This window comes from Dama dama, chromosome 19 (genome assembly GCF_033118175.1).
Source record: "Dama dama isolate Ldn47 chromosome 19, ASM3311817v1, whole genome shotgun sequence".
Classification (NCBI taxonomy): domain Eukaryota; kingdom Metazoa; phylum Chordata; class Mammalia; order Artiodactyla; family Cervidae; genus Dama; species Dama dama.
The window spans coordinates 9500569-9788926 of NC_083699.1; the positions used below are offsets into that span (position 1 = coordinate 9500569).

A 288358-nucleotide genomic window follows, 5' to 3' on the forward strand; every position below is an offset into this window, starting at 1 on the left:
TATCTGCTCTTTTGTCCTTGGGTCACCATACCTCATAATGGCTATGATTTTAAAAATACAGATCTTTTTGGTCAACATAGTAAGGAAAATGTAGCTCATGTTTTGTTTTTATTTTTATTTTCTTTTTTTTTTTCATGTTTTGTTTTTAATTTCTTTGATTGTAAGTTGAAAAATATATGACCAATTCAGGGACTGTTTCTCTTACAGGGCTTCCCTGCTAGCTCAGATGATAAAGCATTTGCCTGCCATGCAGGTAGACCTGGGTTTGATCCCTGGGTAAAGTATTTACCCTTGTTCTCACTAGCGTGTCTGTATTAATCCTCTGTCTTTCATAAATGTTACTAAAACCTTTTTCTTTTCTCTCACTTTGATCATTTGTCTTCATATCTTTGAAGTGTTTTTAATGTCCTGAAGATTTTTGTTTTCATGACATAAAATATATTTATTGTACCTTACTGTTTCTACCTTTGGTGTCTATCTGAGGACTGACTCTCTACCTTGAATCTTTATAAATATTCACCTATATTTTGTTCTGCAATTTTCATGGTTTTTTATATTTATACCTTTGATCCACCAGGAATTTATTTAGATTTAAAATGTAAGGTGGAAGCTACCTGTTCCTCTATGCCCCACCCCCCACACACAGCAAGTTGGCCAATTTGTCCATGATTTACTAAATAAGGATAAAGAATACTATCAACATCTCAACATAGATCTGAGCCTATTCATCACTCTTCTTAACTGAAAAAAAAAAACAAAACAATAACAAAATTAAAAAACCCAAAATAAACCCCTCCTATACATAGATTCTTCCTTAAGGTCATTCTGCAATTCCTGGTTTGTTTTTTTAAAATCCCATTGTTATGTGAGCAGGACTACACTATATTTTAGATTTACACAATAGGAAGGGAAATCGACAGTTTCACAAAACTGGGCCTTTCCTTCAACAGCTTTGTCTTTCTAATCAAGTTTTTTATGCCCTTCAGCAAAATGTTTCAGCTTTCTTATAGAAGAGAGGTTAAATAAGCATTTTATATTTTTAGTTGTGATTTGGAAACGAATCAGTTTTTCCCTTTTAGTTTTTAACTGTTGCTCCTATGAGGAAGTGTTTTTATTTCCTTACTTGCTTGCTTACTTTTTTGTTCTGTGTTTCTATCCACTGCACTCCTGAAAATTTCTGGCTGAGGAAAAAAGGGTGGTAGGTTTACTGCCTACAACAAACATAGTAATATTTCAAAAGTGACATTTTGAAATATTACTGTAACATTTTGAAAGTAATATTAAATTTCTGTTAGAGATTAGTGAAAAATATGCAGTTTTTTTCCATCCAAGTTCACGAACCCCAGGTTACAATTTACAACCCCTGATGGCTCTGGCATTTCTTTGAGTGTCTCTGCAGTTTTCTGCTGGGTCCCCTACAATCAGGTGCAACAGGCAGAGATAGGGAAAATGCCCTTAACCACTATTTGCCTAGGATACATTTTTCATTTCTTGATTTTTCAGTCTTTAGAAGTCATTTCATCTTAGACAGCTCATGTACACTTTGCTCTTAGATTTTAACCCAGTCTCAGAGTCACTCAGATTTATCATAAATACATAACTACTTCAGACTTACCTCTGCAATCCTATTTTCCCTTGATATTGTTCTTTCATGCTTTTGTCTTGTTTGGTCATTTTTTTGTATTTTTTTCCTGCATTTTTCCCTTTGATAAGTTTGGAAGTTTTAAGATAACCAATTTCTATCCTTCCAGAGTTTTAACATATATGAATTTACATCTTTCTATTGCTGTTACTATCAACAGTTACTTAAGATCTGAAGACAAACATAAAGATAGGCATATTTGAAAGGATACTTGTCTCTTTCCCACCCCATGTGCCCTTTTACCTCCAAAGCACATAAAAGGAGAGAAAAGGAAGGTGGGAGAAATTCTATCACCTACCTCCTGGTCTTGGCCGGCATGGAGAGATAGAGAATGTACAGCTAATAGAACAAAACAGAGCAATATTCCTACACTTTTTTGCAGATGAGCTGTAGGAGGCAAATAGAGATGCCTCTTATTGAATTCTGAATTAGAAGCAGTCCAGGAAAGTTATTTCTCCTGGAGGTAGCTTGCTTAGGATTGTAATGGCATTAACTGAGTGTAGTCTCACAATGCAGGCACAGCCAGGAGCTTAATCTCCCAGCTGCAATGTTTCACCTGACATGAATACCCATCTTGTTCCATCTATCTCTCCACCAGGGGCTCCTCATCGATTTTCTTTGTGTTTTGGGGTCTCTGGCTTAAAAGACAGATTTCACTTATAACGTATTCCCACCCTGCCTTGCACCATTTTCTTAGCTGGTGATTTTCTCTGTCATCATCATCTTGATCAGTTGATGAACATATGTTTGTGTATATTTGGTTATTCCTATACAAATACACACACCAATACAAACAACTTCTCTATCACTAGAGAAGAACACAGATTTCAAGGACAGCATTTGTTGTTATTCAGTCTGACTCTGTGATCTCCTGGACTGCAGCACGATAGGCTCCTCTGTCCTTCACTTTCTCCTAGAGTTTGCTCAAACTCATGTCCATTGAGTTGGTGATGCTACCTAACCATCTCAACCTCTGCCACCCTCTCCTCCTGCCTTCAATCTTTCCCAGCATCAGGGTCTTTTACAGTGAGTCAGCTCTTTGCATCAGGTGGCCAGAGTACTGGAGCTTTAGCTTCAGCATCAGTCCTTCCCATGAATATTCAGAGCTCATTTTCTTCAGGACTGACTGGTTTGATCTTCTTGCAGTCCAAGGGACTCTCAGCACCATAGTTTGAAAGTATCAATTCTTTGGCTTTCAGCCTTCTTTACAGTCCAACTCTCACATCGGTAGATGACTACTGGAAAAACCTTGGCTTTAACTAAAGGAAATTAAGTCTGGAATTGGAAGCTAGAGTCTCTAGGTTCAAATCCCACTTTAGCCACTTACTGAAAAGTTGAGCAAGCAATTTAACCTTTCTACGCTTTAGTTTCTTTATGTGTAAAACACAATGGAAATGTAGTTTCTTTATATGTAAAAGAAAAATATGTAGAGAAAAAAAACTAAGCCTTTCTCTTTTCCAGAGGATCTACCCAACCCAGGGATTGAACCCAGGTCTCCCGCATTGCAGGCAGATTCTTTATTAGTTGAGCTACAAAGGAAACCAAAGAATGTTGGAGTCGGTAGCCTATCCCTTCTCCAGCAGATCTTTCCCACCCAGGAATCAAACCAGGGTCCCCTGCATTGCAGGCAGCTTCTTTGCCAACCGAGCTATCAGGGAAGCCCCTTTTACTTACACTTTAGTTTCTTTATATGTAAAACAACAATAATCGCAGCAGCTACTCCATGGGGTTATTGTGAGGATTACTTACTGATCCATAGAGAGTGTTTAAAATCATGAGGGGCACATAGTAGGTATTCCGTAAATGTTACGTATCAGATATTGCACATACAGAAGCAATGCTCACAAATGGTGTTTCCATAGCACTCTGAAACTGGGTTAGGGTTATTCAACACACTGAGGGCAGAAAAGGGGAGTCTCTGGTAAATTGAAGAGTCCCAAAAGCCCCAGTGACCGATGAACAGACTCCATCCTGTGCACGATACCCGGGGTAGAAGCAAGCAAGGAGCGCTACAATCCCAGCAACGCACTGCCGCCGGGGTCTTCCCACCCAGGTCCCTTCTCACGTGCTTGGTCCGTGAGAGCCCTGCGGCGCACTGCATTCTGGGAAGGGTGGCTTTCACACTGCCGGGTTGGATTCTCAGGGTGCGGGGCAGGGCGGCCGAGGTGAGATCTCTGAAACAATCTTCTCAAAGAAGCCAGTGTTCGTTTCTGGCTGATGGAGACTCTGACTCCCCAGTGCCGATAGAGGGGATATAAAGTATTTTCCTACTGTTTTTATGCTCTCTTTGTTTCCAGGATAAAAGACCACGTAAGATTTCTTTTCCTCACTCCAGCTCCATTTGTTTTAGACTTAGTGAATTTCTTCCTAGCTTATTATGATTGTTTTTAAGTTTTAGCTTTTAATGGCATTGCAACCTTTTTCTTTTGCTGTCATAGCAAGTTAACTGGAAGCTGTTAGACCATTTTTATTTGTAATAGAAGTCTCTGCTACTGTCTTCCTTAAAAAAAAAAAAAAAAAGCCCTTATTAAAGTCCCAGATGTGTATGATTCTGAAATACACAGTAACTGTTTATTTAGTGCTATTCATCTATCTGCCTAGAGTCAGAGAGCTGATTCTTAGAAAAATGAGCCAAGTTGTGGTTTGTCTTTCAGGAGGGAAAATTTTTTGCAATCAAGTCCTAGTTTCCTACTCATTTGTAGTCTACTATTTTGATTATGAGTTCCAAAAAACTCTATAAAAGAAGCTTCTTTTAAATTACTCTGAATTATCAAGCAAGAGCCATTATTTCTCATCTGATCAGCCAAACAGACTTGTTCTCAGGAGGCTGCTTGATATTGGATCTCATGAAAGACTCAATTTTCTAAGAAATAGAAGGTTGTGACTGAATACAACCCTACCATCACTGACTGTAATTCCAAGCTCCACAGGGTAAGAATTCAGGAAGATGTGTTTCAACAGCATGGTGATCTGGGGCAAATATTTGAGACTGTTGTTCTTGGACATTGAGAATCTTGTTGTCTTGTGTCTTATCCCATTGATGTTGAACCCAACAGCCATGCCCCTACCCCATTTTCTACACTGGCAGAGCCTGCTTCTCACAAGAAAGGCTGAAAACTTCAAATGCTTACTTTGTCAGGCTCACCTGCAGCTATAGGAGGCCACATGAGCCACTTCTGGTGTGGTACAATGGGAAGTCTGTTATAAAGAGAGATTTCTTCCCTGGTTGGAATGAGAGGGGGAATTGAGAGAGAGAGAGACAGGCCTCACTCTATCTGATAAAGAAGCAAGGAGATCTCACCCTTCTCTTCCTGCCTTTGGATATTGACATGAGAGGATGTGACATTCTGGAGCTGCTCTAGTCATTTGTGACAAAACAATGTCCCTGAAAATCAGGGATGCCTAATCGGGAAGACAGGAAGTGCCAGAGTCTTCAATGATTGCAAAGTCTCCGAAACAGCCATGAGATTACCTACCTCCAGATTCACTAATGGAGAGAAAAATAAACCCTTGGGAGGACCTTTGCCTCTGGCTGCAAATGTCTTGTTCTTCTCTACTTCTGGACCCTGGCAGCACAGCACTCTCCTTCAGCGAAGCATGGCTCTGTGACTTGAAATGATGGGTGACCGGAGTGTCGTGTTTTGTGTTCAGTGATTGACTCCGGACACTCTTTCCTACAGTGGTAATCATGGGAACATGCACATTTGTGGAGCTGCCAAAGATTCAAGCAGCCTGGAATGATAAGCCAATGCCTAAAAAATCAGCTGCTGTGGACAGCTGCCTGAACCCTCAGCTGATTTTGCTTGTGTAAGAAAGAAACTTCTGCTGTGTGAAGCTACTGATGAGCAATTGTTACCGCACTATAATGCAGACACAATCTCTATTCTTTTAGCCACTTGTATTTTGTATTTTGATATGCCCCTGCTTGTAGCTGAAAGTATCCTAACTGATACAACATATACAACAATTTGACCTGCAGACAACTCTTTCTGTAAAATGAGAGGATTGTACTGGTTGGGAAATGAATATTTACCATTTTCTCCTGCTCATACTTTAGTCTCCACCTTCTAGTAACAACATCTCAATTGTGTTCTCTTAAGGAAACCACTCCAGCAGATGTATTCATTCCCTGACTGTGTCTTCTCAGCACTTGCTTCTACTCACAGAAAGCTGCTCACTTCAAATTCCTATGACTCCTTGCCTGAAAACTTCTGTCTAATTGTAATAACATGCTGGATACCTGCAGAGGACAGGCCAGAATTAACCAAGAGTTAACATACCAAACTTTATTTTCTTGGGTTCCGAAATCACTGCAGATGGCAACTGTAGTCATGAAATTAAAGGACACTTGCTCCTTGGAAGGAAATCTATAACAAACCCTAGACCATGTATTAAAAAGCAGAGACATCACTTTAACAACAAAGGTCCATATAGTCAAAGCTAGTAAAGTAATGCTCAAAATTCTCCAAGCCAGACTTCAGCAATACATGAACCATGAACTTCCAGATGTTCAAGCTGGTTTTAGAAAAGGCAGAGGAACCAGAGATCAAATTGCCAACATCTGCTGGATCATTGAAAAAGCAAGAGAGTTTCAGAAAAACATCTATTTCTGCTTTATTGACTATGCCAAAGCCTTTGACTGTGTGTATCACAATAAATTGTGGAAAATTCTGAAGGAGATGGGAATACCAGACCACCTGACCTGCCTCTTGAGAAATCTGTATGCAGGTCAGGAAGCAACAGTTAGAACTGGACGTGGAACAACAGACTGGTTCCAAATAGGAAAAGGAGTCCGTCAAAGCTGTATATTGTCACCCTGCTTATTTAACTTATATGCAGAGTACATCATGAGAAATGCTGGACTGGAGGAAGCACAAGCTGGAACCAAGTTTGCTGGGAGAAATATCAATAACCTCAGATATGCAGATGACACCACCCTTATGGCATAAAGTGAAGAGGAACTAAACAGCCTCTTGATGAAAGTGAAAGAGTGACAAAGTTGGCTTAAAGCTCAACATTCAGAAAACTAAGATCATGGCATCTGGTCCCATCACTTCATGGCAAATAGATGGGGAAACAGTGGAAACAGTGTCAGACTTTATTTTGGGGGGGCTCCAAAATCACTGCAGATGGTGATTGCAGCCATGAAATTAAAAGACGCTTACTCCTTGGAAGGAAAGTTATGACAAAGCATTACTTTGTCAACAAAGGCCCATCTAGTCAAGGCTTTGGTTTTTCCAGTAGTCATGTATGGGTGTGAGAGTTGGACTATAAAGAAAACTGAGCACCAAAGAATTGATGCTTTTGAACTGTGGTGTTGGAGAAGACTCTTGAGAGTCCCTTGGACTGCAAGGAGATCCAACCAGTCCCTCCTAAAGGAGATCAGTCCTGGGTGTCCATTGGAAGGACTGATGTTGAAGCTGAAGCTCCAATACTTTGCCCACCTGATGTGAAGAGCTGACTCATTTGAAAAGACTCTGATGCTGGGACAGATTGAGGGCAGGAGGAGATGGGGACAACGGAGGATGAGATGGTTGGATGGCATCACCGACTGGATGGACATGGGTTTGGGTATACTCCGGCAGTTGGTGATGGACAGGGAGGCCTGGTGTGCAGCGGTTCATGGTGTTGCAAAGAGTTGGACATGACCGAGCGACTGAACTGATGGTTTTTCCAGTAGTCATGTATGGATGTGAGAGTTGGACCATAAAGAAAGCTGAGCAGTGAAGAATTGATGTTTTTGAACTGTGGTGTTGGAGAAGACTCTTGAGAGCCCTTTGGACTACAAGGAATTCCAGCCAGTCAACCCTAAAAGAAGTCAGTCCTGACTATTCATTGGAAGGACTGATGCTGAAGCTGAAGTTCTAATACTTTGGCCACCTGATGCAACGAGTCAATTCACTGGAAAAGACCCTGATGCTGGGAGAGATTGAAAGCAGGAGGAGAAGAGGGCAAAGAAGATAACATGGTTGGATGGTAACACTGACTCAATAGACATGAGCTTGAGCAAACCCCAGGAGACAGTGAAAGACAGGGAAGTCTGCCATGCTGCAGTCCATGGGGTTGCAAGAGCTGGATGCAACTGAGCAACTGAACAACAGCAACATTATGTCCCAGAAGCTTTCAACCAGCCATGTAAAGAGAAGGTTGGAAAATATCCTCGCTTCCTCATCGTTCAGTTGAAATAACTCTGATGTGTGTTCTAAACTCTCTCACTGTGAGAGTAAACCTCAGGTGCCAAGCACGGAAACTGCTTTGATAACACATCTTTTATTGACTTCTTCCCCTTCCTTGCCTTTCTTCCCCACTCTTGAGTAAACCTCCTTGGGGGCAGCTCCCAAATGAAGTGCTTGCTCTTAAACTCTTCTCTCAGACTCTTTGGGAGCCCAAACAGACACTATCCCTCCCCATGTGGACCCAGTCTTTCTGGGATCATCAGTAAAGGTGCATTACTTGCTCTGTCTTTTATATTTAAACCTGAATAGAATCACACAATAAGTACCTTCAAGAAGGCAGAGACTGTTTAAACGGTCAGCTCATTAGCTCCTTCTTTATAGATTGCTGCAGGCCTACTGACAACTGTCTTTTTTGAGCCAATATCTTAGTTGTTTCCCCTGGTTCTATGAGGTAAGCCATATCCTTTCAATAGATTCATGTTGCAATGAGCAGCTAGAATTGATTTCTGTGACTTGCAGTCAAAGAAATCAATGAACATGTATGATATATTAGACTTCTTTTGGCTATAAAGATTTCATGGTAAAAATGAATGAGTTATAAAAAATATAAGACCACTAAATGCTGTATGGTATTCATAAAATCAGATCATAGAAATCACTTTAAAATGTCATTGTTTTCATGTTTCTTCACATTTTACTTGAACTAGCATCTCTAGCTTGTGAGAAAATCTTTCTACTCTTTCAGCACAATTCTCACAAATAGTTACTCATCTGAAAGAGAAAAATAACTTTGTAGGGAGAGGTCACTGTGCTTGTTGTGGTTTTGTTTTTATCTGGGTGGCTGTTAGGACTTCCAGGTGGCGCTAGTGGTAAAGAACCTGCCTGCCAATGTAGGAGACTCAAGAGACTCTGTTTCAACCCCTAGATCAAGACGGTCCCCTGGAGGAGGGCATGGCCACCCACTCCATTGTTCTTGCCTGGAGAATCCCATGGACAAAGGAGCCTGGTGGGCTACAGTCCTTGGGCTCACACAGAGTTGGACATGACCGGCACCTTAGCATGCACGGGTGACTATTCAGTTCCCATTGTAGGGAGTAGAACCTTTCAAGACATTTTTAAGAATAAGAAATCTATAATGCTAAAGTCATAGAGAAACCCTTTTTATTTACATTAATCTTACATGCCTGAGCATGAGAACTCACAGAGAAAAAGCATGTCTGAAAATATCAGACCAATCAAAGGAACATTCTACAAAATAACTGGCCAGTACTCCTCAAAAGTGTCAAGGCCATGAAAGACAAAGGCTAAGGAACTTCACAGACCGGGGGAGACCAAGAAGACATGGCAACCGAATGCAATCTGGGATCACTGATTGGAATCTGGTCCCCAAAAAAGGTCATTTGTGGGATAGCTAATAAAATTTGAATAAGACTATAGATTAGCTAATAGTGTACCATATCAATATTAACTTCCTGCTTCTGATCATTATACTATGGTTATGTAAGACGTTAACATTTTGGGAGGCTGGGTGAAGTGTATGTAGGAATTCTTCATGCTATTTTTGCAACAATTTTATACGTCTTATCTAATCTCAAAATGAAAAATTCCAAAATAAGAAATAAGTTAAAAGCATAATTTAAAGTGAATTATATAAACATGCATTGAAATAGCAACTGGAGATAGAGAATATACTGAGGGAGTAATTGGGAAAAAAAATTCAGGATATTGATTAGGCTCTCTGAAATCATACTGTGTTCAAAACACTCTGTGGTATCACTGTGAAAAGCAAAATGGAAATGAAACGATGTTTAAAAAAAAAAACACCATGAAACAGCATGAGGAACAAGGCAAAATGACCACTTATTCAACACATGAATGGAAAGGAATTCAGAGCAGAGAACTGATTGAAGAGGGGTTTGGAAGATTTAAGAAAAATGAGACTGGACCCAAGTGAAGAATTTTGACATCTGAGTGATTTCCCTCCTTGACTGTTTCTGTTTAGAAATTGTATGTATCTATAGACAAATATATTCAATTTCTTCTACTTAGCATGCGTCTATAAGTTATAAAGAGAAATTTCTCATTGTCTCTGTCAGTAGGAAAGGATGATATATAGAATTGTGTATAAATCAGACAATTCTGATCCCCCCACCAAAAACTGGATTGTACTTCAGGGAGAAAGAAACTGATCAGCTCAGTGGTTACATAATAAGTAAGTAGAAAGATCAAACAGTATGCCATAAGGTAACAATCAGCATGATGATAATTCTAGTTCAGCAGCAGAAATTTGAACATTTGCCAAATACCAACCACTATTAATCAAGGACTTTACATGTCAATTCACAGAATCCTCACAACATATGAGATTAGCCTACTATTATTCCCATTTTACAGATAATGGTAAAATGTACATGGGGCAAAAATGAAGTTTGAATGCAAGCAGTTTGGCCCAGAGATAAGTTTTTAATTACAAACTTATAACCACTGCTGTGAATTTGCAAAAGACTTGACTGAACAGACTGGTCTTCCCTTCTCCTGGGAGATGAAACTTCTAATTTACAAGACAATTTTATGCCTTAATATGATCAGAGCTCAGGACTGGAATCTTCCCGTCACCAGGAGGTGATGCATTAGGGCATGTGTGGCAAGATGAAGAGATGAAGTGGTGGAAAGGGTGACAAGAAGGCTCAGACCATAGGATGTAAAGCCCACAACCCTCACCCCAGCACTGAGGCTCCCTGTAGCTCCGTACCAGCCAGGGCTCTTAAAGGGACCAGAGTGAACTCGTCCTGCCATACAGACACTGTCTTGTTGATTAGAAAATGATCTATGGGGTAGGACTTGAACAGGTGATGTCAGGCCTTGTCACACATACCTCTAACTCCCAATTGGCAGCTGGGAAGACAGCCAGCAAAGGACAGTGGACAAATGCTCCTAAGTGTGAATTTAGATTTGAAAAACATCCTCAGTCAGTTCATATTTTCTGTGTTCAGACAATATGGACACCAACAGGACTCACTGAGGTTAATTAAATATGAAAAATGACATGATGAAACATTTGAGAAATATTTTTTTTCTGGAAACAGAATTTGCAAATGAATTTAAAATAGGGTCAACTCAAAAGCCTGCAGAAGACATGGAGGTAGTGGATTATAATCGAGTGAAACAGAGCTGTTTCTTTTGAAGAGGCTTTATTTTCTCATTAAACGCATAGACTATTCATCACTTCCTCACAGAAATATGCTCCCTCCAACTTTGCTTTTAAAACACACAGCTCTTTGGGGCTATCTTTTGTTTTCCTGGCTTTGATGGGGAGACAGAGAAATAGTTCTCTCCTGTGGGACTTTCAGTAATGTAAGCATGATGATAAATGCAGACTGACAAGTCCTGAGAGTCAGGGAGACCAGAGGCAGCGGGTGGGAGACGGCGAAGATGCCCAGCACATGCGCACTCATGAGCTCAGGCTCTGGCGGCCGGTAGCCGGTTTTTACCAAGCAGACTGTGAGTCCTGTGTTTTCAGACTTGGCCGATTGTTCGTGAAAGACTGAAGACCTACATTTTTATGTGAAGTATCTTGACCTTCCAGTATTTACTTAAAACTTTCAAACTAGGTACAGACCTCCTTCTTAAAACTCTTGCATCATCATCTCCATGACATTCTCCCAAGTTTCTTCCTCCTGTATCCGATGTTCCTCATCTCCGTTTCTGGGTCCTCCTTTTCCCCACATCATCTAAAATAAGGGTATCCCCGATCCCCTTCTCTGCTCTATCTACTTTCTCTACCTGGACAACCTCACCCATCCCATGGCTTTCAGTCACCTGTACCAGATTCCCAAACCCACACCCTGAGCTCTGCCTGTCACTCCAGACACTGTCCCCTTGACATCTCCATCTGATAGGAATCTCAAATTAACTTGGCCAAGGGGGAGCTCTCCCCTCACCCATGAATGCCTTCACCTTCCCATCTCAGGGGATGGAACACCATCTACCAAGATGTTCAAAAACAGGAAATTTAAAAAAAAACAAGAAGCATTTCCAGCTCTATGTATCTATGTGTGGTACAATTTCATGCTTCACACACTTGTTCATGCTGTTCCCTCTTTCTAGGAGACTCTTTCAGCCCCTTCCTTGCCCTTTATATCAGGAAAATTCCTATTTATCCTTCAAGAATCAGTTCCAGCATCATCACCCCCAAGCAGGCTGATCACATAATTTTCTGAGCCCAGTGCAAAATGAAAAAGTGGGCTAGTCAGTCACTCATCACACATTTGGCCACCCAAGCCAAGAAACTGGAGCCTCTGCACAGGGCATATTTGGAACCTCATTGAGGGTAAAAGAGAGGCCCCCATGAGCTGCCTAGACAAGGAGACTATGGAACTGCCAACCCAGGCTGGGAACAAATGCCATCTTGCCCCACCCAAGACACAGTGGAGCACAAGCCCAACCTTGACCGTCCTTGCTCCCACGCCTGGTCTCTGCTGGGGACGGAGGGTGATGGCAGTATGCAGGCTTCTCCCTGCCGGGCTTACTGCTGCCTGGCTCCACCGGCCGAAGGTGGGCTGCTGAGAACCCCTCCTGGGGAGACAGGGAGGCAGCAGGTGGGACTGCACTGGGCTGGGACGCCAAGCCCCAGGCGTGTGCCCCCTTGTCCTTCATACAGAACACACATGTCAAAGGTGAAGCCACAGTATCAAGAATGTCAAACGGGGACCACACAGCATTAAACCCTAAGCATGAGCACTTCTGAGTGTGAGAACCTGAGACACTGGTTGTGTGTCCTTGAAACTGGTCCTGCCTCCAAGAAATTTTCTCTGACCTGTCCCCCCAAACCAAACGAGCTGCTGCTTTCTGTGCACCTTGCCTACCCCATGTTTGCATGGACCACTCCATTTAGCCCACTGTGTTCCTTTATCTACTTTTATGTCTGTTTCACAGAATATTTTGTAAGCTTCATAAGGTCAAGGAATTTGGCTAAATCCTTTTTTCTTTTTCATTTCTAGGTCTCAGTATTGAAATTGCTTATCAGTAGACCTTTGATGAGGAGGGCATGGTAACCCACTCAAGTAGTCTTGCCTGGAGAATCCCATGGACGGAGTAGCCTGATGGGCTACAGTCCATAGGGTCACAAAGAGTCAGACATGACCGAAGCGACTTAGCACACAATCACGTAGACCTTTGATAGGTGTTCAGATGACCAGACACCTATGCCAACTGGCTGAGCAAAAGCCAATTTATACATGAATCCTGCGTGGCCCTACCAACACCCCCGCCATGGCTGTCTCCCTTGCATCCCAGCCCCACAACCCCAGCACGGATCACAGCTGATTCACAGTTTTACATCCCAACTACGATGGCCACTGCCTCCACCATGAACCAGGAAGTTTCCACACACAGCTCCTACCGACAAGCAGAGATGACCACATCTGAACACTTGCCAGATGAGACCCACAGAGCTCTGGCTTCCTCAGGGAAGCTGGTAAAGGCTGGGTAACATAGCTGGAGAGCTGAGAAGGTTAACACCCTAAGGAGGCAGAATTCAACAAAGGCAAGCAACAGAAAACAGTCAGCAGATAGCAGTCTCTCCTTCCCCTCCTGGACTGTTCTGAAGGGCAGTCATTTTATTATTTGGCCTCTTTGGGCTTGTCTCACAAGGTCAGGCAACCAGCTATGTTTGTTCTGACATCACAGCCAGCCTGCTATCCTCGTCTTCAGTTTCTTTCCGACTTCCTTATCTCTCTTTCCTTTTCTTCTCACTCTAGCTTCCCTAGGACCAGGCCCCAATAAAACATGAGCACAAAAGCCATCCCCTCTGACAGTCTTCTCTAAGAATGCCAGCCTGAGACAACTGTACCAGAAGTAGGGTAGTAATAGCAGGTGGCATGCTGTGGCATGCGAATTACTAATGGTCTCACTTAGGGTTGATCGGGATGAGTGGAGGCTTAGGTTAAGATTGGGGATATCAAGTAGCTCTAACAACTGAATAAATGGGGGTAATGATAATTTTAGTACTTCTGTAGTGGTTGGCTACTTATGATGGCACTGAAATCCTAGATAGGTTCTGGCCAGTAACTGTCATTTTAAGGCATTTTGTGAAAGCCATAGATGCTTTTTTTTCTTTTCATAGATGCTTTTAAGGCAGGGAGTAATACCATATCATGAACACATCAAGCAAGAACCAGAGAAATATCTGTAGCAGTAGATCTTGAGGGTGTTGGGCCCTCAGGTGGACCTGGAACATACCACTGAACAGGAGAGATTTGTTGAAATGGGCAACTCATCCATAAGTTGGAATTTAAAGTCTAGCAAGTCTTAATAATGTCCTAGTAAAATTTAATGTCTACCAGTCCTAATAGTTAGCTAAGATGACTCCATTAAGCCTGGATTCACAATGGCTCAGTAAGTTGAGGTGAGTTTATGGGAACTTACTTGGCAGAGTAGTGAGAAAGGAATCAGAAGGCTCAGGAAAAAGAGAATATTAGAATGAAGACGTGCAAACCCACCACCTGAGTGTATTCTCTAGGAGGGAACATGCCACCTGAGTGGGAAAGCAAACATCACTGAGAAACTCACTGTTGGTTGCCTTCTTCAGGTCAGATTGGCGGTGGAAGATCCTGGCAGAGCACTGGGCTCTATATCAAAGGAGATAACAGGATTCTGGAAAGGCAGAGGCCAGGAGGGATATAATTACCATACTAAGTAGTATGGCCAGAATGGCAAAGTGCCCTGGCCCAAAGTGATTATTACCTCTAACTGATGATGGCTTTTCCAAAGGTAACCACCATCTAAGAGTACTAGTTAAAGTGCTCTTAGTGGTCCTAAGACCAGCAGCTTTAGCATCACCTAGGATCTTCTTTCAGAGAAGGCAATGGCAACCCACTCCAGTACTTTTGCCTGGAAAATCCCATGGGTGGAGGAGCCTGGTGGGCTGCAGTCCATGGGGTCGCTTTGAAGAGTCGGACACGACTGAGCGACTTCACTTTCACTTTTCATGCATTGGAGAAGGATGGCAACCCACTCCAGTGTTCTTGCCTGGAGAATCCCAGGGACGGGGGAGCCTGGTGGGCTGCCGTCTATGGGGTCGCACAGAGTCAGACACGACTGAAGCGACTTAACAGCAGCAGGAGCTTCTTTGAAATGAAAATTCTCAAGCCCCACTCCAGATCTACTAATGCAGAAATTCTGGGGATATGGGCCAGCAATCTATGTTTTAATGAATCCTCTAGGTAATTTGGGTGTATGCTAAAGTTTAGAGACCACTGACTAGTCTTTTGTTTGATTTATACAACCAAAAAGAATTGAAAACTGATGACCGTAATGCTGCTGTCAGACACTGATGGAAAACTGCAATCTTCAGTTACTAGATCTCAGTCAGTTCACAGAGCCAGAGCCCATTGATTACAGGGAATGTTGGGTTCCCACAATGCCACCAGAGCATGGCAAGTTTCTCTCTAACCTTTCCTCAAACTTGGCAGAGTAATTGTGCACTGCAGAGAAGGGAATTCCCAGAAAGCTTTTCTTCTTTTTTGCTGCACCATGCAGGACCTTCGTTCCCCAGTCATAGATTGAACCAGTGCCTGCTGCAATGGAAGTACAGATTCTTAACCACTGGACAACCAGGGAAGTCCTAGACATCTTGAGGATGGTTAGAATGAGATCACAGCTGACAATATTAGAGAACCCACGCCACCACCATGGTCTTCCAATTAAAAGGGAGACTTACAGACACCAGATTGTAAATGGTGTTTGGGTTCATCTTGCAATGGGTCCAATAGTTCCAAGGACCCACTCTGTTGCCCTGTCTCTAGTCTCTGAATGCCTAATGGGATAGATACACTTAGAAGTTGGCCCTTGGTTTCCTGACCTATGAATTAAGGAATATTATGATTTAAAAAGGTACAATGCACCTTCCATCCAGGCCAAGATAGTAAAATCAGAAGCCATACCTGCCAGGACAAATTGCAGAAATCAGTACCAAAGACTTAAAAGATTCAGTGATGGTGATTCCCATAATACATCTGTCCATTTCACCTACCAGGCCTTCCGCCCAAAACCATGGTGATCATGATGGGTGCCAGTGGACTACTATAAATTTAAAATACTATTCCAATTGCAGCTTCGATGCTAGATAGGAATTTTATGGGAGGAAATCAACTCAACCTCTGGCACTTCATTTGTGACTATTGTTTTGCTGAATGCTTTATGTCTGATTCTCATCAACAGAGAGGATCAAAAGCAGTTCATCTTCATGTTGCAAGGACAGCAGTAAGTCTCCACTGTCTTGCTCTAGGTCTGGATCAGTTTTCTGCTGTCTCTCAGGGTCTAGTCCATACTGATCTCCATCATCTTGCTTTTCTTCAGTGCATTGTGCCAGGCTTCTACATTGATTGACATTTTACTAATTGGACCTAATAAGGAGAACAGGCCAAGTAATTTAAATGTCCTATTAAAACACAAATGTGTCAGAGGGAAGGCAGCAAGTCGTTGATGATCAAGGGGCCTGCGACATCAGTAAAATTGTTAGAGGTCCAGTGGTCTGGAATAGGAAGGGCCATACCCTCTGAAGTGAAAAGGGAGAGCCTAACAATGGCACACCAAGCAACTGTGCAGTTGGAGCTGCCCATCATGAGTTCGGTGTTAACAGAAACTCCCAGCAAAGGGTTGAGTGGACAAAAATGATTCATGAAAGAAACAGTAGACTTAGGAAGGCTCAAGTACTCCAGAAGATGCCAAAAATATGACTGTTGGCCTTGATCTCCATATCACCTGCCTCTGTTGCATCAATGCCCCTCTCTCAGCCACACCTATTCCCGGGAACCAACTGATGGAGAAAGAAAGACCCTGAACTCAAGTCAAAGACATTTTGTGATCATGGCCACATTACAGTCTCTCAAGAGTGACTCTGAAAGAATAGGCATAGCCACAAAGAGACTTTTAATAACCAGGGAGACAGAATGACCAATTTTCTGAGTGTTGGTCAGTTTCTCTCCTTGTTAGATTCACTGCTTGTGCCATGGCCTGATGAGCAAAGTGGCCACGGTGGTAGGCTCGGATCCTGCATGTGATTCCAGAAGCAGGGACTCCATGGAGTCCTGGCATAGGAGTGAGAAGCAGCTGCGGTGCCAAGAGGTGGCGGCAGGAACTGAAGGTGAGCAGGAGCTGGGTGGGCACCTGGCTGGGATCACCACCATCGAGGTGGTGAAGCACAGGGTCCAGGTTCTGCTGCAACAGGCTGAAGAGAGAGCAGGATCCAATTGCTTTCCTCCCCAGTCTCCGGCCACACAGCAAAGCTTCAGGTGGTCTAATTTGTCAAACACAGTCTCTTGCCGGCATTGCCTGCTTACCAACTCCACTCCTGCCATGGGCAGGATTTGGGAAGGATTTTTAAACTTGCAACATCATCACCAAATGCAAAGCAACTCATTACATTTCCATTTCTTCTCAAGTCACCTTGCAAATACGGTCTTGAAAGCAGAATGAAAACACTCAAGGACACAAAATGCTGCTTAAAACTGTCCCCATAGAAGTAATCTCTTTTACTGCAAAGAGATGAAAAGGCAAATATTTTCAAGAGATCTGGGTTCCCCCTACTCAACAGTCATCACATGAATTTCAATTTGAAAAAAAAAAAAAAAATTCACCAAGTGTTTAAAAATCTCCTTTAATTATATTTTCATGAATTCCAAGAAGAACATCATTGCAGTTAACATTACAAAAAAGCAAAGAGGGACATCTGAACATGCAATAAAAAATGGATTCACAGTGAAAATAATGTATATTGGTACTAAAATAGAGTTACTTGGCTCCCTGAAGGGAAAAGGTTTCTTCTAATTATCTATATTCACTTGGGTTTTAGCATGAGAAAATATTTTTTTTTTCTTGAAAGCTTTGGGAAGTTTTCAATTTGTGCTACTGTCATTGTTAGCATCTGCTGGAAGTCCTTCATTCTGAAAGCCATTATTTGCAGCCTATAATTTAATCAGAAAGTTCAAAAATACAACAAATAGCTTGGCAACTGTGTTCTTGTTACATACAAAGCCATTAGCAAAAATATGTAACAAAATTTATGTAAAACAAACAATTTTGTCCTTATATACAGAAGTTTGCTTTATTCCTCAGACCCTCACACCCGGCTGTAAAATGAGAGGGTATGGTTGGGTGGCAGGGGTGGGGGGCGGGGCGGCTACCCATCTCCTCTGAACTCTCCTTCTGGGTGGGGTAGAGAAATCTTGAAAGGTAAGGTAGGTAACTTTTTAAATCTTCTTTTAACTGAGTTGTAAAAATGCATCTGAGCTTCTCAATAAAGAAGGAAAACTAGGAAAGATGGTAATGGCTTTAAAATAAAGAATTCATCCCTTTGTCCTTTGTAAAAATCTCTCAGCAGAGAGTAGAAATGACTACATTTGTGACTGTGAGCTGAGGGCACAGAGTAAAGAGCATCTTGGTGAAACATAGAACCCAAACTGCTGAGAAGTTTCACATCTAGGGCATGCACATATATCATACCAATAGAGTTCACACCTCAGGGAGGAAAGATCAGAGGTACACAGGAAATGTCACCCGGGTCTATACACAAACACAAAAAGAACACACGGACTCAAAAGGAGGCTGTAACACGAGTTTAAAAATACATCTGAAAATCATCTCAAAGCCAAGGACCATATTTACTGAAAACTCAGACAGTCTACAGAATATCTTATTAACAGTGAAAACGTAGCTTTATGTAATTCACAGTCTCAAAAGAAAATAAATTTCTGGTTTGTCATCACTGCTGGGTTCGGTCTGCAGAACAGAGTGATGGGAGCAGAACCTGTCGGCGTGGCCGGCGCGCAGGGCTGCGCATGCGCCCTCGGGGATGCCGCGGCCCTCCAGGCCGCCGCCCTTGGCGCTCCGCAGGTAGCCGGCGATGTAGGAGCCGGTGGAGTGCCGGTTCCCGGTGGGCGCGGGCGCGCACGGCTTGCTTCGAAGAACCACTCCTCCCACAGTGCTGGGGTTCACACTCTTCTGCCTGTTGGCTTCCTGCTTCTCCTTGGCACGACTGGCAATATTGCGCACTCTGCTCTGACTTCGGGATGACAGCTTTCTGACCAAGGCCCTGGGGAACTGATTGGCATCTTGCTTGGAATACAGCACTTGGCAGCCATCTTCCTGCTCAAAGGACACAAGCTTCCGCAGCTGCTCGGTCAGGGCATCCATGGGCTCTAACGACTTTGTTTTCACAGCCATGCCCTTCTTGTCTCTGATGCCAGTGGTTACGAAGCTCTTGCTAATACACTGGTACTTGCTTTCAAAATTACAGGCGATGTCCTCTGATGTTAAGTCCCCCAGACTTTTGGATTTGCAAGGGCTGGACAGCTTCAGAGCAGAGTGTGTGGACTGCTCCGGGGCAGGGGCATGCATGTCATGAGCACAAGTCAGGGGCCCGGAGGTCTGGTTCATTTTTGCATCTGAATTTGAGAAGTGGTTATGCATAAAGCCAGCACCCTGATAGGCTAGACGAGAAATATTTTGATTTTTGACGTCTTGAGTATTGTTGAATATTTCAGAGACAGAAGGGTGGAGAGTCTCTTTACAGTAGCCATTTCTCAAGCCTCTTTGAAAATGTTCCACTGCATCTGGACTGTATTTCACTTTTAAAGGAGAAGTGAGGTGACTTGTACCCTCTCTCCTATATTCACAGGTCGTTAGGGACAGATTTTCTGAGTCTCCATCCAATTCCACGAGACTGCTCTCCCCAGAATTTAAACTGAGAGTAGGAGCAGCTATTACATCTTCCAGTGTCAAGTCAGTGGAAGTGGCAGGGCTGGGGTTCTTCAGGAATTCCCAGTCTTTTCCCTGGGTGGGACTTTCTGGTAACCAGCAGCGAGAAGTATTAGAGGACTGAGGCAGGTTATTTTCTATGGCCCCAGTCGTGGCCTTCGCAGAAAGGTCATTATCTGGTTTAGTTTTGGAGACAGGAGTGCAGATAGTTTCACCAACAGCTGTGTGTGTTGAACCTTCACAGGTCTCATGCCCAGAGAATGCAATCTGCTCAGGAGAGGAGCACAGGAAAGGTGACTTGGGTTTTCCATTGGAAAAGCCATGCTTGAAGGGCATTTTTAGGTCCATGGTGGGCACAGGAGGATGGCCCAACATCACAATGGGGCTCTGAAGATGAGAAACAACTGTAGGGCTAGCCTGGTCGCTGGTCTCATCAAACTGGCCAATCAGTGCCGAGATGGAACTGCCAGGCTCGTCCTCATTTGTCAAAGTGACATTGTCAATAAGGTGGGAAATTTCACTCTCCTGGAGAATTGCAGTGGAATGTAAGTCAGGTGTATCAGAACAGAGTGTCGAGACGTCTGACAAAGAAAAGGATGTTGCAGCTCTGCCCTTATCCCAGTTACCTTCCAGCTTCGTAATCTCCAGATTGCTTTGAGAAAGGATGCTTCCTGACAACGTGCTTTTCCCTACAGCAAAGCCCCCAGCATTCCCATTTTCCTTGGTTTTCACACCACATAGATCTTTTGATGGGCTAACTGCAGGATCACGAGCCAAATGCTGCCTTGGAGAGAGGGATCTGCTGAGGCACTGTTCCCGGCAATCACTTAACACGTTTGATTTGGTTCTCCCACCCTTTGGGCCCGGCACTAACTGTTCTGTGGTTGACAAGTTGGCAGTAGAAACAGCAGAGTTCCCTTGGCTGATGTCTTTGTGGATGAGGGCACTGGAGGAAGAGGATAACTTTTTGTTGAAATTTGGGAAATGCTGGTCTTTTACACTTGCCTTCCCATCTCTTCTGGCATCCTTATCTTCTGCTGAATGAAACAAACAATATTTTAAGTGACATATATCATTTTATATAGGACCTGCAAACACTCATGTTTGCCTTCAGACAGACAAATGGAAAATGTAAATCTGTTACATTGTGACAGAATCATGGATTGTAGAGATTTGCAACAAAGTGTCTGTGTGATGGATAAATGGTAAAATATATTTAAATAGTTTCACTGGAGCCTCCCTTTGAATAGCTATTACATCAGCTAAGGATGTAATATTCATTGTAAAAAAAAATGTCAATGAGTTACCATACTTTTACAGTGAAGATTACCTTAGGTTGTTTCCTATTCAGATTTGTACTACACAGAAGCATGGCAATAAAAACAGAACAAGACAGCTCTGTTAAACAAAGGATTGTGGCACCTGTAAGCAAGACACTGTAAACTTTCAAAGTCATACATGTGCTAGTAAAAAGCAAACCAAAAAACCCACAAATCATTTTGAAAAACATTTTGGCAAAAGACTTAATCTGACCAATTAATTTCTGAAACAAATTGGAAAGTGCAATAAGTGCATTAGAATATCAATATCTGTTGACTTTAAAATGTAAAAATAAAGACTTGGTCACCAATTCTATGCCATTGCTAATGTCTAATTTCCCACTGATCATATTTTTTGGAGTTTTAATACATAAATTTCATATTTCATTCTCCCCTAAATGAGGCAGCAAGATCTTAGGCACAAGAAGGAAAACTTTAAAAAAATACACAATTTAAATTAATTCAGGGTACCCCATCCTGTTTAGTATAATGTTAAGACAATATTAGGTGTGCTAATATTCTTAATCACATTATTTTAACAGCATTTTATGCTTTCAGTTATGAAAATTGAAAAAGAATGTTTAACTTATTAACTATTTTCCTAACTAAAAAGTTCATCATAAAAACTTGATTAACCCAAAAATTATAAGGAAAAATATAAATATTATATGATGTTACCACTCAGATAGATACTGTAAGCTTCTATAAAATTATGTATACAATTTTGTATTCTGAATTTTTTCCACCTAATTTTTCTTCTACATGCTAACTTGAATCATTGCATGGTTAGGTATTGCTCTATATTTACAAGTTTTATATTTATGTATTACTAAATATATTATGCTATATATATATGAATAACTTATATAAAGTTCCTGTTTTTTAAATGCAGGAAAGAAATATCAACTATTGCTTTCTAACTCACCTAAATAGTATTAGCATCTTAATTGTGGTTTTAACAGGATTAATTATTACCATTTTTTGCTTTATTTCCCTCCCAAAATGGAGTTTATATTTATTTATAGTTTACTTCCCCCAAGGTGGAGTTTTAAAATAAATTTTAAAGCATGTATTTCATCTCTTCTCCAGTACTACTCTTAGCAAAATTTCAAACATTAAACTCCCCTTTCTCCTTCAAAGAAGCCATTGAAAAGTTGATTTGTCCTCCCATCATATCTGACAATAAAAATCAATATAAATTGGTATTCATGAGAAAAGAGATTACTGAAATAGACTGCATGATGAAAGAATTTTGCTAAAAGAAACAGGGATTATCTTCTACTGTCTGAGGTGATTCTGATTTAATTAAAACTTGTCTGTTGCAGAGACATCAAATGCATAGAGTTTTGGCACTAAAATAGGGTGGGGGAGGAGTCGCTGATAAAGGCCAGAGCTCTTTGGTACCTCGTAAAACAGATAACCACTCTTTATCAAGTTCTCGATATGAGTGAACCATTATGCTCAAATTAGAGGAAAAGGTGGGTAACACCTGGTCCCTGTGCCTGAGGAGTTTGTAACTGGACAGGAGCCACAGACATGCTGCCTCCCCTGCCCACATCCAGGGGAGGGACACAGAGGCCACAGGAAAACAGCAAATAAGCTCCCTCTTGAGAAAGCAGAGATTTCTCAAGTGAAGAAAGTGGCTTACTTTTTTAACAGCTGGTGTTTCCTCTTTCCCCATAAACATTTCCAATTGTGGAAACATGTTGCATAGTGAGAAAGAAACACAACTAAACTACACCTCAGAAAAGTCAATATAATTCTATTCCTCTCAGAAAATCAGTAACTATGGTACCCACTAAGAAAAAACCATGACCTCTGCTCATATTTTGCTGGTTTCAGCTCCCTCTGGTGTACCTCATAGGCCCATACGCTCTTCACCATCATCCCTGGTCCCTCACAGTCAACTTCAGATGTCAATGTTATCTTGAGGCTGTAGGTGACTAGGAAATTGCTCTTCCAGCACCCTCTCACCTAAGTTTAAAATCTGGTCTAAAAGGTAACACTGTAATGTAATTACCTATTTTTCAGAATATTTTACTTTGACTACAAAATGCCAACCATGTTATTGTGGTAATTAGGGACACCAAAATGTGTCTTTTAAAAAAAAAAAATGTGTCTTAAAATGGTGTATTCTCAGAGAAACTTAAAGCATCTTACCCTGAGAGTTCTCCTTTCCTTCAGGGTCTTTTGCAGTCTCAGATACAGGCAGCGATAGAGCCCCAAGAAGACTTCTGTCAACGGGCATAGAGACAGGGCGCGCTTGCAGACTCCGCGTGGTCCTTCTCAGGACCCCATCTTGATCTCTTGCAGCCTCCGAAACAGAATCCTTCATCTCTACCATTTCTTGGAAGCCCATTTTGCTCTTTTTTCTGCCTTTGGCCGGAGCGCTGGCTGTGCGTCGCAGAATCTTGTCTCCAATCGATCGCTTCCGAATGTAATAGCAAGTGTTTTCTGAAGAATTGTGTCTGGGATTCTTATTGAACAGCCCCTTCAAACCTTGGAGCTGTCTGTTCTGAAGACACAAAAGGACCAAGCAGAAGTTAAGCAAATACCACTGTGTCAACCGCTTGCCTCTCACGCGATGGCTGCGTGAAAAATGGATAGAAAACGAAATCTCACAGCCACTGAATATTCAAACCAAGAAAACGGCAGCACACACACGTTTGCACTACGCCATGCATGTCTCATCAACCTGACTTTGGGAGGAAGGCAGCCTCCCATTTTCACCACCAAGCTTGCCCATGAGTTTCCTGCCCAAAGAAGGTAGGGCAAGGTGGTAGGAAGAGTTTCCACAGTGAACAGACTGTTATGAACTTGAGCCGCCTTAAAGCAACAGACGCACATTTCAAAGTGGTAAGCAGGACGATGGAGCGAGGTGAGCGCATGCTGCCATGACCACTGATAGAAACGCGCCCGCCAGAACCAAACACCATGCTGAGAAACTACCTTTGTAGCTCCTAGAAAGTGCAATATAGTGTAACTGGGGTTGAGTATTAAAGGGCTCCACTGCAAGGGGGGAAAAAAAAGCACAACAAAACACAATTGGGGCTCATTCAAGAAGGCTGCACAAGTGAAAACAGACGGCGATACAACACATATGCTCTGTAAACCCTTTCTCCCACTTTGAACTTTTAGTTGCAGGTTTCATTCATTGCCCAGTTCACTACCACCGCATTGTGGTTTATGCATCTCAACCCAAACACACCTTGAAGGTAATAAAAGACTTACACTACACATGGACATTTACTTAGGAGAGAGAACACAAGGCCTACAGAACACATTCTCTTTCCTGTTATTTCTGGCTCAAGTTTTAAACAAATTCTGAATTTTATTATTTCCTTCAAGCATGTGAAATACTTGAGATGCTGCTTAGTTCACCTGGGATTCCTGAGAACTTCAAGAATCACTTTTTGATCATTTACATTTGTGTATGTTTAGGCCAGAGGAGAGATCTCAGCAAGCAGCGCAATGCAGGACTGAACACAGAAGACATAAAACTTTACCACTCTTAGAAATTAGGATCCTTACCCCTCCCAACTGACGGATGTGAGAATAAACACATACTTCCTATTTCAGGGCAAACTGGTCCACTCCCTACCAGTCAGATTGTCGTCTTTTTAATATTAATATTAGCTGACATTTCTGAGCATTTACTATGTGCCAGGCAGCTTTTTAAAGATAAAGTATTTGTTTATGAAGTAGGTACAGATAAGGAAGCAGAAGCACAGAGAATGTATAAACCTCTGGAGGAGGAGTCCCAGACTATGCTGACCCTCTGATAAAGAGCACTGGACACCCCTGGGCCCAAGCCCCTCCAAATCACATCTAGTCCTGAAAATTGTTCCGGTCACTAAATCCCCAGTGACTTGGCATTACCAGATGAGAGTCTATTGATATGTAAACCTCAAGTGAGCTCCGCAGTGAAGAAACTGTCATTGGGAGAGAGCCAGAAGACACTGGTACAATCTCTTCCTTTTAAGTTTCAGTGGGTGGCTTTTCATTCATTCATGATTTTTAGGTCTCCAGTTAAATACATGGCACTTGAATGAATGCATCCTGCCTAGAACTGGCTGGGATCACAGCCCAGTTAGGACAGGTAATTCAAACATCTGAGACTATATTTCCAACTGCAGCCAGCTGAGTCTTTTTTAAGGATTATAATAAAATTCAGACATGTAACTGCAGCTTTACTGTTTTAGTCAAACAAATGATTGCCTGGGACAGTAATAGTTTTGTCAGTTCTGTTAAGCCCAGCAAGGGCCACTGGATGGAGGGGACACGTACACCCCTAAACAGAGGAAGGAGCACATGAATGAGGACCCCAGGGCAGGCGAGAACATGGAGCACGGTGTGGGCTGGCCTTCCTCGAGTTTCCTGTCAAAACATGTTGTCGAGGTTTACGTCCCTTTTATGCAATGAATTAAAAACTTTGTTAGGGACCATATTACAGTTGCATGTGACTTTAAGCCCTGTGATTGTTCTCACCTTCCCATAGATTTCATTGATTGTTATGTGGACAAATATAGATGCTTCTGTCAGTCCTTCCAAGTAGACATGCCGGTAGCCTGATAAAAGAGGAGAAGCAGTTACCTTTTCGTTGAACTCATGTTTGGCTTTTCCATGGGTGAAACAGAATTAAATACCTGACTTTACAATAGTTATATTAACATTCACATAATCATATAACACATACTTTCTATATCATATATGCCGTCTATCCTGTATATTGCATATCATATCTTCCAAAGAACAAGGAACAGTCTAGAGAGAAAAGTTCAGCCAGAATTACCAGGCACCAAGCTGCTGAAGGTCACAGTTCTTTGCCCAACAAAGTCTCGTCCAATTGGATCATGATCCCACACAAGGAACCGAACCAAAGCTATTTCTGGCATATGTACTGTAAATGTCAGGGTTTCTTCCCATACAGGGTTAAAGCCTGAGAGAAATAGGAAAAGACAAATTAAAAAAGCAAAAGGGATTGGCTAAAAATGATTTAGTGGCAACATCTGCAAAGCAGACAGTGAAAATTGCTTGCAATGGTTATTAAACTGGTGAAGACAACAGAGCCACCCCAGGATGCCCTACTGAAATAAAGCCTTGGAACTTACCCCCATTGCTAGAAAATAATTGGTAAGAAAATTGCCTGTAAATTATTACATCAATTCTAACAATCCTTGAAGCAAAACTGCATTGTGGAGAAGGCTCTTTTAGACAGTATTTAGAATGTATTCAGTAAGCTCAAAAAGTATCTATAGTAGTGAGCTAAGAATAATGTTTTAGCAAAAACAATAAAGAATGATTCCTCTTCCCCACCCCCACCCCACCCCAATAAAGCGATGCTTCTCACCCACCAAAATGTTTGCTGTTATCATCACCAGCAAGCATTCTGTAAGGTTTCAGTGTTATTGCACAAATGTTGTTGTTGTTATTTAATCATTCAGCTGTGTCCAACTCTTTCGTGACCCTGTAGACTGTAGCCCGCAGGCTCCTCTGTCCATGGGATTTCCCAGGCAAGAATACTGGAGTAGTTGCCATCTCCTTCTCCAGGGGATCTTCCCGACCCAGGGGTTGAACCCGTGTCTCCTGCATTGCAGGTGTACTCTTTACCGCTAAGCCACCAAGGAGGACCCACATACATATACCATCCTATTTAATTGTTATGGCAATCCTCTAAGGGTGGTAGGGCAGGGATTCTTTCCCTAATTAAGAAAAATATATATATTACTGACTTTCAAAAATACGTAACTCAAAAAAATATACAAGTAATCCATGCTCATTTTTTAACACAGGAAGTATAATGCTCATGTTATAGTTAAGAAAACAGATATTCAGAGAAAATAATGTGCCTAATGTCATACAACTAGTGACAGAGCCAAGTGAGATGAGGCACTGTTGATTCTCATGGCATCCCATGAAGCAAGACCTTAACACAAGAAAGATGATATATTTTCATAGGTACTGAAAATAAATAGGAAAAGCATATAATTTAACTCAAATTCTATAAGCCAAAAACATTTATTTTTTGGTAAAATTCTCTCAGATAAATTAATTAAATAGATAAAAATTCAAGTACTCTATAAGTTTTTCTTCTCTAAATATGAAAATTGGTATTATTAAATGTGTGTATTAAGGAGGCATCAGCCACTTAACCTTAATGCCTTAGCTAATGAAATAATTATGGACTGAAAATCATTGAGATGTCCCTCCTGAACAGGAGAAAACATACTTTTTGTTGACTTAGTGATGACATCTCAATTACTTCTACGACTAAAAAAATTCATTGAGTATTGGTAGGAAAATGCAGTATGCGAACCTTACTTACTTTAAGCTTGTTATTTCCTAAGTAACAAGTTTCTGCTACTCTTGAACCCTCAAATCCCTTTCTTTAAACTCCTCTGAAAGCCAATCTAGGAACCTCTAATTTTTCAAATGTTTTGAGGACTGAAGTTTAGTTTTTGTTTTTTTTTTTAGAGTATTAATGACTAGAGATTAAGGAAAACCAGGCACGCAATAAGGTCTGTCATGCATGTATGCTAAGTTGCTTTAGTCGTATCCAATTCTTTGCGACCCCATGGGGTGTAGCCCTCCAGCTTCCTCTGTCCATGGGATTCTCCCAGCAAAAATACTGGAGTGGGTTAGCATGCTTTCCTCTAGGGGATCTTCCTGACCCAGAAATCAAACCGATGTCTCTTAAGTCTCCTGCATTGGCAGGCGGGTTCCTTACCATTAGCGCCACTTGGGAAGCCCAATGTTTGTCATATGTATAAATAAATACAACTTTAGAAGACTGTTAAGAAAAATACATGAGGCTTGAGTAAAGAAAGCTTTCTTTACATTATGGCCAAAATAAGAGAAGAGTGCTGCTGCTCCACCACAAGTACATATTCAAGAATAAATTTGCCAGAGTGTGCGGCCCTTGTCTTTACAGTTTTACATGCTCCAGAGAAAATAAGAAATCATTAGGATGTAGGCTTCACAAATGAGAACTTTGAGGCAACTCTTACCATAAAAACAACATAAATACGTAATGAGTCATTTTTCTACATGAAGTTGTAACCCAGCCTATTAAAATATTATTCATTTCAATAGAAAAAACATTTGCTTCAAAAGCAGAAGTCTTGAGAGCCTGGATTACAACATCCATCAAAACATACCATGCATCAGTCCACAATTACTTAGTTTTATGTGTTGAAAAGTCTTCACAAAACTCAGATAGCAGTTCTAGATTTTAAAGATTGGTTTATCTTCTACATAGACACATTTTTCTTTTTCGGTGCAAATTCTATCTCTGTGCCGCGCTTAGTTGCTCAGTCTGATTCTTTGTGACCCCATGGACTATAGCCCACCAGGTTCCTCTGTCCATGGGGATTCTTCAGGCAAGAATACTGGAGTGGGTTGCCATGCCCTTCTCCAGGCGATCTTCCCAACACAGGGATTGAACCCAGGTCTCCCGCATTGCAGGCAGATTCTTTATTATCTGAGCCACCAGGGAAGCCCACACAAGACACATTTTTCCTTTTCGGTGCAAATTCTACCTCTAGAGCATCTTTATTAAAAGTGAACAGAGACCTTACCATTGTCATCTACCACACGAGTTTGATCTTTAGAACAATCTACTGGCAATCCAATAATTTCAACTTCAACAAAAGGATCGATGATCTATAAAGAGATTAAAAGCATTAGTTATTACCACTGATACATTTCTACACATTAGTTGAAGAATATTGGCCAAAATGTCACATATCAACAGCAATCCACTTGGGTGCTTCCTAACAAAGAGAAACTGTATCAGGTGCAACAGAGTCAGATCTGAGGCATGAAAGAAAAAAGATTACATTGTTATTTACCAATATCTACTAATGCTACACAAACTTTATCCAAAGAATCTGTGACTCTAGTTGAGGGTATGTACCCAACAGAAATGAGAGCTTCTGTCTATGCAAAAATGCTCAGAGCAGGTGAATTCATAATAGCCACACACTGGAAACAAACTAAATGTCCTAATGAGTAAGATGGATAAATGGTGGAATATTCATTTAATAAAACAACACAACAATAAAAAGATAACAAAGTTCTCTACATAACCAAAATGTGAAACAAGTCATAAGAGGGTATATATACATTTCAATATATAAGTGAAGAAGAACTAAAGAGCCTCTTGATGACAGTGAAAGAGGAGAGGGAAAAGTTGACTTAAAGCTCAACATTCAGAACACTAAGATCATGGCATCCGGTCCCATCACTTCATGGCAAATAGATGGGGAAACAGTGGAAACAGTGGCTGACTTTATTTTGGGGGGCTCCAAAATCACTGCAGAGGGTGACTGCAGCCATGAAATTAAAAGACGCTTACTCCTTGGAAGGAAAGTTATGACCAACTTAGACAGTATATTAAAAAGCAGAGACATTACTTTGCCAACAAAGGTCCATCTAGTCAAGGCTATGGTTTTTCCAGTAGTCATGTAAGGATGTGAGAGGTGGACTCTAAAGAAAGCTGAGTGTTGAAGAACTGATACTTTTGAACTGTGGTGTTGGAGAAGACTCTTGAGAGTCCCTTGGGCTGCAAGGGGATCCAACCAGTCCATCCTAAAGGAGATCAGTCCTGGGTGTCCATTGGAAGGGCTGATGTTGAAGCTGAAGCTCCAATACTTTGGCCACCCGATGTGAAGAGCTGACTCATTTGAAAAGACCTTGATGCTGGGAAGGACTGGGGGCAGGAGGAGAAGGGGACAACAGAGGATGAGATGGTTGGAAGGCATCATTGACTCAATGGAGCTGGGGCGGCACTGCAGAACTCAGCAAAGATCGGAGACAGAGCTGACGGTGGGACCACTCAGAGCTACGTGGTTTGCCCATCGACAGTCAAGATCCAGAAAGGATAGTTTAATAGGTGGGAGTGGCAAACAACCTGAAGTGATGGACGACTCCTGAGAGGAAGGACATGGGCAGAGGAGGGGCTGACAGATAGAGAGGAAACAGAGGCCCAGAAGGCCAAGAGCAGGTATCTGGGAATCATGGAATGACAGCTCTGGAAAGAGCGAAGGCTGTGGCCACAGAGGGAGACATTGTAAAATCACGCAACAGAAGTGCAGCAAGGCAAGAGTGGCCTGTGGCCAGGGAGCAGGTGGCCAATGTGTAGCAGAGATGAGGGCCACAGCAGATGAAAAATGCAGAGAGGGTAAGACATTCTCCTGTTCGATGTTTCTATTAATAACAAAATTGCTCCTTGCATCTCAATTTAGCATTGCCAGTGTCCTTCTTGGCTTGTGAATTGACTTGTATTGCACTCACGCCTCCAAAATAGATGATGCACTGCACTCCAGAAGGAATTGTGTCTACTTTGCCAGTAAGTCAGTTAATATCTGAGAAGCTGAGGTCAGGGCTCATTTACAAACACACACACACATACACAGCACCCTCAGATGAAATGTAAACACAATAAGATAATCACATAATTAACCACTTTGTCATACATGGTTTACCTCTCCTCGGTCTCCAAACATGGAATCTGGAGGTTTGGGGAGTTGTTGTCCACTGATCACTTTCAGGATGAGCTGTTTTTTGGGGTTGGCAGGAAGTGGATCACCTGAGAAAGGGTTGAAAGTACCTAAGACAAATAGAGGTTAAAATCTAAGGTTGGTAGCATGGAAATTACACATACATATGCACACATACTGAAGAAGGGAATGGCAACCCACTCCAGTATTCTTGCCTGGAGAATCCCCATGGACAGAGGAGCCTGGGATTTAAAGAATTAAATATACTACATGGGTGGTTAAGTCACTCAGTCATGTCCGACTCTTTGCAATGCCATGGACTGTAGCTTGCTAGGCTCCTCTGTCCATGGGGATTCTTTAGGCAAGAATATTGGAGTGGGTAACCATGCCCTCCTCCAGGGGATCTTCCCAACCTAGGGACTGAATCCAGGTTTTCCGCATTGCAGGCAGATTCTTCACCATCTGAGCCACCAGGGAAGCCCATGAATACTAGAGTGGGTAGCCTATCCCTTCTCCAGGGGATCTTCCTGACCCAGGAATTGAACTGGGGTCTCCTGCATTGCAGGCGGATTCTTTACCAGCTGAGCTATAGGGGAAGGCCAAATACCAGCCTACCAAGGAAGGCTACCGAATTATTAAACAGTGGTGGCAAGAATTATTTACATTCCAAGTTGATACAGCCACTATGGAAGACAGTATGGTGATTCCTTAAAAAACTAGGAATAAAATTACCATATGACCCAACAATCCCAATACTGGGCATAAACATGGAGAAAACCATAACTGAAAAAGACACATGTATCCCATTATTCATTGCAGCACTATTTACAACAGCTAGGACATGGAAGCAACCTAGATACCCGTGGACAGATGAATGGGTAAAGAATATGTGGTACATATACACAGTGGAATATTACTCAGCCATTAAAAAGGAACACATTTCAGTCAGTGCTAATGAGGTGGATGAACCTAGAGCCTATTATACAGAGTGAAGTAAGTCAGAGAAAAACAAATATATTGCATATTAACACATATATATGGAAGTCTAGAAAGATGGTACTAATGAACCTATTTGTAGGGCAGCAATGGAGATGCAGACAGAGAGAAGAGACTTATGGACAGGGTAGAGGGGGCAGGAAGGAGAGGCTGGGATGAATAGAAACAGGATCATGGAAACATATGCACTAACATATGTAAAATAGGATAACCAACAGGAATTTGCTCTATAACTCAGGGAACGCAAACCAGGGCTCTGTGACCTCCTAGAGGGCTGGGCTGAGGTGGGAGATGTGAGGGAGAGGACATATGTATACCTATGGCTGATCCACGTTGATGTATGGCTGGAAACCAACACAATATTGCAATTAACCTTCGATTAAAAATAAGTATTTTTAAAAAAGGGTTCTTCATTTACATTCCAATACTTAATTTTTCTCGTTTTTAAAAATCATGTTGCAAAACACTGAGGCACTCTGCTTTCCCGAGTGCTCCTTCGGTAAAGGTCTCTTGCGTTCAGAGATACGACTGTGAAATTAACACACACCTTTGCACATCTGCTGGGGTTTGAGAACGTAGCCGCAATTGCCGTTTGTCTTGAATTTGGCTCGATTTAACTGCATCATTCGCCCTTCAGACTGGTAGTTCAACGCCACTGTGCAAGTTCAGAGTTTAAGAGAATTAGGTAAGATAGCGGCCTAGACGCAAGAGCCACGGAGAACTGCTCCTCCCAGGGGCATACACACCTAGCTGGCAGCCTGCGTTCCAGTAGGGCAGAGGGTTGAAGTTACTGGAATCGATGCGGTAGGCGGAGGGATAAATCCTCGTGAGCTGCTTCTGGTTATAAACCATGAACTGCTCTGATTTCTGCTGAACCACTTGATGCGCTCTTGTTTCACTGAAGGACAACACATTTCCTGTGGTTCCTAACACAGTTTTTAACAAAGGAAACAGAAAAGTGAGACCTGCAGCAAAGAAAACACCACTCATGAAAGATGCTGAGTCCGATCACACCAATAACAAAAGGCAGAGCAAAAGAGCGAATTCAACCGGAAGACGCCCAGCTCCTGAGCAAGAAAGATCTATAAAATCCCACTCCCGGGGCTCTTTTGCCATTTCAGATCAGAGCTTTGCGTCTTGTTCAGATAACTGTCTATTTTTGAATCCCATATTCTCTCAAGAGAATTCTCTCTCATCTCCCTCCTTCATGTTGATCTGGCTAGTAGGAAGAGGGCAAGAGGAAACATTTTTTAGGTGCCTGATTCAAACAGAAGAGCTTTGCCAGAGAGCAAGACACCTAAGGATAAATAAAACTATCTATGCAACTCATTGCTGATAAAAGGGAGACAATCATGGAAGGCATCATTTAGAAAGCACACGTGTGAAACACATTAAGTGACTGCATTTGTGGCTTAAGAAAATAAAGGGAAAAGAGTTAATTACAAAACAGGAAAATTGGGTTTTAAAGTTGAATAGAATCTTGAAGCCAGTCAAAACCTGTTTGGGAGAAAGGAATAATAATGGAAAAAGAATTCAAAAGAATATTATAAAGAAATAAAAGTTTCAGAAATAACAACAATCATCCACCTAGCCAAGTTTATAAATAATGGGGAAAAAATGGGAGGTAAAAAAAAAAAAAAAAAAACAGGAAGTTGACATTAAAGTTTCTGCTTGAAGCATCATCAGAAAGGGATAATCTAGGACCAACGATGCTACAGGTTAGGGGGTCACGATGGAGTAAACCTCCAAAGATTTAATATCATACCCCTTTCTCCCAATTCTATCTTTTTGTGCCACACATCTAGAATGCCCCACCACTCCCACTCCTTCACTAAATATCCATACCTCATCCCCAAAATGACTACCCAATCTCATCTGGACTTGTTGGAAGAGGCCAGCCTAGATAAAGACCTAAACTTACCCAGAGTCTTATTTTCATTCCAGTTTGTACTCTGAACCCAGACTGAAGGACATGGCCCATGAACCAGAGTTGAATTACTGTTTTACTGGACCTGAACTATATCTAGACTGTACAAATTGATTTGTGCACAGTCTCCCAGGACCCCTGTGGTCCTCGGGGTTGTACGTCTTAGATATTAAATACTGGCCAAATTGACTAGCAACTACATTCTAGAGTTGGAACTTGAAACAGTCATAAATACAAGTGAGAAGCAAAGAAATTAGAGAATTACAGTGTTTAATTTGATGATTTCCTGCATACAGACTCCTTATTGTATATATCTTATTGACGTAACTTTTTAGCAGACGTTACATATCTCAAGCATACTAAAAACGATCATATTGTAGAAGTTGATGATGAATACTTTAAACATAGTAAGAGAAAATATAGTCTTTTTGTCAAACCACCTTCAGATGTAACAGCACTAAAATTAGTACCACTCTTTCCTCTCTCTACATAAATTAGGCACACCACATCATCAATAAGATGACCTTGCTAATTAGGCACATGTCAATTAGTACATTAATAGAGCTGAGTTGTTTTCCGTTAGGATAAGCCATGCATTCATTGTCTGTTACTTACTTTGTGGTGTACACACACATACACACACGACAAAAAGAGGTGATGTTAGCTAACGGGATTATGATTTCCTGAGGCATGCAGTAGAAATTATATTTCTATGAACCAAATATACCTCTAACTCCATTAAAATACTTCCCAAGTTTATTTTCTAGTTGTAGGCAGTTATTGGCTTCCCTTGTAGCTCAGTCGGTAAAAAATCTGCCTGCAATGCAGAAGACCTGGGTTCGATTTCTGGGTTGGGAAGATCCCCTGGAGAAGGAAATGACAACCCACTCCAGTATTCTTGCCTGGAGAATCCCATGCACAGAGGAGCCTGGCAGGCTACAGTCCACGGGGTCGCAACAGTCAGACACGACTTGGCGACTAAAGCACCACCACCACCACCACACTATTGCTGGGAATGCAAACTGTAGCAGCCACTATATTAAAAAGTGTGGAGGTTCCTTAAAAAACTAAAAATAGAGCTACCATATGATCCAGCTATCCCACTCCTGGGCATATATCCAGATAACACAAAAACTCTAATTCAAAAAGATACATGCATCTTGATGCTCATAGCAGCACTATTTACAATAGCTAAGACATGGGAGCAACTTAAATGTCCATCCACAGATGAATGGATAAAGAAGATGCGGTGTGTGTGTGTATATACACACATACACACACACACGACAGAAAACTCAGCCATAAAAGAGAACAAAATAATGCCATTCCAGCAATATGGATGAACCTAAAGATTATCACACTAAGTAAGTCAGACAAAGAAAGACAAATACTACGTGATATAATTTACATGTGGGATCTAAAGTTTGACACAAATGAACTCATTTACACCATAGAAATAGACTCACAAACACAGAAAACAAACCTATGGTTACAAAAGAGGAAAGAGGAGGGATAAATTAGGAGTTTGGGATTAATATATACAACTATTAATGGAAACAGTGACAGAATTTATTTTCTTGGGGTCCAAAATCACTGCAGATGGTGACTGCAACCATGAAATTAAAAGACGCTTGCTCCTTGGAAGAAAGTGAAAGTGTTAGTCACTCAGTCAAGTCCAACTCTTTGTGACCCTCATGGACTGTAGCCTGCTAGGCTCCTCTGTCCCTGGAATTTTCCAGGCAAGAATACTAGAGTGGATTGCCATGCCCTCCTCCAGGGGATCTTCCCAACCCAGGGATCACACCCAGGTCTCCTGCATTGCAGGCAGATTCCTTACCGTCTGAGCCACTAGGGAAGTACCTTGGAAGAAAAGCTGTGACAAACCTAGACAGCATATTAAAAAGCAGAAACATTCCTTTGCCAACAAAGATCCACATAGTCAAAGCTATGGTTTTTCCAGTAGTCATGTATGGATGTGAGAGCTGGACCATAAAGAAGGCTGAAAACCAAAGAATTGATGCTTTTGAACTGTGCTGTTGGAGAAGACTCTTGAGAGTCCCTTAGGCTGCAAGGAGATCCAACCAGTCAATCCTAAAAGAAATCAGTCCTGAATATTCATTGGAAGGACTGATGCTGAAGGTTCAATACTTTGGCCACCTGATGCAAAGAGTTGACTCATTAGAAAAGACCCTGAGGCTGGGAAACATTGAAGGCAGAAGGAGAAGGGGGCAACAGAGGACAAGATGGTTGGATGGCATCACCAACTCGATGGACATGAGTTTGAGCAGGTTCCAGGAGATGGTGAAGGACAGGGAAGCCTGGGGTGCTGCAGTCCATGGGGTCACAGAGTCAGACATGACTAAGAAACTGAACAAAAGCAAGAACAAAATACATAAAATAAACAACAAGGTCCTACTGTGTAGCACAAAGGACTAAACTCAACATCTTACAATAATTTATAACGGAAAAGAATCTGGAAAAAAGATGTGATGTTCACTTTCTCAGAAGTCTACAGGTTCTCATATTCTCACACACAAAGTTCAATTTTTTTTTTTAATAATTGTCATCATCTGAAGAAGGATTCAACACCAAAGGGAAGAAAATCTGCAGATAAAAAAGTATACACTTGTAGAATAGGGGAAGAAAGAAGAAAGATCTGAGGAGAAATCCTGGAGGTTGTGAGGTCACAAGACTCAGCACGGTGTTGTTTTTTCATCACTGGTACATGAGAAAATGGGAGACTCTGATGCAATATTCACTTCCACTGAAACTACAATTATACTGAAAACCCACGTGACCATAGTCTATTTTCATAAGCACTCAATGACTGGACAAAACATCAGTGAGAAGAGAAAAGGCTAAAGAGAAAGTGCAGCCAGCAAGAAGTCAGGCTAAGAAGAGTTGTGACTAGGATTTCTCAGCTCCACATATGGCAATTGATGGGTAAAAAACTGTGAAAGAGCCAAGGCTTCTGAAATCTCTGCTCTTTTTGTTAAACTGCAATCTGTGAGTTAAATTATTTTCATCAAGGTCAAAACTCTCAATGAGAAAATTTGGGGCGTTTCAGGATGTTATTTTCGCCAATTAATTTCCTCTTTCTTCTAGTCATTCACACTTGGAATGGCCATCTGTGATCTGACCGTCAAACTAGGTCAAGTCTCCATAGTTTAAACACAGGGAAGACCTTGCTCTGATCCATCTGCCTTTTTAATAACAAAGTCCTCCTCTGCCCTGTGGGAAATGTCTCTGACCTCTAGCCAGTTAGGCAAACAAAGTGATCAATAGAGCGCTCCCTGTGAGCTAAGCATTGTTCCAGCAATCAGTTTCCTGACACTCAAGTTGGATTCTATGCAGTTCCAGAAATGTGTGCTGATGATTCGATTAACAAAAGTTTAATTAACAATTGATAAAGAAAGGTCAGGAGTGTTTATCCAGAAGTAAAAACACTCAGGTCTTACCATCATCCACAATGTCCTGGGCTGCCACAGAGTTTGTGTACACAACCAAATCAGAGAGCTCTCGACACAGCTTCATGGTTTTCCTTCGGCGGCCCAACCTGTAAAACACACCCCGGACTCATGATGTTTTGGAGCTGGAAGAGGTTTGGGCTTTTGGTTACTCCACCTTCCCTCCCTGCTCTGATGGAGCCAGGATTAGAACCCAAAAGTGATTTTTAGTTCAGCACTGTCTCTACCACAACACTCTACTCATGTGGCTTTGTTCACCGTTCAGCCAGATTTTATCCACAGTCTCTTCTCCTGAATTTATGAAGGGCTGGATTCCTACCATTACCCAACTGTGGAGTAATACCAGATTGTACCAGGGAAGCACCCTACTTTGGCAGAAGGAGAACCAGCCTAGACTAAGATGCAAATTATACATCTAAGAGTCCCTTGGACTGCAAGGAGATCACGCCAGTTAATCCTAAAGGAAATGAACCCTGAATATGCATTGGAAGGACTGATGCTGAAGCTGAAGCCCCAGTACTCTGGCCACCTGATGCAAAAAGCTGACTAATTGGAAAAGACCCTGTTGCTGGGAAAGATTGACGGCAGGAGGAGAAGGGGGCAACAGAGGATGAAATGCTTGGATGGCATCACCAACTCAATGAATGAGTTTGAACAAACTCCAGGAGATAGTGAAGGACAGGAAAGTCTGGTGTATGGCAGTCCATAGGGTCACAAAGAGTCAGACACGACTTAGTGACTAGACAATAATACATCTAACAAGAAATACACCAAACTTTCCATAGGCGTTATCTTCTAAAGGTATATTTATAGTGATTTTTATTTTCTTCTTTATGCTTTTTCTATTAATATATTCTTCAACTTTTTAAAGACAAACATCACTTACTCTCTCTATATAACTATACAGTATATATCCTATAAACCACTCCTAGGTTTTCTTTTCCTCCACAACTTTACAAATTCTACCACTTGCTCTTTGCCTCAGTAAAATTCTCCACAGATTACCACATTCCCTTCACAGAAGCACTTTTCTCCTCCCAGAAAGGATATAATCCTTAAAAACTTCAGTCCTCACCAAAGATACACAAATGGCCAATAAGAACATGACAAGAAGCTCATTAGTCATCGAGGAAAGGCAAACCAAACTAAAATAGATACCACTTCATGTCTACTAGGTTGGTTATAACCAAAAGGGTAGGTAATGATGTGTGTTGGCAAGGATGAGGAGAAATTGGAATGTTCACACCCTATTAGAGAATTTTAAATGGCTCAATTGCTTTGCCAATATAGTTTGGCAGTTCAAAAAATGAAACAGTTACCATGTGACTCAGCAGTTCCACTTTTAACTATATATCCAAGAGAAATTAAAACCTATATTTACAGAAAAACTTAGAAATGAATGTTCATAGCAGTATTATCTATAAAAGCCAGAATGTAAAAGCAACCTAAATATCCTTCAGCTAATGAACAAATAAAATGCAATATATTCATACAATGGAATATTATTCAACAATAAAAATGATGAAGTACTGATATATTCTACAACATGGATGAATCTTGGAAATATTATACTAAGTGAAAGAAGTCAGACAAAAATGGGCCAAATATGGCAGGATTCCATTTATAAGTAATGTCCAGAAAAGGCAAATCTATAGAGACAAAAAGCAGATTAGTTGGCGGACTTTCCTGGTGATCCAATGGTTAAGACTCTACACTCCCAATAGAGGAGGCACAAGTTTGATCCCTGATCTCGGAACTAAGATCCCTACTTGCCACAGGGTGCAGCCAAAAAACGAAAAAGAAGTAGATTAGTTGCTATCAGGGGCGGGGAGAGAGAGGTGGGAAATCTCTGTTAATGGTAGAGTTTCTTTTTGGTGTGGTGAAAATGTTCTGGAATTAGATAGTGATGATATAGATTTATTCACTCTGTGAATATTTACTGAGCACCTAATGGAGATAAAATAGTGAACAAATCAGACAAAAATTCTTATCATAATGATATTTATAAACATTCAACAAAAGAATTAAGGTCAAAATGTGTCAATAACTCATTTGAGAAAGAAGACATGAACACAAACAGGAATAAAAATCAATGGGAAGAAAGAGTCCATGTTCCTCCTTTATCATGTAATTAGGAAACTCTGTAGCCAGAGGTGAAAAATCTGGTTTTGTGAAAGGAAATGATTATAAATGAATGTAAGGGAAGCCATGCCTAGAAATGACAAGTAAAGCCCCCAAGACACTCCATATTACAGAGAATTTCTACATACAGTTTGCTTTTTGTAATCCTTATCTAAAAATTGAGTTAGTTTATTGAAGTCTCAAAAGGCTACAATCATAGATGCTTGGGCCTTGATAGCTCTTACGGGCAAATTTCTAGTTGATTTAAGTGAAGCATGGAACATGACTTTGTGTGATAGCTTCCCTGGCTATTGGGCTTCCCAGGTGTCACCAGCAGTAAAGAACCCACCTGCCAAAATAGGAGACATAAATGAGATGCAGGCTTGATCCCTGAGTTGAGAGATGATTCAGAGTTAAGCCTTTGTCAAACTTATATTTGAGAACATTTACAGAAGAGGTCTCCTGGAAAGTGATTCTATTCTCTCATATCCTTTAGTGTAACTATTTATACATATTGAATTTTCTGTACCCTGAGGGTAAGGACCCTCTCCTCTGCCCTTACTAATTAGCTACTATCTTACATATGGACATTCTGTTGAAGTGAGGCTCAAATATAAAATTTAATTCAACACTAAGTGATTCATTCCTACAGGACCTCTATGCTTCCAATTTTGTTTTAGTCTTTCAGTAAGGCCACAAGGTGTGTGTATGGGCATGTTTGTATATCTGTCTATCTGTCTATGAAGGATACAATTAATATTCCTTTGTGAGAAGCCTATATCAAATCATGTATCACAATTTGGGTTCTAAAATTATGGTCATTTTACTCATCCCAAATTCTACTGGCAATTATAAAGCAGGCCTCTCTGGTGGCTCAGTGGTAAAGAATCCGCCTTTCAATGCAGGAGACATGAGTTTGATCCCTGGGTCAGGAAAATGCCCTGGAGGAGGAAATGGCAGCCAAGCCCAGTATTTTTGCCTGGAGCACCCCATGGATAGAGGAGCCTGGTGGGCTACAGTCCAGGGGGTCACGAGTCAGACACGACTTAGTGACTCAACAGCAACAAGTAATAAAGCAACAGCTGGTATTTTTGAGCACTTAGTTAATTAGGGTAGGGCTCATCAGGCTAAACAGTTGAATTCCTTTAATCCTCACAATGACCCTAAGAAATAGACACAAATGAGGAGCCTATCTAGTCCCCTGTTAAAGTTGGAGGAGCAAGAGTTTGAAGTCTGACTGATTTCAGATCCCCAGCTCTTCACATGTGCTTATCATCTGTCTTCTACTTCAGTCTCTGTGCTAGCTCATGCGGTCCTTCTCTCTTCTCTGAAGATACCTTTTACCTGGCAGCTGGTACAGCCAGCATTTATTAAGAGCCCACTTTGCACCAGGCAGTAAAAGTCCCCTACATATATCATCATGTCATATCCTGATCACATGTCCCACTGTACTGAGCTCTTTACCTTGTGACCTGATTTTCTAGACACATACAACTAGCTAGCCAAGCTGATGGGGATAGAGAGGTCCTGGGAGCCTGAGTAAGAAACATGGGGAGCTTTCTTACCGGTATAGCTGGCCAGTCTCCTTGCCAGGATTCTGCTGTAAGTCCTCCTCGTCATCAGTACTGTAAGGTTTAGACCGTGATTTTGTGGTTTTCTGCCAGAAAAAAAATCAGAGAAAATTAACATAAACTCATTGCATCAGGTACGTCTACAATATACAGAGAATGAAATGAACTTTAAGATACACGCAAACACACAAGGACAGTAACCTGGAGAAAAATAATTGACCAAATATTTCAGCTTGCCTTAGCAACAGGCATTTGTTGCTTAGGCACTAAGCCGTGTCTGTCTCATTTGGGACCCTATGGTCTGTAGTCTGCCAGGCTCCTCTGTCCATGGGATTTCCCAGGAAAGAAAACTGGAGTGGTGGCCATTTCCTACTCCAGGGGATCTTCCCTACCAGAGATAAAATCTGCATCTCCTATGGCTCCTGCATTGGCAGGCAGTTTCTTTACCACTCACCCACCTGGGAAGCCCAATAAAAAGAGTGTCTTTGGCCAAAATTATCTTAAAACAATCAAGGCAAAACTGAGGGTTTCATGCTGTGAAACTGACTTCTAAGGCACATAAAATGTAGGTCTTAGACTATTAGTCATGCATTAAAGGTTCCTATGAGGGGTAGGGTCAAGCTGTAATATTTATTTAAATGCTTATAAGGGATAAAGTATCCTCATACAGAAAGCTCATTGTTCCTTTTGAATTATTCATGAAAGGCAGATTTCATTTTTAAAAAAAAGACAAGCAGTAATTTTTAAAATGAATAACTACCATTCCTGCTTTTGTTCAGTATGGACTCAAAAACTCATCTAAGTCAAACTGTTCTTTTGAGATTTTGACCCATTTGAATTTCTAGAGCAGAATGATTATTACCTACGGGATTCAGGCTGAAAGACTGTAGGACTAACTTGATGTCTTTGGACAGATTAGCTGTTAGACACAAAACCTCTTAGCAATGATGCAGTTTCATCCCCACAACACTGGAAATAAACCCAATATTTGGCAACACATATCTCAGCAACACAAATAATGGGGAGGGACCCTAGTAACTGTAGAAAACCATGTCACCAAGAACTCAGCTTCTGCAAACAAAGGTAAAACTTTTAGACAAGTACCCTGGACATCCAGGGAACATGTCTTAGAAAAGGGAAGGGACTCCATCCCCACATTACTATGGAACTAAATTGCCTTCCAGATTTTCTCACTCACAATCAACAAAAAAAGCAAGCTACGCCATTGGCATAAATGCAGTCCGATCTACGGCACTGACAGCAGGCACCAATTTAGTCTGGAACCTTATTAGGTCTTGGTTATGCCTTGAGGACCACAGTGTACAGAGTCCAAGCATCTGATGAGCTCATGTTTCAGACTGGCCTCTCACCATACTGATAAATCACTCAATCTCAAGTTTCCTATTGTACTTTTTCTAAAGGGCAGAAAAATAACACCTATCTTGAAGGATTATTATTTTTGTGATGATTAAATAAGATGGCATGGAAAGTTGTATAAACTTTGTATAAACTTTCAGGCTAAAATACTATTAACTTTTAAAAAAATAATCTATAAAAAAAAAATCTATAAAGTCTTGAGGACATTCATTCTTATGACTTAAGACATAATAAAGTCCAATTCTGTAGCAGGTGAAGTAATCCCTAAAAGCTTTACTTTGGAAAATAATTTTAATTTAAATGAGTAGTTGTAATCAAGAAATGAAATATTCTTCAATTCCATATATAGTTAGTAATTTGAAGAGTTACAAAATTAATAAATCTATTTTTCAGGTTCATCTTAAAATATAAAATGCAAAAAGCAGAAACAAGTAATAATCATCAACGACAGGTATTTGGAGAAACGATGATATATTTTCTTTATATAAAGTTTTGACACATCATCATTAGCATACCATATAACCAGTTTTCACCTTACTTTTTTAAGGTTTTGCATGTTGAACTCTTTAGAGAGATCATCTTTCAATGGCTGCATAATTGTCCACTGTGTGAATGAATCATAATTTACTTAAGCAGTCTATATGGGAGAACATTGTTATTGTTTTCAGTATATTATGACTATTTTGTCCAAACTTTTAATAAATTATCCTATTGATGGGCAGGAAATTCTAGATACAACGTTCTTTAAAGTACAAGAAATGGCCTTGGGAAACCTCATGCATAAAGTTCATCACTTAATAACTGATTTCTTATGTAACATGTTTTACCTTTTTATTGACATATCACACACACTTAGATAAGTACAAGAACCGTAAGTATACAGCATGATGGCTTTCCACATGTGAAACCACCCAAATGAGGAAATGGAATGTTATCTGCCCCAAAGTCTTCAGATTCTCCCACTTGGTCATCACCTTCTCCCCAGAAGTAACTACTATCCTGACTTTAACCCCATAGTTGTTTTTTTTTTTTTGCCAATTTTTGAAGTTCACATAAATGGACTCAAAGTGTATGCACTCTTCTGGGTCTGGCTTCTTTTGCTCAATGTCTTATTTGCAAAGATCACACTATTGCATGTAGTTGTAGTTTTGTCATTCTCATTGCTGATATTCTCTTACACAAATACACCGTCATTTTTATTCATTCTATTGTTGATAGACATTTGAACTGTTTCCTATTTGCACTATTACGAATAAGGCCCCTATAAATATCATTGCTTCAGTCTCATGACACACACCTCACAATAGAGCTGACAAGCCGCTCACGGTTCATAGAGCGGTTGAGTAGATACTGTGAGGGTGTTATTGTGGAGGATGTATGCAGAATCTCAACATCATTCTAATTTACATTTCCCAGGACTGATCAGGGGAGCACCTTTTCCATATCAGTCACTTAGATATCGTCTCTTGTGAAGCACAGTTAAGTCTTCTGCTCATTTTTTAAAAATTAGGGTGCTTTCTATTGATGTGTAGAGATTTTTTAAAATATATTCAGGATGTAAGTTCTTTGTGTGATACGTGTAGTGAAACTATTATTTCCCAGTATGCTATTTGTTCTTTCATACTTTTGATGAACAGAAGTTCTTAAATTTTAAAGTAGTTTCACTGTCAATCTTTTCCTTTTCTGGGGTCTCGTTTAAGGAATCTACCGTTATTCCAAGGTCATGATGACATTCTCCTGTTACCTTCTAGACTCTTTAAATTAACTGAGTTATGCACACTTATCACTCTTAATTCCTTTACCTTATGCTTTCCGAAGTTGGTCATGAGGGATCGTCCATGTGCTTTCTTTCCACTTTCCTTTGCATCTGGATGCTGAGTAAATAAAGCATAAAATGATTGTTTTTCTTCTTTGTTTTTGTTTCTTCCTCAATTCTGGTGGAAGGGCATGGGGCCCCTCTCTCCTTCTGCCTCCAGGTGGGCAGCTAGCAGATGCTGCTCATTTCTTCCTGCTCTGCCCTCCACTTCCCTGCAGGTATTGTGTCTGTCTTCAGAGAGGGGGACACACACAGGCTAGAGGTCTCTGCTCCAGAGGACAGAAAGCCACCCTGCTAAAAGGGTTTAGACTCTGATCCAATTGCCATCCCTACAAATATGTATTAGGTGATTCACGTGATCTAAGGCCCTCCCTGCCCTCCCAGGACTTCCAGCTGAACAGAGATCATCTCATAAAAGGGAAGAATGTGGGTGAGCAAAACCACCCCAAATCAAAAGGTCAGGGAGAGCAATACATATATCTATAGAAACTAATTAAAGATGCAGTTCAGAAGCAGGAGGCTGGGTTGGGGAAAGAGGCAGTTCAGAAAATGCTGGAGAAGGGTGGGTAGCAGGTTTACGGGTTTATACGTATTGGCTGGTTTATATGTACTGACTGCTTTTGAAGATCTATTAAAGCTGATCATTAACTCTTCAAAAACCCTGGAATTAAGAAAGTAGTTCAGATGTGGTATAGAAGTAACTCTGCCCTCCAAGTTAGAAGACGCAACTGTGCCACCAAGCAGTCACAGGGGCTTTGGCAAAACTCACTCTCTTGGCCTCAGTTCTCTTATCTGTGAGTTGGGGGGAGGAATACACCAATTAAATCTGAGTTCCTTTCTAGTTCTAGTAGCTCATCCCTCAGTAGGAGAACATGTCATCTATTGTCCAAAACAGGACTCTGAAGAGTGAAATGGGGTACATTTAGTAATGACACTGGGGCAACAGGTATGAAGCGGGGCAGTCTCAGACAGGTTGAGGTATAAGGTCATGTATTTAACAGGCACCTACTATGCCCCAAGGACTATGCCAAGTATATTACATATATTCTCTAATTCTAATATATACAACCATCCCTAGAGACAACTGTAATTAAAATCCCAGTTTTGCAGATAATAAAAACTAAAGTATAGCAAAGTTAGATAACATGCCCAAAGTTGCAAAGCCAGTTGATGATGAAACAGGGATTCTGTATAGTTCTAAGTCTCCTGTCTGACTTGCTACCTCTCCCTTACTCTAAATCCCCTCTTTATGTAGAAGCATATACAAACATCTCTCCCCAACTTGACCTCTCCTTGAGCATCAACACCATACCGTTAATTGAATTAATGGATCAGACATCATGCTAAGAACTTGACATGTACACAAGGGAGACAGCAAGCAAGAGAGGTGCAGACCCTGTTTCTCCCTGGGCTTGCACTCTAATGATGGACACAAATGGTCATAACACACTTGAACAAGACTATGATGGCGAAGGTTCAGCATGCTGCCTCATGACAGAGAAGGTGGATCAAGAAGGACTTCTAAGGGGACATGTTACAAAAGCTGAAGCCAGAGATAGGTAGACATTGTCTACATGATGTGAAAAAGAAGGGTGCTGTGGCCAAGGAAAGTGCGAACACAAAGGCCAAATGCTATAAACATGGTACCTTCCAGGAAACTAAGTGGGGTGTGTATGTTTATATTAAACACATGCATTAGTTGATCAGTCAGAGCTGGGGTTGGATCATCTTTTGGGCTATAGCTTGCAATGTGAACTTTATCCTCCAAGCTATGAACAGCATTTGAATGGTTTACAATAGAAAAATAACATGGTCAGACACGCATTTCTGAAATGTCACTATGGTAGTAGTTGTATAAATGAGAGAACGGAGGGAGTGGGACCTTGGGAGAGCTGAAAAAGTCTTTTTAAGGACCAATTAAGGCTACCCAGATGACTGGAACCGGGATGTAAAAAAGGGGTGGATTCAAGGACTCAAGGCAGGCATCCTTCCTGTATATACTAAGTTCTTCCAGTGTGAAGGATGACATTTCATTGTTCTTTTATGTCAGGGATCTCCAGGAAAAAGATGGCACAGTAGCACACACTACTGCACTGCTGGGCGCTGATCCAGGGGGGCAGGGAGCTGGAGTGAGTGTCGTCCTGAACCCCACAGCACGTTCTCAGGCTTGGCTTCACATATGCATATGTATCTGACACAGATGGGCTTCTCTCAACAGTAACTTGTCTTTGCTGGCCCACTGAGTCAAAACCATATTTGAAAAACTAACACAACAACAGGGTTAAAAATCTTAACACTTTGTAGTCAGTTTAAGTCACAGTCTCCATTTACTTTATGCAAGTCTAATGCATTCTTGCAGTCACCCAGATTTAAGGGAGAGTAAAAAATAAGAAAAAGGAGGATGAGCTTTGTCCTACCACATATCTGAAATCTGAAGTCCCCTGCCATCTTACTTGATGAGGAAATTAGCATTCGGATCTCTTCCATGAAAGAAAGATGAACCTGTTTGTCTCTTCAAAAATCTCTAAGACCTGCTGTTGCCTTTCCAGTTGGGATGATCTAGGATGGAGCAAAGACTTCTCCAAAAGCATAAGGGGAAGTGATTGGTCCAGATTAGCCACAGAGAATTCACCAGGAACAAGAAGCAGAAATCAAGCTGGGCAAACCAAATGTGATTTGACAGACATTTGTGTGGTTGAAAATAGAGGATGGAGGCCAGGGAGGAAGGGGTGAGGCTTACAGCTATTTACAGAAATGTTTAAGAAAATGCAAAACTGTATGGTAAACTGTAGGGCAGTGATGCTGTAATTGACATTCTGTTTGTCCTCCAACAATTCGTTCTGCCCATCCAGCACGGAGTTTCAGAAGTACCAGTTCCAGGGATAGGTGGTCATTGGCATCAGCAAGCCAATGTTATCCTATATCCACGCTGATTTACTGTTCCAAGGAGAACATATACACAGGGTCACAGGGATCAGCTCGGGGTCATCACGTGAGCTAAGCTGCCCATCCAGAACTCAGTATAAATTCTGGTTTGTTGGATGAGGCACACTGACTGTCTCACTCTCTCTGGGCCTGGACCAAGAAACGCGTAGTTCAGGGGCCTGCTGGCAGTCACCCTGCAACCACCAGGAGAGGGGAAACCAGACAGGGGATGATGCTAATTACATGGTAGCTAGAACAGAAAGACATGTCTTTGATGACCCTGCTTAGCCTCTGAATTAAGCCCATCTTGAAGGCCATTCTGCAAATGAACTTGCCACTTACCTAACCCAATACCTTTCTTCATCATTTAAGCCACTTTGAATGAGGTTTTCTATGTTTGGAAGCAAAACAGACCTGAGAAGCAGCAAGGTGTTTGAATGGCTGGACTTCTGTAGGGTCTAGAAAGTAACCACCAATGCTGCGTGGTCACTCAGATCCAAGGGTGATGAGCTTCCCTCTGCTGGGGCATGCTGAGCCCTGGAGGACAGAAAGCAGTAGCAGGGGAGGCTGCTATCAGCTAAGCTAGAGACCAATGGATCTCCTTTGAGCCAGAATAAATGCCCTCAATGTCCTGCCATGATAACATCAATAAACCCACCATCTCTCTCCCTTGCCCATTTGTACTTTATCAGAAGGCAGAATAAAAATCTCACCCAGAGCCAAAACCATTCATTCATTCAACAACTATGTCCCAGGCACTAGACAAGTCCCAGGCACTAGACAAGTCAGAAAAATAATGGTTCCTGCCTTCATGAGATCTTATAGTCTAGTTGAGAAGATAGATATTGAAAAAGTAATTGCAAATAAACTTCTTTAAAAAGAAGATACAACAGACTACCATCAACAATATAAAAGGGATAACTAATGTAATTTAGGGGTCAAGGCAAGACTCATTCAGAATACCACATAGACCCTGGAATTTAAAAGCCTAAGTAGAAGTTAGCTAGAGTAGATATGGGAATGGAGTGTTTCAAGTAGAGAAAATGGAAAGTGAGGAAGACCAAGGCAGTTAAATCATTGTGGCTGGTGTGACAATTGTGGATGGTGGTGTGACAGGGGAAATGGGGAGATATGAGACTGGAGAGGTAGGTGAAAATGCAATTATGTTGGTTCTTGAAAGCCCAGTTAAACAGTCTGTCATTTATCCCAAGCGTAACAGGAAGCCACTGAAAAATTCTGAATAGTGGAGTGACATGATCAGATTTGCATTTTTTAAATCTCTTGCTGATTTCAGAGAGGAGGTTAGATTGAAAGAGGGCAAGAGAAGTCTAAGTGAGAGTTGACATTGGCCTGAATGAGGACATGCCATGGAGAAGAGAGGTGGACAGAGGCACAGTTAGGAGGTGTGATCACAGGGCACGGAGGCCGCCTGAAGGAGCCCTCAACCTCCCCTGAGCATTCACCGGGAGGGTGACTGCAGGGACACAGGGCTTTGTCCCAGGGATCCCAGTGAAGCAGGTCCACCCCCACCCATGCACTTTAATCTATTATTCACTATTTCTAACATCATTTTGCAGGAGGAGACTTTCATTTTTCCAGCAATATAAGGGCAAAAATGGAAGAAACTGGAGAAGCATTCCAAAAAAAGACAGATGATCAGAAACAAAGCATAAGGTGCTTTCTTTTTCCTGCCAAAGACAAGCACAAGAGGGAACTGTATACCTGCTTCAGCTGTGCATTTAAGCCTTCATGCGTGGCCTTCAGGAGTGCCCTCACTGTGAAACTATCAGGATCTTCCTTGTCTCGAATTTGAGATTCTTTTAACAGCGACTCCAGTTTTTTCCTTATGAAAGATTCCACCTGATGCTCAGTGGTCCCATTATTCTGCAAAGAATTAAGCAACGGAAATCATGTCTCTTAAGAAACACAGAGTCACTTAGAACATACCCTTCACTCAAACCAGCATTGCTGCTATAACTTCTCTCTCAATTACCTGTAAGGAGTTAAGCTTATTGTACCAGTTTTGTCCATCTCCCACCAGCCCTCCACCAATCCCATAAAATGATGCATTCATTTTGCATTGAATGGCTGCATTCAACTTTCAGCAACCTTATAGTGTTATCATCATTTCCATTTCAGAGATATAGAATCTGATGCTTAGAGAAGTTAAAGAAGTTGATCCAGGTTACAAAGCTAGTAAGTAACTGAGGCAGGATTCAAACTTGGGTCTTTTGGAGACTAAGTTTTCTATATCTACTGGGTTGACTGAAAAGCTAGTTTGGATTTTTCCATATGATGTTCTGGAAAAACCTGAACAAACATTTTGGCCAACCTAATACACAGGTAAATTTGAGCAAGAATATGCTACTTAAATCACTTCTTTCACTGAGGGGAAAAGAGTGCTGTAGAAATCTCTGGAAGCAAGGATTATTCTGAGATAAAATTTCTTTCCTATCTCTGCACCACTGTGTAATTGGAGGGGACTCACTATTGACCTGTGCCATGACTAGGCACTGTAATTACTTTAAGATGACAACTAACTTCAACTATTTTGGATAAAAAAGATCTGCTTGTGTCCAGATGATAACTTGTACAATTTTGAGATGATTAAGGAACAGATTTCCTAGAAGTCTGCTTAGCAACACAGCTTTTTGGTCCCCTGTTCTACCTGAAACCAATGGCCCAAGCCCTGCTCACCTCTCCTCTGCCTCTCAGCTCCTAACCCCTCTCCCAGTGTCCAACATTCTTCTGTGATCTCTTCAACCACTTGTTAGAGGCCAACCCATCCAAAGGTAAGGAACACTCCTCTGCCAGAACAATGCCCCTAGTCCTCATTAAAAGTTTAAGACCCATTTTTCTGCTTGCAAATTTGTTACTAAGTGGTTATTATACTTAAAATACAGAACAGGCAGTTTTTCAGTAATACATTCATTTTCACAAAATCTTGTAAGGGAAAAGCAATATAAATACAAAGGGAAATTGGGGGGAAAAAAGCCTACATCAGGAGAGGTTATTGAATTTCCCTGTGTTAACATCATGTATGAATATCTTTAATATACCCAGTGAATGAGGCACTGGAGGCCCTCAGGCCCTGCAGGAGATGCAGAGATAGAAAAGAGCTGGCCCTTGACATCAGCAAAGACCCCATTAGGCTAACAAAGGCATGTCCTCAAATAACCTACCCTGGTCTGCACCATTGCCTGCAAAAAGCACAAATGACCACACAACAGTGGTTCTGAGAAGGAACATGGCATTTCTGCCTGAGTGACAGCAAAGACCTCATAGAAGGGGGGGATAGCGGGGAACTCTGTATGGCAACTAAAACTTCAACAGTGATGGAGAGATGGGCTTTCCTATCACCCATCATTTTAGTAAAGATTTTATGTTAGCAAAGTGTGTTTTATGAACACAGGAACAGCTTTGTTTTCATGGAGCAGAAGTTCATGAAGGAGGGTGTGAAGTGAAAGTCGCTAGTCGTGTCCAACTCTTTGAGACCCCATGGACTATATAGTCCATGGAATTCTCCAGGCCAGAATACCGGAGTTGGTAGCCATTCCCTTCTCCAGGGGATCTTCCCAACCCAGGGACTGAACCCAGCCAGGTCTCCACATTGTAGGTGGATTCTTTACCAACTGAGCTATCAGGGAAGTCCCCATGAAGGAGGGTAATGGTGGATAAAACCGAAAAAGTACTTTGGGGCCAGGCTGTGAGACACCTGAAAGCCAGCAGTCAAGAGGTATGGAGCTGCTGAGACACTCTGAGTAGACAGTGTCTGGATCACATTGTAGAAGTAATATTAACCAGGCAGCGTGTGCAGAAAGAGGAAAGATACCTACAGGTGAAAAGCCAGGCACATCAGTTCCCACTACGAGCATTAAGGCCAATGTGCTGCTGGGGGATTTCATAAAGATGACAGAGTCTGAGAGCATTTTGCGTAAAACAAACACACACTGAGCTGTTACATGCGAGACGAAAGCATTGATGAGGCACAATCCCACTGTCACAGAACTCTCAGCGTCACCGAGGAGACAGACACATCAGTGGGTAATTACATAACAGGTGCAAGAAGGGTGACAGGTGTAAGGGGTTTCAGGGGTGTGTGGGGGAGGGGCGGAATGCAGCAGAGACTTCCAGGGACAGAGGACATTGGAGCCAGGTCTTAAAGGATGTGTGTACCTGTGGCTATTTCACGATGATATATGGCAGAAGCCAGCACAATGTTGTAAAGCAATTATCCTCCAATAAAATTTTTTTTTAAAATGCAAAAAATAAAAAAGAAGAGTGTATTAGGTTCCTGTGGCTGCTATAATAAATTACCACATACCTGGTAGCTTAAAGTCAAGAGATGTTTATTTTCTCACAGCATCAGAGGCCAGAACTATGAAAGCAAGCTGTTGTCAGGGCTACATTCAGCCTCTCACAGGCTCTAAGGGGAAACTCCTTCCCTGCTTTTTCCATTTTACGGTGGGGCCAAGCTTTCCTTGGCCCGCGGCAGCAGAACTCTAGTCTCTTCCTCTGTCTTCACATAGCCTTCGGTGTGCCCCCACTCCTAACATTACTAAAAGGTGGCTGCTCCCACAAAAAAAGATACTTGTCACTGCATCGAAGACTCACTGGGTTAATCCAGAATGATCTCATTTCTAGATTCTTAACCTGGTTACATCTACAAAGACTCTTTTTCCAATCAAGGTCATAGTCATAGGTACCAGAGAGTAGGACTTAGACACATCTTTTGGTGGCCATCAATCAACCCACTACGATGAATAGGAGTTGATAATCTGGCAGAGAGTAGGGTGATAGCATTCCAATGGGAGCAAAAGCCTAGAGAAAACAGTATCAGTGAGAACTAGTAACCACATGAACATGGAGAAAAGAATACTGGGGACACCGATAAAGCAACTAAGACTTTATACGTTGTATTGTGGCTCACAAAGCATGGTCATGTGACAATGCTTCCTTTGAGCTGTGCAAGACCCTTTAAGGACGTGTAGGTCTAGTCCAGTTTTATTCACAAGAGTACAGAGGCAGAAAGATTCAATGACTTGTCCAAACACACATGAAGTGTGTGAGCTGGAGCCTAAGACTTCCAATTCAAAATCCTGTGTGTATTTCACTACATGGTGCTGCAGAAAAAGATTAAGTTTTACTGTTACAGAAAAAGATAAATTTCTGAGTGAATTAATCATGAACAGGCTCATATTTTAGATAATCTTTACTCCTATGTGACACCTGGGAAATAGATCATCACAAACCTACTGGAGAAAAACAGTAGGTTTCACTTAAGGTAAGAAATGAATCTGAGAAAGGAAGTCCAGGTCTCAAAGTCCCAACACATTTCATCAAGTGACCCAGAGTCTGCAGGGAACACATGTGTTGGAAGGTCCAAAGGAGAAAGTGTGTAAGGGCATGAGTGTGCCCAGCGTCACACAAAAACCCCCCAGTAAGCATCAGCTTCCTCCCCTGGCTCAGGGCCATGTGAGGAGTTGGAGACAATGAGGAGATGAATTGTGGCAGTTATGCCCAAACACTTTCACCAGCAGCAAAACAAGGCTAAAAATACAGAGCTGGGCCGACTGCGGCTGGTGAAATAATGAATACTTAATACAAAGGCTATAATTATTCATTTCACATCCTCTCAACATTTGGAGCAGCTGAAGGAATGATATTTCTGCCTGTTGGTCTTTTCTTTCCCTGTGATTTACAGCACGAGAATAAACAAACGTGTGGCTGAGGTTTCAGTAGTAGATTATCATTTGACCCCGGAACTCAACAGCACTGCTGAAAGAAAGCTGAGACGGACACTTGACCTGGTGATGTGTCAGCCACCCTCAGCTGCTGCAGGGACCAGAGCAGAAAGCTAGGCCTCTTGCTCTTTGGTTCCCTGACCCCACCAGAGAGAAAGGATGCTACAGGAGGATTAGGGAGAGGGGAGGGCAGCCCTTCAGTATGGTCTGGGGCAGTTGCCACCTGAGACCCAGTCGGGCTTCCTAATTGCCATTTCTGAGAAGTAAATATGGCCTAGGAATATTGACCACAAATAAATAAGTCAATCACAAAACACATTCTTGTTTCATCTCCAGCGTGATATGAAAAGTGACTGGAAAAAGAGAGGGCTGACCACTTCCAGGCTAGGGAGCACCCAGAAGCAGGAGGGAGTGGGGCAGAGGGTCGCCCCGTAAAGACAGAGCCCCCTCAGACACTGGTGCTCACCTGGGTAGCACACTGCCATCACCAGGGACCACAGCCCAGACCGATGACAGACTCTCTGGGCTGGGACCAGTGCGGTGGGATTTCTGAAAGCTCTTCTGTCATTCCAATGTGCAGCCAAAGCTGAAGGCCTCTACTTTAAAAACAAAAAGCAAAAACACTGGAATATCTCACCATCCCCAAATGCCTTTTCCCCTCTCTGGACTAGAGCCGCAGACAGGAAGGATAATACATTAGCTGCCCTTTGTGACAGCCTTAGAGCTCTCCAAGCCTGAGTGTCTTGGGCTGAAGAGCAGCTGCCTCTTAGCCATCCGAGGCTCTGCAATGCTCCTTTAGCTACGCCAGCCCCTTTAGCTCCCACTGAAACACCTTCATCTGCTCAGGACTTGCATTAGCAATAATCAGGCCGCAGCTGCTATTCTTATCACTGATTTTAGCTAACATTTATTGAGTATAAATTATGTGCCAGGCACTGTTCTGAGTTCTTTACTGAGTATGAACTTAACTCAGCCATCATGATAATCATTTTCCTTTTCTTTTCCTTCAGTTAAACAGCCATTTCATTCCTTTAGTACATAGTAAGTCAAAATTATGCAGAGGATGAGAGTGGCTTATATTTCCAACCAGGAGAAGTCACTATTCCTTTTTTTAAAATTGAAGTATAGTTGATTTACAATATTGTATTAGTTTCAGAATGGGAAAAAATATTTGCAAACGATGCAACCAAGAGATTAATCTCCAAAATATACAAATAGTTTGTGTAGCTCACTACCAAAAGAAAAAAAAAAAACTCAAAAAATGGGCAGAAGCACTTTGGAAAATAGTATGGAAGTTCCTCAGAAAACTAAAAATAGAATTACCATATGATCCAGCAATCCCACTCCTGGGCATACATCCAGACAAAACTATAATCGAAAAAATGCATGCACCCTATGTTCATAACAGCAGTATTCACAATAGCCAAGACCTGGAAGCAACCTAAATGTCCATCAACAAAGGAACAGATAAAGAAGATGTGGTACATGTAAACGATGAAATACTACTCAGCTATAAAAGAGAATGAAATAATACCATTTGCAGCAACATGGATGCAATTAGAGGTTATTATACTAAGCAATGTAACAAGACAAATACCATATGATATCACTTGTTGTGATATCTAAATTATGACACAAATGAACCTATCTGTGAAACAGAATCAGGGAAACAGAACACATGGGTGGTTGCTAAGGGGGAGGAGGAGGGGAGTTTGGAATTAGTGAACAAATTTTTGCTTTGGTGGGAACAGGAGGGAAGGATTGGGAGTTTGGAATTAGCAGGTGCAAACTGATATATATATATAGAATGAATAAACAACAAGATCCTAGGATTTCCCTGGCAGTCCAGTGGTTAAGACTCCATGCTTCCACTGCAGGGGACATGGATTTGATCCTCGATCTAGGAACTAGGATCCTGCACGCTGGATGGCCAAAAAATTTAAGAAAGAAAAACCCAAGTTCTACTATATAGCACAGGGAACTAAGATTATCATACTAAGTAAATCAAACAGAGAAAGATGAACATCATATGATATCATACATACCAATTGATTGATTGATACAATAGGGTCTTATAATACAGAGCCAATTGATTGATATCATGAGGGAATCTAAAAAAAGGGATGTAAATGAATTTATTTAGTTTGGGATTAGCAGATTCAAACTGATATATGTAGATATACAACAAGGTCCTGGGGCTCTGTTTCCAAAGTTATTTAGAAAACAGAAAGGGACTCACAGACAGAAAGTAAACTTGTGGTCACCAAAGGGGAAGGGTGTGCTGGGGGAGGGGTCAGTCAGGAGGTTGGGATTCACACACACTACTGTGTATAAAACAGATAATCAACAGGGGCTGTACATCTTAGAGGACTCTACGCAACACTCGGTGTGTAACCTACAAGTGAGAAAAATCTGAAAAACACAGATACATGTATAACTGAATTATATGGTACCTCTAATTTTTTATTTAAGGAACCCCTGTACTATTTTGCATAGTGGTTGCACCAATTTACAGTATGTGACCTGTGAACTTTGAGATGTTCAAGATGGCTTTAGAAAAGGCAGAGGAACCAGAGGTCAAATTGCCAATATCCGTTGGATTATTGAAAAAGCAAGAGTTCCAGAAAAACATCTATTTCTGCTTTATTGACTATGCCAAAGCCTTTGACTGTATGGATCACCACAAACTGTGGAAAATTCTGAAAGAGATGGGAATGCAGACCACCTGACCTGCCTCTTGAGGAATCTGTATGCAGGTCAGGAAGCCACAGTTAGAACTGGACATGGAACAACAGACTGGTTCCAAATAGGAAAAAGAGTACGTCAAGGCTGTATATTGTCACCCTGCTTATTTAACTTCAATGCAGAGTACATTATGAGAAACGCTGGGCTGGAGGAAGCACAAGCTGGAACCAAGATTGCTGGGAGACATATCAATAACCTCAGATATGCAGATGACACCACCCTTATGGCAGAAACCAAAGAATAACTAAAGAGCCTCTTGATGAAAGTGAAAGAGGAGAGCGAAAATTTTGGCTTAAAGTTCAACATTCAGAAAACTAAGATCATGGCATCTGGTCCCATCACTTCAAGGCAAATAGATGGGGAAACAGTGAGAGACTTTATTTTGGGGGACTCCAAAATCACTGCAGATGGTGACTGCAGCCATGAAATTAAAAGATGCTTACTCCTTGGAAGAAAAGCTATGACTGACCTAGACAGCATATTAAAAAGTAGAGACATTACTTTGCCAACAAAGGTCTGTCTAGTCAAGGCTATGGTTTTTCCAGTGGTCATATATGGATGTGAGAGTTGGACTATAAAGAAAGCTGAACGCCAAAGAACTGATGCTTTTGAATTGTGGTGTTGGAGAAGACTCTTGAGAGTCCCTTGGACTGCAAGGAGATCCAACCAGTCCATCCTAAAGGAGATCAGTCCTGGGTGTTCATTGGAAGGACTAATGTTGAAGCTGAAACTGCAATACTTTGGCCACCTGATGGGAAGAACTGACTCATTTGAAAAGACCCTGATGCTGGGAAAGATCGAAGGCAGGAGGAGAAGGGGACAACAGAGGATGAGATTGTTGGATGACATCATTGACTCAATGGACACGAGTTTGAGTAATCTCCAGGAGTTGGTGATGGACAGGGAGGCGTGGCGTGCTGCAGTCCATGGGGTCGCAAAGAGTAGGATATGACTGAGTGACTGAACTGAACTGCACCAATTTACATTCCCACCAACAGTGTAGGAAAACTCCCCTTTCTCCACACCCTCTCTACCATTTATTGTTTGTAGGGTTTTTTTTTATGATGGTCATTCTGACTGATGTGAAGTGATACCTCATTGTAGTTTTGACCTGCATTTCTCTAATAATCAGTGATGTTGAGCATCTTTTCCTGTGACTCTTGGCCATCTGTATGTCTTCTTCGGAGAAATGTCTCTTTAGATATTCTGCCCACTTTTTAATTGGGTTGTTTGTTTTTTTAACATTGAGCTACATGAGCTGTTTGCATATTTTGGAGATTAATCCCTTGTCAGTCAATTTATTTGCAAATACCTTCTCCTATTCTGTGGGTTGTCTTATTGTTTTGTTTATGGCTTTCTTTGCTGTGCAAAAGCTTTTAAGTTTAGTTAGGTCCCATTGTTTATTTTTGCTTTTATTTTCATTACTCAAAGAGGTGGATCAAAAAGGATCTTGCTGTGACTTCTGTGAGAGAGTGTTCTGCCTATGTTTTCCTCTAAAAGTTCTATTGTAGCCAGGCTTACATTTAGATATTTAATCCATTTTGAGTTAATTTTTGTGTATGGTATTAGGGAGTATTCTAATTTTGTTCTTTTACATGTATTAATAGCTGTCCAGCTTTCCAACCACCACTTATTAAAGAGACTATCTTTTCTCCATTGTATATTCTTGCTTTCTTTGTCAGAGATTAGGTGACCATAGATGTGTGGTTTATCTCTGGACTTTGTATCCTGTTCCATTGGCCTATATCTGAACAAAGAAATTGTATAAATGCATATATATTAGCATAGTGCTGGTACTAATAGGCTTTCAACAAACTGTTCACATTTAAAAGCTGATTTCAGCTTAGGTATAAAAAAAATAACAGTACAATGACAGGCAAATAGCAAAAGGTAATGTTTCTTCAGACTATTAAGCATACATTTTAAAATATTATTAGAGCAACCACCCTTTATATACTTTAAGAAAAACAAAAAATACTGTTCAAAATGAATACGTCTGGGTTCATACATCTGTACATACATGTGGGTTTATATACGAGTGTACCTTCATGCTTTGTTATCTTCCCTGTTCCAATGATAGAAAAACAAAGAGAAAAGTCATAAGTTTGTCAAAATAAAATAAACAAGATCACTGCAGATCATAAATGTGTGAGCTCCATATTCACAGAGGGCAAAGGTGACCAAGGATTTAGATCTTATAGTACAATAGAAGCTAAAGGTGCTCCACATGCTTTGGGAGATTAGAGCTGCCTCACAACGTGAAACCAAGGTGGTGAAGAAAACTGGAACGGGAGCCTTACGGGCTTATGCATGCTCATGTCCGACTTTTTGCAACCCTATGGACTGTAGCCCTCCAGGCTTCTCTGTCCATGAGGATTCTCCAGGCAAGAATACTGGAGTGTGTTGCCATGCCCTCCTCCAGGGGATCTTCGCAACCCAGGGATTGAACCCTTATGTCTTATGTCTCCTGTAATGGCAGGCGGATTCTTTACCACTAGCACCACCTGGGAAGCCCCTCACTCATAATAGGAAGCAATAAAAAATTACTGTGAGGAAGATTCGAAATTGAATATCAAAAGAGTTAAGAATAAGAAGACAACCAAATGTTCACTTGTTTGGGGACTGAATGGGAAATATCTTCAACATCTCCAGTGACAGAAAACTCCGATCAATAAATCAATGTAAGGTCTAGTTAGGAACTTGGGGCACAGGTAGGCTGTGTTTCTATGTGTGGGTGCCAGGTGGGTGGTGCTTAGAGTTCAAGTGGAAGCAATCCCCATACCATTAGAGAAGCAGGTTAAATAGACAAAGGAGAATAGGAGGGAAAAAAACATTCCACTGAAAACTGAACCTTCAACTCCAAATTCTAAAATTCATGTGGAAAACTAATGCCAAGATGAAGTGCCAAAAACACCAACACATGAAAAGGAAACACACTCACTTTGAATGAAGTATGTTCAGATGCTCAGAGATATAAAGAAATAGTCTCATAGAAAGAACAAGAAACTAAGAAGCCAAATAGCAAAATAAAAACAAGTGTCTATAAAAAACAATTAAAAATTTTTATAAATCAAGTATATAGTCATTGAAATTAAAAGAAGAGCTGGGGTAAACTCTAGATCAGACTTAGCCAAAGAGATAATGAATTGGAAAATAATACTATAGCTAGTACCCAGAATCAGCAGAGACATAAAGAAAACATTAAAGAATAATTGACAGATAATTAAGACAGGCAATAAACTAAGACTCTAACCTAAATCTAATGGTACTGCCAGAAAAAGAGAAAAGATGAAATGGCATAAAAACAATATTCAAAGAAAAAATGGCTGAGATTTCTCTAGAATGAAAGAAAACATAGGTTTTCTAGTAAGAAGTGAATACTGAGTGCTAAGAAAAATAACCTGATTCTCGGTCATTTAATAGTGAAGTCACAGAACATCTAGAATAGAAAGGGAAGATGAATTACCAACAAGGAATAATTGTAGAAAACAAGGTCGCCAAGGGGGAACAAGGAGGGAAGAGATAAACTTGGAGACTGGGATAGACATATACACACTGCTATATATAAAACAGATAACTAATTACAACCTACTGGGAGCACAGGGAACTCTGCTTAAAACTCCACCCATCTATATGGGAAGAGAATCTAAAAAACAGTGGATATATGCATACGTATAAATGATTCACTTGCTGGACAGCAGAAGCTAACACCACATTGTAAGCCAACTGTACTTCAATAAAAATTAAAGAAGATAAGGAATAGTTGAGTTCTCAGTAATAGTAATTTTCAGAAGATAATACCTTTTAAATATACGAGAAATATCTACATACACATATAGATAACACATACTGTACACTAGACCTTAAATGTTCATTACCTTAACTCTCTGGCAGGGCAAGGAGGAAGAAGTTGTATCATATATTAGAAAATAACTGGAATTTTCAGCTCACCTTCCACTCCTCACCCTTTGCACCAGGATGCAACAGCAGGCCTGGCACATGGACATTTACTGAGGAACAGGGATCTCACAATATCACGAGGGAATTCATCCCTTCCCTGAGTGCTGACAAGCCTTCAACCAACAAGATTCTTAATCCTCCTCAGAATGGCTCAAATCATACAATGAATAACATGAAAGAAGCTCAATCTAAGGTGGTAGGAAGGGAGCAGACTATTAAAGTGTTTACTGTGAGACATACACAGAGTGAATATGATTTGGGGGTACTAATATAACACAAAAGTGGTTGCATGTTACTCTACAAAGGCTCATTTAAACTTGCTGGAAAGCTTGGTATTCACAGGATGAGCTTTATGTAGGTGACAGTTTGATATTCGTGCTTAAGAAACTGGTTGAACTAAGATTCAGAGAGTGCAGGGAGGGAAAAGGTATCAAATAACTCAGCAGAAGAGTAAAATAATCTGTGAGGTTGAAATATGGGCTAGAAAGTCTGTAAGGCACACTGACATTAGAGGACCCCAAAAAGATTAATAATGGTGAGCTGGCCTCACTGAATCACATCTGTTAGATTACTGCTCTGTGGCTGAAAGGAAATTGTCCCCCGAGTCTTTGATCTGTGTGATTCCTGGGTCACTGAATACATCAGCTTTATCTATGGCTTATTACATCATAAGCCAGATTTTCTCTATGGCTGAAGCCTCAAAATTATAGGGCAGATGCCTAAAGGGTTCAATTAATTCAACTACAGAAAGCATTTATTAAAAGAGCAAAAGTTTTCAGTGTGGGTGTGGGTTTGAATTCCTTAGTTAGACAGTAGACTAGGAGGAGAAAGAGGGCCGGCAGGAGGGTCCTAGCTTCCACCCTGTTTCTAACTCCAAGGTGAAGCTGGGCGAGCTGCAAATCCTGCCTCTGACCTTTGCACCTGCTGTGCCCTCTACCTGGAACATTCCTCAGATATCAATATGGCTAACTTCACTTCCTTCAAGTCTTTGCCCATGTGTTACCTTCTCCGTAAGACCTTTCCTGGCCCTCACATCTAAACCTACCATAGCCCCTTTACACATTTCTTCTCTCCCTTTCCCCCCAATTACTTATCACTGCCTAGTACACGTGCTACCTATTTGCTTTGTTTCTAGTCTGTTTTCCCTTCTCCCACCAAGGTACAGACTCCACAAAGGCAAAGACTCTTCTGTTTTGTTCACTGATATGTGCCCCAACATCTACAGCACACTGGCTGCATCTCCATATAAATCTGTTGAGTGTGCAAGTGAATCTTGCATAAGCCCCATGACAGCTAGTATTCCAGTATTCCTGAAAGCTAAGCTAAAAATATTTATCTATTGCAATAATTCAGATACAACTTATAAATCTAACCACATTCTGTTAACTCCAAACTGAGGTTAAGAACTTCCTCTAAAGTAATTATTGCACAGTACATCCGCTTTTGTAGAAATGTGATCACTCGGTTTAGATCAGGCAATTTACATTCAACACTCAGATAAGGCATCTGAGCCCTCTGCTGACAACTAAACTAGAAATTGACAGACTGCAGGAAGGATAATGCTTTGACTTTCTAAATACAGTACTGCCTTTTCTCAAAAGAGCTCAAAAATAGAGAAAAAAGATCTGAAAAGGATGAGTAAAAACCTTATCTATTTCTGCTAGAATGTTGGTTTCTGCATATATTTTCCTCTCCTAAAGTCTAACAAAGAGACACCTGTAAAACGTTATAGGTAAGGTGCTCTTCACATTCACTTGGGCCCAAATCAAAGAATCCAAGTAAAAGATCATGTCTCTTTATGGAATCATGTTCTAAACTGTCTACCTATATGGGTGCCTAGACATCAACCAAGAGATTACGAAGCTTGAGAGAAACCCAGATGGAAAGTTTCACAAGTGAAGCAATTGATTTTTTTCCATAATACCTTAGCTAATTCTCTTTTGTAATTATTGATATTTAACTTAAAAAGTTAGAAGGCTCACTGACATTAGAAGAAATTTTATACTATTGGGTGGATTTAGAAACTAGAATAACAGGTTTCCTCAGAGTAATAAATACTATTGTAATATTAGCTAAATTTCCACCACTCATTTTCACTAAAAACCACATTCCCTAAACACATAACTTGGCGAAGACTGTTCTCTCCTTGGGACTTCCCTGGTAGACCAGTGGCTAAGACTCAGCACTCCCAACGCAGGAAGCCCGGGTTTGATCACTGGTCAGGGAACTAGATTCCACATGCTGCACCTAGGCGTTCACATGTTACAATGAAGATGGAAGATCCCAAGAGCCATAACAAAGACCCAGTGTAGTCAAATAAATAAATAAAAACAAACACTCTGTTTATTGTCTCCAAACTGTGGACTCTGAGGCTGGCAACCAAGAGAACAAGTGGAAACAAGAGGCAAAGATACTGAAATTCAGAGACAAAGATCTGGTTTATAAAATAAAGCTTAGAAAAAGAACTAAATTACCTATAATCACAAGTAATTACCAAAATGGCAAGTAGCTATAAGAGCAAAAGCAAAGAAACTAAAATATTAACCGTATTTTCACTTATGTAAATGTATTTAATTTTCTGTAACCATAGCCTTATTCATGGTATTTAATTGAGCTAATAAAAACTATTAAAAGGCAACAGATTAATATAGATGGTAATTTTTCCTTTTCATTTCAAGGCTGAATCTTGTCCATTTCATCCCTTCTAAAATGCATTAAAGCCAAAAAAAAATAAATAAATAAAATGCACTAAAGCCAAGAAAGAACTATCTACTGAGACTTCAGTTGTCATTAAGCTCTTGCCCTCTTTGAAAATAATACCATCTCTCTTTAATACCTATAGGAAGCCACCACCATTATTATTATCTTGAAGAAAGAAGACTATTTTTAATGATGTAATAATTGAATTTAGGGAAATAATGTAAATTAGAAGATTTTGTGTAATATTTTCTTTTTTAGAAGGTAGGATAATAGTTCTGACATCTAGAAAAATACTACTTTTCTGTAGAAATGAAATTGTAAACTCTAACACAAATTAATGTGAGTAGGTGCTACTCTCAGATTGTCACCTGATCCTGGAAATCATGTGAGCTATAGAAGGTGGGGGAGGTCAAGAAGGGATGGGGGATAGGGAGGTCTTTAAGCCTTACATTTCTCCCAGGTTTGCATTTCCATTGGAGTACCTAGCTAAACGGTAAAAACAGAGCTGCTTGTTCTAGGACAGAAGTCTGAAGCAACATGCAGGTGACAAACTGCTCTTTGCCATTTTATCTAACATGTGGCAAATTAGAGTTTTAGCCAAGAGTCTCGTTGTCTGGAAGAACTTGGAGATCTTCTGGTCCGAGGTGCATTCTCTCAGGGAGGGGATGAGCATTCTAGAGAAGCAGAACCTCTTGCAGCTGGGTTCTGTGAGCCAGCTTTGAAGGGCAGCATGGTGGAACTGCTAGCAGAAGGCAGGAAGACAATGCTAAAGCCAGTTTATTTCACCAGACAGTGACATTTCCAACTGCAATTTGAGTTTTGACCAAGTTGTAATAGGAGGGAACTGGGCCCTGGAGAGAGGGTCAGATGGGTTAATCACTAAGATTCCTTCCAACTCTAAGACACAACAATCCTTGACTCAGTCGCTCAGTAAACATTTGGGAGTCCTGTGTGCCAGCACACAACGTGATTTTCAATACATATCCTTCCTACACTACAGCCACCATATTTGTGAATATTCCAGCACAGCAGCAGTTTTTACTATAGCACACAGAGGGTAAAAATTATGGCCAAGCCTGTAACTTACATAGTGGAGCTTGAACTTGCACTCATCTTCAATCTCATCTGCACTGTCTTCATCAGAAACTTCTCCTTCTTCGGCATCATCGCCAAGGTGGTAAGGCAGCTTCTTGCCCTGAATGGAGACAAAACACCCAATTTAAAAATGAAAATTCAGGGACTTTTCCTGGTGGTCCTGTGGTTAAGAATCTGCCTGCTAAGGCAGGGGACACAGGGTCAATTCCTGGTCTGGGAAGATCCCACACACTTCAGGGCACACTTCACAGGCTCACACTTAGAGCCTGTGCTCTGCAACACCAGAAGCCACCACGATAGGAAGCCCACAGACCACGATGAAGAGTCGTCCCCACTCACCGCAACTAGAGAAAGCGACAAAGATCCAGGGCAGCCATAAATGAGTTTTTAAAAAATGAAAATTCAGCAAGATAGGGGCATGAGGATTAAGAGGTACAAAATGCTACGTGTAAAATAAGCTACAAGGACATATTGTACAGCTCAGGGAAATAGTCATTATTTTATAGTAACTTTAAATTGAGTCTAATCTATAAAAATATTGAATCACTATGTTATACATCTGAAGCTAGTATGTTATAAATTAACTATACTTCAGTTAAAAATAAAATACAAAATAAAAATGAAAATTCATAATGGCCCAAAAGTGGAAATAACCCAGTGTCTACTAACAGATGAATGGATAAATAAAATGTGGTACACATACACTGAAATATTGCTCAGCTTTTAAAAAGTGAGGAAATTCTGACTCTTGCTATAACATGGATGAACCCTGAGGACATTAGGCTAAAGGAATTAAGCCAGTCACAACAGAGTATTATATGATTCCACTTATATAAGGTACCCAGAGTAGCCAAATTCATAGAAACAAGAAGCAAAACAGTGGACTCCAGGAGCTGGGAGGATGGGGAGCTGTTTAATGACTATGGAGTTTCACTTTTGCAAGGAAAGCGCTTTCTGTACAAGGCAATGTGAAAGTACGTAACACTTCTGAACTGTACACTTAAAGAGGGTTCAGATGGTAGGTAAGTCTTATGTTGTATTTTACCACAATTAAAAATAATTTTTAAAAATTGAAAAATGAAAATAAAATGTGTTATTCCTTACTTCAGACTGACTTGAAGGCAGATTGCTTGAATTAGGGACAAAACAAAGGGGGAAGAGGCTTTAAAGAAAAGGCATTTTTATTACTTCCAAAGAAGTATGCCAAAGAATTGATGCTTTTGAACTGTGGTGCTGGAGAAGACTCTTGAGAGTCCCTTGGACTGCAAGGAGGTCAAACCAGTCTAAAGGAGATCAACCCTGAATATTCACTGGAAGGACTGACGCTGAAGTTCCAATACTGTGGCCACCTGACTCACTGGAGAAGACCCTGAAGCTGGGAAAGATTGAGGGCAGGAGGAGAAAGGCACGACAGAGGATGGGATGGTTGGATGGCATCGCCGACTCAATGGACATGAGTTTGCGCAAACCCCAGGAGACAGTGAAGGACAGGGAAGCCTGGGGTGCTGCAGTCCATGGGGGTCACAAAGAGTTGGACATGACAGCAACGGAAAAACAACAATTAGGGGTACTATATTAACAAATGAAAGTCAGACCAGGCTTCTGTTTGAGAATATATGACTTGCCATAATAGGCATCACCCCACCCCATGTCCTGAGAGCAGTCTGTTCTCCTGAGCAGGTTCAAAGTGCCCTTCCCTCCTGCTGGCAATCCCCTCTGCACAGAGCAGGCTAGTTTTTATAAGTAAGTGCAATAATATGCCTGCCCAGCTGGTGCACACCCCTCACAACCAATCACTGACATACTTCAGAAATCAGGGACTTTTGGAAAACGAGGGGGAATTCCTATGGCAAAAGGGTAGAAAACCCAAGTTATAGAATTACATGCTCATTATGATCTCAGTGATGTATAAAAACTCAAGGAAAAACTCTGGCAAGAAGTATGGTCCATTATTAAGAGTACAAATCTCTGGGTAACAGCACTATGGGCAATAGTTATTTTCTCCTTTTCTACATTTCCAAATTCATATTCAGAAAAAGAAAAAGTAAATAACCAGAAGGCATGGCCCAACGGCCTGATAAGAGCTTCTAGGGCAGCTAACCATCTGTATCAGTAAAGCACCATACTTGCAAGCAGAAAGGAAAATTAATAGGAAACTGAATCCCTCCCCAAATCTTGGGGGTTTGAGGAGACAGAATCAGGCTCTGTGGAGAAGTGGCCAAGGTCACAGTGGTAGGCAACGTCTAAAATACCCCCAATGATTCCTACCTCTTGGTTTTCATGCCCTTCTAGAATTCCTTCTCCTTGATTGTGGGCTGGACCTAGGGCTCCTTCTAATGAATGGAAGACAGCAAAAGCAAAATGTCTAATAACTTTAGTTCTATGAGGGGATTCCTAAACACATAAAAATGGGGGAAATTCTTTAAACATAGAAGGATGTGCAAATACTTGGCAGTCAAAATTAATAATACATTTCTAAATATCTTCGCAGACAACTAACCAGGCTGTCTTTTCAAAACTCAGGTTCCAGGGACTTCTAGTATTTCTGCTTTTCACACCATGACTGGGCCCACCTTCGGCACTCTGGATCTTTCCCTAATCCACCCTCCTACCTCTGCAGGGCCAACAGCATAGTCAGATTTTCAGAGAACACCTCCCTCCCAGTCTTCCAGTACCTTCCCTGATACCCAAGAACTTGGCCTTGGGTGCTTGGCATAGTGAAAAATTCAAAGCTGGTTAAATCATTTGTGTAATGAAAAAAAATCTATATTAAGAATCCAAACTCAGGGTTTGAATACCTAAATATTTTCTTCAAATTACAAAAGGATGTTTATAGGTTTAAAAGGTTGGTATTTAATTTGCCTTCATACCACTGTAATATAATTCTTGTTTGCGAAATGAAAACTACATTCTTTCCCATAGTATATACAACGTAGGTATAGAAATATGGGTATATATATACATTTTTACTATGATTCTAATTTAGAATAGCAAAATATTGTTTTCACGTCTTCCTGTATATCTCTAATAACAAGGTAGCTTGGAATTAAGGTATTGATGTCTATATATTACTTTAAGTCTTATTGATAAGGCCCCTATAAAATGAGTTCTCTTCATTTTAGAGAGCATTGTAGCATAGCTAAGATAACACGTATAGCAGTACCAGAAATAAGGTGCTCAATTAGGTGGTGACCAGACATATTCAGGGATATACGAACCTCCTTCATTTATTCACCACCAGTTAATTTATTCAGTCAACTTTGTTTTGAGCACAATGACAAACACCAAGCTGGAGCTGTACAGAAGACATTTAAAACATAGTGACAGCAATTCCCTCTTTTGAGATACCATCTTAGTCAACGTTTTTTCAACTGCTTTTAATTGGAGGATAATTGCTTCACAATGTTATGTTGTTTTCTGCCACACCACAAAGTAAATCAGTCGTAAGTATACATATGCCCCCTTCCTCATGGACCTCCCTCCCTCCCCCAGCCCGTCCCACCCTTCTAGGGCGTCACAGACCACAGGGCTATGCATACGTCTCTGCGTTATACATATGGTTTGTATAACTAGCTATCCATTTTAAATATGGTGTAGATGTTCAATGCTACTCTCTCAATTCACCCCCCTACTTCCCTGACTGTGTCCACAAGTATGTTCTCTATGTCCGTGTCTCTATTCCAGCCCTGCAAATAGGTTCATCAGTATCCTTTTTCTAGATTCCATATATGTGTCAATATACAATATTTGTTTTTCTGACTTAACTTCACTCTGGATAACAGACTCTAGATTCACCCACCTCACTAGAACTAATTCAGATTTGTTTCTTTTTATGGCTGAGCAATACTCCATTGTATATATGTACCACAACTTCTTTATCTATTTGTCTGTTGATGGGCATTCTGACTGGTGTGAGGTGATACCAAATAAGCAACAGCAATTCTGGAGTGTTGCACATGGTTTTGACACCACAAGAAAGAAAGGAAAATGTAACCACCATGAGCAGTAGTGATGGGCAGGCCTGGCAGCAGCACTCACACTTCAAAGCCCTTTCACTTAAATGTGGCATTAGGTACAGGGTAAGGAAAGTTGCCATCTCAGAGTATTCACAAGGCATCCTCATTTTCATTCCTTTTATTATCTCATTAAAAGACAGGAGGGCCATATTTTCTGCCAGCTTTTCTAATGTTCCTGGTCCTTGAAAGATACATTTTCCAGGCAGATAGGAAGAAAAGCAACAGAACAGAACATTATCTCTTAATGCCTCTTATGAACAGAGTTACTCATAAGGAAAATTATAGAATAAGGTATTCTTGCTGGGATAATCCCACAGACAGAGGAGCTTGGTGGGCTACAGTCCAAAGGGTCGTAAAGAGTTGGACACGATTGAGCAATTAACCACACATGCAAGGTAGAATTTTATGAACTTAACAGTGGTCCATTGTAAACAAAGAATGACCCAAAAGTCCACCTCTGATCTACATACTATTTCATTCAGGAGTTACACTCAAGAATTAGATTGATTCCTCCATGGTACATAGAAATATTTCTAGAAACTGGAACCATAGCCACCTCTTAGCTTCTAGCAGCATGGCCCTAGGAGAGTGGTTAACAACTCTGTGATATCTCTACAGAATTAAAATGCTTGGGCTAAAAGTAATCTTGAGAAAGAAGAATGGAGCTGGAGGAATCAACCTGCCTGACTTCAGACTCTACTACAAAGCCACAGTCATCAAGACAGTATGGTACTGGCACAAAGACAGAAATATAGATCAATGGAACAGAATAGAAAGCCCAGAGATAAATCCACGAACCTATGGACACCTTATCTTTGACAAAGGAGGCAAGGATATACAATGGAAAAAAGACAACCTCTTTAACAAGTGGTGCTGGGAAAACTGGTCAACCACTTGTAAAAGAATGAAACTAGAACACTTTCTAACACCATACACAAAAATAAACTCAAAATGGATTAAAGATCTAAATGTAAGACCAGAAACTATAAAACTCCTAGAGGAGAACATAGGCAAAACACTCTCCGACATAAATCACAGCAAGATCCTCTATGACCCACCTCCCAGAATATTGGAAATAAAAGCAAAACTAAACAAATGGGACCTAATGAAACTTAAAAGCTTTTGCACTACAAAGGAAACTATAAGGTGAAAAGACAGCCCTCAGATTGGGAGAAAATAATAGCAAATGAAGAAACAGACAAAGGATTAATCTCAAAAATATACAAGCAACTCTTGAAGCTCAATTCCAGAAAAATAAATGACCCAATCAAAAAATGGGCCAAAGAACTAAACAGACATTTCTCCAAAGAAGACATACAGATGGCTAACAAACACATGAAAAGATGCTCAACATCACTCATTACTAGAGAAATGCAAATCAAAACCACAATGAGGTACCATTACACGCCAGTCAGGATGGCTGCTATCCAAAAGTCTATAAGCAATAAATGCTGGAGAGGGTGTGGAGAAAAGGGAACCCTCTTACACTGTTGGTGGGAATGCAAACTAGTACAGCCGCTATGGAAAACAGTGTGGAGATTTCTTAAAAAACTGGAAATAGAACTGCCATATGACCCAGCAATCCCACTTCTGGGCATACACACTGAGGAAACCAGATCTGAAAGAGACACGTGCACCCCAATGTTCATCGCAGCACTGTTTATAATAGCCAGGATATGGAAGCAACCTAGATGCCCATCAGCAGATGAATGGATAAGGAAGCTGTGGTACATATACACCATGGAATATTACTCAGCCATTAAAAAGAATTCATTTGAACCAGTCCTAATGAGATGGATGAAGCTGGAGCCCATTATACAGAGTGAAGTAAGCCAGAAAGATAAAGAACATTACAGCATACTAACACATATATATGGAATTTAGAAAGATGGTAACGATAACCCTATATGCAAAACAGAAAAAGAGACACAGAAATACAGAACAGACTTTTGAACTCTCTGGGAGAAGGCGAGGGTGGGATGTTTCGAGAGGAATCGGGTGGAGAGGGAGGTGGGAGCGGGGATTGGGATGGGGAAGACGTGTAAATCCATGGCTGATTCATATCAATGTATGACAAAACCCACTGAAATGTTGTGAAGTAATTAGCCTCCAACTAATAAAAAAATTAAAAAAAAAAAAATAATAAATAAATAAAATAAAATAAAATGCTTGGGCTAGATAAGGCTTCTTTCAGCTGTAAGCCTGTGGAAAAATTATTAAGTTTGTTATTATTTTTGTTCAAAAGCAAACTTTCATTTACTTTTCAGGAGATACACACACACACACACACACACACACACCTCTGGCCCTCCATATCCAAGGGTCGATTGAATCCACAGATGCAAAGGTCCAACTCTACTCGACCATTCATAAGGGACTTGAGCATCACAGATGGGGAAACAACCCCCTATGGATACTGAGAGATTACTGTGTATATCTGTGTGTATGTGTGTGCACATATATGTGTGTGTTTATGTGTGCATGTGTGTGTATTGTGCATGCATGCATGCTAAGTCACTTCAGCCATGTCCAACTCTGTGCAATCTTATGGACTGTAGCCTGCCTGGCTTCTCTGTCCAAGGGATTCTCCAGGCAAGAATATTGATATATATTAAATATATGGGAAGGCATGTGTGTATAATTATAATAATGAACAACTTGCCCATCTCCAAAGAAGTAAGTAGTCATTCAAATACTGCCTTTGGGATCAGAGATGCTAAAGGATCTTAGCATCTAAGCAATGCTAAAGATTGCTCAGATGCTAAAGGAACTTAGGAAAATCAGTTCCCTTGTTGTTGCTTTAAATGGGAGCTTTCTGCCCCAACAGATCTCGGAAATCTCCTTAAAGTTTGGAGGAGGTTACTACCAGCAAATTGACCACAGCTGTTTTGAAATACCCACAGCCCACATCACTGCCACTCCTTCCAATAAGTGTCTCGGGTCTTTTGGTTTTGATTCATCCTGGTGCCCATCAGCCCTCGAACATTTGGTGCCCAAAGCCCAGTTATGCAGAAGGGAACTCAATGGGTTTATATCAAATATTCCTTAGGTTCCACTGTCCAAATGGACTCATTCGGTATTAATTCTTCTGACTGCTTGGCTAAAGACATGAAAATATTTACAAGGTTACAAAGGTGACACTGAGCTTTCTAACCCAACTTTCTAGCCCAGTTTTCACCACAAGAGTTTACTTTAGCAAGATTTCAGGAACACTGACCTTAACATTATTTCTTGCATTATATAATTGGAGCTTTTATTCAAAATGCTTTCGCACATACAAATGCCCAACGACATCTCTTTGATGGATTCAGCCTATAATTCTCATTTAACCAATAGAAAAACAGGTTTTGACCAATTTCAAAGATGAATAAAAATTTTCCATTTGCTGTCCTCTCCTAACACCACAGTTCAAATCTTGCTATGAAATTACAGTCTGACTTACCTAGGCCTCCACTGTGCTATTTGGTTTCTGTACACACCTCTTAAAGTAAAATATAACTCCATTTAAATATTAATATTCTACTGCTCTTCCTTAGGTTTTCGGTTTCAAAACAATACAACTATCCAAAATGTTTTTAGTCCAAATACACAAAATTAACTGGGATTAAGTGAATCACATCAGCAATCTGAAATCTCAAGAAGCTGTCTTCCCGGCTATTCCTTGTATTAATAATATTCATTTCAGGAAGCAGGTTTCCTCTCTGAGAAGATCTGTTCATGAAGTGTCATGCTATTCGCCTACTGCTCCTCCGCACACATGAATCCTATGGGGCGTTATGTCTGTGCTGCACTTTGAAGCCAGCTCTTCTCACTTACATAACCCGGGCTGATCAACCATGAAGACTTTTTTTGACAGACAGTTATTGGAGCTTGAAATGGGAGAGAAGAATCTGAAAGAAATGCTTCTGGATACGGACAGTAGGAGCCTCTCCTCTCATGGTACGCTTGTCTCCCGCACACGGGCTTCTCTCCAGCGTGACCCACCACTGACGAAAACATTCAACATTTGGCTCACAGTATTGATGTTCTTGCTTCATAAAAACAAACCCCAAAATACATGTTCAGTCAGTAATAAGCTTTTTCTAAAGGCATGACTATAAATAAACTGGAACAAGGTGCATGGACAAGTCTAGACAACCCTTCACCCTTGACTGTATTATTGACTCTATTATTCTCTTGATAAACCCATTTTTAATCTTTGAGAGAGGAAGGGCTTAGTAGATCATGAGTGCTTTTTGTTGCATTTCTGAGGTACTTACCTTCACTAGGATTTTGCCTTTCAAACTTTGAGGGCTTGGAAGCTGCTTGGTCTCTCCCGTGTCTATCGATGACAGGTCGAGTTTGTCTTGGAATATTCCTTTCAGGTACTGAGCAATTTTCCTTTGCTGCTGGACACTGCAGTGATTCTCAATGGACAGGATGACTGGAAACCTGAGAAAATAGCAGCACATTGTAAAGGCATCGACCACAGCAACTCACAGGGACGTTTGAAAATCATTCCGTGTTCATTATGTTCTTACAAGCCTGGTGACAGCATTTGTGAAAGAGGTGATGATTAAAATGCTTCTAAAATGAAAACAATGAGAGACACATTTTTTAAAAAAAACTCCTCTGGCCAAATATACCTTACCAGGCATAATGGGTGAACTCAATACCAATCCACATGGGGTGCCTTAGTCTAATATTTTGCATCTTTCTCCCTCACACATATATATGCACACACACAGTACATATATTATGTCTCCTTTACAAGAAAAAATGAAAGAGAAAATTTTGAGAGATAAGAAACATAAAGAAAGAAAACTCATAATGTAATTTTGTCTTATTCATTCAAATTCTAGAAACATCTAGGAGACCACTATCATTATATGCAATATATTTACTCTAAAAATATATATTCAATACACAGCTTGAAAATTACTATTGAGGATAAAATAACATAATGGAATTTGTGTTTTATAGTGTCCTATATCAGGCATTTCAAAGTTATTTGTACAGAATTATATATTAGTCTTCACTTTTAGAAAGGGAAAAAAAGGCAGGCATTCTCCTTTAGCACTCGGGTTTATGTGCAGAGATGTGAGACCCTAATGAAATGATTATCACAGAGAGCCTGAGGAACCAGGAATGATTACATGACCTTACTCCTCTTTTGACTTTGTTTTTTCCTTGGAAAAACAAATTCAGGCTTATTTTTTCCCCTAGTTTTCCATCACATATCTTCTGAAGTAATAGGCAATAGATTTTTTTCATAACATACAAACCAATATTTAAATTGCCTAATATGTCTATGTGGATAAAAGGTTTTATTTCTGGGCTTATATAACAAGCACAAGCTCCACAATACAGGCTATGACCTTCTGAAATTACATTCTATCCTCATTAGTAAATCTCATGCCAGAGGTAACATAAGAGATGAACCTTTGTGACTGAGGTTGGTTTGGTTACTTGACTATAATTTGTTTACTCTTGTGTCCTCACATGGGTCTCACCCAGTGTGTTAGAAAGAGAGAAAAACAACAAACTAGCAACCCTGAGTTGTCTATGCAATCACATCAGGGAATTCTAGCAATGAATTTTAAAATTATCAATCTGTTTACAAAAAGTCTGTGTCTGTTAGTGTCTAGTGATTCTTGGTGTATAAAGCACTGCTTCTCAATAGGGGCAGGGGTGGCTGTGTGGCACCCCTCCCAAAGGGACATTTGTCAATATCTGAAGACATTTTTGGTGGTCACAATGTTGTGAGGGGGGACTGCTACTGGTGTTTAGCGAGTATAGTCACCAATGTACTCATTGTCCTACAATGCATGAGACAGTTCCCTGTAACAAAGAATAATCTGACCCAAAATGTCAGTAGTGCCAAGGCTTGAGAAACCTTGGTATAAAGATGCAACTAAAACTTAAGAAAAAAGGTGTTAAACATGCTTATTGACTATTTTCATTTGAAGTGCTTTTCTCCTAAGGATCCCCAAACTTGAAGTTAGCACTGTCAAGTCACCAGAGTAATTAGATAGCAGGTCTTCTCAAGGCTCTACTTCGGGGGTAAATCCTTCAGCAACCTGGCTAAGATGAGGAGCAATCAGGGTAAAATGATCCATCACAATTTAGTCCTCGAGATTCTTCCATGTGGAAGACACCAGAAACCAAGCCTGCTATGCAGCAAGTGTCTCTTATTAGAACAACATTTTAACTTCATATTTAATTAATGAGAAGACCAAACATTAGATGTTTTAAAGGCCACTAAGGTCTATAAAATTAATCTTATGCAGCTGTTAATTTTAATTTGCCTCTTTTTAATGCATAAGTCATTTATTGAATGTCTGGTATATGGCAGGCACAGAACGAATAAGGGGGGAGTTTCCTGGTTGCCTAGTGGTTAGGATTCCAGGCTTTCACTGCGGTGGCCCAGGTTCCCTCCTTTCTCGTTCACTCCCTGGTCAGGGAACTGAGATCCCACAAGTCACAAACAGCGCTCCCTTTCCCCACAAAAAAGAGTTTTGTTGTTTTTTTTTTAAAGAATAAGACATAGCCACATATTTTCAATGAGCTCATGATCCTAAAGACATAAAATGAGGCAAGTCACCAACAATTGCAAGAAAGTGCTGTATGATATGACAGAAATATGCTCAGAGAGCTAAGGACAGAGAAAAGGAGCATTTAAATAAACTGTGGTATGGGGAAGTTTGCCAAAGGGACAATGCCTAAGCAGTCTGCTGGGATGAGCAAGAATTAGGGTAGTAGAATAATGGGGATGACTATTTCAGATAGAGAGAAGGGCACAGGCAAGGGGGTTGGTGTGGGGGGAGGCTGTGCAAGCAATGGGATCCCTATGGACTCCGGAAACTGTCCGTGATGGCAGAAGTCAAAGTCCCTGTGGAGCAATGGTAGAAGGTGACATGGAAGAGTAAGAAGAGGCTGGCATGGAAGGCGTGATCATGTACGACAGGGAGCCTTTGAAGGACTTGAAGAAGAATTACACCATCCGCTTATATTTTCAGAAAGAAAGGTACGACTCCCGTGTGGAGGATGAACCAAAGAGAAGTGGAAATGAAGAGAAGGCGATGGAGTCAAAAGATAATTTGGCAAGTAGAACTGACAAGACTGGCTGAATCAAGAGTAAGTCCCAGTTTCTATAAAACCAGTGGTAAGCAGTGCTACCTTCCGAACTAGAGCAAGAGGAAGCCTGGCAGAATGAGAGGCTGAGTTCAGTTTGGGATGGAGACCCCGTGCCGGCAGGAGTTTTAGCCTTGTTCTGTGTTGTGGCTCCCTATACCTATTACAGGATGCCTGGCTTGGAGTAGGCACCATTAAATAGCGAAGTAAATGTCTGAATAAACAATGAAATTTGTTGGTTTTCAGGTACCTATGAGCTACTCAGATGAATCTGTACTAAGAATTTTTCAATATATCTCTGAAACCTAGGGAGAACATTCTCGATATATAATTGGCAAATAACCAAGAAGTAGACCAAAGACACGCTGGGAAATAACGACTTTTTTCTTTGTTTTGTGACTACACAACTTGGCATGTGGGATCTTAGTTCCCCAACCAGGGATCCAACCTGCATCCTCTGCATTGGAAGTGCAGAGTCTTAACCACTGGACCATCAGAGAAGTCCCAGAAATAGTGACTATTAAAGGAGTGAGAAAATGGACTAGAAGACCATAGGCTGAAGAAAGGGAGTGAGAAGCAATAGCAGCAATAGAGGAGAGAGTGTTTTAACAGAAGACACCCCCAAAAGCAAGTATTAAGGAGAAAATGTTCACTGTCATCCAATGCCAAGGAGAGGTCAAGTGACATAAAGATTCCAGACACTGCAGTATATACAGGACATCCAACAAGTCTGGAAACCAAGACATTATTATTTTATTGTATTGCCATACAACACTGCTGTACAGATGTGAGAGTTGGACTATAAAGAAAGCTGAGTGCCGAAGAATTGATGCTTTTGAACTGTGGTGTTGGGGAAGACTCTTGAGAGTCCCTTGGACTGCAAGGAGATCCGACCAGTCCATCCTAAAGGAAATCAGTCCTGGGTGTTCATTGGAAGGACTGATGTTGAAGCTGAAACTCCAATACTTTGGCCACCTCATGTGAAGAGCTGACTCGTTGGAAAAGATCCTGATGCTGGGAAAGATTGAGGGCAGGAGGAGAAGGGGACGACAGAGGATGAGATGGTTGGATAGCATCACCGACTCAATGGACATGGGTTTGGGTAGACTCCGGGAGTTGGTGATGGACAGGGAGGCCTGGCGTGCTGTGGTTCATGGGGTCGCAAAGAGTCGGACACAACTGAGTAACTGAACAGAACTGGATAATACTGATAAGCTATTTATTATGTACAGTAATCTGTGTTTCTAAACTTTATGGACACTGTACAACCTGGGTTTAGAAACTTTGAGGTCACTCTTTGAAAGAATATGCTTCAAGGAGGCAGCATCTTGAGAGAGAATGGGGTAAGAAATGAAGAGAGCACAAGAAAGCATGGTTGCAGGGCCCATGTTATTTGTTCACAGTGTTCCGTTGGGAAGGAGGGAGAGAACTGGGGCAGGAGAAAGGGAGAGGTAGCCTCCAAGGAAGCACGTGGTTTGGTGGCCAAGTTACAGCAGGCAGCGTCCCGTGTGCCAGCTGAGCCCGACTCCCCGCAGTGCTAGACTTACTCATTCTTCACAAAGGCATGCTTGTTGATGGTCTCCACAACATCTCTGAAGAGGATCTTCGAAGTGAGCGTGTAACCGTGGTGTACCACGGGCTCTCCATCTGGGCCATCCCAACAGTCAACTGCCAGAAAAAGAACATCACATCAACGACTCAAAGTTTCTGGTGTTTCCTGATATTTCTGGACATATCGGACAAGCATTAAGTTTACTGTTTGAGATTATACACTATGATGATCATGATAGAGATGTCAGACCAAAATGAGTGTTCTGGCATATTTATCAGGATAAGGAATTAAAGATTATAAATGATTTACTATGAATGCTTATAGTTAACAAGGAGGTCATACAATCAGCTTAGCATTTACCAAGAACTCTCATTAGAAACTGATCTAAATCCAAGAGACTCAGAGAATGAACTTATGGTTGCTGGGGTAGGGGGGAGGAGGATGGGGAGAAGGGATGGCTAGGGAGTTTGGGATGGACATATACACACAGTTATATTTAAAATGGATAATCAATAAGGACCTACTGTATAGCACAGGGCACTCTAGTCAACACTATGGGCAGCCTGGGTGGGAGGGGAGTTTAGGGAAGAATGGATACACGGGTTATGTACAGCTGGATCCCTTCGTTGTTCACCTGCAACTATCATAACACTGTTAATCAGCTATACTCTAGTATAAAATAAGTTTTTCAAAGAAAAAAAAGAAATTGATCTAAATCCAACTGACTGTGCTTGAGGATAGCAATATTTCTTAACAGATTATTTCTCTAATTTTACTTCTTCTTATTCATTTTTCTGTTCTTTTATGAATTATCAATGACCCTCTCAAATCAAAACCAGGGCTTTTCATTATTGTTCACTTAAACTCATTATTAAACTCATTTCATTATATTTATTTCCATTTTATTAATTCTACAGTAGCTCTAAAATAGCATTGACTTCTGAAGTTCAAATCTTCAGGCCCTGCTAAGATTTATATGAACACAGACAAATGATTTAATAATGTAAAGTATTGTTTCTCCATCCATAAAAGGAAAACTAAGAACAAGACTTGAATCATAAGTTTGCGTGATTTATAAACAAGTACCTGTGAAGTTGATTATAATCCTGCATGGCACATAGTAATCATTATTGTTATTGACACTATTGACAGTGTTATATGTATGGACAAACTCACTGGCCCCCAGCTGAAGAAACACAAAAGCTTCCTCACCGCCCTCCCCGACTCCGAGTTTGTCCTCCCTTGTTTTACATTCCACTACAGACTAATTTCTCCAAACACTGCCTTCTCCATGTCACTACTTTGCTTTGAAGCCTATTCAGTGCATAATATAGCATCCAGTACATATTATGTACTTAGTATATTATGTCAAATTTATTCATAAATAGGCTATGGAAGCTGCTGCCTGCTTAACCCCAAGGTCTCTCCCAACTCTGGTGCTAGAGACTTGCCATTCAGCTAAGCCTGTCTTCCCTCTGGCCCTGGTTCAGAGCTGGACTACAATTCCCAGCTTCCCTTGCAGTAGGACATGCTACTGAACTGTGGGTAGAAGTGATGAGCACCTCCTCCATGTCTGGTCCATGAAAACCTGCCTTACACAGTCATTCATGCTCCCTCTTCTGCTGTGATTTGGAAGTTGTGCTGAAGATGGCACAGATGCTGAGGGAAAGGGCCTGCACCCCTAAATCACTGCCTGAAAGACTCCCCAATTTAGGAACAGCTACTTTGGACTTCACATAAAAAATTAACTTCACTTGTTTTAAGGCACTAGGATTTTAGGCTTAACTCCTTAAAAAACTAGTTAATTAATATCCTAGCTCCTGTTTGACAAGTCAAAACTTTTTTTCTCCTAACAACCAAGCTACCAGACTTCTTCCAGTTAGGCAAGCTTCCTCACATACAATCCTACTTCCATGTCTTTGCTTCTTTCATTTAAGGTCAACTGACATGTCCTCCTCCACTTTGCTCATTTCAGTCCCAATCAAGGGTCAAATCCCTAATTAAGGATTTGGATCCTAAACAAGGATCCCCCATAGATAACCTTGCCAGCTCTCATGTCATTGCCCTTTCTTATAACAGGGGGTCACAAATTCAAATACCAGCAAGAACCTGAAAGTGAAAGCATTAGTCACTCAGTCGTGTCCAACTCTTTGCCAGCCCATGGTCTGTAGCCCTCCAGGCTCCTCTGTTCATGGGATTTCCCAGGCAAGAATATTGGAGTGGGTTGCCATTTCCATCTCAGGGGATCTTCCCAAGGCAGGGATGGAACCCACGTCTCCTGTGTGGGCAGGTGGATTCTTTACCACTAAGCCACCAGTGAAGTCTTTGGGCCTGAATGAAGTCAAATATATGAAGGTATCTTCTCAGAAGAGAAGCTCCATCCATCTTTTGACATGTATTTTATATTCTTTGTCTTTGAATACAGACATGAAAAAAAATAAGCAGATGTTTCAAAAGTATGTAACTTAACAATATACCCCAATTTATATCCCATCTTAGAAGAAAAGGCGCATAGCAGGGTTCCTCATAAATGAGTTACTATCTTTTGAAAAAGAATGCAAAGTAGTAGGCAATGCCTCACTAACTTGATTATCATATACCCATAAAAATATCTCTTCATAAGTAACCACATTAGTCATGTGGTGTTCTCTTGCAAACATTTACAATAAGGAGAATTTGCATAGTTGAGGATGGTCTCCTAACATTCACTTTTTAGGTCTATTTTATCACGTGTCTGTTAAATGAGGAAAACAGCACTCCCAAATGGTTGCAGGCATGTGAACGACTAGCATCCATAGCTGAGTTCAAATGGCCATGAAGACCTCTTGTAAGAGCTAGTGCTGTGACGAGAATGTTGGCAAAGTAGAAATCCTCTAACCGATTTCCTAGCCACGAAATAGCCAGGCCCATTTTTTCAATCAGACCACACAATAGAGGCCCCCGAAAGCACCCTGACAAAGAGTTGGTCAGACCTGAGGGCCAGCTGAGAGGTTAACATGACAGCTTTTCACAGTGGAATTTAGAAATGTTCCACCCTGATAGCGCTCCCAGAGATAACAGGGAAAGCTGTAAACCGATTATAATGGCAATGCAACATCAGTTCCATAATGAGAGTGAAAATCCCCTGGACAGAACATCCATATTTATTAAGCAACTAGGGCTGAAAACCAAGGGAAATGAAAGGCCATGTAAAAAAGAAAAAAAAAAAAAAAAATGTAGTCTATGTGATTTGTTGACAAACCCACTTCATCAAAAACAACACTGATTAGTGTTCCTCAAGACACTATATACACCCTGACCAAGGATATTGCTGCAAGTGAACTAATAGAGATGGAAAACACAATATTAACAACACAGAAGCTTGAAAGTGGAGAGATTCTTCAGGTCACAGTACCATGAAGAAACTGTCCAGAAGCATTACTCTCCATCTCTAAGTGCTATACATGCCAAGGGCTGCTTCAGAAAATTATCTGTGGGCCTGCAGTTTTTAATCCACCACCTGCTACAGTCAATAAATCAGGTTCCTTAAATCCTAGCTGCAGCTGCTTAACAATAAAAACAACTTCACCCAGAACCAAGGTAGATAAAGCACTGCTGGGTGTCTATAGATTGGTGCCTCCGGACCCAAGATTGAAGTGTAAGCTAAGATCTTCAAATTATAGGGCTGACAAATTGTCAGGAGAGCATGAAAGATCAGGTTATCAAGTTCTGAAGTCTTTAAGAACATGTAGATATTTAGATGCCAAGCAAATGCCTCCTATTAAATTAATGCCAACCTTCCCTCTGTGCTTTGCATTATGTTTTCTGGCCTTCCTTATGTGACCAGATGGCTCGCATTTGACCTCACGTTGGGCTGGTCATGTCATTCAATGCTTGTTCCTCCAAAGACCACACAGGCTTCCTGGAGAAGCAAAGTGGCGCAGTCAGACAGCTTGGGTTGAAATACCAGCTTTCCGTACCTTGGAATACCGTACCTTCCCAGCTACGGGACCTTGAGTCACCAACCCTACCCCTCTTCTTAAGGAGATCACTCCATCTTCCTTAGTGCTGTAAGAACTAAATGAGAATGTATGGGAAGCAATTAACCAGAACCTAGCCCACAAAAGGGGATGAAATCATGGTGAATTCCCTGTTCCTTCCCAGTACATTAAAAGCCAAGGTGACCACCATAGTTTCAAACAGGAAGCTGAGTACGTACAAAGCTGACCAAGTCTCCCAGATAAATACACTTCTTCTCAACAAAACCTTCCAGAAACAGCAGCTTGACTTTCACTATCCAGTCGTAGACTATCGCAGCCGTGAAAAGTTCAGGCCGAACCATAGAGGAGGAATTTGTTGCTGCAGGTTTGGGGAGGGAGATATTTGGGAGATTGTAGTCCCCTAAAGTGTCTTGTACATTTTCACATACACTTACCCATGATGGTCTTTGAAAGTGATCTCGTATACTATCACATAGAAAACTCAGAATTGTGGAATCTTTATCTTGTCTGGATCCTACCATTGAGTTCACACATTGTTATTTAACTGACTGATAGGAATATCCACGTAAATGTTACAGTTACTATAAACCCAACCCAGAGAAAGCTGAACTCATCCACGCTCTTCCTCTCAGGCTCCATCACTCCTTCCAGCTCTCCCCTGCACGCCTTACTTCATTCACTTTTCTGGCCAGGTCCGGCAAGTTTACTTCTTTACTATCCATACAAGCCTCTTTCTTTCTCACTTAGTCTAAGTTTTCATAATCTAATCTTCTATAATCCTTCCTTTGAATCATTTCAATAGCTTTCCCACCATTCTCCTTGTCCCAGTTTCACCTCTCTTACCCCTCTACAGACATATATCATTAAAAAAAAATTATCTTCCTACACTGCTGTCCAAGCAATCTTTCTAAACTGCAGGCGTGACCGTATCACTGTAGGTATTAAAACAATTCACAGGACCCTTATTACCGAAAGCTAAACCTGAAGCTCCTTATCATAGCACTCAAAACCCCTTCTTGGAGACTCATCTATTTTCCCAGACTGACTTCTTATCTCATTTTACCTCACCCCTTCACTCTCTGTACCCCCTCTCTACCATGTATGCATCAACTGGTAGAATTCTCACGCCATATTATTGTTTTTAGTGTCCACGTCTTCTATTAGACTGTGAGCTACTTAAAGACAGAAACTAGGTCTCACATCTGTGTCCTCACCCCCAGGAACCACATAGAAATTTAATAAATGTTGGCTTATTGACACGTCATTAAGTATCTTAAAAATAAACAGCTATTCTAAACTATTTTTACCATTATTTAATCAAAAAACTTCCTAGGACATGGCGTCCATGTTCATCACAATTTTTTAGCACCTGAAGGTATGCCTCCCAATTGCTAGTACATCTCTCTCTCCCTTCTGAACTGAAGAGGGAGAGAGTTATGAACTAAGAATGACTTTACAGAGGAGCTTTTCCCTGGTGGTCCAGTGCTAAGACTCTGCACTGCCAATGCAAGGGGCCTGGGTTCAATCCCTGGTCAGGGAACTAGATTCTGCACACCACAACTAAAAAAGGACCCTGCATGCTATAACTGGAAGATCCCACATGTCCAAATAAATAACTGTTTTTTAAAAAGAAAGAAAGATCACAAAGGTCCTGCTCACTCTTTAAAAAAAGAAAGAAGAAGAATGACTTTATAATAAGTGGAAAAATGGTTTTCATTAGCGTGCGTGCATTTTTCAGGTCTCCATCATTTCCACTAGACTTTATTGACTAAAGGACACATTCATCGGCACACACTGGCGCTCAGACAAAGCACGCACCTTCTACACAGCGACAGCCCTCCTGCAGCACCCGCGCGTACATGTCCGCTTTGGACTGAGACAGGAGCTGGTCCCCGGTCAGGTATGTGTTGTGGGAGGACGCGATGTAGTAGTTGCACAGGGGCTGATCCATGTCCTGGTACACTTCATAATGCAGGGGGTTAAAGATGTCACAAGCAGGACTGCGCATGAAGTTCGTGAAGCCTTTGGAAGAGAAAGGGAAGTGTTATAGCTTCAAAGCCAGGGACTTCCCTGGTGGTCCAGTGGTTAAGACTGCCTTCCAGGGCAGAGGGTGTGGGTTCAATCCCTGGTTGGAGAATTAAGATCCCACTTGCCTCGAGGCCAAAAAACCAAAATATAAAACGGAAACAATACTGTAACAAATTCAACAAAGGCTTAAAAAACGGTCCACATCCAAAAAAAAAAAAAAATCTTCAAAATAAATAAGTAAATAAAGCCTATATACTTACCTGACTCCAACCTGAGTACAAAAGAGATCAAAGTGTGTCCATAGTGCTTATCTTATTTACCTTCAGGACAACCTTTTCAGGGAATACTGAGGCAATAGGGGATTGCCCAGGTCAAGTAGTGTCAAAAACTGCAATATGACTTTGGGGAGTAGCAGTTTAAATGTAACCTAAAGAAAAACAGATTTCTTAAGAATCTTGATTAGGGGAGTGAGGGGCTTATTGCAAAGCTATTCAGTAACTTCCGAGCTCCAGCTGTGAGTATGCAGTGTGACCTACTGGGTGACTGATGCAATGTTAAAGCCATATTTATCCAAAGTGACACACTGATCAACAGCAATCTGATAGGCTGTTAAGCTGATTTGAAAAACAGTATTGTCTGTGTCATAGTGGAGGTCAAGGTCAGGAATTAGGCATAGCCTAAAATCAGGGTATGATTATTTGACTATGAAGCTGGTTTGGGAAGATGCTGCTAATGGCTAGCACATTTGATAAAAGTGATAAAGTGCTGTAAGATTATGTAGAAAACCCTATCAGTTTCTCTACAGTTTTTAAAAAACATAAGTGTCTGGGTAGGAGAGGCATTCATTAATACATCAAGAAATACGTAAATGTCCTACAAGTACTTAAATGATCACTAGGGTAAATCATTTCAGGTCTTCAAAAATCCTGTGGTAAAACCACCAGTAGATATCCTGGGAAACTCTGGAGAATTTCTTTATGCTCGTCTTCATGGTTATGGCCATAACTTAGAAAACATGTTTAATTCCATCTCTTAAGGCCCTACACCAAGGAAGTGATTCATTTATTGGTAAAGAAAGGTCCAAATTAGTTTATCTTCTTTCATTGTTTTTAAAATAGCTTTTAATTATATAAACATTAAATCATTTCTCTTCATTTTAATTAGTCTCTGTCCCCAGAAGTAAACATACAGTATCAAAACCCCCTTGTCCACACTGAACCTGTTTGGGGAACAGGCGGCCAACAATCAAAACTGGTGAGATAAACCATGGCTTCGGATGCTTTTGTGGGCAGTGGGGGGTGCTGGTGGTTTTTTTAATTAAGATTATCTGTTCTGCCTAGGACCTGTTCTCTTTTGGGTAGCAGGCTACAGTTCATTTCCCTATATATTTTAAATACATGGAACTTACAAATACATGCAGCTATATACATACCATTTCATTCATATGTAAAAACCTAGGAGCTAGATTCTGAGTATAGAACTGTGGGCAAATTACTTAATTTCTATAAGCCTCACTTTCTTCAACTATAAAATGAGATAGTTATTAACAAAATTATCAGTTCCTACAACCTCTCTACCACTACCAACTAAGTAAAACAAGTTAGTTGCCAACATTTTAAAAGAAACATATTTATTTTAAGACAAAATTCTCCTTCCTTAGGTTGAAACTATTTCTAAAAATTAGGTATTTAAGAAAAGTCAAAATATTTCTTGGCATATATCATACATAGTGGCATCAAGCTGACTTGCTCAGAGTGGAAAATGCTGTTGTCATTGCAAAAGTAAGAGAAACACCAAAATCATGACGTTTGATTTGTAGGAAATTATGTGTGTGTTGTGGATTTTGTTTGAATCATCTGTAATTTCATATCTCCTGATTTCTTTTGCTAAAAATTTTGCTAGAAGGTAACTTAACAATACTGAATGGAGAAATGAGAAATTAAGAATATTAATTATTTTACCTTCTATGCCAAGGACATTTTTCGCCTTATTTTCTTCAGAAACTTCAAATTTCCTTATGATGTCAATACAATAGTCTGTTGTCACATTTGTCATCTAAACAAAACAGAACAACAGTAGAATACCTGCAATTTCATGAGATATTTTCCTCCATGCTAAAAAGGCATATGGATTTTTAAAGTATTCTTGATACAATGCAAAATGGTGAAATGAGCAGTATTTGAGGTTACTTGTGTCATAACTACATAATCTTTGGAAAATGACTATGAACTCAGTATTCCTCTACATCTTTCAGACTTAATCAGTGAAAATAGTTCTTCAGCTATTAGACCAATGTTCTCCATGAAGCAATAAGATTAATAAAACCAGGTCAATAATCAGTGCAAATGCATGACTGAAATCCACTCACTATAAGTTAGTAGCTAGCAAAAGTAACGCCTTCAATACAAACACTGAAGTTGGCTAATCACAGATTGTATGTAAAAAGAAAATGACTCCCTACCAAAGCATAATGTTCTAGGTAAATCCACTGTGTGTATATATCTACAGATCCTTCCACCAATTCATGGGAGCAATCTGCCATAGTGATTCAAGAACATAAAGGTTAGCAAAAGAAAATAAAAAGGTAGGTGAGAACTCTGGAATGAGAATGCTTATATTCAAATCAACTGCCTCATATTAACATATAACATGTACTCTTAATATGCAAATATACTGCCTTACTTAAGAACACATGTAACAGTGTGTTCTTACATAAGTCACTTCCCTTCTCTGTGGCTACCTTATAAGGTAGCTGTGAGGATTAAATAGATTAATAATTCTAAGAAAAATGTATGGTACCCAAAAAAGCTGTATATGCTAATAGTACTGAATTAGTCTGAAGTTTGCTCCCTGATAACTCAGCTGGTAAGGAATCTGCCTGCAATGCAGGAGACCCCGGTTCGATTCCTAGGTCGGGAAGGTCCCCTAGAGAAGGGATAGGCTACCCACTCCAGTATTCTTGGGCTTCCCTTGTGGCTCAGCTGGTAAAGAATCCGCCTGCAATGTGGGAGACCTGGGTTCGATTCCTGCGTCAGGAAGGTCCCCTTGAGAAGGGAAAGGCTACCCACTCCAGTATTCTGATCTGGAGAATTCCACGGACTGTATAGTACATGGGATTGCAAAGAGTCAGACATGACTGAGCACCTTTTACTTTGCTGCAAAGACATTACAAGCTTAGTGTGTTACTAGGAAAAGCAAGGAGAAGCCAATGGCAGCCCACTCCAGTACTCTTGCCTGGGAAATCCCATGGACGGAGGAGCCTGGTGGGCTGCAGTCCATGGGGTCACAGAGTCGGACACGACTGAAGCGACTTAGCAGCAGCAGCAGCAGGAAAAGCAAACTCTGAGAATAATCTCTTTAATACTAACAAAGGATGTGATATTTTTATCAAAAATTCATTCAGTCCCACAATTGAACAACAATATTTAAATATACTAATGAATAACAGAAGATAAGTTGGGAGCCAGTATTTTATATTTCTATGATATTCTCAAAAATCCCATTACCTCTTAGGTTCAATACTTATGTTCTAGTGAACTCTAATTCAAACCATCTATTTAATATCATTTAAATTTTTTGCAGGGAAAAATAAGCTCTACAGTGCAACCATTTTTGCATGTTTGAAAGAGCACAGAATGCTTTGTTCCCCTAAGGCTAGCTGCATTCTTTGTATAAATTTTACAGTCTTTACTGCATGTAGAGGCCTCCTTAGCAGACATCACCCCAAAATACATAAATACATGATATGCTACCTGTGAGTAACATGACTGAGCCAGTCTGGCTTGTGACTAGCTCATTGATTCATCTGCTATAAGCTAGAGACTTATCACATGCAGTTTAAAAGATAAATAATTTCTCACAAAATAGAAAGAAATTGATTTAAAAAAATTATATGTTCCATTGGAAGACTGAGTTTACATTGCAATTATTTGGTTTATGAGACCATTTGTTCAGAGACATCGGGGCCTTGCACTAGCCTCAGATAGTCTACCAGGAGACTGTAAGATCTAAAAGCAAAATTCAAAAAACAACAAGAATAAAAAAATCCTGGCATCCTAGGATGGAGCTAATTGCCCATGAGAACACGTTACTAGCTCAAAACACAAAGACTGTGCTAACGAAAATCATCGTATTTGAAAAGTATTCATTAAATTAGTGAAAATATCAGTAGGCATTCTAGAAAGTCCACAATTTTCTGAGCACCATATAAAAATTAATGAGAGCTAATCGAAAATACAAGTATTAAGGATTAACTCATTGAAATACAGTAAAACCTCATAACAATGAGAATGGAAATGTAAGCAAATCAGTTCCCATCCCCTCTCCAGCCTTGCTTTCATTTAATTAACCTCCCAAGAGCAAACTCCTGCACTTAACACAATTGAGTTTTTCAGACCTCACTTGGAAAGTTATATTGGGATTTTACTGTATGAATGAAAGTTCAACATACGTTAATATTCTTTAGTGTCCTTTTCCCCCTTGTTTGAGTTCTATTTGACATGACTGATAAGACAAAATAGGAACATTTTCTCCCTCTTTCCCACGGAGTTGACTTGAAAGTCTTGCTTGCTATCAATATCTGAGCCCCTCACTGTCTCTTAACACCGACGATTGTTTATTCTATGTAAGGCAAGTGGTGTGAAAAAGAACTTGAGGAAAACTTGATAACATGTTCATAATGTAATCAATGTTGTGCAGTTTATTAAAAGTTCTTACATCCATAATCTTTATCGTTCTTGTAAACTTAGTATTTTTATCTTCATCTTGTAAGTAGGAAAATGGACACAAAGAATGGTTACCTATCACAATCAATCATACAATCATTAAAAGGCAGAACAAAGGTTCAAATTTCAACTTCCTGAATTCATTTCTGAAAAAGTCCAAAGCTTTTTCTTTTATGTTATATCTATTGTCTGGGTGTTTTTCTTTATTTCTACTGAGAAACTGAAATACTTTCAAAAGTTTATTTTTTTTTTTTTTAGTATAGCTGAAATTCCTGGATTTTAACTTAGCTTTTGAAATTTTTGTAACTTTCAAATCCATTCACTTGACTTCTTTGATGATTCCAGATCGGAATGATTCCCCAAACAAAATCATAGCATAATTTGCAAAGAATTTCAACATGGCTAAACTCTCTTCCCTTTATTTTTACCAAAGTAACATATTCATATTTAAGCCAGTCAAAACTAAGATGTTTATGACTAAAAGCAAAGTTTCCCCTCTATATATAGAGCCATTATCCAGAGGTAATAATGCCAACATCTCTAGATATTTCTCATGGAATAAGTCTTTATCTTCCTAATTATTATGTATATGATGCTATTTCCTATTTCATACACTTTAAACATTATATCATTTTACTGTTTGAAAAAAAGACAGCTCTTTGGGGCTAGTAAAACTTTCTCCCTCTATCCATCCTCCTAGTAGAGTTATATCTTAATTTTTATTAAACTGTTAATATAATTCTCCAGAGTATGCAAATGTTAACATTGAGTCTGTTGTATAATCTGGTTGCGCTTCTGCTCCTATAGAATTTTTTTCTGATTTAATTGCTGAAATTCCCATCTGTTTAATTTGCAATGTTCCTATCACAAATTTTTCCCAGTGACTTAATGGTATCTCAGTATTATTTTCCACATCAAGGCAACAGGTATTCCATGAGTTTAATTTTCTCCTCTATAAAGGTCCTCCTTCTTCCAGGCTGGTTGAGTTCTAGAACTTCACTCAGCTTTTTGTCCTAACTTCATTGTGTCATTCTTATCGAAGAGCAATTGAGAAATAAATTATTTATTTCTTGTATATATTTTTGTGTGTTATCTGTTTTTTTTAATTCTATGCACACATTTGGTTGACAAATTAACCAGACAGAAAATTCTAGGTCAGAAATCATTGCTTAATGTTTTTTTGGCTTCCAGAATTGATGTTGAGAAGTCTGAAGCCATTCCGATTCCAATTCTTTCTACAGGACCTATTTTTGTTAACTTGGTAAGGGATTTTTCCCCCCTTTATGCAAGCTTTTAGGGGTTCACTTTAACCTTAGCATTGCAAAATTTCACCATCTCTATGTGGATCTTTCTATATTCACTGTATTAGGCACTCAGTGGACGCTAGCAGTTTAGACACCCCTATCTTTTGGTGCTAATCATCTTTTTATTACTTGTTTGATAAACATCCTCCCTTCTATCTCATCTTTTTCTGGAACTCCTGTCATTCAGATAGCAGACCTTCAGGATTAATCTAATAATTTTCTTCTCATTTATCTATTTCTTTGCTGTTTGTTCTCCTTTTGGGGAAATTTTCTCAACTTTATCTAAGACAACTAACAAATTTCATTCCCTGCTTGTCTCTTCCTGAGTCTTCTTTTCTCATAGCATCTTGCTCTTTCTTAATGGCTGCAACGTTTTTAGTTACTCTGATGTATTAATGTCAGTTTTTAAAGTTTCCTTCCCCTGCATTGTCTCCTTCCTCTAAGTTTCTTGAGTTACTTGTTTGCCTTTGTCTCTTTCTTTATAGCAGAGGATTTCCTCAAACGTGTGGTAAGCCCTGGTTATTTAAAGCTCATTTTTTAAATCGACTATTTTAAAACCTACTTAAAACTAAGGCAAGGAAAAATTGGTTGAAAGCTCTGTGTTCTTGAGCAGAGCTTACTGACTAGTGAGCTTCACTGTAGAGTTCTCCGGTGGGACTCTTAGGAAATTTCTGATGTAAATATCTTTAGGGGGGATTTTTGCCCTTGAGTTTATTTCCTAGAGCTGGAGACACGGAGGGAGAATCCATTCTGTTTCTCTCCCTTGCTTCTGGTGCTGCTGGCAAACCCTGGCTTGAGGCTTCATAACTTCAGTCTCTGCTTCCATCTTCGCACAGCCACCTTCTTCTCTGTGTGTGTCTCTGTCTTCTTTTCTGTTGCTTATAAGGACACTCATCACTGGATTTATTGTACACATGAAATTTAGGATAATTTCACCTCAACACCCTTTAGTACATCTGCAAAGACCCTACTTTCAAATAAGGTCACATTTACAGATACAGGGAGTTAGGACTTGGACATATCTTTTCAAGCTACTATTTAACCTACCAAAGTTTATAATATTCCTCTAAGGAAATTTTTCCAGTGTTCTGCTTGGAAGGGATAAACCCAAGATCTGAACATTGGAAGAGGGCTGTGGGTCTCACACTTCAGCTCACAAATGTTCACTTAATCTTTGTACTCATTATCCATTTCCAAAACTTAAGAGACTTAAAACAACCACTACTAACTTGTTCACAACTATGTAGGATGGTAAGTGGGACTGGGTCCAGCCACACAATTATTCTGTTTTCACCTGGGCGTTTCTAGGTAAAAACAGGCAGCTAGTCACGTGACTACAGTCATATAGTCCAAAATGGCTTCACCGACACGACTGTGGTTGCTGTTGGCTGGGCCTCTTTATGTGGTCTCTCCTCCTCGGAGAAAGTACCCAGCTTCCTCACATGATAGTCTCACAGCCCCAACAGGGCACGAAGGGAACTGCCAAGACTCCCTGAAACCCACACTCCTTGTACATCAATTCTGCCACAATCCTCTAGTCAAACCAAGTCACGAAGTCAGCCCAGGCTCAAGGGGCAGAAAAAGAGACTCCACTTCTTGAGAAGAGGAGAAGCAAAGTCATGTTGTAAAGCAACACACATACAGCGACATGGGAACTACGGGAGCCATCTTTAAAAACCGCCTGACACATAAGGCTATGGTTCTTCCAGTGCTCATGCATGGATGTGAGAGCCGGACTGTGAAGAAAGCTGAGCACCGAAGAATTGGTGCTTTTGAACTGTGGTGTTGGAGAAGACTCTTGAGAGTCCCTTGGACTGCAAGGAGATCCAACCAGTCCATCCTGAAGGAGATCAGTCCTGGGTGTTCATTGGAAGGACTGATGCTGAAGCTGAAACTCCAGTACTTTGGCCACCTGAAGCAAAGAGCTGACTCATTTGAAAAGACGCTGATGATGGGAGGGATTGGGGGCAGGAGGAGAAGGGGATGACAGAGGATGAGATGGTTGGATGGCATCACTGACTCAATGGACATGGGTCTGGGTAAGCTCCGGCAGTTGGTGATGGACAGGGAGGCCTGGTGTGCTGCGGTTCATGGGGTCACAAAGAGTTGGACACGACTGAGTGACTGAACTGAACTGACACATCTCCTACGTTTCAGTGCCCTCGCTTAGGTGTGCCTGGTATGACTTAGTCCAGAGTCTTCTGGTCCATCCTCCTCCAGTCCTTATTTTCAGTTTCACACCAGGGTGTAGAAGGGACAGCTGCCCTTCTACCACAGGGAGGGGAGAGGATCTGGAGCCCGAGCAGCATCTGGATCAGACTTCCAACCAATGCTTGTGCTTTCAACCCCTGCTCCTCTCCTGCTTTCAGAGGATTGTGTGAATTTCATTCTTGAGCTTTCTTGGGTTCTTCCAGGCAAATGAACGTGTTTTGTGGTTTCTTGCTCAGTGGGCTTGGGTTTCAGTGCTCTGAGGTCTACCTTTAGATCAGACAAGTTTCAAGATTTTGCTGTTTCTGTATCCTCTCCTATTCTCTTTGTCCTTGCGGTTTTACAGGGAACAGGGGTCTTTTTACTATATTTTGGGGCAATTTCAGGAGGGAGCAGGGAAACATCTCTAGGTGAATGGTCATTCAGTTTCCAACTGAAAAAGACAACCGTGATAACTGTTTATCTCCCCAAAATGGCTACTCTAACTCATCCTAAAATTAAGGTACAAATTTCAAAGCATTTAAACACAAAGCTATTTCATAGAAAATGTCTTTTGGGAACTGTATTCAAGAGAAAAAATATTACAAGACACAATTACTCTGAACAGTCTCTCAACTGCTTTAATTGCAAATGATTAAGAAAAATGAAACAGATTTGGGAAAGGCTCTTAATGGAATGCTTTTTATGATGAGGAGAATGCTTTGGAAATAAAAAATGAAGGAACACTAACACCAGAAAGGGATAGTTCTCGCCGAGAAAAATTTATAATTATTTCCCACAAGAGAGGTGATATGAGAATGACCATGACTCTCACCAAATCAGTCTGGATTCAGTAAAGGGTAATGAAGGCAGAGGGCAAAAATGACACTTATATAATTGGATCAAAAGAATCAAGGGTATATTTCAACAGAAAAAACAAAAAAGCAGAATCAGCAACTGTTAGAACCATCACAAAGGGATAATATATAGGTCTGTGTCATACAAAGTTCAATAAGAAGAGGGTCTTCTAGCATGCGATCACAAAAGTTCTGAAAATTCCCCTGGAATTAACCAACCACATGCATATTTCAGATAAAAAGCCACGCATAAATAGAAATCTGCTTTTGACTCATCTATGGCAGTGCCTTTGCTCTTGGTTAACAGCTAGAAGCATTTGCAAACTATAAAGATGCTTCAATATCCCTGCCTTCTCTTCCTCACTCTTCAACACATAAGAAACAAAAGGACTTAAAAAAAGGTAGAGGCTTGCTAATAAGAAAGGCTGTAAAGGAGGGTGGAGGGAATGAAATCAGATTCTTACTCCTAAACCAAAACTCTGAAAAGAATCAAACACAAAATACATTCAGCCCCAGGGAAGGAATGCAGATGCAGATGTGGAGAGTGGACTTGTGGACACAGTGCGGCAGGGAGAGAGTGGGATGAATGAAGAGGGTAGCATCAGTTATACACGATCAGGTATAAGATGGATGGCTGGGCCCTTTCTTCTCTGCTAGAACCATCCCTTTCTGGGAGGTTCCTGAGTAGCACAGGGAGAGCGCAGTCTGCTGCTCTGTGATGACCTGGAGGGATGGGACGGGGGGAGTGGGGGAGTCTAGGGAGGGAGGGGATGTATTTATAATTCTGGCTGATCTGCACTGTTGTATGGCAGAAACCAACACAACACTGTAGAACTTAAAATATATATATATATATATATATATATATATATATATATATATGTATATACATATATATTTTAAATTAAAAAAAATAGAAAAACTGGAAAAGGATCTCAACCAACCCTTGTACTCTAGAATCACAGAGTAATGGACGTGTGTGATATTGATCTGTGGATGCAAGGAAGTGACGGAAGGGAAAATCCAGCCAACTGGCTTCTTCCCTAACTGGCACATCTTCGTGGATATAAAAGACAGTGAGAATTTCTCTGAGTACATCGTATTTTAAGGATGAAAGTCCTAATCAAACAGCAATTGGATGTGTCAAAGTCATCAATTCAATCTTCAAAGTGCTTCAGTGAAATAAACATGTCTGGCCTACAGGCCAATATTTGAATTCCCATAATCCTGGACAGCATATGTGGCCAGCAGTGATATTTCATTTCACAACTGAGTAAATCTGTAAAATTTGAATACGCTCGTGTCTACACCAATCTGATGCCATCAGAAATGAATGAATTACTGCCATATGGATCATCAACTTGCCTCAGATTTGTCACACTGTGAAAATCCCAATTCGAAACTCAAAACCCTACAAAACTCTTGACTAATGACTCTCCTGCTACACACTTAGATTATGTCCAATTTTTCTCTATGGTAAAAAATGCTGAAATGCACAACTTGATAACTTTTTTCTATGCACAACTATTTCCTTAGGATGAATTATTAGAAGTAAAATGGATTGGTCAAAGTTTTATATATTATGTAAAAATTGATAAATAATAAAACTACCTTATAGAAAGATTGTATCATTTCACAACTTCACCAGAAATATATGTATACCATGTTTCATACTATATTTTAACCTTTATTAATTTGATGCTGAAAAATGGTCTCTTGGTTTTACTTCACATTTTTTAATTACTAGTGAAGGACAAACATTTTTAATGTTATTGACATAAAATTTTTTATGTTTTGCACATTTTTCTACTGAGTATTCATTTCTCCCCTCAACAGTCTGTAGAGCACTTTCTACACTAGGGAAACTCACTATTTCTCTCTTTTGTACATTGTATTTTCCTAGTTTGAACCTGACATTCATTTTATGATGTTTGATATATTGGACCACATATAAAAGTTTCAGGACACTAATATTTTCTTTATGGTTTATGCCTCTTGATACACGATAATTTTTAAAAATTTATTTTGTGTTAAATTCACATGTAGCTTCAAGCTAGTTTAGAAAATTAAACTGGAAATGGGTAATCATCTGCCAGGAGCAGAAGTCACAGAACAGTGGTTTCTTTTTTGCCCAACTGAAATTTACTGGTTGAATGTCAATGTAACAAAAGGAGGCAAAAAACACATGCCCCTTAGCAAGTGACATCACTACTGCTATTCAGATAGACTGGGTAAATTCTGCAAGCACAAATGAATTTGAAGTCAGTATCTTTAAACATTTTAATTTTTCACACTGTTGTGCTTCCAAATATCTCTGTCAAAGGGCTTTCACATTCATCACCCCTATCAATTTTCAATCTGACACTGAGATAAGGAAGGTAGGTATTAATGCCCCTCTTTACAGATTAGGAAACCAAGGCTCAGAAACAATATTGATCGACCTGCGCAAGATTCTCCAACCAATAAAGCTTACTGAAACTAACACAACATTGTAAAGCAATTATCCTCGAAGTAAAAAAAAAAAACAAAAACTTGCCAGGTGTGAAATGCAGAACTTATAGACTCCTGGTCTAATGGTCTTTCCACTATACTAGGAAGAGTTCTTCTGATGAGAAAGCGGGAGTAGTTATAATTGCAAGAAACAGGGTAATAGAGATTTAGAAAGGCATATTCTCTGGGGCGGGAAGAGGGGGGGAGGGGTGGAATTCTTCTATTACCCCATTCCCATTTTCTACTTGTCTTAGAGCTAACTTTGTTAATGGAGAATCTCAGCCTTTGCCAAATAATCAAACTAATTTAATAACTGATTGTAATAAAACATTTTGCTAATACTATCTGTCTTAATCCTTAGGGAAGCAACAATGAAATTTATAAATCTGTTAAGCCTAAAATGTATGTGATGGTGGTAATGAAACAAAGCAAAATATTACCAGGTCTATTGTCTTTTTTCTGACACCACCAAATCTCTGATTCTCTGACACCAACTGGGTTCCAATGATGCAATTCAGTTCTGACATGGACCACCTGGAGTTAGCATTGGACCTCACAAGACTCAGGCCCATAGACTGCCCCTATTTCAGATGCCAGCCACAAATGAGGTGCTTAGGCTACCCCATTTCTACCTGACCTATTAACAAATCTGGAAGTTCTGTCAAGGAATAATCAGAATAGGAAGTGGCATGTATGGTACTGGCACAAAGACAGAAATATAGATCAATGGAACAGAATAAAAAGCCCAGAGATAAATCCACGAACCTATGGACACCTTATCTTTGACAAAGGAGGCAAGGATATACAATGGAAAAAAGACAACCTCTTTAACAAGTGGTGCTGGGAAAACTGGTCAACCACTTGTAAAAGAATGAAACTAGAACACTTTCTAACACCATACACAAAAATAAACTCAAAATGGATTGAAGATCTAAATGTAAGACCAGAAACTATAAAACTCCTAGAGGAGAACATAGGCAAAACACTCTCCGACATAAATCACAGCAAGATCCTCTATGACCCACCTCCCAGAATATTGGAAATAAAAGCAAAACTAAACAAATGGGACCTAATGAAACTTAAAAGCTTTTGCACTACAAAGGAAACTATAAGTAAGGTGAAAAGACAGCCCTCAGATTGGGAGAAAATAATAGCAAATGAAGAAACAGACAAAGGATTAATCTCAAAAATATACAAGCAACTCCTGCAGCTCAATTCCAGAAAAATAAATGACCCAATCAAAAAATGGGCCAAACAACTAAACAGACATTTCTCCAAAGAAGACATACAGATGGCTAACAAACACATGAAAAGATGCTCAACATCACTCATTATCAGAGAAATGCAAATCAAAACCACAATGAGGTACCATTACACGCCAGTCAGGATGGCTGCTATCCAAAAGTCTACAAGCAATAAATGGAGAAAAGGGAACCCTCTTACACTGTTGGTGGGAATGCAAACTAGTACAGCCGCTATGGAAAACAGTGTGGAGATTTCTTAAAAAACTGGAAATAGAACTGCCATATGACCCAGCAATCCCACTTCTGGGCATACACACTGAGGAAACCAGACCTGAAAGAGACACGTACACCCCAATGTTCATCGCAGCACTGTTTATAATAGCCAGGTCATGGAAGCAACCTAGATGCCCATCAGCAGATGAATATAAGGAAGCTGTGGTACATATACACCATGGAATATTACTCAGCCGTTAAAAAGAATTCATTTGAATCAGTCCTAATGAAATGGATGAAACTGGAGCCCATTATACAGAGTGAAGTAAGCCAGAAAGATAAAGAACATTACAGCATACTAACACATGTATATAGAATTTAGAAAGATGGTAACGATAACCCTATATGCAAAACAGAAAAAGAGACACAGAAATACAGAAGAGACTTTTGAACCCTGTGGGAGAATGTGAGGGTGGGATGTTTCAAAAGAACAGCATGTATACTATCTATGGTGAAACAGATCACCAGCCCAGGTGGGATGCATGAGACAAGTGCTCGGGCCTGGTGCACTGGGAAGACCCAGAGGAATCGGGTGGAGAGGGAGGTGGGAGCGGGGATCGGGATGGGGAATACGTGTAAATCCATGGCTGATTTATATCAATGTATGACAAAACCCACTAAAATGTTGTGAAGTAATTAGCCTCCAACTAATAAAAAAAAATAAAAAATAAAAATAAATAAAATAAATGAAAAAAAAAAAAAAAACTAAAAACTAAAAGCAGATTTTAATCAGTTAACTACTGCAAAAGGGGAAAAGAAAACTCAGTATAGAACTGATTCAATTTTGAATACAAGTAGGGATTTACAGTCCATGGAATTCTCCAGGCCAGAATTCTGGAGTGGGTGGCCTTTCCCTTCTCCAGGGGATCTTCCCAATCCAGGGATCAAACCCAGGTCTCCTGCACTGCAGGCGGATTCTTTACCAGCTGAGCCACAACAAAAGTTTCTGAAATGCAGTACTTGGATGCAATCTCAAAAAAGACAGAATGATCTCTGCTCATCTCCAAGGCAAACCATTCAATATCACGGTAATCCAAGCCTATGCCCCAACCAGTAACGCTGAAGAAACTGAAGTTGAATGGTTCTTTGAAGACCTACAAGGTCTTTTAGAACTAACACCCAAAAAAGATGTCCTTTTCATTATAGGGGACTGGAATGCAAAAGTAGGAAGTCAAGAAACACCTGGAGTAACAGGCAGATTTGGCCTTGGAGTACAGAATGAAGCAGGGCAAAGGCTAACAGAGTTTTGCCAAGAGAACGCACTGGTCATAGCAAACACCCTCTTCCAACAACACAAGAGAAGACTCTACATGTGGACATCACCAGATGGTCAACACCAAAATCAGATTGATTATATTCTTTGCAGCCAAAAATGGAGAAGCTCTACACAGTCAGCAAAAACAAGACTGGGAGCTGACTGTGGCTCTCAGATCATGAACTCCTTATTGCCAAATTCAGACTTAAATTGAAGAAAGTAGGGAAAACCACTAGACCATTCAGGTATCACCTAAATTAAATCCCTTATGATTATACAGTGGAAGGGAGAAATAAATTTAAGGGACTAGATCTGATAGACAGAGTGCCTGATGAACTATGGACAGAGTTTTGTGACATTGTACAGGAGACAGAGATCAAGACCATCCCCATGGAAAAGAAATGCAAAAAAGCAAAATGACTGTCTGAGGAGGGCTTACAAATAGCTGTGAAAGGAAGAGAAGCGAAAAGCAAAGGAGAAAAGGAAAGATATTCCCATTTGAATGCAGAGTTCCAAAGAATAGCCAGGAGAGATAAGAAAGCCTTCTTCAGTGATCAGTGCAAAGAAACAGAGGAAAACAATAGAAAGGGAAAGACTAGAGATCTCTTTAAGAAAATTAGAGATACCAAGGGAATATTTCATGCAAAGACGGGCTCGATAAAGGACAGAAATGGTATCGACCTAACAGAAGCAGAAGATATTAAGAAGAGGTGGCAAGAATACACAGAAGAACTGGACAAAAAAAGATCTTCATGACCCAGATAATCAAGATGGTGTGATCACTCACCTAGAGCCAGACATCTGGAATGTGAGGTCAAGTGGGCCTTAGAAAGCATCACTATGAACAAAGCTAGTGGAGGTGATGGAATTCCAGTTGAGCCATTTCAAATCCTGAAAGATGATGCTGTGAAAGTGCTGCACTCAATATGCCAGCAAATTTGGAAAACACAGCAGTGGCCACAGGACTGGAAAAGCTCAGTTTTCATTCCAATCCCTAAGAAAGGCAATGCCAAAGAATGCTCAGACTAGCGCACAATTGCACTAATCTCACACGCTAGCAAAGTAATGCTCAAAATTCTCCAAGCCAGGCTTCAGCAGTACGTGAACTGTGAACTTCCAGATGTTCAAGCTGGTTTTAGAAAAGGCAGAGGAACCAGAGATCAAATTGCCAACAGCCGCTGGATCATCAAAAAAGCAAGAGAGTTTCAGAAAAACATCTATTTCTGCTTTATTGCCTATGCCAAAGCCTTTGACTGTGTGGATCACAATAAACTGTAGAAAATTCTGAAAGAGATGGGAATACCAGACCACCTGACCTGCCTCTTGAGAAATTGGTATGCAGGTCGGGAAGCAACAGTTAGAACTGGACATGGACAAACAGACTGGTTCCAAATAGGAAAAAGAATATGTCAAGGCTGTATATTGTCACCCTGCTTATTTAACTTATATGCAGAGCACATCATGAGAAACGCTGGGCTGGATGAAGCACAAACTGGAATCAAGATTGCTGAGAGAAATATCAATAAACTCAGATATGCAGATGACACCACCCTTATGGCAGAAAGTGAAGAGGAACTAAACAGCCTCTTGATGAAAGTGAAAGAGGACAGTGGAAAAGCTGACTTAAAGCTCAACATTCAGAAAACTAAGATCATGGCATCTGGTCCCATCACTTCATGGCAGATAGATGGGGAGACAGTGGAAACAGTGGCTGACTTTATATTTTTGGACTCCAAAATCACTGCAGATGGTGTTGCAGCCATGAAATTAAAAGACGCTTCACTCCTTGGAAGGAAAGTTATGACCAACCTAGATAGCATATTAAAAAGCAGAGACATTACTTTGCCAACAAAGGTCCATCTGGTCAAGGGTATGGTTTTTCCAGTGGTCATGTATGGATGTGAGAGTTGGACGGTGAAGAAAGCTGAGTGCCGAAGAATTGATGCTTTTGAACTGTGGTGTTGGAGAAGACTCTTGAGAGTCCCTTGGACTGCAAGGAGATCCAACCAGTCCATCCTAAAGGAGATCAGTCCTGGGTGTTCATTGGATGGACTGATGCTGAGGCTGAAACTCCAATACTTTGGCCACCTCATGCGAAGAGTTGACTCATTTGAAAAGACCCTGATGCTGGGAGGGATTGAGGGTAGGAGGAGAAGGGGACGACAGAGGATGAGATGGTTGGATGGCATCACTGACTCGATGGACATGAGTTTGGGTAAACTCCAGGAGTTGGTGATGGACAGGGAGGCCTGGCATGCTGTGACTCATGGGGTCGCAAAGAGTTGGACATGACTGAGCAACTGAACTGAACTGAACTGAGGTATTTACAGCCAAGGAGCAAGGTAGGGATCCGTGGAAGAAACACCAGGCAGAAGTGGGGATTTGGGCTAACCCAACCTAATAGGATTCTTCCTGAAACAAAGGCCAAGGTGATCAAATATCACCCGGGGAATAGTAGTAGATGAGGAATTTTATCAGACATTGAAGGTGACTAGATGTCAAGGATAAAGATTCTAGTTAAACCGACTTAGAATTATTGCTACAACTGGATTCTTAAGGGCAAGGCCAAAGGATGGAACACAGTAGAAAAAATGGCTCCAAAGAGCCTGCCTAGAGTTTGTTTAGTTAAGGAGAAAGTCTTTGTCAGTTCCAGTGACTCAGTTTCTAAGATTTATGAGAATGACTTACAGAACTCAGAAAGGTGCTTTAGTTACTATTACCAGTTTATTATAAAGTATACAACTCAGAAACAGCCATATGGAAGAGATGCACAGGGCAAGGTGTGAGGGAAGATATTTACCAATGAAGTACTATTTTGCTAGTTAAGAATTATGTCATAAGGCAGGTAAATGGATAAAGAACTTGTGGTACATATATACTATGGAATATTACTTGGCCATAAAACGGAATAAATTTGAGTCAGTTGTAGGTGAATGAATCTAGAGCCTATTATTCAGAGTGAAGGAAATCAAAGAAAAACAAATATCGTGTATTAAAGCATATATATGGAATCGAGAAAAAATGGTACTGAAGAACCTATTTGCAGGGCAAGAATAGAGACGGGGACATAAAGAATAGACCTGTGGACCCAGTGGGGGGAGGAGAGGGTGTGATCAATTGAGAGAGTAGCATTGAAACATGTACATTACCATATGAAAAGCAGATAGCTAATGGGAAGTTGCTATATAACACAGGGAGCTCAACTGGTGTTCTGTGACAACCGAGATGGGCTGGGGGTGGGAGGGAGGTTCACACGGGAGGAGACGTGTATACTTAGGGCTGACTCACACTGTTGTATGGCAGACACCAAGACAACAATGTAAAGGAATTATCTTCCAACTAAAAAAAAAAGAAAAGAATTACATCATAGGAGACTTCTCTTGTGGTCCAGGGGCTCAGATGCCATGCTCCCAATGCCGGGAGCCCAGGTTTGATCCCCAATCAGGGAACTAGATCCCACATGCTGCAACTAAGTCCTAGTACAGACAAATAAATAATTTTTAAAAAGAATTATATCATCATTAATAAATACCTAGCTATATTACTAACGTAAAGAAAATATTACTATAGTACCTAAAAGGAAACACATGAGACAGTAGTCACTACTCTGTGGGAAAATATGCATATTTAAGGTTAAAAATTATGTATGTGTTCAATTTACTAATTCAATTTCTCTAAAGCTGCCGGGAACACATTTTTAAAACCTCATAGATAAGATTTTTTTTGGAATTGTGATATTTACCCCTCTAACTTAAATTTAAATACACCTACACTCAGGCTCAAGAGAAAGCCATGTATCTTTCACAAGTATTTTTAAGTAAACATTCAGTTCAACAGTCTAATGATACCTTTTGTTCCACCTTCAAAAACTGGGCCAGTTCTTCTACAGTTAGATGATCTTTCTTGTCACTGTAGCTCAAAAGCAACAGATAAAGGTCCCGTCTCAAAGACATCATTTTGTAAAACACACAGAATTCTTCAAAAGTCAGAGTTCCCTGATTCTCATCTGTATCAGCTTCCTGAAAGAGGCATAGAAAAAAATAAAGCAGTAAGAGTTTGAAATAGGAAATTCAGGAGTGGGAAATAATATTTACAATAAAAAGCTCATACCCATTTTGCAAATGGTAAACATGTTCTTTTCAAGAATACATGGATCAATTTAAAAATTGACTATACATTAGGCCACAATAATGTTTCAAATTATAAAGAATCAACTTTATAAAAAGTAATTTCTCTGACCACAATAAATTTATAAAGCAACAAAGAAAGCTTAAAAAACTTTGCCTGGAAACAACCCATTTCTAAATAGGAAATTAGACAGAAGGAAACACATGTACCACATATTAAAACTTGTGTGATGACATTAAAGCAGTAGTTAGAGGGGAACTTGAAGTTTTCAGCTTATTAGAAAGCAAGGTAAATTAAAATCAGATGAGGTAACAATTCAACTCCAAAAGCTATTAAAAAGTTAAGCTAAGGAAAATAGAAGGAAATAAATTATAAACAAAAGAAGAAAGCTAAGCGAAACAGAAAATGAGAAGATATAACATCAAAGGTGAGCAATTAAGCCAAAAGCTGGTCTTTTGACAAAACTAATAAAAGAAATCTTGGAGAAGATTAATCATAAGCAAAAGAGAAAATACATTCACTATATGATGAAAATACTAGTCTCTGATCAGCTTCTAAACTGTGATTCAATCAAATATAATTTTTACCTATAAAAGAATCTCTTAATTCTACATAGATAGCTTATTGCTCTTATAGCCAGCAGCATTATTGGTTCCTCCCTGCCTGAAAAATCCATTTGCAGTTATCTCTAGTTGAAATTATTTGCTCCTAGTAATTATTGAGCAAGGATCTTTTACCACGTACCTGCCTTCTGACTGGCTGAATTTGTCATAAAACCATAAAACTGCTGGGAACATATAATAAATAACCAATCCATTTACATGATCTCTATTCTAAGTGAACACAGTTGTAAAACCAAACAAAAACTGACAGGGAATGAATGGCATTTTGAAATACGTAGATTTTGTGACATATAGTCAGCTGGTATGTGGTTTTAAACATAGCTTTGAAAGTCAAAGTGTGTATAAAAATATATCTCTTTAAACTCTGCTAACTTTGCGTCAACTATAAACAAACATTGAGACCCATATTTACATCACACAGAGTTTCTTTTTGAGGCTGATTGCTGTTTCCTTCTGTCACTTTAAAAGCAGTGATAGATTAATCTACAGAATACCAACAATTTTGGTGTTTGACGCTCTTGGCTTGTAGTCTTTGCATCCTAAGAAAGTAGGTCTAATGTTCATATTTCTGTAGTTTTTTTCAAAACATATAACCCTGGATAGAGAGATGATACATTTTTCAAGATTTCCTTGAAAATGCCTAAACCATTAAGAACAGTACCACTCTGAGATTTTAAGCAATAGCCTCAAAGACTTAAAAGAAGCTATCCATACCCTAACAGATTACTTTTTAAAAATCAATTGAATCTTGCACTGCAACAAGAAGGCAAAGAAAATTCCAGGAACGATTTAATGTGTTTACCAGTAATTCAGTAAAACAAAAGAAAGAAAGAAAGAAAAGAGTATGCTCCTTAAAATAATACTAAGATCCTTGTTCCCATTACTTGTTTCCATTACTCAGATCCCTGAGCTACATGCAAAATCTATGGTAGAAATAATCTACATTTACACTAGAAGCCCAGCTTCTTCTCCAGTCACTCCTTGCTTAAGAAGTCTTTCAATCTTTAAATCCAAAGTCACAAAAGATACCTTAATGCTTTCTTAAAACATCTACAAAGTAGAAGGGAATCTTCCTACACTGCAGGTGGGAATGTAAATAGGTGCAGCCACTATGGACAGCAGTATTCAAGGTTCCTTAAAAAATTAAAAATTGAGCTACCACATGACTTTGCAATCCCCCTCCTGGGCATAGATCCAGAGAAAAACATGATCCAAAAGGATACATGCGCCCCAATGTTCATTGCAGCACTGTTTAAAATAGCTAAGACATGGAAGCAACCTGAATATCCATCAACAGAGGACTGAGTAAAGAAGATGTGGTACATATAAACAATGGAATATCACTCGGCCATTAAAAAGAATGAAATAATGCCATTTGCAGTAGCATGGCATATAGAGAGTGTCATATTGAGTGAAGTCAGACAGAGAAGGAAAAATATCATATGATGCCCCTTATATGTGGTATCTAAAAAGAAATGATACAAATGAACTTACAAAACAAAGAGAATCACAGATTTAGAAAATGAACTTATGGTTGCTGGGGGGAAGGGATAGTTAGGGACTTTGGAAAAGTCATGTACACACTGCTATATTTGTAATGGATAACAAAAAAGAACCTACTTCATAGCACATGGAACTCTGGTCAATATTATATGCTGCTTGGATGGGAGGAGGGTTTGGGGAAAAGTGGATATATGTATATGTATGGCTGAGTCCCTTCACTCTTCACCTGAAACTACCACAATATTGTTAATTGGCTATACCCCAATACAAAAAATAAGAATTTTAAAGTTTGGGGAAAAACAACTTCTCCGAAGTATTAACTTTGAACTCACAAGACTTTTGACATAAACATTTCGTGGTTTATCCTCAAAATACTTGTGCATTAGAGACAAAAGGTAACTGAAGAGGATTAAAACTACAGAAGGAAAAATAGGTCAAAATTTTATGTTACTTCTCTTACTTCCAAAAAGTACTCCCCAGATCATTATTTTTGCAGGTATAGGCTTTGCCCCTCTCTAAAAGTGTGCTCTCTCTGATTTAATCAGGGCTCTCTCTCCAGTACTTACTGATGAACATCTATGAAAAGGAACAGATGGGAGATGGGGCTCACAATAGGATGAAAGTTAGATGTCACAGGAAGTGCCAGGAACATGGCGAACCTTTCCATGTAGTTTACAGACAGTTTACTCTGTGACAACTCAGTTCACCTACAAAGTCCCTCTCTCCATCTCTAGTTCTTTTTATAGTGTGTCTCATTCCTTTCTTTTCTTTCCTTTCTCTTCAGCGCAGTGGGACTAAGTTCCCACAGCGCAAACTATCTCCAGCTTCCAAGGACAGGACCACAGGATGTGACAGTGTAAGAAAGAGGTCACGGATCAAAGCCAGCCTCCATCTTCCATTCACTGTTGCAACCCACCCCTCATGTTGTTTCCGCCCTTGCCACCTCTGATAACATGAGGACAGAAAACAAAGGGAGCAAAACGCATTAACCGTAAAACGCAACCCTCTGACTTAATTTTACACATAAAAAACATGAACTACCTACTCACTTAGCAAATTACTACAACACATGGATTATGTCTATGATTTATTTTCAAATAAAAGCCTTTCCAAAATTAATGTTCTAGTAATTACTAATAATTGAACACTGTCTTTGCACGCATCTTAACTTAACAGAACTCACTTCAGCATCTTAGACAGAAGGCTGAGTACAATCCCACCTGGGGGACACAGGATAAATTTGGGTCTAAGAATTTTCCTCCAGGACTTTCAAATGGGGAAAGAACATCTCATCTAATACCAACAAGCAGTGGAGTGAACTTCTGGAGAGCTCCCTAAATGGCAGGAGTGATACAGCACTTGTAAATCTTACGGATTCTAAAATCCTCAACTCCTCTGAAACAAAACAGAGGGCTCTTGAGGAGTTCCACAAGTGCTATTTTTTCACAGTATTTAGTCTTTATTCTGATCCTCATAACAGACTGTGAGGTTGATAGATGAGATCTTATCCTCTCCAAGGGACTTCATCCCATTTACCCCATTATTTAACTGTCAGGTAAAGTGCTTATGGCAACCCACTCCAGTATTCTTGCCTGGAGAATCCCATGGATGGAGGAGCCCGGTGGGCTACAGTCCACGGGGTTGCAAAGAGTCGGACACAACTGAGCAACTTAACTAACTAACTAACTAAAGTGTTTATAATCACTCTGAAAACGGCAACAACAATATTTTTTAGGAAGTGGAATTGTGGATGTATGTTAAGTTTTGGAAGTTTTCTTTGATGAAATAAAATGCCTCTGTCTTCAAAGAAAAACAAAATGATAGCAGGTAATATTAGCTTCCAGCAAGACAAAATAGCCTTTTGAAATATCTCAGTATACCATTACCCTCCAAAGTGTATCTTATGTAAGGTCAATCCCATTGTGAAAACATACCTGAAACATTTGTCTGACTTTTCTTCGGGGCAGATTGACATTTAGTTTGTGCATCAATTGGTGTATCTCTTCAATGTTCAATAATCCATCGCCATTTTTATCAGCTTCCTCAAAGGTCTGCTTCACCCACTTGCAGAAAAGTCAAGGAAACACTTGCCACTTACACTGTCATCAAAATAAAACTACTTCCACAGAATATGCACAAGGACATTGATCATTAACAACAAACTTGAGAAGAAATTCTTTTGAGGAGACCCCACAATCCACAGGCTCTCAGTGAGTTACTGATAGTGACAATAACAATAAGAATGGTGAGAGGAGGACACAGGAGGTGATTCCCTTCACTGGGAAACGAGGGTCAAATCACATCACCCAGGACGCTTATTTATTGGGTTGGCCAAAAAAGTCTGGTCAGGTTTTTCTGTAACATCTTATAGAAAAATCCAAATGAACTTTTTGGTCAACCCTATATCTCTAAGGAGAAGTGCCAGCAAGATGGTAGGAAGGGCAAAATCCCAGTTAGAATCAAACCCCATACCCACCAGAGACGCTTAGAGGTCTCAAGCAAACCTCGTGCACACCAGGACCCAGAGACCCCACAGAGAATGAGACAGAGCTGTGTTTGAGTGTCTCCTGTGCAGGGATGGGTCAGCAGTGGGCTGCTGCAGGGACGGGGCTCTGGGTGCAGCAGACCTGGGTATGTCATAAGCCCTTTTGGAGGAGATCGCCATTAACCCCACCATAGAGCCACCAGAACTTACACAGGACTGGGGAAACAGACTCTTGGAGGGTACAAACAGAACCTTGGGTGTACCAGGACCCAGGAAAAAGGGGCAATGACCCCACAAGAGACTGCCAGACTTGCCCATGAGAGTCCAGGAGTCTCCAGTGGAGGCGTGGGTCAGTGGTGGCCCACTGCAGGGTTGGGGCCCTGAGTGCAGCAGTGCATGCATGGGACCTTTAGAAGGAGGTCACCATTATCTTCATTATCCTCACCATAGTTTGGCCTGAAGTCAAATAACAGGGAGGGAACACAGCCCCACCCATCAACAGAAAATTGGATTAAAGATTTACTGAGCATGGCCCCGCCCATCAGAACAAGACCCAGTTTCACCCTCAGTCAGTATCTTCCATCAGAAAACTTCCATAAGCCTCTTATCCTTCTCCATCAGAGGGCAGACAGAATGAAAACCACAATCACCTTCTCCATGTATGGATGTGAGAGTTAGACTATAAAGAAAACTGAGTGCCTAAGAATTGGTGCTTTTGAACTGTGGTGTTGGAGAAGACTCTTGAGAGTCCCTTGGATTGCAAGGAGATCCAACCAGTCCATCCTAAAGGAAATCAGTCCTGAATATTCATTGGAAGGATTGATGCTGAAGCTCCAATACTTTGGCCACCTGATGTGAAGAAATGACTCATTGGAAAAGACCCTGACACTGGGAAAGACTGAGGGCAAAAGGAGAAAGGAATGACAAAGGATGAGATGGTTGGATGGCATCACTGACTCAATGGACATGAGTTTGAGCAACTCAAGGAGATAGTGAAGGACAGGGAAGCCTGGTGTGCTGCAGTTTATGGGGTTGCAAATAGACATGAATTAGCTATTGAACAACAACATTAAAAAAAAAAAAAAAAAAATGGTCCACATCAAAAAATCTTTTAAAAAAAGAAGAAAGAAAGAAAAGAAAACCAAACTCAGCTTCAAAATTCAAAGGATAATGAAGAGGAAATGAATGAAGGTGGGAGTAGGTCAAAGGAAGAGGTCAATGAAAAATATTCATCAAGTAGGCGACCTCAGACAGAGAGATTTTCATTTAAGTCAAAATATTAACTGACCTCTTAGTAGTAACTCAGAACATTTATATTTTTAGGTAATTCAAATTATGATTATAGGAGATTATGCCTTAGAAAGAAAATAAAATATGATAGTCTTATTTCTCCTAAAGTTAATCAGAAGTGATTTTCAACTGTAAATATCTGTTTCACATCTTGTTCCCTTTATAACATTTGAGAATAACCAGCCCGGTTCTTTCAAATTCAATTGTTCCTCATAGAGTTCAGGCAGGACCTCATATATGATACCTGGAATTTAAAGGGTGACCCAGGACCCAGGGGGAGAAATAACTGAAGAATCAAGAGTAAAACACTTGGACCAATTACTAGTTAGAACCTGAATCTCATCGTTTCTGTTTTCTGGGCATACAGTGCCCATTGCATGAGCTTTATTTCTTTTGACCATGAACACTGCTCTGTGCCCCATAAAATATTTGGTCAGAATTCAAAGAAATGATTAAATGAGTCCAAGGACAGCTGTATTTTCATCCTTCGATGCTAAACTTCTTTACCAAAGCACCTTAAAGACTTCTCCAGAGAAGAAGCAGGACAAACAAACCCTAAGCACGAATATTCTGCAGAAACAAACGCTTGTGGATGAGTCTGTGTCTGTAAGGCCTTCAGTGTCAACACACGAGCTGGCCTGGACTGTTGGTTTAAGGGATCTAGGGTTGGTAAGACAGAAACAGAAGTAGACTCAGACAAGTAACACACACTAGTTCTGACTTCATTCTGACCTGGCCCTATGACAGTGGGTCACTTATATTACCTCCTGGGGTTTCCATTTCTTTATCTATAATGTCAGTGAGCACAAGTAGATGACCTTGAAGCCCCTTCCAACTCTAAGATTCTATGAAAGAAACACCATTCTCTCAGTAACAGTATACAAATGTATAAGATACAACTGCAGGTAAAAGTATTCTGATACCCCAAAGTTGTCCTTCATAATTAACACATGAGCGCCCAAGAAATCCCTCAATTAATGATTCATAGCCAACACATGATATGTTTAAGAAAAGAAATAACAATTTTACAAAGAAAAACCAGGAGAGTAAAAACTGAATGAAAAGTTCTGGCCTAGTATTTTTTAATCAAAAAACTTCAGGAGAATGTAAAGCATTGAACAGTATTATTTAGTTCAGGGGAAGGTAAACAGGCCCCTGAAGAGGGCCTCATAGCATATATTTTAGGTTTTGCAGGCTATTTGGCCTCAGCTGCAACTACCCAACTCTGCTACCACAGGCAATACATAAATGAATTGGCGTGGTTGTGTTTCAATAAAATTTAAGGATGCTGAACTCTGAATTTCATAAAACTTCACGTGTCAAAAAATTTTATTCTTCTTTTGATTTTTTTTTCAGCCATAGAAAACCCATTCTTAGCTCAGGAGGCCATGTTACAGGGAGGGCCAGATTTGCCCTACAAGCAGAACTCCAAATTTATAGGGAAGGCGTAAGGCTTCAGTTGACAACATCCATAAAGGACTACCTGGAGTCTTCTAGAGGTAATAATTTCCCTAGTGGCATCAAGAGGTAAGGTGGAGAAATCACAGAGGAGGTCTGATGGAGGAATATGGTGAGGCTAAGTGCCTAAGCAGCAGCATCTTTGTATGCTGTGGACACTGTATTTTTAGATGTCGATCTATCTGTGTAGGAAAAGCAAAAAGTCTGCCAGTCCTTATCCCTCTCTAGCAATAACAGCAGCAGCTAGTATTTATAAAATGCTTAATATGAGCCAGAGAGCATTCAAAGCACTTTGTGTAGAACCAACTCATTTGATGGTCACACAGTGAGACAGGGTGGGCACCATCATGATCATCATCACCACGTTCAAGGCTCTGAAGCAAAAGAGTTTAAGTAACTCCTCCAGATACACGGTACATGGCAGCCTTGGAGCTGGACCCCAGACAGGGCAGCGCAGCCTCAGCCATTAACCACAGCACTGGGCTGCTTCTGATAGACAGAGGCACCATATCTACCTCCATCCAACATGGCCATGCTGCAGAAATAACCCGAATTTCACTTTACACTGGATGGATTTTATCCATGCAGTCAGTTAAGACTCATTATTCTCATTATTCATTCACGGTTGAAATTTTTAGGTCTAATTGAAATGTAATAATAATGAACTTCTCAGCTCTGTTCTCCCCAATTAATGTAATTAAATGTACATCTAATCAGGGATGTCATTCTGATAGTAAGACAGTATCTAAACCCCTATCAAACTCTGACAAATCTCTATGAGAATGGTTCTCTGACTCAACATAAATTTATCTATTTTTGACACCAGCTTCCTCTTCACTATTCATTAATTTCCTGTTTCTTTTTCTTTCCTCACTGACACAAACAGCAACTATTCTATATTTCTTATAAAATAGTTCCTCTGTGTGATTCTAGGGTACGCTCACTTTCCAGATAGCATATTTTCAAAATATGCAATTCTTCAGCTGTCAATTAACTCAAATATGAAAACTTTATACTGCTAGTAAACATGAACAAACAAATCAGGTTCAAAAAACTACTCATCTAAAGTAGTATAAATTGAAACTAGAGTATTATAACTGTAGAACATTAAATGTAATCCTCAAGATAACCACAAGACAGTTATAGAATTTACATAAAAGGAAACAATGAAGGAATTTATTTTGCAACCAAAAAAGAAAAAAAAAAAAAACCCACATAAAAAGAAGATGGTCTCTTATTATTCTTATTATTCAAGAAATAAGAGATCAGAAAAAGACATAAGGCATAAAGAAAACAAATAGAACAATATATTAATCCTTATCAATAATTATTTCCATGTAAATCAATTAAACTCCCCAAAAGGCAGACTGACAGGATAGATTAAAACTCCTGACCGACAGAAATTCTCAGGTCTTAAATGTTTGGGGGAAATTTATATTGGACACTTCTCTTTGTCTAGCAAATAAAAGATGTTAATATATTCCTGTTACTGGCATGTGCACGACTATGTTATTAGAAGCCACTTTATCGTTTTCCTGCTTTAAATAGAAATGTATATTTATGAATTCTGCTTGTAGTTTTTTCACAAATAAAATAGTAAAATTAAAAAAAAAAAAAAAACAACTCCTGACCGAACTATATACTGTCTACAGGAAACTCACTTGAGATCCAAAGACACAAACAGATTGAAAATGAAAGGATGAGAAAAGATATTCGATGCAAATCATAACCAAAAGAGAGCAGGGGTGGCTATACTAACATCAAACAATAGACTTTAAATCAAAAGAGGCTGTAAGAGACTGATATTATATATTAATAGAAGTCTCAATAAAACAAGAAGATATAACAATTATAAATATGCATCTATCTAATGATAGACCATCAAAATATATAAAGCAAAAACTGAGAAAACTGAAGAGAGGAAGACTTTTACAGTTATACCTGGAGACTGCACTCACAATAACGGATAGAACAACCAGACAGGCCTAAGGAAATGAATTTAAACAACACAGTAAATCAACTAGATCTAACAGACATATGTGACACTTTACCCAACAGTAATAGCATATACATTCTTCTCAAGGGTGTATGGGACAGTTTCAGGATAGATTACATTTTAGGCCACCAATGAAGTCTCAATAGATTTAAAATGATGGCAGAAAGAAGAAAATAAGAAAGACAAGAACAGATATGAAGTGGGAAAACAACTGAGGAAAAAAAATCAGTGAAATCAAAAGTATTTTTTTTTTTTCAAAAAGATTAATAAAAATCAACAAACCTTTAGTTAGACAAAGAGAAGAAAAAAAAAAAAGACCCGGGGTACTAAAATCAGAAATGAAAGTGGGGACATTATTACTGATTCTACAGAAACATAAAGGACTATAAGACACCACTATAAGCAACTGTACACCAAAAAATTGGATAACCTAGATGAAATGGACAAATCCCTAGAAATATAAAAACTACCAAGACTAAATCACAAAGAAATAGAAAAATCTGAATAAATCTATAACTAGTAAGGAGACGGAATCAGTAGTCAAAAATCTCTCAACAAAGAAAATCTCTAGACTTGATGGTTTCTCTGGTCAATTCTACCACATATTTAAAGAACGACAAACAACAAATTGTCAAATGTTTCCCCAAAAATTAAAGTGGAGGAAACACTTTCTACCTCATTCTATGAGGACAGCATTACCCTGATACCAAAGGCAGAGAAAGACACTGTAAGAAAACTACAGCCCATTATCTCTTATTTACACTGAAGTAAAAACCCTCAACAAAACACAATTGACCCTTGAACACCATGGGTGGGAACTATGTGGGTTCACTTATATGTGGATTTTTTTTTCAATAAATAAGTACTACAGTACTACATGCACTGCGGCTGATTGAATCCACAGATACAGAACCTCAATACAGAGGGCCAACTATAAAGTTATACTCAGATTTTCAGCTGCTCAAGAGGTCTGCACCCCAACTCCTACATTGTTCAAGGGTCAGCTATACTAGCAAATACAATTCAGCAGCATATTAATAGGATTATACACCATGACCAAGTGGGATTTACTCCTGAATACAAGGATGATTCAACACATGAGAATTGATCAATGTTACATGCTGCATCAACATAATGAAGAGAAAAACCACAATCATCTCAATTGATGCAGAAAAAGCATTTGACAAAATTCAACACCCTTTCATGATAAAAACACTCAACAAAATAGGAATAGAAGAAACCTATCCAAACATAATAAAAGTGACATGTGAAAAAAACACAGCAAATATTATACTCAATAGTTAGAGACTGAAAGCTTTCCTTCTAAGATTAGGAACAAGACAAGAATGCCTGCCTTCACCACTTCTGCTCAACAAAGTACTGGAAGTTCTAGCCAGAGCAACTAGGCAAGAAAAATAAATAAAAGGCATCCAAATCAGAAGGGAAGAAGTAAAATTATGTGTTTACAGATGATGCAATCTTACATGTAGAAAACCTTAAAGATTTGCAGAAGAGTAAAGCAAGACCTCCCTTCTTACTAATTTGTTTTGCTTTGAAAAAGTTACTTTCCATAAAAATGTTTATATATAATAGTTTATTATAATTTTTAATGAGCTCTTTTTTCAATTCTCAGATTTAATTTCTAATATGATGAATATAAGTAGATGGAGCCCACATAAAAACTCTTTGGAGTCTTCAGGTTCTAAAAATACAAAAAGGGTCCTGAGATCAAAGTCCAATTACGTTAATTCCTCTTGTCAGAGTTGGCTTAGAAATGGGCCCACAACAGCATTTCTGGCCAATGATGAGAGGTAGTCTTCTGTGAAACTCCTGGTAAGTTCTTTACTCCTAAAAGAAAAAAAAAGGAGGGGGAGGTTTATGAGAAGAAATTCTGCTCGCTCTGGGCAGGGTTTCTCTGTGTTTGGAGCTGTTGCAGTTCTCTTTGACCAAAGTGTAGCCAGTTAATGGACCAAGCCACAAAGGTGAGGATGGCAGAACCTAGATCTCTGCTAATGACATTAATGAGCCACTGAATTAACTCTACCTCAGGTCTCTTGTTCATGAGAAAATGAATATTCTTTATTGTCTGAGGCACTGTTCGTATGGTTCTGTGGCTTGAAAGCACTCATTATTTGGTGTTTTATCAAATGTAATGGAGTTAAGAACCAAACTAACAGAAGAAAGCATACAAAGTTAATTGTTATGTTTATGTTTTGTTCACTTATGAATCCCAATTGGATTTACCTGCATGCTGTGAATATTGGTGAAAACATCATGGCTCATCAGCTTAGACCTTTGCACTGTCAACATCCTTTCATGGGTTGAATATTTCCACCCTGCTTCACCAGTATCCTGGGTGAGGATTATAGCTCAAGCAGCACAAATTTACCACTACTCTGGAAAAAAATTAGGGTGCACATTCCAATGACAGCAAGAAAGTAGTACTAATTCCTACAGGGGGAGGGGGAAACACGTATTTTAAGACCACTCAAAATGTGAAGAAGGGAGCCAGAGCAGTCAATGAGTCTAACACCCTCACTTTACAGATAAGGAAACTGAGGCCAGAAAGGCCATGCATGTCACGTGTCCAGGTGGTCCCAGCAGAAGAGGTGCCTGCAGACGAAGCACATTAATCATTTATCCTGTCAGTGCTGCAGGACCAAAGAGTGGGCTTAATCAAGAATGAGAATCAGAATTTTAATCAAGAAACTCCAGTTTCTTGAACAATTTAGACAGGGTAAATATAAATAAGTAAAAAATAACTTCCCCTTGAGGATCAGTCAGTTCAGATTTCAAACTGTAAATTAAGATGAGAGAAAAAGCAGGAAAGAGCTTAACAGCTGGTATATAATTGGAACTCAGAAAAGGGTTCTGTAATATGTATGTGCTCGGTTGCTCAGTCGTGACTGACTCTCTATGACCCCATGCTCGGTAGCCACCAGGCTTCTCTATCCATAGAATTTTCCAGGCAAGAACACTGGAGCGGGTCGCCATTTCCTTCTCCAGGGGACCTACCTGACCCAGGGATCAAACCTGCGTCTCCTGTGTCTCCTGCATTGGCAGGTGGATTTTTTTTACCACTGCACTGCCTAGGAAGTTTGTGATAAAATTTATGAATTTGAAAATGAAAAAAAAAAAAGGTGTTTGTTAGACTAGACTGATTTTATAACAAAGTGGGATTTCCTCTAACTCAAATAAGCATTTTGCTCGTCACTTCATCTCTCTTAGGAAACTTTACGCTGCATTTGGAGACCTAGCAGATTATGAAGCTAAATCTAGTCTCCTCCAAAAAAGTCTGCTCCTGAGTTCACATAAGCTTAAGTTTCTACATGTCCTACACATTCGTTTACTTGGGGTGGGGGTGAGGAAGGGTCAGAAAGGTGCTAAGGGTAAAGAAAAAGACAGCAAGGAAAGTGGGTTTAAGCCTCAAGTTTATGGGGGAAAGTATAGTCTAATCCACATACAGACACACAGACACATACAGAGTGCAGAATCAAAGTTCTAGGGAGGATATTGGTCGTGGGTCCTCTGCCTTTTGGCAAGGGAATCTTCATCACTGATGCCAGCCATGAGGTACTTGAGGCCTGTGATCCAGGTGCGGGCCTCCTCGGGGTTGGAGGTGATGAGGTCCAGGGACTCCATGTGGTTGCCATGGTAGATGGTGAAGCAGCAGCTGGGGTCAAAGTTCCCCTCAGCCTGTCTGTGGAATATCTCAGACTGCCGACCCTCGGTGACTTTGTAAATGGAGTCAATAAGGACTGTGAGGAAAGCGAGGAGAGTGCACAGTTACCCGGGAGGTGAAGATGTGTGTGCAGATTAAGAAAAGTAAAATCATCTTAAGATTTAAAAATAGAATTGTCTGTGAATTGTCCAGACAATTGAAAAGCCCAGATGTGCAATACAAGCTTTATCATTTCCTGCTAGCAACCTTCTCCAGGTACTGCTTTACCTTCCTGGGCACTCAGACAATACCCTCCCAGGCACTGGGTCAGGAAGCATTAAAATTTATGATAGGAAGACAGATAAGCCCAGCAGGGCAAGAAGACTGGTAGAAAAGGGGGATGTGAATATATCAGATGTATAGTTTATACATTTATGCAAGGAAAACATACAAAGACCTAGAGCCGACTCTGATGTGTTACAATATGCATAACGACAGCAGTTAAAAATTGAAGGGGAAAAACATTTGATGGCAGCCAAATAGCATAGCTAAATGTGATTTGGATTCATGGAGAGAGAGCTATAAGGGTGAAGGCAGAGCGGGGCTTGAGAGGTGGAGGGGAAAACAAGATGGCCGATCAGGGAAAAGAGGTATAAAGATACAGAAACATTAGTCCCACTCCAGAGATACTGGACTGAAAAGCTCAGGAGAGTAACAGGAGACAACGCTGGAAGGCAGGGAGAGGCTAGATTATGAGGAGCTGGAATGACAGGGCAGAGATTAGCGTTATTTAGGTGGTGGAGCAACACGGCAGGTTCGGGTCAGGGGAACACTTACAGAGAGGATTACTTTGGATTAAACACTGTGTTCTGTTTGTTCACTTGCCTGTTTGGGGGCATGAATCAGAACGTTGTAATCTTACTGATTGCCCACATACACCATCCATGCCTCTGCTCTGCCTTAATGGCAAGTCCCAATTTTTCTTTCTTTCCACTCATGGGGAAATGAGCCTCCGAGCATCGCAGGGCAAGTTCCAGTGTGGCTAAGCCATTGGGGTGGCCGCACTCCTGTCTCCTATAACGGCTTTAGGTGTGGGAACATAACCCACTTTAACCAAGGAGACGTGCATTCTGCGTGAGGGAAGGGCGTGGAACGGGGCTCTTCCCTCTTGAAGAGGAAGCACTGGAAGAGAAGGTCCCTTTTCTGCATCTTCTTGAAGCCGATCAGCTGTGAAGCCACGTTGCTGCTGCCTCAATTACAATGTCAGCACAGAAGGGAAAGAGCCAAGAGTGCTCAGAGAGACAGAACTAGAGGCTCAACGTCCACAGTTGGAGCCAGCCAGTGTCCGGGTTTCTTGTTAAGTGAGCATAAATTTGTATATCACGTAAGCCTAACTTAGTGGAGGTCATCTGTGACATGAAGAGGAAGGCATCTTCATGGGTCAGGGCAGAAGAAACTAGCAAATGGAGCTTGGTTAGGAGATTTTGCAGAGGCCACCAGAAAGAGAGAGACCCTGGATGAAGGAGGTCCATGTGAAAACAGGAGGAAGGAGCAGATGAGAGAGATGCTCCAGAGGACTCAGCATGGACTTGAAACTGAGCTTAGGATTGGGAGAGAGGCTTTATGGAGGAGGCAGATCAAAGGTATTTTATTTGATATCATTAAAACAATTTTGTTAATCCATTCATCAGTTAATTGTGCACAGAATATGTCAAAACAGTTTAATCCTATTGAATTTATGACTTCCTTCACTTTTTTATAGGAAAATAAAACGCCTCAAGCTATAAAACCTCATATCCCAACTAAATACATGTCTTCAACATAGGATATGTTCAATATGTCAATATGTCTTCAATAGCACTAGTGGATAAGAAAACTTTTTATGGATTTAAAGTTCTTGATGAATTAACAAAAGCAAAAATGGTCATCACTTATTCTGTCTCTGCACATTCTCTAAACACTGACCCCCTAAAACTTGTAAAATTATGAAAGCTTTACCAAGCTAAAACTTCCACAGAGCCCACCCAATAGAAGCCATGTGTTAACTGGGTCAAGTCAAGTCAAGAATTCAAAAGCTAGTCTTACTTTTTGCCTTCTCACTCTTCCTAGAGGGTCTCCATCGGAGGCGGGTCCGGTGTTCATCCAGGTAAAAGAGCCGGACGAGCCCCTTGGTCCCACGCTTCAGCTTGATCATCTGCGTCCCAGACTGCATTACGCTCATGCATCTTTCAACTGCAAGGAGATTGGAGCACCATCAGTTCTCACACAATCCATGTGCATCCTGCTGTTCAGAGCCATTGCTGAATGAAACCTCTGATTCACACCCTAAAGCCTCCAAGAGCCAGAAGACAAATTTAGAAGAGGTAACCTGAAAACAGAGTTGTTAAAGAATTGATTTATCAGGCTTAAGCCAGAAAAAAAGCCTCACTGATGGAAATAAAATTCTACTTCTAGATAAGCAATGCATGACCAATGAACAGAGTATCATTTTTTCTAACTGGCAACATGCTTTTTGGTATAAGACCAATAATAATTTGATACTTGAATATACACTCATTAAGCAAGTTTCAGACTTTACGTTAAATCTCGTGAGCTTTTACACAGCCAACTATAAAGTCATCTTATGCTAATGCTTCCAAATGCAATTAACAAAAACATGAATGGCAAAATGTTTCAACAATTGCTGAAGTTGCATATGGGTTCATATTATAATTTTGTGTATTCTTGAAAACAGCTAAGTAAACATTTCAAAATGTGGTCAGAAAAAAAATCAAGTTTACACAAATATAAAATATTTGTTAAGGAATTTGGCTGCCAGGATTTTCTAAGTAGAGAAATAACTTGGTGATTGAACTCAGGTAAAATCCAACTCACTTATTATCCAAGGTAATGCTTTCATTTAAACTCTCTGCTTTGAAATGAAACTTGATGGCAGTGAGCATCTTTTGTTGATGTCCGTTTCCTTTTCTTTGTTAATAGTACCCACATTTCCTTTGGAAATACTTATTTTCCCATCTTATGTGCCTACGGTGACCTGTCAACCATCCCAAGAGAGAAATGGGCTTAAGCGGAGAGCAAATCTGGCTCCCTTCCAAGAAACAGAAGTCCTGAGTTCCATTCAGTACTCAGTCATTTCAAAATGGAACTCAGTCATCTCAAAGGCCAAAACTTCAGAGATGCTCCTGGTTGGACATTTGAGATGTTACAGTTGTCACAGTTACCCTTCCTAAAGCTGGCAAATTATTCAGTTTTCCCCCTTGGTTCTCCAAGTTATCCAATATTCTTCCAAATGCCCTTTTCTCATTGCATCAGCCAGAAACTGCTTCTGTTTCACTAACACACAGGCACAGATATAACCATCAGAGAACCAGAAACTTCTAGCTCTGAGCACCTACCTTATCAAGCAGCATGCTGTTAGATAAAAGAAACATGGTAAACAAAACTCCAATGTTAGACTTCAGCTTCTTTGGCTAACTTGTCATTATATTAAATAGGAAAGAATTTGATCCCAGAGCTTAACACAGTATGCACAGAGTTCTCAAAGTAACTTTAACATAACCAACTTTGACCATTTCCTCCATGAAGAGCCTTTTCTATTTCTAGGACTTGATATTGCAAGAAAGGTGAAGTACAGGTTGCTCTTACTCCTTTGATCTGACATATCAAATATGCAAGTAATAAAATACTGCTTAAGAAAAAAACATGCAAATTTAAAATGTTTACTTTGAAGCACAGAACAAAATTTAAGATTTGATTTCACACATATTAGTAAATTTACCCACCACTTAGCACCATTCATTTAGGTAGTAAATATCATGGATTTAAATTCTTGACAGTCACCCTGACCGTCTCATACCAACAGTTAGAGGGAGAACAGAAAACAGTCAGTTTGTCAAGATAAAATCATCAAGTCTAACCAAGCAAGTCAAAACTCCAAGAAAAATCTATTAGAATTTCTTTGACCTCTGACGTCAGGTCACATCAATAAACAGATATTCACAGAATCACTTCCTGCCCCAGGCACAGGGTTATATAACGAGGCAAAGCAGAGAACAAGGAAACTTTGACTTAAAGAGTTAAATTTTAAAAGAATGAAACCTCTAAAAAGATAACTTACAAACAGTAGTTTAGAACTGTGGTTAAGAATACAATTTGAATCCAGACAGCCTGGGACAGAATTCCAAATCTTCCACTTGCTTGTATGAGCTGAGGCTCATTATTTTACCCCTCAGTGCCTCCATGCCCTTTCATGAATTGCAGCCTTGTCACAGTAACGGGGCGAGGGTAACTCAAGGAAGCTATGAGCCGTGCTGTGCAAGGCCCCCCAAGACGGAAGAGTCACAGTGGAGAGTTCTGACAAACTGCGGTCCACTGGAAGAGTTAATGGCAACCCTCCAGCTTTCTTGCCACAGAGAACCCCATGGACAGTATGAAAAGACAAAAAGATACGATGTCAGAAGATGGGTCCTCCAGGTCAGAAGGTGTCCAATATGCTACTGGAAAACAGCAGAGGGCAATTCCTAATAGCTCCAGAAAGAATGAAGAGGCTGGGCCAAAGCAGGAATGACTCTCAGTTAGGGATGTGCCTGGCGGTGAAAGTAAAATCCAATGCTGTAATGAACAATACCGCATAGGAACCTAGAATGTTAGGTCCATGAATCAAGGTAAATGGGACGTGGTCAAGCAGGAGATGGCAAGAGTGAACATCAACATCTTGGGAACCAGTAAACTAAAATGGACAGGAATGGGCAAATTTAATTCAGATATCATTATATTTACTATTCTTAAAAGAAATGGAGTAGACTTCATAGTCAAAAAATAGAGTCCGAAATGCAGTTCTTGGGTGCAATCTCAAAAATGAGAGAATCATCTGTTTGTTTCCAAGGCAAACCATTCAATGTCACAGTAATCCAAGTCTATGCCCCAACCACTAGTGCTGAAGAAGCTGAAATTGACCATTTCTATGAAGACCAACAACACCTTCTAGAACACCAAAAAAAAAAAAAAGATGTCCTTTTCAGCATAGGAGGTTGGAATGCAAAAGTAGGAAGTCAAAGAGATACCAGGAATAACAGGTTAGTTTGGCCTTGAAGTACAAAATGAAGCAGGGCAAAGGCTAACAGAGTTTTGTCAAGGGTATTTGTCATAGCAAACACCCTCTTCCAACAACACAAGAAACAACTCTACACGTGGCCATCACCAGATGGTCAGTACTGAAATCAGATTGATAATATTCTTTGTAGGCAAAGATGGAGAAGCTCAACACAATAAGTAAAAACAAGACCTGGAGCTGACTGTGGCTCAAATCACAAGCTCCTTTTTACAATTCAGACTTAAAGTGAAGTAGGGAAAAGCACTAGACCATTCAGGTATGACCTAAATCAAATCCTTTATGATTATACAGTAGAGGTGGTGAATAGATTCAAGGGATGAGATCTGGTAGACAGAGTGTCTGAAGAACTATGGATGGAGGTTCATAACTTTGTACAGGAGGTGGTGACCAAAACCATCCCCAAGAAAAAGAAATGCAATAAGGCAAAGTGGTTGTCTGAGGAGGCCTTACAAATAGCTGAGAAAAGAAGAGAAGTGAAAGCCAAGGGAGAAAGGGAAAGATATACCCAAGTTAAAGCAGAGTTCCAGAGAATAGCAACAACAGATAAGAAGGCCTTCTTACATGAACAATGCAAAGAAATAGAGAAAAATAATAGAATGGGAAAGACTAGAGATCTCTTCAAGAAAATTAGAGATACAAAGGGAACATTTCATGCAAGGATGGGCACAATAAAGGACAGAAACAATATGGACCCATAAGCAGCAGAAGATATTAAGAAGAGGTGGCAAGAATACAGAGAAGAACTGTACAAGAAAGGTCTTGATGACCTATATAATCACAATGGTATGGTAACTCACCTACAGCTGGACATCCTGGAGTATGAAATCAAGTGGGCCTTAGGAAGCATCACTATGAACAAAGATAGTGGAGGTGATGGAATTCCAGCTGAGCTATTTCAAATCCTAAAAGATGATGCTATGAAAGTGCTGCACTCAGTATGCCAGCAAATTTGGAAAACACAGCAGTGGCCACAGGACTGGAAATGGTCAGTTTTCATTCCAGTCCCAAAGAAGGGCAATGCCAAAGAATGTTCCAACTACTGTACAATGATGCTCATCTCACATGCTAGTGAGGTTACACTCAAAATCCTTCAACCTAAGCTTCAGCAGTACATGAAGCAAGAACTTACGGATGTGTTAGCTGAGTTTCAAAGAGGCTGAGGAACCAGAGATCAAATTGCCAACATCCATTAGATCACAGAAAAAGCAAGAGAATTCCCAAAAAACAACTACTTCTGCTTCATTGACTATGCTAAAGCCTTTGTGTGGATCATAACAAACTGTGGAAAATTCTGAAAGGGATAGCAATACCAGACCACCTTATCTGCTTCCTGAGAAACGTGTATGCAGGTCAAGAAGCAATAGTTAGAACCAGACACCAAACAACTGATTGGTTCCAAACTGGGAAGGGAGTATGTTAAGGCTGTGTATTATAACCCTGCTTATTTAAATTGTATGCAGAGTACATCATGTGAAATGCTAGACTGGATGAATCACAAGCTAGAATCAAGATTGCCAGGACAAATATCAACAACCTCAGATATGCAGATGACACCACCCTAATGGCACAAAGTGAAGAGAAACTAAAGAGCCTCTTGTTGAAGGTGAAAGAGGAGAGTGAAAAAGCTGGCCTAAAACTCAACATACAAAAAACTAAGATCATAGCATCCAATCCCATCACTTCATGGCAAACAGATGAGGAAAAGGTGGAAACAGTGACAGGTTTTCTTTTCTTGGGCTCCAAAAATCACTGCAGATGATAACTGCAGCCATGAAACTAAAAGACACTTGCTTTTGGGAAGGAAAGCTACGACAAACCTAGACAGCATATTAAAAAGCAAAGACATCCCTTTGCGGACAAAGGTCTGTCTAGTCAAAGCTATGCTTTTTCCAGTAGTCATGTACAGATGCAAGAGTTGGACCACAAAGAAGGCTGAGCACCGAAGAATTGATGCTTTCAATTTTTTTGTGGTGCTAGAGAAGATTCTTGAGAGTCCCTTGGACTGCAAGATCAAACCAGTCAATCCTAAAGGAAATCAACCCTGAATATCATTGGAAGGACAGATGCTGAAGCTCCAATACTTTGGCCACCTGATGTGAAGAACCGACTCACTGGAAAAAGCCCTGATGACCAGAAAGATTGAAGGCAGAAGAAGGGAGCAGCAGAAGATGAGATGGTTAGATAGCATCACAGATTCAGGGAACATGAATCTGAGCACACTCCGGGAGATAGTGGAAGACAGAAGAGCCTGGCGTGCTGCAGTTCATGGGGGCGCAAAAGAGCTGGACATGACTTGTTCAGCAACTGAACAACAACATGCCTCCATGTTTTTGTCTATAAAATGGGAATAATAGTACTTACCCCTTGATGTGTTGCTGAAGACTGAATGAGTTAATTCATGTAAGGTACCGAAAGCCGTGCCTGGCACAATATAAACACTATAAGTGGTAGCTATTATTACAGTTTTATTATTGATATTTTAAAAAATAAATGCCATGACAAAAATACACGGCAGTCCATAGCAAAAAGAGAATACAGTGTGTGGGGACAGGGAGAATGTGGTAAGAAAACAGTGTCGGTGGAGCCTTGAGAACAGGAAGGAGCATGGGTGTAATCAGAAAATAGGAAAGGATGGCTCACTCTCTTTGGTGCAGTGTCCTAAAAGGCGATTATAACAGGATATTTGATTTTTTGTGTCAGATAAGACTAGATGTACAGAGGTAGGAACACCTGACCTAAGATTTAAATACAATGGCAAAAATAGATTCACTAGATATTTCTAAGCAAAGGAGAAGATATATAAAAGATATAATTCAGGAAGATGTCTGCTTGGGAAAGCAGAATAAAATAAACTGTTTATGCCAGAACAGAAAGTTGATTTAACTATCACCAAAGATCTAAAGCGAGGACTGTAGACCTGCAGGAAGGACTGTCTATACATCAGACACAGTGCCCTCTGCTCTGCTCACTCTGCCTCATATTTCCCTGGACTTTTCACAGTCCCATTTCTTATCCCTGAAATAAAACCATTATGGATATAATATTCTCAACTTTTTAACAGGAAGAGCACAGTGACATAAAAGTTTAATCAGTTAGTTGAGCTAACACCATGTGCCACTTAGCAAGCATCGTCCAAAGAAACCCAAACATTTTAGAAAATGAGACCCAAACCCTTAGAGAGCGAGTGTGTTTGAATTGTATATTAAATATTCACTAGCTTCACGTTTACCGCACTAGCTCAGTCATGGGCTGAAACCCTAGCATTATCCACTGTTGTGAACTAGTATATATGATCCAAACGTTCCTGGCAGAGCTAGGGTCTGAAACAAAGGGCTGCTTAAATTGTTTATGTAGCTGCTTTATGCTTTCTCTGTGATGTTCTCTAGCACACACACACAAAAAAACATATTGTTAGAGTCAACCTGAAAAAAACAAGTCTAGTGAACTTGCATTTAGATGAAATTTAAGCTGATGTGGCGACTCTGACTAGAAATAGAATTCTTACAGAGGGCAGGGTCCAAAGTCACAACGAACTGAGGCAGGCTCATCACGGCGCAGTACTCTCTTTTCTTTCTGGCTACTTTTCAGGCATCGGAGCCACACGATAGGCAAAATCCATGAATGAGTGCTCTGATTTCTGAAATTGTTTTTTAACCGGATTGAAAGTCATCTAAACTTCTCGCTCCATCCTTCAAACCTGATAGGAGACAGTCCTTTGGAGTTGTACAGCTAACCAGAGAAGGAGCACCCTCAATCTTTGGAACTCATTCTACTGGGTAATAATCACCCATCTTAGAGACAAAATATTATTCCAGTGCTATCTCAATTACCTAAGTATTAGTTGCTCAGTCATGCCCGACTATTTGCAACCCCATGGACTGTATTTAGCCTTCCAGGTTCCCCTGTCCATGGAATTCTGCAGGCAAGAATATTAGAGTGGGTCATCATGCCCTCCTCCAGGGGACCTTCCTGACCCAGGAATCAAACTCAGGTCTCCTGCATTGCAGGCAGATTCTTTACCATCTGAGCCCCCAGGGAAGCCCTAAATTACTTAAGGGTCAGCATAATTTCTTTATGTTCTGCGTTCAGTTGAGATAGGTAACAGTAGTTACTACCTGCTATAAAAGTCATTTGCCAGCCATGCTGGGTCAGTAGATTCCATAAAACAGGGTGAGAAACAAGGAAATAAAGGCAAAATTCCAGGGGCGGGTAAACAATGGAAGAGTGTCAGAGGCATAGGGTAATAGAACCTCATCACACATTTCCAGTGCTGGAAAGTATCTGGGGAAAGTGCAAATACAGGTGATAGATTCAGGCAGCTACCAACAACCTCTTTGATCTCACATTCTCCCTGTGGTAGCCTTAATATTTTTAGAAAAGAAGTTTAGTTGGATACAATGCCGCAATGTTCGAGAACATTAAGGGAGAAATGCCCTTTAACCCATTACATAACACACGTACTATTTTTGTCTGTTATGCTCCAGACCTCAATATGAACGCAAATTTGTCTTATTGGTTGCAATCATGATATTTAAGCCATTTGGCATGCTGCTGTTTTTTTCATTTGTATTATAAACAGCTTTCCATGTTTCTACAGAGTCTTAATAATTATCATTTTAATCACTGCCTAACAGAATAGTATAAATATTTAAAGAGGGGAACAGATGAGTCGAGGACTGCATTTCTAACTTTATTACATAATTAGAGTTTTAAAGCTCTCTGAGTCTCATCTGTAAAATAAAAGGCGTAGCAAAGTGGTCTATAAGGTCCTTTAGAATTCAACTCTTTAGAGGGATTAAATCAATCATTTCTGCCACAGTCAGTTTAAAATATTAAGTAAATTTCTTTAGGGGTTATCAGTTCACTAAGTCCCTCAAGCAGAAAATGCTGTTAAAAAACACACTTCCGATGTAAAGTATCATAATAGAATCATTTGAGGGGAGAGTCCCAACATTTCCACCTCGTCTACACAGCATCCAAATGGGTTTAATTCTTTAAGCCAAGGTCAAATCAGAGAAAATCACATTGTGTTAGGAATGCCATACAGGCCACCTGACGGTGACTTTTTAATAGCTTTGAGATATAATTTATATACATTAAAATTATAAGTGAAAAAGGCAAAGTATAAACAAGCATATATAATTTATGGTATGCTACTTCTTGTGTAATAAAAATCATATGAATTTTTAGATACATAAGTATTGTTCATCATTACAAAAAGAAATACAGGAAGGGTAACCCAGAAAACAGTGAAGGTGGTTACCTATCAGGGTGGAAGAGAATTGAGTGATGAGGGTAAAGAAAGGAGGGACACCTCTTGTAGCATCCTACGTGCTCAAAATTAAATCAATAAGAATGAGAGGAGTGCAAAGCAAAGCAAATACAAAATGTAAACAAAATCATATACACAGAGACACAAGTATATGTGCACGTATTTATATGTTTGTGTGTGTGTGCATGTATTTCCTAGCTCTGATCCCTGAAAGGCCAAGAAGCAAAATCCCCTCCAACAGTAATAAGCACACCTGAGGCTCTGCTCATTCTCTGCTCTAAAGGTCACCTTGAGACAGTCTCTCACACAGGCTCATGGCCACGTCTGTACTGAGGACACACAAAAATATCACTTGCACTCTTTTGTAAACACGTCTATTCTGGGACACTGATCAACAAACTCTGCATTAGCGGGCCAAAAAAAAAAAAAGTTCAGCTCCTCTACAATAGAATCTTTTCAGCCAAAAGCTACACAAAAAATGTGAATTGATTTCTTGCCAGCTTCCACAGATCAGAGTAAAGCTGTGTGGCTGAAAGGGATTCGTTTCTGAAAACAATTTCATTTCTATGTGGAAAAGGTGCCAAATAATGCAGGTAATGCTTCTGTCAAAGGAAGGAAAAGGGAGATTTCCTAAAACCATCAGAGCAGAAGTACCGGGTATGCTCAGTTGTCAGCACAGACCCAAGACACATCTGGGGACTTGGTACACAGTGAGTCCTGAGACAGCCTGCTGCTGGGCTGGATGACACAGCTGGTCTGGGTTTAGGGGCAGAAGGAGGGCTGGCAAAAAGAGCTCTGCTTCGGGTTCTGTCACTAACTAGCTGTGTGACTTCAGAGGCTCACCGAGTATCGCTGATTATCCTACTTCCCTCAAAATGCATTTTCCTCTAAGCTCCATGAGTCTACAAACAGCTGATCTGGCTTTCACAAATATTATTTTATCTTTCGATAAGCTGAAAGCCTGGTTCAATCCAAAAGCCTATTAGAGTAACTTTAAAAGGAAAAAAAAAAAACTGATTAACATCCGGATCTCTTACTACAGATATGAATTTTCAAAAATGATCTGTATACAAAATATAACTGCTCTCACAGAGAATGGCTTCAACTGGAAATGCTCTTCCTTTCCAGTAATCAGGCCTTAAATTCAAATAATATCAGCTCATGAATAAGTATGCTTGCGAACAGCCATGGCGAGCTCCACTCTTATTAAGTCATGATTCTTCTCAGTGAAGAACAAACTTTTTTTTTTTTCATTGCCTAAATCACTCCTGTGGAGACGATAAGATTATTTGAAAGGCTTTTAGAAACTAATTGGTTAGCAGTAACATTCTGGGACTTGTTTGCAAACTCTAAATGCACAAAGTCAATCTGTTTGCAAAGCTGATAAATACATATGGGAGGATTTAGGTCAAAGAAAGGATGAAATGAATTAATCAGCAATTTTTCAAATGTCAGAACCTTGTTTCTATTTTATTAAAGCCTTTCACATGATACTTTCCTTTTCAATAAGACCTATTTTATATTCTATAATTGTTAGCCCTGGGAAACGAAATACAAACAAGAATTCATAGCAAATGTTTTGTTCATTTTGTTTCAATGTTATCCCATGGGAGTTGGTGATGGACAGGGAGGCCTGGCGTGCTGTGATTCATGGGGTCGCAAAGAGTCGGACATGACTGAGCGACTGAAATGAACTGAACTGATCCCATGGGGAAGAGGGATATGAATTAATTTTAAAATTCTAAATTTAGCTCCAACTACTATGTAAACAGTTTTCTATGTCACCCACATCCCATCCAGAGTCACCTCTTTAAAAAGATACCTTGACAGGAAACTCACACAGTGAGCTACACAGACTGTGTTTTGTTTTAATTTCATTTTAAAGGAAAGTCTGCTTTGTAGGCTAACAAATCCATAAACCCCCACCAGTTTCCAAATCCTTACACTCAAGCCTCTATATCTCTCACTAACTACTGGTTTATGGAGTCAATTATTTTTTGCCAAAAACAGAAAAGAAAAAAAAAAGTCAAGAAACAGCAACTGATTTCATGCAAACTGTCCTGATTTTGTCCGTAGAAGTCCTACTTCTGTGAGCCTGTAAGGCTTTCAGTCTACAAGTCAAAGAATGGACGCTGGAGGAAGAGATCACATTTTTCTCTAGAAAACAAAGCACTTCCCCGCCCCCAAGCCTTTGCTGCTTTCAGGTCAAAGTCTCCATCGCCAGCAAAGTCTCCATCTCTGGAGGGCTGAGGGGCTCAGAGAAACTACCTGCATATCTGAAGCAGGCCTGGCACCTTCCAGCCACAGCCAGTTGGAAATCAAGTTGTAAGGCAACTAAAGCAGGCACCTTATTTCTGTGACAGGTGGTTTTGTGCAGGGGAAAAAAAAATATCCATGCAAAAGAAACAACATGCAAAAACAACAACATAAAAATAGATCTCCCTGTGGTAAAGAAAAAGCCTAGGAGTAGCCACGCAGGTCGATGTTTCAACAATTGTCCCCATTCAAACTCTGATCCTGATATCAAAAGCTTCCCTTTTTAAAAATACCATGTAAATATTGCTGAGTAACTGTCACAAATAAGTGGCATTTTGATTAGTCCATATTTCAAATCATATTTAAAATCATTCTTTAAGTAGAAAAATCTAAAAATGGGGGGGAAATGAAAAAACCCAAAAACTTCTTTTAAGCAAAATTTCCATATATAATTGGAGCAGATGTGCTATAAAATTTTCTAAATAGCCAATCCCAGAAAAAAAAAAAGGAAGGCCAGTGTTAAAACCCAAGCTATCTGATTACAAGATTCCTTGAGTCTCTCTGCATTCAGAAATAACTACACACACTAACACAAGCACATTCATGAGGACACAAACATTTGCACACTTCTTCAGCAGTACAAGGGTGTCCACCAAGCAAGAACAACCAGGGCTGAGAAGTGTCCATGATTACCCTATGACTGCTGGGCTAATCTCTGTGCCAAATCTATGTGCTGGGAAGCACACAGAAATTGACAAGGGGCAGAAAAAACATCAGAGAGGGCAGGGAGAGAGTCAGGATGGATCAAGAGAGTAGGAGATATTAAACACAACGGTGGCAGGAACAAGAAGGAGAAACTGGAAGCAAAGATGTTGATGGTGAAGAAGGGAGTCAGTGAGAAATAACCAATGGGTAAGAAAGAGCTGCAGTCCAAGAAAAAATAGGAGGTAGACAGGAAGGTTGCTGAACGCCTGACAGACATCTTAATACAGAAACACAGAGCACTGAGAGTCATCCGTGACATTCATAGGTCAGGGGAATGCAGGACCTACTTCGGCCGCTATGTCGGGGGTGTGTGTGTATTAGTCGGTCAGTCGTGTCCAACTCTTTGGGATCCCATGGTCTGTAGTCCATCATATTCCTCTGTTCAAGGGAATTTCCCAGGCAAGAATACTGGAGTGGGTTGCCATTCCCTTCTCCAGACAATCTTCCTGACCCAGGGATTGACCCAGGTCTCCTGCACTGCGGGCAGATTCCATACCATCTGAACCACTAGGGAAGTCACTATGGTCTACACAGTCTTAAGACATAAGCGCTGCCATATGACAGTCTGTCCTTATGGAAGCTTTTCCAGAGTAAGAACTCTACACTTTCTTTAATGTTGGTAAAAGATAGTAGTCCTTATGGAAAAGGATGATAAATGTAACTACATGTAAAAATATCTATATAAACCATAAACATCATTCAAAATAAGCAAAAACTTAGGAGAAAACTTTTGTAAAGAGACATAACAGAAAAAAGGATTCATATCCATGATCTGAAAGGGTCCCTGCAAATCAAGCAGCAAAAGGATAAGAATAGACAATTCACAGAAGAAATGACTGATAAATAGAAAAATGCTTAACAGTACCCATGGTTAAAATCTTAAAGTCAAAACTGAAATAGTATTTCACCTGATAAGCACAAATTTTAATGTGAAAAAAAGATACTGAGGATGAAGTTGAGGGGCTAATGGTAAGATTATAAATTAGGTAAAATTAATTGAATCAACTTAGCAGTATTTATTTAAATTTAAAATAAATATTCATTTTGAGCTTGCAATTACAGTACCAGGGATTTATCCTGGATAAACACCAGCATAATAAAGCAAGAAATAGAAATTATATGGTTGATCACTACCACCTTGTTTGCAATTGTTTAAAAAGCAAACCTGAAATCATATAAATGTCTATGAGGCCTGATTAAATAAATGAGCTAACCATTAAATATTATGATATCATTAAAAATAATATAGATCTGCCAAAACAGAAAGCTGTCCAAGATACATTATTAAGTGAATAAAAAGTTACAAAGCAATATTTGTAGCATGGCAATTCTATTTGAGTTTTGTAACATACAGAAAAATGTTATACAGTCTTAGAAATTTTCTATAATTTGTGGAAAAGAAATGGTACTTAAACAGGAAGAGACAAGGGTACTTCAATTCACACCTTAGAGTTTTTTGTATTGTTAAAGAATTTTCTTGTCTGTGCCATGAGCAAGCACTGCTTTGAAAAAAATTTTAACGTGTGACATGTTGTATTTATTTTAAAATCACATGCAATTTGCAAAAGCAAATATTGCCACTCCTTTGCAACTCTGTCAATTGCAAACATGAAAGAAGGAAGAAAAAAAAAAAAAAAGCCCAAAGACCTGCACTGAAATCCTGGGTTCATTTCTCAGTCACATTGTCTCCTGGCCAACTTGGCTGACTCTGAGCCGGTCGCCTCACATGTTAAAGACAAGAATCATGGTAAAGATTCAATGAGATAAAGTAAAAGGGTCATGCTCAATTCTCAGCATATGTCATACCCTGAACAAACATTAGTTTCTTTCCTTCTTCCTAAATGAGATCAGAGCTCAGAAAAAGCAGCAGCTCTGTACTGTCAGCAGACTCTCAATTGCTAAAAATTCTGACAGGAAAATACATACACTTCCAAATGTTGAAGGGACTTGAGTTTCTATGTCACCCTAAGTCATGTGGCCTAATCCCAGAGTATTGATTCCTGTCCACACACAGATGACTCCAAATGAAAATTTCCAGTATCATCCTCCACCTTCAGTCCCAGTTTTATGTACAAGTGTCAGACGACAGTGCTGTGATATCTCCAAATCTTAAACATCACACAAATCTTACACTTGCTCTTGCTCTAGCCTCTACATCTCAGTAAATGGCCCCCCACCCCCTAAATGTTTAAACCCCAAACATCACTGTTTCCTTTCTCCATCCTTCAGAAAGCCTCGACTCTTCACTCAAAGCACAACCCAAATCCACTGTTTCTCTCCATCAGTATGGCAACCTTGTGATCCAAACCAACCATCATCTCTCCTGGATGTCTAAGCATTCCAGTTGACTTCTCTACTTCCCCTCATAAAAGGTCTCCACCTCATAGTTACTGTCGTATTTTTTCTTTTTTGTTTAATAGGTTTTTGTTGTTATTTTATTATAGTAGTTTGTATCTGCTAATCCCAAACTCCTAATTTATCCTTCCCCTACCCCTTTTCCTCTTTGGCAATAAGTTTGTTTTCTTTGTCTATGAGTGTTTCTGTTTTGTATATAAGTTTACTTATATCATATTTGTTTTGTTTTGTTTTGTTTTTTTATTAATTTTTTTTTATTAGTTGGAGGCTAATTACTTCACAACATTTCAGTGGGTTTTGTCATACGTTGATATGAATCAGCCATGGATTTACACGTATTCCCCATCCCGATCCCCTCTCCCACCTCCCTCTCCACCCGATTCCTCTGGGTCTTCCCAGTGCACCAGGCCCGAGCACTTGTCTCATGCATCCCACCTGGGCTGGTGATCTGTTTCACCATAGATAATATACATGCTGTTCTTTTGCAACATCCCACCCTCACCTTCTCCCACAGAGTCCAAAAGTCTGTTCTGTACTTCTGTGTCTCTTTTTCTGTTTTGCATATAGGGTTATCGTTACCATCTTTCTAAATTCCATATATATGTGTTAGTATGCTGTAATGTTCTTTATCTTTCTGGCTTACTTCACTCTGTATAATGGGCTCCAGTTTCATCCATCTCATTAGGACTGATTCAAATGAATTCTTTTTAACGGCTGAGTAATATTCCATGGTGTATATGTACCACAGCTTCCTTATCCATTCATCTGCTGATGGGCATCTAGGTTGCTTCCATGTCCTGGCTACTATAAACAGTGCTGCGATGAACATTGGGGTGCACGTGTCTCTTTCAGGTCTGGTTTCCTCAGTGTGTATGCCCAGAAGTGGGATTGCTGGGTCATATGGCAGTTCTATTTCCAGTTTTTTAAGAAATCTCCACACTGTTTTCCATAGCGGCTGTACTAGTTTGCATTCCCACCAACAGTGTAAGAGGGTTCCCTTTTCTCCACACCCTCTCCAGCATTTATTGCTTATAGACTTTTGGATAGCAGCCATCCTGACTGGCGTGTAATGGTACCTCATTGTGGTTTTGATTTGCATTTCTCTAATAATGAGTGATGTTGAGCATCTTTACTTATATCATATTTTAAAAATAATTTTATTATTTATTTTTGGCTGCGCTAAATCTTCGTTGCTGCACAGACTTTTTATCTAGTTGCAGCGAGTGGGGACTAGCCTCCAGTTAACAGTACACTGGCTTCTTGGAGCTGTGGCTTCTCTTGTTGCAGAGCACAGGCTCTGGGCACATAGGCTTCAGCAGTCGCAGCTCCCGGCTCTAAAGCACAGCCTCAGGAGTTACGGTGCACGGGCTTAGCTGCTTCACAGCATGTAGGAGCATCCTGGGCCAGGGATCGAATCCATATCTCCTGCATTGGCAGGCGGATTCTTTAGCACTGAGCTGATAGGGAAGCCCCTGTATCATATTTTAGATTGCACATATAAGTGATAGCCTACAGTATTTGTCTCTGTCTGCCTGACTTACTTCACTTAGTATGATAATCTCTAGGTCTATCCATGTTGTTACGAGTGGTATTGTTTTATTCTTTTTTAATGACAGTAATATTTCATTACTGAAACATAACCAAAGCAGAAGAGATTAAGAAGAGGTGGCGAGAATACACAGAAGAACTATATAAGAACGGTATTAATGACCCAGATAACCATGATGGTGTGGCCACTCACCTAGAGCCAGATATCCTGAAGTGTGAAGTCAAGTGGGCCTTAGGAAGCATTACTAAAAACAAAGCTAGTTAGGTAATGGAATCCCAGATGACCTATTTCAAATTCTAAAAGATGAAGCTGTTAAAAGTGCTGCATTCAATATGCCACAAATCTGGAGAACTCACTCAGCAGTGGCCACAGGACTGGAAAAGCTCAGTTTTCAATCCAATCCCAAAGAAGGACAATGCCAAAGAACGTTCAAACTACTGTGCAATTGCACTCAATTCACACACTAGTAAGGTAATGCTCAAAATACGTCAAGCTCAGCTTCAGCAGCACATGAACTGAGATGATACAACTCTAATGGCAGAAATTGAAGAGGAACTAAAGAGCCCCTGATGAGGGTGAAAGAGAAGAGTGAAAAGCTGGCTTAAAACCAACATTCAAAAAACTAAGATCATGGCATCCAGTCTTGTCACTTCATGGTGAATAGAAAGGGAAAAAAGTAGAAACAGTGACATATTTTATTTTCTTGGGCTCCAAAATCTCTGTGGATAGTCACTGCAGCCATGAAATTAAAAGACTCCTGCTCCTTGAAAGGAAAGCTATGACAGACTAGACAGTGTATTAAAAAGCAAAGATGTCACTTTGCCAACAAAGGTCTGTACAGTCAACGCTATGGTTTTTCCAGCAGTCATATATGGATGTAAGAAGTCTGAGCACCATAAAGAAGTCTGAGCACCAAAGAACTGATGCTTTTGAACTGTGATGTTGGAGAAGACTTGGATTGCAAGGCGATTCAACCAGTCAATCCTAAAGGGAATCAACCCTGTATATTCATTGGAAGGACTGATGCTGAAGCTGAAGTTCTAATATTTGGCCACCTGATGTGAAGAACAGACTCAGTGGAAAAGACCCTGATGCTGAGAAAGACTGAAGGCAGGAGGAGAAGGGGGTGACAGAGGATGAGATGGTTGGATGGCATCACTGACTCAATGGACATGAGTTTGACCAGACTCTGGGATAGTGAAGGACAGGGAAGCCTAGCGTGCTGCAATCTGATGGGTTGCAAAGAGTCAGACATGAGTGAGTGACTGAACAACAACAGTATTTCATCGTGCGTATATACCACACCTTCTTTATCCACTCATCTCCTGATGGACACTGAGGCTGCCTCCAGGTCCTGGTGATTGTACAGTGCTGCTGTGAACACTGAGGTGCATGTACCTTTTTGAATTAGACTTTTCTCCAGATATATGCCCAGGAGTAGGATTGCAAGATCATGTTGGTGTTATTGTTTAGAATCATGCCCAACTTGTGACCCTATGGACTGAGCCTGCCAGGCTCCTCTGTCCATGCAATTTCTCAGGCAAGGATACTGGAGTGAGTTGCCATTTCCTTCTCCAGAGGATCTCCCCAACCCAGGAATCGAACTCACATCTCCTGCATTGTTGGGCAAGTTCTTTACCACTGAGCCACCAGGGAAGCCCTTGCAAGATTATATGGCAGCTCTACTCTTAGTTTTTTAAGGAACCTTCATACTGTTCTCCATAGTAGCTGTGCCAATTTACATTCCCATGAATAGTGTAGAAGGGTTCACTTTTCTCCACATTCTCCAGGATTTACCATTTGTAGTGATGGCCATTCTGACCAGTATGAGGTGGCAACTCATTATAGTTTTGATTTGCATTTCTCTAATAAGTAGCAATGTTAAGCATTTTTTTTTTCACATGTCTACTGGCCATCGGTATGTCTTCTTCAAAGAAATGTCTATTTAGGTCTTCTGTTCATTTTGTGATTGGGTTGTTTTTGTTGTTAATGTGGTACTTTTTAAGGTCGAGTAGACTTTTCAGAACAATCCAATGGCCTCTCACAATAAGTATAATTAATCCCAAACTCCTTGCTACAGGCCTGCACAATCTCCCTCCAGCCTACCTCTCCTACGCCTCTTCCTGTGATCACTGGCTCCATACGGTTCCCCAGTTCCTTCTGTCTCAAATGCTTTCTCTCCAGATTTTTGCAAGACTGACTCCTTCTTGCAATTCAGGCTGGGATTAAGTAATCCAGAGGAGTAGATACTAATCATCCAGTCTGGAGAGGCCTCCTGAAAGTGAAGTCACTCGGTCGTGTATGACTCTTTGGGACCCCATGGACTATGGCCTACCAGGCTCCTCCATCCATGGGACTTTCCAGGAAAGAATACTGGAGTGGGTTGCCATTTCCTTCTCCAGGAGATCGTCCCAACCCAAGGACTGAACCCGGATCTCCCACATTGTATGCAGATGCTTTACCATCTGAGCCACCAACAACAATTGATTTTATTTTCTGTCATTTCCCTCTAAAATGTTTGCTTCATGAATATAGAAATGTTTTATTCACTCATGGTTCCCTGTGCCTAGAAGAGTGCCTGGCACACAGTGGTGGCACCAGAAGTGTTTGTTCATTGGATTAATGATTTTTGTGGTTCCTGATGAATAGATCTAAAAGAGATTCAATGCTTAACTGTTGCCATAAAAACAACTTTATGAATAAAAGCTGGGGATTGATTTGTATTGATATTTATCTCAGAAACAGTGATTTTTTTAGCATTTAAAACTAAGGTTTGAGAAAGAGAGAATATGAATGGTGAGAAATGACAACTATTAGCTTAAATGGCAATCAATACATTGTCATTTAAGCTAATAATGAACAGTATGATTGAAATTGTTTTTATTAGACCTTTCAGAGTACAGTAGAGTCACCAAGCTGGCCAAAGAATTCATCTAATCAAAGTTTTTCTTCTCTCAGAACTCCAAGTTCAGTATAAGTAAACTTAAAACTGTTCATGAGTTGTCTATGAGATTTCACTGTATCATAGATGAGGCAGCATTCTTAGAAGCCCTTTCAGTTCTTCTGTGATTCATTCCCTCATTTGGTATCTACCATCTATACTTGCTTTTTTCTGACTCCTGCACTCCAGTGAATCACATAAAAGTGAGGCTCCAACCTTACATTTGTAAATTGTACATCATAGGAAAAGGAGAAAAAACTAGAAAACTACCAAAATGCCAACTATAGTTTTCTGAATTACAGATGATTCATAATCTTCATTTTCTTCTGGGTTTTCCTTTTTTTTTTTTTTTTTTGCAGTTAAACAGTATTTTTCAAACTAAAAAATAACTTTTTGTTTTAATATCTATTATGCTATTTGCCCATATGGAATAAGAACTGAAAAAAAGATTTAAAACTTAAAAGACAAATACTAAAATGCCTTAATATAATGGAGAAAGTTTTCAGAATTTAAAATAGTCTTTTTCAGTTACCACAAAAACTACTTCTAATTTTTAATTTTGAAGAGAAAAATATCTGCCTTATTCCTAGAAGTCATTTAGGACTTCTGAGGACTTCCCAACCCTCAAACTTGATCCAAAATTGATTACTAAAAATTTTCTGATGCATATTTAAGTCATATTTGCCTGACTTAGAGCCATAGCAAAGCATAAGACAGAAAACAATTCTAGTAGTTTTGGTAAATTCAGAAAAGCATAGTAGTAGACCCAAAGTAGATGCTCAACAAACAAATCACAAACCTTAAAAATGGGATGGTGACCTTGCACATAAATGACTGTATCAGCCTTACGCTGAGATTATGGTACAATCAAGCTAAGATCATTGCCAAATTCAAGGTATGCTATGTTTAAACATAACACATGCACCAGAAGCAACAGGACTTCAGTCCACAAAAAGCGCAAAAAGTCCCAAAAAAGCATTGAGGCAGCAGTGTAAGTCAACACCCAGGAGATTCACAAGCCTCCCCAGGACACCTGTTCGCCGTACCCTAGGAAACAACATTCAGTATGGAATTCAACAACCTGTAGACCCTCATCCCATAAGGCTGCTTCCCTAAAGATCTCTTCACAGGACAATCACGTCCCAGTCTGCATGCTATTTTAAATTTTTGCAACTGACTCAGCACTCCCACTGCTAATAAGTGCTGTAATCAGAAACCCTTTTCCTCTAGCAGAACAAGGACAATTCAAACATCAGTTTATCCCCACAATCCAGATCTGAAAGCTAAAAAAGCACCAACTAGGCCCACATCTTCTTTAAATCTCAGAAAACATTTGCAGCACTGTGAAAGCAGTGTGATTCTAATGAAAGAAAACTCTTTTGATGAATAATGCAAAAGCATCTGTCAGTATTTAGGAACCATCATACTACTGACCACCTGAACAAGTGCATTCTAGGTAAATAAAATAACCAGAAGGACTCTTCTTTAAATATTCAATTCAGGCGCATAAAAATAATCAACAAGGGGCATTTACTGGAATTGTATTTCCGACCAGTGCACCCTTCCTTTTGTTCTTGAAATTGGGGATTTGAGGTTTAAAGGCCACTCTAGCCAGCTTTACTCAACTAAAGCAGGTTTCAGCAGTTTCATAGCAACCATCAACTCTATCAGATGGCAGATGTGACTTCCAAGGGCCATCTTAGCAAATGACAATTTCTTTGTTGAAAGAGCTATTTTTGGTGGCATAAACATACAGTTACGAAAAAGCTACAAGTGGAAACCCCATGAAACCGGCTGATTTGTATTTATAAAGTATCCTATTCAAACCCACCACAAGCGCACACTACTCCCTGTATCTCTATCCAAACAAAAAAAGTCACCTCTCCTTTAAATCAATTACCATGATCTAGTCCAGAATTCAGAATTATTCAGAGCAACTGAATCAAGTAACTATTACCTTCTAGGGCCATCATCACACCCATGAACAAACCAGCCATAAAGCAGTGTGTATCACTGTTGACTAGATAGTTCCCAGTCCAAGCTGCAGTTTTATAATACAATTTTCTGCTTTTCATCTGTATTCCGAGATGACTAGACTGAAGTCAATCTGTGTCTCTATAAAGCTATGTCCATGTAGGCACTTTAAAATGCTTGATCACAAAAGATTTTTAAGGGTTCTGCTTAAAGGAAGATCTTACAAAAGGAAAAGTAAACTTCCCTGATGCAATTTACTTAAAGTGAGAAAGACAGGAAAGGAGGGAGGGAGAAATCGAGAGCGGAAGCAAGGACGGAAAGGAAGCCTTTCTTAAAGTTTTATCTGATTTATGGGAATGTTATGTAAATGGAAAAGGACAGTCAGCAGATGACCTATAATAGTAATATTAAGAATCCTCATGGAAGCAGCCTCCATTGGAATTTTAATGTAAAGCTTGATCTTAATATAAAGCTCCTTTCTAACTTGCTAGATACATAGGCAGATCTCATTGCCCTAAGCCACTAATACAACACATCAAAATTCTTTCCTGGAAAAGAAAAGTCATTTTCACTTCTAGTGCTAACACTGCCAGTGAGTGACCACAACAAGCTACCATAAAATATTTTTTATGACCCTTTGTCTCCCCTCCCTTGAGTGTGAAGAGCTCATAAGTATCTCCTTTTTTTTTTTTTTTTTTTTTAAACAGTGGTCAGTTCTACTGACTGGTCCAGAGGAAAGAAAGGTCAAGAGGTGGTAGAACATGAAAAACGTCACTCTTAAGGGTTAAGAGGGGTTTGGTGGTGATACCAAGAGTTTTCTACTGTCCAGATGCCAACCTTCTCAAATGTGTCAAGAGTCCAAAAACGTAAATGACCTAAGAGGCTACATATTTTAAATGCCATAATCTTCCTGTTTTCTTATTGTCTGTCTCTCCCACTAGAATGTAAGTTCCATGAAGTTAAGAATTTTTATCTGTTTTCCTAGTGCTATGTTCCCCATTTGTTGTTGCTTAGTTGCTATTCGTGTTTGACTCTTGTGACTCCATGGACTGTAGCCCACCAAGCTCCTCTGTCCATGGGATTTCCCAGGCAAGAATACTTGAATGGGTTGCCATTTCCTTCTCCAGAGGATCTTCCCAGCTCAGGGATCAAACCTGCATCTCCTGCACTGGCATGCGAATTCTTTACCATTGAGCCTCTTGGGAGGCCCATATACCTGCCAGTAAACACTCTATAAATAATAAATCAAAAGACAAATTACAGCAAAGTCTCCATGCTGGTGCATTCCTGACTTTATTTTTTTAACTTAAGGGAAATGTGTATCTAGGGGGTTATGGGCTGAAAGCCATGACTTCTCCAAATTTCTGTGAATTGCCTAAGGTATCAGTAGTAAGCCTTAAGCAGACCTACAACACTCTACAGCTTACCACCGTAGGGTTGTGGGAGAACTTTCAATATCAAATTAGCTGTTAAACCAATCTCACCAACCTCCCGAAATGATCAACCCAATTTCTTGCAGTAAAAACAGCTCAGAGAAAATGGGACATTCTTGACCAAAAAAAGGATGCATAGTAAATCAAAGAGGCTGGCCAATCTCCCCCCTAATCTAGAAACACGCAGGATGATGCGCCTGCGTTGTATGCGGAGGGAAAACGGTGCTCGTTTGCGCCTCCTACTGACGACTGGCAAACGGGCAATAGGCACGTCAGGGCGGCACTGAAAAAGGAATTAATATCTTCTCAAACTTTCTGTTTTCCTATGAGGCTCACAGTGGTGAGAGGGGCTGAAATGTTGGGGCCGCAGGTCATCAGGACCAACAGCAGGAAGTGGGATGTTAGTGAACACAGGCAGAGAAATGAGGACTAAATGAAGGCTAAAAGATTACCCTTTGTGGTCCAGAGCGGGGCTCACTGTCTAGGATGGGGCTCAGGCTACAGAAAGAAGGCTCAAGAAAATGACTTCCAGTCGCCTTCAGAACTGCTGCTTAAGTAAGTAAGCAGGACCCAGGAGGTAGGAGAAAGTAGACTCAGCCCCTCTAACCAAAAACTGCACCAAACTTCATGCCAGAGAAAGATCACAGAAAGAGAGGGAAGGGTAAGAGCAGGGAAACGATCAAGGACCAACCATATCCATAATGTCAAATCTCTCTAAAGGACAAAGCCGAGCACTGGATACCCGGGGGAGTCTTAAACCACCCTCTGTCTTGATCTGTACAGCTGAATATTCCATATGGAGAGAGTGTGGCTCAATGGTAAGAGCCTGGACAGCAGAGGCTCTAAGTCTCCAAATGACCTAACTTCTCTGGAATCCCTTCCTTTGTTGTAACAGAGAGCGAAAATAATGCTATCTGTTTTGTGGGCTTCTTGCGAGGATTAAATGAATAAGTGCTTGGACTAATACCTGCCACATAATGTCAGATTTTACAGTGCCATTTATTTCATAATTTTAAAAATTAAAATCTCCCAGCTCTATTACCACTTCTCAAACACTCCAACTCCCAAAATGCCTGGTAATGGTTCTTTTTGCCCCACAAGGTATGTCTCCAGCTGTACAGCTTCCATCTTCCTCCATCTGGGCATCTCAGTAAACTTTAAAGGCTGAGAGCAGAGTGCCCAGGGCCAGGGGCAGGGGAGAGAAAGGAATGTGCAAGCCTTCAGTCAGCTTCCAGCAGTTATTGATAATCCAGATCCTACAGCCTACTCGGAGAGTACCACGTACACTGTGCTTTCCTTCACACTCCAAACAAAAGATGAAGACTTGATTTTTAGCCTATCCGACCCCAAGTATTAGAAATGCCCTATATCACCAAACAAAACCATCAGCTGTGGTGCCTCTTGTTTTTATGACATGTGCCAATGCTGAAATGTCGGACTTGCAGAACAAATCTGACAGAAGTCGTTGGGGCTTTTTTACCTGCAAGTCTAGGAGTTTCCACCTAATGGAAAAACAGGCCCGGGGGCAGAGCACTACTTGGAAAACTGATTTTTTAAACATTAATCAATTTTTGTTTTTCCTTAAAAATTAACTCATTATTAAAATCTATGCATTGAACTACTCCTAAATTACTCTGTGTAGATGCTTTGGGCTGCAAACTAGAGAAGGACCAACTACAAATTGCTTAAATAATAAACAGGGTTTTTTTTAAATCCTGCACAGTAAGTGTGAAAGGTACTAACATGTTTAGTTCATTTAGCAGCTCAATAATTCACTATAAAATCCAAGTTTCTCCTTAAATTGATAGGTTACCAAATGTATAATAGCAGCTCCAGGCATCATGCCCTCCTGTTATTTTACCATATCATTTGAATAGGAAAGAAAATTTTCTCCAAAGTGCCCTGATTTTCTTCACATCTAATTGGCCAGAATTGTGTCATATGTCCCTGCCTACAACCAATTATTCAGAGGAAACTGGAGTAACCAATCTGATCAAGATTCACCCAGACTGGGCAGATGCTCAGATTTCACTTACATAGCATTGATTAATCTGGCTGAGGCACTCTCAGAAAAAATGAAGTTGTTTTAGGCAACAATATTGATATAGCAAATTTAAGTCAAGATACAATGCTCGGAAATTTCCTAAACAGGAACATCTAGCCATGATGTTACCTTTTCAACTAAATAATTAGATTCAATGTCTCAAAGTAATCCCAGGACCCACAGGGGTCTGTAAGCTGGTTGTGATGGGTCCAAAATGAGATAAGTGCAGAAACGGAAAGAATTTAGCACTTTTATAACATTTGGCAGATTTTATATCTGTTAAGCCTAATTAAAATTTGGAATTTGTCTTTTTTATGCCTTGGTTTTTATTTTTAATAATTGATTTTCATTGTATTCTATGAAATTTTGAGTCTATGGTGGCCTGAAAATTGAAAAAACAAATAACCAAAATAGTCATTCAACAGAGATAGACTGACCTACGCAGCATGGCTAACTTTACTTTGTGTTCTATCTGCTGCTGAGTCGCTTCAGTCTGTCCGACTGCGCGACCCCACAGACGGCAGCCCACCAGGCTCCCCCGGCCCTGGGATTCTCCAGGCAAGAACACTGGAGTGGGCTGCCACTTCCTTCTCCAGTGCACGAAAGTGAAAAGTGAAAGTGAAGGCGCTCAGTCGGGCCCGACTCTTAGTGACCCCATGGACTGCAGCCCAGCAGGCTCCTCTGTCCATGGGATTTTCCAGGCAAGAGGACTGGAGTGGGCTGCCATTGCCTTCTCCGAGTGTTATACCTAGAACAAGTTAAATTTTACCTTCAATCGTCATAACAAATCTCAGCAGCTTTTTCCTCTCAAGCTGATTAAGGTCTAAGACTTTGAGAGCTAAATTTGTGACCTGAACATTGTAAAATATACTTGAATGTAAAAAATGAATTAAAAAAATAAAACTGGCTAGGACTGTTGAGCTCTAGGTCAGAGGTCCATTACTTTGTTGGCTAGTCAGTTCTAGAAGAGATGAGACCTTTAACTTTGGCCAGCCCCTGGATACATCAAGTAAAAAGGGAGCGGAAGAGAGCTGTGTATGAATTTGAGCAGGTCAGTATTACTGGAAAAACCTGTTATGTCCTTAGGATAAGCAAAATGTCACTGTCAGTAAGGACTGGCTTCAGAGTTCATATCACTCCTTCCTTCAAACGAGAAAATCACCTACATTCAATTAGCACTTTAGCGCCTCTCCTATGGAAAATGTTTTGTAAATATATCATCTTATATTTATTTTTCTCAAACAGAAGTTACAGTAATTAATTCTTGCACCACTCCATGAAGGACAGACCTATAGTTAATGCTGAAGGTTAGGAGACTACCTTTGACATAATTAGGACATATCAACAGTACATTTTCCTTTCCAACTCCTTGAGTATGGTTATGCAGTACATATAAAGTAAACTTTAAAATCCCCAACTGCTGAGAAAACATTCCACCCCCAAATGTATTCAGATTGGGCTCTTGAATGGTACCTTTATGAAATTATTAACATACCATCTTCATAGGAAAAGCTCCCAACATCTTTGAGAGCGCTAACCAGGGCACAGAGGACACAGCTGCCCAACAGTTAAGGATTCTATTCGGGGCCTCCCTGGCGGTCCAGTGGTTAGGATTCAGCACTTCTACTGCAGGGGCCACGGGTTCCATTCCTGGCTGGGGAACTTAAAATCCCGCACGCCACAAAGTGCAGCCAAAAGAAAAAAAGGAAGAAAAAAAATTAAAAAAAGAATTCTAAACTGATTTTTGGACTGAAGCTTGAGAGCAAGGATCATTCTCAGCTTTAGCACTGATGCCATTTAGTAGGTTACACTTTCTTTTTTTTTTTTTTCATTTATTTTTATTAGTTGGAGGCTAATTACTTTTGGGTTACACTTTTTTCTCCCTATTTATTTCCCATTGGTGATCCTGGCACAGCTCTCCAAATGATTTTTAAGGTATTCAATTTTAAGAACACAAGAGTAAGGACACTCCCTCCCTCACTGCAGGAGAAGGCAATATCAAATATTTAACAAATAAGTTCACCAACATGTGTCTTTGTAAGGGTTTCCTACTTTCCATCCACTGTCATGCTAAGAAATAGTCCCATGATATAACCCCTCAACAGTTCCCATATTGAGCTTAAAAATACAAGGTTATATCTTCAACCATGGACAAGTCCTCCCACCAATAGGACTGTGACTTCATTTTGGACTTAGGCAATGATGTTTCTGATTTTTCTCTTTGAGTGTGAGTATTTATTTGTGAAGTCTTGAACTCTGAACTACCTCCAGCTCTAGAAATGATTTGGGCAAGTTGCCATGTTCATAATCTTAAATCCTCCAGCTTCTCAGATTATACAAAGTCTCTTGTTATTGAGTTAATCTCAAACTCATAATGTCCTGCAACAAAAGCTGTTGGAAATTTTCTGTTTTTCCAACAAGTCTTTTCTCTTACACATACCAGAATGAGTTTTAAAAAACTTCCCATATATCAGAGGCATCTGTACAGGCAAATGATTAAAGAGTCTGCCTGCCTGCCACAACACTGGAACAAGATCTGGGAGAAAACATTAATGAATAAAGGATTATAACCCTGGACATGCAAGTCATGCAAGTAAATGCAGCTTAAATATATACCATTGATTTCCTCAAAAAATAGCCTTTAAACTAGACACGATTATATTCCATGCAGCTCTATATTATAGCAATTTCAATAATCTAGATAACTAATACATCTTTATTAAAATAAATACATTTTCAGAAACACAAGATATATCACCTGGTTGAAAAGGCAACTTCTTTGTGGCATTAGACTTCCCATAAATAAACTGCGTACAAGGCAATCACAGTCCTCGATACCAAAGACAAAAGCCGAAGTCTATTTGAAGACATCTGAGGATAACTGGAGAAGGGACTCAAAGGTGGGATATCTCAAAGAGCTCACTGTGTTTTCATCTGGGAGCCCTTTGGACACTCCCAACCCGCAAAATGGCAGCCTGTTTTCACAGCCACTACTACCCCTGGGACCATGCCCCAGGCTCAGTGCACCAGTGAGCCCATCTTCCTCTCGTCCATTAGATTCACTTTCCCAGGAACTTGCTGTAGGGCCCAAGAAACTAGTTTCCATCTCTGCTGAACACTTGCAGTGAAGACCTAAACTAGGAGTTGTGAGAGAGCCATTTCCTCCACGTCAAAGCAGAGGAAGGCCGTCTACAGAAAAAGAGAATGAGACAAGGGGTAGGGAAAGCCACGGAGGTGAGAACTGGGCCTCCAGGGCTGCCTGTACGCCGAGCTCCAGTCTCCTGGGACACTAGCCACCAGTGGGGTTCCTTAAGCTGACTCAACAGTCAGGTGAGTGAAGGTGCTCAGTCGTGTCCAACTTTCCACGACCCCGTGGACTGTAGCCTGCCAGGCTCCTTCATCCATGGGATTTTCCAGGCAAGAATACTGGAGTGGGTTGCCATTTCCTTCTCCACAGGATCTTCCTGACCCAGGGATCGAACCCAGGTCCCCCGCATTGCAGGCAGACTCTTTACCATCTGAGCTACCAGGGAATCCCCAATAGCCAAGATGTCTATGTAATAAAATGATGGGTAGAATAAGAATAAAAAAGAGAAAGGAGGCAGTGATGGTCTGGACTTCCTTTGAGGGCTCTGGGAGCCACTTAAGGGCTTTAAGCAGAGTGACTCATACTTGGGAATCATCTTTACCAACACCACCCTGAGAATGGGTTCCGATGGAGCAAGACTGCAGTGAAGAGGGTTTTGTGATAGTTTAACAGCGCGTGGCACCCAGAAAGTATCTGTTGCTAATGCACAGTACTGCCTGCTGGTGTAACTTAGACAGACAGGCTACTTCTTTTCAAAGGAACATGTTTTATGTAAGCTCTCTCTAAACACAAAACTCATTCTTTGTCACCCCAGCACAATGAGTTATTAGAATGTTAGTCTAAATCTTTATGAGTGTGTAATGAAATCATTAGCATTAGAGATTAAGCCACCAGTCCCCATTATTTAATAGTGCTGTATTGTGGAATCGCCCAGGAAGAACATCACTCTACTGCTTTTAGCAGTTGCTAACATTTCCTCCTGAATGTTGTTCTTCTCGTTCCTAAGTCTCTCAAAGTAATTTCAACATGTGAATTCATATAGTAATACTTGGTGGCAGATACTTTTACTAATTTCACAGGTTGTTTCTAAATCCTTTAAGACTGGAGGCTTGGTACACTTCTAAATATAATGATTGCTAAGGTGGCTTAGAGAGAGGGAGAACACAGGTGGGATACTGAAATGGGGACCATCATGGCTCTGCAATAAAAATGAACTTCACTTTTTCTACAATTCAAGATCTACAGCAGGTGCAGCTCATGGAACACATTTTAAAAAACTGATTTTCATCCTAAAAATAAATCACAAAAACAAATATTTAAGATTTTTTCACTGCCACTAACATTTATCTTTTTTAATTAAAACTGTTGAGGATTCAAGTCAATGTTTTCTATAACTTGTCCTTATAGAATTTTGTTTAGAGTTAAATGGTCAGATATGTTATACTGACTTATATTTCTACCTGTTTAATAAGCCCAAATACTCCCTAACTATGCTTTATCCATTCTGAGGTCAAAATTTGGGTCAGGGGGGATCTTCGTCAAATCTGAAGTTTAGGGCACCTAAATCCTGCTAACAGAAAATTCATACTAAACCCCCCCCCCCAAAATCTGTTTTATTCTGGCAGAAAAGTTATTAAACACTATCAGCCAAATATTTAATAAAACCACTAATTCAAAGGCCAGCTACTCAAGGGTGGTATATTAAAAAAATGAGTCAAGTGTAGTTCTTTCCAGTTCTAAGAATAGTGAAAATATTAATAATAAAAAAGAACAGCTAGACTTTATTGAGCAGTTAACAGGTACTCACAGGACACTGTTCACAGTGCTTGGTACGGCTTCCAGTCATTTAATAATCAGAATAACGCTATAAGTAGTACTATCATTATTCCTATATTACAGCAGAAGATACTGAGGCATAAATAAACCAAGTAATTTCCCCAAGGTCACACAACCAAGAAGTGGTGGAGTAGGATTACAGCATCCATACTGAGCTATTTTCTAAGACTCATACTACCTGGGGTTCAAAAAAATAAAAGGCACTGAATTCTTTAGTACAACGAAAGCAGAAAGAAAAAATATTCAGGATAAATTGCAGACTTTCCCACACTGTCTCCACCATCACTTTCTTTGAAAAAAGCCTAAGGGACTCCACTTGGCAGTAGTTTCTATAGCCAGTTTTAAATAGTCCATTTTAAAGAGACACATGTATAAACAAGTGGCAACCTCAAGACTTTATGTATTAAAATTACATTCAACAAAACATTCCTAGGGCACCCAGAGGCAAAGTGCATTTCCCAAGTAAGGATCTCCCCCAAAGCCAGGAGGTCAATAGCAGGTCACAGAGTTCTTTTGAAGACATGACCCAGGCTTTTCAAGGACACCCATACACTTAACTCCATCACACATACGAGTGACAATCACACAGCAAACAGCCAAAATGTCAAAAAAAACCAATCAAGTATGGTCAACTATTTGGATTGTTCCCATTAGTATTATTGTTCCCTTCAGAATAACAAGTTAGACCATTATTTATCAATGGTGTATATTCATGTGGAAACAGATGAAATTCCCCCAATTTTTTTTTTTAATGCATGAGGATATCCTTCCACTAACGAGATTCCTCTAGTTTGTGTAGTGGAGGTTGGGGAAAACTCCAGTAACCAAATGTTACCTAACTTGAATTTAGCTCACCAAAATTTTTGTTTTATGGGACTGTGGTTTAAGAATCACTGATCTAAAAAGCTCTTCTTATCCTTTGTGATTAATCTATTTATTCTAAATAACTGCCTGCCATGCTAACTAGTAGAAAATTTAGACTTTTCCCTTATCTCTTCTAGACATTAAATTTATGTTTAGCTTTTTAAATAAGCAGGGAACTAGAATTAAATGTAGAAAAAAGACCAAACAGTCCTATTTTCTGGTTTAGGGAGATAAGGCTTTAGGCAAACAGGCAAAAAAAAAAAAAAAAAAAAAAATTAGCTAACCCAATTACAAAATACAGAGAGAATGCACAAGTATTTTATGTCCATTTTGGATGATGTCATGCACTTGAATGAACAATGGCAAAAAATTTGCAAAGAAAAGCTGTTCATATATGGGAACTTTATCTATAGCATTTAATTTCTATGGGCATATTAAGTTTCTGTAGTGTAGTGGTTAGGTCTTACCCACCAGAGCAAGACCACTATTCCCCACAGCCAGTCTCTCCCATCAGGAAGCTTCCACACCTCTTATCATCATCCATCAGAGGGCAGACAGAATGAAAACCACAATCACAGAAAACTAACCAAACTGATCACATGGACCACAACCTTGTCTAACTCAATGAAACTATGAGCCATGCCGTGTAGGGCCACCCAAGACAGATGGGTCAAGCTGGAGAGCCCTGACAAAACGTGGTCCACTGGAGAAGGGAATGGCAAACCACTTCAGTATTCTTGCCGTGAGAACCTCATGAACAGTATAAAAAGGCAAAAAGATATGACACTGAAAGATGAACTCCCCAGGTCTGTAGGTGCCCAAAATGCTACTGGGGAAGAGCTCCAGTAGGAAAAATAGCTCTGGGAGGAATGAAGAGGCTGAACCAAAGCGGAAACAACGGCCAGTTGTGGATGTGTCTGGTGATGGAAGTAAAGTCTGATGCTGTAAAGAGCAATATTGCATAGGAACCCGGAATGTTAGGTCCATGAATCAAGGTATACCGGAAGTGGTAAAACAGGAGATGGCAAGAGTGAATATCGATACTTTAGGAATCAGTGTACTAAAATGGACTGGAATGGGTGAATTTAGTTCAAATGACCATTATATCTACTACTATGGGCAAGAATCCCTTGGAAGAAATGGAGTAGCCCTCATAGTCAACAAAAGAGTCCAATGTGCAGTACTTGGATGCAATCTCAAAAACAACAGAATGATGTCTGTTCGTTTCCAAGGCAAACCATTCAATATCACGGTAATCCAATCTATGTCCCAACCACTAATGCCAAAGAAGCTGAGGTTGAACAGTTCTATGAAGTACAAGACCCTCTAGAACTAACACCAAAAAAAAGATGTCCTTTTCATCACAGGGGACAAAAATGCAAAAATAGGGAGTCAAGAGTTACCTAAATAAACAGGCAAGTTTGGCCATAGAGTTCAAAATGAGCAGGGCAAAGGCAGACAGTTTTGCCAAGAGAATGCAGGCAGTAGTGATAGCAAACACCCTCTTCCAAGAACACAAGAGACAACTCTACACATGGACATCACTGGATGGTCAACACTGAAATCACACTGACTACATTCTTTGCAGCCGAAGATGAAGAAATTCTATACAGTCAGCAAAAACAAGACTGGGAGCTGACTGTGGCTCAGATCATGAACTCCTTATTGCCAAATTCAGACTTAAATTGAAGAAAGTAGGGAACACCACTATGCCTTTCAGTTATGACCTAAATCAAATCCCTCACGACTATACACTAGAAGTGACAGATAGATTCAAGGGATTAGATCTTATAGACAGAGTGACTAAAGAAATATGGATGGAGGTTCATAACATTGTACAGGAGGTGGTCATCAAAACCATCCCCAAGAAAGAGAAATGCAAGAAGGCAAAATGGTTGTCTGAGGAAGTCTTACAAATAGCTGAGAAAAGAAGAGAAGCTAAAGACAAAGGAGAAAAAGAAAGATATACCTATCTGAATGCAGAGTTCCAAAGAACATCAAGGAGAGAAAAGAAATCCTTCCTAAGTGAACAAGCCAAAGAAATAGAGGAAAAAAACAGAATGGGAAAGACTAGAGATCTCTTCAAGAAAGTTAGAGACACCAAGGGAACATTTCATGCAAAGATGGGCAGAATAAAGTATGGATGATAAAGGACAGAAACAGTATGGACCTAACAGAAGCAGAAGATATTAAGAAGAGGTGACAGGAATACACGGAAGAACTATACAAAAAAGATCTTAAATGACCCTTATCCACAATGGTGTGATCACTCACCTAAAGCCAGACATCTTGGAGTATGAAGTCAAGTGGGCCTTAGAAACCATCATTATGAACAAAGCTAGTGGAAGTGATGGAATTCTAGTTGAGCTATTCCAAATCCTAAAAGATGATTCTGTGAAAGTTATGCACTCAATATGCCAGCAAATTTGGAAAACTCAGCAGTGACCACAAGACTGGAAAAGGTCAGTTTTCACTCGAGTCCCAAAGAAGGGCAATGCCAAAGAATGTTCAAACTACCACACAATTGCATTCATTGCACATGCTAGCAAAGCAGTGCTTAAAATGCTCCAAGCTAGGATTCAACTGTACGTAAACCAAAAACTTCCAGATGTTCAAGCTGGATTTAGAAAAAGCAGAGGAACTGGAGATAAATTGCCAACACCCATTGGATCATAGAAAAAGCAAGAAAATTCCAGAAAAACATCTACTTCTGCTTCATTTACTACACTAATGCCTTTGACCATGTAGATCACAACAAACTGTGGAAAATTCTGAGAGAGATAGGAATACCAGACCACCATACCCTCCTCCTGAGAAATCTATATGCATATCAAGAAGCAACAGTTGGAACCAGACATGGAACAACAGATTGGTTCAAAATTGTGAAAGGAGTATGTCAAGGCTGTATATTGTCACCCTGCTTATTTAACTCTTAGGCAGAGAACATCATGTGAAATGACAGGCTGGATGAAGCACAAGCTGGAATCAAGATTGCTTGCACAAATAGCAATAACCTCAGATATGTACATGACACCACCCTTATGGTAGAAAGTGAAGAGAAACTGAAGAGCCTCTTGATGAAGGTGAAAGAGAAGAGTGAAAACGCTGGCTTAAAATCCAACATTCAATAAACGAAGATCATGGCATCAGGTCCCATAACTTCATGGCAAATAGATGGGGAAACAATGGAAACAGTGACAGACTTTATTTTCTTGGGCTCCAAAATCACTGCAGATGGTGATTACAGCCATGAAATTAAAAGACACTTCCTCCTTGGAAGAAAAGCTATGACCAACCTAGACAACATATTAAAAAGCAGAGACATTACTTTGCTGACAAAGTTCCATATAGTCCAAGCTATGGTTTTTCAAGTAGTCATGTATGGATGTGAGAGTTTGACCATAAAGAAAGCTGAGCACCAAAAATTGATGTTTTTGAACTGTGGTGTTGAAGAAGACTCTTGAGAGTCCCTTGGACTGCAAGGAGATCCAACCAGTCCATCCTAAAGGAGATCAGTCCTGGGTGTTCATTGGCAGGACTGATGCTGAAGCGCCAATACTTTGACCACCTGATGTGTAGAGACAATTCTTTAGAAAAGACCCTGATGGTGGGAAAGATTGAAGGCAGGAGAAGAAGGCAAGATGACAGAAGCAAGATGGTTGGATGGCATCACCGACTCAATGGACATGAGTTTGAGCAAGCTCTGAGAAATGGTGAAGACAGTGATGCCTGGCATGCTGCTGTCCATGAGGTTGCAAAGAGTCAGACATGACTGAGCGACTGAACACCACCACCACCAACATCCAAGGTTATCATGTTCGCCTTACACAAGAAAGGTCCCCAGTGCAAAACCGGGCAGAAACATCTTTCCTCTCTGGAGTTTGTATTTGGGCCTCCCTGGTGTCTCAGATGGTAAAGACTCTGCCTGTAATGAGGGAGACTCAAGTTCAACCCCTGGGTCAGGAAGATCTCCAGAAGAAGAGAATGGCAACCCATTCCAGTATTCTTGTCTGGAGAACTCCATGGACAAAGGAGCCTGGAGGGTTATATGGTCCATGGTGTTTGTTGCAAAGAGTTGGACATGACTGAGGGACTAACTAACACACCTTGGGAATGTTAGGAAAACAAACTCTCCTGGTAAAATGGTTCTAACATTGAGGCCCTAGAAATCACCTCATTCATGAAAATATACATTTTGGCTTTATTTTGTCAGGTATTTTCCTAAAAATTATGGCCCAAGAGATCAGAAACACATTTGCACATTGTCTGTCACTGAAAACAAGTAGGTTTGATAGTCGACAATCAATCTACACAAGAAGCAAATGAGCATGAAATTTTTTTTTTTTTTAAACTTCAGGCAGATACTGTCCATTGCTTATTCAGGCACACTTTAGCCATGTGCCTGGCTTAAAAACATTCCCCAGCCTCCTTTGCACATACAGGATACCAAAATTCATGGATTCTAAAGTATTTTATATAAAATAGTGTTGTGCAGTCATATTGCTGGTTTCTGGCCAGTATGATATAAGTGCAAATTCATAAGTGGATTTCTATGAAAAGTGTTCTAACAGGGGACTAATTCAGTTAACAGGTACCCTTTTGTTCTTGACCCTTCCTGCTATCTGAATATAAATTATGGTGGCTTGAACTATAGCAGTCATCTTTTAATTACAAGGCTTCTTTGAACAAGAGACCTAGATCTTTCCCTTCTCCCTTCTCTCTCCCACTTCTCTCCCTTATATCACGCAGTGTAATACTGATCAAAGTCCTAACAATGTAGAGAAGCTTAGATAAAACCTGAAACCTGGAAGGGCACAGAGTTGCCATAACGCTACACTGCCTCCCCTCAAGATTTTTACATGTTAAAAAAAAATGAATTCTTATTTAAGGTGCTGTTTTTTTAAATTTCATGTTATATACCTGGCCTTAATGGGAGTCAGCTTACAGAAGCTTACCCTGCCAGACAGTCAGAGTAACCGTGACTCCTGATGCTGTGGTATGATCTCTTCCCACACTAAACTAGGCAGTCTACAGCTTATGGCAAAAGGGACCTGTGATTTCCAAAGCTAGGTCGTAAAAGGCCTGGCAGCTTCCAACTTGGTTTCGTGGATTATTCCACTCTGGGGTTAAACAGTACCAACATCATAAAGCAACTCAAGCAGCCCTGTGGTGATGTCCACATGGAAAGAAAGTGAGGTCTCCCTCAGCAAGAACTTGAGAATCACACAAGGAAAACACCCTGAAAGTGTATCATCCCATCTCAGTCAAACCTTCAGACGACTGTATTCTCATGAGACACCTCAAGCCAGAACCAGATATTCCTAAATTCCAGACTCAAAGAAACCATGAAAGGTAATAAGTGGTCATTCACTTTGGGGTAATTTGTTATTGACAATGGACAATAAAATGTCTGTCTATTGACATTAATCCTCCAGAATGCCCTGGTATTGTAATCTAGTGCCCATGAAATTAACCTTGAACTGCTCAAAATTATTTCACTAGTTATACTCAGTGTTCACAGGGAATTGGTGTCAGGACCCCTGATGGATACCAAAATCCATGGATGCTCAAGTCCCTTATATAGTGTAGTGCAGTCAGCCCTCCATATCTGTGGGTTCCACATCTGCAGACTCAGCCAATCCTAACTCAAATTCCACTGGTACTGGGGGCTGACTGTATTTCTGCAATTTCTGCATTATCATTTTATTAGACCTACCAACATAAGCTCTATGAGATTAGGGATCTGTCTGACATTGCTCATCATTGAATTTCCCCAATATATGCCACAGACATGAGTCTGAGCAAATTCTGGGAGACAGTGAAGGACAGGGAAGACTGGTGTGCGTCAGGGGGTCGCATGGGGTCACAACAGTCAGACACAACTTAGCGACTCAACAGCAACAAATGCCACAGAACCTGGCATTTTCAATAAGTAGCTGTTGCATACGTGAACAACTAAATGTATGACTGGAGAATGAAGGAAGAGTGTAGTCCGGTACTAAGGTTTATTTAGTTGAGTGATTTCCATTTTCTTCTCTCTTTCTTGTCTAGTCCTGTCTGACCAGTGGCCTGTTATACAGGAAAGAGCCTGTCCAGTCCTTGATTGTTATCAGGCCCAGAAAAGATAATTAACTTGAGATCACATCCTGAATTGGTTTCCATTCCATTTTGTTTTGAATTCCAAATAAAAACCAGAGTCCCTGGGATGGAGCCAGCAATGTAAAGAGACAGGTATAATCACAGAGGTAGCACCTTGTAGCACAGAAGTGACGAACACAAAGCTATGGGAAGAGGAAGGCCGTGAAGGGTGGAGTGACACGGTCCCACGCCCCAGAGTCTCTATGAGCTCTCTAATCGCTCTCTGTGATCTCTGGGGCCCAGAGCTATTTAGTCCCCAATTTAAGAAAACCTTGAGGTGAATTAAATAAATCTAAAAGGACTAACTCCAAAATGTAGATATAAAAGAAACAGTTTTTTGAAGGAGAAGGAAAACTATTTCCAAGAAAGGAAATTCAAATCTTGATCTTATGCTAAATCATATTTACTTTATTCTTATTTTATACCTTCAGTTACTATACCTAGATCAGAACAAAGGAAAATATAGTTATCCCTCAGTGGACACCAAAATCTGCAGATGCTCAAGTACCATAGTTGGCCGACCCTCTGTATTTGTGGTTTTGCAACCATAGAATCAACTAACTGAGGATCATTTGTAGCATTTATTGGGAAAAACCTTCGTATAAGTCAATTCACATAGTCTTAAACCCATGTTGTTCAAGGACCAACTGCATTCACTTTCAGATAGTCCCCTCTTCTGTTGCTAGGACAGCTGCTCTTTTTTTTAAACTTTTCATTACGTGTTGGGGTATAGCCAGTTAACAATGCTGTAATAATTTCAGGTGAAGAGTGGGAGGATTCATCCATAGATATCCATGTATCCCTTCTCCCCCAAACTCCCCTCCCACCCAGGCTGCCACATAATGTTGAGCAGAGCTCATGTGCAGTACAGTAGATCCTTGTTGGTTATACATTTTTAATATAAGAGTGTGTGTATGTCCATCCCTAACTATCCCTTCTCCCCATCCTTCTCCCCCCACAGTAAGTTTCTTCTCTAAGTCTGTAAGTCTCTCTTGTAAGTCCCTTTGTATCATTTCTTTTTAGATTCTATATATGAGGATGTCATACAATATTTCTCCTTTTCTGTCCGACTTACTTCACTCAGTATGACAAACTCTAGGCCCATCCACGTTGCTGCAAATGGTGTTATTTCATTCTTGTTAATGGCTGAGTAATATTCCGTTGTATACAAGTACCACATCTTCTTTACCCATTCCTGTCCTGTTGATGGACATTTAGGTTGCTTCCACATCTTGGCTATTGTCAACCGTGTTGCAATGAACACAGGGGTCCATGTATCTTTCCAGATTGTTTTTCTCTGGATATATGCCTAGGAGTGGGATTGCAGAGTCATATGGTAGCTCCGTTTTCGGTTTTTTAAGGAACCTCCATACTGTTCTCCATAGTGGCTGTACCAATTTACACTCCCACCAAGAGTTTAAGAGTGTTCTCTTCTCTCCACACTCCCTCCAGCATTTATTGTTTGTGGATTTTTTTGATGATAGCCATTCTGGTTGGCATCAGGTGATACCCCATTGTAGTTTTGATTTGCATTTCTCTAATAAGCAAGCAAGAGTGTTGAGCACCCTTTCACAAGTCTATTGGCCATCTGTATGTCTTCTCTGAAGAAATGTCTATTCAGGTCTTCTGCCCGTTTTTTGAGTGGGCTGTTTGTTTTGATGCTGCCATGAGCTGTTTGTAGATTTTGGAGACTAATCCCTTATTAGTCATATCATTTGCAAATATATTCTCCCAATCTGGGGGCTGTCTTTTCACTTTGTTTATTGTTTCCTCTGCTGTGCAAAAGCTTTTGAGTTGGTAGGTCCATTTGTTTATTTTTGTTTTTATTTCCATTATTCTTAGATACAGATCAAAAAACATACTGCTGTGATTTATGTCACAGAGTGTCCTGTCTGTGTTTTCCCCAAGAAGTTTTATAGTGTTTGGTCTCACATTTTGGGCTTATTTCTGTGTATGGTGTTAAAGAGTGATCTAATTTCATTTTTTTTACATGCAGCTCTCCAGTTTTCCCAGCACCATTTGTTGAACAGACTGTCTTTCTGACATTGTGAAGTCTTGCCTCCTTTGTCATAGATTAATTGACCATAGGTGCATGGGTTTATTTTTGGGTTTCTATCCTGTTCCATTGATCTATATTTCTATTTTTGTCAGACTGCTCTTTTTTAAAAAAAAAAAAAATCAAACCCAAGCCAGTATGGTGGCAGCAACATCCTGCCAAGGGAACTCCTATGAAAGCTTCTGTCTGAATAGAGATTGGCCAACAAGGGGATAAAGCAAAATTCCATTTATTCTCAGCAAGGTATACAGCCCCAGACTCTAGAGGCAAGTGATAAAATAAGAGTACCTTTTATTGACATAGCACTTCATAATTTTCAAAGGCCTCCTCCTACATGAATCTCACCTATATCCCACAGCAACCCTAGGAGATATAATGGAGAGGAAATATTGGGACTTCTTTTCTAAAGCCCAAAATCCCTATGTCTAACAGCTCCTAGATATCTATATCCAAATATTCGAATACGCCAGACCACTTCAAACTCAACAGGTTATAACACCAAACTCCCCATCAGTCCCACAGTCTTAGGAGTTCCTAGAATTTGTTTTAAAATTCTAGTATGTATGGTAAGACACATAGATATGGAAATATTGTCATACAGGAATAAATTTTGTAGACATTCAGCTCCCTGGAAACAGGAGGCAGTGTAGGGCAGGGGGCACAGAGGAAGGATAAAGCAGGGTCAGTCAGGAGGCAGAGGGATGGGGTGGGAGTCGGGTAATGGTGAAATGCAGGCAAGAGCCTTTACTGTGGTTTCACAGGAAGGATCAGGTCAGGCACGGTAAATGAATGTAAGTAATTTAGCAGACTGTGAGGCTTGGGGGTTATCCGTAATTATCTGGTATCTGTGTGTTGAGTGATGGAGGCAGGAGAAGCATGGGTACCAGAGACTGATACAGGAGGTGGTTGGGGAGACAATTGGTTGGTCTGTACTGCCCACAAGTGAGTCTTTGTCTCTAGGAATTAGCCAACCCTGGGAGGGACAGCCCCCCAGGGTCAGTAAGGTCCCAGATGCGAGGCATCAGAATACAGAAAACAAAAAGGAAATGGTTAACACGCCTCCCTACCCATTGTTCCCCCTCCTGATTTCAGTCTCAGGAGTGGGTGGCATCACCAACCACCCACTGGCCCAAGCCAGACACCTGGTCACCACTGGTCCCTCCACTCTCCTACACCACACGCCTCCTCTTCTCCCTCCTCGGTCCCCTCGCCGCTCAGTCCTTCATCTCTAACCCTGGCTGTCACACCATACTTTCTGAACGATACCCTGGAAGCTAACTAGCTTCCCAGTCCTACCTCACCCACCCCTTCCTCAGTCCTGACAATAGTGACCAATTCAGCGGGCAGCTCTAACCACCTCGTTCCCATGCTCAAATCCTTCAAAGACCTTTGTTTTATCTTTATAAAAAGCATGTGAAATTGTATCCTCACCTCCCAATTAAAGTTCCCCAGAATCCTTGAGTAAAACAAGCCTTCTCAGAAAAGCCCCCATTTGCCTGACAAATGACCCAGAGGGTGAAAGTGTTCGTTGCTCAGTCATGTCCAACTCTTTGCCACTCCATGGCCTCATGACCCAGAGGGTAAAGGCCACAATTCAGGAAACACAGGCCAAAGCAGAGACCCTAAATCAAGGACTTCCTGGAGCAGCCTCCTAAGCAGACAGCCTCATTTCCCACACAGCCTGCCTCCTGCCCAAGTTCACCTTTGACAGGCCACTAGCTCTGAAAATGTAAACCCTGAACGCATCTTACCTCTAGTAGTCTTTGACCCAATTTTGCTGGGCTGGCTCTTCATAAAACAGTTCAATGAAGCAGTGGGGTACAGGGGACACTACAATACATATCTATGGTGGTTTAAGACAGCCATAAATTCTTTGTCACTCCTATCACTGAGAAGTCAAGTCCAGCTCCCCACCTCTTGGATATGGCCTCACCTTAGTGATTCATATCTGACAACTGGGATGCAACACCAGAACAAATACCGATATGGAACCGAGACGCTCCTGCAGCTGTGCAAAATTAATCATCACCTTCATTCTTGATTTACAACTCTTTCCAGAGAGTGAAACAATTTTATATAAAGGCAGTATCATACAGGGCCAACCCCATTTGCTTTTCCTGTTCAGCAGGCTAAAGATATAAAAGCTGAGCTAATACAAAATGCATGTATTCTTAACCTGAGAGTCAATAAGGAAAATGAATGTGCTCTTCCATCCAGCATAACAACAAGCATTTGTGCTCCGAACAATTTAAATAACTCCCTGCTCGCACTTTAACAGTCCCAGGATGAAAGATGCTTGACAGCTTCATGCAAAAGTACTCTAACGAGAATGAGAATGTTCCTGGGGACAGCACTATCAGCCAAGGTACATTACCTAAACAGCTTTCTCCCAAACTTGCAGAATCTTTTAGATAGATCAAAGGACACAATTAACAGGAAATTGCATTTTCTTTGCATATCAACAAAGTGGCCAATTTAGGAGATCAGAGAGAAAAAAGATGTACACAGACTCTTAGGGAAAAAAATACTGAATCCAAAGGCTTCTATTAAATCAATGCCTATGTGATCTTTGACATGGAAAAGGTTTTAACTGCTGATCAGCGGACACTTTAATTCATCCCTTGCCTGCACTCTAAAATTTAATGAGAACTTTGAATGCCTTTAAAAAAAAAAAGAAAAGAAAAAATTTTAAATTCCTAAGAGATGATTGTCTGAAGAATAAATATTAATTCTTTTATTCACTAAGGAAGTAGTTTTAAGTATCTGTGAAATAGCTAGTCAAGTACTAAGAATTTCTGAGCCTAAGTCAGAGGTAGAGTCTTAAATCCTGGGCACTTAACCTGATCTCTTTCATTTGCTTAATACTGACCATCCTCACTATATGTAGAAGAGGAATTTTGGCAGGGTTCTTGGAAGGAGCAGTTTGTGTATTCAATCTGCCAAGTTTACACAAAGGCAGTAAAAGAAGAATTTGGACATGTTCTCAAAGAGAAAGTTTGAAAATTTTATCTTGGGTCAAATGACAGAAAAAGCATAACAAATCAGCGATACAGTCATCTAAAAGTCCCCCAGCCTTAGGAATAGAGGACAGCTCTACTATACTGGCCCAGGAGACTTTATACAGAGGGTCACAGCTCAGGAATTTAACTCTAAGGAGCAAGGGTGGTGTTCTTGGAGATTTCCTGATGTCTAACTGCATCCCTCTTACATTCACCAAGTCAGATTAAAAACAAAGAGGCAGAGAAACAATCATCATAAGATGCTGGTAACCTTGGAAGGAAAAGAGGTCACTAAAAGGCAACTTAAGAGCAGGTGGGACCACTTACAGCCTAGGAAAGTCTACAGGTCTCTCGTCTTGCTATCCTTCCCAGAAGAAGCAGACTCGTCCTTTGTAAAGCCTACCCACCCCCCTCCCGCCCACCCTTCCCTGGGGGACATCAGCTTCCAACAGGGAGAAAGTCCTGGTCACATGTAAATTTCCCAAAGTGCCTCAGTTATTCATCCATTCTATCTGTCAACAAATAAACAGTGTCCACTGTGTACAAGATGTATTGTGAGCTGCTAAAGATACAATAATGAAAACGACATACAGAACTCAGCAAGAGTGATTGACAATACACAGCAAACTAGACAACAAATATTTGCCATAAGTGCTATGAAAAGAGCAGGGTATAAAGAGAAAGCCAACAACAGAGGACCTGATGGAGCCTGGACTGCCGGAAGGCCTCTCTATGGAGGTGGCTTTCCATCTGAGCTCAGACAGAGCAGCAGGTAAGGGAACAGGCAGGCGGGAACAGCACAATTGTGGACGTGGGCAGAGCCCTAGGATGACAGGGCGGGAGGGGAAGTGGAGGTGACCTCATAGCGTCTCTTAGGTCACACTAAGGATCTCAGTTTTCATAATAAGAGCAATAGAAATCCACTGAAGGCTTTTAAGTAGGGAGATGACATGAGGAGTTTCCTCTTCTCTCAAGATCAGGACAGTTTGGGAGGACAAGAGTGAGGCTAAGCGGACAAACAGCTACACAAGGGGTCACTTACACAAGGGCGGAGCTGAGCTATGGGGGCTCATAATTTGGGGTCTTCTTCAACCAGCAGCCTTCACATATTTGTCCAAAGCTGATTTAGAGACATGTCTGCAACTGCTTGAGGAAAGTGAGGCAAAGAAGCCTGTCTTCCAGAGCCCCCAAATAATACCCTGATCAACAGAACAAACCTGCCACTGAGCAGGCCTTATCCTCCTAACGGGGAGGACGGGGACCATCTGATGAGCGCATACCCTTCGGGCAGGCCTGGCACATGTGGTGCGCTGGCTCTGCTGACTGTGTATAGCACAGTGCACATTCTGTGCAACAGTACAGAGCAGCCCTGCTGTGGTGGGCTGGGGGTGGAGACGGAAGGCTCAGCTCTTACCCCAGAATGTCGCCCAACCCATTTTCTCAGGTTTCTAGTCATGTCACTCCCATATCACAGGGCTACCCTGCTGACCCACCTTTAACCCGGATTTGATCTGGACTAGGATGACTGTATGGGAATGGAGACAAAGAGAACAATTCCAAAGTCTATTAGGAAGCAAAATCAATAAAATCAAAGACTGGGACACGGGGATAAGGAGGCATGGGAGAAGGCAGAGTCTCACTTTTACAGCTTCCGAGGGTCCCCTTCAAACAGTTCTTTAATAGGAAAAAAAAAAAAAAAAACAGTCACATGACTAATAAAAATTTACACAGAGCCCTTTTTAACTTAAACCAATTTATTTTGGATATCTCATGTGACTCTCACAACAGTCCTGTGAGACATGACAGGCTTAATCCTTGTTTCAAAAGTGAAGCTCAAAGATCACACAATTAGGTACAATAGGTAAAAAAAAACAAAAAACCCAAACCAAGAGTCTGAACCCAAACCCACCCTCTTGCCACTAAAGCACATTGCCTGTAAGTGATAGAATAATCTAATAGTGCCCCAAACAAGCACTCGGTGGGATTCTGTTATCTCGGAGAGGCCAGAGGAGATAAGCTGGCAAGCCTGCAGCAGAGGCTGCTATGGCCAGGAGGCTAGGGCCCTCACACATCAAATGCCACTTTAGGGAGCTTGGAATGAGCCTCAAGTCTCTGAAGTGTGTGTGTGTGTGTGTGTGTGTGTGTGTGTGTGTTAGTTCCTCAGTCGTGTCTGTTTCTTTGCAACTCCACAGACTGTAGCCCGCCAGGCTCCTCTGTCCATGGGATTTCCCAGGCAAGAATACTGGAGTGGGTGGTCATTTCCTTCTCCAGGGGACCTTCCCAACCCAGAGATCAAACCCGGGTCTCCTGCATTGCAGGGAGATTCTTCACCATCTGAGCCACCTGGGAATCCCCTAAGTCACCAAACTAGAATGTTTCTTTTAAACTGCAGAAGATATGGCAAAACACACCGAAGTCAGAATTTAAAAGAAAATGGTAAATGTATTTTCAGCATATGTGACAGATGCTGCATTTGCCTCATTCAATATTGTAAGGCAATTATCCTTCAACCAAAAATAAATTTTAAATAAAATATATTTTAAAAAAAGAAAAGATAAACCAATACAAAAATGGTTACAGGACAGACAATATATAGAAGAGGAAATTACAAAGAAACATGAAATGATGCTCAACAATGCTAATAATTCCAGAAATGTACATTAAAACAATGATATTCCACTGCTGGCTGATATCATCCAGTGTTGGCTAGAGTGCTGGGTAAGCAGGCACTCTCTAAGACTGGGGAAATCTAGCCATATCTAAAAATTTTCCTGGTCTTGAAACCTGACACTTCAAGGCTTAGAGTTTATACACTGCACAAGGGTACAAAGGCATGTGTAAATGAATGTTTGTCATAGTTCTATTTGTAAGAACGAAAAAGTTAAACATCCATCAACATTAAGGAAACTCGTTTCTTAAAATATGGTACAGCCACCACTATTGAAAACACAGTTGTTAAACAGAATGAAGTAGATGTGTATTCAACATGAACATATATGTATGTGGGGGGCGGCGGGGAGAGAGAAGGAAATAAAACCAGTGAACCAATGTATAAGATCATGCATCTTATTGTTAAGATGAAGTATGTTCTCATATACACAGGTGTACACAAAACAGTCAACTGTGAATACCTACAAAGGCTGGAACAGCCAGCGGGCAGCAAAGTAGCCTAGCTCAAAAAATGACTTTTCCATTTATTTCATATACTTCAGTATCACTAAAATTTCCAGTGATAAGCATATATCAAGTTTTTAAACTAGTAAGAATAATATGAAAAGAACCTCTGGAGTTTAATGTCCTTCAGCAAGTAAATATACTCTGTTGCTATTTCTCTTTACTTCTGGGTCACTTTCTGTTTCAGTGTGAAATTACTTACCTGTTGATCTCACATGAAACATTAATAAGAAATCCCTGCTTTCTTCCTCCACTTTTATAGATAGGCAGATTAAATTGTTCCAATTATCTTCTCTGAAGTGCTGCTATTTCTAAATCAGTCCTCGAAATGATCAATTCTTAGTTAAGATAAACTAAAAGGAAATCTGAGTATCTATTGGCCTCCATTTTTCAAGGCTCCACTTCCTAAGCTTTCCTCTCTTCAGGAATCTCTAAAAATATGTGCGTTATGCCTCAGAGCCTGTGGATCCATGCAGTTAACCAGGCAGAGCAAGCTTATTAATTTGACTTTCTTGGCAAACATAATGATCGAATCATCCTAAACGAGCAGGAAGACAGAGCAAAGTCCAAGTGGGATGTTCACGTTTATTTGACTTTACATCAAACCCTATGATCTCATTTTTCCAAGCATTCCAGGAGCGCTGAGGCCACGAGAGCCAGTGAGCTTTAATCACTCACGCTGCTCCGTCCTTCAAACAGCTGGAATGTTTAAAAGCCCCACATTAAACTTCTTACAGGAGATCACTTTATAGCTTGCTAATAATCTACATTTGCACAGCATCATTTACCTAATGTACACAAAGAAGCCAACACGGCCTAGATGGCTAGACACAGATGATTATCTATCAGAGCTCTGCACGGTCAGTGAGACAAATCCACACTCAACATTCTGGGAGGCCAAAATCTCCCTTCAGATTAGCAAACGGAGTTCTGTTTCATTTTTGATCTGGGACCCTGTTGAACACATTCACATTTTCTGAGCCCACTCTGTACACGGCACTACATTTTCAAGATCGTGTATTCACCAAACATTTAGGACTAGACACCATCAGCCATGTGCAGAGTGCTTATTATACACAGGAAGGTCTCTTTAAGTACTTGATCCCGTTTACTTCCCACTGCTGCTTTCAGACCACGCCCCCTCTCACACTGAACACCGAAGCACACACCTCCCCTTATGGCAGCTGCCACATCATCGGCTGCAGCCGGTATACCACCTGTTCAGGCACTTCCCCTGTTGACAGTGTCTGCACCCAGCTCCACCTCCACTTCTCTCATCATTCCTGCTGACACTGGCTCAAATTGGAAGGCACACCCAACACTGGCATTTTTGTTCCTGGACTTCCTCACTTGCAAAAATCTTGTCCTTTACCCGCCTCAGCCTCCCATTTCAACAGTCCCACCCTAGGCTTCTAATTATACAATTACCGCTGTTTCATTCCTAAAAGCCTCCATTTCGAGATTTCCACCTAGACTCTCATCACCAGTCCTGTTTCATTTTGTTTCCTCCCTTCCTCTGTTATCCCAATTATTTGACCCCATCGTGAGTTTTCAGCTTTTGTCTGTAAGGTGTCCATAGTCTTCCTCATGGCCCTCTTTACCCAGCGTTGGTTAGACAGTCTTGCATCCACATGGAATTCCTTCACTCCACTATCCCTTGCCCAGGTGAGCGCCTGTCTCCACTTCTGCGCTTGCACTTGACTGGCAAGAACGAAATACAGGAAATAGGTAGAGGAATCACCCATTTCACCCACCATCTTTATCTAATGTCCATACACACTGCTTCCTCTCGCTCCTGCATGAATTTGTCTTCTCTGTACCAGATAACACATAATAGTTTTCAAAGGTACCATTGAGTGTCCCTTAAGTATTCCACCCCTGAGCCCACACTCCTGTCTGGTGACCACTCCAGATCTCTATGTATTTTTAGTAAAAAAAAAAAAAAAAACAGGCATCTGTCTCTCTCTCCACTTCTTTCTCTCCCACTTTTTTCTTAATCTGTTCCAACCAGACTTGTCTATCGCTCCATGGAAACCATGCTAATCAAGCATGCTCATGACCTCCACATTGCCAAACCTGACGGCCGTTTCTCACTATTCACTGTGCCCACCTCCACAGTGGCATCCGACCCACCGACCACACCCTTCTCCTTGAAAGGCTGCCCCACCAGGGCTCCCGCACCACCATATTCCCCTAACGTCTTTCATCTCACACTGGCCAGTCCTCCCTGGGGTCTGTTGTTTGGTTCTTCCTTTCTCTGAGCTCTGAACCTAGAGAAACCCAGGCTCAGTCTGTGCCCTTCTTTCACTCATTCCTGACAGCACTTAGAAAGTGACTGTGATTTTAGGTTTGCTGACAATTTCAAAAATGTATTTATCTACAAAGCTACAACCTCTCACCTATCAACATCTCCACCTAGAGGTCTAAGAAGCATCTCAATCTTAACTTGTCCAGAGAAGAGTTACTGACACCCACCACCACCACCATTATTTGCTCTTCAGTCAAGACTTTCCATCTCAGAAAATGGCATCCCCTTCACCTATTTATTCTGGATAGTTCTCTTGCACATCCCATATCCACTCCATCAGGAAGTCCCATCCAGTAAAACTTTAAAACATATTCTGAGTCTGATCACTTCTTATACAACATGTCCAGTGATCACTCTAGTTTAGACACCATCAACTCATACAATAACACTGTAATTAGTCTCCCAGTTTCTCTCAACTCATTAAATTCATCTTCTGAGGTACAGTCCCAGAGGTCCCTCTAAAGAGAACTCTGTACTTCTCCCTTAACGTCCTCCAATGGCGTCCAGTTACTCTTAGGAAAAAAATCTAAACTCCATGGTCTGACCCACAGCTACTTCTCTGACTCCAAGTCCTAATATTCCTTTGACTCTTTTTTTTTTTTTTGTTCCTTTGACTCTTATATGGTCACTTTCTCACCTTATTCAGGATTCTGCTAAAGTGTCACCTCTTATAAAGGCCTTCTTAGAGCCTTATATCTAAAACACTCCTGTTTAGTAGCTATTTCTCTCTGATACTTGGATCATTCTTGTACTTTCAGAATCTCTGCAGATGAAGGAATCTATCCACACATCCAAAGAAGAGCAAATAATACCATCTATAACCCAATCCCAGAGCAGAGACAGGAGTCAGAGAGGATAATAGAAATTTCAATCTACATATAAGTGATCAAATACATGGCATAGCACAGCACAGCCAGTCCCAGAATCAGACATCAATTGCATGAAAAAAACAAAAGGGCATCAGTAGGGACCTAGAGTTGGTGGGAAACAGACAAAAATCTCTCTCAGAAAGAAAAGAAACCATCTGAGAGGCTAGCAAACCCTAAGAGAAAAGAAAGGAAAGAAAAAAATTTTTTCAGTAAGATTACTAAATAAATTTAAGAATGCAGATGCCATGGCAGAAAATGCCAACAAAATAGAACAAAACCCACTCAACAAAAAGAAAAACAAGAAACCATAAACAAAAAATCATAAAAGGAAAAGAATATTGAAACAGAGGTTATGTTTAAAATGCCAAAAAACAATCTTTTACCAACTCTAAGCAAATAAATCTGAAAACCTGGATAAAAGGGATAATTTTCTTAAAAAATGTACCTTCTGCATATTGACCCCAATACAGATAGTAAGCATCAATTTTCATAAAAGAAATAGAATTATTCCCCCAAATAAACTACTGCTGAGGTTGAGATGTATGGAGACAGTAACATGGAAACTTGTATTACCATATGTAAAATAGAGAGCCAACAGGAATTTGCTGTATGTCTCAGGAAACTCAAACAGGGCTCTGAATCAGCCTAGAGGGGTGGGATGGGGAGGGAGATGGGAGGGAGGTTTAAAAGGGAGGGGACATATGTATACCTGTGGCTGACTCACGTTGAGGTTTGACAGAAAACAACAAAATTCTATAAAGCAATTATCCTTCAATTAAAATAAATTTTCAAAAAACTACTGCCAATAAAACATCACAGAAACGTGATTTTATGGGGGAAATGCTATCAAACCTTCAAGGAATGGACAATTCCTATGTTAATAAAATTGCTCCTATGTTAATAAAAAGAGCAAACAAAAAGAAGAATAAATTGCCAACTTCATTTTATGAAGAAGATATAATACTAATACCTAAATTTAACTTCTAAAACAACTGCAAAAAAAAAACCCTATAAACCTCACTTATGAATATGGATGTAAAATCATATATATAAAGTGAATAACAAAAAATATAAATTGTTTTAACAAGTGGAATTCTTTCCTAGGAATGCAAGACTGGTTCGCTTTTTTTTTTTTTTCAATTTATTTTGGAGTATAGTCTATTAACAATATTGTGATAGCTTCATGAAATGATTCACTTTTAGACATTACACATTCATTAATGTAATTCACCATCTTAACAGATTTAAGGAGAAAAACCATACGATTATCTCTAGAAACACTAAAAGGACCCTCCAATAGAATTTGATACCATTCCCAATTTCAAAAAAGAAAAAAACACTCAGAAATTATGGATATGTGTGTGTGTCCCTCAATCCTAAAGTCAGCATCTTATTTAATAGGGAAACACTGGAATCATTTGACTAATGTCTGAAATGAAGCAAGGATGCTCATTATCTTTACGTACTATTACATTATGAGGCATTAGCCAACATAAGCAGATAAGAGAAAAGCAACTAAAAACATGAAAATTAGATATAATTGCATTTCCTTTCTATTTGCAGCAGTTGGACATGAATTTGAGCAAATTCTAGGAGGTAGTGAAGGACAGGGAAGCCTGGCATGCTGCAGCCCATGGAGTTGCAAAGAGTTGGACATGACTTAGCAACTAAACAACCACACACCTATAAAACCAAGGCAATCAAAGAGAAATTTTTAAATAACTTAGTAAAACAGAAATTTATGAGATTAAGAAACAAAATAGCATAACCTGTATATAGTCATACAGTAACCCGTTAGAAGATGGAGATGGGAAAGAAAATCCCATACATGCGCAAAAGCAAAAAAATCTTTTTTCAGTGTTTCTGCAGATAAATAAATTGATTCCTAGTGCAAAGAAAAATAAACAAGCAGAAGCTCAGAAAAAGGAATTCTGCTTCTGACCAAGATGGAGTAAACTACCTTAAAAAGAAAGTGAACAAAATATATGAAACAACAGTTTTCAAGACTTTAGTATAAAGGAGGAAAAATATCTTTTTCTTCTACCCATGTAAATTCTCAACTTGGAACTCAACATCAAAAGACAGATTAGCAAGACAAAAACATATACATTTATTTAATGTAAATCTTACATGACACAGGAGACTTCATAAGCAAATGAAGACCAAAGGAAATGGTTAAAACTGAGTGTTTTTAATGCTAGGTCTTATGAAGAATGGAAAGTCATGGAGCAGAGATAGGACAAAGTATGAGGTAAATTCGTTTAATTCGAGAAACCTAGCAAGGCTTGCTTGTTCTGATATCCTTCTGTGCCCCTTTGTCTTTAGAAATAAAGTAACTCTTTTCCTCTGGTAATATGGGCACCTCATACATAAAAATTTTATTAACCTGCTTCAGAGGAAGGTCAGACAGTCCTTCTTAGGAAACACTTTCAAATTCATTCTAAAAGACCAGCATTACCCTGATATTAAAGCCAGACACTATAAAAAATAAAACTTTAAAAAAAAATTAATAAATAAATAAAAAATAAAACTATAGACCAATATCCCTAATAAATATAAACACAAAAACTCTCAACAAAATATTAGGAAACCAAATTCAACAGCATATTACAAGGATCATACACCACAATCAAGAGGGATTTATCCACAGGATGCAAGGATGATTTAACATACACAAATGTGATACATCACATTTAATAGAATGAATAATAAAAAAAATAATCATATGATCATTCCAATAGATGGATAAAAAGCAATCAATAAAATGCAAGATCCTTTCATGATAAAAAAAAAAAAGGCTCAACAAATTGGGTATACAAGGAATCTCAACACAATAAAAGCCACATATGACAAACCTACAGCCAACACCATAACTCAATGGTGAAATGTTGAAAGCTTTTATCCTAAGACCATGAAAAAGACAAGAACGTACACTCTCACCAACTCAATGGACATGAGTTTAAGTAAGCTCTGGGAGTTGGTGATGAACAGGGAAGTCTGGTGTGTTGCAGTCCATGGGGTCACAGTCAGTCAGACGCAGAACAGTTCTATAGACCCTAGCGAGCGCAATCACACAAGAAATAAAAGACATCCAAATCAGAAAGGAAGAACTAAAACTATCTGTTTGCAGATGACACAACCTCACACATAAAAAAGTCCTAAAGATGCCACCAAAAAGTGGTTAGAACCAAACAATTAGTTAAGTAAAGATGCAGGATACAAAATCAACATAGAGAAATCAGTTGTGCTTCTATACACCAAGAAAAAAATTTTGAGAAAGAAATTTTAATAACAATTCCATTCACAATATCATCAAAAACAATAAAATATTCAGGAATAATTTAATGAAGGAAGTGAAAAATCTGTACATTGAATACTATAAAATGTTGATGAAATAAACTGAAAAATACACAAATGAATGGAAAGACATCCCATATTCATGGATTAGAATAATTCATATTATTGATAGCTATATTACCCAAAAAAGTCTACAGATTCAATTTAATCTCTCAGTTCAATTGCTCAGTCGCGTCTGACTCTTTGTGACCCCATGGACTGCAACACACCAGACTTCCCTGTTCATCACCAACTCCCAGAGCTTACTCAAACTCATGTCCATTGAGTTGGTGATGCTTTCCAACCATCTCATCCTCTGTCATCCCCTTCTCCTCCCACCTTCAATCTTTCCCAGCATCAGGGTCTTTTCAAATGAGTCAGTTCTTCGCATCAGGTGACCAACGTACTGGAGCTTCAGCTTCAGCATCAGTCTTTCCAATGAATATTCAGGACTAATTTCCTTTAGGAGTGACTGGTTGGATCTTCTTGCTGTCCAAGAGACTCTCAAGAGTCTTCTCCAATACCACAGTTCAAAAGCATCAATTCTTTGGCGCTCAGCTTTGTTTATAGTCCAACTCTCACATCTGTACATGACTATGGAAAAACCGTAGTTTTGACTAAAAAGTCCAATGATTTTTTTCTCACAGACGTAGGGAAAACAATCCTAAAATGTGTATAAAAACACAAAAGAACCAAAACAGCCAAAGCATTCTTGAGAAAATACAACAAAGCTGGAGGCATCACTTTTCCTGATTTCAAAATATATTACAAAGTTATAGTAATCAAAATAGCATGGTACTGGCAGAAAAGTAGACCCATAAACCAATGGAATAGAATAGAGAGCCCAGAAATAAATCTTCTCACATATGGCCAATTAATATTTGAAAAGATGGCAAAGAATACTCAACAGAGAAAGAATATTTTTTAATAAGTGGTATTGGGAAAACCAGATAACCACAGGCAGAAGAAATTGGACCCCTATCTTATGCCACTCACAAAAATTAACTCAAAATGGATTAAAGACTTAAACAAAATAATTGAAAATGTGACACTCCTAGATCAAAACTAGGGGGCAAAGCAATAATGTTTTGGATTTAACACTAAAAGCTTAAGCAATAAAAGCAAAAACTAGTAAGCAACACTAGACTAGACTAGAAAACACAGCCAAAAAAAGAAAAATCAATGAAAAGGTAACCTACAACAGGGGACAAAATATTTTCAAATAATATATCTGATACAGGGTTAATCTCCAAAATATATAAAGAACTCATTCAACATAATAGCCACCCAAAAAAACTGATTAAAAAATAGGCAATGACCAACAGGTACATGAAATCATAAGGAAAATGCAAATCAAAACACAGTGAGATATCGCCTCATACGTATTTAAAATGTTATCACCAAAAAGTCAAAAGATAACAAGTATTGGTGAAAATGTAGGGGGGGGGGGGGGAAGGATCCTATGTATTACTGGTGGGAATGAAAATTGGCTACTAGGAAAAACAGTATGGAGTTTAAGAAATTAAAAACACAACTGCCATATGACCCAGCAATCCCACTTCTGGGTATATACCCAAAGGAAATGAAAACAGTATCTCAGAAAAATATCTGCACTCCCATATTTGCTGCAGCATTATTCACAATAGCCAAGACATGCAAACAACCTAAGTGTCCAACAATGGATGAATGGATAAAGAAGATGTGGCATGTATATCCAATGGAACATTATTTGGATGTGAGAAAGAAGGAAATCCTGCGATTTGCAACAACACAGATGAATCTTGAGGGCATCATGCTAAGTGAAATAAGTCAGAGAAAAATGAATATTATATCATTTACATGTGGAATCTATAAAAGCTGAACTTACAGAAACAGAGTAAAGTGGTGGTTACCAGGGGATGGTTAGACAGAGGGATGCCAAGAAGAATCCAAATACACAGGTCTTGCTAATTTCCCCCAGTTTACTACCCTCAGCTCATATCCTTTGTCCCAACATTCTTCCACTCCTCATCAAACCTGGTATAAAAATGCTCATGTGTAACCACTTCTTCAGGTCTTCATTTCCTTATGAAGGCTGCGTCATATGAAACATAAGTCCATTTGTATGCTTTTTTTTGTCAGTCCAATTTACAGGGCCCTCTGCTAGAGAACCTAGGAGGATTGTAGGAAATATAATTTTTCTTAGGTGTAATATATTATTTCAAAAAATATTTATTGAATTGTAAAATCTGAAACTATACTTTTGAGAAAAATCTAAGATATTTCACATAATTTTTCATTTTTACTCAAGTTTTGTTAGTACTGTATAAAACAATTCATTTAATAGACTATTGCTTAAAAACTAAAATTTGCTTTTAAAGAAGTCTGTTTCCATAGTTAATCTCTATTCATTCTTAAGTCTGTTTTTATCTAATGGTTAAAAAAACCTACTGAGAAGTATGCCTTTCATATTTGGAAAGAAGTAGTCACACATTTAATTACGTTCTCTTTCCCTGGCTGCCTGCCAAAAACAATCACAATTTGATATTACAGCTTCTCCTTCAGGAGTAAATTAAGGAGTAATTAAGAAGTTAATCTTACTTAAAAAATATAATTACCTAGAATACCATAGAACTAACTTATCTACTTGTCAAAGTAATAGTACCACATTCACAAGGATGAACCCAAACTATCTCTCTAGCTATCCCATCACCATCATCTGGAGACGGGTAGAGCCCATTACTGTTGAGAGTCCGTTGGACAGCAAGGAGGTCAAACCAGTCAATCCTAAAGGAAATTAATCCTGAATATTCATTGGAAGGACTGACGCTGAAGCGGAAGCTCTAGTACTTTGGCCACCTGATGCAAAGAGCCAACTCACTGGAAAAGACCCTGATGCTGGGAAGGATTGGGAACAGGATAAGAGGATGACAGAGGATAAGATGGTTGGAAGGCATCACCAACTCAATGGATATGAGTCTGAGCAAACTCCGGGAGACAGTGAAGAACAGGGAAGCCTGGTGTGCTGCAGTCCATGAGGTCACAAAGAGTTGTACACAACTTGGTGACTGAACAACAACAATAACAAGAGTCCATTACAACCTACCAGTCACTGGAAACCAAGCCTCCCCACCTTCTTTGAAGCATCAAGAAGCAATGGTGCTGAAGATGCTGAAGGACACCCGGCATGGACAGTTAAGTTCCTAGTCCATCAGGATAAGGGGTATGTCTCAACAACCAAGGAGACTTCCCTAACTCAAAACTGCAGAATACTTTATTGCTCCTGACCACCCGACAGAGATGAGATGTTCACTCACCCTTAATCTTCTTCCAACATTCGTCAATCATCAGAGAATGAGGCTTTCCACTTCATTTGACACTAGTATATCAAGTGCATACTATGTGATTTCTCTTCACATGGAAAGCATTTCCATCTCTAAACTTATCACTGATACCCACAAATGGGGGAGCCAGATGTCTTCTAGAAAGGAAGGATCTTTAGTCAAGTCATCCACACCTGGACTATAAAGGCACTGTTGCCTCTGTGTGGCAGTTTTCAGGGTCTAACAGGTTGAACACAATTAAAGACTTTTTCTAATAGTGCAGAGCCCTTGGCCACCTGTGCACGCCATCTTCAGGGGAACTGTATTCTTTGCAGAAATCAACAGCCACTTTTACCAGCCTCTTCTAAGCTGGCTGTCAGAACAAATTCTGAAATTCTTAAGAATGCTGCAGAAGCTGAAGGCTGGTGAAATTGGGGTTGCAGCAGCAGAGCAACTCCAAGGCTATTTCCAGCCAGCTACGGTTGGTCTTGCAGAACAAGATTTCAACAGTTAGTAACCTTTGGAAACCCAGTAGGTGCACAATCCCTATACCAAAGGGTACAGGTATTCACAAAGGAAAACAGCACTGTTTCTGCCCCTGGAAACATACTCCATCCTCAATATCTTAATATTAGAAGTGTTAGATATCTAACCACAGCTGCACCTGAACTTTAAATAAATTACTTCAACTACTGCAGGAACGGTGGGGTGGTGAGTAGAAGGGCATCAAACAATTCTTCTACTCATTTACCCATATCAGTCTCATGGGCTTTGCTTCATCTCTTGTGCCTTTTGATTTTACATTATTAAAAGAAAATCAACATGCTCCTTTGGAAAAGAAATCCCTCGTTGGAAAATGAATTGACAATTTTGCTTTTTCTGTGTAACTTAGGATGAGTGGCTCCCCTAGGGTGACTTCACAGGTAATTGAATTTCATATGAAATTTACCAAATAACAAAGGTCTGCTGTGCTCTGTAGAACATTCCATATAGCCCAAATCCCTACCCACCTGAGGCTTTCAAACAGAATGCCAAGTGGAAAACTGGCATATTGAGGAACACGGGAGTATTGTCCCCTTGGCAGCTCAGCAGAATCAATACGGAAAGCCCAACAACTGACCCAAATTGGAGCTGTCATCTCCATATCCTGGCTGGGGGCCCATCACCCACATAGTTCGACAAAAGGTCTTGAAGTTACTGCTTTGTACAAGCTTATCATGGGGACATTCACTGTAATCAGAGGAACTACCATGTATATATTTTAACCAAAAGACTGAGACTAGAAAGTAAGAGATCAGAGAGAACACAAAATTCATTGCAAACAAATATCACCAGTCCCAATGAGAACTCTGAATCATTCACTGGTTGATCTTTGCCTCTGTGATTACGTAGTTCTTTATAAAAGGATTATTAAATTAAAATGCCTAATATTTTATCAGTAAACAATTCTCAGGCCCCAACACGTATCAGGGTTTCTCAGGGGGCACAGAGGTAAAGAATCCGCCTGCCAATGCAGGAGACAAAAGAGATGTAGATTAGATCCCTAAATTGGGAAGAACCCCTGGAGTAGGAAATGGCAACCCACTCCAGTATTCTTGCCGGGAGAATTCCATGGACAGAGGAGCCTGGAGGGTTACAGTACATGGGGTCACAAAGAATCAGACACAGCTGAGCACAGGCACACCCCACTATACCATGTAGGACACTATTGTTGATTCTAGGGTTCCAAGTGACATGAGACTGTATCCTTTCTCGGCAAACTTCTTAGGAGTAACATATCCTAGTATTTTTAAACAGCTAAGTTCTACAAAGATTATATTATAAAATATAACTGTGCAAAACAAAAATAAGAGAAAGCTGCAAAAAATGTATGTACTAAACATAGCTATAAAAACACCTCTTTTGTAATGTGTGATTTAATTAATTTAGACAAGTACCTCTGGTTAGATTTAGGTAACTAAGAATATGCCTAGAGAAGTAAATCTTGACCTAGTTCTAACACCAACAGATGAAACCTTTTACTTTTCCTCTTTCCTTTTCTGCCGCTCTCCTTCACTTTCCATAAGCCAAAGATTTCAACCTCCTGATTGGTCCAGTTGGAGAGACTGCTGCTCCAGATATTCATGTCTATAAAAATATTATCTCCCAGGGAAAAAAAGTGAAAGCATTGGTCATTCAGTCGTGTATAACTCTTTGTAACCCCAAGGACTGTAGTCTGTTAAGCTCCTCTGTCCATGGAATTCTCCAGGCAAGAATACTGGAGTAGGTAGCCATTCCCTTCTCCAAGGGATCTTTCCCACCCAGGGATCAAACCCGAGTCTCCCACACAGCAGGCAGATTCTTTACCGTCCTTATCTCTCAAAGGTAAGGCGGGATCTGCCAATTCTTTCTATATCTTCTCCCACTAAGCTGTGTACCTCAAGCAGGGACTATGGCTTATTTATCTACTATTTCTTAGCACCTAGTCCAATGTGTGTGCATACCAGCTACTAGGCAGTCAATAAATATTAGCTCAATGAACTTCTCCTCTAATATCCAGCTTAATATTTCCATGTGCTGAATGTGTACTGATTGACTGATATACACTCTTAATTAGTCAATCATGAGAAGAGTTTGAATCAAAATTGCGCTCAGGCTGTCATGGCTTCAAACTTGCAAAAGTCAGGCTGCATAACAAGCAGAAGCAAACATTCACGAGACTGTGCACTTGTGAAATCAAAGCATTCCTCAGTCATCTATCCCTTACTCTGCCTTTTACTCCCTGCAATAATCATTCACTTAGTATGTGCCAATGATTATGAGATGAATAGTGATGCACCAGTTTGATGGTTGAACCAATTATAATGACTAGAGGGGGCATTTGCTTCTGTTCAGGAAAGAACCTAGCCGAGGCTGCACAGGAGAGAGGATTCAGCGGGGCCTGCAGTCAGGGTGCCTGATTATCTCGGCTATTTGGCTATTCAAAGAGTGCAAAGGAGCCTGCAGTACTCATCCACTCTGACGGAGAGGCGTCTTTCCTCCTGAAATTGCCTTCCAGATGCATACTTTCTCAGTTACAGGGCTCTAAAAAAGGGATTTTTCAGCCCTTCAGTAAAAATTCCCTGAGCATCTGCTACCTCTCAGACACTACACTGAATAGCAAATGAATAAGAGCTCAGACACTCCCCTCTAGTCCACAGGTCAGCCAACATTTTCATATAGAGCCATATAGTAAATGTTTTAGGCTTCACAGGCCATTCAGGCTCTGTGGCAATCACTCAACTTGGCATGTAGTGCAAAAGAAACCTTAGAAAATTATATACACTATTGAACATGGTCATGTTCCAATAAAGCTTTATTTACCAAGACAGGCAGTTGGCTCGGTTTAGCCTACAAGATGTAGTTTGCTATTCCTAATCTAACCCACATCAGATACATTTTTTATTCAAAATATAAAACAAGGATATCCGTGTTAATGAAACTTCCCCTTTGTATCCATGAAACATTTCATAAATAATGAAGATATTTCATACATGACTGAAAGTTTAATCTTCACACCAACCCTTTACAGTGGATAGGTTTTATTATCTTCATTTTATAAATGAGAAAACTAAAGCTCAATTAAAGAACTTTAAGTCATTATACAACTAAAAGTGGAGGTAAGATTTGAGCTTCTGTGTAATAGGCAGAAATTACCATGTGTTCACCAAAGTTTCCTCATCCTCCAGGGCATATACCAGACTATATTTCCCAGGTTCCTCTGCCTTTGGGCATAGCCGTGTGCTTGGGTTCTGGTCAGTAGATTTAGGCCTTGCCCCTTAAAATTTCCCCATAAAAACTTTTAAACATGATTCTCTATTTCCTTCACCCCTTTCAGCTGGCTGGAAAGGAGACATTCCCTAGGGTAACCTTGCAAGTCACATGTGGACAAAAGCAGAGCCACAAGACTGAAAGAGCCTGAGTCCGTGAAGGACCTGGAAGAAAGCCACCCAGCCATAAAGATCTGCATTATTAGACTGAAAACTCCAAGAAACTTGCATTAAGCCACTGAGATGCAGAGCTTTATGTGTTACAGCAACTCTCTTAACTAGCACAGCCTGTGTCCAGATTTGGTGTTGTTTGCACTCAGCTACAGAAAAGACGTAATGGATGTGTTTACCAGCTAGATTTCAGACAAGAGATATATCAAAATAAGGAAGGGGTACATTCAAGAATGGTAATGTCAAAGAATGTTCAAACTACTGCACAACTGCACTCATCTCACATGCTAGCAAGGTAATGCTCAAAATTCTCCAAGCCAGGCTTCAGCAGTATGGAAACCGAGAACTTCTGGATGTTCAAGCTGGATTTAGAAAAAAAAAAAAAAAAGCAGAGGAACAAGAGATCAAATGGCCAGCATCAGTTGGGTGGTAGAAAAAGCAAGAGAATTCCAGAAAAACATCTACTTCTGTTTCATTGACTACACTAATGCCTTTGACTGTGTGGCTCACAGCAAACTGTGGAAAATTCTGAAAGAGATGGGAATACCAGACCACCTTACCTGCCTCCTGAGAAACCTGTATGCAGGTCAAAGAGCAATGGTTAAAACCAGACATGGAACAACAGACTGGTTCCATACAGGGAAAGGAGTATGTCAAATCTGTATATTGTCACCCACCCTGCTTATTCAACTTATAGGCAGAGTACATCATGCAAAATGCCAGCCTGGATGAAGTTCAAGTTGGAATCAAGACTGCCGGGAGAAATATAAATTATCTCAGATATGCAGACACCACCACCCTAATGGCAGAAAGCAAAAAGGAACTAAAGAGCGTCCTAATGAAGGTAAAAGAGGAGAGTGGAAAAGCTGCCTTAAAACTCAATATTCAAAAAACAAAGATCATGGCATCCAGTCCCATAACTTAATGGCAAACAGATTGGGAAACAATGGAAACAGTGAGAGATTTATTTTGGGGGGCTCCAAAATCACAGCAGATGGTGACAGCAGCCTTGAAATTAAAAGACGCTTGCTCCTTAGAAGAAAAGCTATGACCAACCTAGACAGCATATTAAAAAGCAGAGACATCACTTTAACAACAAAGGCCTGTCAAGTCAGAGCTATGGTTTTTCCAGTAGTCATGTATGGATGTGAGATTTGGACCATAAAGCTGAGCACCAAAGAACTGATGCTTTTGAACAGTGGTGTTGGAGAAGACTCTTGAGAGTCTCTTGGACTGTAAGGAGATCAAACCAGTCCATCCTAAAGGAAATCAGTCCTGAGTATTCATTGGAAGGACTGATGCTGAAGCTGAAGCTCTAATACTCTGGCCACCTGATGCAAAGAACTGACTCACTGGAAAAGACCCTGATGCTGGGAAAGATTGAAGGTGGGAGAAGGGGATGACAGAGGATGCGATGGTTGGATGGCATCACTGACTCGGTGGACGTGAGTTTGAGCAAGCTACTGGAGTTGGTGATGGACAGGGAAGCCTGGCATTCTGCAGTCCATGGGGTCACAAAGAGTCAGACATGACTGAGGGACTGAACTGAACTGAATCCTATAGTCGAAAATAACTAGTATTACAGTTCTGACACATAAACTTCTGATCTTATTTTGCCTTTTTATGCACATGTATTTAGGCCTTAAGAAAAATGGAAATATAGTATTTTCCATTGAATATAACCATGGGGATCTTCACATATCAAACTATATTCATATCATTGTGAGTAGCTGCATTGCCCCCACAATATAGATGTTATTTAAAAAAAAAAAAAATCAGTTATCCCCTAGTGTACATTTAAGTTGTTCCCCTTTTCTTGCTGCTACAAAAGATTATTGCAACAAACATTCCTATTGATAGATACATCTTTGTGCAAATGTGCAAGTTCTTTTTCAGTCCTAGTTCCTGTAAGTACAGCTGATAAGCTAAAAGGTTTGTCCACTGTCAAAACGCCCTCCCAAAATACTAACTCAGTTTCCCACTAGCCATGTATGAAAATGACTGGTTTCCCACCTGGGTTGACCTGGCTCTTTTCTTAAAATTCTTCACCAATCAGGTTAGAGAAATAAAAAACCCTCTCATTTACTTTTTGAGAACACAGTTAAGTAATTTTTTTCGTCCTCTTCCTTGCATTAAAAAAAAAAAAAAATCCTGTTTCATCTGTAGGAGATACTAAGGACATAACGTTGAGAAGTTACCTTTAAGCTGACAGTCTGCTTAATTTATACAATTGGTCTAAGTGACTAGCAGCAGAGCAAATTATGAATTTGAAAGACTTAGCGTGAAACAAATCAGGAAAGATGATCAAATATTAATTCTTCTTAGAGGATACTCTCAAGTAATCTGCATATTGTAGGTGAGGCATGACTATCAGAACTGAATGGGTAAACTGCTTCTAAATAATAAGCTGTTTTGCTACATAAAGCAACTAGAATGTGTTTGACGTATTGCCTCCTTGGGTTTTTCTTTTACACGTTTATCCAAGTTTGACTTATTTTGGGATTTGGTTACATAGTAGTTCAGTAAAAAGGTAAGTTTGTGAATTTCCCTGGTGGCTCAGCCATAAGGAATCTACCTGCAATGCCGCAGGTTCGATCCCTGGGTCAGGAAGATTCCCTGGAGAAGGAAATGGCAACCCACTGCAGTCTTCTTGTCAGGGAAATCCCATGGACAGAGGAACCTGGTGGGCTACAGTCCACGGGGTCACAAAACAGTCATACATGACTTAGTGACGAAATAAACAAAAACGGTAAATACCACGAATGCGAGGGGAAATACAAATAGAAACTGATAAACTAAACAAGTGGGACCTAACTAAACTTAAAAGCTTTTGCACAGCAAAGGAAACCATCTAAAAAAAAAAAAAGAAAGATAACCCAAAGAATGGGAGAAAATATTTGCAAATGAATTGACTGACAAGGGATTCATCTCCAAAATATACAAACAGCTCATGCAGCTCACTATCAAAAAAAAAAAAAAAATACTATCCAATCTAAATAGGTGGAAGACCTAAATAGACAATTTTCCAAAGAAGACATACAGATGGCCAAAAGGCACATGAAAAGATGTTCAACATCACTAATTATTAGAGAAACACAAATCAAAATTACAAAAAGGTGTCACATCAGTCAGAATGGCCAGCATCAAAAAATAATAAATATTGTATTTAAATATTAAATACTGGATAGGTGCTGAGAGGTGAATACTGAAGAGGGTGCAGAGAGAAGAGAACCCTCCTACATTATTGATGAAAATCTTAATTGGTTCAGCCACTATGGAGAACAGTATGGAAGTTCCGTAAGAAATTAAAAATAGAGCTACCATATGACCTAGCAATTCTATTCCTTAGCATATCTCTCAAGAAAACCATAATTTCAAATGATACATGCACCCAGTGTTCCTTGTAGCACTATTGGGGGCAGGCAGGACATGAAAGCAAACTAAATGTCCATCAACGGATGTCTGCATAAAAATGTGGTACATACACACAATAAAATATTACTCAGCCATTTAAAAGAACAAAATAATGCCATTTGCAGTGACATGGAAGGACCCAGAGATTGTCATACTGAGTGAAGTAAATCAGACAGAGAAAAACAAATATTATATGATATTGCTTACATGTGGCATCTGCAAAGAACCAACTCATTGGAAAAGACCCTGATGCTGGGAAAGACTGAAGTCAAAAGGAGAAGGGGGCAGCAGAGGATGAGATTAGATAACATCACTGACTCAGCGGACAGGAATTTGAGCACACTCCTGGAAATAACGGAAGGCAGAGGAGCCTGGTGTGCTGCAGTCCATAGGGCCGCAAAGAGTCGGACACAACCTAGCGACTGGACAACGACATATATGGGATCTGTAAAAAATGGCACAAATGATTTATAAAATCACTTATAAAAGAGAAATAGAATTATAGATGTGGAAAACAAGCTTATGGTTACCAAGGGAGAAAGGGGGAGAGGAGGGATAAATTGGGAGATTGGGATTGACATATAGACGCTATTATATATGAAACAGATGGCCAATAAGGACTTACTGTATAAGCGCAAGGAACTCTACTCAATACTCTGAACTATGTGGGGAAATAATCCTAGAGAGAGTGAATACATGAATATTTGCAACCGAGTCACTTTACTGTACTGCAGAAACGAACACAACATTGTAAGTCAACTATACTCCAATGAAAATTAGTTTAGAAAAAGAAGCTGATACAGGTTGTTAGCACAAGAAAAAGGAAGGCAGGGACACAGATGAGGGGTGCGTGCAGAGCACAGGTACGGCAAGGAGCACACACGAATTACTGATGTCGGGGGAGGGATGCAACTTACACTGAAGTCCTAGGTACCAGCCACTGGGCGAAACCTGTGACACACACCTTCTCATTGAACCCTCACAACTCTTCGAAGTGCATGGTATTCATCTGTGAAGTGAGAAAAAGGGTGCCAGAGAAACCGACCTAGGTGATTACCTACAAAGGGAAGCTTCTACCGGAACTTCTGGTTGTTTGGGGGACTTCCCCGGTAGTGCAGTGGCTATGACGCCAAGCTCCCAATGCTAGCGGCTGAGGTTCAATCCCTGGCCAGGACACTAAATCCTGCATGCTGCAACTAAGACTCAGAACAGCAAAATACATATAAAGAAATAATTTTTTTTAAAAAAAACGAAGTTTTGGTTTTGGGGGCTATTTTGTTTCAAACCCCACTTTCTCCCCCCAGTGTTCCACAGCACTGGAAAAATCCTGGATTCGAAGGTCCAGGGCTCTTCCTGCCACCAGTGTCCCTCATGTTTCACTGAGGAGGACAAAGAAACAAAGGCACGATAAAGTTAAAAAGAGAGCAGCCTCTATGTGAAAATGCGGGAGGTCTCAGAAATATGAATATAGGAACAAAGAAAATAAATTTTGTAATGAATAAATGAGACATTGAAGAAAAGTGCAAACTTGGAATTGTGTCCAGAAGAATAAAGGAAGTAGCACAAAACAATGGCATAAAAAGCAGACATTAACATATATACACTACTCGGCATACACACACACACACATACACACACACGCATGCGCACACACACAGATACTCCACAAGGACCCACTGTATAGCAAAGGAAACTCTACTCAACATTCTGTAATGATCTATATGAGAAAAGAATCTGAAAAAGAATGGATGTGTGTATATTTATAACTGAATCACTTTGCTTGTACACCTGAAACTAATACAACATTGTAAATCAACTAGACTCCAATATAAAACAATTTAAGTTTAAAAAATTAAGACTACAGAAAGAGACAAAAACACATTAGTCAAATGAAGAAATTTAAAGGTATAAAACGATAAATAGCTAGAAACAACAGAATTACAAAGCTGAACTTTTCAACCAAGAAACACTATGTTCAGCCCTTTAATCTTCACCTGTTCCTAAAGGAACCCATTTTCCATTGTAAGTATTCATTATGATATGCCAATTTTCACCCTTTTTAAATGAAGTGACCAAAATTGAACTCTCTCTTCAAATAAGGGCCACATCCACCCAGCGAGTTACAGGAGAATCTTAGTCACAGCCTGCTGACACTGTTTGTACTAACAGTTGATAACTTTAGAACTTTCATCCATTTGTTGCTCTCCAAGATCCTCATGGCTTCTGCTAAGTCTGCCAAAGTTTGTTCTGCTTTGTCTGTTCTTAACAACACTTCTGAGCTTAGAATGAGAGAAATCACAGAAAGTGTCTTAGAAAGATCCCCTAGCCCCACACACAGTGTAGGTTACGGCTCCAAGACATTCCAGCTGATGCATGTTTGAGTCAGAGTAATACCAACCATTGATCCATTGATTCTTAGCTTCATGGACTTGCATGTGACTTTATAAATCAAATACATTCTAAATTTTTTTCTGTGGAAAAAAAAAAGGAAATTAGAACACTAAGGCAGGGATGTTTAAAAACCAAAAGGAAGATGCTGTGGAGGAGAGATCACAATCAACAAGAGTGAGTGCCCAGAGTAGAAAAAGAAATGCAAGCCTAAGAAGGATGGGGTGGCTTTGTTCTACGTTCATTGTATTCTTCCTTTGTTCCTTTGTGCCTGTCTTGTATCCGTCTACCACTTCTTCAGGGGAAAATAGGCATAAATTTACGACAGAAAAAAGGTAAGTAAATAGTAAAAGAAAGACCTGTCAACCAAAATTTTTAAATAAAGTGAAAATTAAATGGTAAATAAGAAATATGGAACATCATTCTCCCTCTCCCCCCACACCAACAAAATTTGTATTTTCCTATTTATTATGCTCCTTATGACTGCCTTCTTTCATTTTCCTAATTTTCTGAACTTTTCATTTTTCAAATAATTGATATGAACCTGAGAAAAGAAATGAGTAAATAAAAAGTATAAAAATGAGAGAATAATGATGAAATCATCTGAATCGACCTTAAAACCTCTATATCAAGAGAATACTCACTGTATGAGAGGAATTTAGTTCCTAAGTACCAGCTTAGTAACTAAGTAATACTAGCTGAATAAGTCATAGCTGAGGCCCTATCTCATGTTCACACTGGAACACGAGTCGAGATGGGAAGGTGATTTTCGGAATGGTCCATATAATTTATATTTTCATCCTCCTTGTTGACTAAAAGTAAACAAAAGTTCACTTCCCTAGGAAACCTTCCCTGCTGATGTGACCCTTTCCTGTATATGTATGCACACATATAGCACACACTCCTGGAAGGATGCAAACCTGCAACCCAGATGCCAAAATACCAAGCACAATTATATATGAGGAGTGAGAAAGGCAAGGAGCGATTTCACTTATTACTTAATGTAAATCGATATTGCTTGTCTTTTTAAAGTCATTGAGTATAACTTCTGACATTCAAAACCAAGACTAAAGACAATGGCAAATGATGAAAAGCTAAGACATGAGAGGAGAATATGCAATGAGAAACTATAAAAAAGAAAGTAACAAAATCATCCGTTGGAGCTGTCTTTTACATCATCCCTTTTATCTCTTCTCCTGAATTTGTACATTTGAGGGGGACATGCCTCAGACTTCTTCTTGTATATTTTCTCAAACTTTATCTTTTTATACCCTCCTTGGGGGAAAAAACAGACAATGCTGACAACGATTTTAAAGAAAAGTGAGAAGCAACAGGTCACTGGATTAGACGAAAACCGTATGTTACACACATCAACCACCGTGACTTATTCTTTAAACAGATCAATAGAAACAATCACTCACCTTTCTTCAAAGAGACTGCTGAAGTAACTCTAGCTCACTTATGGTAGCTTCTGTTTTGTTGACAAGTAATTAGAGATAGTAACAGATCATTTGTCAAACCCTCAATGACTAGGGTTCATGGCCTTGATATGCCTGAACCAATTTCTCAAGCAGTTTGAAGGCCTCTTCACCTTTGCCTGTTGAATCCATCCTTTGCAGCACTTCTCTTTTTCTCTAGATACCCTATTTTTTTCCTAAAATACCGTTTCTTTTTCTTGAGATACTGCTTTTATATCAATCATTCACTCCAAATCTTACCATCCCTCTCCCCTTCTTCATTAAAACCAACCCAAACTCCTCATGGGGATATCAGAAACCTTGTGGAATTTGCTCCCACCCTAGCCATTCTTACCCCTGCTGCTGCTTAGCCACTAAATCATGTACGATTCTTTGCGACCCCATGGACTGTAGCCCACCAGGCTCCTCTGTCCATGGGATTTCCCAGGCAAGAATACTGGAGTGGGTAGCCATTCCCTTCTCCAGGGGATCTTCCCAACCCAGGGATCAAACGCCCATCTCCTGCATCTCCTGCTTGGCAGGCGTGTTCTTTACCACTGAGCCCGCTGGGAAGCCCTTGTTCTTACCCCACTGCTTCCGTATACCAACCCCATGTAATCTACCACATATTCTTCTCCTTGTCTTTTACTCAGGAGGTACCCATTTGTAGGTCCATTTACTCAAGGGAATGTCTGGCCAAACTGATGGCTGGGGGGAAGACATCTGAAGAAAGCAAAGTTAAACTGAGATGTTTGTCGAGATATAAATAGAGTTCTTTTACTCAGCATCTCAGCACCTCCAGGACAATATCATCACTAAGATGGAACGTGACTGCAAGTCAGGTTCCAAAGTCAGCCAACCGGGTTCAAACGTCAGCTCTACTCATTACAGTTTATTTTCCTCTCTCTGAACTTCAAACTCCTCACCCCCAAAATGGAGCTACCTATACTCACCTGAGTTATGATCAAGATTGCTAGTTGTCAAATTATCGGGCATTCACTTTTCTCTAATAAATTTGATGCCATCATGTGACACAGAAATCTCCAGAATCTGTCCTTTACCTCAGGAACCATTCTCTGAAATGTGTATGTTCAGCCACTTCAGTCGTGTCTGACTCTTTGTGACCCCAGCCCACTGACTCTTTGTGACTGTAGACCACCATATCCCTCCTGTCCATGGAATTCTCCAGGCCAGAATACTGGAGTGGGTTGTCATGACCTCCTCCAGGGGATCTCCCTGACCCAGGGCTCAAACCTGCATCTCTTGCATCTCCTGCTCTGGCAGGTGAGTTCTTTACCACTGCGCTATCTGGGGAGCTCATCCTCTGAATTAGTACCCTTAAACTTAAGCAATTACCTCTCTCTGGTGAGCATTTATATAGTCAAAATAATGTAAATGTGTGTAACTAGGGTTTATAAACTTTGTTACTGATAATAAACTTTTTTCAGTTCAGTTCAGTTGCTCAGTCATGTCCAACTCTTTGCGACCCCTTGGACTGCAGCACACTAGGCCTCCCTGTACATCACCAACTCCTGGAGTTTACCCAAATTCCTGTCCATTGAGTCGGTGATGCCATCCAACCATCTCATCCTCTGTCATCCCCTTCTCCTTCTGCGCTCAATCTTTCCCAGCATCAGGGTCTTTTCCAATGAGTCAGCTCTTAGCATCAGGTGGCCAAAGTATTGGAGCTTCAAAATCAGTCCTTCCAATGAACACCCAGGACTGATCTCCTTTGGGATGGACTGGTTGGATCTCCTTGCTCTCCAAGGGACTCTCAAGAGCCTTCTCCAACACCACAGTTCAAAAGCATCAATTCTTCGGCACTAAGCATTCTTTATAGTCCAATTCTCACAGCCATACACGACTACTGGAAAAACCATAGCTGTGACCAGATGGACCTTTGTTGGCAAAGTAATGTCTCTGCTTTTTAATATGCTGTCTAGGTTGGTCGTAGCTTTTCTTCCAAGGAGCAAGCATCTTTTAATTTCATGGCTGCAGTCTCTGCAGTGATTTTGGAGCCCCCAAAAATAAAGTCTGCCACTGTTTCCACTGTTTCCCCAAAAAACTTTTTAAATCAACCTATTATCAAAGCAAGGACTGAGTATAAATACAGAAAAAGAATGGAAAAATTACTTTATGTGAGAAAAGTTAGGAGGGATAACCAAGAGAAAAGATTGGTAAAAGGGAATGCTATGATCACTGAATTGAGTATTTCTGTTCGGCAGAGCAGGAAACACAAAAGTTTACATAATTGCTGAAGTCACAAAGATAAGCAAGGGAGTAACTCGGAGATGGGGGTGGTCAAAGTGAGTTAATTCCTCATCTACCATAGAATAAAATGAATAGACAATATCAAAAATTGAAAATCTGTAAGTAGTAATATGGTACATCATTTAGAGATAGGAAACTAATACTAAAACTCTACAAAAAAAAAAAGAGAGAAGGAGTTAAAGAGAGGTAAAGAGGGCTAAGAGAGGGAATGACACTTTTTATACTAATTCTTCTATACTATTGTGTTTAAATTTTAACTGTTTTCAAAAACAAAATAGTGTAACTGAAAAAGATCTATTCACAATACCAACTAAAACCACAAGAATAAACCTAACAAGAAACATGTACAATCTGCATGAAGAAAACCTTAATTCTTCACTGACATAAAAGACCTAAATACAGTGCCTTCTACTGTGTTCCTGAAAGGGAGGGACTCAATGTCTTAATAGTGATGGTTCTGCTCAGTTAATTTATGAATGCAATGCAATTCCACTTTAAAAAAAAATCCCAACAAAATTATTCTTGGAACTAGACAGCCTATGTCTAATCTTTATCGGGAATAGAAAAATACATAAAAAGAGTCAACATTTTTTGAACAAGAATGATGATGGAGACCTTGCCCTAACAGATAGTTCAAGAAACACTGACAGATCTGTGGATCACAATAAAGTATACAGCATCAGGGCCATCATCTTCTTCACTAAATAAGGAAGTAGCCCTTTTCTCCAAAAACAAAATTAAGTACCAAGAAATGACCAAAGACCTCCCTACTCTAATTTCAGCTGGACTGATTATGCAAGCAACATGACAGCATCGAGACAAATATCCTGCAACCTAAAAAATGTGGGGTTGGGGTTCTCTGAGATTCTTGGGGAAATAGTTTTTTGTTCTATGTAAAAGAAGAGCAGAGATTTCATTAGGCACAATTCTGTCTAGTGGACTAGAGATTGTAAACTCAGTAATAGCAGAAATGTTAGCTTTCTTACAAGGCAAGTACCTACTTGTTGCTAATTTAGCTCAACTACAAGACCGTGGCTAGACACACAGCATATGCAGAGGGATAAGCCGTGCGAGCTCCAGGCCAGCTACGACCAGAGCAGAGGCCCCAGTGCGGACATCAGAGTCCAGAGATTTCTCCTAAAAGAACATCTAAGCTAAGAAACCTGAGTAGGGCCCACTGTATTCTCACCTGTTTACTGCAACAGCCTTCTGGTCTCTTTTGTTCTAGTCTCATCCCTCCCAGCTTTTCTCTAAACTGTTGTCAGAGAGATCTGAAATTCAAATCAGATTAATCTCTCCCCAGCTTATAATCATCGCTTTTTTTTTTTCTCAGATAATGCCTACATTTCTTAACTTGGATTATGAGGTCTTTATTGGCCCTTGCCTACTTCATTGTCAATCCTTGCCTATTCACCTGTTATAATCCTTCTTATCCTTCAAGGCTCAGTTCAAATGTCTCCTCCAGAAATACTTGGCTGACTTCTCCAAGCTCAAGGTACCACTGGAATGCTCCTCTATTATGTAGCTAGTTATAGTGATATGAGTGTGTCTTTGCACTAGATCATGAGTTACTGAAAAATAGATTAATACTTTTATTCACTTTCATATCCACAATCAACACCTTGTATATAAAGTATATATTTGGTATATTTGGTTATTATTTATTAGCAGTTAAGAATTACCCAAGAAACTCTCAATTTTCCCCTCCTTAAAAATGGCCTTACACAAAGAATTCAAATGACACAAGATGAGAGAGATCATAAGCATCTAAATGTTTAGCATTTGCTAAAAGCAAAAATTTGGGTATTTCAAAAGAGTGGGTCTAGCCTTTATCATCTGTGAATTGAGGGTCCAATTCTAGATACAGATCTGCTCCATGTCTTAGAAAAAATTACACAGTCTATTTTCTTCTCTTTAAAAAGGAGAAAGATTGCTATAATTTCTTCCTGCTCTAGGAATCTAGGACTCACTCCTACTTTGACATCAGCCCTTCCATAAGCCATTCACACCATGCATGAACACTGCGGGCATGTAGGTTACACTAGGCCAAGGGGAAAATTAGTAGCAGATGGTACCAAGGTTCTAGGTCAAAGCGCTTTCGATTTGCACTCCAGAACAAATACAAATGCTCTTCAACTAAAGTAGACAAAATATGCATTGTCCTCATGTCCATGACTATCTCATTTTCCATACCTGTGATCATTTTCCATCTTTCAAATGCTTTCAGAGACATTATACCCATAATTCTTATAACAGTTTTGTGAAGTAAGCAAGAAAGCAGTATTCTCTCTTATTACTAAAGAGGATATTGGAATTCCTAGACATATTATAAAACACTTGCCTTACATGCCCAAAGCTGGCTCTGGCTTCCGTTTTTATGCTGCATATCAAGTCCCTTACATATTCAGCATTGTTTTAAGAATCAGTAAGATGCTTTCTAGTTTGGAGGTTTATAGAACCTGGCATTAAATTATGAGGCAAAGGATAACAATAATAATAATTCCCTGAGGATATGTACAATGTAGGAACAAACATGAGTTTTACACTTAATAGACATTTTAAGACTAAGGATATACCATCAAAACTCAGGTTTCTGCTCTTTGGTCTTCCTGGCTCTGAATGAACATTTTTTAACTTTGTATCCTCATAAATTGAAATCACTTCCACTAACATTACTGTTTAATAATGCAACTCAGATTTCATGAGAATTCAGAGTCTATTAATTTCCACACACTTGGAAATGGAGTTGATCTATATAATTTAAAAGGCTCCACTTAATAATGATATGAAATTCAAAAGATTTATTCTTAAAAAGTCTTGCTACCCACTAAGATTATTTTAATACAAAGACAGACAGTCAATAAAGAAAATTTTTCACTCAGTAAAATAAATCATTAAAATGAATAATTGAAAATCTATTAAGTAAAATATGAAGTATATGCTCATTAAGAAAAACATCTAGTAAAACCATCTGTATGTGACTACGTCTACCTTCAAACAGACACCTTATTTTAAAAGCTTATCTGACTAGAAAAATTCATTCACATTTCCATTATGTTTAAGAATTAATGCTTAACTTTAACTTTCATCTTAAAGATTACTTCATGTGATGAAAGTAATAGAAGTCATTTTCATCCTTACTTTCACGATGTAGAAAGTATGACAATTCTGATAGTATGCCCTACCATTCAACTGACTCCCACATTCTGCATATGAAAGTTTCCAAACATATTAAAAGATAAAACTCTCAATGAAAAACCCTTCTGATAAACTGCATACTGAGTAAACCAAATCTTACCCTATTTCTGTGTAAAAGCTCTTTCTTAAGTCCTAGAAAAGTCAGTTCCACTCAGAAAAACCTCAGCCACAGTTTAATTCATATTCTGAATAAGAAGCAAGCATCCCTGTGAACTTGGCACATTGAAGTTGATACCATCAACCAGCAACAACCTCGAGACAGGCTCTCAGATGGAGCATTCAAATAATAAAGTTACATTTGAGTAGCCGCACATGAATAATCTTAAATGACAGATAAATTTCAGTTTCAAGATAAGTTTAGAAGACATTTCCTGACATGTCATTTATTCTGTCTGACCAGGCAGGAACATTTCTTATAATTCAAAAACAATCTCCATGTATTTCAAATTCCTGATCTCCTAACTCGTACTTTAAGATCTTTCTTTCAGCCAGGGAGCTGACAAATAGGCTCTGAAAACATGATACATGGATTCTGCCTCCATTTTATCCATGCTGAATGCTTATGCCATTTCATTCCGAAAGCTAATTATTTTCACTATTCATGACTTTCTTTAACTGATACAAATTGGGAATGATTCTGTCCAGATTATTGTAGGAAGTTAAAATAGAGCTTTTTACCTCATTATTCAAACTGAAGAAGCCTACACAATGTTTAAATTAAAACCAATTGTTTGTAAGTATCAGACAAATGAGATTTTTAAGTATGTCTGTTTCCTTGACTTATAACCAAAGAATACAAACAGTTTTGTCACTGACCACTTTATTATAATGATACACTTCCAATTTGTCAGCATGCAAATTTACCATTATAAAAGTACACACTGTCAAGAAAAGACTTCTCAAAAATACTGTTACCTTTTCATCCCACATTGAAATATAATATCTCAAATATGTTGTCAAGAGTTCAAATGAATCTTTAAACATGAAATAAAATAAGACATGTACAGCATCTTTTACTAGGACTATTACGCTTACCTTAAAATGGGTAGTACGACTTACCTTTTTCTGGACTTAAGTTTTTATACACTTCAAGGTCTGCCATTAAATTTAATATTGTTACACATTATTGGCAAGAGCAGTAAAATTTCTCTCTAAAGGCAAAGCCTTTTCCTGATACACATCTCCAAAAAGGAAAGAGGCAAAAAAAAAAAAAGGCAAAGAAATCCTTAGCAGTCCCAAGAACTTGACTCATGCAGCCCTTAATGGTATGAGGGGATCTTCACAATTCAGGCTTTACAAGGTGGAAAAATAAATCCATGAGATGTGAGTAGAGAACTTTGTCTCAAAGTGAAAAGCACAGTCAGATAAGAACACTGCAAGCATCTGCCCAGGGCTGCCGCGATTGTGGGAATGCAGGCGCTGTGGCTACTTTGGGTATGAGATATGCATGCTTAGTGCAGCGCTTACAGCCCTCAAGGCATTATGCACCTTTAATGTCTGGGAAGTGTAGGTCTTTAAGCATCAAAGAAACCCTCCTCACCTATAGAGGCCATTGAGAAACACTGATTACCATGGTAGTGACGCAGGCTGAATGCAGAAAATGAATGCAAACACAGAGAGACACACAGAAGCACACACACAGACACGCACACTCGGAAGCAAACCTCGCTCTATTCGAAGCAAAAAAAAACCACACAATCCCCTAGCAATAAGCTACATGTGGTCCTCTACGCCGCACACTCCGTTTGCGCTGCTCAGGTTAAGCACATACAGACTGATGGTGCTGAAGCTTTTCCTTGATTTCTGTCCTGATTTCACAGAAGAGACTGGAATGCTTCCAACTTTGAATGAGGCTACGGTTATAAAATACTGGGGCAATGAGGGTACTTCTCAGGTAAAAAGCATATCCCTGTGGGTAAGGTAAGTAGCATGAATGGGTCTGAAAAAGCCAGTTTTTAGTGAATGAACCAGCATGTTATCAGAGGACAATTTTCCCTCAAGTATACATAAGCATCATTTGCATGTTTTAATCAACTTCTTCACGGAGATAGGTAGACTGACAGCTAGATGTTTCAAAAACAGGTTACTGCAGTCCTGTGTTTAAACTTGCAACTAGGTCTCTCCATCCTGAGGATTAACCCCCTTACTCCCAGAATCCTCTATCGAATATCAACCCCCTCTTACCATTTTCTTGTCCCCAGCTTCAGATGTGGTCCCTGAGATTCCCAGCATCTCCCGTGCCAGTGTCAGCCCCTAACTCCATTCCCATCAGGACCACCCAGCCCAGACTGCTAACCTACCCCTCCCTCCTCTAAGATGCTACTCTCTACCCCAGGACCTGGTCACCCCCCTCCTCTAAGATGCCAGTCTCTGCCCCAGTACCCTGGTCAAACCCCTCCTCCAAGATGTCATTCTCCATCCCAGTACCTGGTCACCTGTTTCCCAACTGGCATACATTTCAGCCAATTTGCAAACCCCACTAAAAGTGAAAGTGTCTGTCACTCAGCCTTGTCTGACTCTTTGCGACCCCATGAACCATAGCCCACCAGGCTCCTCTGTCTGTGGGATTCTCCAGGCAAGAATACTGGCGTGGGAAGGATCTCCACTCCAGGGGATCTTCCCAACCCAGGGATCAAAGTTAGGTCCCTCACATTGCAGGCAGATTCTTTACATCTGAGCCACCAGGGAAGCCTGCACTATTTACTCTTAGATACTCTTGAGAAATTTGAATTTCAAAGGTGTGTGGGGGTACACAGGATTCAAATATCCTTCTGGCAAGATTTTACCTGACATATATATATATATATATATATATATATATATATATATATATATATATATATACACTACTATACACAACAGCAGTTAAGAGTTTAAGAGTATAGGTTTACCTAGGTTCAAATCCTAACTCTGCCACCAATTAGCTGTGTGACCTTGGGCAAGTTACTTAAATTCTCTGCTCCTTGTTTTCCTTATTTGTACAATAAGCATATTAATAGAATATTAATTGCAAAATGTTCATACATAAAAACGCTTAGACTCACAACTGTTTTATATTATCATTGTTATGCTACTGTTATTAGTCTTTGAAATCCTTTACGTTAACCCAGTAAACCACTGGATTTCATTGTTTAATATTAACTAACCAGCACTTTGAACACACAATGCCCCCCCAAAATTTGAGATATCTCAGAAATACTTCTGTCAAATAATTCAAATGATTAATTCTCCTAGATGGGCTTCCCAGGTGGTGCCGGTGGTAAAGAACCCACCTGCCAATGCAGGAGACTGGGGTTCAACCCCAGGGTCGGGAAGATTCCCTGGAGGAGGGCATGGCAACCCACTCCAGCATTCTTGCCTGGAGAATCCCATGGACAGAGGAGCCTGGCGGGCTACCGGCAGGCTGCAGGGTTGACTAAAGCGACTTAGCACACACGCATGTACAATACTCCTAGATAATCTTCTACAAAAAGACAGTGATGTCTCCATAACACAAAACTGGCGCCATGTGATGGATTTCTAATTCCTTTAGCTCCCTAAAACCAAAGCTATCCGAAAAGCAAAAGGCATCTTCAGGTCAATTTCCTACTCAATCCAGGAAAGAAATGGATACCAAAGTGGTCCCAAGGCAGGCTTGGAAAACCTTTCTTCTTTTCTTCCTCACAAAATCTCCCATGGCATTCTTGTGATGCCAAGAGAAGGGTGGGTCAGGAGAGGGGAGGGAGCCAACTGTCCCTCACCCTCCTCATCCACAAGGAATCTTTTTCTCCCCACACGTTCTCCGCCCCTCTCATGCTCAAAGCTCCCTAGGCTTTTCCCTAGAGAAGCTTGGGTATATGTTAAATATGGAGCCTAACACCGCAGCAAAGGGCAGGGCCCTGGGTTTATCCTGAACGGCTCTGGGGCGTCCTCAAGAGCCAAGCCAGACACTAATCTGAGTGCTCAGAGGTTTTACAAGGCAGGTAGATGGGCTTTTAAAAAACAGTCACGGCCCGTAAATAAACATTTGATCACCAAGGAACACTTACAGATTTGAGAGCTCAGAAATATCCACTCCTTATTAAATACAAATATTTCAGCAGCAGCAAATAACCGTCTGTTTTTTGCCCATTCAAAAAATCATAAAACAAACACCTGTTCTAAGGTCAGCAGGGGCAGTGGGTGAATAATACATCACCCCTGATTAGTCCCCCAGTATTCTCCTAGCAGAAGGTCACAGATGATGGATGTCAAGTCTAGGATAACACACCTTGGGGGCGGGGAGTGGTGCTTCCTCTGATGGACAACCTCAACAATCAGACAGCTTTAGAATCTTTAGCTTCTTAACTAAAACCCTCATTTGAAAAGATCAGGGTTATTTTGGTTTAGTTCTAGCACAATACTTGGCATATAGTAAGTATGTTATAAATTCTCATTAGCTTTCTCCTTTATATATAATTTTTTTAGAGTATAGTTGCTTTAAAGTGAATCAGCTACACATACACATATACGTGACCTTTTTTGGATTTCCTTCCCCTTTAGGTGACCACAGGGCACTAACATTCCCCGTGCCAGGCAGTAGTTTCTCCTTGTGTGTGTCTGGTGCTCAGTCATGCCTGACTCCCTGCAACCCATGGACTACAGCCCAGCAGGCTCCTCTGTGGAGTTTTTCAGGCAAGAACACTGGAGAGAGTTGCCATTTCCTATTCCAGATCTTCCCAACCCAGGGACCAAGCCCAAGTCTCTTGCGCCTCCTGCATCGGCACATGCATTCTTCACTCCTGTGCCACCTACGAAGCCAGGTTCTCACTAGTCTTCTAGTTTATACGTAGTATCAATAGTGTATAAAGTCATTCAACCGAATATAGAATTATCTCTAGCAAATCAGGTCAAAAAGAAAAGTGTCTCTGTGTTCAGCTTCTGAATTTACAAGCAGTGACAGATCTGAAGCCCCATCTGATGGCATTTTCCTCATCCTTCACATCTGAGTTTTGATTTCTTAAAGGAACATCACAGAGAAACAGGTTAATGCCCGGGCTTCAAAGTCAGGTGGAGGGAAGTCCAAGTCCCAGCTTTCTCCTCTACTCACTGTGTGACCCTGGGCACAGTGCCCAGGAAGTTATGGGCATGACCAGTCAAATCTGAATTTCATATAAACAACAAATAACTTTTTAGTATAAGTATGTCCCATGAAATATTTCCTGTATTTTATCTGTTAGAATCTGATCACCCCACTGAGAGGGCCTTTCTAAGCCTCTGAGCCTAAATATTCTCTTCTGCTGACTATAGTACCCAGCTCACAGGGCATTTCTATGAAGTAGATGAGCTAGTACAGGCCAAGGGCCAAGTCCCCATGCCTAAACAAATACACATTCGACAGTTACAAGTTAAGTGGCCACTCCAATCACTGGTTTAGTCTAATGTCATTTAATCGAGTCACATGCAGACGGTATACTCTCCCTACACCACAGTCTCACAAGTTCATATAACTCTGAATCTAGACCAACTCTGGGCAAAAGCATGGCCAGTATTTGCCCTGCGACTCCCAAGTCCAACTAGAAAAGCTCCAACACAAACATGGGAGCCAAATCACTTTGTGAGTCAATGATTATAAAAACTATTGTTCACCAAAGACAATGACACAAACATGCCCTTCTCTAAATCTACATGAAACTTCTGCAGGGACATAGAGAAAGACCCTGGAAACATATACAGGTTGGACAAGATGTGTTAAAACAAAAATTCAAACCCAAGCCAACTCTAGACCCAGGCCCTTCCCACCAGTTCCATGCTTCAGACCTGCAAGATTTCAGACCTACCACCAGAATTCCTTGCTTTTCCCAGTTAAAAAATATTCCCACAAAATGCCAGAGTTGTATGGGCCTCTGGCATAAGAACACAGAGATGCTTAAAAAGAAAAATAGCCTATAAAACCCAAAATGAAAAGTGTCAGCTGTTCGGTCCTGTCTGACTCTTTGCGACCCCATGGACTGGAGCCCGCTAGGCTCCTCTGTCCGTAGGATTCTCCAGGCAAGAATACTGGAGTAGGTCGCCATGCCCTCCACCAGGGGATCTTTCCAAGCCAGGGGTCATACCTGGGTCTCCTGCATTGCAGGCAGATTCTTTACTATCTGAGCCACTAGAGAAGCCCAAAGTAATCCCAAATTACCATTCAATGTTTAAAGCCTATTCAATTTTCTTCAAGATGCAAAGTAGCATGGAAATAAGTGGAGAGCAGACGTGGCTTCACAGTGTAAGAGCTTCCCGGTGGTGAGCAGCCGGGACCTTCCACAGACCCTGTCCTCCGGCCCTTCCCTCAAAGCACCTAGGCAACCTGGTGGGAAGGGGATTTCAGAGAACCGTCACTCACGGCTGAGGAACATACACTGAGAGCACAAATCTAACAAACTGAATGAAGCGAGTCACCTGGCAAGATGCGGTGAGATTCCTAAAAATGTTTCTACTTATTTAGCCAATAATCACTATAGAGCTTCCCTGCTGGCTCACTGGCACAGAATCTACCTGCCAGACAGAGGATGAGATGGTTGGATGGCATCACTGACTCAATGGACACGAGTTTGAGCAAACCCCAGGAGATGGTGAAGGACAGGGAAGCCTGGCGTGCTGCAGTTCATGGGGTCGCAAAGAGCCAGACACGATTTCGTGACTGAACAACAACAATGCAGGAGACACAGGTTCGAACCCTGGTCTGGGAAGATACCACAGGCCACGGAGCAACTAGGCCCGTGCACCACAACTATTGAGCTTGTGTCCCACAACTACTGAAGCCCAAGTGCCCTAGAGCCCGTGCTCCACAACGAAAGAAGCCATCCCAGCGAGAAGGCCACACACCTCAGCTGAGCACAGCCCCTGCTCTCCACAACTGTAGGACAGCCCACACAGCGACAAAGATCCGGCACAGCCAATAAATAATCATTCCAGCTACAGAGCAGTCTTAAAGCAGTCACCAGAAATATAAAAACCTATGTACAAGGATATTTCCTTAGCATTAGTTATAACAGTGAATAAGTAAATCTAAATCCCTATCAACAAAAGAAGAAAGAGAAAGAAAGTGAAGTTGCTCAGTCGTGTCCGACTCTTTGTGACCCCATGGACTGTAGCCCTACCAGGCTCCTCCCTCCATGGAGTTTTCCAAGCAAGAAGTACTGGAGTGGGTTGCCATTTGCTTCTCCAGAGGATCTTCCTAACCCAGAGATCAAACCCAGGTCTCCCGCATTGCAGGCAGATGCTTTACTATCTGAGCCACCAGGGAAGCTCTGCCTATCAACAAGGGAATGATTAAATATATATTCATGCTTTGGAATACTATCTAGCCATTAACAATACTTTTAAGACACAGCTATTACCTAGAGAATGTTTGACAATCTATGTGGTAAAAGGACCCAGATATCTGAGTTTAATTATGTAAGATACATGCGTATAGAAATACAGAATAAAAGACTAGAAAAAATATGTGGAAAAGATTAACAGTAAGATTTCCAGGTGTCATTCAATGCATGAGACAGGGCGCTCAGGACCGAAGCACTGGGATGACCCTGCGGGATGAGATGGGCAGGGAGGTGGGAGAGGGGTTCAGGATTAGGGACACATGTATATCTACGGCTGATTCATGTCAATGTATGGCAACAACCACTACAATATTGTGAGGTAATTAGCCTCCAATTAAAACAAATCAATTAACTGAAAAAAAGATTTCTAGGTGTTATTTTCTTCTAAACTTTAACCATAATTTTTTAAAGCTAGCATTTCTTTCTTTTATTCAGAAAAAAAATAAGATTTTTTAAAGTGCAGCCAATTTAGTAGCACTCAGCTGGGGGGAGATAATCCTTTCCCAGTGGTGTGTTAAACAATGGAGAACTTTGAGGATTACTAACATTTCTGAAGCACTTATTACCTTTCAGACACTGCTCCTAGCAGTGTCTTATTCGAGCCTGACAATGTCCCTAGGAGTGAATTTGGTATTATCCTTTCTCTAGCTTCAGATGTGGACAGGGAGGCAGAGAGAAGCAATTTTCTGATCTGGTACCACAGATGAGTGATAGACATAGGCTTTGAATGCCCAGAGTCTGTCTCTAGACCCAGTAATCTTCTCCAGACAAGGCAGCATGGAGATCTTGAGCATGTCATTTACATCCTGCTGCCTGTTTTTTCATCTGGAAGCCTCGTGGAACAGTAAATAGAGCTACTGGAGCCTAATTCCTTTCAGGAAATTTCACTGTGCACTCAACTACACAGGAGACCTAAAATCCTCAATATCAGTCATATGGCAAAGTCACATATGTAAATACACAAAGACATGAAACCTCACAACAAGAATTCTACACATACATACAAACCAAAAGAGCTAGATGTGGGGAAACTTCCAAGCAGATGTCTTATGGAGGTGTTCCCAGGAGGAACCAACACATTTGCTTCCACAAACCAGAGGATGCCTCCCACTCCAGCATTATCCTGTCTGAGCCCCCTGGCTTGGCCCCAGACTATTGTTCTCAGTCATCCTGTGGACACTGGGTACCAGTACTTCATCAAAATCCCCTGACTACTCAGGGCCTTCTGTACTCAACTAGATGTCCTGAGCAGTGTCTGGCTTTGAAGTAGAAGCAGTACCATCCCATTTCTTGGCCTATGTGAATCACAGAGACTTTAAAAAAAAGTTAGCCAATGGAAGGATAGAGACTGCCTCTGAGTGTCTATTAATCTAAGGGGTGGCACTGAAAACCTGCTCTCAGTTTATATTTACAATGGACTCAACTCACTAGATTAAAGCTCATGCAGTCACTGCAAATTTGGAGTTAAATGGATTAAAAGAGTAGAGATCGTACATCAATTCAAACAACCAGCACAGTACACGCCTGTGGTCTATTCATCACCATGCATTTCAGGGAGTCACCTTTATGTAAAGGCTTAGAAAACGCTGTCAGGACTATGATAAAAAAATTGCTAGAACTTTTGCCTCCAGTCCCACCGGACAAAAGGAAATGCTACCATGAGTTCATTTTTCAAGGCAGGAGTTAAGGTGCTCCAGAGACGAAGGTCTACACAAAGTACCTATAGGCTCAATAATAACGTCATGCTCTTCCTGCACACCATGGGTACGTGCTTAACAGATGATTGCCAGAAATCCTTAGCCGCTAGACAACACAGTGTAACCAAAAACTTAAACTGCAAACACAGTACACAACAAAAATTTCAGCTAAGGGTAGAGAAAGACCTGGAGGTTTCCATTCAGTGCCTATTAAACTAATACTAAAAACTAATACTGAAAATGGCAGAAACAAGGGTTTTAGACATCAGGTTTAATTAACATAGCTGTTTATTCATCATTGGAGAGACTGATATAGAACATGCCCTATAGTTCACACACGCTTTTCAAATAAACTAATTTGGACTTGCCCTACAGTAAAATCCTGACATACCTCGCTCGGTAGGAAGCAATTGTTACACATTTTTAAACATCTGAATTCCAAAACAGAGTATTACCCATATTTAATTTTGCTTTGTTTCACAGGACAGAAAGAAGCCACTCTTTAGCCAACAGTTCTTTGAGATGATGCTTCCTTGATGATTTATTGATCTCCTCTTAAAGACTTGGCTTTAAAAGAAAATTCTCATTTTTTTTTTTTGAGAGACTTGACTCTTTATGGATTATGTCACTTTAAATTTTATAGGTTAGTATAAAAATTTATAAGTACATCACTGTCAGTTTGATGACGGTGTCAATATAATTCAGGATAAAATCTCTGGTAGTCTCAGAGCTCAATTTGAGCTTGAGCTATCCATGAAAACAACTGAGACCTCATGGCAGGATTTTATCCCCAGGCCCTGGAAGAAAGCAGCCAGTGACTGTGTGTACAGCACTTGAACTGCTTTTGGTAGAGACTCAGGAAGTGTGAAAATCCAATTCACATTTGGGTTTCATGAACTCATATCCAGATATAAATAAAGGTACCCAGACTTCATAAATCAGCATCAACTGTTTAGATATCAACCATCAGTTCTGATCAGTGCTAATTATAACATTAACAGAGGGGAATTAACCAGAGATAGGTAGGCACATGGGAATCGCTAACGGTTGTTGACAGTGACATATATTAAAACAAATATCTACCCTGCGGGCTGACGCGTTAATTAAATTCTCAAGACTGAAGTAGTGACATATTCAACCTCCCCTGTAGCACTCGCAAAGAACCTGTACCTTGAACAGAGAAGCGCCTTTACCTTCTCCCTGTGGGGGAAGAGCTGGACACCCGGAATATAAAAGTCTAGAAGAAGAAACACTAGGTACCTATGCTCTCCAGCTAAGGACTGTTTTCTTATATGATGACCATGCTCGTGCATATCTGATATTTTTAAAAAAAGGAAATATTGCCATACTTCAATTTGACATCTCCGGGTCTAATAAAAGGTAATATTATCTCCCAGGCCTGGCTTGGCTTACAGCCAGTTGAAGAAGGATTACAATATGTGTGTTCAAATGGGAGGCACACGTGGTCATCATCATGCAACTGCCTTATGTGGTGATACTGAACCTCTGAACTCCACATCCACAGACTGGTCCCATGAGGAAGGCAGACACAAAGACAACTCTGAGGAGAGAGGAGCAGGGGAAGGGGGGAAAGGAGATTTTAGAGTAAGAAACAACCTCCTTCAACAAAACTGGGTCATTTGTAGAGATGTGAATGGACCTAGAGACCTCAAACAGAGTAAAGTAAGTCAGAAAGAGAAAATCAAATCCTGTATAATATCGCTTATATGTGGAATCTAGAAGAATGGGAGAGATGAATTTATCTGTAAAGTAGAAGTAGAATCACAGATGTAGAGAACTTACAGGTACCAAGGACGGAAGGGGAAGTGGGATGAACTGGAAGACTGGGATTGACATATATACATGACCATGTGTAGAATTGATAACTAATGAGAACCTACTATACACCGCAGGGAAACTGTACTCAATGCTCTGTGGTGATCTAAATGGGGAGGAAATCCAAAAAAGAGGGAATATATGTATCTGTGGCCTTCCCTGGTGGCTCCGTGGTAAACAACCCACCTGCCAATGCAGAAGACGTGGGTTCGATTCCTGGATCAGAAAGATTCCCTGGAGAAGGAAATGGCAACCCACTCCAGTATTCTTCCCTGGAGAAACCCATGGACAGAGGAGCCTGGAGGGCTACAGTCGATGGGGTTAAAAAAAAGAGCCAGATGCATCTTAGGTACTAAACAACAACAACAAATATGTATAGCTATATTGTGTGGATCACAATAAACTGTGGAAAATTCTGAAAGAGATGGGCATACCAGACCACCTGACCTGCCACTTGAGAAACCTGTATGCAGGTCAGGAAGCAACAATTAGAACTGGACATGGAACAACAGACTGGTTCCAAATAGGAAAAGGAGTACGTCAGGGCTGTATGTTGTCACCCTGCTTATTTAACTTACATGCAGAGTACATCATGAGAAACGCTCAGCTGGAAGAAGCACAAGCTGGAATCAAGATTGCCAGGAGAAATATCAATAACCTCAGATATGCAGATGACACCACCCTCATGGCAGAAAGTGAAGAAGAACTAAAGATGAAAGTGAAAGAGGAGAGTGAAAAAGTTGGCTTAAAGCTCAACATTCAGAAAACTAAGATCATGGCATCCAGTCCTATCACTTCATGGGAAATAAATGGAGAAACAGTGGAAACAGTGTCAGACTTTATTTTTGGGGGGCTCCAAAATCACTGCAGATGGTGATTGCAGCCATGAAATTAAAAGACGCTTACTCCTTGGAAGGAAAATTATGACCAACCTAGACAGCATACTAAAAAGCAGACATTATTTTATCAACAAAGGTCCATCGAGTCAAGGCTATGGTTTTTCCAGTGGTCATGTATGGATGTGAGAGGTGGACTATAAAGAAAGCTGAGTGCAGAAGAATCAATGTTTCTGAACTGTGGTGTTGGAGAAGATTCTTGAGAGTTCCTTGGACTGCAAGGAGATCCAACCAGTCCATCCTAAAGGAGATCAGGCCTGGGTGTTCATTGGAAGGACTGATGCAGAAGCTGAAACTCTAATACTTTGGACACCTGATGACTCATTGGAAAAGACCCTGATGCTGGGAAAGATTGAGGGCAGGAGGAGAAGGGGACAACAGAGGATGAGATGATTGGATGGCATGATCGACTCGATGGACATGGGTTTGGGTGGACTCCGGGAGTTGGTGATGGACAGGGAGGCCTGGCGTGCTGCAGTTCATGGGGTCACAAAGAGTCGGACACGACTGAGTGACTGAACTGAACTGATAACTCATTCACTTTGCTGTAGAGTAGACACTAAGACAATATTATAAAGCAACTATACTCCAATAAAAATGTTTTTAAAAAAGATCAAACCCTTAAAAAACGTAAATACTGACCACTGTCACAAGGAAGAATGTGATCAGCAAAAAAAGAAAAGAAACCACCTCCTCCTACACAAAGTTCTTCTTAGCGCAAAGAGTTGAGAGCAACTCAGGTGCCCAGAATACAGAGTCAGTAGCCACAAAAGCTCAGGCACGAGAGAGCAGCCACATGTCTGGAAAGTCTCTCACAGGCCAACCCAAGCCAAGGCTGGGCTCAGGAGGGGCCAGAGCCAAAGGTCCTTCAGCACAGAATGCTGGTTTCAGGGCTGTCGGCCTTTATGCAGCTGACCACACTCTCCACAGAACAGGAAGCTAGTCTCTGGAGGAGCCAGATGGGCATTAAACTCCTTGAAGGACAGGAGAGGAGATGCACTCCCCTGAAAATCTAACCCTGTAATGGCTGGGGAGGACATTTTCATAACATAATGTGCTATCACCTGTCAGCAGAGAGACATCACCCTTCTTTCTGGAAGAGAACCAAAGTAAGAGACGGCGCTGGCTCCTCTGGTGACAATTATCATGTTACAACACACAGGACTATCACAACAGTCTCAGTTCCTAACCCAGGTGACGCCACAGAAATGAAAACTCGACTCCTCTGTCTTCTTCTTGATGAGATAGAAAGTCACTGTTGTCTCAACTTCAGCGGCACATTTTTCACACGTATTTTGCTGTCTCCCTTCCCCAAGTCATACAACTTTACTTCTTTAGCCTTTTTCCTTATCTTACTTTCCTCAACAATGATTCTAACATTATTTTTCTGCCTGATAGCCATCCTGACAGGAAGGCGGGACACAGCGTGGAGAGGAACATAACGTAGGCTCCTTGAGAGCAGGAATGGTGTCTGCCTTGCTCACTGATGTATCCCGGGGCCTAGAATGGACCGGGCCTAACGACACCAAGGAGGTCTGAGCAGGAAGAGCCACGTGAACGTAGGAATTCAGGTTCCAAGAGCTCTCCAATTCCCAGGCAGACGTTGGGAATGAAGCAGGACCTGGACTGGAGAGGATGACAGTGTGTGAGCGTAGTCGCTCAGTCGTGTCCAACTCTTTGTGACCCCACGGACTGTAGCCCACCAGGCTCCTCCATCCATGGAATTCTCCAGGCAGAAATACTGTAGCGGGTTGCCATTCCCCTCTGCAGGGGATCTTCCCAAACCAGAGATAGGACCCAGTCTCCTGTATTGCAGGCAGATTCTTTACCATCTGAGCCACCAAGAGGGACTCTGAAAGCCGGAAGCATGAAGGAAACCAGCTGCTGGAATTGTGATACGCAGTAAGGGTGAATGAGGAAGTGACCACGGGCAGCCTTTTTCCTACAAACATGGCAGAAGGTTAATATAGAAACTACTCATAGGCAGTTCCTTTGAGACAAAAATTAACAACATATTTAAGTTTCCCAAATGGCCTTCTAGTTAACACTTTACCCCAGGAACTTAGCATGAAAGAGCGAGCCTGTGGTACCAAAAAGAAAGTAGAATACCTAAGGAGAAAAACAAAAAGGACAGGCCAAGTCCACATCAGGAAATATCACCGTGCAGGGAGAGTTGCAGGCATGGAGTAGTTGGAAGCGATGTGACAACCACTGGACATGGGATCAAAATAACCTGAGGCAGGAACGTCCCTGGTGGTCCAGTGGCTAAGACTGCGCTCCCAACGCAGGGTTCAATCCCCAGTCAAGGAACTAGATCCCACATGCCACAACCAAGAGTTTCCATGCCACAACTAAGATCTGACACAGCCAAACAAATAAAAATAAACATTAAAAAAAAGACCTGAGGTCAAATCTGGGTTCCACCAGGTGGTTCAGCAATCTAAGCCAAGTTATTTTGCGGCCCTCTAAGCCTCAGTTTCCTCATCTCCAACAGGACCTACAAGAACAAATGCAAAAGGTCCTAGACCAGTACAGAAGGGCTCTAAGCACAACCAGCTACATAATCTACAAGTTCAGTGTGAAGTGAAAATATTGGGCTTTTCCCCCAAAATAAAGGATTTCAAGACAGCCATAGCAGAGCTTTAAACTAATCCCAAGGCCCTTCTAAGGCACAGACCACATACATGTGAAGCTGGCCCTCACCCTAAAAGCCTGGAAGGTTTTATGATGCTATAACATTTTCTCCATGTTTGTTATTCTCCGTCTCCCACATCTGTTTCCCTGTAGATAACAGTTGAAAAAAAAATTCTTCAAAAATAAAGAACCTTAAAAAGAAGTCAAATGGCCTTATCAATGTTAAATTTACTTAGGTTGATAATTATACCCTGCTTATATAAGAGAATAATATTCCTATTCTTAGTAAATTCACACTGAGGTATTTAGGGATAAAGAACTAAGTATGCAATTTATTCTCAAATTATTCAGAAAAAGTAAGTGTGTGTGTGTGTGTGTGTGTGTGTGTGGTGAGAGAGAGGGGGTACGCAAACATACAATGATGAAGCAAACAGGGTAAAATTTAACGGTAAATAAATCTGGGTAAAGGACATATGGAGGTTCTTTGCTGCACTCTTATTCTTGCAACTTTTCTCTGAGGATAAATTATTTCCAAAGGAAAAGTAAAGGTCCCATGTGAGCTTTGGGGGAACGAGAGTAACAACAAAAAGAGGTGAGACAGAAGCTCTGTTTAGATGGCAGCACATTTCCTCTTCGTTAACTGCTGAATCTCTAGCACAGAACCCAGGTCAATAAATATTTAAAGCAGGCAGGAGAAAAGGGCAATATCCCATGGGGGAATGAGGGCTCGGAGCAAGGACAAATGACTGATAGTTAACAGCAGCGAACTGCCTCTATTTAGAATGAGACCACAGGCACAAGACGTGCCATGGTGTAAACCACACACTATACCACACTGCCCAGGGCCTTGGTTCTCGCTGCTTATTGGCTTACTAAGAGTTCACTTAGACCCACCTTGGGCCCACCACTTAACCTTCCCAGGCCTCAGGGTCCTCACTGATAAAATGAGAGAAGTTACTAACTCATACACCAAGTAATTACTGAATGTCTCCCATAAGCCAGGCCCTCAAGTCATTTCCCTGCTCTCTAGAGCTTTCATTCTGGAAAGAATCTCACAAATGACTACACTAAATAATTTCTTGAGGTCTTTTCCAACCCTGAAAATTCTATATGAAAATTCTGGGGCGTTTTACTTCAAAAATAGGAATGAATTTAACCACTCTCGGAAGAACTCATAACAAACGCATGCTCTCTTAAAGGTGAAAATACACCCAAGATGTCCTATGTTTCATAACTTAAAAATCTGCACACACAGTCAGGGAAATGCCTGGGAGCATATACAATTAAGCCTTCTGCAAATGATCAAGGTGATTTTAGTTGCCAAAATTCTCATTCCTTGACAAGTTACAAATAGCAAGAATTTTAAAAATCTAACTGGGCAAGGTAGCTAGAAAAAAACATTATAAAGATAGAAATAAAAGCAATAAATTTATCAATGAGAAAAATAAAGTGTAGATTAATGATTAGTATTAAAACTACAACATCAAAAGTATTTTAATTTTCTGCTTCATCAGTCCTCCTCATTCACAGTCAACTAGCACAAAAATGGTTACAAAGGCTAATTTTGTTAAAGACCTTGGAGAAAAGAGGAAAGAATTGCTCCTTCATGAATACTAAAGATGATAAAATAGGAAACCAATAACATTTTATCACTTTATATAAATTAATCTAATTTAGAAATAATTTAGTACCATGATTTATGCAGACTTGTTATCTAGCCAAGAATAATTTTTATATTACTAGTATCAGAAGCATGGTACCTACGGTTGCCAGATATTAAACATCCACACTGATTTATATAATTTAGGAGAAATGGGAAGGGACAGGGGATCAAAAAATATAATTATGAGACTCAAAATGCTCAAAGTAAGGGACATAAGAGAATATTATTTCCCAGATGGGTTCTCAGGAGCTAACACAGGAACATACATCCATGAAAGATGGTTGCAATCACAGGCTACAAGTTGGGATATTGAGACTGCATATTTGTCCCTGAAAAACAACTATCCACTAACATAATTCACAAAGACCTGGACACTCTTTCTATTTCTTGGTAGATGCAAAGGGGGACCTTTTTTATTTTTAGATTTTTTGATGTGTACTATTTCAAAGTCTTTATTGATTTGTTACAATGCTGTTTCTGTTTTATGCTTGGGTTCTTTGACCCTGAGGCAAGTAGGATCTTAGCTCCCCCAGCAGGGATCAAGCCAGCACTCCCTGCATTGGAAGGTGAAGTCTTAACCACTGGGCTACCAGGGCAGTAGTTAAGAGGGACCACTTTAAAGAGTTAACTTCCATAACTAAAGGCTATTCATCTGTGGTTTTACAAAATGGTAGTTTGAAATTTTTTATCCCTGGAAATGAAAAATGTTCTAAATGTCCTTTGGATTCATAGAGTCAACACTTTACCACATAGCAAATTACCAGATAGTGAAATCATTACTTGATCTAAATGCTACATGGATTATATGACTGTTAGTAAAGTTCAGCACCTGTCTCCCCACAGAGAGTTACTAACCACTTATTAGCCGTGAAGACACAAAACAGTCAGGTGGATGTCACCAGACGAGGAGAGGCCTGTCTCACGGAGCCCTGCTGCCCTCAGCGATGGAGGAACCAGGGCGATGCGCGATGCTCAGGCCCTCCTCCAGCAGCCCTGCAATGAACACTTCACACTCACCTGGCCAACACACAGAGATTTTAACATGCTTTCAGGTAAAACTGATTTCACGTCACAATATTCCAATGCTATTAAAAATATCTAACCGTTCCCAATAATCAGAAAATACAGAGGTTTGCAAGATTTATCTCACAGAAAATCCACTTAGAGTTTCATAATACTCAGTTCAGATCAAAAAGGCCAGTTGAGTTGGATTGGCAGAATGTTGGCTTTTAGAATTAACCCTTCTACTAGATGGCTGAATATGAATATGCTTTCTCATCTCTGAAGGAGAGTGGTTTTAGTCAAAGGTTTACAGTGTTCAGACGGGGCAAGGAGTAACAGATCACTGTAATATGATGAAAGCTAAGGACTTTGTTCATAGGAGGGCGATGAAGAAATGTATATGCATATAAACACAGAGTGTCTGGAATAATGTTTTCAGAGATTTTACAACGTCCTGAAGCCCAGTGACAGGTTCTGCTTAGAATTCCCCATGAGATGGCTTCTCAAATCCCTTCTAACTCTGCTATGCCATGCATGCTGTAGGCTGGGGTGTTGCTTATATCCTTAACTATACACACACGTTTCCATTCTCTCAGTGTGTTGGTCGGTGGAGGTCATTCTCTTCCTCTAACCCCGCTCTTCTAACCTGTTCCTTGAAGAATAAGGACTAACCCCTCACTCATGAGGACGCACCCCAAGCCCCGTGCATCTCTCAGAGCAGAGCTGCCCCCTCTTCACTGAGCACACAAACCACCCGTAGATCTGGGGAAAATGCAAATTCCAATTCAGCAGGTTCAGGCAGGGCTGTGAGTCAGCATTTCTAACAAGCTCTGAGGGACCCCTCTAGAAGATGCCTCCTCTCAACCCCCACCCCAGTTCCCTAAGCCCCCTTCTCAGCCCAAGGGCAGCTCACCATGGTGTTTCTGTGAAATCCTCAAGTGACTTCTAAAAGGTCTGAAATTCTTTTAAAACATTCAAATCCTTCCCACCTGTCCCCAACCCGCAACTGCTTTAGAAGAAAAAGCTATGTGTAATACATCATTGTGTCACAATAGGAGAAAAACTCTGGATTTTAGGCTGACAAACCTGGGTTTGAACACCATAATCTAACAATGTGGTTTCTGGCACAATGTTCACCTCTGTTAGTTTCATCTCTAAAACTGTCCTGTCGAAAAACTTAAAAGAGAGAATGCTGGATGGAAATTATTATATATAGGATGGATAAACAACAAAGTCCTACTGGGAACTATATTCAATATCCTGTGATAACTATAATGGAAAAGAGTATGAAAAAGAATATATATGTGTAACTGGAGCCACTCTGCTGTATTGTAGAAATTAATACAACATTATAAATCAACTATACTTTAATAAAGTTTTTTTTTTTAAAGATAATGTTAGTCCAGCATTGCCAGTCCTAATGACAACCTTGATTCGGCATCAGCCCTAACCTTTCCTGATATAGAAGTGCCCCAAGAATAGTGGAATATAGAATCCACCAGTTCCTCCTGACAGGGTCTAAACTGAAATATCTTAACATCCTCTTTGTGTCCCCCCATATGACTCCAATGTGCAAAGAATGAACTATCATGGAAAACAAGAATGATCTGAGAAGACAAGATTTCTTCTCTTTCACAACTCTGAACTTCTAGCAACAACACAGGGACCTTGAGAATTAGCTTTCTCACATGTGAAGTGAGGCAGAACAAATGTCTACAGGGGCTAAAAAGTTTGCCTTCCACAACAAAATGTGTGCACGTCTCTCAATCTCTAAGTAGCCCTTAGTTTTCCAGAGTAGATAAACACAATTCTAATAATACTCAAGATTAATCTGCTGAGCTCCAAACGACGGTACTGTTCTCCCAATTCCCATGCTTCACATTTATTTTTGCATCCATCCTTTAACCGGTTGTGAACGGTGCAGTCCTCGTTATAGATTAATCAAAGCAAACCACTTATACATTCTGCTTCCTGTTGTTAAGAATCTTCCCAAAGTATTTCTGTTCACCATCAGGAGGCTATGGATAACCTTGTGAGGTCAACTAACACTAAAGGGAATATATGCGTATCACGCAACAAATATCTCAGCTATAAAGTTAAGACAAGTCACACTAAAAGGGCACTAAGAAAGCCCAATATTAGAAGGAATATGAAATAAATCTGTTAGAAAAAAACAACCGTATGAAGGGGAGCATATCACTTGCCCCTCCCACTCCTCTGCATAAAAGAGTTTCGTGCATCCCTTTTGCTCAGAGTAGCAAATAATTACATACTGTCCTCAGTCAGTAAATTAATTTAATTTAGTTTACTGATTAGATCAATATTTTAGTAAATCAACAATTTTAAGGCTTCCTTGGTGGCTCAGTGGTAAACTGCCAGCTAATGCAGAAGACACAGGTTCTACCTCTGGTCTGGGAAGATCCCACATGCCTCGAAGCAACTAGTCCCACGCACCACAACTATTGCGCCTGTGCTCCAGAGACTGGGAGCCACAAGTACTGAAGCTAGGGTGCCTAGACCCCGTGCTCTGCAACCACAGAGGCCACCTCAATGGGGAGCCCAGGCACCTCAGCTAGAGAGTAACCCCACCACTGCAATGAAGGGAAAAGCCCTCCCGGGAGCAAAGACATGGCACAGCCAAAAACAAATAAATAATAAAGTTACCTTTTTTTTTTTTTTTTTAGGAAAAAAACAAGCAAACAATTTTAGCCCAGTATCACCCCTCACAATGCATCAAAATCACCCAAAGGTAAACAGACAGAAAGACCCAGATAGAAGGAATGAAAGGATGAAGATGGAGGACTCATCCTGCTCCCAGAGATGATCTAACTAGGACTGGGTAGAACCCAACCACCAGTGTCTTTTAAGTACCTCAGCAGATTCTAATGTATAACTAACTAGAGGGGAGAACCACTACTTAGTCTTCGGTTTTTAAATCACTTGAAGAAAGTACAGACTTAAAGCACATACTGAGATTATAGACTACTTCGTATTTCTTTAGTCTTTCCTGAACTCTCCAACTTTTCAACAGTGAGCCTGTATGGCTATCAGAAAAAAATGTGAATAAAAATTAATAGAAATCCACAAAATGCCAAGCATAAATGACTCTTTCGTATTTTCTGCTTCTATATTCAAACACACACTTGAATCCATAATCTTATGAGACGTTCCCCTCTTTCCAGACCAAGATTCAGTATAAAACAGGCTATCATCACAGAAAATAATCATGATCAAATTCGTGAGTTCCATAGTTCTGGTGAGAGAATATGTATTTGCCATCTTAAGTCGGGGGTTTTCAACCCTCCAGAATCTAATTGGTTGCCCCCACTGGAATTATATGCAGAATTCTAAAAATTCCCCCAGGCCCAGGCTATAACCCAGAGCAATTAATCAGAACCTCTGGGCTGGGACCTACAGTTTTGGGTTTTTTTTTTTTAATATTCCCAGGTGATTTCAACATGCAACCAAGGCTGGGAACCATTGACTTAAAGAATTAATTAACACAAGTCTCTAGAGATAAGCTTCTACTGGCTTGAAAGCACAATACCTTGAAACTCTGACACTCGTATAGTTTCAAAAAATGGTCACTGTGGATATGCATTGATATTCAACTTCAAGTTGCCAAGGAATAAAACAGCACACTAAATAATAAATGCATTCACTGTTCTCCTTTATAATTGGGAATAAGTCACCATCTTCTACATTTAAATACAAGAAGTTCTGAAATCACTGTTATTATGTCACTCACACATTCTGACCAAGAAAGGAATATGGACAAGACAAAATTTGACAAAAAAAAAAAAAAAATGTTTTCACAGATTCTACATTTATTCTACCCAAGTAGGTATTATTCTTGGGATAACTTTTCTACTTAGAAGTCAGAATCGTACTCTCATGTTGCCTGAGATTCTCAGATGAAAGGCCTAGATGTGAAAGGCCTAGATGCTCACCATTTTCTTATTTGTGAATCTGAAATAAAAGTGCATCTCTTTAATTTTTAAAGAAGCTCTGTTGTGCTTGATTATTCTCACCATGCACCCCCAGGCCTCCTTTCCTCCTCCCTTACTGGGGAAACTGGTGCTTTGGTTTTGGTGCAGATCTATTCTCTGCTCTCTGGGGTAAGAATTAGCCCACAGATAACACTCACTTCTGTGCCTGAAGACTTTCCAGACCCAAGCAGCAGACAATTTTAATAGTATGCAAAACACTGCAATTAAACAGCTTTTATTAACTGTTATTTTTACACGGACAAAACCTCTATTTTCACAAGTTTGTACTGTGAAATGTGCTCAGTCGTGGCCAACTCTTTGCGACCCCATGGACTTTAGCCCACCAGGTTCCTCTGTCCATGGAATTTTCCAGGCAAGAATACTGGAGTGGGTTGCCATTTCCTTCTCCAAGAGATCTTCCTGACACAGGGATTGAACCCTAGTCTCCTGCATTGCAGGCAGATTCTTTACCACTGTGCCAAGTGGGAAGCCAAAGAGAGATTAAATCGCCCTCCATCTGGCTGTCCACCAACTCCTCTCCCAGTATATACAACCAACAGGGAAATTCCGGAGGGTATTATTAAATGAATTCAAAACGTCTAAGAAATTCTTTTGAAGAAATGGATTCATCCTTTTCCACTTTGAGGCATTACACATTTGTAATCATCTTTTCTAGAACATACTAGGATTCTCAGCAGACTGGCCCTTTCCTTCTCAGTCCCAGGAAGGAATGGTTTAGGTGTATTAGGTGTATCCTTTTGTTCTCCAAGCCAAAAGCACAGGTGAAGGGGAGAAGAGAGTGTGTGGCGGGAGAACTGATGCATTCCACGGCACAAAGATTACAGGCAAAACTTAAGAGTGCAAAAAATAATGAAACAGGTGGTTCTTACCTCCCTTGTTAAAATGAGTAAATTCATTCAGCAACATTTTATTAAACACCTCAGCAGTAAAGAATCCTGCAATGCAGGAGATGAGGATTCAATTCCAGGTTGGGAAGATCCCCTGGAGGAAGGCATGCAACCCACCCCAGTATTCTTGCCTGGAGAATCCCATGGACAGAGGAGCCTAGCAGGCTACAGTCCATAGGGTCACAGAGTCAGACAGGACTGAAGCGACTTAGCACACAAGCATGCACATGCAATGCCACTCTGTGTACTGGAGATGCAAGTGACAACATTCTCTGCTACCCTGGGAGTCAGAATACAAGGAAGACAGAAATTAAACTGGTTATCACATAACTGTTTTACTACAACAGTGATTATGCAACGAGGCAGCAATACAGGGTGATATAGGGTAGCATGAAAGGGGGGCTGATCTGGTCTGGGAAGTCAGTATAAACTCCTCTTGAGGGGACCCTTAATCTGGGCTCTGAAGGATGGGGTGGCAGCCAGCCAAGCAAAGAAGGAGTTAGTTTTGTGGGCAAGGAATGCGAAAGTCAGCATAGCTGTGGTGCGAAGAAAGAGGAGACTGGCAAGGTAGTTAGCTACCAGTGGGAAGAGGCAGTTTTGCCCCAGACATACTGTGTGTGAGGACCGGCAGGCATCAGTGGAGCCATCAGGTAGGAAGATGGACATCTGAGCGTGGTGCAGAGGAGGAGCCGTCTAAACCAAGGACACAATGATGGGAGCTATGGATGCAGAGATGGGAACTGAAGCTGCAAGAGTGGGTGAAAAATACACCAGGCGATGGGCTTCCGATTTTTAAAAAATCTGAATATCCCTTTGAAATCAACAATTTGCACTTATAACCACCCCAATCATATCTGCTTCAAGGAACGAGCCCTAAAAAACATATAAACTATCACCATTCAACTGGATGACTTCTCATGGACACAGATAAAGGACCAAACTGGAATTTTCAATCTTTGTTTGTGGTTATAAATACAATCACTAATAATTAATACTTTGGTCAAAGAAAAAAAAATCTGGATCTTTTGTATAACTAAATTAAATAATTATGCTACCCTGGAAGAACCCTGAATCTACTTGTGGAAAGACATTTCATCCTCCCATTAATCTCTGCACATACATTAGGCACAGAATAGGAAAGACAATGGGGAAAATGAGAGAGCAGAGGAAAATTAATTATAATTATGGAAATTCAGCTTGAAGAACAAAGGCTTAAATTTGTAACACAGCTCTAAGGGGACATAATTCTCATAAGTAACCATTTAAAACGTGAGAAGTCTGCAAATCAGAAGGAAAAGTTGACTGTTTATTAAATATATTTCTTCTTTCTAACTTAGTAAGTGGAAAATTGGTATTCCCAAGCATAAAGGAATAAAACAATCAGTAGCCTGCCTGCTTGGCTGGACTCCCAGTGACCAGAGGTTTGAGAGAATTTGAGAGATTATCAGGAAAGGCCAGCCAAGGATATCACTTAACCCAACAGGCTCATTGCAGACAACAACTAAAGCTTCAAAGACTGAACACTGTTCACTTCTCATCCACCAGGGCTTGCCAGGTGTCCAGATCTTCAATTTGCCATTTTCGTACACACTCCACCTGGGTCTTTTCATGCCCTCCATCATTACAAAATGTGAATGACCTTGACCCAGAAAGCACGACAAAAGAGAATACGGTGGGTCCAGTCACCCCCTAGAAGCCCACTGAATCAGATTCCCAACGGGGAAAAGAGGCTGAGACATCACCCAATGGATTTTTATAAATCTGATCATTGTTTGGTTCTGATTAGTCCAGACACACAATCTTGCAAGAAGCAAGCACAATAAAGAACACCAGTACCTTTGGGAAAAGGACATCACTTGAATCCAAAATGTTAGTGGACATAGACTGGCCTGAGGTGGCTCTAGAGAGGACCAAGGAGAACTGCCAGGGGTAAGGAGGGTAGGATTCCATCTATTCAAAATCATATGACCTGAGTCCCTATTACGTGTACAGCCTAGCACATGGAATAGCACAGACAGTACTCTGAGAATTAAAACCAGAGCACCAGTCACTCCCAGAGACAAGCTGGGGAAGAGCTCATTTTAGCTCAGTTAAGTCACTCAGTCATGTCCGACTCCTTGCTACCCCATGGGCTGCAGCACGCCAGGCTTCCCTGTCCATCACCAACTCCCAGAGCTTATTCAAACTCATATCCATCCAGTTAGTGATGCCATCCAACCATGTCATCCTCTGTTGTCCCTTTCTCCTCATGCCCTCAATCTTTCCCAGCATCAGGGTCTTTTCCAGTGGGTCAGTTCTTTGCATCAAGTGGCCAAAGTATTGGAGTTTCAGCTTCAACATCAGGCCTTCCAATGAATATTTAGGACTGATTTCCTTTAGGATGGACTGGTTTGATCTCCTTGCAGTTCAGGGGACTCTCAAGAGTCTTCTCCAACACCACAGTTCAAAATCGTCAATTCTTCGGCACTCAGCTTTCTTTACAGTCCAACTCTCACATCCATACATGACTACTGGAAAAACCATAGCTTTGACTAGATGGACCTTTGTTGGCCAAGTAATGTCTCTATAAAAGAATAATGCAGACAATTCAGAGAGGCTTCCTAAGGCTTATGGGGGTAGCGCCTGTAACAGTGTGAGAAGAGACAGACAGTGGTCTGGGAGTAGGACAGGAGCAATTTCATACCCGACCCATCCTCCAAAGTCCGCAGAAATCCACGTGCAGAAACATGGAGATAAGAAAAAGCGCAGGGACCAGGCAGTCACCCGCGCCCGCTCACCAAGAGTCCTCAGGGCAAAGGAAGCCAGGCCTCAGCTAGAGGGAATTAGATATGGACATCGTGTGGGGCTGAAGGGAGACAGCAGGTCCTCTCTGTAGAGTCCTAGGTGACAGGGTGAAACCAAATATTCACAGAAGATGGAACCAGAATCTTGATCATCTCACCACCAACGACAAACAAACAGGGGCTGGGGTGTGGCTCAAAGGCCTTTGCTTCCCCGATCTCTCTTCCTAGTACCAAAATCTGAGGATTTTGAATTCTTCTTCAAGGGGAAGAACTATAGCAGGGCCAGAAGAATGCCCACCCTCAGCCCCAAGCCAGGGGTAAGGGAGGAGACAGGATTTAAATGAGTTTGACTTTAATATTTCAAACTGGACTAGACCCTCAAGTAGGCTTCCCAGGTGGCACAGTGGTAAAGAACCCACCTGCCAATGCAGGAGATACAGGAGCCTTGGGTTCAATCCCTGGGTCGGGAAGATCCCCTGGAGTAGGAAATGGAACCCACTCCAGTATTCTTGCCTGGAGAATTTCATGGGCAGAGGAGCCTGGCGGGCTACAGTCTATAGGGTCACAGAGTTGGGAGCAACTGAGCATGCATGAGCACACAGCACCTCAATAACCAAAAGTAGCCAAAAAATATTAATAGAATTTGCCCAAGATGTTGCAAAGATTATTTTTCAAAGTGAAAAATAAAACAATTTTGTATATGTTAGTGTTAGTCGCTTAGTCGTGTCCAACTCGTTGTGATTCCATGGTCAGTAACGCTTCAGGCTCCTCCATCCATGGGATTTCCCAGGCAAGAATACTAGAGTGGGTTGTCACTTCCTTCTCCAGGAGATCTTCCCAACCCAGGGGTCAAACCCAGGTCTCCTACATTGCAGGCAGATTCTTTACCATCTGAGCCACCAGGAAAGCTGTTTTATCTTTTAGTAATTGGTGAAAAATAAAACAACTTTGTGTATATGCTACAGTAAATTGAGAATGCTCAATAAATAAGTTATAAATGGAATGCCCATCATGAAGAAAGAAAAAAAGGGGGGGGAAGAGGAGTAAAGATAATGAATTTTGAATTTTGATATAAAAAGCATTTCACTGAGGCTTTGAGAATTTTCTCTGTCTCCAAGAGATGAAGGAAGACCATCACATAACCAAAAGGTTATCGAGGAAGCCTGCCTCACCAGCTCACAATAAAGTTTATGTCTAACTACACACCAGTGTCTCCTTTTGTTAAGGCCCGAATGGCGAACCCTGACTTGTCCCAAGTGAGGAATAAGCACGTAGACCAGTTTGGTTGCTTGCTGTTGTTGTTCAACTCTTTGCAACCCGATGGACTGCAGAACGCCAGGTTTCCCTGCCCCTCACCATCTCCCGGAGTTCGCTCAAACTCATGTCTATTGAGCCGATGATGGTCAGTTAATTCATAGCAAATTCCTCAAACAGCCTCTATTTAAAAGTGGCCTGAGGAGGGGAGGTGGGAAAACAAGCATTTCTTGACATTTAAACACTTAGTTAGAGGTCATCTGTCCTAAATAGCTGCATTTGATGACATGGAAACTTGGTCCAAAGCACAAAGTTTACAGCAACCCAGTTGGAGGTGACCCCTGCAAGAGGCCTCGCTCTCTCTGCTGAGCCGTCACTGCCTCTGGCTATTTGCAAGATGCCCTTAACATCACAGACCTGTCCTCCGTGCTTTCTGCCTGAGTATGGGGCTAAAGGGGAATCCACTGGGCAAAGCTGCTTCCAAAGTTAGTTCTATTAAATTTACAATACTTATATATATATTATACATTCTCTCCTTTAAGGCCTTTTTTTTTTTTTTAACTCGTTGTCTCAATTTGTCTTTGAAATTTTTTCCATGTAGTGTTCCTCTCCAAGAAATGATACTTTTGATCTTAATGATGCCCACAATATCTTGACTATCATTACATTAGTAGGTATTCTCTATGCACTGGTATTTTTCTGGACCCAGAAGAGGATGTTTATACAGCCATTGGCTGGAAAAGCTAGGCTTTGATTCAGTAAAGTAATGATACTCTATTAAAAAAAAAATAATAGGTAATAATGCCCAAAACCCCTAAAGCAGGCAGGCTGCTTCAGTCATAACTTGCTAATAAACTGGGCTAAATTAATGAGAACCCTAATTCCCTTCTATATAACTTCATTCTCCTTGCATATTTACCAGGCGGGATCTGACAGTATGGAATTCCAGTGAGGTAAACCTCTCCACTCTTCTTCTGTGAATAAATGACATTTGTCCTAAAAACCTGTCAGTCCTTGCTACTGGTCTGCCTGTGGTCAGGAAGGACTTAGGAACACACACACACACACACCCCCCAACCCCCAACCACCTCCCCCCAAAGGGACATGCTGCTTTTTGCCAGTGCAAAGGTAACTACAAATTTCACAGTCAAATAAGAATCTTACTTAGGTTGCTTTTCCAATATCACAATTATAACACGCAGTGCTAGAAATAAATATTAAGTCACCTCCAAGGTGACTTGGAGAAACTCAAATGTTTGAAAAAAGTTTATGTACATTAGAAATTATATATGTTAAATAGCAAATATACTGACAATTGGTTTAAGAATCTGTGTCCTAAGTCAGAAAAAAATGAAGCAATTCATGACAGCCAAGAGAAAGAGCTGAGGATACAGGTCATTTTCAAATGAGAACAATTTACAAAAATATAAGCCATTAAAGCAAGGTTCATACTGCACAAATTATTCTTTGCCCAAGTTTTTTCTCTATAGCAAACAAATTAGAAACAAAATCCAACTAGAAAAAGCCTCTAGCAATTGGCTTCTTTGATAGGCTTATAATCCCTTTGGATTCAACAGACTCACTAAAAATCGGGGCAAAGGACAGACAAGTGGGAAATTAAAATTAAAAAAAAAAAAAAAACCTCATCATGATTCCTTCCAGAGGTCTTCTCCTCAGTGACACAGAATTAAGTCAGTTCAACCAGCTCATTACTGTTAGCCAGCACCCTCCATTTCCTACCTGTTCAAAATATTCTATTCCTAGGTCAGGACTGTTGCAAAAATGAGAAAAGATAAAAGACTGGACAGAAACTGAAGGTTAGTGTTACTCTTTGGTTTGTGGGATTGTGGGTAATTTTCTGCATTGTTTCCAATGAGAACTCACCTCCTCTATATTCAGAAAAGGAGGCTCTGAATGCACTTTATGAACTGTGAAACAGTATACAAATGTTACATTTTTATTTTTACTTTTATTGACTTCTATAACCCACCTGTAAGCTATGTGAGAGCTTGCAGGCACTCAGTGGCTTTAGAGAACTCCAGAAAAACATCTACTTCTGTTTTATTGACTATGCCAAAGCCTTTGAATGTGTGGATCACAACAAACTGTGGAAAATTCTTAAAGAGATGGGAATACCAGACCACCTTATCTGCCTCCCGAAAAATCTGTATGCAGGTCAAGAAGCAACAGTTAGAACCAGACATGGAACCATGGACTGGTTCCAAATTGGGAAAGGAGTACGTCAAGGCTGTATATTGTCACCCTGCTTATTTAACTGATATGCAGAGTACATCATGCAAAATGCTAGGCTAGATGAAACTCAAGTTGGAATCAAGATTGCTTGCACAAATACCAATAACCTCAGATATGCAGATGACACCACCCTTATGGCAGAAAGTGAAGAGAAACTAAAAAGCCTCTTGATGAAAGTGAAAGAGGAGAGTGAAAAAGCTGGCTTAAATTCAACATTCAAACAATGAAGATGATGGCATCCAGTCCCATCACTTGATGGCAAATAGATGGGAAAACAATGGAAACAGTGAGAGACTTTCTTTTCTTGGGCTCCAAAATCACTGCAGATGGTGACTGCAGCCATGAAATTAAAAGACACCTGCTCCTTGGAAGAAAAGCTATGACAAACCTAGACAGCATATGAAAAAGCAGAGACATTACTTTGCCAACAAAGGTCCGTCTAGTCAAGGCTATGGTTTTTCCAGTAGTCATTTATGAATGTGAGAGTTGAACCATAAGGAAAGCTAAGTGCCAAAGAACTGATGTTTTTGAACTGTGGTGTTGGAGAAGACTCTTGAGAATCCCTTGGACTGAAAGGAGATCCAACCAGTCAATCCTAAAGGAAATCAGTCCTAAGTATTCATTGGAAGGCCTGATGCTGAAGCTAAAACTCCAATATTTGGGCCACCTGATGCGAAGAACTGACTCACTGGAAAAGACCCTGATGCTAGGAAAGATTGAGGGCAGGAGGAGAAGGGGACGACAGAGGATGACATGGTTGGATGGCATCACTAACTGGATGGATATGAGTTTGAGTAAGTTCCAGGAGTTGGTGATGGACAGGGAAGCCTTGGCCTGCCACAGTCCATGGGGTCACAAAGAGTTGGACATGCCTGAATTACTGAACTGAGTGGCATTAGTCATGTCCCACTCTTTGCGACCCCATGAACAATAGGCTGCCAGGCTTCTCTGTCTCTTTTGCTTTTCCCAGCAAAAATACTGGAGTGGGTTGCCATGCCCTCCTCCTCCAGGAGGTCTTCCCAACCCAGATCTCCATCATTCAAGGTGGAGTCTTTATCACTGAGCCAACAGAGCAGCCCACCTAGTCCTCATTTTAACCTGGCTCTTTTCTCCTGGGAACACTACTTAAGTATGCATATTCTAAAAGTCTCTTATCTTGCAGAGGAAATGGTTCTTTTCTGTTTATAATGAATGGGGTTTTGTTTCTTTTTGTTTGCCTTGGTTATGTAAGGAGAGTTACCAGCAGACCTGGAGAAGCTCCTCTAAAAGAAATCTGACCTTTCTAACTCAACACATCCCGTCCCCTATCTTTTCTCAGAAATGTTTAGACATTCTCTATAAAAATGATATCACTAGTGCTCTCTTGGCTTAAAATACACTAAGAAGCCTCACAATTCTCCCTTCAGTTAAATAAACCCCTGTCTTCACAGGCATTACTTTTCTGCAGAGGTAAACACAGCGCAAGAGCAGAAGCATCATTCTTTCTTGAATGTGCCTTTGGCACAGAGATCCAAAATGATATTTTATACTATCAGAAATACTGAAGGTTACTGCTTTATTACAAATGAAGAGAATCATAATTCTAATTGGTTTTAATCCTTTTAATCTTGAGAAGATTTGCTATCTCTAAATCCTCTCAAAAGAGTAATTTTTCAATGTAAGAAGGAACCAACTTATATTTTAAGTATTCTGCTGCCCCCTTGTGTATCTCACGTTTAGAGACAAGACGGCTCACGAAACACACACACGTGTCATCCTCAGAAATACTTCAATGGCATCTCAGAGACCAGAACTGGAAAGAACCTAAAAAATTATGGAGAACGGCACACTCATTTCACAGAGGAGAAAACTGAGATCTGAAGGATTATATAACTTCGTCAAGATCAGATATGGTTAGTTAATAGCTGAGCAAACACTGCTGAATAGAACTCCAACCTCTCAGAATGTTAATTGCTCTATTAAAATGGAGATGGAGCCTGGAAGAAAACAGTGGGGTTCTGGAGTTAAGCAGATATGAGTTTGATTTTAGATCACCACTTTGCAACGTCCGCAAACCTTTTTCCCCATCCATAAAATGGGATGAATAATAACTATGGCAAAAGTGTTAAAAGGATTTGGTAGGACCGTGTTTCTCAAGCCATCAGCATGGCTACCAACAATACAGTAATTCACTAAGTGGTAACACAACTATAAAAATACACAGAAAATTGTTTTTAGGTTGTTAGAGCCTTTAGATGTCTGGACAAAGGTATTCTAAGATAACGAATGAATAAAACCTGAACTTTTTCAAAACTCGCACAAAACTTGGAAAAAGAATGCAATTTTTCTAACTCCTGTGTTTCCTTATCATTTTTTTTTATTATTACAAGTAAATTTGTAACAGAAAATACCACACTTTGTAACAGCAAACGAATTTGTAAATTTTTAACAGCAAACACTGTATAGAGATGATGCTAGGACAGGGTCCTTAGATGAGGCTCACAGGAAAACAAAGCGGAACTCAGTGCCAAAGTGTTAAGTCACAATATTTTCATCTCCTTTGCTAAGAGGTCTTCACCGACACAATGCCGAGAGAGACTCAGCCTGGAACGGTAGAGGCTAAAATATTAGATCTGACTTTGCTAATAACTGGTTATGCCAACTTGGGCTGGTCTTTTCCTCTCTTCCTCCTTTTCTTGACCTGTAAATGAAGGCATCCTCTATTTAGCAAAGTTCCATAGCAAGGTGGTATAATGAACGTGAAAAAAAATGCCAAAGCATGCTTTGACAAAGTAAAGTTTATCTTAAACTTAACTTAAAACAATAAAAAAGTATTATGTCTGCACTAACTTGAGGAAGAAAAACCAAACTGACAGAGGGGAAGGCAGCTTAGGTTAAGGCTTTTTTGTTCAGCAGCACTCCACTCCTCATGAAATCTCTCTTCTCGATACAGTTCCACTAGCTCTTGATGGAGATCACTCCCCCCAAATTCTGCCAACACACGTGTCTCAACTCTTGAGTCAATTTCACCCAAGGGCATCCTGATACCAGGATTGACAGAGCTTACCCCTAACTGTCTATCAGCAGGGTAGCAGCAATTCATCTTAGTTTGTCATGAAAATGACTAGTGTCGACCATTCTGATTTACGGCCACACTCGTCCGCCCTGTTACATGAAAATGACTAGTGTCGACCATTCTGATTTACAGCCACACTCATCCACCCTGTCCCGGTTACGTGCCGTGACCTGCTCCGTTCTGTACGGTGCCTGATAGAACGCACACACCAGGCTGGTTATAAGCCCTGATTGATGATCCACCAATATTAACTGAATACTACCTGTGGGTCTAGCCCCTCAAATTTCAAACATCAGAAAGGAAGGAATATGACTGAAGTTGACAGCACAGAAGAGGAGGAAAAGCCCTGACACAAACTAACTTTCAAGGTAGAAAGTGATGATGCGGTTACGGTTGTTGAGGTGAGGCATGCCAATTCCAATTGTGGGCAAGGAGTCCTGTGGGGCTTCTTGGGTAATTTTTTCATCAGCAAGTTAACTCAAGCTCTTGGTTCAACCCAATAATTATGCCACATTTGCATCCGGAGTGCTGGAATAAAAGTGCTGTCGGAAACAAAAGATCCAACTACAGGCGTAGAAAAGGCAACTCACCATGAAACGGACTGTTGTCCACCAGAAAATGCCTGCGATACTGCACACAGTTCCTTTTCTCCAAGTTCCAGTAACTCATTGTCGGGAGATTGCTGGCACAGCATCAAAACCAAATTGCCCTGTCAAGGGAAACAGAATGAGACAAAAAGTGAAGAAAGCGGCAGCCACATGCCCACACTGGCCGCCTGATGCTTTCAGGCCCCAGGCATTCGCGGACAGCACACAGCGCTCCCACCTCCTCCACACGGGGAGCCGGTACCCCCCAGGCCCCAAGAAATTCCCCCAAAGTTTTCCCACCCAGAAGAAGGTCCTTTAACACACCACCGCTGGAGCTTTTTCTAATAGCACCTTACAGGGCTCAAAGTTACCGCCGTCCTGGGGGAAAACCAATCCACTACCAGGGAACAAGTTTCAAGACTAGATTCTGTGCTCCAGGGCTCGCCCACTCAGCCAGGACTCAAGCCAGCCCATGCTGGTCGCTTTTCAGGAAAGCTCAACTGCAGGAGGGGAGGTGATAACAGAAGGGTGACTGTCATTCCCAGTTCCTGACTTTTTAAGTCAACACCATGCCAGAGGACTACATTTATGATCTGTCCATGGAGATCTTAGAAACCATAACGTGTCCATGTAGCCGGGGGTCAAGCAAACATAGTAGCAAAGCTTGTCTCCTCTTCTGGACTCTCTATGGATGCCACTTAGGACCACGAGGGCCTGCCTCTGACCAGACTGAGCTTCCTTGTGTAATCAGAGCCGGGTGCACAAGCAGTGGGTCTGGCTTCTCCAGACAGTGGGTCTGTCCCCTCCACGGACAGAGAAACACAGTGCTAACCAGAGCAAGGACTTGAAAGGCAGAGATCCGAGCTGATAAATTAAACCCCTCCAAAAGCTGATGTGCATAACAAGGTTCTCTTTGTTCCCAGCATTTGGCTAAAGCAACTTTTCAGAATTCCAACTCCTTTTCTGATCACAAAATAAAGCCAGGGAAAACCACGCAAGGCTGGCAGGAAGAAAACCCACAGGTGGGAAACAATTTGTCATCTGTCCTATTAAAGCAATCTAGACTTAAAGGCAGTCAGTAAGTGCAGATGAAAATAAATGACCAGAGATGTGCCTATTCATTAATGGAACCACAACTAGGAGAGGTTCCTAAAGCTCTTGCCAGCGCTTCTCCTTGGCTCCTTGATGTTCATTCTTCCTCCCTTCCCTAACCACAACCTCACCTCCCTTTTCTCTGACTCCAGGCCTAACTCCCCACTTCCTCTTACCCCACCCCCACCTGACTTCTGCAAAGGCTCAGCAGGTAAAGAATCTGCCTGTAATGTAGGAGTCACAGGAGACAAGAGTTCGGATTCCTGGGTTGGGAAGATCCCCTGGAGGAGGAAAATGGCAACCCACTTCAGTATTCTTGACTGAAAAATCCCATGGACAGAGGAGTCTGGCGGGCTACAGTCCAAAGGGTCACAAAAAGCCGGGCAGAACTAAGGGACTAAGCATGTGGACACTTGGCTACACCTGGCTGCTTCTCCCGCTCCCTCAGGCTGAAGATGAGTCCCGCCCCACCAAGATAAAATCACCCATGCAAACAACTGTAAAATAGGCCAGAAAACAAACGATTATGGAGGCGACCCTCCCTGCCCTCTCCCCACCCAATACCCCGTACTACAAAGATTTTTTTTTTAATATTCTAGTAATATAGTTAGATATGCTCACCAATTAAAAAAAAAAACAAAACTCAATACTGAAATACATCAAAAATAATCCCCACTTGCCTCATTTCATGTCCGTTTCCTGGAATGATAACTTTGGCTTGGTGTGCATCATTCTAGTCTTTTTATGCATTTACTTATTTATACAGTATATTCATTTCTGGGCTTCCCTGGTGGCTCAGATGGTAAAGAGTCTGCCTGCTATGAGGGTCACCTGGATTTGATCCCTGAGTTGGGAAGGTCCCCTGGAGGAGGGCATGGCAACCCACTGCAGTATTCTTACCTGGAGAATCCCCATGGACAGAGGAGCCTGGCGTGACATGGTTCACGGGGTCACAAAGTTTTGGACACGACCGAGCAACTAAGCACAACATATTCATTTCTATATACATCCACGTACTCAATTTTGCATACATGTACGCTTTATGTTTTTAGTAAGAATACCTTTTTTTACGAACTAGAAATAATTTTCAGTAATACCAGTAGTAACTATTTCCTACAAAAGTATATTCATGATTTATACTAGAAATATTTTAGGTTATCCAGAATTAAGGAGAGCTCTGTATTCATGCTAATTTTTCCTTACTAACTTGATCTTATGATTTGGTTTTTTTAGTCCTTATTTTTATTTTATTCTTTTATTCTTTATTTCATTCTTTATTTTGCTCTCTCTGTTCACTTTTAATCCAAGTCAGATTAGTGGGATGGAAAGATGAAAAAAAAAAGTGCATTTGTACACAGTTAAAACATACACACTCATATCTGGCCCTCATTTGGCCCTTCCTTCTAATCAGATGAAGGGAGAGATGAGGACCTTGAAGTAAGTGACTCATTTCTGCTGCTAGGGTGAGTAGCAAAGGGACTTCAAGTTGTATGTTTGGATGACGAGCTCTGCTGGGTAGGTGTTTTTAAGAGGAGAGGACTCGGTTTAAATGATTAAACTAGAACACAAAGATAAGTAATTGAACACTATGGTCTCCAGGCTGTGTGTCCCCTATTTTGGTTAATTACTGGCATGTCTGAGCTCCCCTGGCATCTGTGTGCTGCTGAAGAGCAGCCAGGAAGCTGCCCCTGAGCTGCGCACACACCACAGGCCCTTAGTAAACACGAGTGACGCTTTGTCACACGCTGCTTCCCGAATTCCCTCCAGCCCGAGACTGAAGGGAGGGACTGCCCACTCTGGCTTCCAGAGTCAGAGCAGATGATTTCAAAACTGAGAGGGAGTGGAGCTGGAGGTGATGAACGGAGTCAGTGGGGCAGAGGCAGGGGGAGCAACCGCTATGCAACAAAGCCAACCTTAGCCGCAACCAGAATTAGCTGAGCCAGGGGCCAGGTGCTCACTGAGGAAGAAGTGGCTGAAAGGAACCTCAGAAACCAGCTCAGCCAAAGCTCATACAGTGTGGCCAGAAGGAGAGCAGGTGTAACTTGCAAGACGGCACTGCGAGCTACTCAAGAAAGCTAGCAGGAGCTCCAGGCTCAGCAGTCCCAAAGCAGGAGTCTTTTGAGCGTTTTGTGACCCCATCTGTGTGAACATAATGGGTGAAAATAGCTACTAAAATATACTTTCATTGATTTAATATTTGCTATTTAATATATGTTATATTTGGAACTCTATAGAACATTTAAATCTCCAATCCTTATTAAAAAATTAATAATTAATTGACGGTGGCTAAGGAATATCACATAAAGAACTGACTTATTAAAACTAGTTTCAAATTCTGCCTTTGAAACACGATTAATCTGAATTTTTTTTAGTGGATGGGAAAGTCACAGAAAATGTTTATACGTGTGTATTTATCTTTAACAATTTATTTTTATCCATTTTTAGTGCTCGAAGCAAGTAGAAAAATCAAAAAAGAACTTACATAGTGGTATCACTTATCAGCCAAAGACAATTGCCATGGATGCTGTGGTCCTTATTTCTTTTTTTAAACAAAAACTAAATTCTATTTTTTGAAGCCTTTTTTTTTCACTTGATAACTTACTAATAATATATTGTGACATTTTAGCCATATAAATGAACATACTTCTACAGAATTACATATGTGATTTGAACAAGAATTTGTAATCAACTCTACTCAAAATCTCACAACTCCAAAAACTCTAAAGCAGCAACAAGAAATAAAAGAAGTCAAGTAAGCATGCAGACAGGATTCATGTTCAGTTCATTTCAGTAGCTCAGTCATATCTGACTCTTTGTGACCCCATGAACAGCAGCACGTCAGGCCTCCCTGTCCATCACCAACTCCCAGAGTTCACCCAAACTCATTTCCATTGAGTCGGTGATGCCATCCAACCATCTCATCCTCTGTCGTCCCCTTCTCATCAATCTTTCCCAGCATCAGGGTCTTTTCAAATGAGTCAGCTCTTCGCATCAAGTGGCCAAAGTACTGGAGTTTCAGCTTCAGCATCAGACCTTCCAATGAACACCCAAGACTGATTTCCTTTAGGATGGACTGATTTGATCTCCTTGCCGTCCAAGGGACTCTCAAGAGTCTTCTCCAACACCACAGTTCAAAAGCATCAATTCTTCAGTGCTCAGCTTTCTTCACAGTCCAACTCTCACATCCATACAAGACTACTGGGAAAACCATAGCCTTGACTAGACAGACCTTTGTTGACAAAGTAATGTCTCTGCTTTTTAATATGCTGTCTCGGTTGGTCATAACTTTTCTTCCAAGGAGTAAGCATCTTTTAATTTCATGGCTGCAGTCACCATCTGCAGTGATTTTGGAGCTCCCCCTCCCAAAAAATAAAGTCTGACACTGTTTCCACTGTTTCCCCATTTATTTCCCATGAAGTGATGGGACTGGATGCCATGATCTCAGTTTTCTGAATGTTGACCTTTAAGCCAACTTTTTCACTCTCCTCTTTCACTTTCATCAAGAGGCTCTTTAGTTCTTCTTCACTTTCTGCCATAAGGATGGTGTCATCTGCATATCTGAGGTTATTGATATTTCTCTCGGCAATCTTGATTCCAGCTTGTGCTTACTCCAGCCCAGTGTTTCTCATGATGTACACTGCATATAAGCTAAATAAGCAGGGTGACAATATACAGCCTTAACCTACTCCTTTTCCTATTTGGAACCAGTCTGTTGTTCCATGTCCAGTTCTAACTGTTGCTTCCTGACCTGCAAACAGATTTCTCAAGAGGCAGGTCAGGTGGTCTGGTATTCCCATCTCTTGAAGAATTTTCCACAGTTTATTGTTCCTAAATTCATTTTATAAGTGATTAGTAACTTTTATAATCATTCTGTTAATACTTTTATTTTTGCCATTTTTCTGTATAGGTACATGACCAAAGTTGCCAGTGTCAAACTACAGGCCAGACATAAAACTACGAAAGCAGAGCACCACCAAGAAAGTAAGTAAATGTTAGTCACTCAGTCATATCCAGCTCTTTTGCAACCCCATGGACTGTAGCCCATCAGGCTCCTCTGTCCGTGATAATTTTCCAGGCAAGAATCCTAGAGTAGGTAGCCATTCCCTTCTCCAGGGGATCTTCCCAACCCAGGGATCAACGCTGTGTTTGAACTGTTGGAGAAGAGAAACTTTCTTTTCTGCTGGACTCAAAGTTGTGAGGCTATCAAGTTGTGAAGCCTGGAAACCTAGAACTCCTTGCCACTACAAGAGTTAAAAAAAAAGAAATCTATGAGACGGGATCCAACCAAGAGGAATGAAGAGAAACTTGGTCCTACTGATATTATTTAAGGCACACCTGAAGTCAGATCTCTTCCTGTACTTTTTAGGTAAATGAGCCAGTACATTCCTTTCTATGTTATGTTTACTTGTATTTAAGCCACATTGGTTTTCTGTCACTTGCATCCAAAGAGTTCTGACTGATGAACTATGTCAGCAAAGCAAAGTATCAAGAGACACCTGGCTGGCAGTCATGAGCTCGCTATTCTGGTTTCACCTCTAACAATTGACTCACAGGCAGGGGGCGGGGACCTTGGCAAGTTTTTTTAACTGGTCCTCTACGTTTCAAAAATATGACTCCGTATTTACTTGGGCTTTCCCTAAGGATATGCTGTATTCAAGTTCTTTTTACCAGTAGTAAAGGATTCCGCCAATCCCCTTGAAGTGTATTTAAGCACAGCAAACCCTGAAATCTTTTCTTTAGAATTTCCTTAGCTATTTTTACATATGAGGCAAATCTATATTACTGCTTTAACATGAGTTTTATGGAACTCAACAAACATGTTCAAGCCACTGAATGGCTTAATAAAAAGCAAACCATTCAAGTTCATATACGGTAGACAGATTTCTAACACTGTGCCAAAGGAAAAGAAGGAACAGGAGATGTTAAAAGAGAACTTTGGGGAAAGGGAATATATTGATGTTTCTATGTATACTTATATTTTAAGCACAGGGATTTGTCTACTATATATTGACTATCTCCACCTCTTCATCTACTGTGACTGATACATCACAGCCCATTCTCCTCTGGCATCCCTCTTCCATAAAAACCAACACTTCTACTCCCATTCCTTTACATTCTTTCTTTCTTAAAAATATATTATTTAAAATAAAATTGTATTATAAAAGAAAAAATATATATATTATTTGTAAATCATTTTATGGTTTATACAATATTTCCATTTATATCTTGTCTTTTAAAAAATGATCTTTATGACAGCCCTGTCAGTCATGTATTATAAGCATGAGTTCAAAGAGCTTAACAGGTTGCAAATTCATGTCTTCTGACTCCCAAAGCCACTGACCTAATCCCAAGGTTACAATGTATCCAGTCGTGTTTCTTCCCTGACCTCTGCTCCGCTATGAAAGAGTCTAGAGTTGTATTACTCATGATTAATCAGATTAATTCTTCCCACCTCCACCATTCAATCCAACTCTACTATGGGCCAGCCAGTGAAGGAGAAGAGCCAGGAGAAGGGGAGGAGATGACTAGATGAAACATTACTAACAAAATACCTACCTTGTCCCTCCATCCAGGAGCCTTTTGAGTATATAGATTGGAGGGGATCAGAGCCAAGTATCAGTCCTTTGAGAATCAAATAGTGGAAGGTTTCTTTGCAATGAAATCTGAGTGAGTTACTTGGACCAAGTTCAGAAACACCAAGGCCAAATTTTTGAGCCAGAAATCATTGTGAAAACTGTCTGAGGGGCTCATGTGTTTTCCAAATTGCTAACAACAGGGAAGAAGGCTCCAGCCAGAAATTAAAACGTGTAAACACACCCTGTTGTTGGAAAAGGAGGAACTAGTCCGTGAAAGGTAGTAAGACATGAGAGACAATGGAAAAATGTCTGGCTGTCAAGAGGCCAGGGTTGCAACCCAGTTGATCCTCTGACTTAACAGTGTCAGGTAAATCTCTTCACTCCCCTGTGCCTGGCCTGCCTCATCCATGGAACAAAACAGGGGTGGTGATGAGTGAGATGCTCTCTCAGAGCTTCCAAACTTAATATTCTACTTAATAAGGGCTGTCGGCAACTCCCACCGCCCCCCCTCCACTAATATCCCCAGCCATACAGCTTTAATTATAAATTAAAATAGCCCTGAGAAACCACGGAGTTAATTCCCATTAGTATAGCCTTTAACTCAAATGGAGGAATGATTTCCTTCTCCTTAAGCCTTGCTGAGGGACAAAAGACATAATTAATCCGCTCTGACAGCAATATTCATAGAACGAGAAGCCCTGAGAAACAGGAAGGCAGCAGGAGAAAGGTCCCCAAACTGTGTCCTGCACCTCATAGCCTCTGACACAACACTCCTGGGAATTTCTACACCAAGGTCTCCCTAAAGGTTGAGAATTCAAACTCAGTCCAGTTAAAAGCTACGATTTCAGAGACAGCTCTGCTTCTCTTGTTTCTCCACTAATTTTGAGAACCCCCCCCCAAAAAAAAATCAAAAGAATTACATAGTGCAGGGATGGGGTGGGAGGGGCCACAGCTCCCGTCCCCTGGCCAGGCCTAGACTAACAGGTTCTGAAACAGCTCAGACGCCTGGCTCAGGGGGGCCCCACTCCACAGACGGCATGTCACTGTCCTCCCCTCCCCCCTCATAAGCGCCCTCCCCCCACTTCCCACGGGTTTCCAAGCACTGCCTAACGGGTTGTTACAGGGCTCTGCAAACAGCCTAATTCCATAGCTAGCCCCCTCCCAGCTATGTACACACAGGGAAAGAAATAAAAGACTACTTTGTTCATTTTGTAAGGCTCACAGGGACATCACTAAACCCCAAGTTCTCCCTCTGTTTTCTTTTCTTTGAAGCAATGAGGAGCTGCAAATGCTCTGAGCTAAGTTGAGCAGTGAGCTACCATCACTCTCCAAAGACATGGGATGCTTCATGTGAATGGACTGGTTTCAAGTATATAATATGTATCCAGTGCTTCACAGAGTTCATACCTTTTGGTTCAGGAATTCAGCTGCTGGAAATATACCAAAAAGAAGTCACTAAAAATACAGACAAAAACATATACATGAGAAAATATTCATTGCATCATTTTTCATGATGCAGAAAACATAGAACAGTAAATAGCCAGCTATTAGGGTAGCATCACTATAGGATAGATATTAACACTTCTGTTTGCAAAAAACTTTGTAAGGGAGCATGGAAAATGCTCATGATGCAATGTGAAAAAATGGGATACAGTATGATATAAAGCCATCAAAAGCAATATTGCATAGAATAATGGATCTTGATCTTAACAAGTAACAAAGTACATTTAATATTTTACCATTAAGTGTAATGTTTGCCATATGTTATTTGTAAATATTCTTTATTGTGTTAAGAAAACTCCCTCTATTCCGATTTTCTGAACTTTTGCATAATTTGATAGGAAACATTTTAAGACATTTTCTATCTACTTAATATCATGTGTCATGTCCGACTCTTTGCAACCCCATGGACTGTAACCCAACAGGCTCCTCTGTCCATGGAATTCTCAAGGCAAGAATACTGGAGTGGGTAGCCATTCCCTTCTACAGGGGAAATTCCCAACTCAGGGATCAACCCTGTGTCTCCTGCATTGCAGGCATATTCTTTACCATCTGAGCCATCAGGGAAGTCTTCATTAATCTGTTAATATGAATTTTCCAATATTAGATCAACCCTGCAATTCCAAGATAAAACCAAATTGTTTACCATGTATTACCTTTTTAACACATTGCTGGATTTGGCCTGCTCAGGTTTTATGATTGTTACACGTATATTTCTAAGTAAGTTTGTACTATAATTTCCATTTCTTCTCTTGTTCTTGACAAATTTTTATGTTGAGGTTATCATAGCTTCAAAAATGCATTTCTATTCCCTGGAATGATTTATGCAAGTTTGAAATTACTTCTTTGAGTGCTTGGTAGAACTTGATCATAAACCCATCTAAATCTATACCTTACTTTATGGAGAAATATTTAATGAATGGCTTATTTAAAAATTAAGAACTATTCAGCCTATTTTTTCTAGTTTTGGTAAGTTATATTTGTCTAAAAATATATTCATTTCCTCTAAGCTTTCAAATGTTTTAGCATCATGTAGTTCATAATATTTTTTAATATCTACAACATCTGCTTTTCCACTCCTAATATTGCTTAGGAATACTGTGCCTCTTTTTCCTTTTGAAATTGATCTCACCAGGTGTTAATCAACATTACTAGCTTTTACCAAGAACCGAATTGTATCATTTTTTATCCTCTCCATTGAATAACGGAATTATTTCCTTCCATCTGTTTTCTCTATTTTGCATCTTTTTTAACTCTTCAACGTCTAGCTAATTTTCAGGCTTTCTTTTTTTTCTAATTTTAACATTTATACAAGCTTTAGCTGCTTACCCCACCCCACGTCTTGACCCATCATATTTTTGTCATCATCCAGTTAAAAATAGGTTCTGATTTCCATTGCAAATTCTTTGATCCAAGGGTCATTTTGAAACATATTCCTATAATTATTCATAGTCACTGTTTATTATCAGTATCTAGTTTAACTACATTGTGGTCACAGATCTGGTCTGGATGAAATCATTCATCACTCGCTGTTAAGACTTGCTTGATGACCAAGTTTGAGGTCACTTTTTATAAGTGTTCTTCATGTGCTTGAAAATGTGCATTCTGCGGTTTTGAGATGCAATGCCTTCACATGTCTATCAGCTCAAACTTACTAACTGTATAGCTCAAATATTGTATGTGGTAGCTGATCTTTCCCCTCTTTATCAAGTACTGATGAAGTACATTACAATATCACTGGGAATATATGTGTTTCCCATTGCAGTTCTCTCAATTTTTCTATAACATGCATAATATACATTGAGACCACGTTATAAGATGCAGAAAAGTTTTTTCTGATGAGTTCAAACTTTTGAACCAATATCACATTCTTTTATCTCTAAAAATGCTTTTTTGATAGTCTGTTTCATCAGATGTCAGAATTGCCATCTTTTAGTTTATAATTACCTATTTACCTTTCTGTATCCTCATGTTTTAGACACATCTTTTATAAATAGCAAATAGCTAAATTTTCATCTAGTCTAACAATCTTTGATTTCTTTATAGTTGCTAATACATTTCATTTTACTTCTACATCTTATTTTGTGTTTGCTACTTGTCTTGCCTATTCTCTCTCTTCTCTCAACTTTCTTGCCTTCATGTTTAATAGTTTTCTCATTTCAATTTCCCCTTTAGTTAGAAAGTTATTCATTCTTTTACTAAAGTTTAGTGGTTGCCTTAGAAATTTTAACACGTACACTTTATCTATCAAAATAAAAATTTAATCTATCTTTAACCTCCTCCCAAACTATACAGAAACTTTGGAAAGACTCCTTTTGTTTCTTCAACTTAAGTCACTTCCTTTATCTAGCTTCCACTAAAGACATCATTATCGCCTTACATACAGTCAATGTGTATTTTACTTAAAATTTTCCTTTTCTTTGTTCTTCACTTCTTGTTTCTGAAACCTTCCATCTGGTAATAATTCTCTTCTGCCTGAAATGTATCCTTTTTGTGAGGATCTGCTAGAACTCTAGGGATTTCTTTTTTTTTTTTTTTAAGTCTGGAAGTATTTGTCTTTGCTTTTTAAAGATATCTTTAATGAAAACTGAATACTAGGCTGATAATTAATATCTATCGGGGCATAAAATTTAATATTCTACTGGTCTTCTGGCTTCTATTGCCACACTGTCAGGATAATTTGTCATGTCTTTAAAAATAAGCTGCCTCTTCTCTCTGACCTTGCTTAATACCTTCTCTTTATCTTTTGTGTTCTGCAATTTAATTATATTTTATCTCTGTGTGGATTTTTTTTCCTTATCCTGAATGGAATTCAGATGACTTCATGAATATGTTCAAGTGATGCTTTTTACTAGTCCTTGAGAAGACTCAGTCATTACCTGTTTAAAATGTAGCCTCTCCTCATTTTCTTTCTGCTTCTGAAATTATAATTAAACTTACCTTGAGTCTGAATTCTGTATCTTCCACATTGATGAACCTTTCTTTTGGGATTTACATTTGCTTTGCTTCTCTGTTGCCACTAGAAAATTATCTTCAGATCTATCATTCAGCTGACAATTTCCCTGTTCAGATTGGATTAATCTGTTGTTAAATCCATTCACTGAGTTCTTTCTTTTTTTTTTTAATAATTTTATTTATTTTTGGCTGTGCTGGATCTTCACTGCTGCATAGGCTTGTTGCAGTGTTGCAGTGAGCAAGGGCTATTCTCTAGTTGCGGTGTGCAGGCTTCTCATTGCGGGGACTTCTCTTGCTGCGGAGCATGGGCTCTAGGGTGTATGGGCTTCAGTAGTTGCTCTATAGCACAGGCTCAGTAGTTAGGGCACACAGGTTTAGTTGCCCCACAGCATGTGGAATCTTCCCGAACCAGGGATCAAATCTGTGTCTCCTGCATTGGCAGGCAGATTCTTTACCACTGAGCCACCAGGGAAGTCTCCTCTTTTCTTTTCCCAAGTTCTATTTGGTCCTTTCTCAGATCAGCTTGGTTAATCTTTAAAGTTTCTGTTTCTCAGCTCATACCTTGTGTTAAGCGATGTTTCTTTTTTTTTTTTTTCAAACTATGAGATGCTTATTTTCCTTCTAATTTCATTGATGGGGATTCTTTGAAGTTTAGGGTAAAAAAGAGATTCCTCCAAAAGAAAGGAAAAACTGGTCCCTCAGTACCAGGGACACTTGCAGTGTAGGAATTCCTTAAAAGTTTTCATCTTGAGGTTTTTCTGACCACTTAGTTATTGTGATTCTGGATGCAAATCTGTTTCAGAGCTGACTCAGAATCATAAATTCTCAGGACCAAATAATCAGGATCTGCTCAGAACCAAGATTATTGATAAGTGATATTTTCCGTACAGACATAGGGTTAGAAAGAAGGTTTGTTGTTTAATCAGTAAGTCATGTCCAGCTCTTTGCAACCCCATGAACTATATATAGCCCACCAGGCTCCTCTGTCCATGGGATTGCCCAGGCAAGAATACTGGAGTGTGTTGCCATTTCCTTCTCCAGGGGATCTTCCTGACCCAGGGATCGAACCCACGTTTCCTGCATTGGCAGGTGGATTCTTTATCACTGAGCCATCCAGGAAGACCAGAAAAAAAAAAGGTAGATAATTTTTTTTAAATTCTCATTCATCTTTCCAAAGAGTGAGAAGCCCCTTGAAGTCCTAGGTTTAAGACCAAAGGGTCCCTCCCAGACATCTTACTTTATCTCTTGTCCCCTGTGCCTTCAGGCCATGAAAGTAGAAGTCCAAGTTAACCTGGTTTGGCAACTGTCCTCAAGGCAAAAAGCCAGCTTGGGTGCTCAGGAGACCCCTCCCCACTTAGCATCTGGCCTGAATAGTCATTACTTTCTTAGAGAGTATTGCACTTAAGAAAATGATCTCTCTATTGTACCCAACATTTTCAAATTGTTTCATCAGGAGTATTGATGAATTCTATTGTGAGAAACAGAATTCAACCCTGGAGATTTCACATTCAAAGCCACAGAACCTTGAAGTCTGACAGCCGAATCAGAACCTGATCTAACCCAAAAGCATATTAGCTCAGGACCTGCTACTTTGTAATAATATCTGCTGATACTTTTAGCACTTTCTATGAGCCAAATATATTGATAAATGTTTCACAAGTATTATTTTTTTCATCTTTACAGTGATCCTAAGGGCTAGGTAAAATTATTACCCCATTTTACAGATAGAGAACCTGAAGCACAGAGAAGTAATTACCCTTAGGTAATTACCCACAGTTAAGTGACAGCATTAGTATGTGGCCTAAATAAAAACTTCAGTGATTACACTCTTAAGATCTATGTAATTTTACTCAATAAATAATGAAGAGGAAGAGAGAAAAAGGCAGTAAGAAAAAGGGAGAGAAAAAAAATCTGGAAGTGTTCTGGAGCTAGTTGGGTTGTATCTTTGGTACTCTAGTTGTAAAAAATAAAAGATGTTTGACTATGCAAAAAAAAAAAAAAAAGAAAAAGGGAGAGAATACACTACTAGGTATGGCAGAGTCAGTAATAGGATCCAGATTTTTCAATGTACAGTTCACTTCAGTTCAGTCACTCAGTCATGTCCAACTCTTTGCGACCCCATGAATCGCAGCACGCCAGGCCTCCCTGTCCATCACCAACTCCCGGAGTTTACTCAAACCCATGTCCATTGAGTCGGTGATGTCATCCAACCATCTCATCCTCTGTCATCCCCTTCTCCTCCTGCCCCCAATCCCTCCCAGCATCAGGGTCTTTCCAATGAGTCAACTCTTTGCATGAGGTGGCCAAAGAATTGGAGTTTCAGCTTCAGCATCAGTCCTTCCAATGAACACCCAGGACTGATCTCCTTTAGGATGGACTGGTTGGATCTCCTTGCTCTCCAAGGGACTCTTAAGAGTCTTCTCCAACACCATAGTTCAAAAGCATCGATTCTTCGGCGCTCAGCTTTCTTCACAGTCCCTATGCTCATGTCACGGTTGAGATATTTTCATCTTTTTAAAAACAGGTTCTTTAATTTTAAAAGTAGACACAAAGTACAGACTGGAAATTAAAACCACACTTAAAAAAAAAAAAAAAAACACCCAAAGGAATGACTGTTAGGTAATTAGATTTCAACTCTCAGTGGCTGCCAGTCTCAAAATCCAGCCCAATATTAATACCTTTGATCATATTTGAAGACTATTCCTGATGCCACACTAACAGCAAACATTTTTTTGGTCACAATTCTAATTTCATCTACTTCTGTCCAGGTCTAACATCGAAAAAAAAAAAAACAAAAAAACCTTGATTTATACTGGTTATCTCTAAACCAGTGATTTCCACAGTTTTTAAAAACTAGGGAAGGACTTCAGAATAGCTCTACTCCTAATTCCTTCATATATAAGGATGTCCAAAATTTAGTCTCAGAAATGGCAACCCCCGGAGAAGAGCAGATCTCCCACCTTTCCCAAGTTCATCTCATCCTTTCTCCTATCCACTTGCCCACCCACCAGTGAGAAAGAGAGCTTATCACAGAGGATATACTGCATTTGCATCTTTGCCTGCTTTCCCTACCCCTTCCACTCAGCATTAAATACATGCAGTTCCAACAAGAGATCTGCCTTTAATTGAGCAATTAAACCTCCAGTTAACACCTTCTTTCCTTCCCGATCACACAGCAGGGTAAGTAGGGGAAGTGGCCCCTGATCTGTGCTCAAAAACAGGAGTTCAGGACCCCTTAAGGTGCAAAAAGCTACAGTCAAACCAATTTATGAATTAAATAGCCCACAAGTATGCTCTGAGCCTTACTACAGGTGCTATAAATATTGAGGGGATAGAGAGATGTCCCACTCATCAAGAAACTAATGATGAGATGGGAGAATAACACATAGACAAACCAAAAAAATTTAAATAAAACATACACAGAAAAAAGCAGAATACGTGATACCTGGCCAATGAAGCATTCTGTAATGGTTCAAAGAAAAGAAGCCAAGGATGTCAGGAAAGAGTTCCTGTAGGGTGGGAGGATAGAGGTAGATGTCAAAAGATCAGTAGGTTTAAAAGAGGAAATATGAGAAGGGAAGGGAGTGGGAAGGCACTGTAAATGCCCCAAATACTGCTCTCAGTTATCAAAGTAAAAATAACTAATGAACATTGTTAATATGCTGTTTAAATATAATGTGATATAACAAAGTACATACAAGGATACTGGCAAAAATAACATACCATCAAGGATGCTTAAACATAACTTATCCAGAATCTAAATCCTGAGATTGACCTCACCTCTCTTTAAAAGGCTAGTAGTGATCATAAAGGGCCCTCCTGGTGGCTCAGTGGTAAAGAATCTGCCTAAAATTCAGGAGACGCCGTTTGATTCCTGGGTGAGGAAGATCCCCTGGAGAAGGAAATGGCAACCCACTCCAGTATTCTTGCCTAGAAAATCCCATGGACAGAGGCACCTAGTGGGCTACAGTCCATGGGGTTGCAAAAGAGTCAGACAAGGCTTAGTGACTAAGCAATAGGACAGCAGTGATCATAAAGGCTAATTTTGCAAAGATTTTAGCCTAAGATAATAAGGGTAAAGACTTAGAGTTTAATTTCTCTAAAGCCAGAGATGTTAACCTTCTAGATGTTCAATAGAGAACTTATATCAATGCAAATATTAGGACATCAGAAATTGTAAAAGGAAAGGTTAAAGGTCCTCAAAGCAGTAAAGAACAAGATGGGATAGTAAACCTAATTTGATTATAAAAATTTTCAAGCTCAAAAGAACATCAAAAAATCTAGCCAAATGTTTTAAATTTTGGAAACTCAGTATTGTTTTTCATGTGCTGAATTCTTAATTATTAAGAAGCTCTGAGGAAAAAATCTGAAGCCGATGTAGTTAGCCCAAGTTAAATGCATCTAACATACTTCCTGGTCAAGCTTATAAGTATTTGATTCCTTAAATCTAACTAATAAACAGCTTGTCCAAAGTTGCCATCTGAAGAAAGGTGTCATAGAAAGCATTAACAAGGCAAAATAGGGAACTAAAACCAAACACTATTACAAATCCCTCAAATGAAATTTATAGTGTGGTGATGCTGAAGCTGAAACTCCAATACTTTGGCCACCTCATGCAAAGAGTTGACTCATTGGAAAAGACCCTGATGCTGGGAGGGATTGGGGGCAGGCAGGAGGAGAAGGGGACGACAGAGGATGAGATGGTTGGATGGCATCACCGACTTGATGGACCTCAGTTTGAGTGAACTCCAGGAGTTGGTGATGGACAGGGAGGCCTGGCGTGCTGCGATTCATGGGGTCGCAAAGAGTCGGACATGACTGAACTGCTTTTTCCTTAAATTAGTACAAACAAGGTTTTAGACACAGCAACTAACTCCTGATTGTCACTGGCCTGTATGTCTTCTCCTATTATATTCTCCTGCATAGTTTCCTTCCCTTGAATATCTAATATGTTCACACTAAAATCATGGGAACCAGAGTGAGGCACAATGTTCTTGTAGCCAGGGCTTGGTTCCCTGCCACCCTCAGAATTCTCTATCATTCCTACAGCATCTCATCCAGGGAAGAGCAGGGATCTCTTGAGTGTCCAAACAAACAGCAGCTGAACCCACCGAAGTCTGAACGCTCACCACTTCTTTCCTTCAGTAATGCTAGGACACAAGAACCTATGCAGCCACAAACGACAATAAGGAATTCAAGTGAGCTTCCAAACCAGGGAGTGGTAACACGCAGAGCCACTGCCGAGCCTATTGTTGACACCATCCTGCCAGGACGGGAGCTGCTCTCAGATATCGAAGATATCAACTCTCCCAGACCTGGGGAGAGGAGTGAAATTTTGAGGCTTGGAAAGAACTAAATGCTTATCATTTAAGAAAAGTAAATGTGCTGACTCTGCTCCTCTATGAGGCAGTGATCAGAAACCTATTCATTTGCTTCTTCAAAACTGACTTTTTTCATCTATAATAGGGAGAATGAAGTGACACTTTCTACGCTGAGACTCTGCTCAAAATGGAAATTTGCAAAGTCACCCATAAGTGAATATGAGAAAAGCAAGTTTTATCTGTAACAAGATGGTAGTTTTTTCCCTATCAGATTAGCAAAAATCAAAAAAGTGTGATGACAAACTGTTGGTGAGCATGTGGAAAAATCATCATGTGATACATTTCTGATAAGAACAAAAACTGTATAAATTCCATCAAAGTTGATTTGACATTATTCGTCAAAGTTACAAATGTGTATACCTTTGGTTTAGCAATCCCACTTCCAAAAATATATTCTATAGCCATACTTGAGCATGTAGAGTATATACAGGGTTATTTACTACATCAGTGTTTTCAAAAGTTCACAAAAAAACCTAATTGTGCATTAATCTGGTTAAATTTAATATATCCATACATTGGAAAATATGTAGCCATTAAAAAGAAATCCAGAATAGCCAACACAATATTCAACAAAGTTGGAAGACTGAAACAACCCAACTCAAGACTTACTCTAAAGCTACAGTAATCAGGACGGTGGTATTGAAGAAAGAGTAAATGAATAAATCAATGGAACAGAACAGATAGCCCAGAAACAGACCCACATAAATGGAAATCAACTGATCTTTTACAAATAAACAAAGGCAATAGCATGAAACAATTTTCAACAAATGGTGCTGGAACAACTGAACATCCCTATGCAAATAAATAAATAAATTTAACCATACCCTTCACAGAAATTAACTCAAAATGAATCACAAACCTAAATTTCAAACACAAAAACTAGATAGACAACATAAGGGAAAAAAATCTATATGATCTTGGGCGTGGTGGTGATTCTTTAGATACAACACCAAAGGGATGATACACGAAACAAAGAATTGATAAGCAGAACTTCATTAAAATTTAAAACAATGCCAAACAAATTAGAAGACAAGCCACAGACTGGGAGAGAATATCTGCAAGACATTTAATAAAAGATTTATTCAAAATATACACAGAATGCTTAAAACACACACACACACAAAAATGGAATAAAAAACGGACCAGAAACCTGGACACCTCACCAAAGATAGAGAGATGGCAAAGAAGCATATGAAAAGATGCTCTTTTCATCATATGTCATCAGGAAATGCAAATTAAAACAATGAGATGCCATCATACCCCTTGAGAATGGCCAAAATCCAGCTAACACACCAAATGCTGGTGAGCATGTGGAGCAATAGGAGTTCACCTTCACTGCTGGTGGGAATGAAAAATGGTACAGCCACCCTGGAAGACAGTTTGGCAGTTTCTTACAAAACATATTCTTACATACGATCCAGCAATTGTGCTCTTTGGTATTGTCAACTCTCAAAGGAGTTGACAACTTATGTCCTCACAAAAACCTGCACATAAGTGTGTAGAGCAACTTTATTCATAATTACCAAAACTTGGAAGTAATCAAGATATTCTGCAATAGATGGATGGATAAACTGATACACGTAGACAGTGGAATATTATTTGGCACTAAAAAGAAATGAGCTATCAAGCCTTGGAGGAATCCTTTCACATTACTAAGAGAAAAAAGGCCAGTCTGAAAAGGTTACATACTGTGATACCAACTATAGGACATTCTGATAAAGGCAAAACTAACAAGACAATGAAAAGGTCAGTGATTGGTAGGGGCTGAAGGGTGAGAGAGAGCTGAACAAGCAGAGCATGAAATTTTTAGGGCAGTGAAAACACAGTGTATGATATCATAGTGATGGATACAGGTCATTACACATGTGTCCAAACCCACAGAATGCACACCACCAAGAGTTAACTATGATGTAAACCATATACTCTAGATGACTAAGATGTCTCAGTGTAGGTCCATCAGTCATAACCACTCTGGTAGGGATGTTGGTAATGGGGAGTCTATGCACTGGGTGGGGGTAGGGAATACATGGGAAAGTCTATACCTTCCCTTCAATTTTGCTGGGACCCTAAAACTGCCATTTTAAAGTATGCTATTAATAAAAAGGGAACTTCCCTGGTGGTCCAGTGGTTAAGACGCCACACTCTCAACACCAGGTGTGTGGGTTCCACCCCTGGCTGGGGAAACTAAGATCTCACATGTCATATGGTGTGGCCAAAAAATAACTAAAATTAAGTAAAAAGAAAAAAAAATTAAGAAGCCCTATATGCTGATATGGAATGACATACAATATATATTATTACAGTAAAAAAAAAAAAAGCAGATTCATATGGATGGTGCATTACCATTTGATTTCTGAAAGAAGGCAAAAAGCATCCATATGCATCCATATGATTATACATATATATATATATTAAAAATACAGAAGAAACCAATAACTATTGGTCTATTAAAGAAATAACTGGATGGCTGAAGGACAGAGGTTACAGAATTTTCACTAAATTCCCTTTTAGGTTTAAAAAATTTAAACATGAGAATGTACAATCTATTCAGTTATTCTTTTCTAGCAAAAGTAACAGAGTAATAAGAATTCTGTGAGGAAAGGATGTCTTATTACCTTCAGTTTTCAGTGAGGAATTTTCAAAAGTGTTGAGAACTGACCCTGACTTGAGTGTTTTGCTTTTGATTGAAACTTGGACACTAAATAATACATTTCACACTTCTCTTCTGATGAGTGAAAAAGAAGTGGGTACACAGTTTTGTGCTCTCTCTCTTCCAAGACTATACTTTCAAGATTTATCCAGTAAACAGAAAACTACTTCCAATTCACAACCTATTTCAAAAAGAAAAGCTGTGGTTCAGAATAAAACACTTGTATAAGCTTTTTTTCCCCCTTTTCAATTTGAGAAGAAAAGATTCCTCTAACATTCACATTTAGACTCTGATTAGGAAAATAAAATAATCACATTACAGGGATTTCTCCATGGGGGAAAAAAACAGGGCAGGGGGATGGGTGGGTTGGGGAGAGGGCTTTCTAGGCTTCATTCCATAAACACATTGCCAGCAGAAGACAGGTTTAGTGACTCAGGAATGGAACAGATTCTCATTGGCCCACTGAGTCTGTGAGCAGCCAATAGCTGATGCTTTATGAGAGGGAAGAAAACTATGAAAATTTAAAAAAAAAAAAAAAAAAACCCTCCCCAAGCCCTATTATTGAAATCCAGTGTTGAAAAACACTGCTTTTAAAAATTACTAAATACAAAAGAAATTACTAAATGTGAACTCTGGTGAGCCTTAAAAAGATAGCTAAAAAAAAGAATTTTTTTCTTTAAAATTGCTTCCCAGTTTCCTACTTCTATCACTTAAGTCCCAGGAGATAGTTACTTGTTTCTTTAATATTGAAACCCAAGTTTGTTTTTTTTTTCTACTTTAATTTTACTCATTAAGTTTCAAAATCCAAGGGCATAAGAAGATATACAGTGAAGAGTTTACCTCTGGTATGTCTCCCAGCAACCAACATGATTAGTTTCTAGTGTTCCCTTCCAGGGGTATTCTATTCTATATGCATAGAAGAAAGCCTTCTTTTCCCATCCCTCCCTTTCTTTCTGTTTTACACAAATAGTTGGAACCAACAGTCTTTGAATTGAAATAAAAATCAAAGGATCTTTTCATAACCCTAACTCCTTTTTTAAAAAAAGAAATCATTAAAAAAAAAAATATTTTCAATCCCATATCACTCAAAGTTAAGAAAGAGTTGTTTGGCAAAAAGAAATAGGAAGTCTAGAGAGCTAAATTACATGCAATCAAACAGCAAATCCACTCACTTCACTTCTGGTCCAGGATTGTGACCCCTGGAAAAAACAAATAGGTCAAAGTTCCCACCAGAGGTCCTTCTAGCGCTCCACAGAGACCTGTTCCAAGATCCAGTGGCTCCTTCAGTCAAAATTGAAGAGGGAGAGAAGAGGGAAGTAGGAAGCTGAATTCAAATGTTTGGTTCTTGTGGGCTAGCAACAAGGAAGCGAAGGCAGATGAAAGAGAAACCATGATTGCCTTAGAGCAGTTAATCAGTAACTCATAAGTGAGAGCACCAAACTAAATCTTTCTGCCTTCCAGTGGCAATAGAATAGCTAATGCATGGGCACCTGAAAGGTTAGACAGGTTCTTAAGCCCCTTGCTAAATTCTGGAACCACAGAGAAAAGAGGCTGCTAGGAGGGTAAGACACAGAGAAACAGAGGGAAACTCAGAACACCCCCCAGGGTCCTTTGCATTGCCTGAAGCGAGGCTGGGCTGAATTCCAAAGTGAAGTCTGGCATCCAGTCTTCTGAAACCCTCAACCTTTTCTTCTCCCCTAGAGCCAGAGATACAGGGAGAAAAAGAAGGCCCAGGAGAGAAAGGGGTGCGTTTAAGGCGAGGTGTGCTAATTAGGTCACTAGACCAGGCAGGCATCTGCTGGCAAGTCAAGGTTCAATTCCCAACTGTTTGAGATGGACATCCCTGAGCCTCAGTTTTTTCCTGGGTAAACCCTCTGCAAATACTGCAAATTTGAATACTGCAAATCTGAACCAGCTCAGGATAGTCTCAACACCAGAGTAGTTTCAGAAGCATCAAAACTCCAGCTTCTGGCCAAAGTTTAGAAATTTTCAGCAACTGTCCGAGGTGATTCAGGTCTCCAATTTGAAAACATTACAGAAACATGCCATCTGATTCCATCCATCAGTAAGGCATTATTTCAAGAAAAATAAGTGAGCAAAGCTTACACAAGATAAAAATCAACATCTAAGTCTCAGGATGCCAGAAAACACACATTAACATCATGAGGGGTCCTCTTAGACCCAGCATAATTTGACAACAATCTCAAAGTGATAAGTGGGCCACTTTGATGTGGAAAAGCATTTGCACAAGAGAATCTAAACACCACTCACTTCTAAACAAATAGCCAACACAGTTTATAAACAAAGCCTTGAATGTTTTTCTGGAACCAGGCCTGGATTTATAACCTCCTAAACTCCATACAGGGAATGCAGCGTCTCCACTCACCAGAAAGCTTATCAGAGAAACTTCTAAATGTCTGTATTTTGGATGGCATGCTGAGTTTGAAATGAAAACTCAGTATTTTTCATAAATTTGGCCTTGCTTTTCTGAATGACAACATGACATGCCAGACCACGGAGGCAGACAGACCTGGGTTCTAATTCCAAGACTCTTTCATACTCACTTAGATTTGGGGCAAGAAACCAATCTCCAGGTCTCACCGTTTCATTAAGGAGTATGGGATAATAATTCCTGGATCTCTTTATGAAGTTTAAAGTTGAACTAAAGTAAATGCACAGGCACATGATTGGACTAGATCAATGCTCATTTCCTCCTTTTCTTCCAGAGCTCCTTGCTTAAGATATTTACTGGATAATAATCAGAAACGCTGCTCTCCCTTACATTGTCTTAATCATGGCAGAATTCTTCAGGCCAAAATACATATTAAGAAAGATCTCTTTCTCATTTATGCACATGACCCATACACATTCTCATGACATACACTTGCTTATAACCAAATATTTAAATCAGAAGGTGCCCACTGTCAATTCCACTCAGCGAAATTAGACTAAATCATAAAACACTCTTGGTGTTTGACCACTTTATAACTACAACAAGTTTATATGGTTACAAACACCAAAGTCTAGAGAAAGGATTTCATATCTGCCCTCCCTAGATTTCCTAGAAACATTAGCATCATTAGCAATCATGACATTTTCACCCCAGTTTTTTCATTTATTAGCTGTAGAATTTTAAGAAATCCTTTGGCAACCTTGGGCTCTGGCTCCCTGATTCATACAATAAACACAGTAGACACATTTTTCTGCTCTGTAACATGACAGATCACAAGCCACAAGCATTTGGTTTAACGCATCGAAAATGCAGAACTTGATGAGACTTTAACTTTGCTACAGAAGTTTTCTTCGCTGCCCCTTCTGTGTCCATCCTGCCCTCTTTTACTTTGAAGCACAGAAGACAGAAACCCTGAGGATAACAACACAAAGCTGTGTAAACTTCTTCACGGCTTCTTAAAATGCACTTCTAATTCGGCACACCCTACCACAGCAGTCCTGGATTTCTCCTTAAACAAAAATGGTCACGGGTATCAAAGAGATGTGAGTGAGTGTCCACTGAACTGTGTCTAAATGATTTTCCTTGTGAGCAAAGCCAGCCTGGAATAAGCCCCTACTAGTGAGGAGAGAGAACACGCTTCCCAGGCTGAGGAGGCATTGTTCAAAGAAATGAGTTCTGCACCACTTGGGCCACAATTCACAGCTGATTTTCTGAAACAAAGAGCAATAACCAAATGGCGATGCTCTTCAGCAAGCTTCTCTGAGCTGATAATGTTGAGTAGACTCATGAGGATGAAGAAAAGGAGGCTACAGTCTCCCTCATCTTCTGTGTCCCAAAGTGACCAAAGGAAACGTGTGTCAACCTTGGTTATTATTATGCCAGAGGTTTGTCACGACTATAATGGATTTCAGTGGAGTCTAAATGCATGAAAAATGCCTAGAAATTATTCCAGTTCAAAAGTTAAATGTTCACATGCCCTATTGTATTCCTTTCAACCTTCTACCATAATTTTATATCTCTCTTTTTTTTCTCAGACAAATAATAGTCATGATCCTTCAAGCATGCAGACCAGAACTATTCTTAGAAGGGAGCTGCAGGAGGTTTATTATGTCATGAAACACAGAGCCAGAACAAAGAACTAGTGAATCACTCACCTTATCTTCATCTAAGAAACCTGAGAATTACAGGGTTTCTCTTTTCTTCCCAAACTCATGAGCTGCACTTGCCAAGACTGCAGGTTTTATGGTTGAGACTGTATTACAAAAATGTAAAAAGATAGATGCACACAATGTTTCTTACTGTATATATGACTCATCTAAAATGCTCAAAAACAAGGTTCAGGATTTTTTTAATCAAAGTTTAAGCCTTTGTTTCTGAATCTAGATGTCTGATTGCTTGGCACTTATTTAAGCCCTCTCCTTAAGAGTGCCACAGAGAGCATCTTTTCCCTGAAAACCTGAAACAGGATTAAAATTATTTCAGAAGTCACAATTCTTAGTTCACTGAGAACAGAAATCTAGGTTTACTTATCTATATCTTATATATCACTTTGTTGTATATCTTATATACAACTGGTTTTCAATAAATACTGTTCACTAAACGAGTAAATTAAGAAGGATTTAAGAGTTTTCCCAGTATATTATAGCACCCTAATATAAACCACCTTTATCATATTCTATTTCTGTAACTGTCTTTATAATTATTTAGAAGACTGATTCTAAAAATAAGTTTAATTGATGTTGATGATGTGGGGAAATGTATCAAACAGAAGCAATAACTGTAACAGCTTTTATGAATAATCTGGTGCAGCTATAAATCCTGGCTCTGCCCATCAACCTTCCCTCCCTTTGTCTCATCCTATGGCCTCTCCCCAGCCTTCCCCCAAGCACTCCCAGTCTCATTATCCCATGATCTGCAAAACTGCAGTTTACCTCCTGGAACCAGCAGAAACACATGTCACTGAGAATTAGGGAATTGGAGGCAGTTACAAGCCACCAAATAGGGTCACAAAGTATCTGAACCTGAAAATTAAGAGTTTTTATATTTTTAATGATAAAAAACTTAATTGGACACTTCTAAACGTTTGAGCCAGATGGATTGCATAATGTCTCGGCATTCATAATGAATGGGATGGGAAAGAGAACTTTAACAGCATGTTATTTGTTAATCATCTGAAAAGTCATATTACCGTTGACTTCATTTGCTGATGGTGGAAGGATATTGTCTAAATACTACCACTAATAAACATTTGCTATTCTTGAAGGCAAATTACTTAAAAATAGGATATAGCAAGACAGTGCTCATGTATTACTACACTTACGGTATTTTTTACACCGCACTTTATCCCAGAAAGAGTAATTCCATTTTCATATTTTTATTAGCAGTTAATTCTAACCAATGTTTATTTAATGGCAACTAAGTATACCAATTACACTGCCAAATACTGATGTAACTTAAGAAGAAGTGTACTACAAGAAGCTACAACTCCTTCTACATAACCCTTAAGATGTGTACCCTTGCCAAATGCTAACCTATGTGTAAACAAGGGAAACTCTTAAGGGGCAATGGAGTTGTCAAGACTCAATTTTAAGAAAAGGTGACTCTCTCAACAGAAAGCTTGAGGGATCTAATTGGTTCGTGTCAAAGTTTCTTGAAACATTCCCTGCAGATGATTAACCCCAGAAGTGATCAAAACGCCTGAGCAACTGGAAAAACAATCACTTCTTCTGGGAAAGCCTTTGTCTCTTTTCATTGCCATTTTACGTTGGTCCATTTCAGATCGCCTTTAGTTCTGATAAACAAGCTAAAAGGACACAGGTGGTGCTGGTTTGTACACGCCCGCCTCTACACCTGCGGAAAAGCGGCACAGGTCTGTCCCCTTAACGCTCAAGAACACCTGACCGATTTTTTTTAAACCGCTTAATTAGTAAGAATATTTTATTCCGGTCCACTTTAACGGGCTAAAAGAAGGGGGTGGGGGGAATCTCAAACACCATCCCAATAAGCAATTTCTCATCTCTTCCGTCTATGATCAAAGCGGTATTGCCCTGGGACGCGGGAGGGGGTCTTTTAAATTTTACCTGGTTATTGTTTTAATGCTGAACTTCTAACGTCAAAATGAGATCATAAACTTATTCCGAGTTACAAATAACAAAGAAAAAGTCTGGGGGGGCGGGGGGGCGGGAGAGAGCGCCGCAGACGCTCAACAGGGAGCAGGGCTTGGGGCACGTCGGGTGGCTGTGCCGACTCGCGGCGCCGTCGCCATGGGAACCCCGCGCAAGCGCAGAGCGCGCGGCTGTGTGTCCGGGACTAGCCTCCACCGCCCTGCCCCGCGCCGCTCGGGTGCCCCGGGTTTATTCCAGGAAAAGGCGATGGAGTAAATCCTCCCAGCGCTGAGAGCACCCGGGCTTCTCTGAAAGGGTCCCGAGTGGGGTCACTGGGCGCAGGAAGAGCTCGTGAGACTCCAAATGTAATGGACACCGCACTCCCCTTGCTGGGAAAAGCGGACCTGCTCTTCGCGGCGTCTGCGGGTCAGGCAGGGGTCCCGCCTAGAGGTGAAGCACCCTGCAGTAAGCGTGCATAAACCCCCACTCACCACCACAGGAGACCTGAGTTAAATCCTGGAGCGGGCTCACACACCCATCCTCCTAAATTACGGGACCCCAAGACCAGCTGTGGTCCCGTTCTCCGCCAGGCATTTGAGGGACCCCACGCGCACCACACCTCACACTGTCCTAAAGAGCGCGTCCCGGCCGGAGCTGCAGAGGGGCGCTCGAGCCACCTGCTCACTTGCACACCTGGACTGCAGGACCAGTCGTCTCCTCCTTTCTCGTCCCCCACCCCGACTCCCCCCAGAGCACTGACCGGATCAACTTTGAGTGCTCGAGAGATGGATTCCTCTGAGTCCTGCGAAGTGCTGGCTTGATGAGTTATTGGTCCCTGTGACTCCAACTCCAAAACCCTGTGGAGGAGCAGGAAAGCCCCCCCAGAAGGACACTTCTGCAGACCAGCCTGTAGAACCCAGAGACGGGCAGGACAGAATGGGTCGCCGCCGCCACAACCTGCTTTCTCATTCAAATCCTCACACTCACTCCGGAGCCCCCTCCCTGCCAGTCCCGCAGCTCCCGCGGAAATCAGGAACTGGAGCCGCGGAGAGCGGACTGGAGCTGGAGCCGCCGCCAGGGGACCCAGAGGCTGGGTGCGAGGGTCCGAGCGCTGGGCCCGGACCCCAGGGCTTAACACCCCCTTGAGGGGTTCCCCGGCAAGCAACGGCCAGGAGCACTGGAAATGAACTTTTTGTTGTTGTTTTGTTTTCTCCCTCAAGTTTCAAAGGGTCCCAAACGTAGGGAAACCCCCTCGAAACTCAGTTCGGGGCTGAGATACTCAAGAGCGTCCGCGGTGGGACAGTAAAGGAGTCTGGCGAAGTGAAGCTGGTGAAGGAAGGGAGCAGGGACTATGTGCAGTTTGCCCCAAAGTAAAAAGTGCCAGAAGTATATCGTAAGGAAAACTCACACCTGCTCATCTTATCTCCCCTCTTGTTGTTTTGTTTTGGTTTTATGTTTGCTTTTGTGTTTTACCATTCTACGAAAATAGCATCTCTTATGCTGTTACAACCAAGGAAACCTGCTTTGGGTAAAATGGAGCTGAAACTGAGCAAGAGAGGGTAGTTAAACCCACTTTTATTTCCCCGTCCCCGCCCCCTCCCCCAGGTGCCTCTGCTAAGCATTAACATGCCAGTTCTTCAATCAAATCAGTTTAGTGGCAGGGGGGCTCGAGCGGCCCACGTGCGATGAATCAGAGCACCGACCTGCGGAGCGAAGCAGTAGGCACTCAAATGGTGCTGAAACGGTGCAATCTACTGAGCATCCCGACGTGGCGAGTGACTAGGTCGCTGGCGGCTGCTGGAGCCGCGCACCCAGGCAGCCGCGTTGTGATCCGGCGTCGGCATTCCGGGATTTGCATTTATCAGCCTTCATTCAACCTGCCCTATTGTTAGTTCAAAGCCTGGCTGGGAGGGACTGGGAGACGCGGCTTCTCGCTCACCTTCAGTTTAAAATTCTCCACCAATAAGAAGGTCCTAGAAAAGCTGGCAGCTGGGGGTTGGCAGGGATTTTCTGGGCTTAGTGACAACATAAACTAAAGTCATTTTCTTTGTCAAGCGTGAATTTGCTCAGGAAGTTACAAATGAGCGTCAGAGCTCGGAGAACAGGGGGCCTGGCTGCCGGTCAGTTTTGACGGACAGTTAGTGTGGGGGGTGGTAGCACCGTGACCTCCCAGCACAAGATCTAGGGTTTCACCTTTTCATCCCACTTAGCCGATACCATAGAAACAACCCATTTGTATTATTCAATTCAACAGCGGCAATTACAATGTCACAGCAAAGCACCATGGGCAAGAAGAAACTTTATCCCCGAAGGCGATCCTGGACTCTCAGAAAAAAGGAAAAAGCCACCTGAATAGTTACTTGGATTTCTTCCTGCCAGAAGTACCAGGAAGAAATCAGTTTGGGAAAAGATGTAGAAGGTCCTTTGGCTCCTTAGAAAGACACTGTCCCAAATTTTCTGGCCCAGCTGCAAATTCCCAGCTTAGAAGAAATTAAGCAGATACTCCTTCCAGCCCTAGGTTGCTTTTTGGAGAGTTGTTTGACTGTTAATCTCCCTGGTGATTAGGAAGCACCCTCCCCCAAGAAAAAGAAAGGGGGAGAAAGATACCCAAGACAACCCCTCACACAACCATAGAAGTTATCCATGCCCCCCACCCCCAACCTCCTGTGTTTGCATCTGCAGTTTTTCAGATAGGAAAAAGACAAATGGTGAAATAAATGCATAAAAATATTCATAACAAGGGCACTTGTTTGCTATGCATTCTTTATTTTGATAGTTTTAATCAATTACCATAATTTTGAGAACATTACATTTTTTAAAATTATACAATATTTCAAACCTACCAAAAGCAAGGCAAACAACCCAAATCATACTCTCATTCCTTCATCCCTTTGTTTTTTTTAAATAAAGCATTCCAGATACAGCTAAAACCCCATCTCGTGGCCCTTCTCCCTCCCTTTCACCTCAAAGGCAATCATTCTGAAGTTGGTGTGAATCATACTTCATCATGGTCTTAAGTGTATATATCCATAAATCTTTTAATGTAGCTTTTCCCTCTGAGTCTTTCTTTCACCATTAATCAGAGAAAAATTACTAACTAAAACCAAGAAAATGTGATTGTTACACTAAGTTTTTCGAAGCAGGACAGAACTATTTTTCCCTGCTTGTGACAATCAAGGAGAACAATAACAAAGGGATTAGACAGTGGGTAGTAAACAGCCTCTCTAGGTCACACAAACCCTTCCATGGTTACCGAACAGTCCATAGGAAAACAAACCAAATAACACCCCATTCTTCCTTCACTGGTTACAAGGGGACTGGAGAAAATGGGACCTAGGTTAACACTTCTTTGGGCAGGTAAAACCTAAGTCCTATGTGGTAATAAAGTACCTTTTTTGACTGGTCTCTTGGTCATATAAGCTATAATCTTCTAGTAAGGACTTCCAAGCATAAGGAACTCCTGCTGGGAGCTCCATTCAAGGTTGAAATCAGCCTTGCTGAAAAATTTGGGGTTGAATTCTCCCTGCTTCCCCATACACAGGGACCTCCATCCTCGCAGGGAGTTACAGAAAGCCCTTTACGGCAGTCCTTTGACTTAACCTCCTCACAGCAGTAAAAGGGCTATGAAAGCAGCGATTTTTCTTAAATGCCATTGACTGGTGAAAGACATCCTTCCCAACCCCCACCCTCCTCTGGCTTTCAGAGCAGTGACTCTCATTAATTATACTGGCACAGCACTGCCTGGCCTCTCTTCTAAATAGCTGCCAGACTCCTCCATATCACCTCTGCCTTGATACACAGTGTGACACCAGGATCACAGAAAATCCTGTAAAAGGTACCCGATAAAGGGGAGATGATTGATGTGCCTTGCGGTGGGCCCGCTGTGCTGCAAATCTTAAGGAGTTCTTAGAAAACTGAACTAGAAATCTGTGTTGGAAATAGCTTTCTCTAGCTATGCAAAAAATCATGCTTTCAGTTGCAAAAATAGCTGTGTTTGAGAGACTCAAATCAAATCTTTAAGTTATAGGCATGAAACAAGAGAGTGAAGGAGATGAATAGTCTCTCTGTTTTAATCAATGCACCAAGAAATCAAGAGGATGACCAAAGAGCTTAACAATTATCAAGGAGGACCTATTGAGCTTTCAACACTTATGTCTGAAGCACCTGCCATGTACCTGGTGTTGCTGAAGTCTTAGCTGGAATATAGATAGTATCCCTGAAATATAGAGCAGTAGCTGTCACAGCTCTGCCCCCTGTATTCATCAAGACTTTTAGATAAAAATCCCAACTCAAACTAGCTTGAGGGCAAAAGGCACTGTGCTGACTCCTAACTTAAGACAGGAGAAAGGATAAGGGCCGCAGTAATGACTGGATCCTGGAGTTCAGTCATCATTACACTCATTCTCACTTTTGTTCCTACTATTTCTCTGCTTTTTTCCAAAGTTTTTATTGTATTCTCTCCTACTACATATGAGCGTCCCCTGTAGGCTGGTGGGGGTAGAGCATGGCCAGGGACAGCTCCAGACTTCAACCATCTCAGCCAACACCCAGGGGAGGGGGAAAGGGAGGCCTTCCTGCTTTTACCATCTGTAAATAAAATTGAAAAGATTCTAACTGATGTGCTTCAAGTCATGTGTCCATCTATAGATCAATTATTTTGGTCATCAACAGAGTATATATGTGTCCGGCTCCTGACTAAATACCCATGCCTGCCCAGGGCTGGGTGGAATATTATGAGGAACAGCCCCACCAGAACTTGGGGGAGTAATTTGCTCACCATAGGGAAGGGGGTTGCTCTTCCCAAATATGAATAGGAGGGGAATCTGGCAGATGAAAAGAGCAGGTGTCCCCTAAGTACCCTGTCCTGAATGTGCCACCAAAGAAAGACAGCAGACGTTTGGTACAGATTCATACCCGTATGACAGGGAGGAAAATGAGAAGAGAAACTTCCTAAGTCCATCAAGAAGGATGGGGTGGGGGGTAGTGGGCAGACCAGGGTAAGTGTCACTGGTCTTTCCCTCCCTAGCTTGAGAGACGTGGATCCACACATGTGGTCAACTGTCACGTGGAGCAGGAGATGGAGAGAAAGGAACATAAGCAGGATGGATGATCTTGGGTGATGGGATTGTATTGCGGGTTTCAGTTTGTGGTTTTCATTTTTTACTATGGAAAATTTCATACATACCCAAAAGTAGAATAGTGTAATGACACTCTAGGTATTGTATTATCCAGTTTCAACAATTATTAATATTTTGGTAATCTTTTATCTATTCAGGAATGTGGAAAATTCACTGGAATACTTCAATTGATGATAAACACATTTCTGCAGTTCTACAGTGTTAATGAAAGAAATGCATGCCTCCAAATTAACTAAAGTGAAGACCAATACATGTGAAGCTCTTAGCAAAGTGTCTAGTATAAAATTAGCTCTCAAAAATGTCAGTTATCCTTACTGTTATTATTGGCAACGCATTTCAAGCTTTTAAATGCTAACAAACTACACACTGAAACATATTTTGCCTACAAAAGAAAAAAATGTTTTAAGGGTAAACTCCTTCTTCTTCTTGTTATTGTTCAGTTGCTCAGTTGTGTCTGACTCTTTGTAGCTCCATGGACTGTAACCTGCCAGGCTCCTCTGTCAATGGAATTCTCCAGGCAAGATTACTAGAATGGGTTGCCATTCCCTTCGCCAGGGGATCTGCCCAACCCAGGGACTGAACCCAGGTCTCCTGTATTGCAGGCAGATTCCTTACTGTCTGAACCATGAGGGAAGCCCCCAAACTCCTTATCAACAGACAATAAATAACACTTTTAAATGATCCATTTTAAAATAGGCTATTCATATGCTTTTTCTATAACAAGCCTATATAATTATTTCCCCTCTTATATGGAAATGTCAAAAATATTACAAGCAAATGCAATTTTCACCTTACAAATAAGGAAAAAATATAGGTTAAATTGTCAAGATCAAGAATGAGTCTGGACTAGATATCCGAATTCTAAACTCTAGGTTCCCTATTTTAATACCTTGGGAAAGAGAGTCGTCCTGTGAATGCTGGATGAAGGCAAAGTAGCAGAGTTATGCCTGCCTAAGTCCTTCAATTCAACTAAGATTTTCTTACAACTGGTTACACATCTCAAGAGTTTCAGTTCCCAGCACAGAATGAATACTTTTAAAAGGAAGAAAGTATGCTAATTAACGTGAACTTTCCCCATCTTCTGTTTCTTCCCAACTTGTGTTTTTGGGAGTTGGGGAGCAGAATGAAGTATTTTAGAGGAAACAATAGTGTCAGAGAAGGACAGAGCCCCCTTGCCTTCCTCCTACAAGCTTCACAACTCAGCTCTATGTGTTTTGTTTCCAGAAAGACCTCCCACAGAGCCAATATCTACAGCTTTCAAGATGGCCAGACCCTGATGGGCAGGACAGACATATAACTGAAGTGCTTCCTACAGCCTAAGAAATAACATTGAAACGTTGACATTACATATTTCCCTTAGGGAATATGCTGGGATTTCCACCCCCCCACCCCCCCACTGCCGCCATACCATTACAAATTCCTGCAGAATCCCATAATATAATCAAAAGAAAAATCCCATAATATAATCAAAATCTAATTGCAGACCAGTCATCTAATGTAGGAATCATTTTTATAATCATTGAACAAAAGTTTAGGCACATGAGCAAATCATATTGCAGAGTGAAAAATGAAGAAACTGGTAAGACAATACAAATTCCAAAACTTTGAAAGCTGGGAGCTGGGAAGGCAATTTACACCATGAGGAAAATTCTATTTCCAGGACTATTTGGAATCCTAATGAAGCATGCAATCTCTATTAGTAACAGCTGTTTTTTTAAACCAGACAACAAATGGTTAGGTTTTCCCACACAAACATAGTGAAAGGAAAAACTGCGTTTTAAAAACCATATGTTAGTTTTTGTTTCATTTACTTGCATATTTAAACTATATACTTCGGGGCTTGATCTGTTCAAAATTTCATGTTCAAATTTGACTAGCTTAAAAAATGTTCCTTCAGACTATTTAAGGCAAATCAATTTTCTTGGTGTAAGATCATGAGAGGTACAAGGGGAAATTAGACTGGAAAAACAAGTTTTGGTCAAAATGAGAAGGCGATGCTGTAATGGTCCACTTCATTCCTTATTTGGTTCCTTTATTTTAAATGAATATTTATAGAGTTCCCGATAAGCAAGCAACTAAGCTAAATGCAGCGGAAGGAGCAGAAATGATCCAAAACTTATAAGGGATGGTTTGAGTAACAGGATGCACTATACCTCAGACCTGAAAGAAGACCAGGTAGATCTCCTACATATTAATACAATGTGTCAAGTGCTAAAATAAATATGTGCCAAAGTGTTAGTCGCCCAGTCCTGTCCAACTCTTTGTGATCCCATGGACCGTAACCCACCAGGCTCCTCTGTCCATGAAATTTTCCAGGCAAAAATGCTGGAGTGGGTAGCCATTCCCTTCTCCAGGAGATCTTCCCAACCCAGGGATCAAACCTGAGTCTTCTGCATCACAGGCAGATTCTTTACCATCTGAGCCATTAGGGATTCTTTGAAATAGGTATGTGTAGTCGTGTTGAAGAACAGAAGAGGGCGCTAATTATTTAATTTCATTGACAAAGTCTCTACAAGCTGTGTTTTAACAACAGAACAGAAAATAGAAGTAATGATCCCAGTACCTCAGTTTCTGAAAATCTCATTTCTGCCTGAATTAGCTGTAATCCTAACTTAGTTATATAAATCTACAGATTAGGATTCTTCAGAAGAGCGTGTTGGAGAATGAGAGCTTCTCTCATGACTTTCAGTAATCCATATATTTTTGCATTCCAAGCCAGTACACACATTCAAATTTTTTCACCAAAAAAAACACTTATTTTTGCCATGTACCATGCACTCATAATTTCTGTTCTTTTTTTCTTTATCTTTTTTAATTGCTAGTAACAACACATTAAATTGATGTCCATCTCACTAATTAGAGTTCATGACCTACAGCTGAAAAATGTGGTTCCACTATGTTCTTTAAAAGTGAAAAGAAGGGGCTTCCCTAGCCTTCCAGTGGTTAAGACTCTGCACTCCCAATGCAGGAAGACCAGGTTCAACCCCTGGTCAGGGAACTAGATCCCGCAGGTCGCAACTAAGACCCAGAGCAGCCAAATAATTTTCTTTTAAATGAAAAGAAGGAAAAGCAATAGTTTTCAGTACACTGATAGATCTCAAAACCATAAAGATTTAAACCTCTGGGAGGAAGAAAAAAAAAGGCATGTGATTGCTCAACCCTTTGACCATGAACCCACAGCAACAGAAAGGAGCTTCTAAAGTCCAGCCCTCAAAGGGGAGATCCTCCCCCTTGTGAAGAGGCTATGAAAGGTAAAGGCAGTCTTCCAGAGAGCAGAACTGAGCACCCAGACTGACTAAGAAATGTGCACACTGCCAAGACCGGGAGGCACTGTTATGCCTGTCCAGCAGGTTGGAACATATGCTAGAATCTACTGACATCCTATTTTCCCTCTATGTTATACACTGGAGGAACTGACATGTGGCCTGAGGCTTCCAGATCATGAGGAACTTCCTCAGTGAAAGTCGCTCAGGTGTGTCTGACTCTCTGCGACCCCATGGACTATATAGCCCATGGAATTCTCCAGGCTAGAATACTGGAGTGGGTAGCCGTTCCCTTCTCCAGGGGATCTTCCCAACTCAGGGATCAAACCCAGGTTTCCCACATTGCAGGCGGATTCTTTACCAGCTTAGCCCCCAGGGAAGCCCCCCTCAAGACCTGAGCAAAAGGAATTCACATCACTCAGAGATCCCACATGGGGGCAGGGACTTACTTCCTAGAGGGAACTCACCTCTCCTGAGGAATAATGAACCCTAGAATCATCAGGGTCTCAGTCAAACTCTTTTCATCATAGTTTGCAAAACTTCAAAATATCTAGCTAATTAATGGCCTTATTAATACAGTTTTCCAACTTTGATACCATTTTTCTCCATTCTTTGATATTTTGACATAATTTGAAAAGAAGTTAAATGAGTGAGCTCAAGAATCATCTTGGAATAGAAATATGGTTCATTTCTTAAGTTTTTTTTTACTATTTTACTTTTAAATATCTATTGACATTGTAATTTTTAATCCTGGGCTTTTTATTTTCTTCAGTCTTCTCATAAATTTGCATTACTTTCTTCCTGTGGTTTGCCTTCATTGAAATAGCTACCTTGGCAATATTAGAAAAGTTCCAAACCACTGCTGGGGTTCAAGACATGCTACCCCCAAAATATGGGCTTCCCAGGTGCTACAGTGGTAAAGAATCTGCCTGCCAATGCAGAAGATGCAAGAAACACAGGTTTGATCCCTGGGTTGGGAAGATCCTCTGGAGAAGGAAATCGCAACCCAGTCCAGTATTCTTGCCTGGGAAATTCCATGGATGGAGAAGCCTGGCAGGCTATAGTCCATGGGGTCACAAAGAATCGGCCATGACTGAGCATACAGACACACACACGCCCCACCCCAAATATGGCCCCTTAGTAAACTGAGTATTTTAAGCTGAAGGAGTTTGAAAAAGCAGCAGAAGCAGAGGCTGACTCTGACCTCCTTTCCTCCCCCTTCTTCCCTGGGGGTCCAGTGGTTATGACTCCACATTTCCAATGCAAGGGATGCAGATTCAATCCTGTGCCCAGGGAATGTGGCCAGGGAATCCCACGTGCGGAGTGATGTGGTTACAAAAAAAAATTTTTTTTTTTTTAAATTCTCACATGAGAAGTGCCCTCTCTATAGCTGGAGGAAAGAAGCATCCTTATCTCCAAGCACAAGGGGATGCCAAGAGGAATCCTAACAAACAGGCTTGCTAAATTCCCCCCAGTAAATGTACTACAATTACCTCACTCCTTTCCTATCATATTCCTCCACAACTACATACTCTTCCATCAAGCCTACCATAAAGTACTCAGGTCTATTTCTTTGGGTCTTTATTTCCTTATGAAGTCTCTTGTGTCACATAAAACTTGTATTAAATAAATTTGTGTGCATTTCTCTTGTTAATCTCTGTCAGTTTAATTTTCAAAACCAGCCAGAGACCCTCCAAAGGTCAAGGAAAACTTCTCCCTCCTCACACCACAAACAGCCAGAAAAGTCATCTCTACCCCAGCTATCCCAGCAGTGGGTGCATCTCCTGGATATGTCTGCCATCTCTTTTAATAGTGACTTAAGCAATAATAGTTCTGTTGGTGCCCTGGACTTCTGAAATGCTGTTTCTTGGCTTCTTGAAATATGTTCTTTTCTTATGGAAAAAAAAAAAGTCACTGTCTTCAAATCAATGCCATCTGCAACCACTGGGTTTAGGACAGTCAATATCTGCCCCTTGGCAACACATGGAATTACATGTCTCCAGGGAGAGACACATATCTCAAAGCTGTAAACTTCACCTTGGTGAGGAATCAAATGATACTACAGACACTTCTACACTGTGGGTGGGAATGTCAATAGGTGCAGCCACTCTGGAGAACAATATGGAGGTTCCTGAAAAACTAGAGTTACCATATGATCCTGCAATCCCACTCCATGGCATATATCAGACAAAACTATAATAATTCAAAAAGATATATGCATTCCCATGGTCACTGCAGTACTATTTACAAAAGCCAAGACATGGAAGCAACCTAAATGTCCAGCAGCAGATGAATGGATAAAGATGTGGTTCCATATATAATGGAATACTACTCAGCCATAAAAAAGAATGAAATAACACCACTTGTAGCAACATGGATGGATCTAGAGATTAGCTACTAAGTGAAGTAGGTCAGACAGAGAAAGACAAATATCATATGGTACTACTTAAATATAGAATCTGATAAAAGATACAACTGATGCTATAGAAATCCAGAAGAAGACATGACTCTTGGCATACCATTGCCTGCCAGCTTCAGATGCAGCTAACTCTCTTAAAGCAGGTTTTACAAGAGTCCCAGGTTGGTATGAGGTGCTGACTGGGATCTTCACCACACTTGGATTTACCAGAAAAGAGAGACAGCAAAACTGTTGGGATCAGTGGCCCTAATTTTTTTTTTCAACTCAAGTTTTTGAAAGATGGCATTTCAAGCAGCAGATTGCCCAGACTTTCCCCAGGGGGGGAAGACCAAGCTAATTTGGAAGGTTCCATGACCAGGAGACACAGGAGGTCTTAGAGTAAGGAGGATTTGGGCAAGTAGTCTGTCAGGCAGCAACTACCCCTGCTGTCTTCTATTTACATAGGGAAGGAAGACTTCACATTAGTACTTCACTCCCCTTTATACAAGACTGAAGGTGCCATATATCCTGTTTTCACTAAGTTGGAAAATAGTGAGTATCTCTTTCCTGACATTTATTAAGCTATGGACCTCCTTTCCCTAAGACAAGGAGAAAGAAGCAAGATTAAAAAGCAAAACAAAAAGAAAAAAAAAGAGGACTTCCCTGGTGGTCCAGTGGTTAAGAATTCACCTGCCAATGCAGGGGGCACAGGTTTGATTCTTGGTGTGGGAAGATCCCATCTGCCATGAGCAGTTAAGCCTGAGAACCACAACTACGGAAGCCTGCACACCTAGAGTCCATGCTCTGCAATAAGAGAAGCCACTGCAACGAGCAGCCTGTGCACCAAAACTAGAGAGTAGCCCCCTCTCACCATAACCAGAGAAAGCCTGCACACAGCAACAAAGACCCAGCACAGCAAAAATCTGTTGTTTTATTTTTAAGGAAGGAAGAAAAAGAGGAAATGCCTTATGGTCAGTTTGTGACTACAGGAGTTTCCTATAAGTAGGGCTGACATCATAGAAAGTGGCAGGACTGATCAGGCTTGCTGGCCCATCCTCCCCTCACCCACCCACCCCCCACAACACACACAGGGTGTGGATTAAGCCCAGTCACTTTCCAAAGCAAACCCACATGCCCTTCCCATCCTAGATGGTAGGAATCCAGCAGTTAAAGGTTGTGAACTAGACTGCATTGGGAGTCAAGCGAGTGGGAAAAGAAGAGTTAAGAATCTCCCGAGCCTGGGGACAATGACAGAAAGCCCTACAGACCCCTCACTGAACAGTAACTGTGACCCAATGTGCTAGAGAAGAGCCAGCAAGTGTCCGTCTCATGGATGGAACTAACAGAAAGCCACATGTAAGGAGCCCTTGGATGTCTGCTTTCCTTCTCTGGATGTTGCTGGAATATGCTTTTAGCTGCCAATAATGACCAGTGCTGAATGATATATATGGGAATAGTTTTCACTCTTTTCTCAAGTTTTGTTTACTGTTAATTATAATAAAGCTAGTAGTGCTATCAACATTTCATATATAAAAATTATGGGGACTTCCCTGGTGGTCTAGTGGCTAAGAATCCACAATGCAGGTTCGACCCCTGGCTGGGGAACTAAGATCCCATATGTCACATGCCACAGAGCCACTAAACCTGTGCATTGCAACTATGACCTGATGCAGTGAAATAAACAAATAAATATTTTTTAGAAAGTATGATTGAAAAAGGAAAACTAAGTAAAACCCCCAAAAGGAAGTGTGGATCTAAGACAAAATAGATTGAAAAGGATCATAAAAATCCAATCCTTTAGAAATACAGTAAGAACTGAATTCATGTCATAGAAATATATTTAAAAAGTAAAGGGGCCTAAATACCCAAAATAACGAAAGGAAAGAAAGCCAAGGGGAAAGGCAGTCATGGACCCTGTCGTTTTTGAAGGCAAGAGACCAAGAGGTAGTAAATCCTTGGGCTTCCCTGGTGGTTCAGAGGTAAAGACTCCACCTGCCAATACAGGAGACAAAGGTTCGATCCCTGGTCCAGGAAGATCTCACATGCCGGGGAACAGCTAAGTCTGTGTGCCACACGTACTGAGCCTGTGCTCTAGAGCCCAGGAGCTACAACCAGCGAGCCCACAGGCCACAAGTGTGGAAAGCCCACACGCTCTAGAGCCCGTGCTCCACGAGAGAAGCCGCTGCCACGAGAAGCTCTCGCACCACAGCTAGAGAGGAGCCCACGCTTTCTGCAGCGACAGAAAGCCCAAACGCAGCAATGAAGACAGCACAATCAAAAACTAATTAATTATTTTTTAAAAAGTAGTAGCAAATCCTCTATTTGAAAGTGCTAAAGAACCTTGGATTTTGGTCACAAATTTAGCCTAAATGGACTTTTTCACATTTTTAGATGGTCCTGTTATAACATCCCCGATGACAAAGATCTAGCCTCTCTGCAGGTATCTAGTTCATCTTGCCCTCAGACCAAACAAGCTGGTCTAATTAGTGTTCCCTACTATCTCTTCAAGGAAAAGATTAGACCAGGTTACACAGTCCCCAGGAGGGGCTTCACCAGCCCCGCCTTCACACAGTTCAACTGGAAAGATAACAGTGCACTGGCTGAGCTGGCAGAGGTCATCAGAACTAAATCCAGTGATAACTGTGAGGAGATCTGACATCACTTGGAGGCAAACTGAGGGGGAAAAAAGGCTCAGGAGCTTGCCACAAAACTAGCTTAACATCTCTGTAAACAAAAATAACATATCCCCTTAAAATAAAATAGGAAGCTACTGAGGCATTAGATCCAGGGAACAAGATCTACCACATCACTTCCTATCCTGTCCCAAAGATGAAATCAAGTCACACACACAAAAAGAACTTTGGAAGATTTGAGACCTCACTAAAAATTAATGTTGTTTAATTAGAAAATGTTGGGAAGTCTACTTTGCTGTGTTTTTTGTTTTGTTTTTAGGTTGCATGTATTTTTAAAAACTGTATTTATTTATTCATTTTGGCTGTGCTGGGTCTTCATTGCTGTTGAGGGCCTTCTCTGGCTGTGGTGAGTGAGGGCTCCTCTCTTGTTTCCGTCACAGGCTTCAGTAGTTGCAGCTCCCGGGCGGTAGGGTACCAGTTCAGTGGTTGAGGCACAGGGGCTTAGCTGCCCCTCAGCATGTGAAATCTTCCCAGACCAGAGATGGAACCCACGTTCCCCACAATGGCAGGCAGGTTCTTAACCACTGGACCACCTGAAAAGTGCTACTTTGCTATGTTTTATCCTGGAAGCAGCAGTTTCCTGCTTTAACCAGGGAGCAGCAGTAAACTTCCCATTCTGAATCACTGATTCTGCTAGGAGTCATTATGAAGAAGACCAGATGATTCCTCTGACTTTGGTGAGTATTACAACCCATTAGGAAAAACTTCTGGAGACCCTGTGAGTGGATCATTGCTGGTGTTTTGAAAGAAGCTTATAATGTCAGAGTGATTTTAGCAGCAAGTATGTGTTTTTGTATGTCACATCCTCAAAGCCACTCAAACTGGCTCGGAAAAATAAAGCAATGTATTATCTTGCATAATGAGAAATTGGGAGGCAAGAGAGTTCAAGTCCTCGGGGTCTCGACAATGTCAGGAGGCATCCTTGTTCTTTCCCGTCTCTGTGCTGCCTCCTCAGCACATTTGTGCTTTTGTTCTCGAGGTTGTCCCCCTCATCTAACAACAGGTGGAAAGAAGCCACTCTTTATTACTAGAAATGGTCTAAGTGACCTTCTCTTGTGGCTCTGTCCCAAATTCACAAGCAGTTAGAGAGCAGCGGAGAGGAAAGAGCAGCCTCAGACACGCTGCCTAAAGAGTTCCTTTATTATAAGTCATCAAAGTTGATAAAACTGGCAAAATAAACAAACACTGTTTTTCAACAAAAGCTAAATATGGTTGCCCCAAATGACTAAAATAATAGAACAGCCAATAGTTAAACTTTCTCTTCATATACTATCATTATGTGTATACCTCCTTCAACCTGATATAAATTTTTTTTTTTTTTTGGCTCTGTAGGGTCATCACTGCTGCTCGGGCTTTTCTCTCCTTGTGGTGCGTGGGCTTCCCATTGTGGCCGCTTCTCGTGTGGTGGAGCACCGGCTCCAGGGCGCAGGGAGTCAGTGGTTGCAGCTCCCGGACTTTACAGGCTCAGTAGTTGTGCCGGACAGGCTTAGCTGTCTTCTGCAGTGATGGGTGGATTCTTTACCTCTGAGCCACCAGGGAAGCCCAACCTGTAACTTTTATGGAGTATTTCATTCTGCTTAAGACCATACTACATTAACCACAATTTATTTACATTACTCTGATAGTGCATGTACAAAGAATCATCTCTTAATCATCTCTTAAATATTTAAATACCATTAGAAATTCCCCATTTCAACTCAATGAAAAATATCCATTATAATTACAGGTTTTATTCTTTTTGGAGTAGGTCACCGCCAGACCTCTTGGAATATTTTACTCTTTTCTACGAAAGTGTATGCGACTCATAAGTTCTCTGAACTTCAGTAGTAAGGAGTAGTTATTCATGTTCTCTTTCCATGTTTCATAAGACCTTTTAAATTTGTCATAATAACTTTCTTTTTTCAAGTTGAAATCGGATCCATTTTTTTTTAAATAACTGTCTTTTTTCCATATTTCTCTCCAGGAGCCTTTCAATTTTTCCAAATAACTTTCTTTTTCAGAGTCTTCCTTCCATATTCCTTCTCCTTTTTTTAAGGCTGTTAATTCAGCTTTAAGTAAATTTCTGTGAATTCTCCAATAGATTTTAGAATCATGACTTAACCCCTTAACAAGAACAGTTTTGCCAAGACCTCTTCTCAGGATTTCTTCATTCAGACTCACACTAAAAAATCTACCCTTGAATAAAAAATACAAACCAATTATTTAATAAAATTACTAATATACCCATAATACCTTATTTACTTTAAAATCAGTCAATCTGCAATTTGAGTCCTCCAGAGAAAAGTCAAGAATATAAATGATGGGACTTCCACGGTGGTACAAAGGTTAAGAATCCATGCTTCCACTGCAGGGGGCATGGGTTTGATCCCTGACAGGGCTCCCACATGGCATGTGGCATGGCCACAAAATATACATATATATAGATATATATATTTACACATATACATACATATACATACATATGCAAAGGTGTCCTTAAGAGCTTAAAACAGCTAATGTTAAATCCAACAATTTCATTACTAAGTGAGACCTTTGCTCAAAGACAACTGACTCTTCTATAACACATAGTTCTCCACAGGCTCACTGGTCACCTAACTCAAAAGTGTGTAGAAGCGATAAAGTATGAAAAGAGATCTTTGATTTTTTTGGTTGATGTTTGAAGGGAGAATGGAGCACACCATTTAGGAAAAATGACAGAAGGCCACAGCAAAAGAAATTAACAAAACTAAAAAGTAGACAAATGCAACATGAACTGAAGCATCATGGAACTGTTAAATTATGTTCAGAATTTCAGTGTTTAGCAAGGCCTGGCATGTAAGAATGTTTTTAAAAGATGGCCCATAAAATAATGAGCATAAAAATAGCCCTGCCCTTGAATCTTCAAACTTCAGGAAATTTTATTTATACCTCACTGCCTAGTAAAACCAGAAAAATGGGAGCTTTTCTCCCCATACTAATTTACAGTGTAAGAGATCCTGCTTAGCTGTTTCCACAGTCCTTGTAGAATTTTTAACTTATTAACAAGATTAATTTTAACAAGGTGTTAGTAATTTTATAGCTTCATTAGACAAGTAATTCACAGTTAAAATTTTTCAATGTGAAAACAAAAGGTTTAAAGTAGGAAACATTTTCTAAGATTATCTAAAAGAATAAAGGAACCTTTTGTTCCTTTAAATTCAGTAACTTTTGGTACATGATGATAAGCAGCTAATAAATACAATTTTAAAGGGTATATCATATTTGTCTCAATCTTTTAAATTTAATGAGCTGAACCAAAATCAGAATAATTAAAATTCAACCTCACACTACAGAAAAGTTGAATAGGAGAAGTAAATTACTGAAATATGTGTGAAGTATAGTCTGGTATAAGGTAAAGACAGAAAAGGTGAAATTCCGGCTCAGGAGTCCCAAGGAGCTGGACTTCAGTACCAGCTCTTCCACTTGGTTACTCAGAGTCCCACCTTTAAATGGGAATTAAATGATTCCATAGTGGGGTTTGAGGATAAATAATACATATTGTGCAACTCAAAAGAGAAGTTAATATTTGAATAAGGCCTTTGGGATCTTTTATATAATATTATCAACTTAGTTAAATACAGATGCTTCAACCAATCAAAGTTGGATAATTCTTATTTTGAAAGAACTGAATGTGACCTGGACATGCAAAAATTAATGGATTTCATTAGGTATTCTATTAATTCAAAAAGCTTTTAATAATTAAGATGGTTATAATTCTAATCACTTTAATGTCAGATTATTATTTTTCTTCAGATATTCTCACTTGTAGTATAATAAAGAACTTTATAAGTAAGAAAAACTACCCTTAGTGCTGTCATAATAATGTAAATAAGAAAAACAATTCTTAATTCTGTCATATTAACATTTCAACTATTTCATTTGTCCATGTCCTTGTTTCAGTCCCTGGGGTGATAAAGAGTTCGACAGGACTGAATGACTAACACTTTCACTTTTTACTGATGCATAAATAATAAGAATAAAACATTGCTAGTTGTTTCTTCACACTACTTACCTTATTCACTAAAAGGTAGCAAAAGAGTGCTGAATTCTCCTTTCCGAGAAGTTGGAACCATAGTACTTGGGAAGGTTTTAGCTCTTTTTGTAACCACACCTTCCCAGTTTCAGTAAGTTCTACTCCAGCCAACTTAACCAGCAAAACACCATACGGCTCTTCTAAAAAGGTTAGGTAGAAAAGAGTTTACCTTTAATACCACAATTGCAAAAGCAAATTCCAAAGTCATTTACACTCCACAACACAACTGGATATGTTACTTATAAATACCCAGACTCTCTAGATGTAGATCCATTTATTTCTATAGTCAATTTATGTTTTAAAACAATACAAGTAGGTAACAGATGGAATAATTTCAAAAACTCATTTCAGTAAACTCCAGAACAGGATGTGGGGTTTAACCAATTTACCTTTTTTAAAAAAAATCTTCCAGATTTATTTCTATGTACACATACACATAATGCTACAAGTCATGTAGTTCAATAATATAGGCTCCTACTATCAATAAAACCATATAAACTGCTTTTTCACTTAATTTACTGAGGCTGTTTTCCCAACTCAATAAATATTAATATCAATATTATTTTTATACAGTTTATAAAACTGATTTCCAGATAGCATTTTATCAATTTATATTAAAAGTAATAAAGTCCATATAGTCAAAGCTATGGTTTTTCCAGCAGTCATGTATGGATGTGAGGGCTGGACCATAAAGAAGACTGAGTGCTGAAGAATTGATACTTTCAAATCGTGGTGCTGGAGAAGAGTTCTTTGGATAGCAAAGAGATCAAACCAGTCAATCCTAAAGGAAATCAACCCTGAATATTCATTGGAAGGACTGATGCTGAAGCTGAAGCTGCAATACTTTGGCCACCTGATAAGAAAAGCCGACCCAGTGGAAAAGACCCTGATGCTGGGAAAGATTGAGGGCAACAGAAGAAGGGGACAGCAGAGGATGAGATGGTTAGATAGCAGCACTGACTCAATGGACATGAATTTGAGCAAATTCTGGAAGACAGTGGAGGACAGAGGAGCCTGACAGACTGAAGCCTGGACTTCTGAGCAACTGAACTGAACTGAACTGAGAGGAGCCTGGCGTACTACAGTCCATAGCGTCACAGAGTCGGACATGACTGAACAGCAACATAGCATTAAGAAAGCTTGTTTGGGCAAACTCTGGATAAAATTTTAACCAATTAAACTTTAATAACAGGATCTTATTTTAGAAAAAGTTGACAATTTCCAAAAAGGGAAAATGGCTGGCAAAAAAAAAAAAAATGTTAATGCCTTTTTTAAAAGAAATTATACATTTAACATATATTAAACTCATACAAGTATCAACAGTTGAAAGTATAAAGTTAGTCCATTTAACTGCTAGGGAAAAAGTAACATGTGAGTTCAGAAAGATATTCTAGAAGTTTGTCATGATATTATTTGATGATAGAAAACCATTTTCTTTAAGGCTTGGGTTTCTCGAGACTTGTCCTAGAGTTTCAGTTAGAGAAGTTTCAAAAGGTATAAGTAGGAGGATTATGTCCTTAGAAAACTCTGTGATACAGTATATTCACAAATTAGATTAAGGCAGAACACACATAATAAAGATTAGATGAAATCAAATCACTAGTACCTAATGAGTGAAAGGAAGCCTAAAGATTCTGAGGCCTCTCTTCAATCCTTTAATGCTGCCATCAACACCAATTGTCTTTCAATGAAATATCCTCTAGTCTTTAAGACCAAATCTTTAGGACCAAAAACATGAATCTAATCAACACTATCAACCTTGAGTATTAATGTCCTAATTCTTCACTTCAACAAAGGTGATGGGATTTCTTTAAAATTAGCAAAGTCCCCATTAAGCATTTAAAATATGATATGACCGTGTTCATGGATTGGAAGAATCAATATTGTCAAAATGGCTATTCTACCCAAAGCAATCTATAGATTCAATGCAATCCCTATCAAGCTACCAATGGTATTTTTCACAGAACTAGAACAAATAATTTCACAATTTGTATGGAAATACAAAAAACCTCGAATAGCCAAAGTAATCTTGAGAAAGAAGAAGGGAACTGGAGGAATCAACCTGCCTGACTTCAGACTCTACTACAAAGCCACAGTCATCAAGACAGTATGGTACTGGCACAAAGACAGAAATATAGATCAATGGAACAGAATAGAAAGCCCAGAGATAAATCCACGAACCTATGGACACCTTATCTTTGATAAAGGAGGCAAGGATATACAATGGAGAAAAGACAACCTCTTCAACAAGTGGTGCTGGGAAAACTGGTCAACCACTTGTAAAAGAATGAAACTAGAACACTTTCTAACACCATACACAAAAATAAACTCAAAATGGATTGAAGATCTAAATGTAAGACCAGAAACTATAAAACTCCTAGAGGAGAACATAGGCAACACACTCTCTGACATAAATCACAGCAGGATCCTCTATGACCCACCTCCCAGAATATTGGAAATAAAAGCAAAACTAAACAAATGGGACCTAATGAAACTTAAAAGCTTTTGCACAACAAAGGAAACTATAAGTAAGGTGAAAAGACAGCCCTCAGATTGGGAGAAAATAATAGCAAATGAAGAAACAGACAAAGGATTAATCTCAAAAATATACAAGCAACTCCTGCAGCTCAATTCCAGAAAAATAAATGACCCAATCAAAAAATGGGCCAAAGAACTAAACAGACATTTCTCCAAAGAAGACATACAGATGGCTAACAAACACATGAAAAGATGCTCAACATCACTCATTATCAGAGAAATGCAAATCAAAACCACAATGAGGTACCATTACACGCCAGTCAGGATGGCTGCTATCCAAAAGTCTACAAGCAATAAATGCTGGAGAGGGTGTGGAGAAAAGGGAACCCTCTTACACTGTTGGTGGGAATGCAAACTAGTACAGCCACTATGGAAAACAGTGTGGAGATTCCTTAAAAAACTGGAAATAGAACTGCCATATGACCCAGCAATCCCACTTCTGGGCATACACACTGAGGAAACCAGATCTGAAAGAGACACGTGCACCCCAATGTTCATCGCAGCATTGTTTATAATAGCCAGGACATGGAAGCAACCTAGATGCCCATCAGCAGATGAATGGATAAGGAAGCTGTGGTACATATACACCATGGAATATTACTCAGCCGTTAAAAAGAATTCATTTGGATCAGTTCTAATGAGATGGATGAAACTGGAGCCCATTATACAGAGTGAAGTAAGCCAGAAAGATAAAGATCATTACAGCATACTAACACATATATATGGAATTTAGAAAGATGGTAATGATAACCCTATATGCAAAACAGAAAAAGAGACACAGATGTACAGAACAGACTTTTGGACTCTGTGGGAGAAGGCGAGGGTGGGATGTTTCGAGAGAACAGCATGTATATTATCTATAGTGAAACAGATCACCAGCCCAGGTGGGATGCATGAGACAAGTGCTTGGGCCTGGTGCACTGGGAAGACCCAGAGGAATCGGGTGGAGAGGGAGGTGGGAGGGGGGATTGGGATGGGGAATACATGTAACTCCATGGCTGATTCATGTCAATGTATGACAAAACCCACTGCAATGTTGTGAAGTAATTAGCCTCCAACTAATAAAAATTTTAAAAATTAAAAAAAAAATAAAATAAAATACGATATGGTCAATACCAATGTAAACATAAATTTTCCAGAAACTAATCTACTGAAAAAGGTAAGTTATATCCATCAAATATTTTTGCCCAAACAGTTGATGTTTTCTTGAAAAAGGAGAGGTTACTTTTAATATTTATGATTTCTAATTTTAGCTTTGTGTGAATCCCTGTCTTTCCAGCTCTTCAATAAATCTTTTACATATACACTTTTAAAAAGCCTAATTCACACTGGATAGGATGACACAATGCCAAGGATTATATGGGTACAACAAAACGGGCTCCAGTGGGGGAGCCCAATAGCACTCCATGAAAAGTGTACAGCTTGGGTTTTGCAGAATGAACAGAGAGAGGTACGCGGAGGAATAGGAAGTGCACATGTCAAGTAAGGGAAAGACCATGGGCACCTGGAGAAAACTGCAGACATAAGATGAATACTGACACAAACCACCAATAAGGAGTTTGTTACATTTATGTTCTATCAGATGGGTAGGAAACTTCACAACTTAATATTCCTAAGGTTTTTAGAAAGATAGTAATGATCCCAAAACAACTGATTCATCCCCTAGATTTACAGAATATTAAAAATCAGGATGTTCCCTGGTGGTTTAGTGGTTAGGATTCTGCACTTTCATTATGGAAGCCTGGGTTCAGTCTCTGGTCTGGAAACTCAAAGATTCCACAACCTCACAACAGAAACAATAAATGACTGAATAAATAAATATTATAAATGCGTTCATGACAGTGGACAATTTCATCAGATAGGTATATCACATATATCAAAAAGACTATTTTTTACCATTAGGAACAGGAGAAGCATTGAAATAATATCACTAGACTGCAGGTTTTCTGACCACCGTAGGCTCACATCTGTTTGCCACTGTATATTGAAACTGCAGCAAAAGAGCAGGTGTTCACTGAACATCTACTGAAGAAATGAAGTGTTCTAAGAGTTTCACTTCATAAAAATGTTCAGCTCTGTGTGTGTTTGCCTCATCACATACACCAAAGATCAGATCATGGAAGGAAAGGCTATCACAGAACAGTCATGAGGAAGGAGTCTTGGAAATGTTATGATTCTCTTGCTTGATAGTGCTGGAAACCACTGGCTGAAATGGAAACAGAACACAAGCTCTCTACACCAAACACGTTTGACTACACCACACAGACTCTACTCTGATGTAGTTATCTGAGCCCAACCATTTGGTTAGAATGGCCTCAATCTGGGGGGCCTGAATCTTAGCCCTCCTTACAAAAAAATCAAAAGTCCATCTCTATCCTTATAGACCAGGTAGTAAAAACAGTAAAAGGAACATAAGGAGCTTTCAATTAATAGCTATTCTTAAATGAACAAGATTATGCTCTAACATCTTAGTATGTCATTCAAAATAGTGCTTGGAAAGCAACTTCTACATTCAATAACCGTTTTATAGGTAAACAGGTTTAACCAATGTAAATGCAAATTGATCTCTTTAACATGAACAATTTGGGGACTTCTCTGGTAAGAAGCTGCCTTGCAATGCAGGGGACACGGGTTTGATCCCTGGTCAGGGAACTACGATCCCACATGACTAAGTGGGACAAACTAAGCCTGCATGCTTCAACTAGAGTCCGCATGCTGCAACTAAGACTTGATGTAGCCAAATAAATAAATATTTTTTTAAATGAACAATGTATGTCAGTTACAAAAAGTACTAACACTATCACTACATTTGTACTGGTTAGCATCTGTCGGTGTGTCTGTTTCTTTCATTTTTGCAACTCTATACACAAAGTTATAGACTGGGTAGCAAAGAATCTGTTTTCTATCTTTAATTCCATCAACTGTTAGGGAGATGGCTGCATACATGGCCTTTAACTTCTATAGAAAATATTAAAATAAGTAGGGGAAGTAAGTTTCCTTTTAGCTTTAAATTTTTGATTGTACCAAGTTGATAAACATTATTATTTGATGTATATACTAATAATACATTAATAATAATATGTATATATAGCAATTAGAGTGCTGTGGCATTGCATACCTTTCAGGACAGATGCCTGGTAGATACCAGCCCTGGAGTTGTGCAGTGTACCACCTGGACAATCACAAGTGATGGCCTTGCTGTCTAAGCACTAAAAAATCATCACTATTTCCGACAGGAGAGATTTAAATTACTACTGCATTATTACAACAACTGAGAAGTATAAACCATGCTTAGAGCTGAAATGGCCAACAAATAAACATCCCAAGTAATCTTTCTTTAGGGAACAATAGTCATTCAAATTGTGGAAGTTCTGCTTGATTTGTTAAGAAATAAAATCAATCATGTCAGGTGTGCTTGAGGGAAAAAAAATCAATCTTATTCCTTTATAGCCATATGTCAATTGAACAGTGACAGTCATTCATCTCAGGGTAAAGAAGGTACTTTATTTAAAACATTAAAATAATATTAAGGAGATCTTTAAATATGACTCAATTAAATCATTTGACAATTTTGCCAAGTCTCTGTTGGCTAAAAATTATTTTTCCAGGGACTGTGAATAATTAGATAAGAAAAGTTCCCTGCCCACTTGGGGCTCACAGTTCAATAGAAGGATATAAACCTAGATACATTAATTACAGGAAAATGTGTTTTAGTACTGTAATTGCAGTATGTATAAATTGCTTGGGGCATAGGAAAGAAAGAGGCCAGTTCTGCTTGGGAGTTAAGGAGAGCTTCACAGAAGAGCTGACGTTTGAGCTAGATCCTAAAGAATCCACAGATTGGGACTTCCCTGGTGGCCCAGTGGCTAAGACTCCATGCTTGCAGTGGAGGGGTATAGGTTCAATCCCTGGTTGGGGAACTAAGATGACACATGCCACGTAGTAAAGAAAAAGAAAAATCAAACAAAAAGAATCCACAGACGCTCAGGCACTCTGGACAAAGATCTATGCCCAAGCATGGAACTTAGGAAGCAGCAGGAAGGTCTGTGTGGCTGTTTGTGGTCTTTGCTGAGAAGCAGGGAGAAAGGGGGATTGTAGCAGCAAGCTCTGGACTCTGCCCAATTCTCCAACCTCTTTGGTGTCTCCTGTCCCCTTCTTCCGTATGCTGCAGCCACATGAGCTTTCACGTGCCTTACCAAAAGACCCGGGCTCATCCCCACGCATGTTCTTCCTAGCCAGCTCCTTCCCATTCTCCAGGCCTCTGATGAGGCCTTCTCTGACCACCACATATGTGGATTCCCTCTTCATAGAAGCTGCAGTAATGCTCATCCTACACCCTGATTCTTTTCTTCACAGCCTTTAGGACAATTTTTCATTTTTTTGTTGCCCATCTTCCACCTGAACTATAAGTTCCAAGCGGTAGAGTGGTCTTGTTTGTTTCACTCAACATGTACAGCTAGCTGGGACCTAGAACATAATATGTGTTCAGTATTTATGGAATAAATGTTTGAATGCCTGAGTAACTAAGTGAAAAAAGGAGGGAAGGAAGAAAAGAAATCTGGAACCTAATTAAATAGTTTGTTTGTGGGGGGTGGTCCTAAGATGGCGGAGGAACAGGACGGGGAGACCACTTTCTCCCCCACAAATTCATCAAAAGATCATTTGAACACTGAGTAAATACCACAAAACAACTTCTGAATATTGGCAGAGGACACCAGGCATCCAGAAAGGCAATCCATTGTCTTCGCAAAGGAGGTAGGACAAAATATAAAAGATAAAAAGAGAGACAAAAGAGTTAGGGACAGAGACCCGTCCTGGGGAGGAGAATTTCCCAAACACCAGGAAACCCTCTCATCGGCTGTCAAGAGTTTTGGAATCTCAGAGGGCAACATAACTGGGAGGAAAAAAATAAATAAATAAAACCCACAGATGACGCCCCTAACCGCAACTCCCAACGGAGAAGTAGCCCAGATGCTTGCGTCCACCACCAGCAAGCGGGGGCTGAACAGGGAGGCGCGGGCTGCATTGCTTAGGGTGAGGACTGGGCCTGAATGCCCTGAGGGCAATCTCAGGGAGCTAACGTGAGATAGCAACTTAAACCATGGGATAGCCAGAGAGAGGAAAAAAAAAAGAGGAGAGCGAGAGAGAGAACTTTCCCAGAAAAAGCTCTAACCCAAGGCACTGCTGGGCCGCTCGCAGAGCAGAGCACTGGGCAAATACCAGAGGAGAGCTAGCCGGCAGTGGACCGGCCCAGCCCTGGCGGAGGCAGGGAGGCAGGCGGGCGCCAGCCAGAGCCAGAAGACGGCATCCTCTACCAAACTGCGAGCAGGCTCCCAGCTGCTAACCAAGTCTTTCTGGGATCCTGGACACTAGACATCCGCCGGGGGGGTCGCAGCCAGACATCAGCTCCACAAAGGAGACACACACCACACCTGAGATGGCGCTCCCACTGCGCACCCAGGAAAAAACCCAGGAAATCGAGCGGCTGGGATGGGGTGGGGGGTGGGGTGGAGGGGGAGGTGATGAGATGCACGGCCCACCTGGGGAGTGTGCGCTGGCCAAGCACCTGGCTGCCTGAGCTGCTCGGACCTGGGCAGGGCACAAAACGCTGGCCCAGCTGAGCCTGCGCCTTTGTGGAGCACCCGAGAACCTGAACCTGAGGGGCTTAGACCTGGGAAGTGCACGCAACCCAGGGCCTGCTTTAGACAGTTCCCTGCAGAGCAACCTGGAGCCTGAGCAGTGTAGACCGGGAAAGCACACACGCCGTGAGTGGGGGCAAACCCAGTGCGGCCCGGACACTGCGAGCGCTCCCCACACACGCCAGTGATGTTTGTCTGCAGTAGTCCTCCCTCCCCACAGCACAACTGAACATGTGAGCCTAAATAAGTGACCACCGTAGCCCCCTTGTGTCAGGGCGGAAGTTAGATACTGAAGAGACTTGCAAACAGGGGAAGCCAAAATAAACAAAGAAGAGGGAACTGCTTTGGAAGTGACAGGTGCAGCAGATTAAAGCCCTGTAGTTAGCACTGGCTACATTAGAAGCGACCTATAGACCTTGAGAAGTAGTATAAGCTGGAACAAGGACCTATCTGAAACTGAACTGACCCCATTGCCCTCAACAGCTCCAGAGAAATTCCTAGATATATTCTACTATTATCATTTTTTAATATTTAAGTTCTTTTATTACTCCTTTAATTTTCATTTTTAAAACCTACTATTACCCTGCAAAAAAAAAAGACCCTATTTTTAAAGCAAACTTCATATATACATATTTTTATAACTTTTGCGATTTTGTTTTGTCTTTTTAATACTGTACTTTTTGAGTGTCTAACCTCTACTCTAGATTTTTAATCTTTGCTTTTTGGCATTTGTTATCAATTTTGTACCTTTAAGAATTCAATCTTCAGTACCCATTTTTACTTAGGAGTGTGATGACTGGCTTGATTGCTCTCTCCCTTTTGACTCCCCCGGGTCACCTCTATCTCCTCGCTCCCCCTTCTCTTCTCTCCTTAACTCAGTGAATCTCTGGGTGTTCCAGGCTGTGGAGAACACTTAGGGAACTGATCACTGGCTGGATCTGTCTCTCTCCTTTTGATTCCCCCTCCTCTCCTCCTGGTCCCCTCTGTCTCCTTCCTCCCTCTTCTCTTCGCTACGGAACTCCGTGAACCTCTTTGGGTGTTCTAGGCTGTGGAGAGCAAATAGGGAATTGATTACTGGCCAGACTGCTCCATCCCCTTTTGATTCCCCCTCTTCTCCTCCTGGTCACCTATATCTCCCTCCCCCCTCTTCTCTTCTCCATGAAACTCTGGGAACCTCTCTGGGTGTCCCTTACTGTGGAGAATCTTTTCACCATTAACCTAGATGTTTTATCATCTGTGCAGTATGGATGGAGAAGTCTTGAGGCTATTGTAAGAATAAGATTGAAAGCCAGAGGCAGGAGGCTTAAATCCAAAATTTGAGAACACCAGAAAACTCCTGACTCCAGGGAACATTAATCGACAAGAGCTCATCCAAAAGACACATATTAATCAAATTAATGAAGATCAAACACAAAGAACAAATATTAAAAGCAGCAAGGGAAAAACAACAATTAACCCACAAGGGGATCCCCATAAGGATAACAGCTGATCTTTCAAAAGAAACTTTTCAGGCCAGAAGGGAATGGCAGGACATACTTAAAGTGATGAAAGAGAAAAACCTACAACCCAGATTACTGTACCCAGCAAGGATCTCATTCAAATATGAAGGAGAATTCAAAATCTTTACAGACAAGCAAAAGCTCAGAATTCAGCACCACCAAACCAGCTCTTCAACAAATGCTAAAGGATCTTCTCTAGACAGGAAACACAGAAAGGATGTATAAACTCAAACCCAATACAACAAAGTAAATGGCAATAGGATCATACTTATCAATAATTACCTTATGTGTAAATGGGTTGAATGCCCCAACCAAAAGACAAAGACTGCCTGAATGGATACAAAAATAAGACTCCTATATATGCTGTCTACAAGAGACCCACCTCAAAACAAGGGACACATACAGACTGAAAGTGAAGGGCTGGAAAAAGATATTTCACGCAAATGGAGACCAAAAGAAAGCAGGAGTAGCAATACTCATATCAGATAAAATAGACTTTGAAATAAAGGCTGTGAAAACAGACAAAGGAGGACACTACATAATGATCAAAGGACCAATCCAAGAAGAAGATATAACAATTATAAATATATATGCACCCAACATAGGAGCACTGCAATATGTAAGGCAAACGCTAATGAGTATGAAAGAGGAAATTAATAGTAACACAGTAATAGTGGGAGACTTTAATAGCCTACTCACAACTATGGATAGATCAAATAAACAGAAAATTAGCAAGGAAACACAAACTTTAAATGATATAATGGACCAGTTAGACCTAATTTATATCTATAGGACATTTCACCCCAAAACAATGAATTTCATCTTTTTCTCAAGTGCACACAGAACCTTTTCGAGGACTGATCACATCCTAGGCCATAAATCTAGCCTTGGTAAATTCAAAAAAATTGAAATAATCTCAAGCATCTTTTCTGATCACAATGCGGTAAGATTAGATATAAACTACAGGAAAAAAAAAAAAAAAACTATTAAAATACAAACATATGGAGGCTAAACAACACACTTCTGAATAACCAACAAATCACAGAAGAAATCAAAATATGCATAGAAACGAATGAAAATGAAAACACAACAACCCAAAACCTTTGGGATTCAGTAAAAGCAGTGCTAAGGGGAAGGTTCATAGCAATACAAGCCTACCTCAAGAAACAGGAGAAAAATCAAATAAATAACCTAACTCTACACCTAGAGCAACTAGAAAAAGAAGAAATGAAGCACCTCAGGGTTAGTAGAAGGAAAGAAATCATAAAAATTAGGGGAGAAATAAATGCAAAAGAAACAAAGGAGACCATAGCCAAAATCAACAAAGCTAAAAGCTGGTTCTTTGAGAAGATAAACAAAATAGACAAACCATTAGCCAGATTCATCAAGAAAAAAAGGGAGAAGAATCAAATCAACAAAATTAGAAATGAAAATGGAGCAATCACAAGAGACAATGCAGAAATACAAAGGCTCATAAGAGACTCACTATCAGCAACTATATGCCAATAAAATGGACAACCTGGAAGAAATGGACAAATTCTTAGAAAAGTATAACTTTCCAAAACTGAACCAGGAAGAAATAGAAAATCTTAACAGACCCATCATAAGCATAGAAATAAAAAGTGTAATTAGAAATCTTCCAGCAAACAAAAGCCCAGGACCAGATGGCTTCACAGCTGAATTCTACCAAAAATTTAGAGAAGCACTAACACCTATCCTACTCAAAGTCTTCCAGAAAATTGCAGAGGAAGGTAAACTTCCAAATTCATTCTATAAGGCCACCATCACCCTAATATCAAAACCAGACAAAGATGCCACAAAAAAAGAAAACTAAAGGCCAATATCACTGATGAACATAGATGCAAAAATCCTTAGCAAAATTCTAGCAAACAGAATCCAACAACATATTAAAAACATCATACATCATGACCAAGTGGGCTTTATCCCAGGGATGCAAGGGTTCTTCAATATTTGCAAATCAATGTGATACACCACATTAACAAATTGAAAGATAAAAACCACATGATTATGTCAATAGATGCAGAGAAAGCCTTTGACAAAATTCAACATCCATTTATGATTTAAAAAACCCTCCAGAAAGAAGGCATAGAAGGAACATACCTCAGTATAATAAAAGCCATATATAACAAACCCACAGCAAACATTATCCTCAATGGGGAAAAATTGAAAGCATTTCCCCTAAAGTCAGGAACAAGACAAGGATGCCCACTCTCACCACTACTATTCAACATAGTTTTGGAAGTTTTAGCCACAGCAATCAGAGAAGAAAAAGAAATAAAAGGAATCCAGATTGGAAAAGCGGTAAAACTCTCACTGTTTGCAGATGACATGATCCTCTACATAGAAAACCCTAAAGACTCCACCAGAAAATTACTAGAGCTAATCAATGAATATAGTAAAGTTGCAGGATATAAAATTAACACACAGAAACCCCTTACATTCCTATACACTAACAATGAGAAAACAGAAAGAGAAATTAAAGAAACAATTCCATTCACCATTGCAGCGAAAAAAATAAAATACTTAGGAATAAAGCTACGTAAAGAAACAAAAGACCTACATATAGGAAACTATAAAACACTGATGAAAGAAATCAAAGATGACACATATAGATGGAGAAATATACCATGTTCATGGATTGGAAGAATCAATATAGTGAAAATGAGTATACTATCCAAAGCAATCTATAGATTCAGTGCAATCCCTATCAAGCTACCAACAGTGTTTTTCAGAGACTAGAACAAATAATTTCACAATTTGTATGGAAATTAAAAAAAACCTCGAATAGCCAAAGCAATCTTGAGAAAGAAGAATGGAACTGGAGGAATCAATCTGCCTGACTTCAGGCTATACTACCAAGCTACAGTCATCAAGACAGTGTGGTACTGGTACAAAGACAGAAATATAGATCAATGGAACAAAACAGAAAGCCCAGAGATAAATCCGCACACCTATAGACACCTTATCTTTGACAAAGGAGGCAAGGATATACAATGGAGAAAAGGCAATCTCTTTAACAAGTGGTGCTGGGAAACTGGTCAACCACTTGTAAAAGAATGAAACTAGAACACTTTCTAACACCATACACAAAAATAAACTCAAAATGGATTAAAGATCTAAAAAAGACCAGAAACTATATAACTCCTAGAGGAAAACATAGGCAACACACTCTCCGACATAAATCACAGCAGGATCATCCCACCTCCCAGAATAATGGAAATAAAAGCAAAAATAAACAAATGGGACCTAATGAAACTTAAAAGCTTTTGCACAATGAAGGAAACCATATGCAAGGTGAAAAGACAGTCTTCAGAATGGGAGAAAATAATAGCAAATGAAGCAACAAAGAATTAATCTCAAAAATATACAAGCAACTCCTGCAGCTCAATTCCAGAAAAATAAATGACCCAATCAAAAAATGGGCCAAAGAACTAAACAGACATTTCTCCAAAGAAGACATACAGATGGCTAACAAACACATGAAAAGATGCTCAACATCACTCATTATCAGAGAAATGCAAATCAAAACCACAATGAGGTACCATTACATGCCAGTCAGGATGGCTGCTATCACAAAGTCTACAAGCAATAAATGCTGGAGAGGGTGTGGAGAAAAGGGAACCCTCTTACACTGTTGGTGGGAATGCAAACTAGTACAGCCACTATGGAGAACAGTGTGGAGATTGCTTAAAAAGCTGGAAATAGAACTGCCATATGACCCAGCAATCCCATTCCTGGGCATACACACCAAGGAAACCAGAATTGAAAGAGACACGTATACCCCAATGTTCATCGCAGCACTGTTTACAATAGCCAGGACATGGAAGCAACCTAGATGCCCATCAGCAAATGAATGGATAAGAAAGCTGTGGTACATATACACAATGGAATATTCAGTTCAGTTCAGTTCAGTCGCTGAGTCGTGTCGGACTCTTTGCGATCCCATGAACCAGAGCACACCAGACCTCCCTGTCCATCACCAACTCCCGGAGTCCACCCAAATGTCTATTGAGTTGGTGATGCCATCCAACCATCTCATCCTCTGTCGTCCCCTTCTCCTCCTGCCTTCAATCTTTCCCAGCATCAGGGTCTTTTCAAATGAGTCATCAGGTGGCCAAAGTATTGGAGTTTCAGCTTCAGCATCAGTCCTTCCAATGAACACCCAGGACTGGTCTCCTTTAGGATGGACTGGTTGGATCTCCTTGCAGTCCAAGGGACTCTCAAGAGTCTTCTCCAACACCACTGTTCAAAAGCATCAATTTTTCAGCACTTAGCTTTCTTTATAGGCCAACTCTCACATCCATAATGACTACTGGAAAAACCATAGCCTTGAGTAGACGGACCTTTGCTGGTAAAGTAATGTCTCTGCTCTTTAATATGCTGTTTAGGTTGGTCATAAATTTCCTTCCAAGGAGCAAGCATCTTTTAATTGCATGGAATATTACTCAGCTATTAAAAACAATGCATTTGAATCAGTTCTAATGAGGTAGATGAAACAGGAGCCTATTATACAGAGTGAAGTAAGTCAGAAAGAAAAACACCAATACACCAATTCAATACTGTATTGAATACTATATTGAATTTAGAAAGATGGTAACAATGACCCTATATGTGAGACAGTAAAAGAGACACAGATGTACCAAACAGACTTTTGGACTCTGTGGGAGAAGGCGAGGGTGGGATGATTTGAGAGAATAGCATTGAAACATATATATTATCATGTGTGAAACAGATCGCCAGTCCAGGTTCAATGCATGAGACAGGGTGCTCCGGGCTGGTGCACTGGGATGACCCTGAGGGATAGGATAAGGAGGGAGGTAGGAGGGAGGTTCAGGATGGGGAACACATGTACACCCATGGCTGATTCATGTGAATATATGGCAATACTTTACAATTTTGTAAAGTAATTAGCCTCCAATTTAAATAAATAAATAAAATAATAAATAAATTGTTTGTTTGCATAAGTTGAGTTTGAACTTTCTCTCATAGACAATGGAGAGTTATTAAAAGTTAAAATGACATTTTTTTGCTATTTTAAAAATAACTTCTAATAAAGGAACTTTAAAATAGTTATTTAGTGCTATTATTTTTGTACCTTACTTACTTCTCCATGAAGATATAACAGGTAAAGTAATGGGAATATGTTCAATCTCTAAACCATTCTCAGTTATTCGGCGCAGTCGTCCTCGTAGTTTAACATTCTTTCTTATAAATTCTACTGGAATATCTGAAGAATGTGTGAATTTTGATGTCTGTTTATTTACAAGGAGAAAAGTATAACATTTTATTACTATTTTCATTTTAAAATTAAGCATGTTATATTCTCTAAACATTTCAAAGAAGACATGATAACCACTGAACATTTTAATTTGGTTCTTAATTTTATATTAATATTTTTAAAAGACTTAACAGAAGTGTTTATAAGCACATTATTTAGAAACCTTTAGGCATTATTTTACTATTTGAGGCTACTACATAGAGAACATTAAACAGACTCCTCACTTTTAAAAAAGCTCACATCCTTAAAATGTGACACAGTTTATCAAGAAGCAGTGAGTATACAGCTGTGCCTGGCACTACACAAATCTGGCTAGCTTACTATCTTACTGCTTAAGTTACTATCTCATTCTATAAATCACCATCTATTCATACAGGTACTCTGGGAGATGGAGAAGGAAACGGCAACCCACTCCAGTATTCTTGCCTGGGAAATGCCACAGGAGCCTTGCAGGCTACAGTCCATGGGGTCGCAAAGAGCTGGGCACAATTTAGCAACTAAACAGCAACAGCAGCAACTGCTGGGAGAACCTAGCCAAAACTGAGGCGATTTAAGTTAGACTACTAATCAACAAGGTTTTTCCCCTTATTTTTCAATCTCATAGGAGAAAAACGCCCCTCCAAAAAGGCCAACATTAGAAATTTATTTAAATACCTAACACCTTGGAGTTACTCAACATTTTATACCTGTGTCTTTCATATTAACAGTACTATAGAAACAAGCTTAATTCACATGCATGGCTGGGTGAGAGCCTCATACAGGCAGAAGGATAAATTAGTAACCAACTTCCTAGGACAGTAAAGTTGGTCTAAACATTTAAAAAAATTTTTCCAAACAAGAAAAAACATTATAGCAGACAAATCCAGAATATGGAACATTAATAAAGGGATAAATGACTTGGTTATTCTAAAAAGTTAAATGGCTTACGGGGAAAAAAAAAGGGAGTGGGGGTATAGACTGTTATAAATGAGACAGATATAACAAACAAATACAAAATATGGACCATTAGAATCCTGCTATGAACAGATCATCTTTTTTTTTTTTTTTTTTTAAGGACACCATTGAGACAATCAAAGAAGCCTTAATATTGTCTGGATAGTAAATGATGCCAAGAGGTTATTAATTGTGTGAGATGTGACAATGTTCTAGGACAGACAGACACTGTGAGTCTCCTGATGCAGCACAACAGGAAGCAGCATACTCCATCACCTTCTTGTTCACACTAAATCTACAGAGGAAACACAAATCCAGACTGTGGGAGAGTCTCTAAGACTAACTCGGCCTCTTTAAAACCACAGTGTCTTGAGAGACAAGAACTAAAGTGGGTGTAAGAGTCCAGATTAAAGGAGACCAAAGAGACATGACAACTAAATACAGTGCATGATCCTTGACTGAAACTTAGACTGAGAGAAAAAAACAGCTACAAAGGATATTTTCAGGAGATAAATATGAATGTTCACTGGATTTTAGAAATTACTACAAAAATGTTAAATTTATTAGATGTGAAAATATTAACGTGATTATGGAGGAAAGTATTCCTGCTCTGAGCAAGTACACTACAAAGTCTTTATGGGACTAGTTATAAAATAAGTGAGTCACAGGTAGGAAGCGTACAGCATGGGAAATGCAGTCAGTAATTATGCAGAATCTCTGTAGAGTGACATACTGTGGTGATCATTTTGACATGTATAGAAATATCAAATCCTGTTGTGTAACAGGAAGTAACATAGTGTTGTAGGTCAATTTTACTTCAAAAACAAACTCATAAAAAAAGAGATCAGATTTGCAGTTATGAGAGGTAGGAGATGGAGGAAGGGAGAAATTGGAAGGTACAAACTTCCAGTTATAAGATAAATAAATACTAGGGGTGTAATGTACAACATGAGTAATATAAGTAACACTACTGTATGTTATACATGAAAGTAAATCCTAAGACTTCTCATCACAAGGAAAAAAATTGTTTTCTGTTTATTTAATTTTGTATCTATATGAGATGATGGATGTTCACTGAAATTACTGGGGTAATCATTTCTTGAGGTATGTAAGTCAAATCATTATATGGGACACCTTAAACCTAGGCAGCACTGTAGGACAATTACATCTCAGCTTAAAAAAAGTGAGTTCAAGGCATTAAAAAAAAAAAAAGAAGGAAAAAAAGACAAATTGGAGTCTGGGTGTAAAGGCAACAGTTGGAAATGATGTTGTATGGTCACGAGGTGTAGTCAATGATAATACAAAACAATATAGAGATAAGTATAGGAAATAAATATATACAGGAGCAGTATATCTATTCCAGTTCATAACATGACACTGAAATGACATCCTATGACAACACTCAGATATATTAAAAAGTACTTGTAAATCCTGAATTATCAAATAAATTCCCAAAATGTCTGTTGTTAAAATACTTTTGAAAGGGCAAGGGAAAAACCACACTACATAAGCATAAATTATTTAGTTCAAACGGACATAATTCAATTTCAGTTTAAACCTAAAACCGCTACAGAAAACACTTTTGAGATATTCTTCAACATCTGAAATGAAAATTTGGTGATTATTTACTTCAAGCTTGAAGAAAAGTCATTATAGAAAGACAGATTGTGCAATTACTTTCCATAAAACCCTGTGGATGTGTTACTTTTAAACCAACATCTTAAAGTACGTTCACTGTTCTGAACTGTTATTTAAAAGCTTCTATTATGAATAACAAAATGATACCCATGTTGAAATAAAAATCATCTGAAGTGAAAGAAATTAACTGTCTAGCGCTTATCATAATGTCTTAATTTTTAAACTTACCAGTCGAACACTTCTTAGAAGTAACATTACTCCAGCCACGGCCATTACAGTGCTGATGTTCTTCAGAAAGAGATTTTATGATTAATGCTAATTATTATTCACAATACTGAAAGTACTAAATAGAAGGCAGGAAAAAAAGTCATCCCTTATACCTAACTGCTCAAATAAGGCATATCCTTCAACTAAAGGCCCACTTCTTCCAAAAAAACCAACTGCCCACCAGCCCGTCAATCTTCCCCTTTTTCTCCCAATCTGGTACACACAGTAATTATATACATAATACTGTACTGTTTTCTATTGATTGTATTGCTTTAACCATGAGTCCCTTGAATGAATCAGTCTAATATTAATACTTTTTGTGCAAGGCCCATAGGAACTCCATAACCCTAAGTCTGCAAGTGGAATTAAAGTATTTAGTAGAAAACTTTATTACCAATACCATAAAACACAGCACTTGGGAAACAGATGGGGCAGTCGGGAAAATCATAGCGATCTTTTTCAAGTGTTTCATTTAAACTGAAATCGATCTAAAGGAGTTTAATTAACAAGGATCCTGCAACTCCCTCACCAACAGTGGTAATCTAACATGCTTTCCTTCAATAAATACAACTAAGCATGTTAGAGATGAAAATATATACAAGAGTACATTCTGTGATTGGATTATTTGGAATAAAACATCCATGCACTAATTTAAATACTGTTTCCTCTCCCAATCCTTATGAGGTTATTTTTTTATTTGAAATTAACCAATGCATCTCTTCCTGCTTAATTGGAAGAACTAAGGCCTTGTCAATTAAAATCCGTGTTTCTGTGTACACATACACAGACATATGTATACACACACATATATGTACACAATTCGTTAATTTATATTTATGTAGCACTGTTCTCAGGGCTGAGCTGCTGGTGAGAGAGCTTCATTCAGCCTCAGCACCGAGCTGCAGTCCTGGTGAGGAAAAATAGACATGGTCCTGGCACTTTGGCCGCCAAGTATTTGCAAAGCTGATGAGCCTACTCAACTTCCCAGCAGAATTCTTGCATCTGAAACCATTCTCTTCACTTGGCTTCTAGCACACTTGGTTTTCCTAATATTCCTTTTCCCCTCTGTCTGTTCCGTCCGAGTCTTTGCTGACCTTTTCACTCTCCGAATTCTAAATGTTAGAGAGGCCCTCAGGTCTCAGTCCTAGAGCTTTTTCCGGAGCTTTTCTGACTCGCTCCAAAACGTCACCCAAGCTTTGAATACTAGAAGTTTTCTACAGTAATTCTTAAATACCATAAGGTTTATTTACACTTTAAATACTTAATGTTTACGCAGCCCACTCCCAGATTCCCGTTCTGATCTCCCTTTAAGACATGACTCCTGTATCCAGTTGCCTAGAACACCTGAGCTATGCTGAGAAGGCTAAGGACCACCTTCAGGTTCACACATCTCCATTTAGAAGTCTAACTGGCATCTTCAATTTCACCTTGCAAAAAGCTCTGTAGATTTCCCCAACAAATCATTTATCCCAGCTCCTCCATTTCAGCAATTCCCACACTATCCACGAAGCAGGCAGCCCCCTTGACTCTTTGTTATAAAGAAAGAAACCACCACCAGGTCTTGGTCGCAATCTTCTCTCCCCTGGTCGCCTGCGATGCCCCGCCTTTTCAAACTGCCCGCCCCTCCCCAACTGCGCCAATGGCCCCGCTGGCGGCCCGCGCCGGGCTGCGGCTTCCCCTCGGAGGCATCCCGGGGCCCAGCGCAGTCAGGGCAGTGATGGGGCCGAGGCAGCCCCGCCAGGCCGCGCGCCCCCCGCGGCCCCGCACACGCTGCCCCGACCCGGCGGCCCTCCGCCGCTGCCCGGGCCTCCCCCAGGACGCGTCTCCCTCAGCCCGGCGCTGCGCGGCCCGCGCCCACCACCGCCCGGCCTGCAGTACCCGGACGAGGCGCAGGTGGTCGTCGGCCCACTGCGAGATCCGCGCCACCACGTTGGGCGCTGCTCGGTCCCGGCTGGGCGGCGGTGTGGCCGGGGCCGCAGGCTGCCCCGCCATGTTCCCGGCCTCCCGGGAGCCGGCGCCGCCTCCTCTACTGGACGACAGGGGGCGCCGCTCTCCGCGGGCGGGCGGACGGCGGGATCCAAGCTCCTCCGGCTAGAGGGGGCGCCGCGCAAGCCAACCTTCGGGTCGGGTCCTCAGCAACCAAGAAGGGGCCGCGGGCGGCCCTCCCGACCCTTTAGGATAAGTCTTTACGGTGATCCCCCAATATTTACACGAGGTTTTCCCACAGCGCAAGAGATCTCTGTCTTTCGGGGATGCGAGCTGCAGGATTACGGAGCATGCTGATGGGAGATGATCCATTCAACTCGCTTAACTCAGAGCAGTGTAGGTAGCATGTACCACACAAGAAAGAAATTTGAAGTAGCCCATTCTTACACCTGCTCCCAAATATATTGAAATGTGTATTCCTTATATTTGAATTGTGTTTTCAAGTTGTCACAGTTGCTTCCTAAGCTAAATATCAGATGCTCTAAATCTATGATTAAATGTAGGGAGCTGACATACTAAACTTAACTGTGGTAATCGTTTTGCAATAGAGTATGCATATATTAAAGCATTATAGTGTACACCTAAAACTAAAAAATGCTATGTCAATTATATATCCGTAAAAAAAAAAACAATAGTTAGTGTATTTTAAAACAAAAAAGTCACAGGACAGTGTAAATTATATTTGTGTAACAAAGTTGTGTCTGAGTCATGAAAAGTTGTGCAAGAAATCTGTAACAGGGATGGCCCCTGGGTGGAGGGATTGTGGTAGGAATGGGAGGGACGTTTCACTATCTACCAGCTCTAATAGAACATTTTGCAATGACAGAAATGTTCTATATCACACGATCCAATTTCATAGGTAATAGCCACATGTGGCTATTGTGTGCTTGAGATGTAGCTAATGTAACAGAGGAACTGAATTTTTATTAATTTTAATTTGTTTAAATGGTCACATTGGCTAACTTTATTTTTCTGGGTTCCAAAATCACTGCAGATGGTGATTGCAGCCATGAAATTAAAAAACACTTAACTCCTTGGAAGGAAAGTTATGACCAACCTACACAGCATACTATAAAGCAGAGACATCACTTTGTCAACAAAGGTCCGTCTAGTCAAGGTTATGGTTTTTCCAGTGGTCATGTAGATGTGAGAGGTGGGCTATAAAGAAAGCTGAGTGCTGAAGAATTGATGCTTTTGAACTGTGGTGTTGGAAAAGACTCTTGAGAGTCCCTTCGACTGCAAGGAGATCCAACCAGTCCATCCTAAAGGAGATCAGGCCTGGGTGTTCACTGAAAGGACTGATGTTGAAGCTGAAACTCCAATACTTTGGCCACCTGATGCGAAGAGCTAACTTATTTGAAAAGACCCTGATGCTGGGAAAGATTGAGGGCAGGAGGATAAGGGTATGACAGAGGATGAGATGGTTGAATGGCATCACCAACTCGATGGACATGGGTTTGGGTGGACTCCGGGAGTTGGTGATGGACAGGGAGGCCTGGTGTGCTGTGGTTCATGGGGTCGCAAAGAGTCGGACACGACTGAGCAACTGAACTGAACTGAAATGGTCACAACTAGCTAGTGGCTACCATATAAGACAGGTGTTTTTTTTTTTTTTACCTTATGCATATATCATCATCTTTAAAGATCAAGATAGAGTATGCTGTATCCCTAATAGCACATATTATAAGGATTTCCTGCAAGGAACATATTATCTGACTACTGTACCCGTAGAGAGTAAATACACTTAGATCTTGCTTACTATGTGCCAGGCCCTGTCCTAAATACTTTATTTCATATATTAACTCTTTTGATCCTCATAGCAACTTTATGAGACAGGCACTGTTACTAACCCCAGTTTTAAAGAGGAAGTACTTAGAAAGTGTTAAGCCAGCAGTCAAGGTCACCAAGCCAAGAAGTGGTGAGCTGAGCTGTAGTGCTGGGATTCAACTCAGCCAGCTGGCTCCATCTGCACACTTAACCACAAGACTGACTCCCACAAAGACAATCAGCTAAATCACCTAAATCCCTATACATTTCCAGTGAAGGAAAAACACAAATGATATTAGGGAAAAAAAAAAAAAAAAAAAAAGATACACTACCACCAAATTCTTTAATCACTCTGTCATGTAAAAACAGAAGCTCTACGTATTAGATTTTGAATAGCTTTATTTAATAAATGAAAAAAAGACAATGGGCAATTATGTGCCTAAATCTGCTTCCTTTGCTTTTCTAATGTCCTATATCTCTTACCTCCTTTCTGCTCCCACTCTAACTGTCCTAGTTGAAGATAACTAGTCCATTCCCCCTGGTTTCCACCCCGAAGTCTTTTTTCTGTACCCCAGATATCACTCACCTGGGTGTCTCTAACTTCTCTAGATTTCTGAAAATGTCTTTTCAGTAATATTTTAGCATTATCCTACTAATCATTGGTGTGAGAAATATAGTGCCTGCCCCAGGATTTCTGCAGATTAACCAAAATTTAACATTCTTCTAGAGTAGCTCCACCAAGGAACCCTGCTTATTTTACTGCTGGTGACCTCTGAGAACTCACTGGATATGTTGCTTATGCCAGTAGAAGTAGGCACAGAAAAGCATACTTAGATTCTCTGCCCATCCCTTAATTTCCCACAATATCATAGACACAAAGACTGTGTGTCTATAATAGAGGTTTGGGGGAAGTTGGATATTAACAAGGTGCAATTACATTAAAAAAAAATCAACTAGATATTAAAGTGAATGTTCCTAGAATCCAAAGTAAAAGGAAAATAAATTGAATGGGACCACTCACAAAAACACTGCAGTTTCTAGCCTTGGTTTCTGATTTTAAATTCACTCATCCCAGTTCTCTAACACACCCATTGTTATGGACTGTTTGCATCTCCCCAAAATTCTTTGTTGAAATTCTAACCCTCAGTGCAATGGTATTAGGAGATGAGATCTTTGGGAGGTAATTAGGTTTAGGTAAGGTCATGACAGTGGAGTTCTGATGATGGGATTAATGTCTTTATAGGAAGAGGAAGAAAAGAACTGGACAGAGTCCCCTCTCTCCCTGCCATGTGAGCACGCAGACAAGACGGCAGTCTGCCAGCCAGGACAGGGCTCTCATCAGCAATCAAATCTGGCAGCGTCTTGATCTTGGACTTTGCAGCCTCAGAAATTGTAATAAATGTCTGTTGACTCCGTCACCCGGTTAATGGTAGTTTGTCTTAGTGGCCTGAGATAACTAAAGCACCCGTGTACGTCAGGATCAGAAAGGGGCTCCTACCTTCCTTGCTCCCTAAACTATCAGCCTCCCGCCCCCCTTCAGGACTGTCAGGAGTGATCAAGGCTGTCATCCTCTGATTCCTTGTCACGTTCTCCTATTCACTGAAAACTTCAGCATCTTATTTAAAGTCTTTCTCTTCATCTCAGTTCCTGTCATTATTCTGATCTCTCAGGGGGCTGGCTGGCTCATGCCTGGTGACTTTCCCTTCTATCCATGTCAGTCATCCACTCCCATGATTATACCCTGGATCTTATTTTCACCAGAAATTTCCATGCCTGCCATCATAGCCCTTAACACCTCACTCTCCCATACAACCTCCTGTTCTTCTGGTTAACTTGTGAACATACTTCGTAAAGCAATAATTCTTTGAGCAATCCACTGAAGCACCATGTCCTATTCATCAGCCCCCTCTAGACTTCAGTTCCCATGTTATCCAGCTTAGACTATATGATTTAGCATTATAATCATTTTCTTAAAGACAGGCTCAACTGCAATCCCCTCTGACTTCTTTATTATACTTGTCAGCAAAACCCCAAAATTGAATTATACTGAGCCTTCAGCAAACACTTGGGGTTTGGTATAGGGAGGTCTTCAAGTTGTTTTTTTTTTTTTTTTAAGAGGAGCTGCAAATCTAACCATTTATATAAAATCATCCTACTTTGAAATTAAAATTAAGTGTTGGCAGACTTCCCTGCTGGTCCAGTGGTTAAGAATCTGCCGGCCAATGCAGGGGATACGGGTTCAATTTCTGGTCCAGGATGATTCCACGTGCCTTGGGGAAGCTAAGCCCATGCACCACAACTACCGGGCCTGTGAGCGCCCTAGAGCCTGTGCTCTGCAACAAGAGAAGGCACCACAATGAGAAACCTGTGCTCCTCAACTAGAGAGGAGCTCATGCTCACCACAACTAGCAGAAAGCCCAAGAGCAGTAACAATGACCCAGTGCAGCCAGAAAATAAATAAAAATAAATTAAAAATTTTTAAGAATAAGTGCTGGCAACACATTGTGCTGGATATAAGATATGTCTTGAGACAGAGACTACCAGTTCAGTTCAGTTCAGTTCAGTCGCTCAGCCGTGTCCAACTCTTTGCAACCCCATGAACCACAGCACACCAGGCCTCCCTGTCCATCACCAACTCCTGAAGTCCACCCAAACTCATGTCCATCAAATCGGTGATGCCATCCAACCATCTCATCCTCTGTCATCCCCTTCTCCTCCTGCCCTCAATCCTTCCTAGCATCAGGGTCTTTTTAAATGAGTCAGCTCTTCCCATCATGTGGCCAAAGTATTGGAGTTTCAGCTTCAGCATCAGTCCTTCCAATGAACACCCAGGCCTGATCTCCTTTAGGATGGACTGGTTGGATCTCCTTGCAGTCCAAGGGACTCTCAAGAGTCTTCTCCAACATCACAGTTCAAAAGCATCAATTCTTCAGCACTCAGCTTTCTTTATAGTCCAACTCTCACATCCATACATGACCACTGGAAAAACCATAACCTTGACTAGATGGACCTTTGTTGGTAAAGTAATGTCTCTGCTTTTTAATATGCTGTCTAAGTTGGTCATCTTTCCTTCCAAGGAGTAAGTGTCTTTTAATTTCAGGCTGCAATCACCATCTGCAGTGATTTTGGAGCCCAGAAAAATAAAGTCAGCCACTGTTTCCACTGTTTCCCCATCTATTTGCCATGAAAGACCTTCAGTTTATTACTTCTGCTTTAATGGCTTTCCCTTATGTTTCAAATAATGTCAGAACTCCTTGGGATCACATACAAAGTGCTAAATAATCAAGGCCCTGCCTATTTTTTCTTTCTTACTCACTACTTCACTCACTATGCCTCAAACACAGTCAGCTTTCTAGTCGCCTTTTTCCAAAAAAAAATATTTATTTATTGAGCTGTTCAGGGTCTTGGTTGCAGCACAAAGGATCTTCAATCTTTGTTGTGGCATGTGGGATCTAGTTCCCTGATCAGGGATCTAACCAGAGCCCCCTGCATTGGGAACATGGAGTCTTAGCCACCGGACCACCAGGGAAGTCCCCTCTCTGACTATCTGTTTTCACACACGTCAAGGTCATTCCTGTCTTAGAGCCTCTGCAAATACTGCTCCTTCTGTCTATAATGTCCCGATCCCTCTTTTCCTCTTCACCTCCCTGGCCCATCACTACCACCAAGCTGGCTCCTTATCCTTCAGGTCTCAGTTTAAAGATCATATCCACAAAGAGGTCTTTTTTTTTTTTTTTTTTTTTTTAGTTGGGGGCTAATTACTTCACAACATTTCAGTGGGTTTTGTCATACATTGATATGAATCAGCCATAGAGTTACACGTATTCCCCATCCCGATCCCCCCTCCCACCTCCCTCTCCACCCGATTCCTCTGGGTCTTCCCAGTGTACCAGGCCCGAGCACTTGTCTCATGCATCCCACCTGGGCTGGTGATCTGTTTCACCATAGATAATATACATGCTGTTCTTTCGAAACATCCCACCCTCACCTTCTCCCACAGAGTTCAAAAGTCTGTTCTGTACTTCTGTGTCTCTTTTTCTGTTTTGCATATAGGGTTATCATTACCATCTTTCTAAATTCCATAACAGAGGTCTTTTCTAAACCCTACCTCAGATAGACCCAAACCATACACAACATAAAATTTAATGTGTAGTTTGATGGGCTGGTAAGACTTCCCTTTTTATTCTCTTCCTTCCCCATTAGCCTGCAGGTCAGGGCCTATGTCTATTTACTAGTGTGTGTCTATGACTGAATAGCCAGTGCTGAGTGTATTTCCTGATACAGAGAAGAATCTTCCAAGTATTAATTGCATAAGAAAGAATCTCTTCCATATTCTGCACAGCAAAATCTCTACCTCTCTTCTCTCCACTTCTATTTTGTCCTCATCTTCCTTCTTTCCATTCCCTCCCATTCTCTTTCAGACCAATTCAGTACTACAGTCATTAGGGAGTGCAAAACTAGTAACCTGAAGAATTAAAGACCAGTAAAGATAATTACATAGATAAATATAAGATACATGTACAAATATATTTTTGTTTCTAATTCTTTCCTTCTCCTGTATGATTCAAAATACAACTGGATAAAGCAATAATACAAACTGTATTGAGGGCCTATAATATATAAAGATATTTCTATGACAAAAAATAGCACAAAGGAGGGAGGAAGGAACAGAATTATATTGGAGCAAAGTTTTTGTAGAATAGTGACTGAATTGTGCACTTTACTACAGGTAAATTATAACTTGATTTTTAAAAAAATAGGGGAGGAGGGAGGAGTTTGAATAGTATAATAATACTTGTAGAAATTAGGAACCCTGGAACCTCAATTCAGTTATTAGGCAGTGATCAGTAACTGCAGTCTAACTAGGTTTGGAATGCAGTTTGGGAACCAAACAGTTGTTCAAGAACTTATACAACTCTATTGAGTCAGCCACCAACATGGTTCTCTCCTCCTCAGGATCAGAAGTTCATTAGTCTCTATGAATGTTTAACTTATCCCTAGTAACTCAGTTTCTGTCTCATTGTGTATTTCTCTTAACAGTATAACACACACTTAGTATCTCTCCCACATAACCTCCAACTGTAATTGGTCCAAGCATTATCATTCCTGTCAAGAGAAGTTTTCAGGCCAAGCCACCTACTAGACTGATAGCTGGTCTGTAAAGTGGCTTTCAGTCAGAGGCTCACTTCTCTAGCACAATCAGCTGGAGTCTGTATGACAAGGTTTAGTGGTTAAAAACATGGCCACTTAAGCTTAAGAAAAAAGCCAGAGTTGCTTTGCTATGCCTGGGGCTCTTGGCATAGCATTCTCCCTCAGAAGGGGATGTGGGAAACATATAAAAGATAAAACTTCCTCTCCAGAGCATTCTCCTAAACAAAATTACTGTCTGCTCAATTTTTTCATAGCTCCTTTTTGCTCAGTAAATTATGATCCTCTAAAGGACAAGACATGTCAAGAAATTTCTATTCTTTCCACAGTGTACATTTTGAAGAAAAGATAGTAACTTTGCTGAATCAAAGTAAGAGTCAAAATAAGAAGCAGGGCTTCCTTGATGGCTCAGTGGTAAAGAACCCACCTGCCAAAGCAGGAGACACAGGTTCGATCCTTGGTCCTTGAAGATCCCACATGCGGCAGAGCAACCAAGCCCGTGGGCCTCAACTAGTCAGCCCGTGCTCTAGAGACCGGGAGCCACAGCTGAGACCTCGTGCTGAAGTTACTGAAGGCAGAACACTTTGGAGCGTGTGCTCCACAACCAGAGAAGCTACCTCAGTCAGAAGTCCTCGCTCCACAACTAGAGAGCAGCCCTCGCCCGCCACAACTAGAGAAAAGCCCGTGCAGAAACGAAGACCCAGTAGAGTCAGTAAACAAATAAAGTTATTTAAAAAATAAATAAGAATTAAAGACTACAACCACCATGACAAGGACACTGTATGAATACATTTCTGCAACGTCACGTGTAATCTTTATACTACATCAAGTTCAAGAATTAAATACTCTTATGGTATTTTCCTATTTTTAGAACAGTGTTCTGCCATTCCACTCTATCATGTAATAAGCTTAATTTAGAAAATGAGATAGTAAAACTCTGAAATGTTTGCCTCCTGGGGTTATCACTGCAGTCCTTAGCTCTTATTAAATTTACATGCACTGTTTACTTTCACTTCTGGGCATTAATCTGGCAATTAAGTCTCTAGAAGTAACTTCTGGCAGATCATTGCAAATTATATACAGATGAAATCTTTACTATATTAATATATAGCCCCAAGTTTAGCCTTTGTGGTAGGACCGTATTTATTTCATTGACTTCTTGTTTAAGAAGAGAGATTTACTTTCTCTACTTTGAATAAGAGAAACAGTCCTCCCAGTGTAAATGTTTGAGATAGAAATGAGAGGGAAAGGAACCTCACCAAATAATCATACTAGGAATCTCAGACATTGGAAAATAGCCCCAGTGAAGTTTTAAGAATTACAACATCAGTGGTTTGTGACTCTTTGCTAATGCTTCTATACCTACCTGACCTTGGATTTCTCTTCTTCCATTTACACTTTCCTTCACATCATGAAATTAACTTTCTTACCCTCTTCTCTATCACTAGGGTGACCATACAATTTATGATCAAAACCATATTTTTCAGTATTAAAACGAAGCTCTAGGAATAATTTTGCTGGCAGCTTCCCTGGTGGCCCAGTCCTAAAGAATCCACCTGCCAATGAAGGAGACACAGGTTTGATCCTTAGTCTCGAAAGATCCCACATCTCAGGGAGCAACTAAGCCCATGTGCCACAACT

At 40.4% G+C, this 288358-nt stretch overlaps 2 protein-coding genes across 2 annotated transcripts; both read right to left on the reverse strand.

The window, feature by feature from the left end:
- Positions 1 to 18419: 18419 nt before the first annotated feature.
- On the reverse strand, positions 18420 to 237750 carry PLCH1 (phospholipase C eta 1). The gene is made up of 24 exons (XM_061168176.1): positions 237576 to 237750; positions 225325 to 225372; positions 217253 to 217371; positions 115091 to 115237; positions 112859 to 113102; positions 104050 to 104179; positions 99710 to 99880; positions 83489 to 83582; positions 81318 to 81521; positions 75515 to 75635; positions 71114 to 71285; positions 62831 to 62938; positions 48317 to 48478; positions 43656 to 43727; positions 40471 to 40562; positions 36776 to 36873; positions 32137 to 32316; positions 31938 to 32045; positions 30380 to 30504; positions 28472 to 28556; positions 25687 to 25833; positions 25383 to 25462; positions 23055 to 23409; positions 18420 to 20612 (listed from the first exon to the last, which is right to left on the reverse strand). The coding sequence occupies exons 3-24, from the start codon at positions 217329 to 217331 to the stop codon at positions 18544 to 18546; spliced, it is 5043 nt and encodes a 1680-aa protein (XP_061024159.1). The 5' UTR covers positions 217332 to 217371; positions 225325 to 225372; positions 237576 to 237750; the 3' UTR covers positions 18420 to 18543.
- Positions 237751 to 257074: 19324 nt separating this feature from the next.
- C19H3orf33 (chromosome 19 C3orf33 homolog) lies at positions 257075 to 279824 on the reverse strand. Its single transcript, XM_061168177.1, has 5 exons — positions 279695 to 279824; positions 277778 to 277837; positions 274805 to 274952; positions 259983 to 260143; positions 257075 to 258127 (listed from the first exon to the last, which is right to left on the reverse strand). Exons 1-5 carry the CDS (start codon positions 279806 to 279808, stop codon positions 257726 to 257728), a joined length of 885 nt encoding a protein of 294 aa, XP_061024160.1. The 5' UTR covers positions 279809 to 279824; the 3' UTR covers positions 257075 to 257725.
- Between the last annotated feature and the right edge of the window lie 8534 nt (positions 279825 to 288358).

Excerpts from the sequence above, each read along its gene's own strand:
- PLCH1 (XM_061168176.1), bottom strand. The coding sequence starts at position 217,331 with ATGAGTTACTGGAACTTGGAGAAAAGGAACTGTGTGCAGTATCGCAGG. Across the intron at positions 71,286-75,514 it reads CATGCCTTTGTGAAGAATGA|GTTTCCAGTCATCCTGTCCA; the intron begins GTAAGTCTAGCA and ends CTATTTTCTCAG. Across the intron at positions 48,479-62,830 it reads GCAAGTTCAAGCTCCACTAT|AATAATGGGACCACTGAGCA; the intron begins GTAAGTTACAGG and ends AATTCTTTGCAG.
- C19H3orf33 (XM_061168177.1), bottom strand. The coding sequence starts at position 279,808 with ATGGCGGGGCAGCCTGCGGCCCCGGCCACACCGCCGCCCAGCCGGGAC. Across the intron at positions 274,953-277,777 it reads TTCTAAGAAGTGTTCGACTG|ACATCAAAATTCACACATTC; the intron begins GTAAGTTTAAAA and ends GTAAATAAACAG. Across the intron at positions 260,144-274,804 it reads TGTTATATCTTCATGGAGAA|AAGAGCCGTATGGTGTTTTG; the intron begins GTAAGTAAGGTA and ends TAACCTTTTTAG.